Genomic DNA, 288,358 nt, shown 5'->3' with positions numbered 1-288,358 from the left:
GCAGAGGGGGAGTAAGGCGGTGTTGGTCAAAGGGTACAAAGTTTCAGTTATTCAAGATGAATAAGTCCTAGAGATCTACTGCACAATACAGTCCACAGTTAATGATACAATATATTTTTAGGTATAAAATTTGTATTGTGGTGATGGATTCACAGATGTACACTTACCTCCAAACTCATCAAGTTGTGCACATTAAATATGTACAGCTTTTTAAGTGTTGATCATACCTCAGTGAAGTGATTTTTAAATTTTTTTTAGTTAATTGACAAGTTTTTATTACGTGCCTACTCTATGCCAGTTACTCTCAGAAATCCCTTCCTTTCCAGAGCTTGCACTATAGTAAAAACATTTCTGTAGCACTTAAATATGAACAGGGCACATTTCTAAACTAGAGTGATTCTTTTAAAAAGGGAAACCATGTCCTATAAAGAAAAAACAAATCAGAGAATGACATTTCCTCCATATGTGTTCATGGAAATTTTACTTTTAATATACCATCTTCTAGTTCCCCAGTATAATGAATCTTGCACTGAAAAACAGAAATCCAGTCACTCACAATTATGTCTTGGCTGGCTAAGCATTTTATCATCATAAAGGGAAATCTAGCACTGCAAAAATAATTATACTTTTGTACCTGTAGTATTTTTGTATCAGCTGAGAGTGGGCAGATTTTAGCACAACTCTTGATAACGTTTAAGAACAAGATAACTAGCTGTACCATTCTCCCTGTATCAGCACTGAAAGCCCACAATGTAATAAATACCATATATGGATGGGGGGAAAATTGAAGTGGTTAGAGAGTGAACTGTATGAATATTTGGGGGAAGAGCATTCCAGGTAGAGGGGAAACAGCAAGTGCAAAGGCCCTGAGGCAGGCACATGCCTGGAATGTTCCAGGAACAGCACAGTCCATCAAGGCTGGGGTGGGGTGAAGAGGGGAGATGTACTAGGGGGTGAGGCTGGCCAGGGAAGGAGGTGGGGACAGGTGAATGGGTGGCAGCAGCTAGATGAGGCAGGATCTCTTAGGCCTTTAGTCTACAAGAGATGGGAAATCACTGGCGGGTTTCAGCAGAGTGATGTGGCCTGACTTGAGGCTTAACGTGCTCACTCTACCTGTGATGTTGAGAACAGACTGAGAGGAGGCAGGGGAAGCCAGAGCCCAGCGGGGAGGCTGGTGGTGTCATCCAGGTGAGAGGTCAGAGGTCATGGTGGGGGCATATGAATGATGTACGGATTATCCTGTTTTTTTGGCTTTTTTCTTTTTTCTTTTTTTTGGCCTAAGTCTTTGTTTGCCTTCCTCTCTGTGTGTGTGAGACTTTGCATCTCACCGCTGAGAGCTATTGTGTTATTTCTGGTCAAGAAGCAATAGAACACGCCCTCTACTCAGCTGAGTGCCCAAAGAGCTGCACTTGGCACAAGTGGCTAAGTGTTAAGTCTCTGTGGCTCTTAGCAGGGACGGGGAAGGGGAGGCCTCCCGCCGCACCCCACGCTGTGCTTTGAGGTAGGAAGACTCCTTTTGTTGCAGAAGAGGGACATGTCACATCCTGGGACCTGCCGGAGTCCTTACGATGGACTGCCAAGTGAGGGTCCTTGGCTTTGAGCCGGAAAGAACTCAAGAGGGAGCCATAGTAAAGGGAAAAGCAAGTTTAGAGAAACACATTCCAGGGGGAGGATGTCGCTCAGTGGTAGAGTGCATTCTCAGCACACAGGAGGTCCTGGGTTCAATCCCAGTACCATCATTAAAAAAAAAAAAAAAAGTAAAATAGACACACATTCCACAGGCAGAAAGTGAGAGCAGCCTAGGGCAGGGGGTCCCAGGTTTTATGATTTGTCTCATTTCACAGGCTAATGAGTGGGAGGGATATTCTTGCTATTTCAGGAAAGGGTGGGGATTTCCCAGGAATTGTGCCACTGCTGATTTTCTGGCCTTTTATGGTCTTTCTCAGAACTGTCCTGACATAAAGGGGAGTGATTTTTACTGTTACACTGAGGGTGTCAGGAGCTAAAGGTCATGACCAGCCGATTCTCGGAGCCACCTTGGTTTCAGCTGGTTCCAGCCGGTCTTTATCCATCCCAACAGCTGCGGCCCTTCTTCATTTACCCAGAGATTGGTCTGTGTCCTTCACCGGTTTGGGGCTGCGGGTTTTCTCCCAGACCCCCTGGGAAGCTGGGACTTCCCCAGCTGACTCCGAGGGCTCCTCATCCGGCTTAACCTACTTTCTGGAAGGAGCCTGCAGATACCACCAGACCAGTACAACCAGAGCAGCTTTTCCTCCGTCAGTGATTCATGTAAATACTTGTCCTCTCGGGTGATGGCCTAACTCTTGAGTGACTCGTATCACCTGGGGTGCTGCACCTCCCTGGGGACACCTCTGCCCCCGCGTTGCCACCCAAACACAAACTTGGTCAGAGATACTGCACCCAGGTGAGTCAACCTCGTCCTTAGACACGTGGGTATATTTGGGGCTGGCGCTTTCCTAGGCAATGTTGCAGCCCTCTAGCCCTCTAGCCGCTGAGTGTGGAGCCCTGGGGAGGCGATGCAGAGACCACCTTCTCATCCTGCCCCACCCCACCCCCGCCTCCCCTCATTCCCCAGACCATCTCCAATGGAAGGTAGAATCCCTCTCTGTGCTCGGGGTTACGTTTCATCTCTTTAGTTTCGTCCATTGGGTCCTAGAGTGTGAAGGGTTAAACTTTCATTACTCATTCACGTTTTAGGAAATGTAGAGTCCAAGTTCTGGTTTTGATGGCGGTGGGAGGAGTTGGTCGTAGAAGGATCAAGCCAAGTGCAGAAATACCAATGAGGAGACGCTGGGGGTCAAAGGCATGAACTTTCTTGGTGGGTGGGGGCAGCCCTGGGGAATGGCTTCATGACACTTACAGGGTGTTTAAAGGCACCTTAGAGGAAATGTTCAGTAAACATGTCTCTGAATAGTTGAACCCCTCTGCTGGCGGTGCTTCCCTGCTTGAGACAATTAGCACTTTGTGTAAGGGAAATATAACTCTCTTAGCTGTGAATTTTTTCAGGAACACAGAAATAGGCACAGGATTTAAAGAGCACGGGTTTGTTAAAAATGTACATATGATATTCTCTATGAACAACATCCTTAGGTCAATTCATTCCTGCTTTGCTGCATGCATTCTTCCCATTGCCCACCAGAGGGCACTCGACCCTCCAACAGGAAGCGTTAAGGTCGACTCCCCTTGGGTTATTTGCTCACCCAGCGCCTTCGGGGGCTTGGAGCTGCATCAGCCCAGCAGGGCAAGGTTTGCCAGCTAGTGTAATTGAAAGGGAAGGGCCATTTAAATGGTGTCAGGAGAAACTGCTGCCTGGTACTGGGGGAAATACAAGTACATTCACACGAGCCCATTAGGGTATACAGGTCATGGTCTGTGCGGCCAGCTTTCTTTAGAGTCACATCCCCAAAGAAAGCAGCAGTGCACCGGGCTTTAGAATTCCTCCAAGAAGTCTTTATTTTCTCATTTCTCCACATGAAGGAATGTTTGCTACCTTGTCACATCAGAGAAAGAGCAATAAGTGAGTGTTCTTAAGGTTTACATTGTACCCGTTAGCGGGGACTTGAAGCAGGGGCTTGGTGGAATGTAGCAAAATGTTCAAGTGTGAAATGCATGAACATCGTCCGTAAGACCTCCCTGCTTCCCCTTACTAACATTTGCTAGTACAGCAACCACCCTTCGCCACCTAGTGTCTTCTGAACCACGTTCAGTTTCTTTTTCAACTGGATTCCACTTAACTGGCATCAAGTAGCCAGCAAGTGACCACAATAGTGAGTCTAATTTATGGTTTGTCATTTGTGAGAACAGAGTCATTGACAGTAAATCAGTGGGGAGTAGGAATGGCCAAACTATCCAGCTGGAAACTTCGAAATTTACTACTCTTCACAGTGCCAGAGACTCAAGGACCTTGTGTCAGCGCAGACAATATTTCTGCTTTAATTGTTCATGCATAATCATTAAGATGCAATTCTAATCCAACAGTCCAAAGAGTCAAAATAAGCTCCTCCCCCACAAATTACTCCTACCAGAAATGCCGAATCCAATCAAGTGTTCAGAACTTACTGTATCCAAGAAACACAGGGACAGAGGATCAAGCTAAACAACATCACAAGAATGTGTTCAAATGGTCCACATTAGTGGGGCAGGGGAAAGGATTGTTCTGTAATAAAGACTAAAGAGACATAACAACCAAATGTAATGAATGAATCTTGACTGGATCCTGGCTTAGGAAAATAATAACTATAAAAGCTTTTTTATGATGTGTAAGAATTAGATCTTTCAATGAGACTAGGAATTCAGAGCATTTTCTCAAGTGTGATTGTGGCTTGGTAGGTATGTAAGGGAATGTCCTAGACCTTAGGAGATACATGCTGAGGTATCTTGGACTGTAGTTCATGATGATCATAACTTTTTTGTTTAATTGAAGTATAATTGATTTATAATATAAAAGTTTCAGGTGCACAACAAAGTTATTCAACATTTTTATAGATTATACTCCACTTAAACTTAATACAAAGTAATGGATGTATTTCTCTGTGCTGTGCAGTATATCCTTGTTCTTTATTTTATACATAGTAGTTTGTATCTCTTAATCCCATCCCCTTATTTTGCACCCCCTCCCAAACTTCCCTCTCCCCTGTGGTAACCATTAGTTTGGTCTCTAGATCTGTGAGTCTGTTTCTGTTTTGTGATATTCATTCATTTGTTTTATTTCTTAGGTTCCGCATATAAGTGATATCATACAGTATTTGTCTTTCTCTGTCATATGTATTTCACTAAGCATAATACCCCCTAGATCCATCTGCACCATTGCAAGTGGCAGAATTTCATTCTTTTTTATGGCTGAGTAATATTCCACTGCATATGAATACCATATCTTCTTTATCCATCCATCTGTTGATGGGCATTTGGGTTGCTTCTATGTCTTGGCTATTGTAAATAATGCTGCTGTGAACATTGGCATATATGTATCTTTTCAAATTAGTGGTTTCATTTTCTTCAACTATATACCCAGGAGTGGAATTGCTGGGTCATATGGTAATATTAACTCTTCTTAATATGTTTGGTAGAATTACTCTATGAAATTGTCCAGTTGCAGACTTCTGTTTGCTGCGAGTTTTTTAAATTACAAATTCAGTTTCATTACTACTGATTGGTTTGTTCAGATTGTCTATTTCTTCCTGATTAAGTCTTAGAAGACTATATTTCTGGAAATTTTTCCATTTCTTTCAGGTTGCCCAATTTGTTGGCATATAACTGTTCATAGTATTCTCATGACTTTTTTGTACCTTTGTGATATTGGTTGTTATTTCTCCTCTTTCTTATTTTGTTTATTTCGGTCCTCTCTCTTTTCTTCTTGATGAGCCTGGCTACCAGTTTATCGTTTTTGTTTATCTTTTTGAAACATCAGCTCTTGGTGTCACTGATCGTTTCTACTGTCTTTGAGGGGAGGGAGGGACCTCTGTGTATTTCCTCTCTGATCTTTGTTGTTTCCTTCTGCTGACTTTGGGATTTGTTTGTTTTTCTTTTCCTAATTCTTGAGATGGTAGATTAAGTTGTTTGAGATTTTTCTTGTTTCCTGAGGTAGGCCTGCTATAAACTTTCCTCTTAGAACTGTGTTTGTTGCATCCCACAGATTTTGAAAAGTTGTGTTCCCATCTTCATTTGTCAGTCATTCATTCATTCATTTCTCATTTATTTCATTTCATTTGGGTATTTTCTGATTTCCCCTTTGATTTCTTCATTGACTTTTTTTTTTTTTTGTAATAGCATGTTGTTTAGTCATTTCGTCTCCACATGTTTGTGTTTTTCTCATTTTTCTTCCTGTAATTGATGTCTAGTTTCTTACTATTGTGGTCAGAAAAAATGCTGATATAATTTCTATCCTCTTAAATTTGTTGAGACTCATTTTGTGGCTTAGTATGAGATCTCTCCTGCAGAAAATTCCATGTTCCCGTGAAAAGGATGTGTGTTCTGCTGTTTGGGGATGGAATGTCCTGTAGATGTCTATGAAGTCCAATTGGTCTAATGTTTCATTTAAGACCACTGTGTCCATATTGTCTTTGTCTGAATCATCTGTCCATTGATGTAAGTGGAATGTTAAAGTCCCCTACTTTTTTGCATTACTGTCAATTTCTCCCTTTATGACTGTTAATGTTTGCTTTATATATTTAGGTGCTCCTGTATTAGGTGCATGTTTGTTGATGAATGTTATATCCTCTTCTTGTATTTATTCATTTATCATTATATAATGACCATCTCTGTTTTAAAGCCCATTTTGTCTGTGTATTGCTGTCCCCATGGTCTTATTTCTGTTTGCATAAAATGTCTTTTTCCATCCCCTCTCTTTCAGTGTGTGTGTCTTTAGCTCTGAAGTGAGTCTCTCTGTAAGCAGCACATAGATGGGTCTTGGCTTTTTAGTCCGATCAGCCACCCTGTCTTTTGATTGGAGCATTTATTCCATTGACACTTAAGTGATTACTGTTAGGTATGTACTTATTACCCATTTTCTTACTTGTTTTCTGGCTGTTTTTATAGTTCTTCTCTGTTCTTTTCTTCTTCTAGTTTCTTCCCTTGTGGCCTGATGATTTTCTTAGTGGTATGTGTTACTTTCTCTTTAATGTTTGTGTATCTCTCTTAGGTTTTTCATTTGGGGTTACCATGGGGTTCCTATTGACCTAAAATTATATCTACTTGTTTTAAACTGGTAGTCTTTTAAATTCAAGCACATTCTTTTAAAAATCTACATTTTTACTCCCTTCCCCCACATTTTGTGTTTTTGATGTCGTATTTTGCATCTTCACACTTATCCCTTTACTGATTATTGTAGTTAGAGTTGACGTTACAATTATTTGTCTTTCAGTCTTTGTACTAGCTTATTTAAGGGGTTGATCTTTACTGCATATTTCCCCTTACTGGTGGGTTTTTCCTTTCCTATAGATACTTCTTGTTATAGCCGCTCCTTTTCCACTTAGAGAAGAACCTTTAAGATTTCTTTCAGGGTAGCTTTAGTATTGATGAACTCTTCTAGTTTTTACTGGTCTGAGAAGTTGTTTATCGCTCCTTCAGTTCTAAGTGATGATCTTGCTAGGTAGAGTGTCTTAGGTTTCAGGATTTTTAACTGGCACTTCGAATATATCCCCGCAAAGTCGCTGCAGAAAAGTCATTTATAGCTCTATGTAGGGGTTCCCTCATATATGACTGTTGTTCTCTTGTTGCCTTTAGAATTCTCTTTACCTTTAATTTTTGCCATTTTAATTATGATATGTCTTGGTGTGGCTGTGTTTGGGTTTATCTTATTCAGGACCCTCTGTGCTTCCTGGATATCTGTTTCCTTCTTCAGGTTTGGAAAATTTTCAGCCATAATTTTATCAAGTATATTTTTGACCCCTTTCTCTCTTCTCCTGGGACCTCTATAATGCAATGTTAGTACACTTGATAAACTGTTGTCATTTAAACTTTTGTCATTTTTAAAATGTGTTTTTCTTTTTGTTGTTCTGATTGGTTTATTTCCATTACTCTATCTTCCAGATCATGTGTGCTTTTCTGGATCGCCTAGTCTGCTGTTAATTCCTTCTAATGGTGATGGTGGTGTTTGTTTTTTTTTTTTCCAGTTACTGTATTCTTTCATTCTGATTCTTTTTTAATATTTTCTAGTTCTTTGCTAAAATTCTGACTGTATCTATCCTTTTCCCTAATTCAGTTAGCATCTTTATTACTTATGCTTTGAACCGTTTATCTGATAAATTATATATTTCTATTTCATTAGTTTTTGGGGGGTTTTTCTCTTGTTCTTTCAGTTGAAGCAAATTCCCCTGTCTTTCCATTTTGCTTAACTTTCTCTGTCTCTACGACACTAGGTGAAACAGTTACCTATGGCAGTCTTGAAGGTCTGTCCTTGTGTGGAAGTGGCCCTTTACAGTTTGCATGTGCCCAGTGGCTATGGTGGGAGAGCTGGATCTGACGTGAGCATGAGTCATCTTTCCCCAGGATGTGCTGGCAGCTCTTACCTTGGTAGTAGGTAGGGTGAAGATGGAGGGGCCGGGGCTCCTCTGCTCAGTGGCCAGCACCACCCTTTTGGAGTTGGGGGCAAGTGCCAAGTTGCTGGAGCAGAAGCTCTGAGGGTCAGGTCTAAGCTGGCTCCCTTCCCTTTAAGTGTGTGGTCCCCACCCCATCCCAGCACTGGCTCCCTGGTCCAAACGGGAGCAGTGCTGGAGCAAGAGGGGCTGGTGCTGTGCTTGGCGTAGGTCTGGGTGCAGGCTCTGGTGGCCCTGGTGATAGTCAGGGTGCCTGATGGCTTCTGATGTGCTGCCTCCATGAGCACCCATAATGGCTGCCCCTGCCCCACTCAGAAGGCACTCCAGATCTGAGCCATCTTTGTCCCTCACAGCTGAGCTCTCCTCTTGGCCACTGCAGCCCTCACTGTAGTATAGAGCTGTGTTACAGAGCAGACAGGGCTGGCGTGGGCTGGGACGTGTGCCACCATGTTGGCTGCAAGAAACGCATCAGCATCCCAGGCAGTTTCAATCTGCCCTCTCTGCCCTGTTTTGGGAGTAAGCAAGCTTGTACCAGCTCCTCATGGGTGGGGTCCAGGCTTCCTGCAGCCCCCCTGTTAGTCCCACCAGCTTTCCAGCCAGCCAAAGGGAGTTTCTGGTGTCAGACCTCCCAGGGCTGGTGTGGCCAATCTGCTTACTTCCCAGGGAGTATCTCTGCCCATGAAATCCCCCTCCTCTTCTGAGACCCCTCCTAAGGGCACAGGTCCTGACCTGGTCACATCTCTTCCCTTTCTACCTGATTCCGGGTGGCTCTTTCTTACAGCCTTGATTATACAAGCATCTTTCTGCCAGTCTCCAGTTCGTTTTTGGTGAGAATTGCTCCACATGTGGATGTCTTTTTGCTGTGTTCATGGGGGGAGGTGAGTTCCACATCCTCCTACTCCACCGTCTTAATCTCTCTCTGCAACTTACTTTTAAATGATTCAGGAAGAAAAAAATTAGACAGGAAGAGGGAAACAAATTGAAATCATTCCACCATTAACCATTGTTAAATCTGTGTGGTGAGTGGAAGGATGGTCATTGTACTCTTCTGTTCTATATGACTGAAGATTTTCATAATAAAAAGTTGGAATAAATGATGGTGACAGTATCATTTGCTTAGGGTGCAGACTCTCAAAATCACTGGAACTCCTTGCCTTTTAAAAATGTTTTTAAAATTTTTAAACGTTGTGTTAATTTCTGGTATAGAGCATGATGATTCAATTATACATATATATCCATATATATTTATTCCTTTTCACATTCTTTTTCCTTATAGGCTATTATGGAACTCCGTGTCTTTCATGAATCACTATTCACCTATTGTAAGAAAGTAAGGTGTCTATGTCAGGAATAGTGCCCTGCCCACAGCAGACCCTGAATTATTTATCAAATGGATGAATATTGCTTTTTCTCCCTTTGGTTTTCTTTACTGCACCTGCCAGTCTAGCTAAAACTAACCTTAAGCCATTCCCATCTTTCCAAATGCTTTGAAACCACAGAGTGAGGTGATTTTGCAAAGAATGCCAATAAAAGAGAAGATAGCTCTTGTGGCTGGTGGAAGAGTGAGCAGCACGCTAAGAGAGTGGGTGGCTTTTTGCAGCGTCATGGATGTTCAAAGTGCTGTTTGGTCATAAAAGATCAATTCTCTGCTGGCCCCTCTATGAGCTGCAGTGTTGTATATTGGCTGCTTTTCCTTTAGGCATAAATTCTCACAGTGGTCCACCAGCGACTCTGATTAGGACTTGAAGTGTTATATTCTGTAAAATTCCTCCTTTCATCTATCTATCCAATCATCCAACCATTCACTCACTAGTTTACTCAAGAGTCAGGAGTTACAGGAACTAGGTCAGGGAAGAAAATGTGATGCAAACCAAAACTGGAAGCACATTTGTGATGTTATAAACAAGAATTATAGTGATCGGTGAGGTTGTAGAAAGGCTAAAAGGCACATCCTCCTCTAAAGCAGAGCTCCTCAAACTTTAATCATTGCCAAAAATTCGTGATTTCTGCCAGATCTGAGGATCATTATTAACTACAGAATGATTACTTACTGAATATCCTCCTTTAAACCCATTCACCTTAAAAAAAAAATCAAATGCTTACTGTGGTCTCATCCTAAACATGACTGTCCAGAAAGTCATGGTGGGGATGTGTTGTTGCTTTTTTCTCTGATGTATTAAAATAAATGCCTAGCTGTGTATCCTTAACAATAGATGTAATCAGTGGAACACATGCCACACTATGTAGGAATCTACCTTTCACAAAAGGATTTAGGAGGCAAATGGATTGAGCTTAAAATTCTAGCTCGTGTGTGTGCCCGTGAATGAAACACATACACATTTCAACTCACCATCACTTGGCCGCTTCCGGAAGGAAAGGCTGTTCAGGCCTTCCTTTAGTAGTAGATCAGTGATCTAAACTGCTTTGTACAGTTAATTTCCCAGAGACCAAAAGGAGAATGGAGTCCGTGAATATTTTGCTGATTAGAACATGAGCAGGAGTCCTGAACACTCATATAGATCCCCTATGTCCTGATGCAAAAAGAATTCATCTTTTGACACAAGTATCAGATACTCCAAAAACTTAGAATAATGAATGTAATATGAGTGACAGAAAATGTTTTCTAGGTAAGGTTAAGGTTTAGTGGGATGTTTTTTCTTAGTATTTTACATTTTAGTCTTAAAGAAATGGTACCTCAAGGCTGCCTCCTCATTTCCCTTTGAATGTAACATCCTCATTTTCACAATCAGCTACTTTCTTGGTACAGAGCTGGGGGTGTGCAGGTTGGTAGGTGTTTTAAATATACTTTAGTTGCTTCTGTCTTTCATTTGTCAAGTATTTACTGCATACCTACTACACCCAGGCATTGGACTGGACGCTGGGAAGACCAGGAAAATGGAAACAGACATGGTTCCTGCCTCGTGGAATTACTGTATAGTACAGAGAGAGGTACTAATGTCACCTCCTAAATGGACAGAAAATTGTCCTGAGGAAGTGGTGTTTGAGCAGAGATCTGTGTAGGGGGAGACAGAAAGTCCAGGCAAAGGGAACATCCAAAGCAAAGGCCCCCCTTTTGTGGTGGGGCTGAGTGGGAGAGCATCACACATCCAAAGAATTAAAGAGAATGCGAGTGGCTGAAGCCTGAGGTCCGTGGGGCTGGACAGGCATTGGCCCTGCATGCTGGGCCCATGGTCACGGTAAGGAGTTTAGTCTTTGTCCCAAGAGCAGCAGGGCACCCCTGAAGGGCGGGACTCCTTAACAAAACTCAAGGCTCTGTTAGCAATGAAGAAGGGGGAAATGGTTATCAGGCACATGAACAGCAGTACCTACAGAAACACCCCAAACATGGCCTAGTCGAAACAGAACTATTTCCCTATCCCCCAAACCCTGCAAAGAGTGTGCTTTACTGTTTCTCATCTCAGTGAATGGCCTCACCATTCCTCCAGTAGCTCAAGCCAAAATCTAGACTTCATCCATGATTCTTCCCTTGTCTTCAGCCCTTTACCCCTCACATCTAATCCATGGCCAAGTCCTGTCCATTCCACCTCTTAAACATCTGAACTCATTCACTTCTCCATCTCCACCATCAAGCTTATGTAATCATCTCTTGCCAAACCACCGCAGTGGTTTCCCAAATACTCTGTTGGCCCTACAATCTGTTCTCCAAACAAAGTGGCCTTTTCTTTCCTTTTTTTTTTTTTTTGTATATATATTTTGATTGAAGTATAGTCAGTTTACAATGTTGTGTTAATTTCTGGTGTACAGCACAATGCTTCAGTCATACATGAACATACATATATTCATTTTCATATTTTTTCACTATAGGTTACTACAAGATATTGAATATAGTTCCCTGCGCTATACAGTATAAACTTGTTGTTTATCTATTTTATATATATTAGCTAGTATCTGCAAATCTCAAACTCCCAATTTATCCCTTCCCACCCCCTTTCCCCTTGGTAACCATAAGTTTGTTTTTCATGATTGTGAGTCTGTTTCTGTTTTGTAAATAAGCCCATTTGTCTTTTTTTTTTTAATAGATTCCACATATAAATCATATCATATGGTATTTTTCTTTCTCTTTCTGGTTTATTTCACTTAGAATGACAATCTCCAGTTTGTTCCATGTTGCTGCAAATGGCATTTTATTACTTTTTATGACTGAGTAGTATTCCATTGTATAAATACACAACTTCTTTATCCAGTCATCTGTCGATGGACATTTAGGTTGTTTCCATGTCTTGGCTATTGTAAATAGTGCTGCTATGAACATTGGGGTGCATGCAAAGTGTTCTTTTCAAGATATAAATCCAATCATGTTATTCCTCTGCCTGAAGTCCAGGGATCCAGGGTAAATCTTGCTGAGCCCTTGTCAGTCATGGCAGACTCATGCCACTTGCCTTTGATTGGTTTCCTTGTGGGCAGAGACCCAGTAACTAGTTTCTGGTTGTTGAAACGTGAGCATTGCTTCTGGAGAGCTTCTGGGAAAGGTATTCTTGCTTTTGAAGAGATCCTTGGAAGAAAAGGATCCTTTTGCTTTTGCTAGACACTGTCCCATGGGGTGTGTCTGGAATGGCAGCAGCCTGACAGTGCAATGCCAGGGACTGGAGGGAAAGCCACGTTTGAGGTCCGGAGTGCCACCCCTGGAACCTGCCCCACCGCTGGAGACAAATCCCCCTGCTATGATAGCCTGTTTGAGTTGGGTTTTCTGACATGCGCAGCCACAAGGATCTGACAAGTGTCTGAAGCATCCATTGCCAAAAGGGCAGTTGCATAAATGTACCTGAAGCTCCGTGGAGAGATCTGAGCTGGAGAAATGTATGTGAGTCCCTGGTGAAGCTTAGGGAAAGGATGAGATTGCCAAGAAGGAGAGCAGAGGGTGAGATCAGAAAAAACTTCAGGAGAGGATGAGGAGACTGCCAAGAAGGCTGGGAGGGATTGGGTCAGAGAGGTGCCAAGGGAGACCACTTGCGGCCAGGAGAAAGGATTTCCTCCTCCTCTTTTCTTTATACCGACTGAGACTAATAATATTAAGGACATCACAACATTCCTAAGTGTATTCAAAGTGGACAAAAGGAAGTGGCTGAGGAATGTTTTCAGCTAGAGGAGGAAGCTGGATTTCAGAACCAACCCTGGGGATTAGGAGTGTTTGGCTGCCTGCCATTTAACAAGGAGGTCGTTTTACCAGATGTTCAAAGGCAACCAAAAACTGAACAAACAACCTGATTAGAGAATATTTCTCCTCTTCTGAGTGTAAGATACTGAGTTAGGTGGAGACTGGAGGGGCATCCCAAGAGGAGGCACCGTCGTATAAAAAAAAAAAAAGCTTGGAGGTGTGAAAGCCAAGGGCAGCGGTCACAGAACGAGGCTGGAAAGAAACGTGAGAAATGAGACGGGAATATGGGAATGAGGCCAGCATAGGGTGTGTCTTGTAAATCAGGGAGGTTAGATTTTATTCAGTCTGAAACTGCTCCCGTGTTTGGCTTTTGAGCAGTAAAGAGTTGGATTGGTAACGGTGTTCTAATTAAAATGAGGGTTTGTGAGATAAAAACTGAATAAATTAAAAAAAAAAATCAGAGGACCAGGAGCTACGTTACCATGGGAAAGATTCTCAAACTTCAATGAGTACCAGAATCACCGGAGGAACTTGTGACAAATATAAATTTCTGGTACTCACCGCCCCCGGATTCGGATTGTATATGTCTGGTCTGATAAGTACACTTTAAAAAAAGCCCTTCTGGCAGCGGGCCAAAGGATAACTTGTAGGGATGAGAGCTGGGACAAGGAATGACTTAGGAGAGCGCCTATTCTCTGTATCCATTCGCTCCTCCATTCTTTGACACAGGAAACAGGCGTTTCTCAATGTTACATCAAGTGTTCTTCCAGGTTCTCCCAACCTGACAGCGGCCCCAGCTCCTCCCATTGCGGGCCGGCAGGACCCGGCTGCGCCCGACGTGGCAGTCTCAGGCCTCCTGGAGCCGCCAGGGACGGAGGAACGAGCGCGGGCGGGGACCGGGGCGGTGAGGCGGCGGCGGCGGCTTACCGTCAGGCTCCTCTCTCGGGACTCCAGTCCTGCGCCAGGCCCCGCCCTGACCCAGGCTAGGAAAAGCCGCAGTCACAGCCTTTCTGAATGGCAGCGGCGGTCACGCACAAATCTGTGGGCGGGTCTCCATGGTGACTGACGGAAGCCCTGCCCACTTATGTCCAGGTGCTTGTTTCCGCCCCATCCCTCCCCCGGGGCCGAGACCTCTGTGACTGACAGTTCGCCCCGGCGCTGTTACGTAAGGGGAGGGTCAAGTGCTGCCCCACCCAACCAAAGCCGATTTGATTGGCAGAGCCTAGTGCTGCCGTTCCAACCGCCCCCGGAAGAACGTTCTTGACGGACAGGTATGGGAGCCACTCGGCGCGGCGAAGTTGGACGGAAGCGGCAGGGCCCAGGGGCGGGGGCCGGGGGGGGCGGAGCCGAGGCTGAGAGCTGGCCGGGCGGGGCGGGGAGTAGGCAGGGGCCGGGTTGGCGCTGCGGCCAGAGATGCTTGTGGGGCCGCGACTGCGCTCGGCAGCTAGGAACACTGCATTGAAAACACCAAGGTGAGGTGCACTGCCAGGCCGGTGGTAGGTACTTGAGGGCCTTGGAGTCCTCAAACCGGGTCCCCGGCGTCGTCGGGCCCGGCATTTGTCTGCCTTACCGGGGGCTCTCGACTCCGCAGTGACGGCGGCCTCGCTGGGACATGGGGGTGGAGCCGGGCACCTGTCCGCGTTTGCAGGCACCTGCTGTGCCGGCCGCCGGGAGGTCCAGGGCCTGGCGCCGGGAGGCTGTCCGGGAGCCGGGCTGGGCCGGCCTGAGGAGGGGAGGCGGGCCCGCCCTCCCCGGCCCGGTCCTCACGCCCGACTCCGTCCCCGCTCCCAGGTTGAGGCGGGTGTCCGAGGCCCTCAGCCCCCACTGGACGGTCTCTCGGGCCCAGGGCCGGCGTCGAGCTAGCTGCGAGGCCGGGACTTGGCCTCTGCCTTGTACTCATCTCGAGACAGGTTTGTCTAGATTCTCTGCGTGCGCAGAGATGGGTTTCCGCCCCCGGGCGAGGGTGCCCGTCTCGAGTGTCCCCAGAGAGCCGGGGCCGAGGCTGTTTTCATCTTTCTCCTTGGGCCCAGCTTGGTCTCCTCTTAACATAGAATTTAAGGCTGTTCAGGGTGATATGCCTGTTTGAGGACTATGGTACATAGAAGGAAAGAACCGCCCGTCTTTCAAGTTTTGGCTTACGACAGGTGCGACTCGTTCGTGCGGGGCCAGGATACTGACTTCTCAGCTGTGTGGTATAAAGAAAGGCAATCATGTCTTATTTGTATGGCTAAACCAGCAGAAATTCTAAAATTGTTTCGGAATGACTAGGACGTGTCTCGTGTCTTCTAACATCCATGTCACTCCTGTTGGAAAATGTTATACTCTGCCTGGGTAGAGTAGACATCTGTTATATGGTGTAGTTACTTCTGAAAAGTGTGCTACAATTTCTCCAGGGGATTATGTTGCTGGAAACAGGCAGCGGTAGATAATACCGCCTTCTTAAAGACAGGGGAAACTGGGGATTTTATTTGATTCTTAAAGACAAAGTCATAGAATCATTATGTGTTAGACTAGGAAGGCACCTTACTGATCCACCCCAGTAAATTTACACTGTGGTGAGCACTGTATCCCGAGGGGATAGGGTCCTCTGTTAAATCAGTTCTGTCCTAGATGATAGTCGAGTGCTGCACATTACTCTGGATCTGAAAACCAGTGTTTCATTTGCACCAAACAGGAGCATATCCCACCCCTCGCTTACATTTTTGATGTCCCAACCATTTTTACCTGTATCATAGTCACCTTTAAAGGCAGATTTGTAAAGAGCTCTCAGGAATAAGTTGCTACTTATCAGATGTAAGTCATCAGGTAAGTGGAAGAACCAGAATCCTCATCCCTTTAATTATTGGGTGGCATTGTATCTTGGAAAGCAGAGCAGCAGTAATGGGTGCTGGCAGGGTATGGGATCCACCTGTGGATGTCAGAGGCTCGTTGGCAAATTGTTGCTGATTAGGGACATTTGGTACATGCTTCTCTAATGATTTGCTTCTTAAGAATTTTGTAAAATGTTGCTTAAGTTTTCACCCTTCACCTTCAGCCTTTTGATTGGTGCACGTAGGAATTTAGAGGAGCTCGGCTTTAAACATGACCGAGCCTGGGGGAAGTCAACAGAGCAGACAAGCTGCTGTTCTTAAAGCTCCGCTAGCTGCTTGTCCTTTGCCTTGTCCTTTGTATTTTTAGTAAGTGACCCACTGATTTTGGGACCTTTGAGACACGCTTTCTTATCCACTTCATGAAACTTTGGTGGAAGATCTGTGTTTGTGAAATGTCTGTTTGCACTCCTCTGTTGCATTCGTACATATTGCTTGGCAATTCCTTAAAGGCCTAATCCTGCTGTTTCCACACTTGAAGCAGCTGAAAAAGGTTGTTTCTTGTGGATGGTCCCAACAGGACCCATTAGCCCTTTCTCATCTGCTGTATCTTCGGCTACCAGTTTTGCTGGAGAGAATCATTCTGTACTTGAGACAACTCATGTAAGACACTCTTAAATTAGCCCCTTGGATCTTTAATTCCCATATCCCTGGGAACAGTGAGAGACCCTTTGTGCATGAGGGCACAGTGCATTCTGAACCCAGCTTTCCCAGCAGCCAGATGCCTAGATATTATGCTAATAGCAACAGTTATAGTCCATATCTTCTGCACTTCTGGCACCAGAGCTGAACTGTGTCACTGAATATTCTGAATCCTGGCCAAGGACTCAGTACACAGATTCCTGTCGGCATTTAAAGATGGGAAAGAAACTGGAATCAGAAGAGGGAGGGAGTATAGAAGGAAACTGTTTCTGAAGATTTTTTTCCTCTAGGTTTTTATAACCATATATTATATAACGTTATACTGTATTTCTATTTAGAGGTTCACGTTTAGTTCTTAACTATTTCAGATGTCGTAACCATTGGTGTTGGTATGTTTCTCTGTTTTCCCATCTCATTTTAAGGTAAAGTGAATTCTGTGGACGAAAGAGGTTGATGACACAGACCACAGAATTTCTTTGTTTGGAGGACACGTTATGAACCCTTTCTGGAGCATGTCTACAAGCTCTGTGCGCAAAGTAGGTATAGTTGATAAGTTCAGTGGGGAAACCCATTTGTGTCAGAATAGAAGCCAAAAGAATTCATACCAGGGTTGCCTATAGCCTTAACAAATTGCCTTGTTTTTCTAGTTTAGGTTTTACTTTTGAGAAATAATTATTTTGTTGACTAAAGTCAGTTTCTGAGGCTGAAATCGCATCTCAAGTAGAAATCATTCTGCTAATCACGTTTCTGTTTTGACTTAGGTTATATTTACACATGATGAAATTTGTGACACATTATTGTAGTAGTTTTTCTACAAACTGTAAGATTCCATGGTTAGAAAAGTCTTGGGAAAGGCCAGTCCAAAACGGTCAGGTCAGACTTGAGAGAGCTGGTTAAATTTTTCTAAATAAAATACCTGTTTTATTTAGAAAAATAATACATTATAGGAAAACTTAAAATACAAAAAGAAAATGAATATAACCTGTAATTCTGCCTATAAGAGAACACCACTATTAATCAACTTTTTTCTGTATACAGTACTATGTACATGTTTAATACAGCTATTTTTTCAATTTTTTTAATTTTGGGGGGAAGGCAATTAGGTTTTTGTGTATTTAATGGAGGTGCTGGGAATTGAACCCAGGGCCTTGTGCATGCTAAGCAAGTGCTCGACCACTGAGTTATACGCTCCCCTTATACAGCTAATTAAACGGCCTTTGTACCTGAGCCAAGAAAGTGCCATGAGATGGTAATTTAGTCTCTGACTCATTTAGACCTTTGTCTTTGATGAAGGATGACAGTTTTCTGGTGATAGTCCACATGTGGAAACATATCCATTAGGGACAAGATCAAAATCAGACCCATGCAAGTGAGAGAATAGCTTCATTCTTAGTTTCTGACCAAAGTGATGACATCAGGTAGTGACTGAGTTCGGTCATCTACCCTATTTTGAGCTACTTAGCACCTGACCTGTAAGTGCCAGGGGTTTTTTCTAGTCTTGCACAGTTGTCTAATTGCTCAGTTACCGCTTGCCCTCTTTCTGGGACCGCCAGGAGAAACCATTCCTTTCTGTTTCATGTAAATCCTGTAAATATCGGCTTTATTGTCATGGATGAATGAATGGGCATGGATGAATCTTCTAACGGTTTAGTCTTGGAGCAGCTTTGTCCCGCTCTTTAGAGTGGCCTGCCTGCTTCAAGCACTGTCAGGCCATCTTGCTCATGGTGCTAGAATGTCCTTAGAAAGAGTAATTCCCGCTTTTCAGTCAAGGACCAAGAGCACATCACATGTAGTCTTGTGATTTAAGAATCATCCTAACAAATGTTCTCACCACTTCCACCTTGAATAGCGATCTGATGGTGAAGAGAAGACTTTAACAGGGGACGTGAAAACCAGTCCTCCACGCACTGCTCCAAAGAAACAGCTGCCTTCCATTCCCAAAAATGCTTTGCCCATAACTAAGCCTACATCTCCTGCCCCAGCGACACAGTCAACAAATGGCACTCACGCTTCCTACGGACCTTTCTACCTGGAATACTCTCTTCTTGCAGAATTGTGAGTTCTAAACTATTTGGTTCCATTTTGAATGACCCTTGAAAGGTAAAGAATTAAATTTATTCTGATGGACTCAGTAGTACACAGCAGCCATTTACCCGTAAAGCGCAAACCCGTCCCCCTCCGGCGTTGGCCTTCGTGTGCACAGGACGATGGAAGCGGTTGCTGGTAGTATCACCTTTCTTAACCAAGGCCTCAGTGGTGTTACATAAACGCCCTCTTCTACAAGTGATGGTTCTTACTCAGAGCTTGGGTAAATAAGATTTAAAGGCAATGTGTGCTTTAATTTTCCATGTCTGTTTTGGAGAGCAAGAGGAGAAAGAAACTAAGATTTACTAAGCATCCACAGTAGGTCAGAAACTTAGTTTTGGTCTCCCTTTATATGAGGTGAGGGTTCGCCTCCCGAAGAGGTGGTTGTAGAGGGCGGACAGTGGGAGGGTGATCATTGTTCCTCCTTGGGTCAGACCCAACCAGAGGCATCCTGACAGACTGAGGAGATGGTCCCTGGAGGAGACGGTCCCTGTAGGCAAAGGTCAGGAAGCCAGACTTTTGGAGTCAACAGCTGAAGGAATGGGGACCATGGACTTGGAGAAGAGAAAGCCTAGAAAGTACTTGTTAAAGCTGTCTTCATATGTTTGAAGGTCTGTCATTAGAAAAGGAATTTGACTTTTCCTGTGTGGCCCCCAGAGGCAGACGGGCAATTCTAGGGAAGTTATAAAGATTTGGGCTTCATGTCAAGAAGAACCTGACTAGTCACAGAAGTCAAAAATTAGAGTAAAGTTGCACATATCAATAGAGTGTGAGGAGATGGGCACTTCTGCAGAGTCTCCTAGTGATGACCCAGCTCCTGGCCACCAAAGGGGCTCAAATAGTGAGTAAGTGCAGATGGCATTTGATTTGATAATTTGTTACAAGGACAAAGTTTGGAGAATTCTTAACTTCAATCATTTAAGAATTCCTTTGTACATGAAGTTATTTTAAAAGCACCCTCAAGCCCTCCATCACTGCACTAATGCTGCCACGTTGGAGGGTCTGAGGCCCCAGTGTAAATGGCTGGGTGTGAACCAGTAGCAGCCGTCCCTTCGGCTTTATAATGGAGGCCTGTGTCTGGCCAGGCAGAGTTGGACAGCCTTCCTCTGTGACATTAAATCTGCTGTCTGTGTTGGGATACAAAATTGCCTTTCTGGCAAACCTCACTGCAGTAGTTACATCTGCCAACCATGCTGCTGTTGACATGCTGAATTTTAATGACTTAAAAATGGAATAACTAAAATGATTTTAAAAATAAGTGTGGTAGCAAATAGGTAATAAATAAAAGCAACTGACGCAGGTCCAATAAGCTACTTCTCAGAAGACTGAGGACTGGTAGGTTCATGTGTTTTAAGGCCCTCGGTGAACACTGTTCTTTTTAAGGTCCAGTCACAGCCTTCCTTAACAAGGGTCATAACCCGGTTGCAAGGGACAGAGAAGAATGGCTGTCAGGTGACAGGTCCCAGAAGGGCCAGTGCAGCCTGCGTGTCAGTGTGCTCATCTTCCCTCGTGTCCGCACCACCGTTTTCCCACACCAGGGCCCACAGAGTTCAGGTGTCCGAGTTGGGGGCAAGTTCAGGAGTGTGAGCGCCTCACGCGGATGCCTGCCTTCACCCAGAACACTGCCACGTGGACTGGTGTTCAGACTTGAAATGACACCCACGTGAGGGTAGTTCCATCGAATTCTGATGTCTTAATTACCTAAAATTGTATTTTAAAATGGCTTTTGAATGTGGGTGGGTGAGATCTATTGTCCATAGTCACGAAGGCAGTAATTTGATACATACTCTCATTGACCTAAAATTTAATGTCCAGCATTACCTACAGGTTGGTTTCCAAGATGGTGTGTTTTAGGGAAACTGATTTCTGGGAGGAAAACTTGATTCTTTGTGTATCCGTTTGGTTTTAATTTCTTAATCTGGGGCCCGCTTTTGGCCATGTTTCTCTGTGAGCAAATGCTCGGAAGCCAGTAAATGGGCAGCAGTCAGGGCCAGGTGACAGGTTGTGATGGCTCCGTCTGTCTGGTTAGGGCATCAGCTGCCCCTCGAGGGACTCCTCGCAAAAAATGAACGTGGGCGGTTTGGTCTATATGTGTCATTTCCATTTCCATCCATCAAATCTCACTGTTCTGCTTCTGTTTTAGTACCTTGGTTGTGAAACAGAAGTTACCAGGTGTCTATGTGCAGCCATCTTATCGATCTGCATTAAGTAAGAAGGATTCACTTACTTTATAGCACATTTGGTTCCTCTGACACAAACATAGCCATTAACGGTGTATATTTTTTCCTACAGTGTGGTTTGGAGTAATATTCATACGGCACGGACTGTATCAAGATGGTGTGTTTAAGTTTACAGTTTACATCCCTGATAACTACCCAGATGGTGACTGCCCTGTAAGTAGGGGGCACAGCCTGGCTTCATTTCTTGGTCAGCGAGGAGGGCTTAACAGGCTTTAAAGATTTCTTGCTTCTTTTCCTGACCTAATGCGTTTATGATTTCGGTTTCCCAGAATCTCTTACCTACTCAGCAGCCTGTCACGGGGGTTTTTATGCCTTGCTGCGTCTGGCTGTGCTGGCCTCTGCCCTTGGCTTTACCGGCTTCTCTGCTCGGCACGCGCGCTGAGGCTCAGTGCAGCACTTACTGTGTGAGCGGTGACTGTGCCGTGGCAGGGGAGAGTGACTTTCCCCCGCTTCGCTGCAACACTTAGTTTTACAGGAAGACACTGAAAATAGTTAAGTGTCCTCTTGAGGCAGCTCTTTGACTTTAAGCAACGTGACGGCCTTGTCCTGAAGCCCCCTTTGCAGCTCTCTGTGTGGGTCTGACAAGCTCTATTGCTGCCATTAATGGATGTGTCTCTCTTTAAATCCAGCGCTTGGTGTTTGATATTCCGGTCTTTCACCCGCTCGTGGATCCCACCTCAGGTGAACTGGATGTAAAGAGAGCATTTGCAAAATGGAGGTTAGTAAATAAGTGTTTCCTCTGGTGACATAAGCCAGCAAGAGGAAGCCTCAGTAACCCTGTCATGTTTCCCTTTAGGCGGAACCATAACCATATTTGGCAGGTCCTGATGTACGCAAGGAGGGTGTTCTACAAGATTGATACAGCAAGCCCCCTAAACCCAGAGGCTGCAGTTCTGTATGTTACTTTGCTTTGTTATTTAAGAAGAATTTGAAGATAGTGAAGTAGATCACATTGGTAACTTTTTGATTTAAACTTTTACAACAGGTACGAAAAAGATGTTCAGCTGTTTAAAAGTAAAGTAGTTGACAGTGTTAAGGTGTGCACTGCTCGTTTATTTGACCAGCCTAAAATAGATGACCCGTATGCAATTAGGTGAGTGCTGATTATCCAGAGAAACTGCACTTTGCAGCACTGTGCTTCCATTCTCCAGGTGGCCTTAGAAAGGGGATTTAAAGGGAAAGTGTGTAATCTGTTAGCTTACAACCTTTCTAATTCGGTTATAACTTGACTTCTGCTTTACGTGGACTGACACGTTGTGCCAATAGCAAGCCTAGAGACTTTGGTTTCCTAATGTCACACGTTCAAATGTCAGGACTCCTTTCCAGCTGGCAGTTTTAGCTGGAGCCCCTCTTAAACTCCCTTACCCCATCAGCGCACAGATTGGTGGAAGGAGGGAGATGAACAGTGTGCAAGCGATCAGTATGAACGACGGGTTTGTTGGGCACTGTGATACTTTATCTCGGGGAAGAGGGGCAGAGGAGTATTGAGAAGTAAGGAGCTGGTGATTTAGCTCTTTGGCAGCATCGATGCTGCTGGTGGGGCAGCGCAGTGTAGTGGTCAGGAGCTTGGGTTCTGCAGTTAGACTGGGTGGCTTTTCCTGATGGGCTTTGGAGACCCAGAGCGGTTACTTTCACTGTGCCTCACAGGACTCCAGAGGTGTTGGGAGCGAACCCATGTAAAGTGCTTTGTGAGGGACGGTTATGTGAGAAAATCAGAGAATGTCTAAAACTTACATATTGACGACTGACTAAAAACTGTTCCCTGTTAAGTTTTGTTAGGGGAACTGGCTTAAAATTGTAAAAATGGACATTAAGCAGATTTAGTGAGCAGTTTGTTAATGTTTTTCTCTTCCTTAAGCTTTTCTCCGTGGAATCCTTCTGTACATGATGAAGCCAGAGAGAAGATGCTGACTCAGAAAGTAAGTAGATGACCATTTTGGAAGTAGTTAACTCGTTTGCTTTCTAAAATGTCTTCATTGGCGGCTGCTCAGTACATACAGGTAACTTTTGGGGAAACCAATCTGTATAGTGCTGACATCTCCTCATCAGTTATTTTTTTAATGTCTGCTTTTCATTGTGCCTAGAAGAAGCCTGAAGAACAGCACAATAAAAGTGTTCACGTTGCTGGCCTGTCCTGGGTAAAGCCTGGCTCGGTACAACCTTTCAGTAAAGAAGAGAAAACAGTAGCAACTTAAGAGCCGGTGACTCTGGTGCACTGTGCACTTTCCTGCTGGACTCGGGCTGGTGACAGCTGACCGATGGCAGAGGACTGCCTGCAGAGTAAAACAGTGTGAACGGTGACTGATGTCGGTGTCGTCCGTGAGTGCTTGGGTTTGAGCCGCGAGTTTTGGAAACCTCTTTACGTGATGCGTTACTTCTGTCAGAAGTGCTTTAGGGCGGTTATCTAGTTCAGTGCTCCAAGTTACTGGGGACCTTGACGCTTAAGTATTTTTCTGAATATAATGCTAAAGGTAAGTTGCATTCATTTAAACTAATAAAGTAGACGGAGTTCAGCGCTATCTAATGATTTCTGAATCAGTGGTTCCAGCCGTACATACGTTAGGATGTGGAGGACAGGTATGGAGAACAGTTCCCATAGCTGATGAGCACTTTTAAGTGGAAGATCACTTGAACCTCAGGCCTCAGCCTACTGTGTTACTAATATACGAACTGCTGTCACTGAGGTACATATTAGGTGGGTGAGAGGAAACCAGAACACTCGTTCATAGTTTTTTTAAAAAGCAAATTACTTACTGTATTTTTATGGCAGGAGGGAGAAAAAGTGTTAAAATGGTTTCTATTGAAGTCAGATATTTAAATGATGAATGACTAATGTGTTTTGTAGAGACAATAAACCAATAAATGATTGTTCTTTGTCATTTATGCAGGAAACTAAATACCCTTTTCTCAATATAACTAAACAGATTAATTTATAAATGCTTTATTGAAAAATACACTTATTTTCATATAAAATTACAGTAGCAGTAAGTATCTTGAGAGGTTTTATAAATATTTTTGCAGAACACTATTCTAATTGAACAGTGTAAGTTCCATATTTCTTTCAGAGCAATATGAAGTTACCTAGTAACTTTGTTTATACTGATTCAATTTACAATTGAATTTTCTCCCTAATAAGATTATTCATTCAACTTTAAAACTGCTGGAACAATAGTGATTAATAAAGGTATATATAGATAATTCAATAGCTGTTAAATTAACATTTTCTAATTTGTATAAATGGTACTATGTACTAATAAAAACCTAAATTCTCCAAGCTTTTTTTTTTTTATTTAACTGTCAGGAACATATCCAAAGATTTAAAATATATCACCTTAATAAAGACACACGTCTTTTGGATAACTACCTCCTAAGGAAGAGGTCGTAATTTTTCATAATAATCCCCTTAATTCACCTTGATTTAAAATCTTTACTTAGCCATCCGATCCCTATTAACAAAACACTGGAGAATTTAAAACACACACCCAAAAGGTAGCTATTGGAGCTTTAACAGTTTTTAAAAAAGTACAAAAGCATTGAAGAAGATACTGAATTAAGTTCAACCTAGAAGTTTTGTACTCAAAGTTCACATTGTAGAAAGTGCCGTCGCAAATATACAGCAAAATCTAGGTTACAAAATCATGCCTTTTACAGCCCTAAAGTGCCACTTCTTATACAAGTTCACTCACACACTGCACCACACCTAAGGGGGAGAGAGGGAAGAATTATACAAAGGGAACGGGAGACTTGGACTAATAACCTAGGACCTCCAAATCTGGGCGCTCTACCTTGTCACCTTTTGGGAATGCAAAAATCTCACACTCCTACCAAGTGTTTTAGGACAAAATACCTAGTTTTTGTTTTGCTTTTCATGAGGGCCAGAGGTGACCACAAAACAGGTAGGAATGAGTTGAAAAACAGGTCCTCTGCTGGAACATGTTAACAGAGACCTCTTATTCACCTATTGGAGTATGCTTTGTTCTCTGCAATACTTGTAATAGCTTTGCCAAAGAGTGAAAAAAAAAAAATCCAAGTTTGGATTCTAAGTACTCTTGATGGCAAGCACTGACTGGTAGGAAAAAAGGCAGTTGGGATGAGTAAAAATATCCTAAGGATACTGGAAGGATTAAGGAAAAGAGCCCCATCATCTAGCATGCATTAAATGATGCTGCTAAACAGTTTGTGAAGAGACAGTTTCAGTACAACAGACTAACCTCAGTGGGAACCTCGGTCATTAGCTACATCTTGGAGACGGCGTAATAAGGCAGAATGATTTTCTGGGCAAATTCTTTTTGCAGGTGATTCACTTCCATCTTCCAAAAGAATCCCTCTCTTTTTGGTTGGAGTTTCTCCTGTCCGTATCATACTGTTAATTTCTCTCAGTCTCTGGGGGGGCGGGTAGGATAGATATAAAAACTTTATAACTGTAATACACATAGTTCTGTTTAAGTCACAGAACCTCAAATGAGTTAAGCAGTTTACCTTGAAGAGCTGGAATATCTTTATAAAGAAAGAACTGTAAAATTTCACATCCTTCCAATTTTACGTCTCAATTGGCTGAGACTGATGATTTTCTGGGCTAGAGGCAGAATAGTTCTATTTTTTTTTTAACAAGCTCCAGAGGTGATTTTGATGTACACTTTTCCACAATGTAAAAAGGTCACAAATTTTTTTTTAACAACAGTTAATAGAGCATCACATTGCTATACCATATTTAATCGATTCCATACGTCTCCATTTTCATTTTTTAAAAAATAGCATGATTTTACACAGTATTATACCCTTTTTTGTCCCAGTCGAGTGTTACTCATTTTTTTTTTAGCAGCCATGGAATTTCACAAGAGAAGCCTTAATTCCCTGAGGCATCTAATTAGGTAATTTATTAGTATGATCTGTAATTCTAGAATGTACTAGTTAGTTATATATTATCCTTGGGAGAACTGAGAAAAGTCAGGCGAATTATTTTCTGTGTTCTGTGGTTCACATGAGGAACTCGGATTGAGAAAAACATTGCCAGAGTGCTAGAGAGACTGGATCTATTTATAGGTACCATCAGCATGAAGTCTCTCCAGAGCCCCAAAGTCAGTTATGACGTTTATTTTCTGGTAGTTAAGTTTTTTTTCCTGTGCTGCTGTCATTGTCCCTGTTTCCTAATGTAAAGCATACTGAGGATATTTCACATGCATTTATTATTATAGGAAATTTCAAACATACATGGGAAAGTAGAAGAGTCAGTGAATCCTCACATCCCACTTCAGCAGTTTCAGCCAGTCTTATTGGATCTGTACCCTCATTACTTCCTCATCCCCCAGAATGTTTTAAAGCAAATCCTAGGCATATTTATACTAATTTTATTATTTCAAAATAATAAACTTTTCTGAGATTTTAAATAAAATCACCAGTGTTTTCTATTATCAGTATATGCACCTTCTCAAATCTTAACTATCTTAAGAAAGCTTTCCTGACTCCCTTTTACCCTCTTGCCTTCCTAAGTCTGTCTGCACTTCCTATCTCTAGTCTCTTATTTACTTGAATATTCCTTAAATTGTTAATTGTATACATTAATTGTATAAATGTTATTTGCATATAATGTATACATCATTATGTGATGTATATATTGTGCAGTCTATAATTGTATACCTTAATATACATAGCACATTAATATTGTACATTAATGTTATGCATAATTTATATACAGTATGCAGTTTTATACACCATAATTGATACAACATGTATATGATAGTTTAAAAATGAATAAATTCTTATTCCAAACAAATTCATACAGAACACACCTAGACTGCTTAGCCTCACCTAGTCCCTTGGGACACCTACTATCATCATTCATTCCCTGAACAAATCAGGCCACTGTGTAGATGTCTACTCTTCTCCTAGGAATGCACTCATTAGAAATGTAATGTGCATTAAGTAAGGTTTCAAAAATATTTAAATGGTACATTTTATGTACCATTTGGAATATTTGTTCAGCTAACATTATGTCTTAGGTCTTCTCATATCAGTGTATATGGATCCCATCTCTCTAACTGCTCTATGATATTCTATGGTACATCTGAATCATAGTTTAATCCCCTACTAATATATTATTTCCTCCCAATTGTTTACTACTATAAGCTCTATTATTGTAACTTATTAACAAGTTGTACCAATTCACTGAAACTGTCCTGACAAGTGTCACTAACGATTAATCATCTGACTTGATCTTGTGTGGTGTCTGATACTTCTTTTCTCATGGTAGTGTAAACGTCAGGTTATCATAGGTTGGTTCTGGACCTTGAGGTACTTCTTGCTTTGTAATATTCTTCCTTGATCTCAGCTATTACCTACTAAGTTGTGATGCAAGTCTTTCTCCAACAGTCTAATAATACTGCTGTCATTTACTGAAAAAATTCCCAATTCTTTGCTAGATTTTTTTTTTTTTGAAACATCCCCAAGTAGTGATAATATACAGGCAGGATTGAAAACCACTGAATTGGACACTTAAAAAAATGTTTTGTGCAGAAAAAGTTAGGTTAAGTTTACATACAGTTACAATTCACCCATTTAAGCCTGACAGTTCTGCATGCTTTGACACATACAGTCATGTTACCACCACAATAAAGATAAACTAGTTCCTTCATTCTGAAGAATTCCCTCACTCCTAGTTAACCCACTTCCAAGTAACCACTGATGTTCCTTGTCCCTGTAGTTTTGTCTTTTCCAGGATGTCAACGGAAGTGGAATTATATAGTAAGTGGTCTACCGAATCTAGTGTTTCATTTAAGCACTGATGCACCTGAGATTCATCTTTTTTGCTGAGTGTATCAGTAGTTTGTTCCTTTTTACTGCAAAGTAATAGTCCTGTCTGGGGGTACCACAGGTTTGTTTATCCATTAACCAGCTAAAGTGGGTTTTCCACTTTTGGGCAATTAGGACTAAAGTCATTAGAAACATTCATGTACATTTTCCGTAAGAACCTAAGTTTCATTCCACTTGGGTAAATACCCAGCAGTGGGATTACTCGCTATATGGTAAAGATATGTTATCCTTTAAAAGAAACTACTAAGCTGTCTTCCAGGTACAATGGCTCTGTGATACCACTTTGCGTACTTACTAGCAATATATAAAAGTTACCACTGCTCCACATCATCTCTATGATTTGTTACTGTCATTTTCTTAGATTTTAGCATTCTAATGGGCATGTAATGGATGCAGTGTTTCCAAATCTTGTGCCCACTTCTAAACTGGTTGGTTGTTTTCATGTTGAATTGGATAATCCTGTTGCTAGAATCCTAAGCATTCTGAAGTTAGTAAAGGCCAAGATTTATATTAGGCTCACCTTTGAAGGACTGTTGCTGAAGTAGTAGAAAATCTTTTCTCGAGGAGAAAGCATTGTTTCATTTTTATGTGGGGAAATGTAGACAGGATGATTTTGAGACAACTGTATTCGGCGAGGAGAGCCTGTTCTTACAAATGGGTAAGGGGAGAGTGGAGGAGCATCCATCTGTTAAAAAAAAAAAATCAGTATTTCTAAGAAAGGTAAACAAGATTTCTAACCAGGTACTTTTTTTTGAAAATGGTTATTTTCATTCAAAGAGTGAAGAGGTGTAATAAACCAGCAGCTTTAGGAATGAATGGTAGACAGTGACGGCCCAACAGCAACAATTAAACCTAAAGAAAACCACACAAATAGCAAAACTTAAGTGCTGACTTTGTGCCAGTCACTTTTTAAAGCATTTTTAATACATCATGCTATTCAATCCTCACAACAAGCTTTCTGAGCAAGGGACATGTATTCCCATTTTCTAAGAGGAAACAAGAGGCACAGAAAAAGTTAAATAACTTGCAAGCTCACCACAGCTGGCAAGTTTTGGACAATTTGAACTCATGCAATTTGTCTCGTGTTACTATACTTTGTTGGGAATCCAAATACCATCTTATTCTTGTTTAATGCTTCACAATAATAGAAATTATGCTGGTTATGCAAATTATTTCTGTTAGAGACTTCCTTAGTTTTACTGAACAAAAGAATTATTTGTAAAACTGGTTTACAAAGAAGTAGCTTAAACATAAGTGACTCCTCATTCCTCACAAGTGAAAAAAGTATGAAATAGTCCTCGCTGAACTTACTACATTTGCCTGTGAATACTTCATGGCAAATGTTTTAATCTGCTTTATGTAGATGTTGTTGTAGAACTGAATGAGGTCTCCCCTCTCCTCCTCTTCCACGTCGCTGTTGGCACCTGTGAGGCGAGTCGGTGTCGGAGGGGCACTGCTCGGCTGTGGAACCGGCAGGGTGCTGCTCGACCTCATGACAGGGCTGGAGTCTCTGCTGGCTGCAACCGTGGGACAAAGAGTGTTAAACAGAAAGACTGCAAGTACACCCTGTGTTTAAAAAGAGAATCCAATAAGACAAGGGTGCACAGAGCTACCTGCTCTGCTTGTTTAGTGGCAGCAAATGGGCACTCTGTTCCTCATACCAGGGAGCAAAGTGCAGATAAGAATGAAGTACTAACTTCATCACCGTGCTCTACATGCAGCAAGGGCCTCCTGAGTAGTTTTCATTAATTTACACCAAGTTTTCTAGGACCCGAGCCCTGCATGAAGTGGTGTAAATCAATTCGGGATGGTATTTCCATAGCATGGTTTCAGTTGACATGTCACATTTTTCTAGAACTCAGGTCAACAAATTCCTGCCTTCTCTAACCTCTAATTCCCCTGGAGGAAAAAAATGTTGTACACAATGTGCCTCAAAGCCATGGGATAAAGGATAGACAACTTTGCTATAAATTTAGAATTAGGTTTATTCTTCCAACAAATATTTTGCCAATAAAATATTTTCATAGTTTCTATAGCAGTAATTTCATTTAGTAATCCTTAGTTTTCTAGGCCTAAAAAAAGGAGAGAAGGTCCTAATTTTGCTTTTTAAGAGTTCATAAAGATCACACTTACTTCTGTCTTTGTTTAGTTCTGTTGGAGAATTCTGATGGCTTCTGCTATCACTGCTGCCAGAATTTCTTCTTTTCCTTTTCCCTTTTATCAAAACACTTCTATACACCTTTAGAGAAATCATGAGACAGGAACAGAAACTAGTATTTATTGAGTGCATCCTAGACTGCATGACCTTGACATGATGCTTAATCCTCACAACTCCGTATGGTGATAGTCCTAATCAGGGGAGGTTAATAAATAGAGCGAAAGTTATAGATACATCTATTAAGTAACACAGGATTTACATCAGGGCCTTCAACGTCCAAATACTGCCTATAATACCGCAGAGCAGTAATAGTATCCAACCATAAAATCAAGTCATTCTAGGTTAAACACAAAGATCTTACATACACCTACATCTATGACATACATGAATATCATTAAAGGTAAAATGAGTTTTAAGATTTCATTTTATGCTATCTTGGTTAAATGTACAATACTGTGTTTCCTCAACCAGACTGAATTCAAGGTGACACAATCCAAACAGCTTCCTAATCTATTTTGGGATTATCTGAATTAAGAAGGAATCAAATATTTCACATTATTACCTTTGGGGGAAAAGAGAGCTTAACTAATCAGGATATGAAGCTGTCTGTCAATAATTAAATAAAATTAAAATAAAGGTTTCGCTTAAAGTAGTCTTAGTTTATTCTGGAGAAAAGGCCATAGAATCAACTGAAGTTAACTTTTTGTATTCATCAAAGATTTTAACCTTTATTTTCAGCCCTGAGAGGAAACTGTAGTTACCTGGCTCCGGGCCTGTGGCTGAGTCCTATAACAACGCATAATATTCTGGAAGGACTTGTCTTCTTTTGTGACCTGGCAAAGAACAAGAGTATTTTGAGAGAGAATTTAACTTCCAGCATAGTTCTGTGAGGTGCTCTGTGAACGTGCTCCCCTGTGAAACTGGTGAAAATTATATAAAAACAACCACTTAAAGTATCTGCAATGGTCCTAAAAGCATACAACAAATGAATATATATTCAAGAAAATCTACTAAAATTCACTAACAACAGAGGGAATAAATGGTTTTTGAATGAAGACCTGGAATAAAAAAAATTGCAGTAGCAAAAAATTCACCAGAGGAATGAAAGAGTAGATTTGAACTAGCAAAGAAAAAAATTTAGCCAACTTGAAAATGGAGACTGCAATCCAAAGAACAGAGAAAAAAAGTGAAGAAAAGTTAACAGCTTCAGCGAAATGTAGCACACCATTAAACACACCAAGATACACAAAATAGTTACCAGAAGGAGAGGAGAGAAGCAAAAAAAAAGAAAGACTGAAAGCTTCCCAAACTTATTTTTAAAATATTAATCTACACATCCAGAAATCTTAGTGAATGCCAAGTAGGATAAATGTGAAGAGATCCATACCCAGACATACAGTTAAAAAAAAAATGCTGGAGGCCAAAGAGAAAATCTTGAAAGCATCAAGAGAAAAGCAACTTTTTGCTTACAAGGAAACTCCAATAAAGTAACCACTAACTTCTCATTAGTAACTATGGAGGCTACGAGACTGAACAAAGTAATAACTAGGAATCCAATATCCAGAAAAGTTATCTTTCATTAGTGAAAGTGAAATAAAATCTCAGAAAAACATACAGAAAGGAAATCTACTGCTGGCAGAACCATCTTACATGAAAATACTAATGAAAGTTCCTGAAACTAAAAGTGACCCCACAGAGTAATTCAAATACCACCCCCCCACACACAAAAACCAAAATAAACAAAAAAACAAAGAGGACTGGTAAAGATAATTATGTAATTGTAAAGATAGTATAAAATGCATGTTTATTCACAACTAATTTTTTAAAAATTGCATAAAACTATATTTTTCATAATATATATGGATTTTTTTCATAATTAGTATATGTATGAGGAAGTGGGGGAGATGTTGATCAGAGAATACGAGCTTCCAGTTATAAGATGAGTAAGTTCTGGGGATCTAATATACAGCATGATGACTACAGTTAACAAACTGTACTGTATACTTGACAGCTGCTAAGAGAGTTGATCTTAAATATACTCACTACCAAGAAAAAGTAGTTGGGTGATTGACATTAACTAACCTATAGTGGTAATCATAATGCAATATATACATGTATCAAACCATCACATTGTACACCTTACACTTACACAATGTGATACATCAATTATTTTTCAATAAAAGTGGGGCAAAAAAAAAGAATACAGCAAGAAGAAAAAAATATGTAAATGGTAAGCCCTAAAGAAACCATTAAGGAAAAAAAAGTTAAAAAGTCATTAATGAAATCAAAATGCTGCATTAGAAAGTATTCATCTAATGCAGATGAAAGCAATAGAGGACCAAAAATACATGAGACATATATAAAAAACAAAAAGTAAAATAACAGACGTAAATTCAGTTAAAACAACAATGTTAAATATGAATGGATTAAACAATACAATCAAAAGGCAGAAATTTTTAGACTGGATGAAAATGAAATCCAACTATACTCTGTCCACAAGAGACACACTGTAGATTAAAACAGACAAAAGGATATAAAAGAAAAGGATGGGGAAGAAGATATAACATGCAAACAGCAACCCCAGGAAAGCTGGATGACTATACAAATATCACATTAAATAGACTTTAAAACAAAACTAAAAGTTACTAGAGACGAAAAGGACGTTTCATAATGATGAAAGCACCAATGCATCAAAAACTAACAATTAAAAACACACATTCACCTAATACCAGAACACCAAAATGCATGAATTAAAAACTAACAGAAATGAAAGCAGAAATAAACAATTCAATAATAATATTTAGAGTTCAATATCCCACTTTCAATAATGGATAGATCAACTAGAAAGAAGATCAGTAAAGAAACAGAGGAATTGAACATCATTAAACAACTAGGCCTTACAGATAATCTACAGAATACTCCACCCAACAATAACAGAATACACATTCTTCTCAAGTGCACAGTGAATGTTCTCCAGGTTAGACCATATGCTAGGCTAGAAAACAAGCTTCAATAAATTTAAAAGGACTAAAGTAATACAAAGTGTAATTTTGATCACAATGGATTGAAACTAGAAATTATTAACAAATTTGGGAAACTCACAGATACTGTGGAAATTAAACAACATACCTAGCTAACAATGAGTCATATCAAAAGAGAAATGAGAAAATACTCTGCCATGAGTGAAAATGAAGACACAACATACCATAACTTATGAGATGCAGCTAAAGCAGTGGTTAAAGGGAAATTTATAGTTGTTAAATGCCTATAGTAAAAAGAAAGAAAGATTAATTACTCAACCATCCATCTTAAGACACTACAGAGAAGAGCAAAAATTAAGCCTAAAGCAAGCAGAAAGAAGGAAGTAATAAAGATTAGAGCATCTAATAATAAATGAAACCAAATGCTGGCTCTTTGACAAGATCAACAAAGTAGACAAACCTTCAGCAAGAGTAGCCAAGATAAAAAGGTTATCAAATTACTACTGACAAAGAATAAAAAAATGACTAAAAAAATATTTTAAACAACTGTGTGCCAACAAATTAGAAAGCCCAGAGGAAACAGACAAAATTTGAGGAAGACATACTACCAAAACAGATTCTAGAAGAAACAGACAATCTAAATAGACTCATAACAAGAAAAAGAATTATTCATCAATAAACTACCCACAAAGAAAAGCATAGGGCCCAAAGAGCTTTACTGCTAAATTCTACCAAACATTTAAAGAAGAATTAATACCAATTCCTCACAAACTTCCAAAAAACAGAAAAAGGAACACTTCCCTAGGCATTGAGTCCAATGTTACCCTGATAACAAAACCAGAAAAAGCCATTACAAGAAAACTACAGACCAATATCTTTTATGAGCAGGACAAAATTCTTCAACAAAATAATAGCAAACTGAGCCTAGAAATATATAAAAAGAATTGTATACCATGACCAAGTGAGATTTACACCAAGAATGCACGGATGGTATGTGTGAAAATTCAATCAATGTGATGCACTATATCAATAGAATAAAAAACAAAACCCACAATTATCTCAAAAGATGCAGAAAAAGCATATCTATTTCCAACACCTTTTCATGATAAATACACTCAACAGACTAGGAATAGGAGAGAACTTCCTCAACCTGATAAAAGCATCCATGAAAAAAAAAACACAGCTAATATCATACTTTACTTTTGCTTTCGTCCTAAAACCAAGAACAAGGCAAGAATTTCTGCTCTCAACACTTTTATTCAACAATACCAGAGATCTAGTCAGAGTAATTAGAAATGAAAAAAAAATTTAAAGGCATCCAGTACAAGCAAGAAGTAAAACAAATACGTCTATAAGCAGATTACATGATCTTGTACATGGAAAATCCTAAATAATCCACTCAATTAGAAGTAATAAATGAGTTTGGCAAGGTTATAGGATATGAGATAAACATAAAAATCAATTGTATTTCCATACATTTGCAATGAACACATCAAAAATGAAACAACTGCATTTATAATAGCATCAAAAAGAAAACAAAGTTAACAAAAAAGTGTAAAAGTTATACTATGAAAACTGCAAAATATTGTTGAAAGAAGTTAAAGATGACATAGATAAATGGAAAAAATCCTATGTTCACTGGTCAGAAGGTGAAATACAGTTAAGACAGCAATACTGCCCAAACTGATCTACAGAACAATCCCTATCAGAACCTGACCTGACTTCCTTGTGACACAAAGTCAGAAATGACAAGCTGATTCTAAAATTCATAAAGAATTTCAAGAGATTTAGACTAGCCAAACAAACCAAAAGTTACCAATTTCAAAACCTGAACCATTTGTTTTTAAATGGGTAATTTTATGTTATGTGAATTTCACCTCAAATTATTTTTAAAAAGTCAGTTGATGAGTGTTGAGTTAAAAAGTGTTGATGAGAATGTGGAGAAATCAGGACTCTCATATGCTACCAGTGGAAATGTAAAATGGTGCCGTGACTTTGGAAAACAGATCAGCGGTTCCTCAAATAGTTAAACACAGTTTACAATGTGACCCAGCAGTCCACTCCTAGGAATATACAGAAGAGAAATAAAAAGATGCAGTGGGGGAGGGTATAGCTCAGTGGTAGAGTCATGCTTAGCATGTACAAGGTCCTAGGTTCAATCCCCAGTACCTCTGTTAAAAACAAACAAATAAATAAATAAACCCAACTAGCCTCCTCCCCAAAAAACAAATGTCCATGCAAAAACTTGTACACAAATGTTCCCAAAGTGGAAATAATCTAAACGTCCATCAACTGATGAAAGGATAAACAAAATATATATTTATACAATGGAATACCATGTTCTAAAACTGACTATGGTGAATGTCACATGTATTTATGAATAAACCAAAATCCACTAAGTTGTACATTTTGAACGAGTAGGTTATATGGTGGTATGTGAATTACATCTCAATAAAGCTGTTAAATGTGTTCTGAGAATAAGAAAGCAGCATCTTTACTTTTTCCTTTTATATTCCAAATGGTACTCACCTTTGCCATCACATAAATGGCACACATTAACAACTGGTCCAGATGTCTGTCCATCATAAGTTCAGGACACTGAATTATGGAGAATTCAAAACAAGTCCAGATTTTTTTCCTCAGTTCATCTGAAATATCCAGTTTAGCACAAAGATCCCGAAGGCGAACACCTGCTAAGTGGTAAACCTGGTAGATAAATAAAAGTATCTCAAACTCTGTTTATCTCTCATATTTCCCAAGCTCTAGACCTGGTAAGGGTACATGAAAAATTACCTTTCTAAAGAAAAGTGATAAAGAACTGGTCTTCCTGGGTCTAATACTGCCGCTGGTTAAAGGCAGGCCTGGTTTCTGCTGCTGTCCACCTGGGGAAATCTGTTGAATGGCCACCTGACCAGGGACTTGCAAGGTCGTTCCTGTCACCTGTTGAGAGCTCAAACTTCCAGCCAGGGCCTGAGCACTGAGGGGCTGGATGGAGCCAGTCACAGCTTGTGCCTGCCCCCCAACATTGACTTGGACTGGGAAGAATGTTATTCCTCCATTTTCATTGGCAATGCCTAAAGTTTGTTTCAAAGGAAAAAAGCACAAAGAAGATGTTGATAATACATGATTCTCCAGGCAGAGGTTTCCAATTTCCACCGTCCCAAACCACCCCTCTCCAATCTTGTCTCATATCATCATTCCAGCCAAATCTCAGGTAACTTTCTAATAAATGCCACAGAGATGGAACTTAATATCCAACTCTGCCTTCCTTACCTTGCACAGGAATGGTCACTGTTTGTCCATTGTTGGCTGTGACAGTGGCTGTTGCCATGGTGACCAAAGTCTGTCCAGGAACTGGTGTGACAGAAACAGCCTCCCCAGATACATTCTGCACAGAGACGGCATTGACCAGAGGCTGTGGGGGAATGCGCCCAGGTGTCCCTCCATCAGTGGGGCTATCATTCTCAACAAACAGCCTCCTCCTGGTAGAGCTGGCTGTCGGGGAGCTGTACCTATCGTATAATGTGGTTGGAGATGCTATGCCTAGGGTCAAAAATAAACCAAACAAACACGTTAACTCAAGGAGACAGATCTGACTTCTATCCAAGCTGTTATGTACACAACTAATTAGTGTTTGAAATACTTCATAATTTAAAAACAAAAATTATAAGAGTCACACCATAACTACTTTCACTGAATGAAAATTCAACTGACACTATTAAGAGCAATACTTAGAGGATTTTTCTCTATTTTGTCTCACAGTGCTCCCTACTTCACTCCACCTTCTGCCAGATCAAACTGGACTTTGCTCTCCACTACCACAGAACCTTAATGATTTAGGGGCAAATTAAATAATTTTCTATTTTCTACCACATTTACTTTCTGCCTAACACCCATGTAAGATGTGACTTCACTGTGAAGCCACTACTTGATAAGAAGACTCGATGGACCTGTTATTACTATGGTATCATCTGGGAGCGTTTCCCCCATTTTATGAATTTTCACCTTTGTCATTTTTTACATATAGAAAATTACTAAAACTCAATAATGTTCTTCAGCAAGAATGGAGATACATGTTTTGGATTCAATTAATCTTAGTTTATTTTTTAGAATAATTTTATTGAGATATGATTCATATATATATATATATAAAACCCACTTAAACTGTACAATTCAATTATGAGGTTTTTGTTTTACTGTGGTAAAATATATGCAACATATAACTTGCCACTTTAACCATTTTTAAGTATGCAATTCAGTGGCTTTACATTCACAATGTGCAACCACCACCACTATCTATTTCTAAAACTTTCAACATCCCAAACAAGAAACTCTGTTAACCATTATAGCTTAGTCTATTAAGTATTCACACCAATGTATGAATTTTCGAGAAGCATTCTTTTTCCTCTTCCAAGTCCAGCTGTAAACTGCACATCAGTGGGATTTAAATATTGAAAACGTATGTTGGGAGGTCTAAGAGGACTGACAGGAGTAGTTCTGACAGACTGTGGCTTAACATTTCAATTTCCTAATGATACAAAAACAAATTTACTATATTTATATCTGGAACAAATATGCAGTGTTAGAAAGAATACATTCTGATTATTATCTCAGAAAATATTAAGAGACCTCATGAAAATGGAGAAGTGGTAAGTACAAAAAAATGCAGTTTAAAGTCAAGTCCTAATCCATGGATTTGGGAAGGAAAAACTCTGCAGAAATAGAACTGAGAAAGACCAGCTATCAGATCTATGGGTCTGAGTGGATAAGCAGAAAAACAGTTAAGCCACTAAGTCAATATGACTCTTCTTTCAAAAATGAGGAGGTTTTCATATAGATCATTCATATTCATTGAGTATGCACTGAACAGAGAGTGATTCCTGATTTTAAAACTGATATTTCTTCTACAGCCAGTGCTTATCAATTACATTAAAACGCTGATCAAGAAACAAGAATATCTTTCTATTGACATCCAAGGATTTAGAACTCTTGGGATGCAGAGAACTGCTTTTTAAAAAGTAGTTTTATCTCAAGTATGTAAACTTAAACCTTGCACCTGGCAGATGTTATAAAGAGCTGCCTGAAATGTAATCAGAAGAATAGCAAAACTTTCCTTTCCTATATTTTAGGGCCAGCAATGCTATTATATTAACTGGAGTCGCACAGCTCAACTGACAAGAGTCAAAGCTAAACATGCTCAGGCCATTCAGTCCTCTTACCTCACTGGCTCATCTGTACCTCATTAGATCATACACTCCATCGTTAAGAAGCTTTTCTGTTCCTTCTGATTTTAAAAGTAACTCATATTCATCTTAAAAAATTTACAGAAATCACCTGGAATTCTATTACCCAACAATAATCATTCTTATTAATAGTTCAGTTTTTCCATTTCAACCCTTTTGTATGTATCTTTTCTATAAGATAAAAATACACTTAAAAATTAGGAATCACATTAATACAACACTCTATTTTAAAAGACACTTGTCTTATGCATTTTCCTCTGTTCTTAAACATTCATGAAAAGCATTACTTTTAAGTGATCCATGTAACACTATAATGTACACTATACCCTACTAACTTCACTTGTAGTTGTAGATGGAATTTAAATCCCCAGATACTGGGCCCCAAAACACTCCCCCTAGTATTTTAGACTTACTTCTTCCAAGTCCTCCAGTATCAGCACGAACTTCACTCACCCTTCTGGGAGTCAAAGGGGAGCCAGCAGTACACATTTCATCTGCTCTTTCCAGGTTCTGAGGGGGCATGACCTATAAAGAATTGTTCACACAGAATGTCATTATTCAAAACAGCATCTTAATTAGAAATACAATAATAATCTAAGGAAAAAGAAAACTATCTTGGCTCATCAGTTATTCCACCCAGAATAAATCAGCTGCTGTCTTTTCCACTTTCATACTGAAGTTAAAAAATTCTGGCAGGCTTAAAAAATTCAAACCTAATGACTGGATACTAAATATAAATCAACCTTCATTACTAATTTGGAGAATTAGACAATCAACCATTCTAAGGTACAGGAACTTGATTAGGAACTCAAGACAGAATACTGAATACACTGTCAGTGAAACCTTGGGGCAATCACAGATTATGTCTGACTCTTGTTCCCCCTTAGATACAGGGGTAATTGTACCATATCAAACCCAGCTGTTACCCTCTCATACTCATGAGGAAGATACTAAGTGTAACTGCAGTCAGAGAAAGAGAATAATGAATAGACTAGATATTGATATACTTTTGTCACAGAAAGATGTTAAGATCTTTTCACAAACCTCTTCGCATGTAGGAACTCTGTTTTCATTGTCTCTAATTCTGTCCCACAGTGGAGACTCTGGTTTCCATGCCAAATGATCCAAGATCTGTTCTTCAATTTGATTAAGATGTTTTACCACCTCTCTACAAAGACCATCTTCTGCTCTAATGAATACTTCTATCACCTGAAATTTTCAAAAATGCCCTGGTTTGTTTAGTAATAATAACTTTTTTACATGAAAATTGTTTAAGTGCAAAAGCAAAATGTGTAAACTTACTTAAAATTTTTTTACATATTTATAGAAACAACAAAGTCAATTTATCAAAAATTACAAATTTAAAGAACAGTACTATTTTGAAATAGCTGCTCTTCCTTTCATTGTCTTTGTAAATAATCATTTACATTGCATGTATGAATTATATAAAATCTTTTGTATCATGATACATTTCTAAATTTTTTAATTAAATAACATGCCTGTCTATTGACACTGAAAAACATTACTCAAAGTTTCATATTTAAAAACTCTGAACATTTAATCTACACCACTGTAAAAATTAGTTTCGACTATGTATGAGAATTAAGACAAACTCATACACTAAATCAATATCAAGAAGGAAACAATACCAGATTTAACGCTTGTTGATCACACGTGGGAGAGAAGTCTAATTCTTTCTGAAAGACACTTTCATTTAATTTCCATAAAATAAAAAAAAAGGTTGCTATCAAGATTACCTAGTGATATGTTTGCTACTTTTCTAAAACCATCTTAGCTCATAAAATGGAAGTATTCTAAAAGCCTTTATCAGATAAAAGGAGGAATCACATGAAACTTTTTACACAAAATAGGTCTTTATACTACATTAAAAGAACTTATGTAGTTCTTAAGACTGTTTCTTCTCTGCTCCCCATTTAGAGAGGAAATTATTAAATGTGTAATTAAAAATAGACGATATGTACTTATATAGTAAAATGAATTAGATAGCTAACGACAGAACGTTGATCTCATCTACAATTTCCTCATCAGTATCAGATTTTTAAAAATACCTTATAAAAATGATAAAGTGGCACATCAAATATTTCAGTAATAAATGGAAAATTCCCAGGAGGCTTATAAGAAAAAGCGACGACCTCAAGACAGCACGCCAAAAGTGATCTGTGGAATGCATCTTGTTCCAGAATGCCCTAGAAAGCACAAAGTTATAACATTTAGAAACACTGGCCTACTCTAACAAGGCATTTCATACCTAGCCAAGTTAAACAAAAATACCATGAGTCTTATTTTCTGAGTTAGTGAGAATATGTGCTTATTTTCTTATAAAATTTTTCTTAATGTTATAAATAAGCCACTTTTTTTTTTAGCAAAAAACAGACGCTGAATATATAAGAACTCTGAAAAATCTCACCTATTGTGAATATAGCTAATAAAAAAGATTATATCCCTAACCAAAGTATACATACATCCTGATGCTCAGAAGAATAATTATGTGGAAAGATGTTACAAAAACAGTATTTATAGTAAGAAGCCACTGTTATAAAAAAGATAGCCAGAGGAAGGCAGGTGACTGGCAGACTGTCATGGACCAAAAGTTAGTGTGTTTATCTTGGGGTGACATAATCACAGATGAGTTTTTTTTTGCTTATTAATGTTCATAAACATAAGTATTATTTTTCAGTTAAGAAGTTACCTGGACACAAAAATCATAGGTAACAAGAGAAAAAGCAGATAAAAATTAAAATCAAAATTAAAAACATCTGTGTATCAAAGGACACTATAATGAGATAAAAAGACAATCCACAGAATGGAAGAAAATATTTGCAAATCATGTATCTGATAAGGGATTAATATCCAGAATATATAAAGAACTCCTACAATTTGATGACAGAAAAGCAAACAACCCAATTCAAAAATGGGTAAAGGACTTGAAAAGATCTTTCTCCAAAGAAGATACAAAAAGGGACAACAAACACAAGAAAAGATGGTCAATATCACTAGTCAAAAGGGGAGTGTAACTATTTTCTATAGACAAAACATGGAAGCAATCTAAATGTTCATCAAAAGATGACTAGATAAAGATGTGGTAACACGTAAAATGAAATACTACTCAGCCATAAAAAAGAATGAAATAATGCCATTTGCAGCAACATGGATAGACCTAGAGATTATTATACTATGAATTGAGTCAGACAGAGAAAGACAAATATCATATGATATCACTTATATATGTAATCTAAAAAACTGATACAAATTACCTTATTTGCAAAACAGAGACAGACTCACAGACACAGAAAAGTTATGGTTACCAAAGGGGAAAGGGAGGAGGCGGGGATAAATTAGGAGTATAGGATTAACAGATACATAATACTATATATAAAATAGATAACTAGCAAGGACCTACTGTACAGCACAGGGAACAATATTCAAAACAAAATGTAGTATATATATGTATATGTGTATATGTATATATGTAAATAAAATGAATATTATTCAGCCTTAAAAAGGAATGAAATTCTGATACATGCTACAACATGGATGAACCCTGAAAACTTCATGCTAAGTGAAATAAGCCAGACACAAAAGAACAAAAATTGTATGATTACATGAGGTACCTAAAATAGGTAAATTCATAGAGACAGAAAGTAGAATAGAGGTTACCAGGGGCTGAAAGGAGGGCTGAATAAAGAGTCATTGTTTAATGGGAATAGACTTCCAGCTTGGGATGATGAAAAAGTTCTGAAGATGGCTAGTGATGAGGGATGCACAAAATTGTGAATGTACTTATTAATGCCATTGAATTCTGCACTTAAAAATGCTTAAAATGTAAGTTTTATGCTATCTATATTTTATTACAATAAGAAAATGTTTAAATAAGTTTCTTAGGTGAGTATTCAGAAATTTTCATATACTCTTTTTTGCCCCTAAACTGAAGCGATGTTTTATTCACCCTTCTGTATATGTTTCAAAATTAAAAAATTGTCCTAAAACAGCCTTTTAAATTCCTACAACCACATACAGCCATATTTTTTTTATTGAAGTTCAGTTGATTTACAATATTATATTAGTTCCAGGTGTATAGACTAGTAACTCAGTAATTTGGTAGATTATACTCCACTATAAGTTATTACAAGACAATAGCTATAATTCCCTATGCAATACAAGATATCCTTGTTGTTTATCTATTTTATACATAGTTTGTGTCTATTAATCCCATATTCCTAATTTGTCCCTCCCTACTTTCCTCTCCCCTTTGGCAACCACAAGTTTATTTTCTACATCTGGGAGTCTGTTTCTGTTTTACATATTTTTCTGATTCCATATGTAAGTGATATCAAATAGCATTTGTCTTTCTCTGTCTGATTTATTTCACTAAGCATTATATTCTCTAGATCTATTCATGTTGCTGCAAATGGAAGAATTTTGTTCTTTTTATGGCTGAGTATACAGCCATATCTTCATACAGAAAAAAAGAAGTGTAAATAGTTACAAGAAGTTAGAATAATTATTGGTCAATTTTCTCTAAAATGTTATTTAAAAATTAATTTAAAAAATTTATTTTTATTGATGTCATTAAAAGTAAATAATATTCACAGTCTACCAAGGCAACAGAAATAAAAGCAAAAATAAACAAATGGTACCTAATTAAACTTATAAGCTTTTGCACAGCAAGGAAACCAGTAACAAAATCAAAAGACAACCTACAGAATGGGAGAAAATATTTGCAAACCATACGAGTGATGAGGGCTTAACTTCCAGAATAAACAAACAGCTCATACAACTCAATAACAAAAAAACAAACAACCCAATCCAAAAATGGGCAGAAGACCTAAACAGACATTTCTCCAATGAAGACATACTGGCAGCCAACAGGCACATGAAAAGATGCTCAATATCGTTAATTATCAGAGAAATGCAAATTAAAACTACCATGAAGTATCACCTCATACCAGTCAGAATGGTCATCATTAAAAAGTCCACAAACAAGGGGGGAGGGTATAGCTCAGTGGCTAAGCATGTGCTTAGCATGCACAAGGCCCTGGGTTCAATCCCCAGTACCTCCATTAAATAAACAAACAAACCTAATTATCCCCCCCAAAAAACCAAAACCAAACAAACAAAAGTCCACAAACAATAAATGCTGAAGAGGATGTGGAGAAAAGGGAACCCTCCTACACTGTTGGTGGGAATGTAATTTGGTGCAGCCACTACAGAAAACAGTATGAAGATTTCTTAAAAAACTAACAATAGATTTACCATATGATTCAGCAATCCCTCTCCTAGGCATATACCTGGAGAAAACTCTAATTCGAAAGATAAGATACATGTACCCCAATGTTCATAGCAACACTATTTACAATAGTCAAGACAGGGAAGCAACCTAAATGTCCAGCAACAGATGATTGGATAAATAAGTTGTAGTATACAGTGGAATACTCAGTCATAAAAAGAAATGACATAATGTCATTTGTAGCAACATGGATAGACCTAAAGATTATCATACTAAGTGAAGTAAGTCAGACAGAGAAAGACAAGAATCATATGATATCACTTACACATGGAATCTAAAAAAATGATACAAATGACCTTATTTATAAAACAGAAATAGACTCACAGACATAGAAAACAAATTTATGGTTATCAAAGAGGAAAGAGGGGAAAGGATAAATTAGGAGTTTGAGATTAGCAATACAAACTATTATACATAAAATAAACAACAAGGTCATATAGTACAGGGAACTATATTCAGTATTTTGTGATAACCTATAATGAAAAAGAATATGAAAAGAAGATATATATGTATCAGTATGCTGTACACCAGAAACTAACACAACATTGAAAACCAACTATACTTCAATAAAAATTTTGAAAAACCAGTTTAACATAAAAAAAGTAAATACCACTTGTACAATCTAAGAAGAATAATTATTTTTGCCAAAGATTAGTGGTTGAATATTTATGTTGAAGCCCTACATTGTCAATACTCAATTTATTCTATATAAGGCTTGAATTAAAACTCTTAATGTTATTTAAAAACCTCAATTAAGGTTAAGTCTGAATGTTTTAATCCTTGACTACAGAGTCTTACTACCCACAGAAATTATAATACATAGCCTGCTGCAATGAGAAACGCTAAGTGAGGGAATGGATGTAAGAGGAACCCAAGTTTCCTTAGATGCCAATCTTATTCCCCTAAAGCCATACATTATTTCTTCAATAATGGCTGTTTTTTTTGTTTGTTTTTTAGTGTGTAGAGCTGAAAGGAAACTACATTTTATTGTGCTGCTCAATACATTGGTTATTTACTCACAGATAAATCCATGTCTCCCAGCCTTTTTTGCTCCTGCTCAATAACAGATTCTAATACTTTATAATAAAGCATCTCTGCAAAACGAAAATGTTTGCTGGCAATTTCTGCATAAATAAGAAAAAACACAAAAATCACATGCAAAGAAAATACTATGGAAAATGAGGATCCATCTCACCCCCTATCCACAGAACAAAATTTAAAAACCAACCCAACATTTTATATATATGCACTTCCTACAATGCTCTCCCAATTACCACTAAGGTTTCTTAATATTCTTCATAGGAACACTGAGAGTTTTCTACAATTGTGAAGTGAAATTTTCACATAGAAAACTGTAATAGTATTCCATCAAGATTCAAATCTTTTTCTTTTTTTTGTATTTTGAACAGAGCACTGTGCTAAGAGGTATGTAACTGGTTTACTGTTCTGCTTGTACTTAGTGCTCATACTGCATGACACTGAACGAGTCTGGGCATGGAACAGCTGTATCTTCTGCATTCATTCTTAATATTCTGAAGAATCACTATAGTTCTATACTTACTATCCAGTCTACAAATAAAAACTAAAGATGTTGAGGAAAAAAAAGTGCCGGAAGTCCAATATAATCAAGATTATTAGTCTAAAATTTCTCTCCTACTGAGAATGGCCCAGGAATGACTTGGTTGACAGAAAAATTGGACGTCCATATTCCAGCACTCAGTCTAAAGTCACAAATTTTTTTTCATATTTCTGACTCAGTTTCCCCTAGTTAAATTTCAAAGATGAAAACAATATAGACAGTATTAAGCCTTAACCTTTAGCACAATTACTGAAATCCTCATCTGGCTGGGAATGTTGAGTATATATTTCATACATTTCTTTCAATCTGTTGGCAATAGCTTGGGTTGGATTTCTGGAACATGTCCTAAAAAATAAGAAGAAATTATCTGATTTAAAGAGTCACAAAGTGATAAACTGTTTACAACTCTGTAATTTTAGTAACCTATAAATATAAAATACTTTGAACAGAAATGATACACTTCTCAATTAATCCAGGAGATCCCACAATTCCTTATAAAAAAGGTGTTAGTACTACCATTTGAATGAAAAAAGTATCTCTTGCATGGAGCTGTACCTTTTACTGCAGTTAAGTTTAGCAGCTTTGACCGGTGCCCATCTGATATGTGACTGATCCCCGCCTACCCTATACATCTGCAGTCACTGGTGACAAACTAAACTACCCTCAACTGTCTCCCCAGAAGGCAGTATAACTCTGATTAAGAACTCCTGGAAGAAAATAGAATGAAGGGGTATATCATCTATACTACAATAAACTCATATAAATAATTACTGGCATTCTACATTTTTTTTCCTCCAAAATGAAGATTATCTCTTTTTTTTTAATCTAGAAAGGCAATATATGTTTAATGCAGAAGCATAAGACAAATTATCACCATGTAGGCTTTTGTAACAACTATGTTTTTATCTTGATCATAAACACATTCACTGTAAAAATATAGCAATTTAAAATATTATAAAGAAAATAAAAGTCAATTATAATTCTGCTAGAGATGGCTACTGAATATCTTATGCAAGCAGAATTTTATTTATGAACATATACACAGGTTACAAAAACAATATACTTTGTTTTTACCCAGTATCTACTGGTAATATTTATCCCTAATATTAATATTTAAGATGAAAGAAGCTGCTATGCCTAGTTAGAGATTGTAAAGAGATCTGGAAGATACAGAGGTTAAGACAAGCTTCTGAAATGCATGTATAAAATGCTTTTGAATTCTAGGTAAACAAGTTCCATCTGAAAAATACAACTCAGGAAGAGGCTACACAGACAAGGCCTGCTGGGCGTCAATCACAATCCAGTTTATGAATAAAGTAGACGTCATGAGGACGAGTCAGCCTTGGTATTTAACGAACCTAGCTGTGAGTGGGGAACTACAGGGCCTTCTCATACCAGACCACCAGAAATAAAGTGGGCTCCCACAGGGTCTATGTCATTGAACCATAAGCTTTTAGGAAACTACCTTGGAGATAATTTTGTCAAATAAATTTGCCAAAAATTATGCACATGTAATGAAATTCAGCTTTTCACTAAAGCTCACTGATACTCCTACCAGTCTCAGGCAGTTCAAAGGAACTAAAGGCCTTCCTTTTTTAGGACAAGGGTGTTTTATAGAACTTACAAAAGCTACAGCAGCTTTACGTTGGTTATGAATCCCAGTTGGCTAACTTTTCAAATCTGACCTACCCTTCAGAAATCTGCTCAGGTCCAACCCTCTTCATGAAGTCCTCTGACAACGTCCATTTTTACAGATGCCCCCTTCTTTGAAATCTTAAACAGTTGGTAATAGATTGTTTGGTGCTACAGTGTCTAGTGTTATTAGTTACTGTTTCTTCTACTATATTAAGAAAAGTCTGAGTGTTGTGGACTGAATGTTTGTGTTGCCCTCCTCCTCACCCCCTGCCCCAAATTCATATGTTGAAACGTAATCCCGAATGTGATGGTGTATAGAGGTCATGAAGGTGGAGCCCTCATGAATGGGATGAGAGCTTATAAAGGAAATCCTAAAGAGCTCCCTTGCCTTCTTCTGCTGTGTAAGGACACAGCAAGAAGGCAGCTGTTTATAGACCAAGAAGCAGTCCTCACCAGACACTGAGTCTGTTGGCACCTTGATCTTATAGCCTCTAGAACTGTAAGAAGTGAATTTCTATTGTTCATAAGCCACCCAGTCTACCATATTCTGTTATAGCAACCCAAACAGATTAAGATACTAAGAAAAAAGAATCAAACATTCTATTCATATGTTTTATATTGTTATGTCCTCTAAGGACTAATGACAGAACTGAGCATGTAATTGACATAAAATGATTAATGGGTGGATTAAAGGCACTAATGTTGAAAAATTAAAATAGAAAATTGAAAAATGGTCAACAATCAAGTCTTAGTAGGAAAGAAGGGCTCAAACTAACCTTAGAATCTGTTCCAGTTTCTCACTTGGTGCATTCCTGAGGCCTGTTAGCATGGTGTGAAGACGACTCAAGCTATGAGTCGCTGTAGAAACTGGAGTCACACAAGGGCTGTTGTCCTTAATGTACCTCACACCAGTAAGTGGTGTGGAGATTCTAAGTGCTTTAGACTAAAGAGGGGGAAAAAGAATATTATTTTAGGTCAGAAAGACTTTCAATTACTTCACAAATGGGAATTCAGACCAATCAGACTTTATCTTTACATTAACAATAAATATTAGTGATTCAAATGTCACCATTCTTGGAATTTAAACATAATACCACCAAACATAAGAGCCACCACTATCCACATGAAAATGTGTGAAAGGACAATCTATACTTTAGCCAACTAAGAAGTCTGTCTCTTAAAAGTTAGATCTTTACGATAAGGCACAGTCCCCTATGATTCCTCATTCAAAACTTAAGCTTAGAGGCAAAAATAAGCATTAAAATATCAAGGCTATCTCTGAGAAACAAGCTCCCATCTACTGCTAATTTTGTAAGTACTCAAAGATTGACAAAGAGAGCTGTAAATTAAATCTGGCCCAAACGAAATCCATGACTTAACAAAAGCCCATCCAAATAATCAAATTTGCTTCAGAGAAAGGATAAAGCAAGCAATCCTAGATGCAGAATACAACCTGATGCAGAATAGCCTTCTTCAGTCCTCTTGCCTCTCCTTTACCTTTAGTTACTAGAATCTATCAGTTTTTTTCCCCCTAAAGCAGACAGATCTTCAGGGAAATAAGTTTAAGTCAAATTCTTGAACACAAATAGGAGAAAGATACGACTTAATGTCAAAGAATTTAAGCATGAATACATATGCTAATACAATATCTTTTCTAATTTTTCCAACAAACTCCGAAAGGTTAAGAGAGCTTAAGAGTTTTTTTTTAATATTCAAGATAAACTAGATTTCCCTGTGTATTAAATTTACTTATTCTAGAGACAGCTGTAAAACACCTAGTAAAATTTTCACCTGGCAACAGAATTACTCAAGTTTCATGAGATACAGAAATTCACCATACAGAAATAAATCTATATGCTTTCTCTGTGTCTTAAACAAGAGTAGAGCAGAGACTTTCACTTTGTTTCAAAGAAATTAATTCTATGATTTTTTTAGATCTATAAGATGATCTAGGTAGATTAACCACACTCACAAGATCTCCCCTGCACTTGACAGCTTTTCTTACAACCACCTGAACATGAACCACTGCCTTGCAGGAGGGCGAGCAACAGCCGCCAGCAGCAACTCACCACACTGCCCACAGGTAGCGGCGCTTCCACAGAGGAACCGAGGTATGACAACCACAGACAACTTCCTGCCTGCAGTCCTCAAGGGTTGCATGGGGCTTTCTGGTAGCTCTGTTTCAGTTCTTGGCTTAAAGCTTCCTGTGCACTCTGATCAAGAAGAGTCTTTCTTTAACTCATTAGACCTCTTTTATTCTCTATCAGCTTATACTACTAGGTAACCTCTCTTCATTCCATGGCTTTAAAAGCCATTCGTATCCTAATGACTCCAGAATATATATACACAACTCTTATCTCTGCTGTGAACTCCAATCTTGTACCTCTAAACTGCCTACTCAGTTTCTCTACTAGTATATCTAACAGACATCTCACACTTGACGTGCTCATAACCCTAAGTCTTGATTTTTTCCCCTTCAAACCTGTTCTTCCCTGCTCAAAAAATGTCCATAATAAATATTTATTAAATGCCTACCATGTGCTAAGCACTGAATATAGCAATAGTCACAGACCTCATGAAGCTTATATTCTACTGCAGGGAGACAGATAATAAACAATCCTTCCATCCTTCCTTCTCTTCCTCTTTCTCTCCTTTCTATCTGACTGTCTGTCTGTCTGTCTGTCTGTCTATCTTCAGACAAACAACTCTTTCTTTTCTACCTACGGTCAGACAGTGATAAACACTAACAGGAACATTAATTTCAGAGTAAAGGAGAAAGGAAGTCCTGAGGGCAGGGGAGGATGTTGATGGTTATTATTTTATACAGTAGGCAGGTTATGGGAGCCCTGAATGAAGTGAGGAGGTAAACCACATGAGTATCTTGAGTATCTTCCTCAGCTCTAGGCTGAGGAAACAGCAGGGGCAAAGGCTCTGAGTTGGGAGTATGATTGGCATACCTAAAGAATGAAAAAGGAGGTTCACGTGGCATGAGTGGAATGGGTGAGGAGGAGAGTGATAGGAGATGAATTCAGAGAGGTAGCAGGGTCAGACCACTGAAGACCTTACAGGCATCCGTAAGGACTTAAGCTTTTATACCATTTACCCAACTGGAGTCATCACTGTTTTCTTTCTTTCACTCCCTAGATCCAAGCCTGTGAGTAAATCCTGTGAGTGCTATCTCTCAAATACAGCCCATATACAACCATTTCTCTGATCCAAGCTACCATGAACTATCACCAGAATCACTGCAATAGCCTCTTAATTCCCTTACTTCCATCCTTGCCCCCATCCCACCTCTCTACAAGACCTTTAAAAATGTAAATCAGATTATGTCAGTCACTGTTCCCTATCAGAGCAAAAGCAAAAATCTTCACCATGGCTTCCAAAGCCCTATATGGTCTGCCTGTCCTTTCTGTCTCCCTCTCCCCTTACTTCTTAATCACTGTTTTCCCTCACTCACTCAATTCCTACCACACTCGTGTTCTCTCTCAATGTTCTTCCAAAAAACCAGTCAAATTCCTACCTCATAGCTTTGCATTTGCTGTTGTCTGAGATTCAAATACATTTCCCAGCTGTTTGTGTGACTTGCTTCCTCACTGCCTTTAGGTCTGTTAATATTACTTCCTCAGAGACACTTTTTCCAGCCACCTATCTACACTCAATAGTCCAAGGCCCACCCATTCTTCCTTCCCCAACACCTTGTTCTACTACTTTATTTTATTTTCCTTCATGTATCATCATCTGATATACTATATAGTTACTTGTTTGGTTACCTATTGTCCATCTCCCCACACTAGAATATTAAATAGGATATTCATAGCTGTTTTGTTCACTGATGTAACCCCTGTGTCCAGGACACAATCTGGCTTATAGAATACCTTAAGAATATGTGTTGAATGAATAAGCCAACTAGTCTTAAGTCGGGTCTTACAGGTGAGCTACCCACTGGAATTATCCACACTGCCTCTGGAAGCACCTGTCAGAAGTTGCTTATTTTCTGGGAATACCATGTGAAAGTAAAGAAACTCTTAGCCTCCATCTTCCCAAGTGTCTGCATGAAATAACACATAATCCTGAAACTCAGTTTAACGGAATTTTTCTTAAAGACTACAGATCCTCAGTTTCTCTAGTCTCTTGGATGAAGGCACCAACTCAGATCAATCAACATTTTCTAAATGCCTAGTAAAGGCTGCTTATTACTGGTTCATCTTTTCAAAACCAACAATTATCAGAATGACACATTCACTTACATTTATATTTTTTCTTAGATCTAACCAAAAACTTGGAAAACTGATGTCAACAAAAATTAAAACAGTAAACAGAGAGATAACTTTTTCAATTAAGATAAGCAGGATGTGAATTTTCTTTTTTGTACTGGAAGCAAGTAAAACGCACATAAACACACAATTATTAAAATAAAAGAGAGCCTCTGGCCTGTCTGATTCTGTATTTGTATTCCTCCGGCACGGCTCAACTCACCTTGTCAAAGTGCTGCTGCAAGATGTTTTTCATCTGCACCCTTTCAGCAGTCTCTGTTCCTGAACCAGTGTTCAGACACCTTGAGAGAGTCCCAATTTCCTCTTCAGCATCCTCTCCAAGAAAAATCCGTTCATCTAAGTTTCCAACAGATAAAACATACTCCTCATAGGCCTTATTGATGGCTTTACTATAGGAAAAAAAAATAGGCAAAATGTATACTCACAAAACTGCCCCATTAGTTGTTTTAGGCTACTTAATTGTTTCTTTTTATTAAAAGTTATTTATTAAATGTTCTAATAATTTTGTGAAAGTTAAATTTTAGTGGGATCACTGTTAACTGTAAAAACTGAAGAGTATAAAGATACAAGCTTGTTTCACTGTGCTCATCCACTGTACAGTAAGTATATTTTGCTGGCAGTACTTCAGGGCAGGTACCCTGTGCTTAGCTGCCCGGTGGGTGCAGCTTCTGGTGAGAAGCTTAATTATCGTTCCTAGCTGCTCGGGGCACCTTTGAAGACCGCAGTACTTTCACATCATCATTTTTCACCTGTGTAGTTCCAAAAGCACTTCTTTATTTCAATAATTATGATCCAAAAGCTTAACTATTAAAGCTTTAAAGAGCAGCCATACAATTTTCAATAAATTCAAAAACAAGTACTTGGAGTAACAGTTGATAAAACTTTTTATTACTTTTCCATATTCTCCCACAAAACATATTCTAAATTTCCAGGTTAGAAACAATAAAAATATGAAACTCAAGTTTCCTAAACACACAATTTAAAGTATTAAGACACTTTTATAACAGAAGTACTCACAAACTCTCCCCGAAATTCCCAGGTTCTAAAAAACCAGTAAGATTTTCTTCTTTTCCCTTAAGGAGCTATGATGAAAGAAAAGATTTTTAAGTCATCATATTAAATTAAATCCTTGCCCAGAAAATATTTTCACATTACTTATTTACTGTTTACACACCTTTTTTTCATAAAGTTTCCTAATATAGGGTTTCCAGAAATGTTCCTTTATTCCCTTTGCTTCCAAAACTAGGCCATCATGTAAGGAACAGAGTTTCTCAATGACACAAGGTGGGTCAGAGGAAGGTTTAGAATCCTTAGCATGAAAATCTTCAGATAGGCCTATGATGGATAGAATCACAGAACAGAGATATCAGGTAGCATTTAATAAGCTAACATGGAATAAACTAAAATATAAATAATAGTCTAATCAGCATACGAGTTAGCATCTGAGTGTACAGGAAATAGAGTGTAAGGGCCTAATTTGACTCTATTTAAGTATGCTTAAAAAACAGCAAATAGAGGTGAAGAGTATCACTAGTCAATAGATTTCAGTTACTCAATTACCTATCTGGAGATGGTTAAAAAAGAAAAATTAAACAAGTAATTTAGTATATTGTTACAAGATCTAAAAAGGACAAAAATAAAATATAAATTTGCCAATAAGACTTACATTCAAATAAAAAATACCACTTTGAAAAAAATTATTGTTCAAATACATACTCTTGATATATTTTTATTTAACTATATTAGATGTATTTATCATACTAATTTACAGCTATTCTTGCCCTAGACTCAATGCAAGGGAAAAAAAATACATAAAAGAGGGGAAAACTGAAGGGAAGTAGCTGTATAGAAACATAAAGAGAATTAGGACAAGGTCTACTTTATAGCACAGGGAACTATATTCAAAATCTTGTAGTAACTTAAAATGAAAAAGAATATGAAAAATACATACATCTATATATGTGTGTGTGTATGCGCATAACTGAATCACCATCCTGTACACCAGAGACTAACACAACACTGTATATCAACTATACTTCAAACAAACAAATAAACAAACAGCTAGGACAGAAATAAAAGAAAGGACAGAATATGAAGAACACTAAATTTACCAAACCAGGAGCAACTGAAGTAACTAACTCCACTAACTTTAAAAATCTACGTTGATAAACAAGAAGTTCATACTCTACAGCACAGGGAACTATATTCAGTATCTTGTAGTAACTTATGGTTAAAAGAAATAAGAAAATGAATATATATATATGTTCCTGTATGACTGAAGTATTATGCTGTATGCCAGAAATTGATGTAACACTATAAACTGACTATACTTCAATAAAAATATATTAAAAAGAAATCTACCTTGAGAGTGAGGCAAGCTGAAATTCTAACTGTAACTACCCTGAAACTGACAATCTCTCAGAATCCTACCATAGTATTATTTAAATAGCAGCAGCATTATATATTAGCTCTATAAATACTTTTCAATATTTGCTTTGTAAATCATAATTCAGTCTCTTACTATATATCATTCATAGAAATTATATACCTTAAAACCTATTAAATACATTGCCAAAATAATCTTCATTTCCACACATCTTTTAGTTTAAAGTTCTACTTATTTTAGAAAGTTACTCCTCTTCTGTAGAACAGATGTGAAACGAAGACTCTGTCAATAAATCTGCTTTGACTTCCTACTGTGTGTCAAGCATGAAACTTGCCAATGTTAAAAATCATTGTCAGTTTTAATGTCATCTTTGCTACTCCAGGTTTCTAAAGTTTTTCTTCTTGTTGAGTATATATTTCAGAAACTTCTAATACTGTCATCTAACACTTTAAACTCTGTGACATTTGCAATAGCTTTTCCCATAAATATTGTAACAGAGAGCTCAACTCCTAATTATTAGTACTCTGATAACTATGATGATGATTTTCAGAGCACTTCTGCTCCTTGATGCTAGATATATACAACTCCCAAGAATAAACATATGTAGAAATGTGAGCTGTCCGTTAGTCCTTCATTACAAACTTACCTTTAAAATTAGGGTTCACAAGTTCTTTACGATTGGAACACTGAAGGGCATTTCCATAAACTAAGTCCAAAGCACACAGCAGAAGATGATAAGAATTAACTAAATCATCACTAATCATGGGGAAATTACCTACAGGATTATAAACAAGTAGAATTAAATTTGCATAGACTTTACAGTATTTTTTAAAATAATTTCTTTCTTTAATTACAATGACAATATACAACAGTATACAAAGCTGACTCAAGAGCTACATAAATTGCTTTAGGAAATTTACATTTTTAAATATTACCCTTATAGTTTAATTTCTAAGAGTTTAATGAAAACCAAAACTTCACTAAAAATGCCATTCATTCACTCAATATTCATTAAAGAAGCATTTACTAAATGCCAAAATTTTATCACCATTGGTTTTTCTTTTGAAAATTCTGAACACAAACAATTTCATAAATTATCTCAAACTGTAAGAAATTGTTTTGTACGAAAATACTTTAGCCAAGAAAACTGATAGAAATACTTAGATGGGAAAAGCTGAAAAAATGATTCATATAATTATTTTTTCATGTAGGTATTCTAAATAGACCAAGAACTATCATCAGACTTCTAACTGTAATATTTTAAATACTTTTTGACATATTAATACAAGTTCATATAAATTAATGCAACAGGACCACAACTAAAGATATTTTGGTTCTGCAGCTAACATCCCAGGAATAATTGCTGATGTTTGGTAACAAAGAAAAAAGAAACCCAAACTTAAACCTACAGAAACTTGTCCTGTCTGCAGTGCTGGTTTTATGCTAACAGTGAAAGCAATTTTTACAGGTGGTTAAAGAGTTTTATTATTCTTAGAAACTAAGAAATATTTCTAGATTTTTTAATATCTTCAAATATATCCTTTATTTCATTACATACTCATACAGTATGTATATGCTTCATATTGATTTTACATTCTTATAACATCAGATGAATTCAATTTAAATAGCCAACATATACCTGAAGCATTATTTCTAAACCCTGACATTTTCACACTAAATGTCTACCCAATGCACACATGCACGCACACATGCACTCACACTTTGTAGCAGGCTTTTTTCTCTTCTTTCCCCTAAAGAAAATTACCACTTACCTCAGCATATCAGGATAAATAATAATTTTTTTTTGTATAGATGGAAACATTCAACAAATCAATTTGAATGGATTAAAGAGAAAAAAACATTCTTCCATTGCCAGAGGCAAATAAATAGGTCAAATTTTGCACTGATATAACTAAATGAACTTGCTTGGTTCTGCTATAAAGACGCTTAATATTAAAATATACCCAATTCCTCAAATGTGAAACAGGAAGTGGTACTTACCAGTTTCAAGCCACAAAGCCCATCACACTGACAAGCCTAAACTTGTCACTGGTGTGTACTTGCCACAGAAGGAAAAAAACGGCAGCACAGTAACTTTAACAAAAAGCTGAAATGCCCCTAAAGACCAGAATCTAATTTAAACTCCAGTACTCTCCCAAATTGATATACTTTACATTTCTATTCCTGACTTTAGGAATAAATCTGTGTGAGATATTTTATCTTTCAATCAAAGATAACCTGTTTAACCTCAAGAGTTGGCTATTTATCAGGAATTAAGACTCGGGATCTCAAGCAAAACAGAAGTGGCACCTAATGGTCTTCAGGCCACATTCAGGGTCCTTCATGAAGACAAGCCCAAACTTGTCGCTGATCTGTACTTGCCATAAGAAGCCAACAGAGATAGCAGGCAAAAGTTAGCTTATTTATCAGGAACGAGGTAATCTGGGATGCCCACTGTTGCAAAGTCATGAAAAAGGTGGCTAAAAAAGAGTACACTTCCCCCCAAATAACGAAATCAAGAACTGAATAAAACCAACTAAATTACTTTAATAGAAAAGATCCTAGTGAATCATAAAAGATCATAGTGCTGGATTGTGAGCAGACAAGAGCTCTTCAGATCACACAACTACAGACTGGATTAATAATAGTGAGGTAAAACTCAAACACTGAGTAAGCTGCAGAGACAAAAAATATACCACTCCAGCTGGTCAAGTGAGACCAAAGCCTAAATAAGGACAATTCTTTTCTAATAATTTATATAGTACCAAATACTTACTCCCAAGTACACATACACCATGAAAGACATGAAACAGATAAAAATCCCCAAAGTCAGATACACCTGTCCATAATCTACTGACAAGATTAATATCATATATAATAGCAGACACAGTAAACCAAGTGGCAGAAAGTGTAACCACCACAAAAACAGTCTACATGCTCTTAAGTCTTTCCATATTTCATGCCACTGATCACACCACCTTCATTTCCACTGAAGAAACACCCAGTGTAATGGAAAGCAAAAATAAATGAGAGCTTATTTTTGACAAAAGAAAGGTTTTTCTTTTCAATCAAGAAAAGGAAGGAAGGATAAGCTCTAACCTAACTAACTAGAAAGGACCAGCTGCAATGAGACAAACTCTGACACCGATGGAGTGACATGTTCCTGCTGGAGAGCCTTCATATCCAGCATGAAACCACAGCTAGACCTGGATTCAAACCCTAGATCTGTTTCTAGTTGCTAGTTTCTGGGTCTCCATTACTTACTCCTTAAAAGTAAGTAAGTTGGGCTAGTTGATCTAATAACGAGAATCTCTTATATTTATGAAACACTTTCCAGCTCTATGATTATTTGATTTCAATTATGAACTTTATTAGGCTATCTTAACAGCAAAGGCATTCTACACAGTCAAGAAAAAAGCTATGTAACTAATGTAACCGTAATTTCTTTTCTTCTTTAAGTTACTAAGAATCATTTCTACACAGAAATACAGAGAGGACGATAATAATAATAAAAGCATATTTCACTAAATGAAGATGTTGGGCACGTTAAATGAGAAGAGAAGGGAGAGAAAATAAACTGTATGTAAAGGCATTTGATCAAGCATTTTTATCTGAACAAGATGTAAAAAGTAAACTGAACCACTCTTGAGAATGATCAGTCCCACTCAACTAAGTAAGACATGTCTCGTGAAAAATACAGCCCAGGAGATAAGCACAGACACACTAACATGTTTGCAGTCCGTAATTCAGAGATAATACACCTGGAAAAGATGTTGGGTAAGAACAAAATTAAAGGATTTTCCATTTAATAAAAAAAAGTTTGGAATATTGTAAAGAAATTCAAAAGACTCTTATGAAAAGGCAATAACTGAAAAATTAAGAGTCTGGGATTAAAACCCTTGAGAAATTTTTCAGTGAGAATCTTTTCCTGATACATATTTCAGGTTGACAAAAGTAGTACCTGAACTTTGAAATAAACTAATATCTAAATAAATATTACTCTTTTCTTACCTTTTGCATATATAAAAAGCACCCAACAAAAATGGAAAACTTCAGACACGGTACAGGGCTGTCGCCTTTGGGGAAGAAAAAAGTCATGAGATAACAGAAGAATCAGAAAAAGACATCACAAATGACTGTAAATTAGGTGAGAAACAAAACCCACAGTTGAGGGGAGTGACAGCAGATTCACTTCATGTGGAAAATGTGCAGGAAATTCTGCTCAGCCAAGTACTGGTAAGGAAATGGCTGGGAGCAAGGGAAAGCACTCATCTTAGAAGAAAATTCTGAAGAACTATAAAAGCTTTTCCTGGTCAAGATAGGTAAGGCAGAAAAATAAAACGAGTAACAATAGTTCTTTTGATGATATCAACAAGGCTAATGCAGGTTTAAGACCCATATAAGCAGTCAGGTATGTCCTCAACTTTTTCTCCTCTATTATAGCTGATGAACTGTAAACTCTCCCTCCCTAAAGACATTCCAGATTATGTCAAGTCACAAAAGGACTTTCTATTGTAAATTCTGGGATTCCTATAATTCCTTATACTTCTGCCATTAAGAGTGCCTGTTGTAGAGAGGAGGAAGGTGGAAAAAAATAAGAGTATCTGTTGTATTTTGCTAAGTTGTCAGCTAAATGGAGTTTCAGGTCTGTTTTAAACGTGGCTTTTCTACCAAAACCTCTGCCAACATTTAGCTAAGACATCTGTTGGCCTCACATCTCAGTAGTATTATTCTAACAAAGTGCTTTGAAGAGAAGAATCTGAAGACGGGTTTATTCCCACATTGTCATCAGCTTAGTATACTTGCTCTCCATGTGCCTTAGTCTCTTCACCTGCTAAAAAATCATTCTAATATTGTACTTAATTCACCAGTTCACGGCAAGAATTAAATGTCAGTGCTCTGCCTTAAAAAGTAGCCTTCCCACCATAGGCACATGATAAACTATCCAGTTTTGATACCTACTAAGATAAAAGTCAAACTTTTTAGCTTAACCATCAAGCCACTCTAACTTCCAGTTATAAGATAAATAAGTACTAGCAATATAATGTACAACATGGTAAACATAATTAACACTGCTGTATGTTATATATGAAAGTTGTTAAGAGAGTATATCAAATGAGTTCTGATCACAAAGAAAAATTTTTTTCTATTTCTTTAATTTTGTATTTTTATATGAGATGATGGACATTCACTAAACTTACTGTGGTAATCATTTCATGATGCATGTCAGTCAAATCATTATGCTGTACACATTAAACTTCTATAGTGCCGTATGTCAATTATATCTCAATAAAACTAGAAGAAAAAAAACCACTCAAGCCACTCTAAAAACTGGCTCTATATATGACTTGAGAACTCTAGAACAAACTTAACCCACCTAACCAAATTTCCTCTTGTTTTTCTATTTTGGTGTCTTCATACTTTGTCCTCTGCATAGAAGGCTATCTATATCTCCAACTTCACCATCAAAATCCTACCCACTGTTCAGACCTATTTCTACTTATTCCATGGAATCTTACCTAATTGGCTCATAAGTCCTACATTTCTATTATCTTTTGCATTTATACATACCTCTCCCTGACTATACTTACTATAAGCTCTCAAAAAACAGTGACTGTGGATTTGGGGTTTTTTCGGTTTGTTTTCTTTTTAATATTTGTGTCCTACTTAGTACCTAACAAAGTAGTTCATACAGTAAGCTCTCGATAAGTACTCAGTGACAAATTCTGAAAGACTAGTGTGTGAGATGCAGTACTGAGTCGTGGTGAAGCACATTCTGCGGGCAGGCTGCGTAGGCAGACTACCTAAGTTTCAGCAAGAGCTCCACACTTACTAAACTGTACGACCTCGGCCAAATTCCTTAGCCTCTCAAGGGCTTATTTCCCCCACCTGTAATAACAGTATCAACCTCGTAAAGCTGTCATAGCGACTAACTGAAGTAATACAAGTTTAAGTCTTAGAAGAGTCCCTGCCCAATAATAAATGTTCAGTAAATGGTGTACATTATTATCACTGGTATTAGCCAAAAGTACTAATAAAAAGTACACAAGGTGAAGGGGGAGGGATAAATTAGGGGTTTGGGATTAGCAGATACAAACTACTATATATAAAATAAACAAGGTCCTACTGTATAGCACAAGGAACTATATTCAATATCTTGTAATAACCAATAATGAAAAAGAACATAAAAAAGAACATACATACACACATAACTAAATCACTATACTGTACACCAGAAGCTAACACACCATAAGTTAACCACACTTCAATTAAAAAAAAATTTTTAAGAAATTACCATAAAGTTTTTAAAAAATGATAGTGATACAAATATAAAATTTTTAAAGTTATCTTATAATTTTCTTAATTAGAATTAAGTAGTATATGCACCCTAATAAACATCAATGCAAATACAATCTGAAATTATTTTCTATAACACTCCAAAGAAAGAAGTCTTTCTATAAATGATCATATCAGCCTCACCTAGACTCAAAAACAACTTCTATCCAAACTTTAGAATACTTAATTATAAATAGACAATTCCCAAAACTGCAAGCACACTAAACCAGCTGCTTCTATATCAGGGGCTCAACTACAAAAAAATGTACACTGTTTTATTTTTTTGTTTTTCTTTTTTTTTTTGCATTCTTTTTTATTAAAGTATTGTCAGTTACATTGTTTTATTTTTTAAAGCTGTTCACTTAGTGTAAACATCCTTTACAATTTGGAAAAGTTTTATATTAAAAGAGAAGAAAACATTATTCTTTCAACTATAGTAATTCCCTTTCCTCTACTTTTCTTGTCAACATTTTTCTAGTTCTACTTTAAGAACAAATTTCCATTTCTACTTTATGTAAAAACTTTTATGACAAAGGTAGAGAATCTGCATCCCATAATCGCCCATATCTACTAGGAGAGATGGAAAACATTGAGCCAGAGTAAGTTTACAGACTTTGCAGACAAGATCAGAAGCACAATTTCATAACCATTACAGTTCCACTATTCTCCCCTCAATCCAGTTTCTCTACTTTGAATTGGTTGTAAACATCAAAATAGACAGAACAGCCTTTTCAGGGGGATTTGTTACTATTCAGCTAGACTTAAGAGTCAAATAAAGAAATAGTCTATATGTACTATGACATGCAGAAAATAACAGAAATAGTCAATATAGTCAATAATAGAAAATTAAGTAGTCAAATTCTATACCCAAGGTGGCTAATTGGTGAGAATATCTAAGGAAGGTCTGACTTTTGCATTTTTGGTTGCTTAAATGAAAAAAGAAAATTTATTATAAACAAAGTTTTCACACATTATGCAACATGAAAGAAGCCAAATTCTTCAGAGCTAACATACAATGAAAAGAAATTATTATTAAAAGAAACCTATTGGACAAAAAGATTATTTATGAAATCACATTTGTTTCTTACGACAAGCAAAACAAACTTAGGGGAGGGACACAAGCTACAGGATCAAAACTGTAGCACAGACAGACAAATGTGTGTTCCTGCTTAACACATATAAAAACATACCGCTGTTTTCTTCCTCTTTGTTGCCGGGGCTGTTCCTCTTGAGGATACTTAAAAATGTCCTGAAAAATGGGTTCATATTTCTTAAAAATTACAGCAGAAACAGTGAAGTTTCTCTCTAATCTCTCAGTACGTTCTCTGAAATGTGGGGGTAGATTTGCCATGTCTTCCCACTTCTTCATCTTGTTAAAAAATTCAATTAAGCTGATATTAAAAATAAAAAATTAGATTTTTTTTGTAATTAATGCAAAGGTTAAATATACAAATATAGATAATTAAGAGTAAATCAAAATCAACTCTTTAAATTATATTACTTTTAGACAATGATATAAAATCACAACTCATGCCTCTGACCAGCTTACTCTCACAGACTGGCTTATTTCTCTGATCTTCCAAACCTAATTTCCTAGTCTCTTTTTCTGAGATTACAGGGAGGTTTTTTAAAATTATAAAATATGTAATAATACAAAATAAATAATTAACCAGAAAACATAACCAACATTCATGTACCAATTGTCAGATTTAACAAATATTAACCTATCAAATAAATGTTGCCTTGTTGGCTTCAGATTCTACAGAAATAGCCGAACTTCCCATTTGTACTCTCCCCCAATTCCATTTCCGACTCTTATTCCCCAAAGATAACCAACCTTCTAAAGTCAGTCTGAATCCTTCCCATTCATGTTTTTATACTTACTATATGGTTACATATGTACCCATAAAGAGTTAGTAGTATCTTTTGTATATGTGGTTTTAAAATTTTATAAATGATATAATATTATAACTGGCATTCTACAACTTGCTTTCTCATTCAATAATGTTTATGAGATTAATGTTCATATATGTAGATCTAATTCATTCATTTTAATTACTAAAAACATTCCTTCATATGAACTAACTTTTGTGCATTAATTCCCCAACCAATGGAAATTAAGGTGTCTAATTTTTCATTATAACAAAAAAATGCTGTAATGAACACATTCTTGTACATGTATATTACTGTTTCTTTAGGAACTACCACCAATTAGTAGAATTCCTGAGTCAGAGAATATGCATCTTCAACTTTACTAGATACTGCCAAATTTCCCACTTAAGTGACTATGCCAATTTACGCCCTCTCCAATGTATACCAGCAATACAGAGTTCCCATTTCCCTACATAATAACCAAACTGGGTACTATCAGACTTCACGTTTCCCCAGTCTGATGAGAATGAAATATTATCTTAATTTTACTTTGAATTTCCTTGATTACTAATGAGATTGAACATCTTTGCCTGCATCTATTAGCTATGTGAGTTTAGGCCTTCGTGAAATCATACTTTTTAGTAGCTGTTTGTCAATTACTTAACTACTGGTTAGTAGTTCTTTTTATAATTCTGGATATTGATCTTTTGTTACATTATAAATATCTTCTCCCAATCTGCTCTTTGTTTTTAATCCATTTAGTCCATTATGGCAGGAAAGTAAATAATCTGAATCCATAGGTAAAGATTTTTTTAAAAAATTGAGTTTTTGAAATGGAAATAAAACTGAAGACTGGGATATTACTTGCATTAAAATATTAGATAAGTTTAGTTTACTACAGTTTATAACAATGATTCCATAATTCGACCTTTGCTTCTAAAGTTCCTTGTCTGTCACTTAACTGGATTACTCTAACTCCATTTTTCATAATTATACTTTTACACCTTATTTAATTCCACTTCTGCAGGTTTACAGCCCAGGTGTTCAACTCTTTATGCACTGCCTCTTGTTCTTAGGCCTAAATATAACTCAGGATTGAGTTCAAGGTTAATAAACAGACTACAGCTAAAAGATTACATTTCTTGTTAACTATTTAAATAGTAAGTTATTTTTTTAAACCAGTACGTCCATAAATTTTGACAGTGGTATTTCCCCTGAAATGCCAAATATCCTTTTTCCACCAATCTTTAATAAGCCATGAGAAAATTAACCCAAAAGATACAAATAATAAATGTAATCAATTCATTTACACAACAGATTGAAAAAGCAACTTCTGTGTCCTCTTTAAAATATTATTTGACCCTGTCTATAATTGATTATAATAGTGTTGCTTATCTCCCAAACAGGAAACTGAGTATTTATATGTTCTTTATATAAGATACAAGTCCCATGCATGTAGTTCTAAGTTTAATATCATATTTTATTTACCTTTTCAATCTAGAGTATCCTATTTAGAATTCTCCCTATATTACACAATGACAAGTCATAATCTTTAATAGTAAACTCTTAATACAAGTGCTTAATACATTAAAAGCTAAATATTTTTCATCAAAGAAATAAAATATAATGGATACTAACTTAGATGTGGTAAAGGAAAACCATGACCTAGATCTAAATTTAGCACTCCATAGGTACAAATGCTCAGAAAATGACCAACAAAGAGGTTTCTTACTGTCACTATGATTTATGAGCTTTTATATTAGTCACATTCTATTTCACAAACTCCAGCATAATTACCTCTGCTCTGAACATCTCAGGATTCTAGTTAAAGATACATAGTTTCCTTCAACTGTTCCTTTGCTTACAGTTGGCACAGATTTTCTGCAAGCCACATATAAGGCACATGCTAACCAATGAAGATCATTTCCCTGTAAAATAAAAGAAAATGGATTTTTAGCTGGTGAGCTATAGATATTTCAATATTAAAAATTCCTGTTTAAATTGAAAGTGTTATTTAAATGCTTGTGGGAAACGGTATTTTCAGTGATGGCTCTGTCCCATGTGCTCTTCTTACAATGTGACCATGGCATTCTTCCACTGAGAGGTAGGAGTTTGTGTTCTCTCACTTTGAACTGTCTCAACCAGCAGCACAGGTGAAAGTGATGTTATGTAACTTTCAAGATCATAAAAGGCAATACAGATTTAATGTCTCTCTTAGGACACAGACCTTGGAAGTCCCAGCAAGGGAGTAGATCACTTGGGTAAATTACTCAACAGTTGCAGAGGCTCAATTTTCTTATCTAAGGGCTGTGAGAGTTGAGTCACAAGTATAAAGCACAGAAAATACAAGAAATCAAGAGATAAAATTCTCTAACCAGTATTCTCTATTAAATATCATAGGAGCTTTATTTTCTATTGTACACGCCCATGAGGCTGACACCCCATATTATCTCACAGCATACCTGACCACTAGTTCCACAAGGGTGGAGACTTTAATGCTTTGTGCACTGCTCCATCCCAGCACCTACACTACAGTGTCTGGCAAAGAACAGGCGATCAGAAAATATTTGGTAAATGAATAAATGCTCATTCATTTACTGGGTAAAGAATCTGAGATCAAAGACTTTAACAAATTGAGTAATCAAACATGTATTTTCAAAAATAATTTACTAACCATTTGTTACATCACTTGCTTATACAATACTGGGCTTCATACCACTTAACCTCTGTGAGTTGAAATACCTCAGCTGTGTGGTGATAATGCTTGTTCTAATTTCAGGGTTATCCTGAGGGTAAAATAAGACCTTATTTGGAGGCACTTACGCCCATCACCAAAAAAGAGTCCTTCTCAACTGGGGCGGGTATAACTCAGTGGTAGAGCATGTGCTTAGCATGCACAAGGTCCTGGGTTCAATCCTTGGTACCTCCATTGAAAAATAAATAAATAAAACATAATTACCGCCCCCCTCCCCCCTCAAAAAAGTCCTCTTCGTCTCACCACAGGAACCACTGGGAAATAAACAGGAACATGGCCTATTCAGTCAGATCACCTAAGTATGTGAAAGAGCTTTGTAAACTCTAAAGCACTGTGTATACGAGTGATCTGTACGCCAGAAACCACACATCACCTTATTTAACCATTCCGAACAGCTCTGTAAGGTAGGTAAAAATATCTCAAATTTACATATCACCAAATTGAGTTTGGAGTGGTTAAGTAAATTGCTCGAAGTCATCAAGATCGGTCAAGTTCTAAAGCCACTATAATACTAGTATTTTTCCCCCTATAGAGGTAACAATGGGGAGAAAGAAAGGGGATTAAAATTCTATTAATACCAGAATAAAAAAAATTATCTTAGTGAGTGACATATAGGCAAAAACATCCTACTGTAGTTAAATAACACTTCTGTTAGGCCTTAAAACATCCCGAGCCTATTCGCTCCACTCTCCACAAACTCTAAAAACAACTTAAGAAAATCATACGGCATCCTGTTTAAATACCACACGCACGGCAGTCAAACAGAGGATAAACAATCCAGACTTCCGTGTCACTTCCCATTGGCCCATAAGGGGGAGGTGCCTACAGAGTTGAGCCTCACTGGCTAGAATGGCCATTTTTCTCATCTGGAAGCCCCGTCCGAAGAAAGGGACAAAAACATGTCTAGATCACAGCGACTGTAAGAGTCCTGTGCATCGTCTTGGGTGACCAATAGGTCCTCAAGGTTGTCGCAGTCCTGACTCCCTAGTAAGAAATGCATGTCTATATCCAGGTAGGCAGAAAGCCCATTTCATTTGCTCTGGGGGAAGATTCGTCTTTGTTTACACAAACACACACGCAGCCCGAAACCTAACAACGCATTTACTCAAACGGATGCAATGCCTGGACAAAGGCAATTTCGAACTGAAGAAGCCTGGAAACGGAGGCGCTAAAGTCGTGTTAATTTCCGTGCGAACACAGGCAAGTCCTCTCACCTCGCTGGGTACGGTCTTGACAATTGCACCTGTTCATTCTGCCAACAAGGCGGTTGTATTTTTGTAATCAGACCCCAGCCCAACCTCAGCCTCGCGGTGCTACTTTAGGGCAAGAGCTAGTCCCTCTTCGGAACCCAAGAGGGAAGAGCAGAGAGATCGAATTCACTTTCAGGGTCGCTGGCTTTTCAAAAGCCAGGTTTCTGGGACGAAGCTGCGCAGAGAGGATTCCCTCTGCACTCCAGGCTGGGGACCCAGAGAGCCAGGGCCGCCCGAGGGGTGCCCGCGGGACGCCGGGCGGGGGTTAGAAGGGGCCCCACTCCCCGCGGCAGGGCGCGACCACTAGGCCCCAACAGCCGCTCGTCTCCTCCCCTGGGCGCACCTCCAGCGTGTAGCTCTCGCTCATGCTCCGGTAGCTGTCCCAGGCCTCGGCCCGCGCCGCCTCGTCCATGTTCAGGCGGCTGCACAGCTCGTCGAACCGCTGCTGGGTTTGAGGGGCCGGCGACCGGGCCGGCTGCGCGGCATCCTCCGCCTCGCCGTCGTCTTCCTCCTCCTCGTCCGAGGCCGCCGCCGCCGCCGGAGGGGGAGGCGGGGGCGGCGGCGACTGGTCGCCTCCCGACGGCATAGCACACACCTGGCCGGCGGGTCCTCAGGTGAGGTGAGGGCCCGGGCCCGCAGCCATTCAAACCGCGAAGCGCCCGCCGGTCGGCCGCCCGCACGGCGACTGCGCCGTCGCCAACGGCGCTGGACCTCCCGTCGGCACCCGTAGTTCCCAGCACGGCCTGCTGGGAAATGTAGTCCAGGCCGGAGGCCCACGGGGGTCAAACAGTATACTAAAAATCAGCTCTTTTTGTAGTCTTCCTCGGGCTGAAATAAAAGCGACTTCTCTACGTTTCTAATACCTCCTCATCGGGACACCATTAAGCAGGGCTGTGCTGAAGAGAAAACAAACCGGAGACATTGACTTCTGAAGGTTTAGTGTACAAGGTGTCCCCCAAAATAATACTCATCACTTGCGTGTTCTTATCTAAAAAATGAAGATACTAATAAGGGCGTGAATTTGCCTAAATTTCGGCGCCGCTCCTAATTTCTAGTTCTTCCTTATGCTTTAATTTTATATGAGACGTTCAAATAATTATTGGATTATTTTTTTAGGTAGGAATTTTACCCCATAGGGCGAATGAAGTTCACTATAAGTGACATATTTGTACTATTCTCAGTCCTGCAATTGGCTTAACTTTATTCCTTTATTTTTATTTTGCTTTCTCTTTTCAAGTCTATATGAATCACTTTATTTCCAATCCTCTTTGATTTATAAGTGGTTATGGTATAAAACATTTTCATGTGCGAGGTGCCATAAGGCATTGCTCTTTTTTTTTTTTTTTTTTTTTGCCGTGGGATCACTTTGCTTTGTCTTCACTGACCATTAGAATCCAGCCACTCTACTGTGAGGAAGCCCAGGTGTCTTAGAAAAGCCTATTGTCAAAGATAAACAAAGCCGGGTGTCATTAAAGGGATGAAAACAGATTTTATTGTCACTACCGACAGTAGGGGAAAGAGCTGAGCTCTGTTCTGATTTTTGCAGAGGTAATTGGAAATTTAAAGGGAGAATGAAAGAATAGGGATGGGAGAGAGCAGAGCTCCAGCAAAGAATTAGGAGAGGTTGATGAGTGTAAATGTGATTAGTCCAGCTGTGCCTGCTGGCTGGCAATTTGTTGAAGTTAGGATTCTATTCTCCCGCAGAGACTGGGAAACAGAGGCCCGTTCCTTCCTGATGATTAAATTTCAAAGGAAGGGCTTTCAGGTCATTGGTAATGATACTCCAGATTTGTAGGAGATACAGTCGGCCCTCAGTATAAGCAAGTTGCCCTCACTATACGCAGATTGCGTATCCGCAGATTCAACCAACTGTGAATCCAAAAAAAAAAAAAAAAAAAAAAAATCCAAAAAGCTGGCTAGAACAAACTGTAAATTCTGGCAGCATTGAGCTTTCTCAGGCAGGCATTTTAATAGGGGGCTGGAGTCATCATAGGGCAAAGGCGTATGCTACTAGAAGCCATGCTAAAGTTTGAGCATCTCTTAGGACAGGGCTTTGGATGAGAGTTCTCCCATTCTCACCATGCACGTAGGACCTGCGGCCCCTGGCCCGCAGCCCCAGACATGTTGAATGAGCCAGTTTGGAAGCAGATTCTCCAGCCTCCAGTCAAGCTGTCCCAACTAACGCTGTGTGGAGCAGAGATGAATCTTCCATTGGTCCTTGCCCAGCTGCAGATCTGTGAGCAGAAGAAATGATTATTACTGTTTCAAGTCATGCAGTTGTAGGATGGCTTGTTATGCAGCAATACATAATCAAACACATATTAAGTATAAAACATGTATCTATCAATTATCATGAAAGAAAAAAATTACTTAATAATTGAATTTTTTCTTGGTAATTTTTTATGCCTCCACTAGTCTCACCAGTAGATTAATTTTTTTAACCTTGAAAAGCTAAAATTACGTAATAGTTAACGTTAACATTCCTTCAAAAAAGAACCACTTTTGATAAAGGAGATGAACTGACTTGGACATAGCTTTTGAGCAAATTATTAAGAATAGACTTGAAATTAGATTTCTAGACTACGCTTACCAAACATTTATTTCCCTATCTCCTTCTCCTCCTAGAATGTAAGACCATAAATAGCAGTCATCTAAAAGTAAATTTTACCTTTACATTATTTCTATGACCCTAAAATATATGACTTTACTGTGAAACTTCACATAAACATTTTATATGATAAAACACAGTGGTCTTCAAAGTTTTTGGTCATGTCCACCAAAAATAATTAGCTTCTAGCATATTTTAAAGTTGGCATCTAAAAGTTTTCATTAAAAGTTTGATCAGGAGCAAAGGATGCAAAGGAGCAAAATATCCAGCATGTAACTACAAACTTCAAAAAATAAAACTGTTACTCAACTTGAAATACAGCCAACGGACCCTAAATAGCATAGCAAATACTCACTATCATCCATTTAAAAAATACATGAATGGGGAGTCAGGGGTATAGCACATGCTTGGTGTGCACAAGGTCCTGGGTTCAATCCCCAGTGCCTCTGTTACAGAAATAAATAAATAAATACATACATACATACATACATACATACCAAACAAAGAATTTGAATGGACATTTCTCCAAAGAAGTAATACAAATGCCCAATAACAAGCACATGAAAAGATACTCAACATTAAAAACAAATTCTCTTTAACAATCAGACATTTTACATCATTCCTTTTTCTACTATCCCAACAAAATTTTATCCTAATATATTTTGTGCTTGGAATTCCCTTATTAATCTCTTTAATAGTTTTTCCTTTCAGCAAAAATCAACATACAAATGAATTTTTTCAAGTATTCCTCTGTTTATTCTTTTAGGTCAGATTCATGGAGGTATAATTTGCATGCAGTAAAATTCACTCTTTTAAATGTACGGTTCTATGATTTTTGACAAATACATACAGTCATGTCCACCACAACCAAGATACAGAACATTTCCGTCACCCTAAATGTTTCCTATGTCCCTTTGTAGTAAACTCCTCCTCATATAGCCCCTGGCAACCACTGATCAGTTTTCTGTCTCCGTAACTGCCTGTTTCCAAAGCGTCATATAAATATATACATACAATACATAGCCTTTGAGTCTGACTTCTTTCAACTTAGCATAATACTCTACAGATTCATCCAAGTTGTTGCATGTGTCAGTAGTGCAGTCCTTTTTATTGGTAAGTAGCACTCCATTGTGCAAATGTTTATTCATTGTGCCAATGTTTATTTATCCATTCACCAGTTGAAGAAATCTTGGTTGTTTCCAGTTTTTGGTAATTATGAGAAAAGCTACCATAACATTTACCTATATGTTTCTGTATGACACATGTTACTGTTACTCGGGTAAACATCTAGCAGTGAGTTATGGACTGAATGTTTGTGTCATCCCCACCCACACACCCCACCCTCACCCAGCAAGTTCATATATTGAGGCCCTAACCCCCAATGATTGTATTTGGAGATAGGACTTTTATTAGGTAATTATGATTAAATGAGATCATAAGTGTGGGACCTTAATCCAATAGGAATGGTGGCCTTATTAAGAAGGCCACACTTGTGCACCAAGGAAGGGCCATGTGGGCACACAGTGAGAAGGTGCCCAGGTACCTGTAAAATTTTCTGATACTAACTACTATCTATAAAATAGATAAACAACAAGGTCCTGCTGTATAGCACAGGGAACTATATTTGATATCTTGTAATAGCCTGTAATGAAAAAGAATATGTCATTTAAAAATTCCCTTTACTACAATTTAGTGGAATTTGTGAGAATGTAAATGTATGCATGTTTGTTCAGTACACCAATAATCTAGAAAATGGGGTGATCAGAGTGTGCTCTTTGTCGGGAAAGCATCATGAAAATGGGGATACAGAACTAACAGGATTTGGAGGGGGGAAAGAGGAGGTTCCAGAATGACAAAGGTGTTAGGTCTGAGCAACTAAAAATATGGAGGGAAATAATGAGAGTCTGGCTTTGGACATGCTAAATTTGAGGTGTCTTTTGGACATCCAAGTGGAGAAGTCATGTAGCCAATTAGAAACACTAATTTAGAGTTTAGGTGTAGGTCAGGGCTGAGACATAAATTTCAGAGTCTCATATAGATGGATCTAACATCAAAAACTGAATGAAGCCTTGGAAGTGAATGCACAGAAGAGGAAAAGAGGTCCCAGAATCCTTGCTTTTTCTCTTGGTCCCCAGGGACTGCCCTTAGCAGCATGAGCTGCTAGCTAATCTGAGTCTCATGGATCAGCAAAAGGGGTAGGTGGAGGGGGCAGAAGTTTCCCCATCTGGAATTCCACAGCTCCAGTAGCAGGACAAGATGGCACTTATTAAGGTTAAAAATTTAAAGATTTTACATTGTGTTTGTACATTTTACTTTCTGTCAGTTTTTAAAAACAGCTTTATTGAGATATAATCCACATACCAAAAATTCACCCATTTAAAGTATACAATTCAGTGGGTTTTTTTTTTAGCATATTCACAGTTATGCAACAAGCCAAAATCCGCTTAGAACATTTTCATCATTAGCTGTCCAATGCCCTTAGCCCTAGGCAATTACTAATTTACTTTCTATATAGATTTGCCCATTCAACATTTCATGTAAATAGAGTCATACAGTATGTGGTCTTTGTGACTAGTTCCTTTCACTTAGCATAACGTTTTCAAGGTTTATCCATGTTGCAGCATTTATCAGTCTTCATACTTTTTAGTGCTGAATAATATTCTGTTATATGGGTATATTGCATTTTATTTATCCATTCATCAGTTGATGGACATATGGGCTGTTTATATTTTAGGGCTATTGTGAATAACACTAATATGAATATTTGTTTCTAAGTTTTTGTGTGTTTTCATTTCTTTGGGTATATAACTAGGAATAGAATTGCTGAGTCATAAGGCAATACCACAAGGAACTGCAAAACAGCGTTCCAAGTGGCTGCACCCTCCGGCAATGTAGGACAGTTCTAATTTCTCCACATTTTTGCTAACACTTTATTGTCTGTCTTTTTGATTCTGGCCATTCTGAGGAGTATGATGTATTATCTCTTTGGTTTTGATCTGTATTTAGTTGATGGCTGATAATATTGAGCATCTTTTCATGTGCTTATTGGCCATTTGTATATATTCTTTGGAGAAATGTTTTTTCAAACCTCATGTCCATTTCACAAATGGGTTTTTGTCTCTATCATTGAATTGTAAGAGTTCTTTACATATTCTGATAGAATTTCTTTATCAGATATATGATTTGCAAATATTTTCCCAGTTCTGTGGTTTTTCTTTTCACTTTCTTGATGGTATCCTTTGAAGAACTAAAGACTTTAATTTTGATGACGTCCAAATTATTTTTTTTTGTTGTTGCTGGTGCTTTTGGTGTTGTGTCTAAAAAGTTTTTGCCTAAATTAAGTTCACAAAGATTTATTCCTATGTTTTCTTCTAAGAGTTTTATTCTTTTATCTCTTACATTTAGATCTACATTCTATTCTGAGTTAGTTTTTATGTATGGAATAGGGAGAGGATACAACTTTATTCTTTTATATATATATATTCAGTTGTTCTGAATATCCCTTCCTGACTGAATTATCTTGGTACACTTTTCAAAAGTTTACTGATCATAAGTTTAAAAACGGGTTTATTTCTTTTTTTTTAATTGAAACATAGTCGATTTACAATGTTTTATTAATAAGAATTTATTTCTGAACTCTCATTTCTGTTTCATTGATCCATATGTCTATTCTAATTCCTGTACCACACTCTTCATTATTGCAGCTCTTTGGTAAGTTTTGAAATCAGGAAATATGGGTCCTCTTAGTTCTTCTTTTTAAAAATTGTTTCAGCTATGCTGGGTGCTTGCATTTCTATATGAACTTTAGGATTCAACTGAAGATTTCTGCAAAGCAGCCAGCTGAGACTCTCATAGGGACTGCATCAAATCTGTATTTGGGAAAACTTGCCATTTATTTAGGTCTTTAATTTCTTTCAACAATGTTTTGTAGTTTTCAGTGTATTTTTTTTTTTTTTACAATTTTGTATGTTTTGTACTTTTTGTTAAATTTATTCCTAAGTATTTTATTCCATATGGTGCTGACATGAATGGAATTCTTTTCTTAATTTCAATTACTCATTGTTCTTGCTTGTTTATAGAAATACAGTTGATTTTTCTATATTGATCTTGTATCCTGCAACCTTGATGAACCTGTTTATTGATTCTAATAGGTCTTTTTAATTTAATTTTGTTTGTTTCATGGAGTCCTTAGTATTTTCTTTATATAACATTATGTCACCTGAAAATAGAGATAGTTTTATTTCTAGCTAGATGCTTTTGTTGTTGTTGTTGTTGTTGTTGTTGTTGTTGTTGTTTTTCTTGTCTCATTTCTCTGGATAGAATTTGCAGAACAGTGTTGAATAAATGTAACAGCGGACACACTTGTCTTCCCTGAGGAGAAAATATTCACTCTTTAACCATTATGTACGATGTTAGTTGTAGGTTTTTCATAGATGACCTTTGCTAAGCTGAGGTAATTGTGTTTTATCTCTACCTTTTTAAAACAAACAAGAAATGGTGTTGGATTTTGTAAAGTGTCTTTTCTGCATCTATTGGAATACCCATGTTTTCCCCCCTTTTTTCCTCTAACAGTACATTAATTATTTCTTGTATGTTGAACCAACCTTGCATTCCTGAGATAAAACCAACTTGTCATGGTGTATAATACCTCTCACATGCTGCTGGATTCAGTTTGTTAGCAATTTGTTGAGAAGTTTAGCATTTGTATTCATAAGGGATATTGGTTGGTGATTTTCTTACAATGTCTTTATCTAGTTTTGGTATCAGGAGAATACTGGCCTCAACAAACAAGTTGAAAAATGTTTCCTTTTTCATTTTTGGAAAAGTATGCGATGAATAGGTGTTCCCCACCTCAGTGAAGGCACCTGGTCTCGGGATTATATTATATATAGTTTTTTTAAATTAGTAATTCAATCTCTTTATTATGCTCTTTATTTTAATATAGTTTCTATTTCTTCTTGACTCAGTTTCACTAATTTGTGTTTTTCTTGAAATTCACCCATTTCATCTAGGTTATCTAAGTTACTAACATACAGTTATTCATAACATTCTCTTATGATTATTTTTATTTCTGTAATGTTGGTAGAAATGACGCCTTCTTTTATTTTTGATTCTAGGAATTTGAGTCTTCTTTCTTTGTTGATCCATCTAGTTAGGTTTGTCAATTTTGTTGATCTTTTAAAAGAACTACCTTTTGGTTTTATTAGTTTTTCCTATTTTCTATTTCAGTAATGATGCTCCAATTTTATTTGTTTACCTCTTGCCTTGGGTTTAGTCTGATCTTTTCCTAGTTTCTTAAACTGGAAATTTAGGTTGATTTATGATTTTTTTGCCCCTTAATTTTGACATTTACAGCTATAAATTTCCCTCTGTGTACTCTTTGACTGTCTCTCTTATGTTTTGGTATATTATGTGTTTGTTCATTCATCTAAAAATATTTTCTAATTTCCTTTGAGATTTCTTCTTTGACTCATTGGTTATTTAAAAATATGTTGTTTAATTTCCACATATCTCTGAATCCAAGCTTTGTTACTGATTTCTAATTTCATTCCATTATGGTTGGAGAATATACTTTGTATGATTCAATCTTTAAATTTGAGACTTGTTTTATTACCTGCCAAGTGGGTACCTGGAGAATGGTCCTTGTGTGCTTTAAGAATGTGTATTCTAAAGAAAATAAAGATGTAATTTTAAAATTACATCCAAAACAATAAAATACTTAGGAATAAATCTGACCAAGGAGGTGAAAGACTTATACATGGAGAACTACAAAACACTGATTAAGGAAATTAAAGAGGACTTAAAGAAGTGGAAAGATATCCCATGTTATTGGATTGGAAGAATCAGTATTGTTAAAATGGTCATATTGCCCAAGGCAATTTACAGATTTAATGCCATCCCTATCAAATTACCCAGGACATTTTTTTTTTAACAGAACTAGAACAAACAATCCTAAAATTTATATGGAATCACAAAAGACCTAGAATTGCCAAAGCCATATGGAAGAAAAAGAATGAAGCTGGAGGAATAGCCTTCCCAGACTTCAGACAATACTACAGAGCTTCAGTAATCAAAACAGCATGGTGTTGGCATAAAAACAGAAATATGGATCAATGAAACAGACTAGAGAGCCCAGAAATAAATCCACAGACCTCTGGTCAATTAATCTTCAACAAAGGAGGCAAAAATATACAATGGAGAAAAGACAGTCTTTTCAGCAAGTGGTGTTGGGAAAACTGGATAGCAGCATGTAAATCAATGAAGTTAGAACTATCCCTCACTCCATACAGAAAAATAAACTCAAAATGGCTTAAAGACTTAAATATAAGACAAGACATGATAAATCTCCTAGAAGAAAACATAGGTAAAGCATTCTCTGACATAAATCTTAGCAATGCTCTCCTAGGGCAGTCTACCCAGGCAATGGAAATAAGAGCAAAAATAAACAAATGGGACCTAATTAAACTTACAAGCTTTTGCATGGCAAAGGAAACCATAAGCAAAACAAAACGACAACCTACGGAATGGGAGAAAATATTTACAAATGATAAGACTGACAAAGGCTTAATTTCCAGAATATATAAACAGCTCACACAACTTAATAACAGCAAAACAAAAACCAACCAATTCAATCAAAAAATGGGCAGAGGACCTAAACAAGCAGTTCTCCAGTGAAGAAATACAAATGGCCAATAGGCACATAAAAAAATGCTCTTATCACTAATTATTAGAGAAATGCAAATCAAAACTACAATGAGGTATCACCTCACACCAGCCAGAATGGCCATCATTCCAAAGTCCATTAACGATAAATGCTGGAAAGAGTGTGGAGAAAAGGGAACCCTTCTACACTGCTGGTGGGAATGTAGTTTGATGCAGCCATTATGGAAAACAGTATGGAGATTCTTCAAAAAACTAAAAATAGACTTACAATATGATCCAGCAATCCCACTTCTGGGTATATATCCAGAGGGAACTCTAATTTGAAAAGATACATGCACCCCAATGTTCGTAACAGCACTATATATGGTAGCCAAGATATGGAAGCAAACTAAATGTCCATCAACAGATGACTGGATAAAGAAGCTGTGGTATATTTATACAATGGAATACTACTCAGCCATAAAAAGAATAAAATCATGCCATTTGCAGCAACATGGATGGACCTAGAGATTGTCATTCTAAGTGAAGTAAGCCAGAAAGAGAAAGAAAAATATCATATGATATCATTCATATGTGGAATCTAAAAAAAAAAAAATGACACTATGAACTCATTTACAAAATAGACGCAGATTCGCAGACATAGTAAACAATCTTACGGTTACCGGGGAAAGTTGGTGGGAGGGGATACATTTGGTAGTTTGAGATTTACAAATGTTTGCCACTATATATAAATGTAGATTTTTAAAAGTTTCTTCTGTACAGCACAGGGAACTATGTTCAATATCTTGTAATAAACTTTAATGAAAAATACAGAAACGAATATATGTATGTATATGCATGACTGGAATACTGTGCTGTACACCAGAAATTGACACATCGTAATTGACTGTACGTCAATTAAAAAAAAAAGAATGTGTATTCTGCTATTGTTGGGTGGTATCTAGTAGATGTTTCTTAGGTCTAGTTGATTTATAGTGTTGTTCAAATTTGTTTACTTGTTAATCCTTTGCCTGCTTGTTCTATTATTGAAAGTGAGCTATTAGTCTGCAACTATTATTGTTGAATGGTGTATTTTCCTTTCAATTTGTTAGTTTTTGCTATATGTATTTCATAGGCCTGGTGTTAGGTGCACATATGTCTATAAATTATTACATTTTCTTGATAGATTGATACTTCTATTATTATAAAATGTTCTACTTTATTTCTAGTTACATTTTTTGGTTTATTCTAAAGTCTGTGTCCCTTTTATTAGTATAGCTACTCCAGTTTTCTTATGGTTACTCCTTACATATCATGTATATCTATGATAATGATCTAAGTAATCATATATACATACACATGTATGAATTATGTAGATTGTGACCAATGCAGGCATGTCAAGTCAGTGGAGAGTTTATATACTGAATGATGCTGGGACACTGCATAGCTCTTAGGAAAAATTCAAATTAAGATTCCTATCTTATATGTTACCAAAATAAACTTAAAGTCTATTTTTTATCTATCAAATAGACAAAGATTTTTAAAAAGTTGTAATACCCAGTATTGCTAAGGAGACATATGGAAGGAAGTAGTTTTCACTCTGCTGTTGGGGTGTAAAATAATATAATCCAACTGGTTTTAAAATTTGAACATAACCATTTCATGCCTAGGTATTTATTCTAAAGTAGGCAAAGATGTGGGCAGGGACAGACTGGAAGTTCAAGATTTATAGATACTGACAGGTATATATAGAATAGATAAAGAAGTTTATACTGTATAGCACAGGGAAATATAGTCAAGATCTTGTAGTAGCTCACGGTGAAAAAGAATATGAAAACGAATATATTCATGTATGACTGGAAAACTGTGCTGTACACCAGAAATTGATACAACATTGTAAACAGACTGTAACTCAATAAAAAAAAAAAAGTAGGCAAGGATTATTTCGTTAGTAAAGGCAAAGATTATTTCAAAAAAATCATAAGTGTATGCAATGATTTAACATAAACACTTTATTTTTTAAATAGCCCCAAACTGAAAAATATCTAAATGCTCAAAAATTGGGTATCAAACAAATTATGATGTATCTATAACTATATAGAATGAGAAAGCCCTTAAAAATGTTGTGAAAGATTCTTTAATGACATGGAAGGATTACTATGATATAGTAAATGAGAAAAGTTTACAAAGTGGTATGTATAGTTTAACTCCACTCTCGTTAAAATAATACACAATATATGTATGCAAAAAAAAAAAAAAAGACCCAAAGGTTAACATTTATCTCTGAGTGTTCAACATTATGGGTTTTTTATTTTCTTTGTGCTTTCCCTCCCTTCCCCCACCCCTACTCCATGATTTTCTACAATATGCTGTCTTATTTTTTACTAAGAAAAAGGAACAACAATTTAAAAATTCATTAAGAAGCTAAGATGTGGTATATATGTACTGTGGATTTACTACTCAGCCATAAAATATAATGAAATTTTGTCATTTGCAGCAACATGGATAGACTTGGAGGGCATTATGCTAAGTGAAGTAAGTCAAAGACAAATGCTATATGATATTACTTATACATGAAACCTAAAAAATACGACAAACTAGTGAATTTAACAAGAAGCAAGCTGACTCAAAGATACAGAGAACTAGTGGTTACAGTGTGGAGGGGGAAAGCAGGAAGGGCAATAAGGGGGCAGGGGAGTAAGAGGAACAAATTATTATGTATAAATTAAGCTACAAGGGTGTATTGTACAACATGGGGAATATAGTCAGTATGTCACAATTATAAGTGGAGTATAATCTTTAAAAATTGTGAATCACCATATTGTACACATATATTGTAACTTACATAATATTGTTTACCAACTATACTTCAATTAAAAAAGAGATGTTATTTTCGCCTGTTAGTAAAGGCAAAGATTATTTCAAAAGACAATACACAGTATTGGTAAGGATTTGGAGTAAACGAGCATGCACAAAATGTATGCTGCTAATAGTAGTATAAATTGCTAATAATGGCATCACTGTGGACTTGGCAGCACACATCAAAAGCCTTAAAAACAGAAATATTTTCACTTCTTGGGATTAAGGAAATCATTAGAGGTGGATGCAAAAATGCAAATACAAAGGCAACTGTCCATTTTTAGGTTCTTGGTTAAATAAATTACATCCGTATGAGCCAATGTATGTATTAAAAATCACACTGCAGGATACTTATTGACGTAGAGGCCAGTATATTAAAGGTTTAAACAGCAAATATTATGCCCCATATAATACTGATTTAAGATGAAAATGTATTAGTTTCCTAATGCTGCCGTAACAAATTACCCCAAACAGGGTTGCTTAAAACAACAGAAATGTATTCTCTTACAATTCAGGCCAGAAGTCCAAAATCAAGGTGTTGGCAAGTTGGTTCCTTCTGGAGGCTCTGGAGGAGAATCTGCTTTATGCTTCTCTCCTAGCTTCTGGCAGTTGCTGGTAATCCTTGGTGTTCCTTGGCTTCTAGCTGCATCATGCCAGCCTCTGCATATTGCCCAGTGACTCTCTTCTCCGTGTTTCTTATGTCCCCTCCTCTTCTTTTAAGTCCCTAGACTTAGGGCCTACCACAATCTAAAATGACTGCATCTTAACTAATACCCGCCGAGACCCTCTTTCCAAATAAGGTCACATTTTGAGGTCCTGGGTTGACATGAATTTTTGTGAGACAATATTCAACCCACTGTAAGTATATAACATACATATTAAAAGATTGGATGTCTACATGAACGGTATCTCAGGGAGGGTATATAGATGATTTAAAGATTTTTTTTTCTGCATTTAAAATAGCTTATGTACTGGAGTTGCATTCATATAGAGATTAAGTTCTAAATTGAGGTATGAGGTGAACATTATTTGTAATCAAAAATTACTCCCCCTCCACTTTTCCCTCCTACAGCTCCAAATATACAGAATACATCATTTCATAGTGTATCTTTTCTCAAAAACATCCAACACACCCAATTCTTCCTCCAGTAGTGGAACATGGTAGCAATCCTTCGAGTGAACACCAGGTGAAGCAGCTGGCTTGTGTTTAAAAAAAGAGAAAATGTCGTCTAAAATATGACAGTAGAGTTGAATGTGTTCAAGTTAAATGAGTATATGATGAGACTCCAGTGTTTCACTTTTGTAATTTGAGGAAAACAAATTTCTTTCATATTTACAAAGAACAATAAATAATAGTGATGAATTAGGAAAGACTCTTAAGACCAAGGGAAAAAAATCATTACTGATCTCCAAAATGGACTTCTTTAAGAGGTTAGGTATATCTCTGTATCTTTCTGAATTTTTTAAAGGTCCAGGGTAAGAAAACTTAAGGAAACAATGATACTGTGGATATAATTATAGCCAATTTCTGTCTTTTAAAAATTCTTCCAAAGCATACTTTCCTTTTAAAGATTTATGACTATAGTTTCTTTCATAACTGGAGTAAGATAAATTATATATAAAAATTAAAAAGTATTGTCATGTACAGAGGCTGACATCATGGGTAGTCAAAGAATATGTTTAATAAAAAATAATTAAACTTCCATTTGCTCTATAGAACATCATAGAAAGTAATTTAATAAATTACAAATGACTTTTTAAGACGTTTGCTCAACTACAGAAAGCAAATTCAGACTACACAAAACACAACTGGTAAATATTGCAAATGTCCAAAAGAAAAATTGGACTAAGACTTGAATCATGAAACCTGAAACAAGGGCTATAAATACAAGGCAATAACAGCTATAATTCTTTTAGTAACTACCAACACATACTTGGATATCCTTTCAACTGCAACTTTAGTATTATGTAATTCTACTGATTTTTTTTTTTTTGTCTTCTTATAACCCTTAACTTTACACAACCATGTTTGCATGTTTTTTTTTTAAGCTGATGGCTGGACAACTTTTTCCCAGTCAGTACTAGATAGAAGTATCTTGAAACCCAAGAGAATGTTTAAGGTTAATATTAGCTTTAATGCTTAGAAAACTGCAATTGCCTTATTACATAGAAAGAGAATCACTAAGATGTTAACCAAATTCATTTGATCATAATTAGGAAAATACTTCATCTCATAAATTTGATATAAATTAGATTTTAGTGACAAGATCTAGCGCTTCCCACCCCCACCCCCCTTTTATTTCAAATTGGAGACAGAAAGGAGTGAAGATCATGTGGGTAGAACTAGAGGGAGAAGGGAAATACAGATGGTGTTGAAATATTCCACCAGCAAACTAAGTTAACTGTGTTTGAAAAACTTTGGCTATCTCATAGGTGTGTTCTAGTGAAACAAAAGTGCAATACTGCAGAGGGAAGATACTAAGTATGTAATATATCATTTTCATGATGAAGAATTACTACCCACTTCTCCTGGATGGGCATTATAGTGACTATTGCTAAGACATTGCATAAAGGACTATCAATTCAAAGTACTATTTTGGAAAAATACAAAAATTAATACAATCCCAATGGAACTTTTGTAATTTTGTAAATACATATAACACTGTCTCTCTAATAAGGGGTTAGTTATTTTACATACAGAAACATAATTTACTGGTAAAGATCTCGGAAAATCCAATATAATTGCTTAATTCATGACAAAGCAACAGAGTTCTATCAAAACATACTGAAAGTTATTTTTTTCTGTGGGAGAGAAGTGAGGTACTTTTCCCTCCTAAATGTATCCCCTAGCAAACTTGATCACTGACTTACTCAAGCACCAGAAAAACACTAATGCTTATCTCTCCTTAGGATGTAAATGATATTTTATGTCCAATTCAGTTCTAATTGTTTTAAATGCATATGAAGGTGAACCTGGACCTCTACCTTGTCAGAATAATAGCAACTTTAGCAGGAGAAATTGTATCACAAATCAATTAGTAGACAAGTTTTACATGGTAAAGGGTTCTAAGAAATTGATCAGAAGCCTTGGGCTTCATTTTTTGTGGTTTACAGGAATAATGTATATATTTTTGAGATTATTCAAAGTGCATTTTCAAAATGGGCAACTCAGTATATTAAATATAAACTGATAACCCAACACTGATTCTGGGCAACATTTAGTCTGCTTACACCTAAAAACTCAAAATGAATTGAGACTATCTGCATATTACTTTACCATTATTATCTGTTAATTTTGGAATATTTCCATGACATAAAACACAAATAGAAATCTACACAAATAAAGCAAACAAACAATTTCTTTTACATGAAGTATGCTGTGTTGAAAGTTCTTTTCAGTGGCATTTCATGAGTTTGCCTTTTCTGAACCCTGGAAAACAGACATTACTCATCTGAGACATAATTATTTCTAATAGGAGGCCAAACTTTGAAAAGTTAAAACTAAGTATGTCTGGAGGGTGCCAAAGTCACATGACACAGGATTTTTATGACTTAATTTTACTGACTTTAGAGTTAAGCTCAGCAAAAAGCAAGTCATATTTCTTGCCAGATTAACATGATATATAGGATGTATTTAAAAAACCCCTGAAAACAAGTATAGAATTAGAAACGAATGTAAACTTCCTAAACTAACTCAGCTGAGGTAACAGGTAGCCAGTTAAATTGGCTGATTGGGAAACTTATTTCTTCTTTAAAACACACTTGTACCTGAATTGGAAACATCAGCAGTGCATCACAACACTAGAGCATTTTCATGTAATTAAAGCAATGGATGGTGATGTAGATTCTACAGCTTTCATGACATTCATTAGCTGCCCAAATTATTGCTGAGTTTTGATCTGTAAATTATAGGTGTCAAGGAGGCTGTAAAACTATATTCAAATTAAATCAGTAATATGCATAAAGTATTCTGTGTTCACTGCAAATATATTAAATATACAACTCTTATTGAGCATAATTTTCATAAAATTAAACCCCAACAAAATTATAATGCCTTTTGTTGTAATTTTACACCTTTATGTATCTGATAGTACATACGAGTTCAGAAACTTATGAATCTTAAGAAATATTACATGCAAAATGTCTCTGAAAGCAGTTTGTACTTCTAAACAAATAACTGAAATGTTCTGTCAGTAAGTTATTGATGCACTCAACACTGGGATATTTACAATTAATAATTAAAGAAAAAAAATCCAAAATCAGTTCATAATTTAAGTGCAGTCTGGGAATCAGTCTTCATTACTAGAATCTGAATCCTCGGATGATGATGATGTACTATCAGATCCAGATGAAGCATCGGCTTTCTCTGAACCCTCATCTGTGCTGTTTTCATTGAGAGGACTTGGTTCAGTTCCCCCTTTGTCTTCCTGATCTCTAACTCTGGAATCTTCTTCCTTTACTTTTACAGACTTAGACGAGCCTAAGTCACTGTTTTTGTTTTTCTGTACATCAAAAGTATTGGACTGGGACAAAGTTGGAATATGAAGATTAAGGCCTGGAGTGAGAAGCATCCCTGGATAAAGTATATTAGATAGTAATAGTGGGTTAAGAGCTAACGGGTTGGCAGCTGCAGCTGTATTTAATGCAGCAGTAGAGGATGTTGAAGGAGAACTTGACACAGAGTTTTCTCCACCATTTTCTGAATTTTGGCTCTCTGTCCTTTCTTTTTTTCCTTCTAGCTCCTTAGAGTCATTTCCCTTTTTTTCTTCTGTTCCAGATTCTGTAGGCTTTGTCAGGAGTCCCCCCATGCCCAACAGATTTGGCAATCCTGTCATTCCTGACAGCAGCATGGGGAACATGGCGGCCACGTTTTTAGCTTCTCCTCCAGAAGAAAGGCCGGCAGGCATTCCCATCAGCCCTGCGGTTACTTGCAGCGACTGCAGGTTTTGTAGGTTCTGTTGTAAGGCCTGAAGAGTTGGGAGATCCACACCTGGAAGTAATCCATTGGCTAACAAAGGATTGCCTGAAATACTGGTGGCAGTTGCAGCCGCTGCTGCTGCTGTGGCCTTCGCAATTCCACTTTTAGGCCGTCTCCCTCGCCTGCTTACTTCCTCTCTCACAACGGGACCAGTGAGAATACGTTCATACATGCTTTCTGGGAGAAATCCCTAAAAGAAAAAATCCATCAATAACAGCTATTTTAAAATAAAATCAATAGCTATTAACTTGCAATACAAATAAGCTATTAAAATAGGCAATTACTCATCAACTTATTCTGTATTAATAAAACATAACCAGTCATGACAGAGATAATCTGATTTTGTCATATTGTAAGAAGTGGCTTGAAACGCTCTTCCACTTCTCATTTTATCATGAGAGAAGAAAGTGGCCTCTGGCCCTCTTTAAAAATGTGAGGCATAAGTCTGTAGAACAGTTCTGGAAAACAGAAGATCCAAAGAGATTTTTTTTCATGAGGGCTGCCCTCACCAATTGCTCTAAAAGACTAAAGAAGTACCCCTCTTCTAATCCGGAAGACCAATAAGGAAAGAAGAAGTAAGTAAAGGTTAAAATGAGATGCTTCATATGACTCCTGACTATCACATTGGGAATAAAGGAGACAAAGCCAAGCTGAAAAAGATACTCAACAAGGGGAAAAAAGTCACTTGGCTCAGAACAGCAATAGCACCTGTAGACCGGGAAGCACCTAGTCCAGGACAATGAAGAGCAACCTATGCTATTTCCTTGTAATTCTCCTATAATTTTCTGGGGCTCAAAACTCCAGAAGTTATTAAAAAAAAAAAAAAAAAAGAAAGAAAGAAAGAAAGGAAAAGAAAAAGAAAAAAACTCTTAGAAGTTTTAGGAGTTTAGAACCTCTAGACCACCACTGTCCGAAAGAAATAATGTAAGCTATATATAATATAATTTAAAATTTTCTAGTAGCCACAATAAAAAGGTAAAGTAGAAATATATGACATGAATTTTAGCAATATAGTCTATTTAACAACACAAACATATTAACATTTCAAAATATAATCTATGAAAATTATTGAGCTATTTTATATTCTTTTTTCTAAACTACATCTTCAAAATCCAAAATCAGTATTTCACACTTACAATGCAGCCTAATTTAGACTAGCCACATTTCAAGTGCTCAATAGCCACATGTGTCTGATGGCTACTGTTTGTGACAATGAAGCTCTAGACAGTGGTTTAAAAGACTCTCATGGGACTATTTTTAAATTTTGTTCTGAACTGATCAACTTATTTGTTCTCCTTACAAAAGCATAAGGGTTCACTGCAGAAAACATGACAACAAAAAAAATACAAAGAAAAAAATCATCCATAGTTTCGCTGTTCAAAGATAACCATTGCTAACGTTTCAGGATGTGTGCTTCCATTTTCCCCTTGTGCATACATATAGGTTTTTCCAATTCTTCTCAATTCCCTTTCTAAAATTAAAAAAAAAAATCATACTGAATGTGGGTTTATTGCCTGTCTTTTTCATTTGGACACCTGTAGACATAAGGGCTATTATTTACTTAGCATTTACCACAGGGTTAGGCTTTGCTACTCCAAGAACTTAACTACTACCTCATTTAATGATACTGTGAACTTGCTTCTCCCTTGTCTTCAGAGGTTCTTCTAAGATACAATTTTTAAAAATAGTTGCATAGTTTTCCAATATACTGATGGGCCATTAGTATATTCCCAATTTTTTATTACTCTATTATGATGAATAACCTTATATACATAGCTTTCCCCCATATTCGTTGTGGCATTGCTCAAATAGTATCTTAGAAGTTAAACACAGATCAGTAATATACTGATTCTGCATTCTAACTCAACAAGCATCTGAGAAATTTGTAACGTATTCTGCAAAATAAAAATTATGAACTTAAAAACACTGGCACATGTTTGTGAAATATTTTGTTAATTCTTAACTTAAAATTTAATCTAAGATATCTTTAAATGGCAACTAATTTTTAAAATGATGTATGAATTAATATTTATGAAATACTCACAGACTGCTTAACAACATCTCCCCATTCAGGAGCTACTCCATATTCTGAATTTTCTTCCAGGAATCGACATAAATCCTTCAAAGGGGGAGCAAATGCACCTCCAACCTATAAATGAAAAACCGATTCTTAGACACTTAAAAGTACTATTAACCTTGGAGATACTTCTTGGTTTTATTCTCTGCTGTACAGAGTTTATTTCTTTAAAATACCCTTATTCTGTGAATCATCTCTGACAATCTTTATTACATTAAAAAAGACTACCACAACCTGTAAGAACTACTAATACACTATATAAACATGTGCTAATGTAAATTTTAAATGTTTTAAGAAGGGTTGCTGGAGTAAAATAACTACAATTTACTGTGCGATTACTATGCAGGATAGGCAGTGTAGCCTTGTTAAGAGTATACTCTTTGGAGTATACTCTTTGGAGTCAGACTTACCAACTACATGAACTCAGGCAAATCAGTAAATCTCTCTGGAGCTCATTTTTCTCATCTGCAAAATGGGGATAACAGTAATACCTCCCTCATAGGGTTTTATGAAGACAAAATAATTCAAGTACTTTAACATAGAGTCTGGCACGTAATAAATAAAAGTATTACTATTATATGCCAAGTCTTATGCTATAGACTTTAAGTATGTAATTTATTTTAGTACTCACTACAGCCTTTTGAAATATATTATTTCTGCTTTTCAAATGAAGGAACTAAGCCTCAGAGAAGTTATAAAAGTTGCCCAAAACTAGCTAGTAAGTGTTATGGCTTTCAAACTCAGGTCTCAAAAACCCATGGTGCTTATCTATTATGTAAACTGATACCCTAAAAGTATGAAAATACTTTTTTTTTGGAGGGTAGAAAGAGTTTTTATTCTCCTGCTAGCGCCTAGTCTGACTGTGTGGAAGGATACTTCAGCCATCTGTTTTTAGATGCTCAAGAAAACTTCTGGATGAAGTGAAGCGTACTGGGTCCCATTGAAAGTCTTGCTTAGGAAGATGCCAGGTCATTCTGATTAATGCATTTTTACAGCTAAGTGGAAGGGCTGAATCAGAAGTATGTTGTTGCCAGCATTGTGCAGGGAGATGGAAAGCTGAGCTGCAAGAACAGCCCAGTTCTCTGGAAAAAGCACTCCCAACAGGTTACATATCCTTTTAAATGATTTAACTTTAAATGATCTGGACCTGCCAATTTAACGTTCCTTTAGAATTTAAAGAAATTTCTTGAATAATTCCTTCTTCTACACCTTTATGAATAAATACATACTGTATCTTGTTAGGATATAGACAGGATTTAATATGGACAGTTACATCTACAGGTATTCTCATCTAGTATTTCCTTTAGTCTTTTCTTAGTCTCTCAAGTTTCTATTGCCATCCCTTTTTTATTATCCCCTTCATTAAGCTCCAATTTAAATTGGAGGCTCTCTGTGTGGTTTATAGAGGTTCAGCAGGCATATTCTTTTCCTTAGTAACTCATCAGTCCTCAAGCCTGTACTCTAGAAACTCAGAACAATAAAGAACTCTACAAACTAAGGGAAATGAATAGAACTTTTATCAGGTTAAAACAATTAAAAATAAAATTTAGAGTGTTTAATATTAAACTTTACAAGTAAAAATGAAAAACTGTTTCATTTCATTAAAACTAAGACAAATGCTAATTTTTGTTATAAGATGAAGTGGAGTACAAAGATTTTTAAGAAAATCTATGCAAGCACAAAATTAAGTAAAATGTGACTCATATGTCACTATTCTTGCCCAAATACATTTATGACATCACTTTAAAGTACTAACAAAAGATGAATCAGTTATCTCTACAAAATTGGGGAAAAAATTAGTATCAATTTTAATGAGTTAGTGCATACAATAATATTAAGATAATTGTTATTATAAAAATAGTTTTCTTCCAATTTCAGCATTTCTTCTGAGGAGTTCAAATGATTTTATGTATTTTTATACTAGCAGTGAGGTCATTTAACATATAGCAAAGCAGAACTAGGGAATTAACATGACCTAGGGTAATCTAATTTGTGAGTGAAGGAACTCAATGAGAAAGTTGCTATTCTTACACTGAGGCCATTTTTAATTTATTTATTTTGTTGCTTGCTCATCAGAATTAAAAAAACAGAATAAAAATGTCAAAGCTATAAACTTACAAAAGGGCACCACAAGTGTTCTACCATTTACTTTGTGAGGTAAAAGAGACATACCAATCCAAATATAAAACAGAAACAATTTGGGGAAACAAACATTTGGTTCAGATTTAAGACTCTGGAAAAACCTGACTCTTACCATTCATGAATCAACAAAGCAAAAAGATACAGAGAGGAGGGTATAGCTCAGTGGTAGAGCACATGCTTAGCATGTATGAGATCCTGGGTTCAATCCCCAGTATCTCCATTAAAAAAAAGAAAACTAAAAACTAATAATAAATAAATCAATGGACCTAATGACCTCCTTCTCACAAAAATAATTATATAATTTTTTAAAAAAGGAAGAAAAAGAGAGAAGATAGCACAGGGGTACCCATTAGTCAATAAGGTACCTTTGTTGAAGACATTTTATTTCCATCTATCCAAAATTATGTATGCCGATTTTGACAGAACACTTTATGGCCGAATGATGGAAAATTACATGATAAACAGGTAAATCTATGATGGATATGATGAGAATAGTGTCCCCTTTCAACAGGGTTTCTCAACCTTTGCACTACAGACATTTTGGATTGGTGTTGTGAGGGTTGTCCTGGGTGCTGAAAGGAGAGTTCAGCAGCATTCCAGGCCTCTACCCACGAGATGCCAATAGCATCCTTCCCCTGTTCAGCACCTCCCCAACACCCACCTCCCTACTCCAGAGTTGTGACTACCCAATATGTCTCCAGACATTGCCAAATGTCCCCTGGAAGACAAAGTTGCCCCCTCTTGAGAATCACTGCTTAAGAATCACTCAGATATAGTGCCCCTGTGCAGTGCTACTGCTTATGCACAGACGTGTAAAGTGACTGTGTATTTCATTCAACAGCTTAGCCAAAATATTGGGATTTGAAACTAGACTGTATAAAATTGTAGTCCATGTCTTTTCCCATAAATCTACCAGATTTAACCCATTTCCAGGTCTGTTAAGAAATACTGCATAATGAAATAGTGTTCTAGAGATCTGAAACGGTGAATCAACACGAAAAATTAACAACAAATATATAAATACCTTTCTGGCATTTCTTCTGTTAATCAGCTGAACACGTTCTTCCCCAGTCAGACTATTAACATCTAGTTTATTGGGATTTCTGCAACGATGCCTTTTTTGTTTGGGTCTCCCCTCATGGAGCTGCATTCGCTAAAATATATAGACAAGAAAATAGTTTTATAATCTTTAACTGTATAAACAGTACAAACAAGCTGATCTATGTAATTTAGTCCTATAAAATTGAAGATATATGTACTATATAAGATATATATTATATAATACAGTTGAGCCTGGAACTACATGGGTTTGAACTGTACAAGTCCACTTACATGTGGATTTTTTTTTCAATAAATACACACTACAGTACTATATGATCCACGGTTGGTTGAATCTGAGGAAGTGGAACCGAGGACATGGAGGGCCAACTGTAAAGTTACACTCAAATTTTCAGCTGTGGGGGGATGGTGTGCATCTACACCTCTAACCCCTACATTGTTCAAGGATCAACTGTTTACTATATATTGAAGATACAGATCTTATATATACTATATCACATACCTTCAATATATAACATATATATATATATATATATAATATTGAAGAATTTACCCTTTAGTTACACTTCAAAAACATTTAAATATTTTTACATGTAATAATAAAAATGTTGAATAAGACTTTTTGGTGTTGCATAAATCTTTTCCTCAAATTACATATTTAAACAATTATTCGAGGCCATCATAATGATCAATATTATTCTCTATGAAAGTAGGCTCCTGAAATGAGGAGGACATTGCTAATTCTTTCCCTAAATGCCCTCAAAGATCGCTGTATTCCCAGAGTGTTATTTGAAGAAGTTACCAATAATGCTGGAGCAGTTTCCTCTTTATGTTTTCTCCTGATGAATTGCACCTGAAACATCAGATTTTCTCAGTGCTTGGACACTGTTTTTGTGCTAGTGGCTTTCATTTCTCATCTCACTAATGGACTTTCTTATCTCTTCTCACTTAATCCTCACGAAACTCAAAGATGTTATGCTTATTTTACAAATGGGAATCAAGGCTCACAGAGGCTATCTTCCTCAAGGTCATGCAGCTAGCAAGTGGCAATATGTGGCAATAAAAACTCTTTCCATCATTCCATGCTGCTCACCTCTGTTAACAACTGTTAACAAAGCAGGGCTTGATGTTTGCAGTCATTTCCAAGCAATTAGAAATTCCAAGAGACTAAAACTCAAACTCTTCAGCATGGCATACCAGTCCCATCACAGGCTGGATGGAATTCACATTTTCTATCCAATTACTATTATTCCACTTGCTCCCTCACATAATCTGGAATATCAGATGAGTCACTGTTTTATGAACATACCCTGAAGTCCTATCCTGTTTTAGCTCTCCTCATAATTGTTCTATAATGCCTAGAATATCCTCCTCCTGTGTGAACCTGGTCAAATACCTACTTATTATTTTATCACCCACCAGTCATATGTCAGCTCTGTTTTCTTTCTACCATTCTCCAGATACTTTACTCTGCCTGGGCAGAGAAGTTATTCTTTTATCTGCTTCCAAGGCACTTCATATGTACCACTGGTATAGTATATATACCATGTTATAATTATTTAGTTGTAGAGACACCAGATTAGAGTGTCAGATCCAAGACACCATTAATGTAAAATGTCCTTGGGAAATCATACCAATCATTACCTTGTATTCTTTACTGCAACAAATGCTGCTTGTAAAAATGCCTTAAAATCTTACAACATTATGATAAAAGGTTTATTTGCAGTGAAAATAATGAATGGCTATGAGCTTAAAAAAAAAATAAATAAAGATTTGCAGTGGTAAGAGAAAGGTATGAGAATCCTCAGAGACTACATAGTTAATTGCCTTGAGGGCAAGAACTTTATACTACTCACTGTTTTATCCTAAGTCCCTCAAAATCATAACTAGCACACAGTAGTCACTCAATAAAAATTTGCTGACTGAATAAATGATGTTATTTTCTAATATGTTAAGAAGTTACAGGGTTGCACTATTTACTTAAAATTTCAGTGTTTCTATTTCTTTATCAATAAAGTTTTAATAATGCCATTCTGATAAAGTTGGAGGGTGTTTAATGAGATAATGCATGCTAAGTGCTAAATATAATGCCAGGCACACAGCTAAGTCTCAATAAATGTTTACTATGATTATTTTTTATTATTTTAAAATTAACTTCTTGAGGGAAAGGACTGGAAGTTGTATGCCTTTACAAACTTCATTGGGTCCAACTTAGTACTCTGTATATGAGAAATGATTTTTATTATCTAAACACTTGTTGAATATGGAATGGAAAAATGAAAAATTATATTGTATAGTATCATGGGAAAGATGGTCATTTTTTCCCTACTAATTTTCCTAAATCTTGGGCAGAACACATATTTAGTGTAAGTGGGTGAGAATTTATGCTTCATCATTATAGGTTTGATGACTAACAGAAACAAAATATACCAAGATCTGTAAGGTATCACCTACAGGAATAAAAGCTCCTAAATCTTCCACATAACCTGGGTGCTCCTTAAGCCATTTTTCCAAATCCTTTCTCTTCGGTGCATCATCGCCTGCAAGTCTTGTCCCATCTTTAAGATTAATAACTGGAACTGGACTTTCTGTATCAGGAATTCCTTGAGGTTGAGTATAGGATAGTGTTGGATTTATCCCTGCAGAAATCTGTGAGGTGGTTAAGCCTAAAGTAACCTGTAGAAAAACACCAAATGAAAATTTTATTTCTGTACTTTATCAGAATTCTGACTTTGGTCCACTGAAGGAATTCTTCTTGAAGAGAAAAAAAAGTTGTTCAAAACTCTGCTAAATCTTTCAAGTTTAAAATATTCATGAATCTTCGCCAGTGTGGACTGCTGAGATACAATCGAAAACTATACAGCATACTCCTAATGTCCTAGTTATCTTTATTTATTCCATAAAACATTCACAAAACAGCAACGTGTGAATTTACTAGGATTGAATTTTGGACTCAAGGGTCAATAGTTTTTAAACATTACTTTACTTACATTATTAGGTGGTTTATTTCTGTTAAAAAAGAGGATGTCAACACCTTCTACATTCTTCCTCCTTCCCCGCCTTTTTTTGACAATAGGCTGGTTGTCTAATATAACTCCATTGGCACCAAGGGTTGATTGAATGGGAGTACCTAACAAATTAAAAAAGCAAAAGAGTGATACAAATCTAGTTCTTAAATTAAAAGTAATCACTTTTCTGAATATATAGGTATTTTAGTTCTTATTTTCCATATCCTAAACCAAGCAATTCTTGAATTAAAAATACTGCCCCATTTCTCATTCAAAAACTAGAAGAATTGTAATCTAGGCCTCTTTCAAGTTTTGATTTGTCTCCTCAATATTTTCCCCTTGATATTCATACATCTCTTCTTCCTTCCCCCTTTACATGAAGAACCATGCCTTTCTTATGTACAAGACAAACCTGTCCCCTTTATCTGAACCCATTAATTCCTACTTTTTCTAAAAGCTTGTTTTATCATCTATCATTGGTTTTTTGTGCCAAAATATCTCATTCTACATTAGATTCTTCTTAACTTAAAAACATGGCCCAACTCAAACAAAAAATAAACCTCTTTCAGCTTTTTCATAACCTTCAAAACTTCTGAAAAGTCGGTCTCTACTGCCCTCCTTCCTCACGATGAACTCATTCCTCAATTTCCAATAGTCTATCCCATACTAGCCTACTTAGGGTATTTTCTTTACGATCACCACTGTTTCTTGCCAAATTAAATTGACCTTTCTCACTCCTCATTTCAGTAGGCACTCAGTAAAAAATGTATGTTTTAAGAGGTATGAATGAAACAGTTTCATGCATTCAGTCATCCCTCTCATAAATACATATTTATCAAACAGCTATGTACAAGCACTATGATGACTCAAAGATGAATAAGATACAGTTCCTGTCCTTAAAGAGTACATAAATCTAGAGTACTCTTATAAAAGAAAATATTATTAAGACTGAGATGTTTGCTTAAAATGATTCAGTTTGTAGCAAGAAATGCATTTTCAACCATTCAAGGAGAATTTTTTGAGCAAGTGCTGTGTATCCCTGAAAGACATTTCCTTTTGCCTGGCTGTGGAACCTTATGGAAGTCATTCTCCTCACATCTCAGTTTCAAAAAGTACCTTAATTCATATGGTAAAGAATAACTAAATGATTAAAAACCATTTTTGCATATGAAAGCACTTACAAATGACATAACATTACATAAAAAAGCTTTCATTATTTCATTATAATCAGATTAACAAAATATTATAAATATGATTTAAAAATACTTTCAGTATAGTTTAACTGTAATAACAGAGTAAGTTTCCTAAAGTACTACTTTTAAAAATACTATTCTGTTTCATAAGAACTTCACATGGCTTCCTATTCAAGTATGAATGAAATGCCTTACATCAACCTCATTCCTGCATGACTAAGAACTCCAATCCCTGTCCCAGCTCAAATTTTGATGTTGTCCATAATTTAGATTCACCTTTCCTAAGCAGGCTCTGATTTTATACACATATCTGTCTAGTAAGAATTTACACAGTAGCTAGGTCAGTCTTATCCCCAAACCATATTATTTTCCTGACATCAAGTCCCTGGTTCATGCTACTCCCTGATTCTCTCTCAATGTCATTTCCAGAAAGATCATTATTTAATTTTCCTTTTATAAATTCTGTTCAGTTCTGCCTCTTCCGCAGGACTCTGCCTAAGTTTCTAGACAGCAGTCACTTCTCTTCCAAAAGTTATTAACTATAATGCTCTTTGTCGCAAGACATATCATCTTGTTTTTAATGCATTATCTAATATTTTAACATGTAGTTCTAGTCTACCAAGCTACAGAAAGGCAGAGACTGTCTTATGTTTCTTTTACTTTCCCTTTACTGTTATCTCAGTGCTATGTAAGTTACTTAATGTAACTAACTGTCTATGAAAAAACATCAGTATACACACCAAAGCATACATTTATAAACAAAACCTATTTGGCTATTTTATTATAAACACAATCTATCTGGACAACTATATACTACCTGGACTTCTTTTTTTATTTAAAGCAGCAAAACAACAACAAAATACCCAGCTACCCAGACTTATTTCTGAAAGTGATTTTTATAAACATTACTGATTTTTTAAAGCTAGAATTCAAAATGGAAAATTTAACCTACTCTACTCTATAAAGCCTATGTTGTCTTTATCTTAGATGTAATTATAACAATATTAAAAATAGCTTCTTTCTACTAAGTGCCTACTAGGTGACAGAAACTGAATTAAGGTTTTATAAATGTTTTCTTGAATTATCAAAAACAAAACAAGTAAAGGTATTAAGCCCACTTTATTTTTTGGAGGGGGGAATTAGGATTGATTGATTGATTGATTGACTGTTAATGGAGGCACTGGGGATTGAACCTAGGACCTTGTACATGCTAAGCACATGCTCTACCACTGAGCTATATCCTCCCGGCTAAGCCCACTTTATAAATGCGATCAGAAACATCACGTCACTGGCCCAATGTCACAACAGCTAGTAAGTGACAGAATTCAACTCCAGGCTGTCTGGCTCTACCATCCTTTGTTTACTATTCCAGGTGGTTTCTGGAATAGGCTCTTTAGTTTTGTTCTCTTGTTATAATTTATGCTATTTTACTGTCTTTCATTAATTAATTTACATTGTATGATGTATCTTTTACTCAAAGTTTTTAAATAAAATTCAGGGGGTACCCATATAAACATAAAAAGGGCTTAGGCTTTGGAATATGAGGAACTAGAATAGAATTTGTTCAGCATCAATCTCTAAAACTTAATTTTAACATCTCGTTAGCATCTAAGTACGTGTCAAGTTCCATACTGGCCATTTTACATATATTATCTAATCCACTTAACAATGCTACCTCTTCCCTGACCCCAACCCTTCATTTCACAAACAAAAAAGTAAGGTTCTAAAATGTCGACAGACTTCCTAAGGGTCAATGTACGAAGACAGTGCTAGATTTCCCATTTGCAATTATTAAGATAGATGAGATATAATGCTTAAATAACGCTTATGTAGTTTTAATGTTTGAGACTTTTTGGTATTTTCTATAGCTGCAAATTATTGTTACAATTACTGTTGATACTATTAAAACAGTATTATTTACCAAATAATTACTTATAGTCAAAGGCTGTAGAATCTTCAGATGCAATAGCAATAAAATGTTCAGATAAAAAAAGTATCAAACCCATTTTATAGTGGAGTTACCGAGGTACATGCAGCAGTACTGTTAAACCCCACTTAGGCTGGGCAAAAACCTGACAGCTTATCTTCCCCATCTATTCCTATTTTCTCAGAAGAAAAAAAAAAGCTCCTTAATACAACACTGTCATTGTAAAGTGCAACTTGGTGGATTTATACTTCAGTAAGAAAAGTATGGCTCATTTATACATGCCTAAAAGTCCATTAATTGGAGAATTCCACTGAATAGTTAAAAAATCCATAAAAGACCAAAGTAAGGCTGATGACTCTAATTTATAATTTAATTATAATTTATAATTAAAATGTTGTAATAGCAGCAACTGGAAATAGCGATCAACTTAACACCTATAATAAAGCATTATTTCCCTCAGTTTTAGGAATGTCAGACACTCTGCCCACACACAGAGGTCTCAAAATGTTTGCAAGTGCTGTATGGCAACTGGATTTAATAGAACACTGAAATAAAGTCCTCGGCCTTATGTATATGGGAGGTATAAAGGAAACTCCAGTCATTCATCTACTTCACTTGAGAATTTGCATTTTTTAAGATTAATAGGTTGTGCCACACATTTTAAGACTCAGTCACTCTTAAGTAAAACCCTCAATTATTGGCAGCATACTTTAAGAGGGACATGAACAAATTAAAGTACAATTAGATCAACATAAACAAAACAAAACAACTTCTTATGGATGAATTCCTCAGTGCCTACAGAGCACACAACACATGACATCAATTCAGTATTTAATACTTCTTGATTCCAATTTTGTCAAAATGTTAGAACAAGATATAGTCCCAAGGGGAGATATGATAATTGTTTTCAAAAGATAAGATTATCATGCAGACATAAGAATAGGTTAATTTTGTGCTGCCTTTAAAGATAGATAATCATTGAGAAGTACCAATTGGGGGCAAAATTTGCTTCCAAATAAGAAGGAATTTCGTGATAATTAAGTTTCCAATAGTAAGAGGTTTTTTTTTTTAAAGTAGTAACAATCTTGTTTTTGAAAGTATCCCATGAGAAAGCAAAAGAGGACTTGTAAATGACGGAATATTTCATGTTGAGACAATGGTCACTAGCATATTCACCTGATACTGGCATGGATTTTGGAAAACTGGCGAGGCTGGTCTCTGACGCACCTTGAAGCTCTCGGAGTCGAGTGAGGTACTGCTGTTGCCCCAGGGCTCCATCCTCACTGTCCAATGGCCTTCTCTGAGCAAGCCCTTGCTTCTGAAATGTCAACTTCAAACCACCTTCCTGTTAAATAAACACCATTATTAAGAAAGAAACAATTAAAAAAAATCTCATTGCAGTATATCAAGAGAAATTTCTTACTTAGAAAAAGTGAGGTTAAAAACCCTGGAACATTAATCAAGTTCTCTTCTTATTCATAAATCAATTGGAGAAAAACATTTAATCAATTTTTATAATGAATATTAAATATTAAAATTTCTATCTTAAATGAAAAAAAAAATCCAGGTACTATATACACTTATCTGAGCAAAACAAAGCTTTTCATGTTACTAGTACATTGTAACCCTTTCAGCTTTGGACATATGTCTCTGTGTACATTATTCACATGACATTTTAGAGGACATTATCCATGTTTTAGACACTGAGTAATCAATTTACCTTCAAAAATCATACTGAAAAATGAAATGTTACTGATAATAGCGCATGCTAAATGTTTAAAACAGAAAGTACACTGACATACCATTTGAGTATTATATAAAAGAACCAAAACAATAAGAAACTGTCAGACTGTTTAAGAAAGCATCTTGATCAGCAGAAGGACTATTTTCAGAAGTATAGGTAGAGAAAACATATTTAATGATGATCCCTCTAGTAGAATATTCAAGTTTAACAACCTGGATATCAAAAAGAAAACAATCCAAATACCAGAAAACAAGTGTGTGAAGGAAGTAAGAGTAAGAGCAGGCAGCCATTTGCAGGAAAAGCATGCTGCACACCGCAATCGCAATCAGGTCCCAGGGCAATAAAAATAAACATACGTCTTTGATTTTCACTGTAAACTCCTTTTCTCGTACATGCTTCTTCACCTTTGACATCTGTGCTGACTGATCGTGTTCTTCTTTAACACCAGCACCTGGAGGAGTGGGAACGCTGGGCTCGCTGTATTCTGAAGCTGCACCAGAGCTGTCCAGCAGTTTTGTGGTATAGAAAGAAGCCACTGTGTTGGCATCGTAACTTCTTCTAGCTGAAGGCCACTTCCCTTTCAGAACTGTTTGACAAATACTGTCCAACCGGTTGATCATCACACGATCCTGGGAAAGTATGAACAACAAAGGGTAATTTTAGTAATTAAGCCAGAATTTTGGGGATTTAACACCATTTGTGTATTTGGTATGCATACATATTCTCATGTTCATATTATAACTCCATACAAATTCCCATTTGTGAAATTCAAAAATATTATATGATAAAGATATTTTTCTATTCTTTTGTTTTTATAATTGCAAGAGCAATAGCGGTTCCTTGTAAAGATTTCAAACAACTCAGAAGAATACTGAAGAGTAGAGAGTTCTCCACTCCCCCATTTCCCAACCTCACTCCTCAAGCCTAAGTACTCTTCTACTAGTCTGGTCACATACTGGAAGAAGAACTGTACTAATACTATCTGAACTTCTACCACTGCATGTACATGTACTTCAAAGAAGTTTTTTTCTAGGTCACAACTGGCTATGGTAAATTTCTTCAAGGAGACTCACTTAAAAGGACTTATAAAAGCACTTGAATATTAACTTGTATGTGAACTTAAGTATTCATTATCTTTTCCTCTAAATATTCTAAGGTTATGTTGAGAAACATATACATTTAAGGAGACCTAATTTACTTGATAGTAATATTTGATACTTTTAATGCCAATACCAAATGTCATACTACATTTTATAGTGATCATTTTTTCCCTACATAATATGAATTTCTATCATTAAAGTGATACAGAAAAATACTCAAAAAATGGCCTATTCCAGCAAGAAATTATTCATTTACCTTTGGCCAATATGAAGCTGCCAGCATGTATCCACCTTGCAGGATGTAAGCGGACTCTGGTGTCCCATTGTTCATCTGGAAACTATCCTGGGTCTCATCCTGGGTAGTGCTCAGTGATGCAACACTTTCTTCATCATAGGCTTTCACATGAGGGGCACCTTCTGCTAAGAATAATTATAACTGCTTCAAAAAGATGGCGTAACACAATTTTACATATAATCTTCAAATTTCATATAATTATTCAGATATATTTGAAAATGAAAAGTTAGAAGTAAAAAAAACATTCATCTAGAATAAAGAACTCATTATTTAAAAAGTTAAAACAAAAAAGCATAATAAGTGGCTTTAAGGAGTTTAAGGACAAAGGGTTAAGAAAACATCCCTTTCTGCATGAAAATCTGACCCTTGGTTAATTCTCTAAATTCTGTTTCCCTGGAAATACATAAACTCCTGACTGATAAACTATATCTGGACTGGGAAGACACAAGTACGTAATTCTATAAGGAGGGGACCCTCATAATCGGGCATGCCCCTTGTAACCCAGAAAGTCATGCCTTTGGAGTTTTTATAGGGGACTCTTGCTCCTGTGGGTACTAGAGTGGCTCCTGTGCCCACCTGATTTTGACTCACTTTCTTGCTCCTGAACTGCTGGACTGCTGGTAGGACATTTGCAGAGGAGGACCACCTAACATTACTCTACTGACAAGCTGTGGTTCCCATCTTAGATCTTTCTGAATAAGGCCAACTAGGGCTTATGATACTCTTATAAGTCTGACTGGCAGCTGTTACAGAATATAACCTTTATTTGTTCACTGATCAACTTGTTTCAGGAAAAACAAAACACTAAATTTAAGGCAATCACAAAGACATAAAATTGTGGCATAAAGTCTCTAATCCTCTGCCTGACTAACCCAATTGGCACTGTGAATGAATAGAGAGTATGAAACAGTAATCTAGTTGCCTTTTCAACAGTCCTGATCTGAGAAAAATTTGTACACATAAAATTTAAGCTAACAATTTTAAAAATGCTTAAATTATCTGAATCCATTCATTTTCCCTTGGAATGTTGTCTTAAAGGAGTAAGCACTTTATGCATATACCTCGCTTTTGGACTTCCTCTTCTTCACTGTCACTTTCTTCTGACGAAGATGAAGAGGATGATGAGGAAGAGGAGGACGAGGATGAGGATGAAGATGATGCTGAAGAACAAGAGGAGGAAGAAGAAGAGCTAGAGCCTGATCGAGAGCGGGAACAAGAGGAGGAGGAAGATGAGGAAGAAGACGATCTGGAAGAACAGGATGATCTCTCAGAATCAGAGTCAGAATCAGAACTAGACTCTGATCCTCTTTTGTGGACTCGCTGTTTCTTAGAAGCTGGGTTTGGAGTTAGAGGTTCTGTTCTGGCTGCAACCATGCGTCTGTCTGTTTCACTTTTTCCACCAGATTTCTGGTCTCCAGGAGCCTGGGGTAAAACACCATTCTTTGGACTCACAGGCTCAGACTTTATTAGTGTCCTGGATTCCTCAGAAGACATAGATTCCTCTTCAGAAGACTGAGGCTCCTCTTTAAGGTTTTCACTTTTAACTTTCATATCCTCTAAAATAATACCTTTAGGATCTAGGAGCCTAGGTAGAGAGGTAAGAGGAGAAGCAGAAAGTGCTACTTGGTATTGCTGTAAAAGTGGGGTAGAAGTCCTCGAATGAGCCATCTTACTTTGACTGTAGTTCCTTTGAGCTGCCATAAATGAGAGTTCAGGGTCACGAAGAATGTGATAGTCTGTTCGGCTCACCCCGTGTTTAGCAGCTCCAATGAGCAAGTCCCTATCATGAGGGCCACATTCCCACCAAACTGGTAAGTCTGGATTTGGATGGCAAAGCTTCAAGCGTTCAAACAGCTGTGGATGTCGGAGGGCCTGTTCCCTTACTTTCCTTAGAAGTTCGATGCGATACAAAGTCCTAGAAGCACGTTCTTCTGTGATTGGCTGGATAAAAATATTTGGATCCACCAATTCTACATTGAAACAAGAGCAGAAACATTATCCTCAAAAATACTTCATTATACATTGAAAACAAATAATGCAACTTCTAAAACATACCTCTACTCAGTATCATTGTATAATTTAACATTTTTAAATGAGAAGAAATGTAAGTTTTAAAAAGAAGTACTACATTGCAAATCAACTATACTTTAATAAAAAAATGAAGTGCTAAAAATTATGTTAAAATACAATATATAACATTGGATCTACAGAAAGTTAAGTAAAACATTAAGATTATTTTGGGAGTACGTTTTATAACTAGGAAGTTACTTTTAAGAAATTCCCTAAGAGCTATGTCATACTATCAAAGAGAAGAACACTCAAACTCACTTATAAATACAAATGAAAACTGTTAAATAATGCCCCCTAAACAAACCTAAGTTCATATATCCTTAACTGCAGGAGGTAACTCAGCGCGTTTCAGTGAACTCACAGGGACACCAAAGGTTTTCTCAAAATTTTAGGGAAATAAAGGAATAATTGTTAAACACTGTATGAAATTCTAGCCTGAGATAGTTCAGTTTCAACATCAGATCATACTATATTCCTTTTGATGAGGTCATATCTTTGTGAGAGAGATACTGGCAGTTAGGAATTACTCAGAAAAAGACAGAAGCTTGTTGAAATAATGTATACACCACTTGAAGGAGTTCCTAATGGCCAAATTTCAAACAATGTGAACATCAAAATGAATACTGACAGTATTGGATTATAACCTACAGAATTAAAAAAACCCCATGAGTTCATACTAATATGAATAAATAATTAAGCAGACTAGGGAAAAGGAACAGCTCTTCCTTGCAGTAGAATCCATAGTAAAAACTGCTGGAGATAAGATCTACAAAAAACTAACAGGTGAAAGTTTGAGGAGAAAGAATTTGTGTGATCTCAAAGTATCTTCTCAAGATATCTGTTAACTCTAGGGAAACGATAACAATTTTACACTGGAGAAATGCAGCATAAACTACCTAAACCAAACAATTAAGGGCAGCATCATCAGTAATAAGACATACTGACATCATGAATCCCATGATATTACGTTCTGAGAAGGCCACAACATCATTTCTGTGGTACTCTTGCCAAACATGCATAACCTCAATCCAGTCATGTGAAAACACAAGACAAATCCAAATTGAGGGATTTAATGGTTAAAACTGACTGAAGATATCAAGGTCATTGAAGACAAAAAACCCAAAACCCCAAACAAACAGAAATCCCCCCAAAACCAAAACTGAGACACTGTTACAGATTGCAGGAGGCTAAGGAGAAAGAAAAGCCAAATACAACGTGGGCTCCTAGAACAAAAAAGGACATCCGTGGAAAAACTGGTAAGATTTGAACAGATATTTAGTTTAGTTACTGGTACTGTACTAATGTTAATTTCCTGGGTCATGTAAGATTTTAACATTAGGGGAGGAAGAGTGAGAGATACTTTAAGGAAACTCTCTGTATGGGCTTCAAAAACAATGAATTCACCCCAGAACCGTTCCTTAGCTGAGCTTTAGCAGCTCTGATTAGTTGTTTTTGTTTTGTTTTGTTTTGTTTTTTGAAGGCCCTGGTTTTTTTTCCCTACTGAAACTCTTCAAGACGTCTTTTGAGTGGATACCTCATTCCTTGCAAAATGATTTGTGTAAATAAGCCCTCTAACACAGTTCCTATGAGACGGACTAAAAATATAAATTAGTTCTGTTTAACCAAAGCTATCCTTTACCTTCAGCCTCCCACAACCATAAATCTAATTCTAAATAAAAACACTTACTATTTTCTCAAAATTCAATGTGTACCTTTATTCTCTTTCAATCTCATTTCTTTTGTTTCTTTTGGGGGGGATGGGGGAGGTAATTACATTTATTTATTTATTTTTAATAATTAATTTTAACTGAACCCAAGACCTCGTGCATGCTAAGCATGCACTCTACTATTGAGCTATACACTTCCCCTCCTCCCCTCAGATCTTACTTCAATAACAGAATTAAAGAATAGGGGATCTTTAAGCAGAATTTACTTACAATTCATAAAAATCGGTAACACATTAAACTAGTATCGAAATAAGAGTTTGAAATTTCTTTTACTAATTTTGCGTTTTTGAATGAAACAAGGAAAAAAAGAAACTTTATACATACCTTCTTTGGAAGGAAGACGACAAACCCTCCGACACATAGACATGAATGCATACAAATATTTCTCCAGACTATCATCAGTTTTCTTATGTAGCCTAGCCATAGCTCTAAATTTTGTCCAATCAAACTGGCCTCTGTCAGGATCAAATACCACTCCAAATGTAGATACAACTCTATAAAAGTCAGCTTCTTCTCTTCTTGTCCACCTATTTTGAATCAAATTAAAGAGGAAGCCACATTTGTCACAGAAATAAATATTTATTAATGCTGAATATAATGGCTATAATAAAAATTTAAAATATTTCAAGTACCTAACACTTTCAAGGATTAAATCCAGGGTTACTGCCTTGTAAACACGTTTTTAAATGGTGGTTGACTCATCTATCCAACTATGTTTCTTTTCCTTCAGACAGTAATAGTTTTTTGCATATTTACTGTGTGAAAAAAATATGCATGGGATACAAGATTGTGTAAGACATGATGATCCTACCTTCAAGGAAAAGACAAAACATATCAAACTTATGTACAGTATAAGGTAGTATTGTATAGTTGCACGTGTTACAGAAACCAACAAGTTTAGGAAAGCACAGAAGAAGTAAGGATCGGTTCAAACTTGAGTGATCAAGAAAGGCATCACCGAGTAAGTGGCATTTAATACGGAACAAGGGTAAGATAAGGGAGGGAACTAGAAAAAGAGCACAGAATAAGCAAAATAGGAAGTAACATACATGTTCAGGGATGATGACTATTCCACAATGAAAAGGAGATGGCTCATATTGGGGACAGAGGGAGATAGGCTTGGGGTCAGATTGTGAAAGGCTCTAAATGCCTGAATAAAACTAGCCTCCATTCAGTTGAAAGCTCCTGAAGATACTTTAAGAGGGTAATATCCTTGAGCACCATAGATCTGCAAATAAAGTCTATCTATGGAAACTTTTCCTGGTTAGCAATCAGTTTTTGTTGTGTAAATGAGAAAAAGCGTATGAAAAAGACCCTTGAAAAACCTTAACAGGCCATTTTTATCAGAATGATACATTAAGAAGATTAATGATGATGTAAAAATAGTCAGTCTGGGAAACCAATCAGGTATATGAACCTTGCACCTGGGTGATAAAAGTAGGAATAAAAACAAAGGATAAATTCAAAGATTACAGAGGGCACACAAAACACTGACACCCACCTTCAAAGAATTTACAACTTAGAAAGATAAGACATGGAAAGGAAAAGATGAATGTCATTACAGTATCTTTTTTAATTTTGAAAATGAGTAGTTTTATTTAGGTAAGTGCTATATGACTGCAGAAAACAGAATACTGTGAGCTAGTCTGGTTGAGAAAAAAACTAATAGAGGATAAGGACATGCGTCAAACTCTGAAGGAGTAGTAGGGCTAGGTATGGACTAAAGAGCAGGAAGAAGGGTATTCCAGGTGACATGAACAACCTAAGGAGGGTACTGAGTCAAGACGAAATGGGACATTCAGGCTGAGGGAAAAGTAGTGAATAAATTTAGTGAATAAAATGAAACGCATGCTGAAGCCTAAACTGAAGAGGCTCTTGAGTTGCGGCTTAAGAACTTAGACTTTATGCCTATAGTAAATTAGGAGCCACTGAATATCATATAAACTAATACTTTAGGAAAATTATCCAGATCTGCCAGACCGAGGGAAAATAAACGTATATGGTAAAGATGGCCACAAATTCTTTGCCACTCTTCCCTTTGAGAGATGCAACCTATTTCCCTTTCCCTTAACTCTTGGCCCTGTGACTTTTTTTGACCAGCAGTAAGTGACAGAAGTGACACTTTGTAACTGCTGAGGCTGGGCCTTAAGAAATCTGCAGCTTCTGCCTTTGCCACTTGGAATGCTCTCCCTTAGAGTCTGAGCTCCCATTGGGCAGTCAGCACCAACGGCCAGCCATGTGAGGAAGGCCATTCTCAAACTTCCAGCCATTCTCACACTCCAGCCAGTATCATGGGAAGCAGAAGAACCACCTAGACAACCCAAAGAATCATGAGAAACAAAAAACTGATGCTATTTTATGTCACTATATTTTGAGGTGGGTTAGATAACTGAAACAGTATATTCACGTAGGTAGTAGTATTTGAAGATTACATCTAGGATAGCTAAAATCTTAAGTTTCAGACTAACTAAATTCTGGTTACAATGAATGTGTTGCAAATGAAACAAAAGAGCAATGACTTATCTTTCAAAAAACACCCAAAGATCCAAATTTAATAAGGAGGCCAGGTTACTGCTAGACTTTCTTATTCTTTTCTATGTATTCTATCCTTTTTAAGAAGTTAAAACTTTCAGGATGAGAGAAGGTTGCCTGTCTTCCTAACAAAGTCTCTTGCAAGAAGTTTTGCTACTATTCGTTTCCCTTTGACAGCAGAAGTTTTAAGTTTATGCCTCTGTATAAAGCATAGATAAACTTCTTTTCTTAGATTCTTATATTTCATTAATGTCATAATAGGATACAATGGAATTTATTTCACATAATCTACGCATACGTTTCACTAGTAATTTAATTCTTGAGTTTGTACCTTCATTTCCCCCCATACCTCACTATTAAAAAACATGACAAAAGAATGATTAAATATAAAGTATGACTAGTAACTATAAAATGCAATAATTATGTTAGTTTAACCATATTTGTATACACACATATTTGTGACTATATATTTCTGCACAGGTGTATATGTACACAAAGCACTTTGTATCGACCAACGTCTCTACCTATGTATGTTTTTCACAGTGAGATAATCGTACTCTAACAGACAGTACACTGTATTTAGATAATATGTATTAAAAATTTAGTGCTATTGCCTTACCTCTGCTGTCTTTCTATCTTGGCTGCCATTTTGGGATTAAGAGTGGCTTCTTCATAAAGAGGCTGCATTACACTGGCAGGCACTGAGAAAGTAGGCTGTATTTGCTGGATCTGTCTGTTTTTATTAGTACGCTGATACGCAGTGATGAGCCGCCTCAAACGTGTGGTTAAAGCTGACTGAGTAGGCCAATAAATTTTATCACCCTCCATCAGTTGACCATCTACATTTAAAGAAATTCATGTCAATTAAAAAAAAAACAACCCCAAAACTAAAAACCAAACCAAAACAAAAAACTAAACAGATACTGCCATAAAGCTCCCAAAAAACAGCAAAATTTCCTCAATTTTTTTCTCTCAATCTAATGTGAAAAACAAAAAACAAATCTCTTATCATAAAAAAGTTTTAACTATAGCTCTAAAAGCATTACAACAAACATTAAGAGCAAGCTCAAAGTAAATAGGTCACAGTGGACTAAAGAACCACAATGTTATATATTTATAGAGAACTTCATTTGCACAGAAAACACAACTCTTGGATTTCCAGGTCTAACACATCTTACTGGCAGACAAATACTCAATGCCTTAACTTAAAAAAATTAAAAGTCAAACTGAAATTCATGAGAAGTTGAATACTGTAAACTCTTCTAATTGAAACCTTCCGAACTAAATTTATCTCAATTTAATTAGAATGAAAACATTTAAAAAGTTATTATGAAGGCACATATATTTAAAAAAATTCAATATGACAATGTGGTAACTTTTACGCTTTCATTTACCTAATAAAGTGTAAGATCTAACTCTCTATTTCCAAGGTGTAATATTACAGTCATATATACACCATAATCAAGTGGTAATCATTCATGCTAAAAAACAAAAAACAAAAAACAAACGATTCCTTTATTCCTAGTAGACCTACAGGAAGGTGAGGCACTACTCCCGGTGAATGCCACTAGGAATGAGTGCACTCTAGTGACAGTATGGTTCTACCTTGATATCAGAATGAAGTGAAGCAAAAGCCTGTACAGAAAATCTTTGTAGAAATTAAGCGATAAAAGAATGGTTCCCAGTGTGCATATTAACAAATGAGAAGTTAAATGGATTATTAAATTAACACTAACGGTCCATTTAATGGTAAAAGCTCACATACCAGTTTAATAATCAAGTCATAAAATCATCAAAGCTTCTATTCTATAAACATTCAGTGAGTCACTGCATAGTTTTACTAAAATAATCTTTTAAAAATAATAATAAACTAAACCTACTGTTAAATTTACAGTCAACTAGTACGTTTTATAATGACTATAACTGTCTTCAATAAAAATTTCACACACACTTGAAATATTATAGAAATGTATTAATTTACTGATTTCATGGTATCATGTTAATGTTAATTTACAATAACACTAAGTAAAGAAATAAATGCTATTTACCTCCATCTGCTATAACAAGATCTCCAGGTGAGGAAACATCATCCTTTTAAAAGAACACAGAAATTTGTCACAGGGTAACTGGGTCAAGATATGATAAGAGAATCAATCTTCTTTATTAATAGAGGACTTCCTTTTGCAAAAGAATTTTAAAAATTCAATTTATTTAAGGTAAAAAATCCAAAACCAAAAACACTTCACTCATTTCTCCCACCCCACTGCCACCCACTGCCTCTGGCAACCACAATCTGTTCTCTATGAAGTTAAAAAAAATTTTTTTTTAGATTCCACATATAAGAGAGATCACACAGCATTTGTCCTTCTGTCTGACTTATTTCACTTAGAATGATGCTCTCAAGGTTCATTCATATTGCTGCAAATGGCAAGATTTCATTCTTTTAAAGGCTGAATAATAGTGCATTATATGCATACATATGTATCTCACAATCTTTTTATCCATCTATCCAGTGATGGACACTTAGGTTTTTTTCTATATCTTGGCTATTATAAATAATGCTTCAAGTAACATGTGATGGTGGTGTATGTATCTTTTCTAATAAATTACTGTTTTCATTGTCTTTGGATAAATACCCATAAGTTTGATTGCTGGATGATATGACAGTTCTATTTTTAATTTTTTGAGGAACCTCCATATTGTTTTCCATAGTGGTTGCACCAATTGACATTCCCACCAACAATGCACAAGGGTTCTCTTTTCTCCACATTCTAGCTAATACTTGTTATTTCTAGTCTTTTTGATAATAGTTATTCTAAAAGATGTGAGGTGACATATCATTGTGGTTTTGAATGTCATTTCCCTGATGATTAATGATGTAGAGTCTTTTCATGACCTGTTGGCCATCTATACACCTTCTTTAAAAAGAAGCCTACTCACATTTTAATCAGATTGTTTGGTTTTTTGCTACTGAGTTGTATGAGTTATTTATATATTTTGGATATTAGCCCCTTATCAGATATATAATTTGCAAATATTTTCTCCCATTCAGTAGGCTGCCTTTTCATTTTGTGGATGGTTTCCTTTGCTGAACAGAAGTTCTCTGATGTAGTTCCACTTGCTTATTTTTGCTTTTGATGTCACATTTAAAAAATCATCAGCAGGACATATGTCAATGAGCTTACCACCTATGTTTTCTTCTAGGAGTGCTATGGTTTCAGATCCTATGTCTTTCATCGATTTTGAGTTGATTTTTGTGTATGCTGTAAGATAGAGGTTTAGTTTCATCCTTTTAGTTCTGGCTGTCCAATTTTCCCAACATTAAGAAACTCTTTCCTCGTATATTCTTGGCTCCTTTGTTGTAAATTAAACATGTATGTGTGGCTTTCTCTATTCTGTTCCCATGATCCATGTGTCATTTTTAATGCCAATACCATACTGTTTTAATTACTACAGGTAAAATATTTTGAAATCAAGGAGTGTAATGCCTCCACCTTTGTTCTTCTCTCTCAAGATTATTTTGGCTATTTGGGGTCTTCCGTGGTTCCATTCACATTTTAGAATTCTGGGGTTCTATTTCTGTGAAAAATACCATTGGAATTTTGATAGAGATTGCCTTGAAGCTGTAGAATGTTTTGGGTAGTATGGACACTTTAACAATATTAATTCTTCCAATCTATAAGCACAGAATATTTGTGTCTTTTTCAATTTCTTTAACTAATATTTTATAGTTTTCAATATACAGGTCTTTCACCTCTTTGGTTAAGTTTATTTCCAGGTATTTTATTCTTTTTTGAATACAACTGTAAACAGAATTAAAAAAAAATTTCTCTTAGAATTTTCTTTTTTTCATTTTGTTAGTCAGAATTTATGATACATTCCTTTTTTTAATCGAAGTAAGTCAGTTCACAGTGTTGTGTCAATTTCTGGTGCACAGTATAATAATTCAGTCATACATATATACACATATTTTCATTTTCATATTCTTTTTCATTATAGATTACAAGATATTGAATATAGTTCTCTGTGCTACATAGTATAAACTTGTTTACTATTTTATATATAGTAGTTAGTATCTGCAAATCTCGAACTCCCAATTTATCCCTTCCCATCCCCAAGATTTATTTTTTTCTCTTAGAATTTTTAATTATTAATTTGCCAAAAATAAAAATTTTAATTTCTTGTTCTCAATTCTTTCCCTTTCACACTAGTCTATTGCTACTGACACTTCAGACCAGTAATTATCTATTGAAATTATTTTCTCTTCTGTGATTACTTTTAGGTCAGTTTCTTTTTCCCTATCCTTCCTCTAACTGCAAATACGCCTCAGGTTTTATTTACAATTGATTTATTTTTGTTTGTTTACATATACCAAGTTTCATAATTTATTCTTTCTCATATTTGGTTATTAGATAACCTGCAAATGTTTTCTTTTTCTGCCTTGAACACTCTGCTTGTGTTATATTATCTTATTTTTATCTGTCAACAGAGCATCTCCAATTAGGTATCCCAACGTTACTGTAAATAACATACTCATAACTTTGGTGATTTTATCCCAGTGACTACTAGTTTCAACTGCTGTTTTAGAAAAGCCCAAAGTTAGAACTATCATCATTCCTTTATAGGTGGGTCTTTTATCTCTAGTTGCTTTTGAAATCTTCTCTTTGTTTGGTATGTCTGTACTTCACCAGGTGTTTCTTGAAGTGGATTTAGTCGCATTTATTCCTGCCAAGATTCACTTTACTTTTTGAATCTGACGATTCATGTATTTCATCAAGTCTGAAGAATTCTTAGCTGATAACCCGTAAAACAGGGCTTCTCCCTTATGCTCTCTAGTCTCTCCCTCTGGAATGCCTATTACCCACATGCCAGACATTATCATGCTATAATTTTTTTATCTAAAAAGCTTTTTATTTCATTGTACTGCTTTTTTATTTGTTGCCTCTCAGCTCTAAATATACTCCCTCTCATACCTTTTGCTAGTTCTAAGAAAAAACAGATCTGGGCTCTTTATTTTTTCTGGGCCAGCCAGAGTGGTGTTAAGCTTTGTCAGTAGTAGGAGCCAGAGAAGAAATAGGTTTTTCTTCCTGGTTCCTGTGAGTTTCTCCATTCTCAGCCCCCACGGCACATGCAGGGTCCTCAGTGCCCAGCTCCTGCAGTTCAGGCAGCTTCTTTAGCACCTCTTGGCCAGCAACTTCCCCTGAGCAACCTCCCCTCTGGGTGGTTTTGTAATGGAATGCCTCCAGTGAGACACTTCTCCAGGAAAAGCTTCTTTGGCAAGCTGAGAGGGTGGATTTCCATGAAGTTGCTCAGGTGTGGCAACATAGCAACACTTCTACTACCTAGTGAGCTATGGCCACACCCTCCCCAAAAGGTCAGGATCTCAACCCTGATGGGGACAAGGCCCTTCGTTTTGTGCTGTATCTCAGCCTTAGGAGTAATGGCTATCCCTATATTCTTAAGAGTTCTCTTTACTTCCTACTAGTCCATCTCTCATTATTTCAATCCCCCATAACAGTCAATAATTCTTTACATTAAATTTTCCCTGTTCAAATTACTATGTGTTTTCTCTCTCCTGATTAGCCCCAACTGTTTCATCATACTATATTATGGATAATGTCCGCTCTCTATTTTCTAAATAATTTCTTCTCTCATGAGCTGTGTCCAATCTGTTTCTCCAACAGAATGTTTAACCCATTTGTTGAGTTCTAAATTTCAATGACAGTATTTTCCACTTCCAAAGTTAATATAATTCTTTTTCATATGTCGTTAGTCTTTTAAAATCATATCTTGTCTTTCTTTTGTTCTTGGTTCTTTCTTTAATGTCTTTAATCATTTAAAAATGTATTTATTTTCAATTTCAAGAGAGCTATTATCAGAAGTTCTTAGGGATCTAATCTTTTCCTCTGTTGTATTTGCTAACATTTACTCATGGTAAATTATTCTTCATATATTTAAAATTCTGAGATTTTGACCTCATTTTATGGAGGTCTTTATCTTGTGTAATCTAAATTGAAGTTGTTTCTTCTAACAGTTCTTTTTCTTTGTTTCTACCAGGAACCTTGAGGGTATTACCAGCCTGGGACCTCTCTTTATATTACATTTTTGGCTTAAGGGTTCCTGGACCGTGCAGAGTAAGTAAAAGAATTCAAACCATAACCTTCAAGAGAAGGTAGGCCTCTGGCTATGAATTCTCAGAGGAAACAATTTTCTCCCTACCCAGAGCCCATGCTGAGATAAATTTACTTGTTTCCCTGTGCTGTTTGGCAGAAAGTACTACCCTTTCTCCTCAGTGCCCAGCTCCTGTAGTTCAGGCAGCTTCTTCAGGGTTCTGACTTCACTGGATTTCAGTTCTCACTGCTATACACCTAAGCCTCACCTCTCGTCCTCACAGGGGCATCAATAACCAAGTCCTTTGGCAACCAAGACCAGCAAACGCTACCTGACTGCCATAGCATTGTCTAGTCTTTAACCATGCTCTCACAAATATTATAGAAATTCCTCACCTCTTTTAATATTTCCCTAACCCAACAGATTATTTTCTGTATTTTGATCCAACTCTTCTTTCTTTTGACTTTCTATAGCAGCTCAGAATTCCTCTAGGCTCCATCATCAATTTCAAACCGCTTTATGTAGGTATAGCTTCTATCTGTTGCCGTGTACCTCTAGTATCTAGCTCTCACCCTGCTTTGGGATTTTGCCCTTGAACACTGTTCCTTTGGTTCCTAGTAGTGTTGCATGTTGGCAAGCACCATTTTATCCATATGTCCATACCAGCCTCCAGCTTGTCTAGAAGGAGAGATCAAGCAAATTCTTTCTGAAAGGTTATTTGTGATGTCTTTCAACCTAAGTTGATCACTAACTTAGATAATCTTCTGGGGAATTAGGCATAACAAAAACATATGAGGGAAAAACACAAAAAGGAAAATGCAAACAAAAGAAAACATGGATAACTAGAATTGAAGATTTAAGAATATGATCCAAAGCATACCTCTATATCGTCTTTAAAGAGAGCTGGGGCAGGTTTGTATTCTGGATCTTCCACATCCCTGTTAAATACCAACAAATGCTATAATTAATGTACTAAACTTAAAATTTCTCTAGGCAGGACAGACAAATGAGGTATTGTTGGAAGGATTTTTTAGTGTGTTTCAAAGACAGACTGAAGTTTCTGTTCTTTAGCCAGGGGACCAAGTACAAGTCCAATAGTATGAAGGCTATTGTATGGCAAGTCAGAAGAAAGCTAGTTCTAATTTACTCTTACTCTCAAGTTCACTTATGTGATATTATCAACCTTATTATAGTCTCTTACTTTTCACTTTTGATAAGAAAAGAAAGGTAATAAAGGCCTTATAATAGGTATAATGAACAGTATCATATTTCTCTTCAATTGTAATATTCTTAGCTTTCTCTTTCCTCTTATGCCCCTAAAATTTTATGGTCTCAATTGCCATGACCATTAAGTATGGAAAAATGAAGAACAACTCATCAAAAGAATGTGGTGAGGAAGGTCCAGTTTCTTCCTTGATCATAGTCTGTTGCATAAGTGCTAACTTATTAGAGTATCATTAGCTCCTTTGGATTGTAAACTCCAATTTTCTTACTACTACATTATTTAAACATAAACATCACTGCCATAGAATATGCTGATGTTGACAGAGATATATGGAGAACTCATGACTCTGAAATGCACGTACCCATCCATATAATCATTCGCCCTCTGTTCTGCAGCAACTGCTTTCTCATCAGGTTTTCCCACTCTTTCCAAAAAGCATAATGCTGGGTCTGCTCGGATAGTGTTATATTTTTCATAACCTGGAGAGACCACCAATTATGAAAGTTAAAAGGGTAAAAAGGAGAAAAAATATAAATATAAATATTCTTCATATTTAGGATGGAAGACGCTCCTGGACTAAAGGGACTGTATATTAAAATTATATAGGCTAAACATTTTTCTAGAAATTAACATAAACCTTACATGGTCTGGCAATATGTATATTTAAAAATCTAGATTAAATTTATTAGTTAAAAAAGGAGGAAAAACTGATCATACACAATATATTTCACATAAAAGCTCTTCCTAAGAGGGGAAGTTATGTGACATTTATATATAGAAGGGACAGGTCACATATGCCACCCTTCATGAGGAAATGTAGTGACTGGTAGACATAGTTTAGGAGTGTATGCTTTATATGATGTATATAATAACATGGGTGTTACTGGAATAAAGCTGTAAGTGGAAATCCATAAACCGAGCAGCTGAATTACACTATACATAGAAGACTCTACCTACCTTACTTCTCACTTACCATGCTTAAAAACTCCAATAAGGAGTGACTTATCAGCATCAAAATCCCACCATTCAGCAGGAACTTCTGAGTGGTCTGGTTCTGGGACCCAAACATCAATGTCACTTAAAAAAAACCATGATACGACTTTATGAGTTATCATAAACAAGTCTAAGGGGAGGTGAAATTTTATATAGCTTCAAAAAAAAAATTGTGGTTTTTAAGAAAAAGAAATTCTATTTAATTGTTTTTTTTAAGTTTTCCACATTACCACCAATTAAAATTACAAAATTGCACAATAACAACAAAGATACCATAAAATGAATTAATATTCTTAATCACAATACAAAAAGTAAGTTTCAACCCATTTACTTTACTCTTATCATATTCTTTTCATTGATTTCTTTGAGATACAAGCAAAGGGCTTTATCAGAAAGTAGATACTTATGTCAGCAAACAGCTTGGCAAAAATCATCTGGTTCAAATATTTCATTTTGTATATGAGGAGACTGAGGCCCTAAAAAGGCAAATGAATTGCTCTAGACTGTAAAATAAGTTACATCTCTTCTAGACCACTACTGCTAGGAAAATCACATGGAAAAATTAAGCACTGTCTACAGGTAAAGGAAAATGCAAGCTTTTGATTCGTAATTTGATTAAAACACTCAAAGTGCTATTTTTATGCTGTATATAAATACCATGCCACAAAATGACAATAAGGCACTAAATTAAAATGATAAATCCATAGTGCTTTGGTAATTTGGTGGTTTTCATTAGTAAGAAACAACTACAGCACCTGTAATTTTATAAATTTAATTTTCTTTTACTTTGCTTCTCACTTGAAATTATTATTTTCCCAGAAACATTCTGCAAGTAACACACATAACATCTCTAAAAAGGAGAAGATGCCACGTATAGAAGGACTGAAAAAAGTCATGGGGCAACAGTTCATTTGTAAGTTGGTTGTCACTGGGAACTCAAAATAAATTTTCATATAGATATAAAATGATAAATGGTCAGTATGTTCCTGGGCTAGTCCACAAGAACCCAATATTTAACCACTAACATAGCTGAAATAAAAGACATTGGTAATGAAAAAGAAAGATTTACAAATTTTATAATAAAACATTAAAAAATGGAAACAAATATTACTTTTATTTTTATTAAGTTTTTTTTGCCAGAAGACAGAAAGAAAACTTTCAGGACTTTAAATGAACACCTCATTAAATCTTATTTTGCTTAAAAAAGGGGTCACAATCACAAATTTTTTTAGTTTTAGTGCAGAAAAAGAAAGGAAGAGTGATTTTCCTGTGATATGGCAAACTTTGAAAAATAGATGAGGAAAAATATAGTAAAAGAAGATATTTTTGATTGCATTCCTGGCCAGGATTAAACAAAGCAAAAGCACTGAAATATAAACGAAAGGGGAATGAACCCTGGAGGTAGGATCCCCAAGAGGAAAAAATTAAGTGGGTCAGATACTGTAGTTCCCCTTACCAACCATCAGGTGGCACCCTAAGCTCAAAACATTGTGATTGTTATCTGAGGTGGAAGGTTTTCCTGCTTGTAAAGAGTAAAAGGCACTCAGTATTTACCTCATGGTTTAAACATAAGTGCCACATGCATGTTAAGTGTTCATTAACTGCTGGAGAAGAAATATAACAAGGTGCATGTACTCTTGTTGTTGATTTCTGGTTTTAGAGATTAGTTCACGTGCTATCTCTTGCATAAAGCCTCCTTTAACTTCTCCAGGCTGGAACATTCATTCAAAATAGATTTTAACAGTATTCTCTATATGCCAGTAATGGCAATAATAAGACAGTTACACCTCTGTCTTTGTGAAGAGGTACCTGCAAACTTGTGATGAGTGCTGTGACAGGGTACTCTGGGTATGTGCTTAAACCAGCCTTGAGAGGACAGGGACGCTGAGTCGATGTCGGCTGAGCAATAAGCGGTGGAATATGGAGGAAAGGGGGAAAAAGAATGTTTCAGCAAGAATGCAAAAGTTTGGAAGTATTAGTAACTATGGTACATTTGAGAAATGTGGATCTGAAGTTCAGAAGAGAAGTGGGCTGGAGATAGATTTGGACGTCACCAGTACAGAAATAAAAATTGATGCTGTGGAAGAGATGAGAACACCCAAGAAAATGGACAAGAAGAGATGGCCAAGTGAGGACATATTAGAGACAGGTGGAAGCAAAGCCCGAAAAGGAAAAGTGGTAAGCAGAAAGCTAAAAAGAAAATCTACAGGAGAATGGTATCACAGAAGCCTTCTAAGAAGAAGGAGGTTGTCACAAAAGGTAAAGTAAGATAAATGCTATGATATATCCATGAAATTTAGCAGCAATGTGGATGAAGAACTTCTTAAAGTAGATAGTGGAGTGAGGGGTAGAAGCTGAACTGCAGTACAATGTACAGTGAACGGGGAGAAGAGAAAAAAAAAATGGGACAGCAAATTTTTTTAATGGTGGAAACTTTTAAAAAACATTTATTTTTATATACAGTGGCTAACATTTGTAAATCTCAAACTCCCAAATTTATCCCTTCCTACCCCCTCTCCCTAGTAATGTAAGATTGTTCATATGTCTGCGAGTCTGTTTCTGTTTTATAGATGAATTCAGACTGTCTTTCTTTGTTTTTTAGATTCTACATATGAGTGATATCATATGGTGTTTTTCTCAGATACTTCTTAAATGAAGTTTGGCTCTGAAATCAAGGAGAGTAAATAATACGGTAGTCTGAAGAGAATGGGGTCCAAAAATGGGGTGTGTGTGTGTGTGTGTGTGTGTGTGTGTGTGTGTTGAGGGAGATGTGTTAAAATCCAATGAGAAGCCAGAGAGGGAGAGATTAATGAATGAGAATAATTCACAGACAGCAGTTCCTGGGAAATTACAAGGGGATCAAATCCAGTCAGACCAAGGGAAAAGAGGAGCCAATTAGTCAACAAATATTTACTGGGCAGTTACTATTTCTAGAGGCTGGGAGTACAATGATCAATAAGACAGCCAGCATACTTCACCTTCAAGCAGCTTAAATTGTAATGAGAGGAGAAAGAAAATTTAAAAATAAATATAATTTTTAATAGTAATAGGTATCATGAATGAGATCAAATAAGGTTAAGTAATAGTGAGTGACTGGTGTTCTGCTTTAGCGAGGGTAGGCAGGGAAGGCCTATCGGAGGAGGTGAAACCTGAGTTGAGATCGCCTGACATGCTGAAGGAATAGAAACACTGGTGTGACTAGAGGACTGTGGGAGAAGGACAGAGGGGAGAAGGAGGTCACAGAGCTATGCAGGGCAAGTAGGACTGGATCTTATACTGAGAGAAATGAGAAGCATTTGCAAGGTTTTAAGAAGGGGAGTGTCATGGCCTGATTTTTGCTTTAGAAAGATCACTCTGCTGCTGTGTGAAAGTCAGACTGTAGAGAGGCAAAAGAGGAGGCAAAGAGACCCAATTAGGAGGTCACTGCAGAAGTCTAACCATGAGATAATGGTGGCATGGATTAGCAGAGGAGATAGTGAAAAGTGCTCAGATTTGTCATACATTTTGTCAAGCTAATGGGTCTTCTATAGGGTCCGAGGGGAAGAGAGAAATCAAGAATGATATCAGAGCAACTGGGTGGTAAATTTACTACAATGGAGAAGGCCTGTACATGGGAAGGTGGGGAGGAAGGAATTGGAAGCCAGAAGATTTGGGAGATGAAGGGGAAGTTTGAGATAATTAGATTTTCAAGTGGAAACGTTCGGAGGCAGCTAATTCAGAGTTTAGTACTCAGGGGAGAGGTTTGCGATGAATACGTAAAATAGAAAATCGTGTGTATAGATCGTATTTGTTATGATGAGGCTACATGAGTTTACCTAAGAAGGAAGTACAGACAAGAAAGAAAGCTGAGGACACAGCCAGGGGTCAACTCAATATTTAGAGATCTATTAGAGTAAGAAGAGTTAGCAAAGGAAAATGGAAAGACGAGTGAGGAAAAAAGGACAATCAGGTGGGTACAGCAGCACAGATACCTACTGAAGACATCATTTCAAGAAGAGAGAAGTTTAGAGACTGGTCACATTGTAGGTCATCAGTAAGAGAGTGGGGATGAAAGATTAACTGGAATAATAAAAATTAATTTAGAAGAGAAAACACAAGGTAAAGAAGTAGAGACAGTCAACACAAACAGCTATTTTTGTGAGTGGGAGCAGAGAAATGGAGTAATAAGTAGGGTGTATGTATGTTACAGGGTTTCTTTTCTTTTTTAAGTGAATGATATTAAGGAATGTACATATGCCATGAGAATGGTTCAGTAGGGAGGGGGAAAATGATGATTCAGGAAAGAAAGGTGATTACTACAGGAGTAAAGTCCCTAAAAGGTAAGAGGAGTTCCAAGCACAAGGGTTGCTCTTGGGAGGAGGAAGATTTCTACTACATCCTGAGGGAAGGAATAAATAGGGGGACACATACGACAAACAGAACTCAAGGTACCCCTTATCTGACTGCATCTTCTCCATGAAATACACAGCAGAGTCATCTGATGCTGGTAGGATGGGAAGATGGTTTGAGGAGAGATGCATGGAATGGTCTTCTTAAAGAGCAGGAAAGTGAATTTACTGGTAGTGGTGGTTAAACAGACTGTGTTTAATCTCATTTTAGATCAATAATCATACACTTGAAGTGAGTCATTCAGCAGACTTTGCTTGATTTTCTTCAGAAATGTTCAACTACTTTGGTATAGGCAAAAAGTAAATGGGTATTTGAGTTCATTGTGACTTGGGGTTGTGCCCCTTATGAAGAACTGAGGCAGGCAAAGAATTTTAGTTAGTATAGTGCTGGACTACAGAATGCAGTTTAATAATGAAAAAAGTGGGGCATGAAAGTGGTGATGGATAGTGAGCAGTAAGATGTGGGGACATTATGTTGAAGTTAGAGAATTAGTGAAAAGTACCCAAGTTAAATGAGCTGGAGGTAAGTGATGGTCAAAATCCAGATTGAAGAGGTAATACTTTTATTGGTGATGGCAAGATTAAGTATATGACTGTGTGGATGTGTGGCTGTGGTAGAAAAAAAAAATGCTTGTAGATAAGGTCAAGGAACTGAGAGATTAGGGTTCTGGATGGATCACATGTGGATGGAAAAGTCACCATAAAACCTTTCACACTGTAGTAAGAGGGAAGAAGATTAAGTTTTAGATTTGGTGGCAGGAAGCTACTACTAATGTTGATGTTATTATTCTTATTATGTTATAACTTTCAGTGACAGGGCAAAAGATGAGATTAATTGAGAAAAGGCTACAAATTGGCAAGGGTTAATCTAATTTAGGTAGATTTTTCTTCCTGTGAATTTCATTGAATATGGAGCCATTTAATATACAATTGTCTGGTCATTTAATTTTTGCCTCATCATGTTACTGAAAAATAAATATAAACATGTTATTTAATTTACCTCGCATCAACTCCATCAAATACTTTCTGACACTCATTTCCAATGACTTCTTGTTTTAGATAATACAGCATTCTTACACGAAGCAAAACTCTAAAAATGAGGGAAAAGAAATCAAAAGACACAAAGATATTAATCATTGAAGAAAATTCATCCATGGAGTTAAAATTAAAAAAGAATTTGTATACAGAATTTTTATAATGAAATAATTACTTCTGATTAAATAAATCTCATTACTACCATATATATAAAATAGGTTTCTCCAAAATCTTCACAATCATCATTATTTAATATCCAAGTAAGATATAATGAGATCATTTGGAGGCCAGTTTTATTTCTTTCTCTGTTGATGAAAACAGTGACACAAGAGGTAGCAAGATTTGCTGAAGGATACCCTGTAAGATTAAGATTAGGATTGATCCTAGACCACACTGTCTCTGTACTCAAAATCAGCATGCTTTAAGATTGTTAATAAATTCAGAAAAGTAAACTTGCAACAAGTTGTGTTAAAAATACCCTACTACCTACTTATTACAGTGGTGTTTTATATGCTTTTTGTAGCCTTCATCTTGAAGCAGCTGCTCAGGATTGTATTTACGAAGCCATTCTGCTTTCTGTATATCAAATGAGCTTGTTTGTGTCTTTACTTTCTTCCCTTTTCGACCTCTAGGTACAGGAGCTGACAGGCCTGTTAAAATAAGGACACATGAAACCAGTGATAATTTGTACAAGGATCTTCATTTGCAACGTATTTTCAATGCAGGATATTTCTGGAAACTTTCAGGTCTGTGCAGAGATCTTTGAAATATTAACGGTAACAACGCTAACCTAATCACAAGGTAAGTCCTCATGATAGCTATACACACATTAACACAATTTCCCCCAAAACACCCAGCAATTCTCTATCTCAAATTAATCATTCTGATTACCTTTTTTTGTTTCAAAATACATTTTTTCCCCAAATGTAAAAACTGAAAGATCAAACCTGTCCCTCTGCTTTACTTTTTGCTTCTTTAGTTATTAAAAAAAAAAAATTGTGTGGCCTCCTGATTTTCAGAACTGACTGTTACTAATAACATGGATTAGGTTTTGTGGGTTCCTGTTTAAGAGAACTAAATTCATTTTATTTCTTTGACATTTTTGTTGTGAAATATGTCAAAAATATAAAAACTATTCCAACTCTTAATCTTAACATATTCCATATTCGGTCAGTTTTTTACTAAAGGAAGTCTAATAGTTAAAGTCCAATTCCTTCCCTCCTCCCTAGAGATAGTCACTATCTTGAATTTGTTTTTCATTTCATGCATGTTTATACTCGTGTGTTGGGGAAATATTTAGCATTTAAGTTTTCAAACATTATATTGTAAGTATAATTCTGCAACTTACTTATTACTTTTTTTTTGAGATTTATACTTGCTGATTCATAGAGGCTCTAATTCATCCATTTTAACTGCTACGTAAACGTCTATACTATGACTATATTGCCTTCAGTGATGCTTGTGTTGTTTCACTTACAATTTTTCATAATTACGAATAATGCAGTTTTGATTCTTCCTTTCAAATCTCAATTCTTATCTCATATATCTTTTATCTGTCATATTCTTCTAGCTAGGAATGATCACAATGTCAACTAGAAGCACTATGTAGATTTGTCCCATTTTTCCTTAAGTTTTTGGTGGGTTTTGCTTTTATACTTTGAGACTTTTGTTCAGTGCATACAGGTTCATATTTGTTATATCTTCTTTTATGGATTGGTCTTTTTTATTATTATGTAGTGTCCCTTTTTCATCTCAATTAATGTTTCCACCTTAACGTGTATTTATTTTATGTTAACAACGTTCTGTATTCTAGTCCTATTTACCCTTGTTGGTTTGGAAATTAAATAGTGCATTTTAAAAAATATACATATTGAAATTTTCCTAATAAATATGGAGATGTTTATATTTTTAAACTTTTCCCTAACACAATTTTCTTATATTCATCATTTATAATCTTGTTATTTTTCATTTTTGCTACATGTTAATTTGTAATTTAAAAGAGGTCTGTTTGTGCTTTGTTTCTACAGCACTTTATTCTTCTTTCAAAATCATAGTATATTTGAAGTGTCTCTGCAGATATTAATATGATAGTTTAAAAAAAGTTGCCTTCTTTCATAGCCTTTGTTTCCTACAAGTTCATTTTAACGGTTTGTTTTTGGTCTCTCATGTTGGAGACTTTCTTCAGATGTCTGATACCCTTGGTTATTTGCTTATATTAAGAATGACAGAAAAGTTCACAGGTAGTCTGAATGGGTAGAGGTCACTGTTAACTCTTTGAAGGGTAATCTGGTTGGCTTTTTCCCATCATTATCTTTAGGATTCACCAAAGAAAAGTCCTTAATTTTCTTCCTTGAGTATGATATTATCCAGTATACACACTCATTTAATACCCACTTAGTAGCTCCATGCTGCAAATACCAATGCCACACAGAGACTGTTTTATCTTTCCCAGACAATAAACTTTCATTCAGTCTTCACTGTGGCTGCATGGAGTTGAAGAAGGTATTTAGGGCTCTGACATCCTCTTAAACAACTTTTAATCAAAGCCTCTGTCCTTTACACCCATTTTCAGAGGTTACTGATGTCACAAACTCCTGAAACTTTTGGGTAATCTGTGAATCACATCAGTTGGTTTTTGCCTTTTCCTCCTGCTGACCTAAGATCCAGCCTTTCTCTGGTTGGTTAAGTTAGTTATTAATCTAATGCTTCCAGGTTCCCAAATTCATTTCCCATTCTCTGCACTTTTAAGGGTTTATCCCTATTTATTTTTTTATTTTTAAATTACAAAATTAAGCATATACAAAAATAGATGGAATAATGTGGTGGACTACTATGTCCTATCATCCAACTTCAATAATTATCAAATACATGGCCAATTTTACTTCATCTATATCCTGTTCATCCCCAACCTCCGATACTATTTAGAAATAAATCTAAAACAATCATTTCATTAATAAATGTATCTTTTAATGTATGCAAAAGATAAGGCCTTCTTAAAAAAATAACTACAATACCATTATCAGCCCTAAGAAATGCAATAATACTTCCTTAACACTTGGTATTTGAATTTACAATTATCTAATAAAGATAACAAAAAATTTCCCCTGGGTTGTTTGTTTTAATCATGATCCAAATTAAGGTCCACACACAGCAACGGGTTGAGAACTCTTAAGTCTCTTTAAGGTTATAGCAGGGTTTTCAATCTTGGCACCACTGGTATTTTGAGGTGCAGTTTTTCATAGTGAGGGGCTGTCTGTACACTCATGGCCTCTACCCACTAGATGCCCTTAACATCTTCAAAGTTGTAACAGCTCAGGGTGGGAGCAGGACTGTGGCATGAAATCATCTCTGGTTGTGAATCACTGGTTTATAGATACCCTCTCCATTTCTTCCCTTCCCACTATTTATTGCTGAAGAAACTAGGCTTTTACCTGTAGAATTTATCAAGCTTAATGCTTAATTTTTTTCTCTCTATTGACATATAAGTGGGGTTTCAAGGAGGAATGAAACTATATTTGTGTTAATCTTCCATCTTTATCAGAAGCCAGCTCTTCACATTAATAATCTCATTGCTTCCTATTAAGACAGGCCTCCAATGACCACCCTAATCTAAAATATGTGCTTTCTGTTGTTCTCAAGCTCAGTGCTTAGTTTATTTACTTCACAGTACTCATCATAATCTGAATTATTTCAGTAATTTATCTACTTTCTTAGTATGTCTCTCTACCTGACCAAAATGTAAGGTTCACGATGAGCTCAGGGATGTTGTCTGTGTTGTTCCTTCTCATCTTCTCTGTACTTTGCACAAGAAGCACATAGCAGGCACTTTAACAAGTATTTGTTGATTAAATAGAACACAATTTTAACACAAATTTAAGGGCATAGTAATCTTTTTAAAAAAAAAATTCGATTATTTTATGCAAAAAAGAATGTTCTGTTAGCAAGGCTATGGAGAAAAAGGTACTTGTATATACCTGATAGGACTATAAATGGCCACAGTCATATCTGATAGCAAATTAAAATATTTATAAAAATTTTAAATGTATATCACTGTTTTCCAAACTTTAAATATATACTAATTGCTGAGGAACTTTTTAAAAGGTAGTTTCTGATTATTAAGTCTGAGGCCTAAGATTCTGCACTTCTAAGAAGCTCCTGGGAGATGCTGATGCTTTTAATACATAGGCCACATTTCAGGTACTAAAGACACATATACACTGTACCTTAACAATTCCATTTCTTGATATTTACTTTAGTGGAAGAGTTAGTCACGTGTACTAGGAGGAATGTACAAGGATCTTCACTGAAACTTGTTTTTTAACTGTCTAAAATTGGAAATATCCTAAATGCCCATCATTAAAGGAGATGCTAAATGACTTAATAAATATCCATACAAGGACAACTAAGCAGGAGTTTAAAAAATGAGACAGAGCTACAAGAATACAGATGGGATAACCTCAAAGACATATTACTGGGTCAACAACTTGCAAACCAATACATGTTTGATAACAATATATAAAACTCAACCAAACTAATAACACTGGTATTTTCCAAGCTGGAACTTGACTTGAGGGTGAAGGTTAAGGGTTCTTTACCAGTATTTGTAATGCTTCAATATTTTATAGGGTACTACGTTAAGTGTTACTTATACAACTTAAAATAAATTGAAAAAGAAAATAAAAGAACGTTCTTACCTAGATGATTTTGTAGCTCTCGTGTCTGCCCATCTTCGGTTGGAGTAATGAGATCCCATATGAAGCCTTTAATTTTCTCATCTCCTCGATAATGAACAAGGCAATATGCTAATAGCGCTCGGCAAATTATTTCTACATCATGCTCATTTAGCTGCCTTTTAAAACGGCCATGTGATAGAATCTCTCTCCATCGGCCCCATCTAGTTAAAAAAAAGGTGTGTTTACATTAATATTGAGTCAAATTCTAGAGAAAAACATTACTCATGAGTAAAACTGCAAAAAACATATTTTGTCATTAACAGGATTTACCCAATAAAGTTTTTTCCCCCATGAGTAAATTGTAGAGCCATGGTACAGTAATTTCTAGTACATTTTATTCAACAATGGATAAAAACATTATCCATTTTGTGTTACTGAGTATGTAAATCTGAGAACAACAAGGAGTTTGATATTAGTGATACATTTATAATTATAAAATTTAAGGATATCTTCTCATTCTACTATTAAATATGTTAAATATACAAATGCAGGGTACTTAAAATACATTTTATTGATTCTAATAAGATTAAAAATATACTAGAATACAGTGTATGTTTTCTGCAAATTTACATACAAGACTACTAACAGTAAACATTAAAAATAATACTTTACCCATAAACTAGCAGATTTTTCTCTACTCTAAAGCATTCAGTTCTTCCATAGCCATTTGAACGCTCACAAGGTCTCCGGAGTTTGGGTTTTTCATCTCCTTCACTTTCAGCTTCAGATAATTCAGCCAATTCATCTTTTGTGGCGCTAAAGGGTCTTGTTTGCTTCCTAATTCTTGGAGTATCAATAACCAAGCTGTTCTGTAAAATTGAATAGCTATTACTTGAAGGTCCTTTTACTAGTTTGTTTATAATAATATTTTACATTTTTACCTTTCAAGTTGTACAAATAATAAAGTAATTATAGAAAGCCAGAGAAATGAAATTGCTAACAATTCCACCAATGTACCAAATCCATTAAAAATTTTTTCACTTCTTTAAAACCCTTATTTATATAAATATATAAATATATATAAATATGTATATATAAATATATATATATATATATATATGAATGAAATGTTGTAACATTACAGTTATAAACAGAATTAGGTATGTGGCTTTATATTAATGTGAAAGTTATTGTACTGTGTTTCTTCAATAACCACGCATTTTATTTTTAAACTGAATTTATGTATCATAATTTTCTTTACATACTTATTTCACAATTTAATTTAGATTGTTTTTAATTTTTAAAACACATAAAGCTAAAGTAAGTCTTTGTGATCTAAGTTTATCCTAAAGATAATTCCAAAAGAAGTGAAATATCTAGAAACAGAAATATTGGTCAAAAGATGTAATTATCTTAGGATCTAGAAACATGTTTCTGTGCTTCCCAAAAGAGTTATACTAATATACCACAAGCAAGGTAATAAATGTATGGCCCTCACTATGTTCAAAGCTATTTAATTTATTCAAAACAACTTAAGTTGACATGTTTTCACCTTCATTGAATAATTTCTTTTAAGTCAGGCACCATGTTGTGGGCTGTGGTTCAGCTGTGAATAAGACAGCTTCCTGCTCATGAGAAATTCAAAGTCCTGAGGATCAGATTAATGCATAAACAAACAAATGGTATTCAGGATGTAATATTTTATGATACAAGATGGGTACAAAGAAAGTCAGTAAGACTTCCAGGGGAATTTTAGATTTTGTCTGGTTATATGTTGATTTGGGTTGTACTTCAATGTTTATAAATGAACTCTTAAAATGTTTAAAGTATGTAGTTTTTTCTTTCCAATTGACAAATCTCCCAATTAAGTTTGGTAATTGATTTAACTGAAATCATATACATCTTTCAGTAGATACCCTAAATGTTATAAATGTTTATTTTCCTACTGTTAACTAGTTTTCCTCTTCCATTATATTTTTCTATTCCTGTTAGTGGTGATATTTAAGAAGGCTAATGGCATATTTATCCTTCATGTAGTTAATTCAATAATCTCATTTAACTTAACAGTGGTCTGCAGATTCCATTGCCTTTTTAGGCATATAAACATGCCATATGCAAATAATATTTTTAGAAATATCTTTTCAAATTTACTTATTTGCTTTATATAGAACTATACATATTTCCAAAATATATTAAATAATGATGATTATTATTTAATTGTAAAGTTTTACATTTTAAAAGGTCATCTATTAAATTAGATCCCGTGCATCAATGCTCAATACAAAATTCTTTTAATCATGTAGCAGTTATTTTGATAGCAGGTAAGGCTCCCAAACATTAATTCCTATAAATTACTAGATAGGTATCTCATGAAATGAACAGTTCTGTTATTATCAGTTCTTTGAATCCTATGTTAGCTTTTTGGCCCTTTTTCCTTAGCTCCAAAGGACATTATTAAAAAAAAAAGTTTAAAAATACTTTTTTTTATTGCTGTTTTTCTCCTTTTATATTTGACTGCATCATCATTAATGGGATCTGACACCAAAAAATAAATAAATAAATAAATAAAAATAAAACAAGGTTAAGGAGCAAAATAAAAGGAATTATTAATTGAAAACATCTTAAAAATTAAAAAACACATAATTTTAACACAAATAATACCCAAAATTATACTTTCCCGGTATTATAACCTATCATGACAGGTATCAGAAGAATTAAACTGAAGCAGTGCCTGACTCAACATGTCATCATTCTACGACCCTGTATCAATTAATTTATGCAAATAAATTTATTTAAGTAAGTACATAGTTGAATGCTTTAAGATATTATAATATTACCAAAGTATTCCAAAAGGTCATTTTTTCAAAAGGGAAAGAAATACTTACTCTACCACTGATGGCATCTATATCTATTTCTGCCTTTTTCGCCCATTTTTGCCAGAAGTTGGGGTCATCTAAGGAAATATCTGTTCTGTTTCCAGATGCCACAAAACTTGCCTGAAATATATAATGGGAGTTTTTCAAAATGTTTTGAAGCTTAGAGGAAAAATCTACCAAAGTATATCTAAAACCTAATCTCATATTTACTGTGGATAGAATTTGAATTCAGCATACATACGCATACACTCAAAGGATGTTTCAAATGCAGTGGTCTGAAACATAGCACAGCATCTGCTTAAGACCAAGGGCTAAATGCCAATGCTTGAGTTTTAGGGGCAGAATTAATTAAGTTATTACTGTTGCTTAAGTCTTAAACTCTTGATAAGCAAGGATCAAATCTTTTTGGTCAAAAAATCACAGAGGACAGAGATACATGCTTTCTAGAAATACTATACAAAATATTAAAAAATTAGGTAATAAGAATTTCATTTGCCCTGTATAGTTCATTTTCTGGTGCTCTCTTACTTTACTTCCATCACATTTTTACATAGATACGTCTCCTAAAGAAAATACAATACATGATATGATGAAATGATACGAGAAATAAAGAAAAATGAACCACTGGCTATCTTTATTTATAAAACTCTTTTCCTTACAACATAAATAATGCATAATTGTAAAAATGTAAGAAATTACAGAGGAATAAAAGAAAATATAAATGATTTATTTTCTTAAATATTATAGAAATTATACAATCTTTTAGGTGGAAAAAAATTTATATACTACAGTTCAACACTGTAACTCATAAATAACAATTATTTGCAACTTAAGTTCTTAAAAACGTGGCTTCAAAGAAAAATTATCAAAGTACTTTATAAAAATGGAATAAGCAGTGAAGATTTACGATGCTTTAAGAAAAGGGCCTGAAAAAATGCATGCTAAACTCTTATTAGAATAAATGGAAGAATACAGTCACATAAAATGATTTTCAAAGAAGAATATAATTGGTAAATGGCTGCAGGGTAATGCCTAATTATCTGGGATATAATCATCAAATGATAAAAAGCTTCATTAAAGAACCCATTTTGATATAACTTTAAAATGCAGAAAATTACACATAAAAAAGATAATAAAACTGTTACAAGCAACATGCCATTTATGATATTCAAGACAACTGGAAGTTTGAACACTGAAAATTTAATGATATCAAGGAATTATTGTTAATTTTATTTTTAAATGTGATAATAGTATTGTGGTTGTGTTAAAGAAATCTCTAGATATATATACAGAAACATTTGTAGAGCTGATGATATAATGTCTGGGGTTTGCTTTAAAATAGTATGATAGACGGGTAGGGTAGTGATAAAACAAATTTAGCATGAGTTGATAACTGTTGAAATTGGATGATAAGTACACAGGTTTCATGACATTATTGTGTCTATATTTATAGTTTGAATCTTAATGAAACATCTAAAGAATAAGTAGGAACAAAATTTAAATCTTAAGTGCTTCTTTTTTTTTTTTACATTTTTTTTGTTGAGTTATAGTCATTTTACAACATTATGTCAATTTCCAGTGTAGAGCTAAGTGCTTCTTGTTGAACTTTACAATGACTGCTCGTGATAGTATTTACCAAGTAATAAATATATTCATTCCATCAAACATTCTTGAGATTGGGTTATTAAGATGCTTATATCTAGCAAGTATTTAAATATTATAAATGTTTAAAAATATGCATCTTACTGGCATATTTATGAAACAGAAGTGACAGAAATAAATGCTTTAATGAAATGAATTTAAATTCCTTTTTTGCTTGCTGTAAACTATAGCTTTAATATTGTGAAACTATTGAAAATAGCAATTTTTTATTTCTTTGAAATGGTGAATGTGGTAGGCTGAATAACAGTTCTCAGAGATATCTAGGTCCTAATTCCTGGAACCTTGGGAATGTTAGTTTACATGGCAAAAGGGGCTTGGCAGATGTGTTTAAATTAAGGATCTTAAAATGTGGAGATTAGCCTGTATTATGCAGAAAGGCCTTAAATGCAATCACAACTGTCCTTATAAGAGGAAAGAGTTGATTTCACTACAGAAGAACAAAAGACTAACAACAGAAGGAGAGATTGCAATAATGTGTAACATGGTCATAAGCCAAGAAATGCAGGCAGTCTTAAAAGTTGGAAGAGATAAGAAAGAGATTCTCTCCTGGAACCTCCAGAAGGAACCAGTCCTACTGTCACCTTGATTTTAGCCCGTAAGACTCATTTTGGACTCATTCTGACAGCCAGAATGATAAGAGAATAAATTTGTTACAGTGGCAACAGAAAACACAGTGAGACACCTTTTAATTATAAACCACATGTTATAAAAACTTATAATCAAATTAAAAGAGTAAAGGCTAACTAGTTTGATAATATGAAAAGTAGATAGCCATCATCACCTGCATAAAAGTAAGTATGTGATGAAAATTCGTCAACATGGTATGAATGAATATTGAGTAACAGATGTCATTCCTAAACTATATATTCCTAAACTATGAGGGGACTTCATTTTGTTAATTCAGAAACGAATTTCTCCTGAGTACATATGATATCCATACTTTAAAATCTTCATTAATATACTCATCAATTTTCAAGAATAATGAAAAGTTCACTGAAGTTCACAGTGTTTTATTCTGTCTTACAGTGTCACTGATATATGTCTCTAGAGAAACCATTGAATATGGAAAGTCACTAAAAGGAAACAACTAGATTTTTGAAACATATTACTTTATGGTTGCTTACCTTAAAAAACTCTGTGTTACAGTGGATAATCACTTTTATTCAGCTACCAGGTAACTGTTAATAATTAAAATAATTTGCCCGGAAGAAACTATATGTCACAATTAAATGGCTTTAAAAGATTTTAAGAAAAATAATAAATTCACTTTTCAAATAAAAATTTAAATATTTTAAATAATTCCAGATGCTCTTGGTAGCTGACATATAACCTACTTTCAAGATGACTTACAAAATTCTTAAGGTTTCTAACAATGGATTAATGCCTAAAGAAATGAAATGCCTGCTGTGGAGGATGCCATCAAGTACAGGTTTACTAACTACTTTCAAATGTTAAATCTTAATATCCTAGTTCCCCCAAGATATTTTTCTTAAAATGTATTCCTTCAATCACTAAATTTCTTTATTATTTGCAAGGGAAGACTTTAAAATGGTGAAGTCCATCTTCCTCTTCAGAAAGTAGCAGAAAGGTCTTAGGTGCCACAGAGGCCCTTACAAATAAGCAATCTATCTGAAGCTTGACTCATACTATTTTGTTTTTGTAAATTAAGCAATTCAAAGCCTTTTGTTCTACACCAAATTTAAAATCAGATCAGAAACTTTTCTGTTTCTAGGATCTACCTAACTGCCTTTATGAAAATCTCTTAAAACAAGGTTTAGTGGATATAAACACTTATAAATGAAGTTACCAATAATGAGTCTAATTAATGGATATGTACTAGGTCTAATTAGTCTTATTATACACCCTGCTCCATATATATACAGCTTCTTACCAGAAACTCTTTGATAATGCAAAGAGACATGGATTGAATTACATTTATCCAAACCACTGAAAACAACTGTGTATAGCTGAAGTTTTTGGAAATTCCAGGGAAAAGTATAAAATACTATCAACTTTTTTCCTTTGGTGCCATTATACAGTGGTGCCCTATCTCACTATGCCAAACGCCTACTATATGACATTCCCAAACAATTATGGAAATGAAAAAAATTGTAAGACAAGTACAGGCAAACTCTCTGCTCCTCAGCTATAGTGGTAGCTTTTCAATAAGCTCTCTTTTCAAAAGTAGTAATTGTTCCCTGGTCTGAGGGTTTAAAACAAATATTTACGTCTAAAGTATTTCACATTCTTAGAGTACATCTGGTTATGATTAGAGCATACCTGAGTAAAATAATGCTCAAGTAACACTTTATAATAAAGTAGGAAAGGCCAAGCATGAATATTATGCTGTCTTTTATAAGGACAAGAAAAGACTCATAAAGGTTAACTGTCCAAGGTCACTAAGCTTATGAGTCAGATTTCAAACCCTGGTGTTTTGACTTTCCATGATTATTATTATTAACATTATAAATGAGAAAGCATATGCCTCTATTAAAAAAAAATCATGACTAATTTTAGTTCTCAGCTTTATACTTTACTTCTGCAATATTCCTTTTGTTTCCACAATACTACTTTCTTCTGCTTTTTTTCTCTAGTAACTCCCAAATCTGTATCTGTATCCTAGACAACTCCCCTGGACATCTCCACCCAGGTGTTCTGTAAATGGCACAAATATAACAGCTCGAATATTTTATTTTCTTCATACAAACTTCCTTCTCCTGCATTCTCTGTCTTACTTAATGATACCATGACCCTCCTTGAGACAGACAACCACCTTCAAGTCATTTCTGACACCTCCTTCCACAAATTTGTAACTGGTCATCAGTTCTTGTTAATTCAAGTGGATCCCCACTATCCTAGCTCATCTATCACCACAGCCTATGTACACTTCTTATCTGGTCTCTACGCCTCTAGCCCTTCTCATTCCAATCTCATTCTCTACACTGCTATTAAGAGTTAAGTTTCTAAACCAGATCACATTATGTCCATTTTCTGCTTGAAGGGATTTAAAAGCTTTAAAACTGCCTCAGGATCAAGTTCAAATTCCTCAAAATGGAATTTTTTTCGAGCCCTTCACAATTTGGGTCCAACCTCTAACCTTCATTTCTATCTCCATTTAATTTACACTGTGCATCCATAAATGTCTATGTCATATTTCTTTAAATCTTTCTTGTAGTTTAGTAACACATGGCTCATTTCTGTGGCTTTCTCTTTTTGTAACACAATGAAATTCAAACTTCCTTAAAGACTCAGCTCAAATGTTATTTTCTCTGTAAAGGCTTTCCTGATTCTCTGCTCTCCTATTTTATGGACAGTTAATCATTTTCTCCTTTACTTTTTTCAGTGACTATAATTCTTTCACTTTAGTATTCCCATCACTTACTAAAGTACCTGACACAAGATTTCATTAGTCTGCTGAATAAAAAGTTTTCATATGAAAACTGCTATCATTACTTTTGGTGTAGCACTTGGACTACCTGCTGTAAGACAGTCTTTTCCTCCATAAAGATCAAGAAAGACTTCAGGAAAAAAAAAAAAAAAAAAAAAAAAGAAAGACTTCTGGGTTGGAAGTGAAGAGGGGATAAAGGAAGGAAATGTAGAAAGAAATTAAAGTGGAAAGGAGAAAACCTGAATGAATCAGTGCACATGGGACAGAATACTGTAATTAAAAAACTCTTCAGAAGAATGCAACATATAGGTTTACCATATCGCTGTTGGAAAAAAAGGAATATAAATGCAGTTAGGAAACTTTTAAAGTGTTTTTCCCAGATAGGATAGATAGATAGGCAGTTATCAATATTTCCTTTCAAAACACAAATTTCATTTTGCTCTCCCCAAATTTGATTTAAATATTTAAAATGATAATAGAAATCCTCTCTCTCCTTTAAGTAGTTTAAATTATTATAAGTTAACGTAAGATGATTTAACCTTCTACACTATATTATTTATATTTTTGCTATAAGCTCTTTAACTGATAAATCTGATTTCAAATGTTCTACTCTAATTAACACTTATAACTATTTCTAGTTATTACTCTTACTCTATTTCACTAGGATCAGAAAAGTACATGTGAAATTTGGTATGAGAGATCAGAAAAAATGAAGGAAAAGAATCTATTACCTACTTCTTTTGAGAAATTCAGTTTATTTAAACATTAAATAGAAGCTCTGCAAATAATTAGTAAAGAGACAACTAAAATTTTTTTAATAGAGAACATTGCTGGTATACTTATAAAGTACCACTACTCAGCGTTACCTTGGCAAATGTTGACCCACGTCCTTCTGACTCAATTGTAATGGTTTTTGTACGACGTAGTAAAATCTGATCGATATCTTCTTCACAGAATTTAGAGCCCTCATCTTCTTCTTCCATAATGGCACCATAAGCACCTCTTCGAAGCAGATCTTCTATTTCCTTTTTGGAAAGCTGTTGAATCTAAGAGAAAACATTTTGGTAACATTTTTTTTTTAAAGTTCATAGAATGAGAAAGTATTCCTAAAGAATGTCAAAGAACAGAGAAGTTATGCTTAAATTGCATTCAGGGCTTGGGATGTACCTGAGAGAATTCTCTGAAAGAATGCATTGAAGCTGTTGACTCTTTGCTATCTTGAAAATAAGATTTGCCATTTGCCTAAACTGGCTTCAGTTAAAACAAAGCCTATGGGGCAAGTAACTTCTCAAGGTTCATTTTAGTACTAGGGTTCAATAGCTGTGATAAAGCACAAGATACAAATAAGGTAATAATTCTGAGGGGCAGGTAGGCCCAAAACATCATTTATAACAAGATAAAGCCAATGCTAGTAGTTTGGCCCTAAAAATTTATTTTGAAAAACTGTTTATAGAAAAAAATGCAGGAAAATTCACAAATTCTAATTTGCTATGCCATGATACAAACAGCCTAAAAGCAAGAATTTCTACTTTGAAAACACATCTTGGAATTCACAATCATTGAAGCTACTACACAGAAGAAAAGGATTCAAAAAGTATTAACTAAATGTAGTTCTATTCTGAAATTCCTCCTTACATAGAAGCATCTAATTAGTGTTCAGTATGGATCAAAGTTCAATGACATGACCTGAGGTTAAAATTAATGCAAACCGAAGCAGAAAAGCTCCAAGTGAAGAAGAAAATATACATACACCACCAACATTACTTTCTCTTCCACTCATGCTCTGTAACACAGCCTTATCTAGACCCAGTTTCAGACTGGCTCGGTCAAACATCTCTCTCTCATATGAGTTACGAGTTACTAGTCGGTAGACCTTAACTGCTTTATTCTGACCGATTCTGTGGCAACGGGCTTGGGCCTATAAAAAATGAAAAGTTACAGATTCAGTTTATTTTACAAAATAGCACAAAAGGCATTACACGTTAAACTATCCTTCTTTTAAATTGAGCTATAGTCAGTTTACAATGTTGTGTCAATTTCTGGTGTACAGCACAGTTTTTAAGTCACACATGAACATACATATATTCGTTTTCATATTCTTTTTCACTGTGTACTACTACAAGATCTTGACTATATTTCCCTGTGCTATACAGTATAAACTTGTTTATCTATTCTATATATACCTGTCAGTATCTATAAATCTCAAACTACCAGTCTGTCCCTACCCACACCTCTCCCCACTGGCAACCACAAGTCTGTATTCTATGTCTGTGAGTCTGTACACTAAATTGTCTTGATGGAATATAAAAGTATGTGTAAGAATTTTTAGACAATCTTGCTACTGAATTACATATAACCTTTCTCTAGAAATGAAGGTAAAGCTTACCAAGATGAGGAATGATTCCACAATCAGCAATAAGTTAAAATTTAAAGTTATATTTTAGAGACTATAAATCTGTGAAAAATTATTTTTTAAAGAGAGTGTCATTAATACAATTTTTGACAGGAATATAAATTCTAGGAACAGATTATTTTAGCTGTTGGTTTTGAACTTTAATATTAAATTTCTAAATTTTTTTCCACCACATTATCAATGATCTTTTCAATACATTTAGTTAAGCTGCATAATTTTGAGGCAGGTAAAAACCTAAGGTGATTAACTCTGGAGACCTAAATTTTATTTAAACACAGAAAGAACTAATCATCTAATATGTAGACATTTTGGAAGCAGGAAAATCAGAGATTACATTTAGAACTTCATATTTTATCTCAAGTTCCTACTACACTTGAAATTTGTCTGGTAAATTCTAAAATAGATTATACAAATGAGAGGTTAAAACTTTATCTTTTATTAAGCAAGCCAGGTATATTCTCAAGAACAATTCACTATATTTGGTGTCATATCTATTTAAAGTAATAATATATCCCTATCAGTTGCAGTACAACTAATACTACCATGAACAATAAAAGAAGAATTTCTCTTATACTTTGTTCTCTTCTCATACCCTTCCTAGATAACACACCTTCAAACTCTGACTCACTCTGATCACTCATTAATATTTCTATGTTTCTATGAAGTCCAAGTATAGTCTTAATTTATATGTATGCATTAATTTTCTGCATAAAAAGGCATAGTCTGTTGTCTCAATTCTATGCATACTGTATTATATGACAACTGAGAAGATGAAATTAGGATAATCAAGTACTTATTAAAGGAAGTAAAATTCTGAAATTTTAATTACTACAAATAGGTTATTCTTATAGCTTAGGCCTATCTCAAATCTACATAATATATACTTTAAACAATTAAATACTGTATTCAAATAGGTAAACCTTTTCTAGAAGTTGGTATGATACATAATCTAAATAAGTATGTTTTATTATATTTTAATGTCATTAAATTAAAATAAAAATAATTTCATCTATTTTATTTGGCACAGATAAAATTTCTTAGGGAAACATACACGTTAGTTTGTCCATATGAAAATAAACCAAGTGAATTATCAAAGATAGTTACGGGAATTAAAAAAAATTATCTTAGCCAAGGAATTTATTTACCTGAAGGTCATTTTGAGGATTCCAATCAGAATCAAAAATTATACAAGTGTCAGCTGCAGTTAAGTTGATGCCCAACCCACCAGCTCGGGTACACAGAAGAAAGACAAATCGATCTGAATCAGGTTTACTGAATCTATCTATAGCAGCTTGTCGAAGGTTCCCTCTGACTCTTCCATCAATTCGCTCATATAAATATCTATCAAATGAAGTGCAATAAACTTAGATAGATGAACATAATGAAAATGAAGAAATTCTATCAAATGTGACAGACACATATTTATCAGTTTTCCTGCAACATTACATTTACCATAAAATGAAGAAGCAATATTACTCCAACTAGTTTCTATGGTTTTATACTTTTCAGCATTGGTGCTAAATAGGAAACACACAGTAATATGAAGTTACAAAATCTCTGCATTCCTGAATGTGTAGGTAACATACCTTTACAATGAATATACTTACTGATCTCATATAACAAATAACTTTTTTTTTTTTGGCAAGAAGCAGACTTTCATAAAACTCTATACAAGAAGCCTACAAACATTTCTCTCTATCTCAATCATATAATTCTCTCAACTGATACACCTGCTTGTAAACTATTATCTATTAAGGGCAAACTATAATGCTAATTCTTCATAGTCATTACTGCCAAGCAATTAACTTTTAACTTCTTTCATCCTTCCTCATTTAACATAAAACTCAGAAATTGTTAAACATTAATAAAAATCAAATACATAAAAATTTAGGAACTAGAAGAGGAATACACTAACATCTGCCACATCTCTCTGGTTCAAGATATTTTTTTCCACCTACAATTTACTGGAGTCTCAGCAGCAGCTGCACTGTTATCTCTAGTACCTGTAAAACAGGGGTATGACTTCCAATAATGTTACTTTTGACATTAAGGAAATCTGAGGTTTTCCATGAAATTCAACCTAATTCAAATTTATCTTTATCTTATAAAGTTCTTCATGTAAAGACATCAAGAAAAGGAAAGAATGGCTATTTTTAGAATTATTATAATTTAATTCTCTTATTTATAAGATTGAGAATAATACACATTTTGGAATAAGATTAAAGGAAAGGAACACTAACAGTGGAAACAGATAAAATGAAAAATAAAAATAAACTATAAAATCTTTGATAGTATAAACTAGGATAGACAGATCTTTACTTTTCAGTAAGATCAAAATACAGTGAACTAAAATCTACAGCTGAATCTTCAGATTCTCTTATATTAATGTGTTAATATCTAATTGGGTCACTAATGCTCTGATAAATATCCTATGATAAATATCCTATTTATCTAAATACTGATTAGACATTATTTAAGACTATCTTACTGTTACATACCAAAAAAACCCACAAAAAAAAAAAAAACCCAAAACAAAAGCCTACATTAAACAAATCAGAAAAGATTAAAGCATGAGCAAGTCTTATACAGTGTACAATAAGAGTCAAAGTACAGCAAGTGCAGGTTCTAATTATAACAATGAAAAAGTCAGAAAAGGATCTTGAATCATTTTCTTTAATTTTAACAATGGTTATAAATCCACTTAAAATGTCACTACTACAAGGTTTACAATCAAGTAAAATGTACACTAATAAACCCATTTGTATGTCAACAAATACCTGTCAATTTGCAAAGTTTTCTTAATCAGTCACCTTACCCCTGCCTACTACTGCAACATATACAGGTTAGGAAAACATCTAACACATCATCCTAAAGAATCTTTACGCGTAGATTTAAATGGATTCTCATCGATCTTAAGAAGATGTCAGAAAAGCTGGGTTACAGTACAGTGCTGCAAAAACCTTGATAACATATACTTAGCATAATTCATAGTATAATTCAATGGATGTTTGAATGCCTTACCTTTTATGTATAAGATAGTCCTCTAGGATATCAAGGCAGCGTACCATCTGAGAGAAGATGAGCACTTTGTGACCTCCTGCTTTCATTTTGGGAAGCAGTTTATCAATAAGAACCAATTTGCCAGCAGACTGGATCATTGCTTGAAGATGAAAATCAGAAGCAGCTGGATTATATGTATCTCTAAATTCCCCAAGTATTTTCTCCTCAGCACCTATCAAAAAAAATACAAGAATAACTCCCAATTGTTTTCTTTTTAAAACAGTGCTTGTCTGTTTCTGAAACACATTAAAATTTTCTGATGGTAGGTACATTACTGTTGTTCAAATTATTTATGTTTGTGGCGAAATCCCCACCAACCAGCCTGTAGTTCCACTGAGGATATGGACAGTGTCTTAAGCAATTTTTATCTCCCACGAAACCTGGCATACTGTCTTATATAAATTTATCTTAACTAAATGTTTAACAAATGCTATTAGGAAAATACTTAATGAAAACGTGGTTCTAACCTAGATGAGTAAACATGTATTTTTAAATGAACACCTAGTATTTAAACACCAACATAACAGTGATCATCACTGAAAGGTGATGATAATTAACCTGGGTATGTTTATGAGCATCCTGCTGGCCATGAAAGCAAGAACGAAAAAAAAAAAAAAATGAGAAGGGAAGTCAAGTGTAACTTTGATTATAGTTCTTTCAGAGTCTAGGTCAGAATTAAAGGCTCTCTGCCTTCCCCTAGCCCGTATAGCGATTAAAGAGTACCAGGATTGCAAGTGAGTTAGTTACTGAGCTAAGAAATGATTTGTCTTGGATAAAATAGGAGTATATTCCCAGGAATAAATGAAAAGACCCAAATGTACAGAGAGACCACTAGTAGAAAACCTGACAAGACATTAGAAAGTAATGCTATTAGAGCACAAAAACTGAAAGACACTAACCAGGGCACCTGGACTGAAAAGAAACCAGGAAAAAAATGTAAATTCGGAGGCTCAAAGATGGGCTTTGTGTCTTGTACATAAGAAAGATTAAGCGGGAGGAGGAACTATAGGCCAAGTTAGACTGAACACAACAACTCCTGCTTTTGTAACCTGGTGATGCTAATCTGAGACACTGTAATGAAGTAGTTCACACTGTCCCTGATTCTGAAACATTTGTAATCTCTCAGAGCACCAGAGAGAAGAGTTATAGGATCACTGCCTTTCCTTGTAATAGCCAGTACAGCTGCAGTTGTGCTGTTATTTTGTTCGTGAGTATTTGTTAAAAGAAAAGTATTTGTCTGCAATCCTGTTTAGCTACCTTTGATAAGATATGGGTGATTACAGCACTTCCTGAGCTCCATCATGGTATTGACCAAGTTAGGGACATTAGTCTGCCCTGCTCCTTTAGATAAAAACGAAAAGTTCTTCTCCAAAATAGCCCGGTAGTATTTCTTTTGAATGTTAGTCAGTTCTACTTCAATGATGGTTTCTTCTTTAGGTGCCAACTTCTTTTCCACATCTTCTTTCAATCGTCTCAACATCATTGGTTTCAGGATGGCCTGAAGTTTTTGCACCTGCATAAAAAATGATGAAAATATATGTAGCATACATACATATAATTACAATGATAAGAGATTTGATGTACTTATTTATAAAGACCAACAGGATACCTGTTCCTCTGTTTTCAGATCCCCAAATTCTTGCATAAATGTCGATTCAGAAGGAAACCTTAAGGGTTCTAGAAAGTGAAGAAGACTGAACAGTTCTTCAACTGTATTTTGGAGAGGTGTGCCAGTCAAAAGCACCTTGTGTTCCTACATAAAGCAAGAAAAACGTCAGTAACATGTGCTATGGTATTCATGTCAAACAAACACCAAAGTACTAAAATTAGGTGAAAGCTGATGTAGGTTATCACTTGTTGCAGTATTTGAAAAGCAAGTATTTTTCTGACCAAAATTTTCAAGAGTCAACTCAAAATACATCTCTACCCATATATCTTCATTAATTTACTTTCTTAATCCCTTTTTTAAAAAACTCTGTATCATTCTCTTAATACTTTGTCTGCTATTAATTTTTACCTATTGATGGTTTTAAAGGGAAAGTTCTAAATAATTAAGAAGCATATTTTAGGTTTTCTCAAAGAAACACTTTCTAAAGAACAAAGAGGTTATTATTATTGTTTTTTTTGATACTCAACCATTCTTGGTATGGTAATTTATGTACAAAATAGTACTCATTCTTTGTAATTTGGCTGATCATCATCTAACTTTTCACACACATTCTTAAATCATTAATGCTATAATCCAACAATGTTAAGGGCTGATTGGAATATGCATCTAAACTAAACCTGCATTAAAATTAAACATAATAGTAACAGAAAAAAATAAAAATATTTTTAATGATAAAAGTACAAAGTATCATTTAAAATTTGATTTCACAATACCTCTAAATTCCTAAGCTAGATATTTAGATATATATCTGTATGTCTGCACATGTATGAATATATTAGTAAATGGTCTACACAGATCAATACCAATTTGTAAATACTGGAGCAAGGAGTGGAAGAGTAGGGGTAAGCACGGATGAAGAGTAAAAAGGAGCGCTTACAGTGTTTTACTGTATGTAGTTCTATATTTTTGAGTCATTTGTTCAAGTGCCCATGGACTAATTATGTGATGTTAATTAAATCAAAATGTTAAAAAAATTTGATTTGAAAACACACAGTAAAATGATTTTCAAAAATCTTATTTATTAATTTTAACAGATATATGCTAAGTATGCAGAATTGTGTAGAAACTTTATCCCTCTATCACAAAAGATCTGAATAATATTATAACTTTGGTGAAAGGGATTTTTATTGAGGAATTTATGTCTTAAGACTTACGGTTTTATCTTCTTTTCAACACTCTATAGAGGTTTCTTTCTCTCTCTTTTAATTCTAAAAGCCAATTACCAAAGCTTTTTGGAGGAAAGAACTAAAAACTTTAAGTCTTAGAAAATAGATGAGATTTTTTCCCCTTGCTAATTAATTAAAGCAAAATAATCTTAATCATTACAGAGAAATGAGATATATCTGTACTTTAAGATAAAAAAAGGAATACCTTTTCAGCCTTAGCTCTCTGACCTGACTTTTTACCATGTAGCTAAGAAATGGAATTAAGTCATAAAAATGATGCTAAGTTACTTACCAGATTCATGAGTTTCAGACCTTCTAGAAGTTTGCAATTTTTATTTTTTAACCTATGTGCTTCATCAATAATCACACATCGCCATTCAATTGCATTAAGCTCTCCACAGCCTCCAAGAATCATTTCAAAAGTGGTGATGATGGCTTGGAATCTGTAAGCTCCTCGAATGATACGCCCCTAGAAATTTATTACCAAACACAATAATTTGCTAGAATGTCTTGATCACAATTTTTAATTCTTGTCAAATAGCATAAAAATCATTTAATGAGATCTGCTATAAAATATTTTCCAGTGAAAATTTTATATATGAACAGACACTCTCTTAAAATGCTTGAAGCATTTTAGCTTTAAAACTGTATTGGATTTCTGTGTTTTCAAGAATGCTGTTAAAAATTATGCCAGCACAATTATACAATTTATAATTATATCCAAATAGTATTCCTTGATAAAACATTTCATAATTTTTACGAGTTATAATAACAATGTTGGGTCTAAAAAGAAATGGCCATTACAAAATCTAGCCAATGAAATTTCAGTACTAATGTTTATTACTTACATCCATGAGTCCACATATACAATTGCAAATAAGTAGTTAAAACCAAAATTAGCCACTCATGTCATTTATTCAGTGAATATTTATTGTCTACGGGCTACACTCTGTTCTAGTCACTGGAGATAAAGTAGTAAATAAGATAGACCAAAAAAAATATCCAAGTGAAACTTACATTCCAATGACTCAAACATAGGACACAGCCATTAAGGGGGAAAAAAACCCAAATTAAAAACCCCAAGTTAAAAAGTAATAAAGGCCATAGACTAAATTAAAACAGGGATGTGGAAGTATGGGGTTGGAAGTAACCATTCCAATTTTATTTAGAGTGGCTGAGAGGCCATTACTAAGAAGTAACATTGAGCAAAGTCCTGAAGATGAGGGAGGAAGCCATGTTAACATCTAGAGATCTGGATGAGAAAGCATTCTTGGCAGTAGTAGTATGTGTGAAGGCTGTAATTTGGGATTATCTTTGGCAATATTCAAACAATAGCAAGAAAGCCAGAATGGTTGAAATCCAGTGAGAGTGGAGGGGATGAGGCTATACAGGGCCTTGAAAGCTGCGGTAAGGACTCTGGATCTCACTATGGGGCAAGAAGCTATTGGAGGGTTTTGAGGCAAAAAGTGTCATGACTTGATACACATTTTTAAAGAGTTCTTTTGTCTACTGTGGCAAAAATAGTCTGAAAAAGGCCAAGGACAGGATCACAGAAACCAGTTAAGAGGCTATCATAGTAATCCAGGCAAGAGATCATCAATGGAGGTCATGAGAAGGGCTCAGTTCTGGATTTAATTTGAAGGTAGACCCAAGAGGATTTGCTAAATGGATAGGAGTGGAGTGAGATAAAGAGAGAATTCAAGTTTGACTGAACTTTTTGGCTGGAACAACTAGAAGTTGGTGTTGCTATTTACTACAATGAGTAAATGCAGGATTTGGGTTTTGGATATGTTATGTTTGAGATGTTTATTAGATATTCAAGTGGAGTAATTGACTAGGCATTTGTATATGACCCGGGAATTTAGGAAAGAGGTTAGAGTTGGAGATGAAAATTTTGGAGTTTCTAGCAGTATAGATGGTACTTAAGTTATGTGACTGAATGAAATCTCTGATGGAATGAGTATGCATATAAAAGTCTATAGACTGAGCCCTGGGTCACCCCAAGTTTAAATATGGGAAGATAAGAAAGAATCAGTGAAGGGGGGCTCAGAAGGAATAGGTACTGATATAGGACAGTATAAAGTCCTGGAATCCAAGTGAAGAGAATGCTTAAATGGGATTGAAGACTATAAACTATTAGGGATTAGGAGAAATTAAGGGTTAAGAAAGATCATGTGATCTGATTTAGGATTTTAATTTCTATTAACTTAATCACATTAATTTGAGAACAATTCATAACAATTACATACATTGGCCACCAAGCCAAACAATAGCTCCAGTCGAGTATTATTAAAATAAGTATAAAGTACAAGTCTATGGTATTTATACAGCTCTAAAAACCTGCGATACAATGCATTTGGTTAAGGTGACATCATAGTATTGAAGAACAAGGGCTCTTGAATCTAATTGCCTTGAGTTTATTAATCCCAGTTTTGCTCTGTGATTTTGGGGGAAACCATGTAACTTCTCTTTACCTCAGTTTCCTCATTTATAAATGAGGATAATATTTTTACCTATTTACAATCTTGATATTACAAAGATTAAATGAAATACTACTTGTAAACCATTTAGCATACTGCCTGGCACATGGTAAATACTCAATATATCTTTACAGATATTAGTGCTATTACCTGCTACTTTTTCCAAGGCAATTCAGAAAATCACAGTATAATTTTACTATTACTGGAATTTCAAGCTATTTAATAAATGGAAAAGCAGAAGTTAAATATTTAATTAATTTATATTAAAATATATCTGAAAGAGTTAACTCTGAAAGTCATTTCCATATTTAAAGCACAGATCTATTTATCTCATCATATGAGATATCTTTATCTTTTCAAATTTTAAACCCATCACATAACATTCTTCTAGAATGTATAACATTTACCATAAAAATGTGATGTATTAATATATACTATTCAGTTTACAATACATCAGGAAAGTTTCAACTTTCTGGCTATCACATTTATACCAAATTAAAATGAAACATACATTAAAAATCTCTTAAACTTCCAATATTTTAATGGTACTTCTGAAAAATAAGATTGGACTTCACAGTTTATATATAAACTAAAATTCATATAGCTCTAAAATTCTACAAATGTACAATTAAGAATAATAAAACACTGTGGAAGGAAATCAAACTATAACCAAAATAAAGTATCGTAAGCACCAAAGGTGCAAAGGTGATAATTTTCAATAGAACTGAAGAATAAAAGGATTACACAGATGCTTAATTTCATAGAAGTGTAATTGTTTCAACCATAGAATTAGAAGGGAAATGAAGAAGAAATAAAATTAATCAATTTTATTGATTTACAGCCTTAAATAGATAGAAAATCAGTTATAATCAGAAGGCGAAAGTAGAAGTCCACGCACTTTATCTTACTTTAACCTTTATCACATCCCCATGACCTTGGCCATATGTTATAATGCTCCGTACAAAACAGAAGAGTAAATGAAAGAAAATAAAATGTTAAGGAGCTATACTGAGGCAGAGTGCCATAACCTTTTCCAATGAAAAAGTTCAATTTTGTGTGAACTGTGTTTTAATTAATTTAGTTTCTTATTTCTTGATAAAAGTTTTTACCTAAGAAGAGTCATACTGCCACTCATAACTGCAATGTGGCCCTTCATGTTTCTAGTCTTTACTTTCTGCTAGGGAATTCTTTCTCATAATGTTATATCAATTTTATGATGTGTGTTTTTAGCAGAAAAACAGGTAATTCTTTCCTAAAGAGTGAGTGCCCAAAGTAAAATAGGAAATGTGCCTCTAAGATACAGAGGAGAAGAAAACCATCAAAATACCAAAGTAATTAAATAACCACTCCAAAGGGGAGAAAGATACAGAGGTAATCTTGTATCAATACGCAAAGTAAACAAGCCAAATTAAAAAAAAAAAGTCTAATATTAAAATCCATTGAACACATAAGAGAACCTATGGTTTCATCTCAATGGGGATTCAAACCCACGGTGTTCATTTAAGACGTAAATTTTAAAAATGGAGGGGAAAAAACTATAGGATGGTAAGAGACAGTCATTATTTTAAAAATAAATTTCATGTGTATTTGAAAACAATTAGTACAACAATCATTCTAGTTGAAAAACAAAGAATAAAATTAAATTTGTATATTTGTATAAGTCAGCATACTTCCTTACAGTGAACCAGAGCATGAGCTTGGCTACTTTTGTCATTTTTCTCTTTGGCTACCAAAATTTATTATAGAATAAACATGATAAATAAAATCAAACTAAGATCTTAGCAGGCAATTAAAGTAATACATTTGAAAGTAATTAATATGTAATGCTTATTGTTTTCAACCTGACCTTTCAAACAACAAACAAAATCACCAATAACACACCTGTGAGTCCCTGAAGTACATCTCATATTGCTGTATCATCTGTCTGCTAATCAGGCTCCCATGATAAACCACAACATTAATATCAGTCCACGTACGAAATTCTCTCTCCCAGTTTGCAATAGTAGAAAGTGGAGCAATAATCAGGAAAGGTCCTCTTATACCAGTCAGAAGGATTTCGTAGAGGAATGTAATTGATTGAATGGTTTTGCCAAGACCCATTTCATCTGCTAAAATGCAGTTTCGTCTGAAATAAACAAATATATTATCCATGTATATTTGGGTTTTTCTGTATACTATGATGTTTTAAAAGATAAATATACAAAAGTAATCAGAGATCAAGTTAAAATACTTGCATTTACAAAAATATAAAAGTTGCTGAAGTGCAGATTTGGCTAAAGATTATAATTTTATTATAATCCTGCAAAGGGGAAACTATAATAGGTTTTTGTAGCTCCAAAATAAAGGTACCACATGTTAAATATTTGGTTTTCTTAAAAGAATGAAATGGCAAGAGAAAGGCAAACTAAATATATTACTTATTGAGGAAGCATTCTATATCTCAGGAACAGTATGAGGAAATGCGGTACAAAAGAAATAGAACATGTTCCCTGCCTTCCTGGGCCTATTAGAAAAGCAGACATGTGAATAAATAAATAAATAAATAGCCATGCAATGTGCTATTACAGAAGCACAAATGAAGAACTGGTTTTCTTGTAATAGCCTATAATGAAAAAAGAATATGAAAAGGAATATATATATGTACAACTGAATCACTATGCTGTACATCAGAAATTAACACAACATTGTAAATCGACTGTACTTCAATTAAAAAAAAAACTGGTTTTCAACTTTGGCTGTGTATTAGGACAGCCTATGAAACTTGAAAGAAACAGATACCCAGGGCCTTCCCCTACACATTCTGATTCAATGTGTACAGAGTAGGATAAAAGCAACTGTAATTTTTAAAATAAGTTCCACAAATGATTATGAAAAAGGCCAGTTAAGAATCATCAGTATTAAGTTTATAATGGAAGCTTAGAAGAGCAAGCATCAACTCTGGCTAGAATAAACGAGAGAAGACTGCCTTCAGAGAGGAGGTCAGTAATGAGCAGGATTTTGCCAGAGGGCAGAGCAGAAGTATAAAGAACATGATCAACTGGGAGGACATAAGGTGTTTAATATTGTTTAATATATTACTGAGATAGGCAGGGGTCATAAATAAAAGTTAGACATCCTTCTATTACACAGTGGGAGTCACTGAAAATTTTTAAAGAAAATTGATGAGGTTAGGTTTGTACTTGAAGTTTACTCTGGTGCTACTGTGAATATTAGAAGATGAGGTGACTTGAAGTTGGAACAGTAACTGGCAAAGTATCACAATAATGCAGGAAAGAATCAGATGTTTGGACTAACGTAGGAGGGATCAAGAGAAGAAAACTGCTTCTAAAATTACTTGTTAAGTTAGAGGGATTTGGACCTAGTCACCAACCAGATATTATGGAGTGAAGGATGACAGATTTCAGTCTGGGTGACTAAGCTGTGTTATTCTTAACCAAGATGTAAAATATGGAAGAAGAATAAGTCTAGTATGGAGGAAACAGGAAATGATAAGGTTAATTTGGAATCTGTTGTGTTTAAAAAACCATTGAGATAGACATTAAGGTAGCAAGAAGCAGAAATAAATAAGGGTTTGGACTTGAAGGCTTTAGAGATGTTACTGGTAAGTAAAGACATGGGAGGGTGTAGAGTTTGGTTTTGGGAGAACAAACATAATATGAGAAGAGAGCAAAAAACAGAACCATGGGAAAGAAAAAACAACATGGAAAGGGTAGACAGAGGAAGAAGAACCAGCAAAGACTATTGAAAGGACAGTTACAGAGGCATACTGGAAAGCTAGGAGAGTCACACTGTGGAAGCTGCTGGAAGTGAGAATGGGGGAAAATTTTAAGGATGAAAGGAGTAGCAACTACTATCCAATGCAGCAAAGACAGCAAAGGAGGGCTGAAAAATAACTTGTGGATTGGAAAACTAAGCTTCAGAGATGATACAGAATCAACATTCAAACAACAGGTTTAAAGAGAATTGGTGATGAGAAAATGGGACGAGTTCATGCAGGCTACTTTTCCTAGGTATTTGCCTAGGAAGTTACAAAGAGGGATCAGGGTAGCTAGAAGGAAAAACAGAGCCAAGACAAGGTTTACCCTTTTCTTTTTTTTTTATATTATAAATAGGTTAAACCCAAATTTGTCCACAGACTGAAGGCATCATATCAGATAGCTTGAAAGTATAACAGAGAAGGATGATAACTGATCGAAGTGAGGTTCTGAGAAGACTGGATGAGATATGCTTGTAAAGAGTTGAGGTGGTAGCATTAGTCTTGGTCCTGGGGAGGGACCTTTGAACTTCTGATATGAGGAAAGAGGATGGAGATACATTTGTAGGCTCAGGTGTGAGCGCAGGCAAGAATCTGAATGAATTCACCTACTGGCCCTAGGCTTCTCTATGAAGCAGTCATACATATAGAGAGAAGAGGGTAGGGTTGAGATAAAGTACTTGAGGAAAGTGGTGTAAGTTTAAAACAAACAATGGGAAAGGGTACTGATAAGATAGATAATTAACATAAAATTTTGTTAACTATTTCACCAAGGAAGATTTTCTTGGGAAAAATAGTTACATTTAGAAAATATAAACCAGGGGAAAGAGCACTGCATGTGACAACAGGTTCCCCTAACTCCATCTGAGTCTCATGACTCACCATTACTAAGTGTAACAACTCAGAAGAATCATGTGAGAAGTAGAAACACAGAAAAATGATTTTGAATAAGTGTCATAAAATTTTGCTATTACTACTAATAATAGTGCCTTCATTTACTCTTTTGTATATGCTATCAGAATTCCTTCTCTATCACAGTAACAATTTTTACTTCTTTTGCAATTAATTTTCCATCACTCTAAAAAAAAAAAAAAAATCCATGAGATAATATTCCAAAAAGCATTCTGAACAACTTAGAAAATAATAAAAGGGAATTAGTTCACTACTAGGTTCGTACGTTTCGTATTCTGTTCCTTATCAGTTATTGACAATATGCTTCTTTGAAGCCTTATATTACAGACCCATCTAATTCTTATAGATGTAATTGCTCACATCTTACTAATTAGATTCAATTATCAGCATTCAGTAGAATAAGCTGAAAAACATTCTATAACATAGCTGATGTTTTATGATGTTAAGAAAGGTATCTCAAATTTAATTACTAATCAACACATTAACTTCCTTCTATTCTGACTGGTACACATTTAAAGGAAGTAACTATAGTCAAAGTCCTAAATTATCATTTGCATATCTTCCTGAGGTAACTACATTTTCAATAATGAAGACTCCATGACAGTAACAATGTAGGAATATCTGTGTTTTGGAACATATATTAAAAAACACGCTAAACTTTTTTTGTTAATATATACTACATACCTATTGTACCAATTGAACAAGAGCCAGTTGAGTCCTTCCAGTTGATATTCCCTGAGTTGATTGCCATTTTTATAATCCCTGGATTGATCAATTTTTTTCCAGATATTAGAAGGAGGACGATCCTTTGTTGAAAAACAAAGAATGAATAATGTATTTTGTTTTTTGATTGTCCATACATCTCATACTTGGTAAAAGCACTGTTTTTAAAATAGTCACAAAAGAGTAATATTATATGGCATTATGATGATGAAATTTTACAAATATCTAAAAATCAAATAAATTCTACACACACTTCCAGAAAACTGAAGAAGGCATACATCTCAACTCATTCTATGAAACTGTGATACTAAAATCAGATAAAGACATTACAAGAAAACTACATACAGTCCAATATTTCTCATGAACAGAGATGAAAAATTCATAACAAAATTTTAGCAAATGGAATCTAACAATATATAAAAAAGCTAATACAGCATGACTAAATGGGGTTTCTCCTAGGTATGGAAGGTGGATTAAATGTGAAAATTAATTAATGTTGACCAACAGACTAAAAAGCAAAAATGTGATCATTTCAATAGATGGATAAAAGGGATTTGAAACATCAATTATCTATTCCTTATAAAAACTCATTAAATTTTGAATAAAGGGGAACACTCTCAATTTGATATGGTGCATCTATGAAAAAGTCAAAGCTAACATCATACTTTATGGTTAAAAACTGAATGCTTTCTCTATCAGAAAAAGGCAAGGATGTCTATTGTCATCACTTCTATTCAACACTGTACTATACGTTCTAACAGGAACAATCAAGCAAGAAAAGGAAATACGTTATTAAGATTGGAAAGGAGGAAGTAAAATTTTCTTAATTCATATAAGTCATGATTTGTCTATATGGAAAATCCTGTGGAATGCAGAAAAAAGATGAAGTAAGAAGTGATTTTACCAAGTTGCATGACAGAAGATCAATATACAGAAAACTGTATGCTATATTGTAGAAACAATTATAAATACAAATAAATACAATAATATAATAAGTATAATAATATAAATGTCTTATACTAGTATCCAAATATGAAATATTTAGGAATATATCTGACAAAAGTTATATATGACTAGTATATCTAAAACTATAAACATTGCTGAGAGAATTTCAAGACCCAAATAATTTTACAAACTATATTTCAATTTAAAAAAAGATAAATATGATTCAAAAAAGAAGGAAAAGACCTAAATAAATGGAAATATATATCATATTCATGGATTAAAAGACTCTACATTATTAATTCTTCCCAAACTGACCAACAGAGTCAACATAATCCAAGCAAAATCTCAGCAATGCTTTTGTAGAAACTGACATGCTGGTTCTAAAACCATATGGAATGCAAAGGACCAAAAATGCTCAACATAACTTTGAAAATGAAGAATTAAGTTGGAGGATTTATACTGACCAACTGCAAGATTTATGGTAAAAGTTATAGAATCAAGATTGTGTGGAACTGATATAAACAGATCAGTTCAGAAATACTCGTATGTATTAAGTCACCTAATTTTTGACAAAGTTGGAAAGGCAATTCAGTATAGTTTTACTGAAAAATGGTGCTAGAACAACTGCATACCCATGAGCAAAAAATGAACTTTGATCCATATATTGTACTATAACAAAAAATTAACTCAAAATGGATCACAGACTTAAATGTTACCTAGAACTATAAAAACTTCTGGAAAAAAAATAGGAGAAAAATCTTTGTGATCTTGGATTATGCAAAGATTTCTTAGATAAAACAGCAAAAGTAGGATCCAAAAGGAAAAGACAGATAAGCTGAATTTCACTGAAATTATAATTTCTGCTTGTAGAAAGACATTATTAAGATAATGAAAAGATCTGGAAAAAACATTTGCAAATCATATACTGATAAAGGACTTTTTTTTAAATAATATATAAACAATTCTTAAAGCTTAATAATCCTTTTTTTTTTTCAATGGCAGTAGCGGGGACTGACCCTAGGACCTCATGCATGCTATGCATGTGCTCTACCACTAAGCTATATTCACCCTCTAAAGCTCAAAAATTCTTAAAGCTCAATAATAAGAAAACAAAGAAGCCAATAAAAAATAGGCAAAATATCTGAATAGGTATGTTATTAAAGAAGACATACTAATGGCAAACAAGTACATGAAAAGATGTTCAACATCATTAATCATTAGGAAATGCAAATTCAAACCACAATGTTCTACCATTACACATATATTAGAATTGCTAAGATTAAAAACACTGACCATACCAAGTGTTGCCAAGGATGTGAAGCAGCTAGAAATCTTATTCACTGCCGGCAGAAATATAGTATGTTGAGACCAATTTTAAAAAGTTAAATATACACATATTAGCCAGCCATTTAACTTACAGGTGCTTCCTCAAAAGAAATGACATGCCTAGACAAAGACCTGTATACTAATGTTCAGAGCAGCTCAATTTCTAATAGTCAATACAAATAGTGAATGAATACATAAATTGTGGGATACTACATCACAACAGAATACAATTCAATAATAAAAAGGAACGAATTATTGATACATGCAATGACATGAACCTCAAAACAATAATGCTGCATAAAAGCCACTCAAAAAGAGCATACACTGTCTCTTTATATAAAATTTAAAATATTGGATAGTGACATAAAGTTGCCTGGGGGTGGGGAATGGGCATGAGGGAAGGAAGTTTTGGGACGGAGGGATTACAAAGGGGCAGGAGAAAAATTCTGGGAGTGATGTATAGTTTATTATTTCAATTATGATGATAGTTTCATATGTCAAAATTTAGCAAACTGTACACTTCAAAAATCGCTTCAAACTCAATATACAAAGATGCATTAGCTGGGCCTGGTTCAAGATGGTGAACTCACCCTTCTCTCACAGACACACTGAATCCACAGGTATATATAGAACAATTTCTTCTGAAAGCAACACTAGAACTAGCTAAGTGATTCCTACGTGACGGGCAAATGAGAAAAAACCTACACTGAAACAGATAGGAGAGGCTGAGACATAATCTCGCCATAAACCCAATCCCACAATCAGGAGAAACTCACAACCCTGAACTTCTCCCAAATGAGAAAAGGGTTTAAATCCTACACCTGGCACCTCAACTTTTTAGACCTACACCTGAGAGACAAATCCCCTGGCTCTGAAAGTCAACAGGGCTTAAATCCATGAGACACACAAGGCTTTAGGGAAATGAGAAACAGTCCTTAAATGGCTCATGTGGACTCAACAGGCTATCTTCCAGGGCCTAGTGCAGAGGCAGTGATTTCAAGGAATAATATATATCATATTTTCTCATATATTTTAAATCCATCATAATCTCTATACCACTTTTGATATTCATGATACAAAATATCTCTTTCAAAAATCTAGAAGCATAACACTGTATGTGAAAAACACACTTATTCATCTACATATGTAGTATTTATTCAAACCCGCTTTCTTCCTCAGCAATAAAAAGCTCTGTCATGAATTTATTCTGGACAACTAAGACATAAGCTTTCTGAAGACTGCTGGATAGGAAGAGAAATAACATTATCCTAGCCCCAAATTACTAGGGTCTAGGTCTCAGTAGAATAAGTTTCTGAGAAAGGTTTCCTACTGTCTTCTGCTTTTAAATGATTATACTGCTATAATCAACAAAATTATACTTTTAAAAATTAGAGGATGATCTGGGTTAGTATATGGTAATTGTGAATGAAAAACAAAATAGGCTATCAGTATATACTGAAAATAGAACTGATTACTAAAGTCTGCTGCTACTTAATACAATTAGGATTTACTAAAAAAATTTCTTAAATGGTAGCTGATTAACTTAAAAACATACAATATTTAATTATTGTTTAAAATAATTTCCACATCATGTAATATTCTCCATAATTTTCTTTTCAGCAATACAAACTACTATTTCCTTAGTTTGGGTCAGGAAGAAATCTCATTTCCAGAATTTCTAAAAATATTTTACATGTTTTATGTCATTTTATTTAGTAATAACAGACTGGCAAAAAAAAAAAAAATCCTTACTTTCTACATTATTTGACTTTGATAAACTAGCACTGTTGTCAAACTGATTTTACATTAATTAATGGGATTAATTCTATTGGCTGAGTCCCCTTTACCAAGGACTACATTATATATCTAAGGCAGTGGTTCTTCCCACTCATATGCATCAAAACTGTCTTTTTAAAAACACACATACCTGAGGTCCACTCTCAAGATATTCTGATTCTGGAGCCAGGACATAGAGACCAGGCATGTCTAATTTTTGAAAAGTTGCTAAAGTGCTTCTCGTAAGCACCTCTGACTGAGAACCACTGATCTAAAGAAATAGCTAACTTGATGAAGCTAGAGATCACACTACCACTGAAGCATGGTCCCCGCCCAACCTCCCCCCTACCCCATCCAAATCTTTCCCTTTCATAATATCCCTTGGACTACTCCTCCTTGAATTAGTTAACACTTTTGTTTCCTGGTTCAAGGAAAGGCACTTAGAAGTCGAAAGGAATGGAGGTGAGCTGCTGCTCTCTTGGTAATAGATTATGGATATTATTGAGAGACAAATTAAGAAGACCAGAAAAATAAGATGACCAGAAAAAAAATTATTATAAAAACAATATGATTTCTTCCATGGAACAATTAATTAATTTCCTTGTCTTACACCACATTTCCACATTTTTCATGGCAGCCTTCCTTACTCTGATGCTGATCCAAAAGTGATCTGTTCTTGTTTTTTCATGTACAAATTTCCTCTTTAGAGAAATAAGAAATTTCTATGACCAAATTATATTTGAAAGAGGAATGGCCAAAATATTTTCATAATATGTCACTTCAATGTGAATTTCTTTTGGTTGGCTCCCAAAACCTGACTCACAAGAAAATAATCCTATGTTTTAAAGAAATGAAAGCAAAAAATTATATAATTATTAAAATATCACAACTTGTCATAGCCTTCTAGAATTCTATAGTCTTTGTAATTAGAAAAATCAATAACTGACAAATTTTTGTTTGTTTCTTTTAAACAGGGAAGAAACACAAATATAAGTAAGAAATCAGTGTACTTAATTTATGTAGACCTTTAACAATATTCTATACAAAAGGTTTTCCTAAAAATAAAGTTACTATGAAAGTAGATTTACTGATGAATAACTGGTTTACAGAAAACAAGGAAAAGGGGGGTATAATAAGGATTTTTCTTTGACAGAGAATTAATAGCTCTGCTCAAAGCTGAGCAAGATGAGGTAGAAGAATTTGCAACTTTTCTGGAAGACAATTTAGAAGGAAATACTTATCAAATTTTTAAATGCACATATGTTCTGACTAAGCAATTACACTTCTGATTTATCTTACAGAAACTTGTTCAAGAGCTCAATGTTCAATGTAGTATTGTTTAAAACTGGAATATCCACTAAAGAGGAATAGTTAAATTAACATCGTATGATACTATGTAGTAATTCTAAAACTAGAGCATTAATTGTATACCAAACACTAAATTAAAAATTCAAAAATCACACTAAACCTGTTGAATAAAGAAGTGCAAAGATTTTATGATGCTAAGACATATTCTTACCAAATGTCTTGTGTCAGGCCGTGAAGCTTGCAATTGTTCAAACTCTTCTATTTTTGCAAGATCTACGTCTTCTTTTAGTTCCCAAGTGCTATCTTCATATGGTAATGAGCACCACTTGACTAAGTAGTAAATAACAGGCTGTAAAAAATTTTTTTTCATTTTACTATTTTGAAAAATAGTAAAACAGTGTAATCTGAGAATCCCTAGAAATAGTTTAAATATATTCACCTACATCAATAAAAATGAATGAACTTTTTAAAGTGTTTTTAGGTCATTAACTTTAAAAAAATAACGTTTTAATACTTGTAAGGTTTTGGGTTTTCATTACTTAAAAAAATATTTCTACCAAATATTTACCTCACCAGTATCTTTATCTTCACAAAAAGAGACTTCTAACACTCTGTCTACTTCAACGTAGTCTGGGTTAAATGGTTCTTCTTCCATCTGAAATTAAAAAGTAAGTTAATATTTGGCAAAGAAATGGAAAGATGAAAGTGAAATAAAGACAAATTTACTAGCTCTTCTCTATAGAACACTTGTTTGATTTAAATTAAATTTCCAAAAATGGAATACTTCTATTTTAATTTTCAAAAGATATCTAGGATATCTGTCTGTATTATGAATCACCATGTTATATATAATAAAATTAACTAAAGAGCACCAAAAAATAAGGTATTCCAGACATCTGAGTTACTCTAGAAGATGTGTTCTTTAAAAATTTCCCAAAGGGAACCTCTATACCTTTCTCTTGCTATTTTCATCAGGTCCAAGAATTGCTGCCCCTCCTCCTGTTAACCTCTAAATTTTGTAGTATTCCATGGCTGTGCCTTTAGTTCTCTTCACTATCTTAAACCTTTTCTGAGCAGTATTATCATCCCCAGGTACAGGACACACTTGGTAACAAAGAGTACTGTCCAACATTAGAATGGTAATAAGGTTGCCTAAGAAAATCTGCACAGCTCCAATTTATGTTGTACCTGAGTCACATGAGAAAAACAAATCTTCATGAAAAACCAAAAGATTATTAGTTAAGTACTTCTAAAATCTTCAGCTCATCAGAAACTTCTATATCAGAGTGAGAAGGGGAGAAAATTTTGAGAACCTTCCAGCATCCATAAACTGATATTATAGGTGGTTAAAATCATCAGATTTGTGAAGTAGATTTTTATAATTATGAAGAAATAATAGTAGCTTCATGGTGGAAAAATATGCCAGACACCACCACAATCTAGTGATTAAAGTTAACACCACCAGTAATGGGGCAAATAGGTATTATGTACCTCCTGATGTGATTCACTGAGAAGCATATTGCAACATTTCTGTGATGTTCTTTTAAAAAGTGAATGACCTAGAGCTGAGGAAACATCAGATAACCCCAAAATGAAAGATATGCTACAAAATAAACCACCTATATATACTTAAAAAAAAAGTCCAAGTAATGAAAAACAGAAAGATTAAGGGAGACATGATAACTAAATACATTATGTGCTGCAGGATTCAATTCTGGACGAGACTAAGCACACACACACATTTTTTTTTGTTATAAAAATACCAGTGGAACAGTTAGTGAAATATGAACGTTTATAGATAATAATACTACACCAATGTTAATTATACTATTATTATATAAGAAAGATGTTTATAGAAAATACAGAAGTTGAGACAACTTTCAAATGATTTAGAAAAAAATACATGTGCATGGGAGAGAGGCAGAGGCAGAAAGAGAGGGGTGCACAGAGACAGGGAGAATCAATGTGAATGATAAAGCAAACATGGTAAAATAGTAATATTTAGGGGATCTGGTTAAAATATATATGGGAATTTGTTGTACTATTTCTGCAACTTTAGTGTTCAAAATAAAAACTCTAAAATTTTTTCAAATAAAAAGTTAAAAAAATGTAGATGAATCTAAAACTGTTCTTTAAAAAAGTCTATTAGAAGAAAAAAGAAAAAAAATTAGAGCAAGAAAGGACATCAGATTTTTAGTGAGGCCTGGAAAGGTTAATGAATTTTTCCAATGATGTCTGTTATTGTACACACATAACATATAGAAAATAAGCAATATATTTCAATTACTGAAAAATCTTATTTCCCAAGTATTTCCTATGTTACCATTTCCTTTCTTGAGGAAATCTGCTAACAGAATACTTTAAGATATTGACACACTCACATTCAACTCTAAAAAGTATTAAATACATGCTAATTTAAAAATACAAGAGTTATCTACCATTCATTATTAGTGTTCCTGTTTTAGCTATTTTCCAAGCTAAGTCTGAAGGAAGAAAAATTACTGTATGTAGGTAGCATTTGTATTCAAATATCAAAAGTGGAAGCCTAAGAATTAAAATGAATAATACTTAAATTTGTGATACATAATGTACTACAGGTGCTCAGAGTTCACACATAATATTCTTTTTTTTTTTTCCTTACATCTGCAAAAAAATGTGCTCTTTGTGCTTGTCTCAATTTGAATCGTTTGATTTTCTGCTGGATCCTTTTATCTTTCAGAAGCTGCTGTTCTGTGGCCCACTCACAGTGAAGATAGGAGCTAAAATTTTTATAAAAGCAATATATTAGAATGATATAGAGAACCATGTTTTGATTTTTTTAGATTTATTTTTAATCATGGTATCTAAAACAAAATATTATCTTCAACTTTACAAACAGGTAGTTCATCATTTCATTTAATGTCAATAGACTCCATATAATTACTAAAATAAAGCCACTGTAATCACTATATCCTAAAAAGATTGTAGTCTAAAGGTCTGCAATTTGCCATATAGAAACAGGTTAAACTGAATTGTAAGGATAACAAGATGCGATTTATCATTTATTTCTTCATTATAATAGTTTTGTCATGATCAGAAAACTAACTTGTTTTGAAATCAATGTAATTTTAATTAAAACATTTTCTTTCACCAAAGTGTAAGAAAAAGTTGAATAAAACCTGAAAAGTTCAATGATATAAACATAATGAATAATGTCTATAATTTGTAAGGACATAATTTATAATATTCCTGCATTTTGATGTAAACAATGTTTTTTGAAAAAAATTCAATTTTAACATGAAAGGTTTTCAAAGTCTTCTCACTTTTTAATGATTTTTTAAGTTCTTGAGCTAACAAATAATATTTTAAAATGCAGATACAATAAAATCAATATTTAACTTAATATACTTAAGTATATGAATTCATATTTAAATCATATCTTTCTATTATTTTTCTAACTTAAATACTTACTAATTCTTGTATTTTACAAAAAATTCTTCTGTATCAATCATCACTCCAGGTGATATCTAAGAAAATAAATTAAATAATTATGACTTTTAAAATTGGGGTGAGGAATATAAAATATAAAATGTAATGTATCATTACTTACTTCCTTTTTTATAATTCTAGAAGATAGTATTTTGTCCACAATTGCAGCATCTTCTTCACTCGGATTCTCCTATGAGAGGCAGGAAAAAAAATATGGTGATATATTCTGAAAATTCGTTTAATTGCCACTTTGTATGTTTATGAATACACTGAATTTCAACAAACATTTACTTAACACATATGCCAGGCACCGTGTTAAATGTCAGGAATACAAAAATCAATTGTTACTGTCCTCGTCATCACAGCAAACATAATTGTGCTTTTCAATGTGTCAGATATTATTCTAAGCACTTTACGTATATTAACTAATTTAATCTTTGCCACTACACTGTAAGGTAGGTACTATTATCATCTCCTTTCTCAGATTAAGAAGCCCAGGCAAAGAGAAGATAAGTACTTATTCAAAGTGTCATGTAACTCAGCTAACAGATGAGTGTTTGGTTTACAATCCTGATAAGGGAGATGAAAAGAACTGTGCATATGCACAATGCGTATGCAAAGACATAAAGGTGTCAAAACATGGCATTTAGGCAACTACATTCATAAAACCAGAGGACTGAGTGTTTGTAGAGAAGTAGAAGGACATGTGCTAAAATGGTTAGCTTGTAAGATTTAGGATACCATTGGAGTTTTCAGTAGAAAGTACTATGATTAGGCTTATAACTTAGAAATATTCTGCAAAAAGGATAGAGTTTGGAGGAATTTTAGAAATATATATTAAGGAGATAAAAAATGTGCTAAAAAAATTCAAAGAAGAAGTAAAGATAAAAAAAGAGAGAACAAATCCCTAGGTTTCTGATATGAATAATTAATGGTTCTATTGACACAATATGGAATGCAGGAAGAAAAGTTGGAGCAAATTTTAGGAGGAAAGATAATGCAAATATTAAAAAATTTATATTGGTTTAAAATGTTTTACAGTCATAATCCAAAATCTGTCTTACCACAAATAACTGTAAAGGCTGTTCACCAGGTAAAGGAGCTGAATTCTTTTTTATTTTCATGGAGCTTTTAACCTCTTCTTCAGATTGTTTCCCTTCTGCATCTTCTGCATATTTTTTCCTTTTAATTTGTCGATTTGATCTTCTTTTCTGTAATGAACCATAAGAATCATACTTATATGATTTATTTTACTTTATTTTTTATGATTTATTTTAAAGGAAAGATTTAAAAAATAATTACTTCTAGTGTGGCAATTTTGTATATTAAATTTTCAAAATTATATTTAACATTCATCTTTTCTTATTTTTCCTTTTAATTAAAGGAAGATTATAATTTGCTTTTCGCCAAAGGTTAGTTTTACTTCCTAAAGTTTCAAATAACAACTATTAATAATACCTTTATTACTTTTCTTAAGAAATTGTTAATAAATAGATTTCTTTTTTAACTACTTTACAGCTTGGAAAACACAAATTTTAAACTATAATACTCTCAGTTTTTACCCAAAACCTAAAAAGTACATCGGACAAATATTGTTGAACAATCAGGGCCATAAAACTAAAAGAAGAAATTAATATTTGCTACACGACCCATGAACTTGTGCTTAAAACAGAAAAAAAAAAAACCCAAATAATATACGTTTTAAAAGAGATACATAAAATAACAAAGTATTAAATCTACCAGATAATTAAATGTGAATGAAGGAGAAGCCAGTGTTTTACTACCTTTACTAGCTTGCCTTAAGAATAAAGAACATCGCTATCATAAAAACAGAAGAAAGCTTTTTAAAAAGTACTATGTGTAACCACCTAATTTTAAAATAATCTAAAAAATTTAAAATCAGGTATCAAGTCTACATGGCTTTACTTACCTCCCTAAATACTTAATATTTGATGTTCCCATTATATAAATCTCACAATGGCTTAAAAATCCCAAAGGACTTAGGTTTGCTTCTTCTCACCTCTCTAGAATCTCATGGCTGGAGGCATCTCAGCCACCTGTTCTACTGCTCAATATTCCTTCTTCCTTTTACCACTCTTCTGTGTATTTAGTAACTCCCACGACATTCCCCCCAAATGCAACGAACAGAATAACCCATGTGTTCTTTTGGTTTCTGCCAACGTCTTCAATTTGGTAGGTCTTTCATACTTCTAAAGTCATGACAAAAATGGCTGAATCAGTGCAATAGTGTGAGGACAAACTGTTATTTGCATCCAGAAATGTTGCAGTAGCCTTTAGAGTGTCTCTGACTCTTTCCCTTGAGAGTAGAATACTGAAAGAAAGGCACTACTGTGGTGAGTTAGCTTAGCCAAATGTAGTAGAAAACTCCATGCCTCATTTATGGGTCACCATCTCTCAGCCATGAAGGTATTTACATTTTCAAAACTCAAAGTAACACTTCTGTCATTATGGGAGACAGGAAGGTGGTACATAAAAATTATTAAAAAGGACTTCTAGAAACCCAATTTCCCCACATGCTGTTTAGAAAAGATATGAAATATTTATTATTCCCTGGGATGGAAAATTCTATGGATCTCTAATTTAATACCAGGTTAAAGGAATGTTTGGAGTTCTCTTATGGGCATCATACAGTTCTTAATGCTCAAGACTAGTTTAAACTAATAACCATCCGTGACATTTATTATTCTAACAATAACATGTATTACCACTGTTATATCTCATTAAGCACAAATTTGCTAAATAATGAAGTTTGGGAATAATTCAGTATACTTTCAGAACATTCTGGAAGATGTTTTCAGCATTAAAGTTTCCTTTCTGGTCACTTAGGCATCTATTGGTACTTTGAAATGCCTCACTTAGTCTTTAGTAAATAGTAAATAAGTGGCCTGAAAGAATCTTTTCAACTCACAGAAGTGCACATTCAGATAATTCTTCACAAGTAGAATGAGAGCCACTAACTGTAAACTGCTCCCTCATCCTATGAAGACATTATCAGTCCCTAAGAGTAATTTAAATAACTGAGTTATAAGGTTATAGTTGATTTCATCATAAATTATATTCCACTAGAGCACGCAGTTACATATTAGGCAAAGCCAGATAAGGTGCCACTCTCACCAATTATCTTCCTTGTTATACAACAGTTCTACTACTTTAAAAAATACAAAATCTAATTTGATGTCCACATTTTTGGCTAATGTGTTTGTCTGTTTGTTTTTCTGGCTTTCTTTCTCCATAATGTTTTTTAAAGCACAATTTAAAACAGTGAAAAATTCTTTCTTTGAATTTCTTTTTTTCTAGTTTTTTTATGTCTTAAAGGCTTTGATATTCAATAGATCAGTCAACAGCACTTTACATAAGAGGTCAGAAACATGCTTTTACATGACTAAATATTTCATTATGATAACATATCACTAGTTTCCTATAATAATCCTAATAAAATGTGCTTCAGGGACTTTTAAAAATAAGTCTCTAAATACAGTTAGACTACTAAGTTCTCTCTATTAGGTAAAAAACTAAACATCATATTCACATTTTTAGATTTCCACCTGACTCTAAACCTTAAATTACTTTTCATGCCTTCAAATCTTGACAATCCATTGTGGTTGAAAGCTACCTTTATATACATATTTATGTATAGTTTATGTAATAATATGTTTAAATACACCAATAATTGATTTACAGTTGTTTACTAGAAAATATTTCTTTCCTTCCCCATTAATTTTTTTGTGTTAAAGCAATATACTTGTCACAGCAACCTAATACTACAGTGAAAGGAATGGAAGAAATGTGCATGTTAACCTATTCTACCATTTCATCATTTGGTAATTACATAATGGAAAAATGGCCAGCATTATTTTAGTAAAAATTTAATTAAATTTCCTCATGTTGAATAAGTTAATTATATGTTTGCCTAAGTTAAGGATAACATATGAAGAAAAAGCCAGGCCATATAATATTAGGAGCTTCAGTCACTGCCCTTACCTCAACTCTTGCAGCAGCCCAGGAGCCTTGAGCCACTACTCTCCCATTGGATAAGAAGCTGCATAAGGAAGAAGAAAGGCCATTCAGGGGCTTTCTGGCCCCATAATGCAACAACTGCCACCACCCCTATGGCCTAGAGTCGTACTTTAATTATTAGAGAGCGGCGGGTGGCCTGAATTATGACCTTCACTATGCATATATTTAACTTCACAAGGTTATTTTGAATATCCACCTATTCAAAAAGAAAAAAGGCAAAATGCACAGTATTTTTGTCTCCATTAGGGGATTTTTAATATAATTGTTTATCTTTTCTTCAACAGAAGCAGACCATAGGAATTAACTCTAGGAATGATTCAACCCATATGCTTTATCATTTGTATGTGATTTTAAAAATTAATATCTCTATCATCAAATTCATTCAAAAGTACTCTGTAAGCACAGGATAATATCGCTAGATACTTCCCCATGCTAAAAACCATCAGGGACTCTGTATTGTTACTTAAACTCTCTGGGCTTCAATTTCATTATCTGAAAACTGAGGGGCTTGGAGAGGATGTGTAAGTTTCCTCTCAGGTCTAACATTCTACAGTAATACTAGTAGGACAATATTCTAATAATGCTCTCATATAAGTTCTGTCATACAATAAAATGTATTTTTAGCCACTAAACTATAATATAAATATCCATAATACAATATTATGCTATCTAAATAATTCTGCCAGTGACTTATTTCTCAGAAAAAATTTTAATACTCACTTGAGAGTCTTCCTCTTTGAAAGTATGCTGTGGCATCTGCTCCACATCAGATATTTCATCAGAAGATTCGTTTTTTCTTTTTTGTTTCTTACCCAATGTAATAATGAGTTTGCTGTTTCAGAAGGAGAAGAGTAAACAATAAGATCTCTTTGAAACTTTCCATTTTTGGTCAAATTAAGATTGCCATGATAAATTTTCCTCCATTTTATATCACCTGAATGTCCAACCAGAGGTATTTATCATGAAATCCATAATGATATTTTCCTTTGAATCCCACCTATTCTCCAAGCTCTATTCCAGTGGAACAAATATAAACCAATATTACAGCTAACATATTTCTAAGCACAGAAAAACATTCAAGTTCTATCACTTGTTTCTTAGGCTCAAGATTATTTTTTATGAGAAAAATTCCAGGTATATAACTATTTAATATTTAAAGTAATTCACTTATTTTATCATCTTGTAGGTTTAGAATGAGGGATTTTTTTTCCTTCCACCTCTTATTTAATTCAAATTCCACTTAATTCCTTTGAATCCTACCTATTCTCCAAAAGCCTCTACTCTACAGTCTCTCTCTATACTTACTCTCTACCCAACAGTAATTTCTCCCTTACTTAAAACATTTTAACAATTAATTGTTCTTTGATTATTTCACTTATGCTAAGCCTTTTATTAGCTGTACTGTATGTTTCTAAAGAGTAAGAACTTTCTTTTACTTTTTATATTTCTAGAGTATGTAGAAGCTTACCTATCTCTAATATATTCATGTATATATGTATATTAACACATTAAATATAAACATCTAAAATGAAATGTGTTTTCTATATTTTTTCCTGATCAAAGATAGAAGTACTCAGTTCCCACATTTCCTTATCTGGTTCAATAGATGGGAGGGCATGATCTTCAAGCACCATACTAGTCTCAAACCACGTTAATTGCTAGTCAGGAGAATTCCATTTTAGATGTCTGTATTCCAAACATAGAAAACTCCCCAAATGCTTTCAAGTGTGACCTATCAGAAATATATCAAAAATTTTTCAACAATTATTAACTAATGTGGGAGAACCTGGAGGTTAAGAGTATGCACTTTGAAATCATAGTGTCAAAGATTTAAAACCTGATTTCACTATTTATGTATCTGTGAGATACTGGGCAAATTACTTGATAGTTTACTTGTCTGGACAATAGGGACATTACAACAGCTACCTCTATTGCCATTGAGAATTAAGTGGGATAATGTATGTTGGCTCTAAGCACAGTCTTAACACATAGTGATTTCTCAACTAATGGTAATTACATCTATGATGACAGGCACTTTCCTAGGCTCAAGGATTAAAGATAAAGTGGACATGGTTCCTAATCTTAACCTGTCATTGTTAGAATATGATCTTAGCTAAAATGCTAAAGAGGAAGTTAGCACAAGGTGTAATGTGAAAGGAAGAAATGCATTATGTTTATGGAAGAGTAAAGGAGGCTTTACAGAAAAGGTAAAATTTGAGATAGGGAATTGAATGATGAAAGGGAGTTCAAAAGGCAGTGAAAGAAAAGGTAGGGTACATTCCAGGCAGGGGGATATCACAGAAGAATGAGAATATGCAGTGATAAGAGCATGTCAGAAACACACAAAGTAGTGCATAAGGAGGAAGCAGAGATAGTCATCCAGATAGGGTCAAGATCACAAAAGGCTTTGGTTACATGTAAGGAGCTAATGTTTTAGTTTAGGGCCAGCTTTAAGCTCCACAGGGCAGGACAATAAATGGCATGGAGATATTTTTGAATGAATTAAAAAAAATTAAGCAATTGGAAGATGGAAGCATTTTAAACAAATTCTGGGGATGTAATGTACAGCATGGTGACTATAGTTAACAATACTGAATTATATATTTGAAAGTTGCTGAGACAGTAGATCTTAAAAGTTCTCATCAAAATAAAAAAAATGTATATATAATTATGTGAGGAGATGGATGTTAACTAAACTTACTGTGGTAATAGTTTCACAATACATACACATATCAAATTATGTCATATACCTTGAACTAGTACACTGTGATATGTCAAGTACGTCTCAGTAAAATTGGGAGAAAAAAGAATTTTAAACAAGAGAGCAATGCAAATAGAAGGAAGTGAAATGCAAGTCACAGAAACCAGTAACAAGGTGGACAATTCAGGTGAGAGATGAATAGTGAAACACAGGGCCACAGTAGTGTGGATGAAGAGGGAAAGAAAGATACAGTTTTTCATTCTGGAAGCAGAAGCAAGGACTTGGTGACTGACTGGATGATGAGATGTGAGGTGAGAAAAAAACTCTAGAATGATTTATTCCCAGGTTATTTTTATATTGTATGATTACCATCTTCAACAGGATAATGGTAACTCTTACTTGATATCTCACCTGCACTCTTCTGAGTATGTGAAATGAACAGGAGTAAAAATACAGCTTATGTTGGAACCAGGAAATCAGAGGAAGTACAAAAACATATTCTGAAACAATATTAAGAAACCAACAATAGTTATACTCTATTCCCTCTCCCTACTTTCATTGCTCATTTTCTCCCTCTTCTGGTTCCTCTTCCTTACTCTGGTTTCTCTCCTAAAATATAACTCTCCCTTGAGGTTATATCCACTATTAGATATCACATGATCTTGCTCTTCCTCCTTACCCACAGTCCTCAAAAAAGTCGTCTATACTGACTGTTTCTTGCGTTCCTCAATCCACTATAATCTAAACTCAGAACTGCTTTTCATATTCATAGCTTCCATTTATTCAGTGTTTAGTGGGTCAGCCTCTGCTAACTTTACACGCATTCTCTCACTTAATGTTCATACAACTCAAAAAGGCAAGTACTATTAATTTATAAGAGGAAATTGAGGCTTAGAGAAGTTAAATTACTTGTTTAAAGGTCACACCAATAGTAAGCATAGAGATAGAAATTAAATATTCTATTTACTTCAGGCCTCACTCTAAAGCCTGAACTCCTGAAGTCTAAGACCACAAATGATGTGGTAATGCCAAGTCCAATGGAAATTTAAGAAGTTTTATCTTCCAACACATAACTAATCACTTCTTCCTTTTCTGCACCCCTGGGATCCATGACATGACATTCTTCTGGTTCTCACTAAACTTTTTTGGCTCTTCTTCTTTTAGTATGTTGGTTTCCAGCAGGATTCAGTCTTTTCTGTCAATGCCTTAAACTTTGGTATTTCTCAAAGTTCTGTCCTCAGCTTTCTTTCCTCTCCTATATACTATTCCTAGGAAATTCAATTTAATCTATTCTTAACTACCACTTACAAGCTGAAGATTCTTAAATCTTTTCTTGTCTCTAGTTCTGACATTCCCCTCAACTTCAGATTCATATAACCAACTGTTTTAGATATATCCATATAGATACCCCACAGACATTAAGATCTCAAAATGCCCCCCAAATGCAATCCCTCACTTTGCCTAAAACTAACAGTGTACTAATATTAAAGTATAATGTTGACTCAGAAAAGTATACACATCAAGAGTACAGCTCAATGAATTTTCTCAAACTGAAAATAAATATATAACCAGCTTCTAGATCAAGAAACAAGACATTATTAGTTTCTCTGAAGTCTCCAGTCACGCTTTCTCTTCTAATAACCTCCTCCCAAGGGTAACCATTATGCTACATGTGGTTACTTAATACAACCTGAGGCACTTGTGCAGATGATTTTCAATGGCAAGGTAAGGGATAACCTGAAGTAGAACAATTGGTGGAAATGTATTTTTCATGTACTCCCCTATTTGTTATCTCCAAACCTAAATGCATATTTTACACTAGTTTGTAGATGAGGACAACACTAATGAAAGGAAAGTTTCTTAAATAGTTACTTAAACAACAATTTTCTATGAAATGTAGATCAAGGTCTGTTAACATCCTTTAATATACTGCTTAAAAAGGCATTTTCTCACTGTTTGATAAGTGAAATAAATTATGTATATGAGATACATATTCTGACATGGTATCTAAGTGGCTGCTTTATAGACTCAAATCCCATTGAATAAAAACTTCAATGAAATCACAAGCAGAGATATTTAAATTTTTTGTATTTATGAATGACTATGAAGAGGTCATCCCTTTCCTTCTAGTAGTATAAAGTAATTAAATGAAAACTCTCCAAGGACAGTGGACTAAGCTCCTTAAACATCATTTTTATAAATAAATATGGCCTAAATACTACTAAGTGCTACCAAATCAATCTTAACTCACTTTTTTTGGTACAGGGGGGTAGGTTAGATAAATGTTTCCTATAATACCTTAGCTAAACCTTCACTTACTAATTATTCTAAAAATGTACTTATTAAAAAAATCTTTAAATTTTTATTTTTCATATATTCTGTGTTTTCTTCCAATATTTTTCTATAGGTCTGGAATAGCTTATTTCATAAACTAACTATTCTTAACACATGCAAAAATATTTTTTAAATTCTAACTTCGTAAGAGATCTCTCAAATACAGTAGTTTCCTACTAAATCTCTGAGGTCCAAAATATTTATAAACACCCATTCTGTTCAAAAAAGGTACATTTCCATGGTAGGAAAAAAGTTGATTCTAAAACTTGAAGTCATTCCTGACTGACGTAATTCTAAATTTTTTAAAAAAGGATAAATATAAATATATATACACACATACTACGGTTACTTACATAGAACATTGATTCTGGAAATAATGAAGTCATACTAGTTTATCATAAGTTTTAAAATGACATATAAGGTTACTACAAAAAAATTGGTTAATATTGATCAGTAATTCCTAAATGTGTGAGGCTGGCTTCATCAGTATCTTGTTTGTTAAAAATACAGATTCCTGATGAGGAAAATACAACAAACCCAAATTGAGAGACATTCTACAAAATAACTGGCCAGTATGATTCAAAGTTGAAAATGTTATTACAGACAAAGACGGAAGGATTAGTCCAAAATGGAGGAGTGTAAGGAGACATGACAACAAAATAAAATGTAAGATACTGAACCGGATTTTGGCCAAAAAAATGGAACAACTGACTCAATCTGCTTGAGGTCTGTAAATAAGTTAGGGGGACTGTATAAGTGTTTACTTTCTGGTTTTGATCATTGTGCTGTGTTACATAACGTGTTAACACTTGAGGAAGCTGGGTGAAGAGCCCGAAGAAACTTTGACCTATTTTTGCAAATCTGAGATTAGGTCAAAATAAAAACTAACAAAACAAAATCCCAGATTTGTAGGTTCCAACTCCAGAATTCTGATCTGCTAAGTGGGACCCCAACTGGACTTAAAAAAAATTCCCACCAGGTTTGGGAACCACTGGCTTAAAACATTAGTGAAGAAAACTCTAGGAACAAATATTCATGATAATAAAACTATTATATACTTATAGAACACTAAAAATTTCAAAGTGCTTTTATCTACAATATCTCAGTTGATCCTAAGAAAAACTCACAGGTGAGGCATGCATCGATCCCACTAAACTAATAGGGAAACTTAAGCCCTAAAATAGAAAACGAACTGTTATAATCACAAGTCTAGTAAAAGACAATAAAGGTCTCTTTACTCCTATTCTAGTATTTCCAACATATCTTATTGACTTTAAAATAAAATGGCACTATACTTCAACCAGTCAACAGATATTTAATATAAGTAAATATAGCTGAATGAATAAAAAGAATTATGAAACTACATTATCTTTTAGTAAATTATTAAGCTTAAAGTTTACTGACTTTTGAAAGACCAGAAATTTCTATTGCCTGTACAATGACAGTTGATAGCCATAAGAGTTACCTGAAGGAAATAAGATGATCCGAAAGTAGAAGAAGATAAAATCAGTTAAGTAAAATGCCCAATCACCAAAAAGCATTCTATTTTATTTTTCCATTATGGAAAATGATGGAAATAAATAAATAAAAAGGTGGATAGTTTCAATAAAACTGACAGTTCTTCAATAAATTGACATTCTTCAAATAAATTAATAGTTTGCTATTCTTAGAAATATCGCCAAAATAAAGCAACAAAGCAATACAGAATATATTAATAAAAGCTTTATGCAAGTTTTCTTTCTTAAAACATTAAAGGGATCTGTTAACAATGCTAGCCAACTGCAGCAACAGATATTCAGGCATGTAAAAGAACCAAATATCAAAACATAGCTTGTTTCAGACAGCAAAGGGTAATTTCACACTAAGTATAAATTTGAAATGTTAATTCATTTGGTAAGTATAGGCACTAGAAAACCTCAGTGTTTATACTTGATGTCTATATTTGATTTTCAGATGTAATTTATGCACTCATCTAAATCCTGCCCACATGTTATTAGTAGAGGCTGTGTAACAAGCTGCATTCTACACAGTGTCAATCTGTAATTGCCCCCTGTAGATTCTCTCATTGCAATAATTGGACAATGAATCTTACCCAATTAGTCCATTTGTTGTAATTAATGCATCTACTTCATCATAAGTAAAGGAAAAAAGCAAAAATAGTATTTCACATTATAATTTTTTTTCATTGCAGGAACAGTGGAAGGTACTAGGGCTATTTTTAAAGTCATCAAATATACATATGTATATTTTTATATAAGAAACAAATTTAAACTTGATGAAATTACTCCAGTTTAAAGTTCAACTCAAGACTCTAGTTTAAATTCATGAGGGAAAACTTAAGTTTTAAAGAGTTTCTTTATTTTAACTTAATCCTTAAATTTGTGAAAGTGACATTGTATTACTGTAAGCTCTTTGGTAACTTGAACTATAAATCACTTCTTGTTTAAGGTTGGACATCATTTTTTTCCCAAAAAGTTGAATTCACTGAGTTGTTTCATATAAACAGACACCAAAGTCCAAGTACTAGCAAGGACTAATCATACTCAATATATTTATCAGCACAGTTTAATTCTTACCCTTTAAAAAACTTATTTCTTCTTTTTAAAAAATTAAAATGATGTTTATGCTTAAAAATACTGACAAAATAGGAACATTAAAATCAAGTAACTTTACTCCAGTGTCTCCAAGATACACATTTTCCCCACATATTAACATCTGTGAAATCAAGGTTCATCTAATAATCAGATATGCCATAGTTTTAACTAGCAATATATTTTTTCTTTCTTATTAACGTATAAAAAATAATGGTGTGGCTTATACTCAGTGACATTGTAGATTCAATGAAATATAGCACATCATTTGCTGATAAATCTTACCAACATATTTTATGTAAAGTTCTATGTCAAAAAATGGAAATATAAATCTTAACTAAATTCACAATAATACAAAATACATATTTCAATTCTTTCTGCAGATAATATATTTCAGATTTTCTCTGAATTTAAGTTTAGATGTAAGAAGTGAAATCAGTAAAACATTTTATCTTCTTGGCATTTAAAAATTATAGAACTTACATAGAGACTACTATGGAACTTACATAGTAAACTACTGCTTATAATGATTAATTAAAAATACATAACAAATTTTTACCATACAATTTTTCAAACTGATTTTTAATCATATATGCCAAGAAACGATTAATTAATATATTTATATTTTATCCAGATACTAAATTCCTATTGTTTTGAATACTTGTAATCAGGGTCTCACTTGTTACTTTATTAACATGGACTATAAAAGTGTTAATTCCCTATTTCTGATGATTTATCTTATTTTTACCTTAGATTTTGTTCATATTATTTTTTAAATATGTAAGACATATGTAAATGTCTCTTTATAGACATACTTACGTGTTAGTTTTGTTTAAAAATACACATATATATGCATGTGTATACATATGATGATAGGTAATTAATAAATGTTATTTCACTTCTTCCTTATTGGGGGTTCAGAACGACTATAGAAAAAAGGTGCACAATATAATTTCCAGATCTAATTAAACGTTTTATTGCTTTTCTTTATAATATGACATCCTTAATTTCTACTTGATTTGATAAATATTTCCTAATTTAATGTTTTCTGTTTTCTGCTTTAACTAAAAAGAAAAGCTACTTCTAGTACCTGATAATTGGCATTCCAGTAACAAACAGAAAGAATTGTGAATAATACAAAAAAAAATTTTTTAACTTTTAATCATGAAGTACTTTTACTGATTAAATTTATAGGGCCACACGTACATTTTTAAGTGTCAAAGTCACTTTATCTATCAGTCTGATACTCTAACACAAAGAAGTAAATTATAACTGTCAACATGGAAATGTAATTTAAATGTCAGTTATAAAATACAAATTTTAAAATGCTTCAATCAAATCATGTGATATTTTATTACATATCTAAAACTGAATAAAACCATAAGAAAATTCTACTGAAAGTCTTAGAAAAAATTTATTCTAGAATTTAACTCTACTATTACTAAACCATTAGTACTGTCCCTGTGATTTTATGACAAATTAGCTTGTCACTTCTGTTTTTGATATAACAAATCAAATGCAACCATTTGGTGTCATTTAATACTTAATCTTCCATTCATTCATTCATTCATCCATTCCATTCCATTCATGGAGCAACTATTATGTACCTACAATTACTAAAGAAATGCCTGCTCTTCTACTTGAAAGGCAGCTTCTTAGAATCTGACTGGCCAAGATTATGAAAATCATCAAAGCAGAAAAAGGTTGTTTCCAGTCCTACCTCACTTTTCATTTTACAACTGCCATTTCCATTTCAGCTCACAGCCTTCCACATAATCATGTAATTCCTTTCAAATTCCAGGCACATTTCAAAGAAAATATACCTGTCCTAAATGCTACTCTAGCTATTCTGATAAACAGAGGAATGTTAATGTGAAATAAAAACCTTTAATAACCTATTATCCTTTTTTACCAGATAGCAACTGTTTCTGTTTTCATTTGTCTGCTTGATTTTTTAATTGATCTTATTTAGGAACAGAGCCTTAATGGAAACAGAACCTAGGCAGATAGGTGAGAGCTTAGGCTTGAAGGAAGGCACATGGCTCTTGGCCTTGGCTTTTACCTTAAGTAGCTGTATGCTATTCATGTTATCAGAAAATAATGGCTAACATTATTAACAGGTGTTCTATATTCTTTAAACATTACTAAATCATTTCATCTTCAAAAATAACACTACGAGGCAAACACTATCATTATACTCATTCTACATACAAGGAAACTAAAACTTGGAGATGTTAAGTATTTGCCCAGGGTAACACTGCATGTAAGTGACAAAGGGGAATTTGAATAAGTGCAAGTGGCTCCACAGCCAAAGAATTTAAGCACATTACCATGCTGCATGCCCAATCTAACTCACAGAACTGTTGTAAAGGTTAAATAAGACATTATGAAAGTCTCTGAAAAGGATACTCTAGTCCTTGTACCAAAAAAAATTAATCCATGAAAGTGACAGAAATAATGAAAAGGTTTCGAGCATACTAGCAAGCAGAGGCAGTACTGGTTTTCTTCAGATTAGTCTTCCTAGATTACATAAAATTGCATATGTGGGTTAAATAACCACCACTTCTGATTATATATCAACCATAACTTACTATTTACAAATTTAGTTACTTTTGAAATTTGTATTTCACATCGCTCATGGTTAAGTTCCAGCACACATTCTCTTTAATTTTATCTGATATAAACCATCTGATATTAGCAAAGGTCCGATTCTTATAAAACTAATAGAAAAATAAAATTTTTACAAGAAAATGTTTAATACATCATGAAATACTATTAATTAGAATGGTACAACTAAACTATTTAAATAATGGTTCTTCACACAAAAATTTAAAACTTGGCAAATTCAAAATTATTAACGTATATTTAGCTTATAGGGAAGCACAGTATTGAAATACTTCAAGGGACCAATATGGAATTCTAGATTGTCCATGAATTTCATTTTCAACCATGCTTTTTCCTCCAACATGATAATAATCTTTGGTTGTTTGATAAAGATGATCAAGAAACTGTTTCACTCCAAGATCTTAATAATATATAAGCAAGCTTCACTTTCACTTGCCTGCAATTTACAAATTCCTCTATCAAAAAGTCCTATACTCTCAAGAAGTTTTCTATCAGTTATTTAATATCCTGCCACTTAAATATCTTTCCAATACAACTTTCACCTATTTTCTCAAGATGCTACATTTAAAAACAAGTACTAAATTGATCAATGCTGTGTAGTATTACAATAATGTATTATTAATAATTTATCTATTTCTAACAAAAATACAAATATCATAGAATAAGTCTTATACTCTACTCTAATACTTTAGTTTCCTGCCATATTAATCCACATTTTTCAAAAATCTGTGTTGATATATTATAATTTATAATAATTCTATTATAATTTAATTATTTCTAGTTTCCCCTTATATACTGTTTTTTATTGAATCAGATTCACTTCTGGTATCTTCTGCCTCTAGCCATCTCTTCACCCCTCTCCACCAGCCCAAATTTAAACTTATTGTAACTTTTGAGGTTTCTCCACCGATTTCCTCTTATTTTTATGCATTATTTTTAAATATCCTTCCAAAGGGTAACACAACTTTGCCTATCTATATCTCTATGTAAGTTAAACTGGAACACTTTACTAATGGTAACTTTTAATACATTAAAGGATTAAATATAGTGTTTCCTAAATTAAAACTAGACAAAATATTGAAAAAAAAGATACCTTCATACAAAACCTTTACATAAAAGGAGTTGAAATCTAACCTTCAAATTTCACTTTAGCTATCTGCAAATAAAATGTAAAATCAATAACATTAATTATTGCTCTATTATAGCAACAGAGCCTGTGTTATTTAACAGTTTGGACTGAGAGGCATCACGACCTCATGATATAACTCAGTTTGGTGGTTGCAACTAAAATGCTGAGAATTAATTGTTTATAAAATTGTGTTAGTTCTAAATAGTTATATAATGCATCAATAATTTCTTAAGCAAATGAAGATTTTTATAATACGGGAATTTTTTTCTTTACTGTGTACTTTTTTTGTGTGGAAAAAAGAAAACAGATTATCTAAAATTTTATATAAAGCCTTCAAATAACCAAATATTACTGCAAAAAACAATTCTAAACTATGTTGGCCTTAGATTATTTTTATCCTTGTATGCAAAACAGACACATATATAAAACAAATAATAACACTTCTTATATTTTATTTTTTGAAAATGTATTAGGCAATTAGTCAAATAAAAATACCTAGGATTAATGGACCTTCCTAAAACAATTCTTTGTCTTTATAATTCTCTTGGAGCATTAATCCTCACCTGGCCTCTTTATTATATAAAGTAAACCTGAAAGACTGTAAGGGAGTAAGTGTGTAAGAGCGGAGTGCTGCTTATTATTGATTAAAAAGGTCTCAGTTTTCCTGCCATTTCACTTAGTCCAAAGTAGTGGGTTTATGAGAAAATATTGTATTTCATGTTTCCAAACTATAAGATGCCCAATGAAGTACAATTATGAGTAAAAAAGTCTTAAAAGAATTTCAAGGCACTTTTTTTATAAAGAAAGTGAATCTGGAACTAGCACAGCAATATGGGTTTTGTTTTGTTTTCTCTGTTTTATATATAAAATATTTTCCTATTTTAAATTCCTTTTACTAACATTAATGAACAAAAAGGTATGTTAACAGAATAGTAAAATTTAGTAAATTCTGGAATATTACTTAATTCATTCAAAAAGGCAGTAAGATACACATAGTATCTAACAACTTAAAACTCCAAAGTGGGAGTAAACACATCACATGCAAATCAAAAGTTAAAGATTAAACAGATTGCACTTTCACAAAAAATTCAAAGGAATAAGATTTAATTTTTAACCAACTTACCCAATTTTTGTCTTCTCTTTTAACTTAGAACAAGTTTTTGTTTTTTTGCTTTCTTTGTCCTTTGGCTTGGATTTCATCCTTCTACCTTTCTTTTCATCTTTTCCTTCAATTGAAGCACTAGGAAAGTTTTCAGGGCTCATTACTCGTGGAATATTGCGTTCCCCACGCTCCTTTGCTTTTGCTATGGCCTCTGATATTATACGATTAGCCTTTTCTTGCTTGCTTTCTGATTCCGCCTTTTTTCTCTGCTTCTTCTCGGACATGATCCTCACCTGGGTATTCTGCAACTTAGTATATGTCCCAGAACCATCACTCTTCTTGGAAGATGGAGGCTAGAGAAACAAAATAATTTTTATACACTATACCAAAGTACATTTAAACAATTAACTTAAGTAAACAAAAATTTAGAATTAAGCTTCAAGAAGTAAAATACATGAGCAAATATGAGTGCTACAAATAAATTGAAAATTAAAATATTTTGCTGATCTAGAAATTAGTGTAGGTATAAAATAAAAAGCTCAAATTACTATTTTTAAAAATGAAGGGTAAAGAAGGATAATATAGATTCAATGATGTTTTCAAGCATTCTTTATTAGTTGATTCAAATTTTGTCCTATAAATATAGCTAATTCAAATTTAACCATGTAAATATTCTGGGCATCTGAAATAAGTCTTTTCTTTCCTCTTCACTCCAAAACTCTGAAAATTATTAATAAAATTTAAACAGCAACTTCGATTTAAAATGACTACTCCCTATAGTTTATTATGATTTTTAGAAAAATAAAGCCTCTCTGCTTTACAAGATACTGGAACTAGAACCTGAAATCATTTAAATCATTTTAATGTGCAATCTATGCGGCAACATAGCTAGTTAGTAAACAAACATTCCCATACTTAAAATTAGAGAAAGTTTTAGTTTTTCTGTGAAAGAGTTAAATGAAGATCTATTTTTCTCTTTCTATTTCATATTTTGCTCAAGCAATTCTGGAAAAAAACAAGTTTTATAGTTTTACGTTAAAATTATTAATATTTAAGCAATATCACAGGAAGCAGATCAACAGCATTTAAAAAAAATATATCCTCTTCAAACACGCATTCATCCACATATTCTTAGATCACAGTTTTGTTATGTTCTTACCCGTAAACATGCCTCTGACTACAGCAAGGAAAAAAACCACCAGGAATTTCCAAACACATTTTCATGCTGATTCCAGTGTGCTTCACTGGATATCTTTTCTATACCTGCCTCATCAAAGGTTTCATAGCAGTGCTGCAGCACTGGGAAAGGAAGGAGGGTTTAGAATCGCTCACTAAAATGCCACCTTAAGGCCTACAGGCTATAACAAATAACCAAGACTCGAGAAAACAGCAACAAGCTCAAGATGGCGATGCAGTATGACTCCCGCAGCAGCAGCCAGTAATAAGGAAGGTTATTCAATCCCATTAGCCTTTTAGCCCAAAGAACCCCTCCTCCTCCCACTCATTCAGGCTTTCACTTACCCTTCCTCTTGGCCTCTTCACTGAAGACATTTTTGGCGTCAGACAAAGGCTTGCCCTCTGCTTTTTCACCACCCCAGGCAGTGCTCAAGAAAAAAGCATTGAAAGAAGATTCCTAAATGGCCTATTTAGCAAGCTGCAACCAAGAGATGCACAACCCTCCACAAATACACATTGTGATTTATCAACACATTTCTGCCTTGGCAAGTTTATATCCACAGTTCATCCTATTTAGATATGAAAAAAGCTGTAAACCCCTCCAGAAAGCTGAGTTTCCTCAATAGCTGTAAGCAGATAGCCAGATTCCAACAAAGCACAGAAAGAAATGAATGCACAAAGCATCAAAATGCATCAGCATGAATATTAGAGATGTCGTTAAAAATACTGACTCCTTCTGCGGAAGTAGGCCAGCAGATGGTGCTACCAGTTATTATTCCATTAGACTCTGCAATTTAACCCCCAATGGACTGTTCTTCCCTCCATGTAACACATTAACTCTCACTCTACCATTTTCTGTAGTGAAGTTTTAAAAAATATACATGAAAGCCTGATTTTTAAAAATCATCTGAAAATGAAAACTATAGTGATACAGCTTTATGCAGCTATCAATATTAGAAAACAAAGTCCAATGCAGTTTTTACCAGAGAGAAATACTTTTCTCCATGATACTCTAAAATATTTCAAGTACAAATACAGCTGAAGACGAGCAAAGGGTTAAAGAGGTCATGCAAATGAACACATAACAAGTGACTTCTCTTTAAGAATTAGTAACGTCTCTTTACGCTTCTAACAAAAAGCTAACAATGTTATTTTTTAAATAGAGAAATAAAGATATTTTCATTTAAATTCTGAAAAGAAGCTTAAGATTTTGAAATGAATAGATGAGAACTGTCTATAAAGAATAACTAACCATACTTAAATTTTTTCCTTATTTAAACCTGGGTAAATAGATTAATTTATTTTCCTAACGTAAAAAAAACTGTTAAAACATCCCTGCCCTTTACTCCTCACATTCTGTTTCAACTGAACTGTTGAGTTTTGGGGGTAAAATTTTAGTTTTACTCCCCTGTTAAAAAAAAATATGCAGCAAGTCCTCCTGAATTTGATCATTAATACCATTTTTTATGTATAAAATATTTGAGACTATTTTAGTAAACAATGACCTTAAATACCTAAAGTAAAATTTTCACTGCTTCAGAATTCAAGTTTAGCTCTTTTATTAATACCATTTTCTCAATTGGTCTTGGCAAGTCATCTGTTATCTCTATCAAAGAATCTATTTTCAGTTTTTTTCTTTTTGGGTATAAAAGGCCTCCAAACGGAGCAACATTATATGAAGTGTCTTAGAAAATACCAATCTTAACAGCAGGAGAGGAAATTAAAGGCACAGGACCACTAATGAAAGAAAACAATCTTACTGACTGAAGAGGTCATCTATGTAAAAATCACAGTAACCAATAATGAGGGCTTACACTTACTAAGTGATTATTAGGTGACAGGTGTTATTCTAAGCATCCTACATGTAATAATGAATTTAATCTTGAATAATAATAGGGTAATAGTGATAATGGAGAGGAGTAGCAAATGGAAGAGACATTTTTAGAGAATATTGCAAAATGATAGAATAGACCTAAGAAAGCAAACAATTTTTTAATAATTAAAAAAATCATAATATAGCAATAATAATAAGAGCTAACACTTAGTCCTTACTATGTTCCAGGCACTATCCCTAATATGACATTTACAGATGACCCTTGAGCAACATGGGTTTAAACTGTGTGGGTCCACTTATATGCAGATTTTTTTTCAATAATAAATACTAAAATGCTACAAAATCCATAGTTGGTTTCATCCAAGGATGTAGAACCATGGATATGGAGGAATCACATACATGGAGGACCGACTCTTTCACTGAGTCTCTAACTTCTCATCATTCAAAGGTCAACTGTATATTAATTCAACAATATAAAACAACTCTGTGAGATATGTACTACTGTTATCCTCACTTTATAGCTAAGGACACTGAAGCACAGAGAAATAACTTGCCCAAGATCCTACAGCTACTGAATAAGCAAGGATGAATATGCAGAGAGCCTCATTATGGAAACCATGCTCTTAACCACCATGTTATACCATATTTGGTTCAAGTACCACAACTTAACAGAGATTAATTTGAACACAAAAGAAAGTAAATTGACTTTCTCAAAATTACAGAGATACTGGTAATAAAGCAAGAACAAAATTCAGTTTTTTCCAGCGCCCTTTCCAAGATGTAGGAATCAATTAGATATGGATTGGGTATGGCTGAGGAACAGGAAGAGTCAATATCTGCTTTCTAGACTAAGCACTGGTGCAGGAGAAGGTAAAAGAAACAGGAAATCTAGTTGAGAAAGGGTATGTATGTGTGTGTAATAAGTTTAATTCTATTCACACTAAGTTTGAAATGGAAAATTTTAGTAACTGGAAATTTGGGACTGGATCCGCAGAGGTTAGGGCTGGAGTAGAAGATGTGGACGCTCTTGCTGTTTTCTTTCAGTATCCTTAACTCACTGACACTATCCTCAGAACCCAGGATGACTTCCAAAATATCTCACTTCTCTTATAAAACTTTTTAAAAGATCTCATTACTTGACTCAAAATCCCAATTATTTAACAATAAATCTTAATAGGAGACAACAATAGAGAATCTGTGATCAAATATTTCTTTTGTTATTAGCATACAATATTTTTAAACTATATTCCCGTAGAACAGCAACACTGAGGTATTAAGTAACTAAACATTTTTTTTTTAAACGTTTGCTGAGCCCTGCTCTATTTTATTTTATTTTGAGGTGGGGGAGTGGAGGGAGAGGTAATTAGGTTTATTTATTTAATTACTTTTTTAATGGAGGTCCTGGAGATTGAACCTAGGATCTCATGCATGCTAAGCATGAGCTCTACCACTTGAGGTATACCCTCCCCACCTAAACATTTTTGATATAAGTAATTCCCCAATTCACACATAGACACAAACATACAAAAGGGTAGTTAATAGTGACATTTCTCAGTGTTATTTCTCTTTCTCCCCTACATAAGCAGTCAGCAAATCCTGTCAAGTCAACTTAATTGTGTTTCGTTTTCCCCCTCTCAGTCCCAATAGCTCCTGCTGTATTAATTTCCCACTTGTTATGGAGTATATAGGAAAATATCCTTCCTTATCTGTAATAAATATATATCAAGTCTTTGGGGGTGATGGAACATCAGGTTTGCAATCTACTCTCCAATTCTTCACCAAGTAAAAGTATTTCTTTGTATTTCACTTGTGATTTCTCTGTAGGTTTATCACAGCTTTAAAGTGTAAGTTATTTAAAATGTTAAAATAGGGGGGAGGGTATAGCTCAGTGGTAGATTGCATGCCTAGCATGCATGAGGTCCCGGGTTTAAGCCCAGTACCTCCATTAAATAAATAGATGAATAAACTTAATCACCTCCTCTCCCTAAAAAGATTAAATAAATAAAAATTTTAAAATAAAACGAAATGTTAAAATAAAAGCAAAAGGCTTGCTCCCCAAGAACCTGTATGCTAAATGAGGAAAAAAATACATAAAAGAAAGAAGGCACATATATTAATAACATACCCAAATATTAATAACATATCCAAATATTTATAAGAAAAACAAATCATAGTAAAATATAAAGGTGATATCAGATGTGATATATCAATTATTTTGATAGTAACTGGAGGAATATATGGGAGACCCTAGATGTCACATTTCAATATTGGAGAAACTCAAGGATTTATAGTATGAGTGTTTTTCAAACCATAGGTCATGACCTAATTGCAAGCCATGATATTTATTTAGTAGGTACAGACTAGCACTAAAAAAATGTAATAGAACAGAATGAAAAATAATGGTGTCTAACCTTTATGAATGCTACCTCTTACAAAATTAGAAAGTTTTAATAACTATATATATATAATTAATATATATACTTTTATATATATATATTAAAGTTTTACTTTACACATTTTAAAAACAGTATGAAGGAATAAAAGGTCTCACAATAAAACATATAATTCCTTAGTAATAATGAAACACAGAACAAGGAATTCTCAACAACATAGATAAAACTATGTATCAGCTAAAAATCTTCCACCTTTTCTCAGGAGAGAGGACTCTCAGGCTTCAGACCTGGAGGACTAGGTGAATGGAGCTTTGAATGGAAGAGAATATAAAACAGAATTAGAGATAGCAAGCCTAAAGCAAGAATGAGTTTTACTGCCTAGAGAGAAAATGCAAAATAACAGAAGAGGAGCAATAGTGAAAACCCAAAACACCAAGTTTTTTTATAAAGAGCTAGCAGATGAAGAGGAGTTAAAGAAGGAAAATAAAAAGTAAAAAATACAAGAATGGGAGGATGCGTATCAGGAAAGAATGCTGTCATGGAAGCCAGGAAGAAAGAGTTAAAAAAGCTCTGCTGTCAAAAGGAAGGAAACTAAGTTATCTGAGAATAATTTGATATTGTAAAGCTAACTTAGAAGGCATTCTAGTTCTTTACGTTGTTTACAGTAAGCCAGTGTGCTAGTTTTTAATATCTTTTTTTAAAGGAAGAGTCATATAATTATTTACTTAAATATTTATATTAAACCAAGCTCTAAAAACAAATTTGCAGTTAATTTTAGTAATATGTATCAAACATTAGTGTGCTGACTTCTTTTACATTTATTACATATAACATTTTGCCACAGGTACCAAAAAAGACTAGTTTTTAAAGAGAAAAGGTGGGGGAGGGAATACAGTTCAGTGGTAAAGTGTTCACTTAGCACGCACAAGGTCCTGGGTTCAATGTCCAATACCTGCATTAATAAATAAATAAATAAACCTAATTACCCTTCCCCCCAAATAAAATAAAATGGCCTCAATAAAGCAGCAAAAAACACTAATGAAAAAAAATAAATTTGTGTTTCTAAAAAAATAAGAGAGAGAAAAGATGGGGGCAGGGGGAAGTGATCCAGGAATAAATGATTATCTGTCAAAATCTTCTGAGTTAATTTGTTTTCAGTTTTTGATGGATATGAAGCAATTATTTTATTTTGCTTTCTTCATATCTGTGAACCCTCATGTTAAATTTGTTTGTTTGTTTTTGAGGGGGTAGGTAATTAGGTTTATTATTTTTTTAATGGAAGTACTGGGGATTGAATCCAGGACATCATGCACTCTACCACTGAGCTATATACCCTCCCCTATCCCATGTTAAATTTAAATCCACAAATTAAAAGGCTTATTTTCATCTTGTGACTTGTAGTAGTATCCAATTTTCTACTTTTCGCTAACCATGACATTCCTTTATTTAGTGTCGTAAATCCTAAATTTTACATTGATAAGGTACTACTATTAAAAGTATTCCCTTTATTTTAATCATCCACATAGCAGTTCAGGCAAATAGTAGATATTCATTAAAGTTGTTTTTTAAAAATAAAAATTTATTATATGACTTATAGGAAATACAGAAAGAGAAAAACATGTTAGAGCATACCATGGGAATGTAATCAGCAAAACCAGAATGTAGTAAACAAATGACTCAGTTTCTTCAGCAAAGAAATGATAAGAAAACAAAGAAGGAGAACCACAAAGATCAAAAGAGACTTAAGACTAAATGGAATGCCAAAATAAAAAAAAAAAAAAGAAAGAAAGAAAGAAAAAAGAAAAGAAAGACACTTAAAATACTTATCAACTGAATGCAATGTGTGGCTTTTGTTTTGATATAAATCTGAAAAAGTCAACTAAAACTGTTTATTAAACTACTAGGGAACTTCAGTTTTGATTGGGTATTTGATTATAAAGGAATTAGTTATTTTTAGGTATGAAACCGATTTTGCAGTTGTGTTATAAAGGCAAAAATCTTTGTCATTTTAAAAATTTTATCTTGGGGGGAGGCAACTGGGCTTTTATTTATTTATTTATTTTTGATGGAGATTCTGGGGACTGAAACCAGGACCTTAGGCTTGCTAAGCACACACTCTACCACTGAGCTATACCACACTCCTCAAAATCCTTGTCTTTTAGAGATATAAACTGAAATATTTACAGATGAAGTAATATGATTGAGATATATTTCAAAATAATCCCTAGAGGGGGTGGTATGTTAGTCAGAAGGTCTTACAAATGAAACATTGCCTATAAATTGATGGCTACTGTAGCTGGGTGATGGACACTCTACTTCGGTATGCACTTGAAACGTTATGTAATAAAGAAATTTAAACAGCTATATTCTGGGAATAACAAGTAGTTTGGCATGACAAGAAAACTAGATGCATGTGGAAGAATGATAATAAATGAAGACAGAAAAATAATGGGTTAGATTTTCACAAGTGTTATTAAGTTATACTAAAATATACCTCACTTACTGACAACATTAAGTATATTGAATTCATCAGTCCATAAATTACCAATGACATTAAAAGCTATTCTCAGCATAATGTGATTAAAGTAAAGGACTTTGGAGTCAGCCAGCCTTTGTTCCCAGTTTCATCATTTTCTTGGGCCTCAGCTTCCTCACCTGTAAAATGGAGATAATAACAGTGTCCACCTTCTATGACTGTTGTGTGCCTAACAGATAATGCTTGTAAACTGCTTAGTATGGTGCCTAGCACACAAATACTCAGAAATGTTAGGTATTATTGTTATTGCTATAATATGATATTGTGCCCACCTCAGTGCATTATCATATCAGGGGGTACAGTGATGTCAGTCTGTCCTATAACTGGTGATGTTAACTTTGATCCCCTGGGTAAAGTAGTGTCTGCTATGACTCTTCTACTGTAAATTTCTCCTTTTATAATCAATAAGTATCTTATCAGACTATGCAAATAGCTTGCTTATATATATTTGCCTAGTAATTTTAGCATGTATTGATGTTTCCTGCTGCAATAATTATTATTGTGGTTATTTGTCTGATGGAAACTTTTCATTTCCATCATTCCTATCACATTTTCAATTGGAATTCTACTATAAACAAAAGCTGTCTCTTCTCCTTATTTATTCATTCATTCATTTATTCATTCAATTATTTATATTGGTATAGACTCATGACTATTTATTTTATTCTATGAGTTATAATCTGATATTATGATTATTTTTATTGTTCAAATTGTCCCAGCTTTGGCCATTTAAAGCTCCTTCAAGTTGGTTCCTGAGTCCTCTTTACCACCATCATATTTTGAATACTTCCTTTCTGGGACTGTAAGATATTCCAGGCTTAAGGCAAGAAGAGTTTAATGAAATGGTTGAGGTGGAAGCCATACAAGAGTAGATTAAAAGTATATAAGAAGAAACGAAGTAGATTCAGTGAGCATCAAAGACTTTTCTTAAATAAATAAAGGGAAACTGGCAGGCTACAGTGGAATTGGAAACTTGACTATGTCTACTGGCTACAGAAGTCAGTAGCCTTCTTGAATATATGAGAAGGAGAAAGAAAAACTAGAGTGAGTTTTGTCAGGAGCAGAAAATTTAAAGCACTTTCCATACAATAATTCAAAATTAATCAAAACACTAATAAAAATTAAAATATTTTATATAAATATCACTTTCATAAATAATATGAAAATTAATTTTCAGAATTCTGAAGTAATTTCTAAAAAACTATTTGAACACTCAAGCAATTATTAATATAAATAAAAATGATGGTAACAGGAGGCTACTATGAATACATTTGCAATAAGGAAAAATGTTAAAATAAGGTATTTAAACCTGATTTACAGTTTTAGGCAGAAGAAAATCACATGTTTAACAGTAGCTATATATAAAAAGTCGAAAGTATTTTAGAAATTAGAAAGTATAGTTAATTTCATCATATTAAATTTCATCTTGAAGAATGCAAAGGGTAATGAGAAAAACTACAACTCTGGATGTAACTTTGACCACAAGAAAAATATCATTTGTGGAAGCAGAAGTGATGGGAACCACAAGAAAAAACTAAACATGACCTTTTGGTGTCCATGACAGGTCTAGGCATAGTAGTTGTTATGTCACAACTGTAGGCCTTTTGATGTTAAAAGAAAAAAGTATCATTATATGGCCTGAAACTTACAAGAGAATAGATCAGTAAAGTTAGGAAACATAGTTCAGCAAGTCAGGACTCAAAAATGAAATCCCAACAACTCAAAAAAAAAAAAATGATTATAACAACAACAAATGTAGTGTATCTAAAAATATTGGTTGTAGCCTTACAGATTTCAATGGATGGCCAAAAAGTAGGCCACAAAAGATAGAATTAAGAAGAATATGAGAGGCACTGACCTGTAAGAATACTGCTGGGGAGTCCACAAAGACTTTAGGTTTGATAAGTGACAAAAGGCAATTAAAAATGCTCCATTGGCTGTTTTGAACAAGAGGGTTAGGATCTTGGGGGCACCGTGTGTGAGGGTGAGAAGGATAAGAAAGGAGAACTAGGGAATGAGGAGGGGATAGATGATAGAGAACATAACTCCTCAAGTATTATTATATTTCTACACTAAGTTCCAAAGAGAATAATATTTAGACAAGAAAGGATATAACTCCAATGTTGGGTCTGAACCTAGGGGAAATCATGCTATATTTCATTTAAGAACAGGAAGAAGCAAACCTGTGTATATCAGCTGAGCTCTTCCAAAATTTGTCCAACAGAATCTACTTCCTCAACCTGTACTAATCTCCTATAAATGAGTATTTTCAGTTTAAATTTGTGAACTGGTGACATCTGGTTAATCTTCTGGGTTCCTACTGGCCTTTCACTTCAGCTTAAAATCTCTTCTGCAACTCTACCATTAGTTTGTGTTTTTTTTTTTAAATTAAAGTAGTTACAATGTGTCAATTTCTGGTGTACAGCACAATGTCCCAGTCATGCATATACACGCATATATTTGTTTTCGTACTCTTCTACATTAATGGTTACTACAAGATATTGAATATAGTTCCCTGTGCTATACAGAAGAAATCTGTTTTTTTTTTAAATCTTTTTTTATATATAGTGGCTAACATAGGGGGGAGGGTATCGCTCAGTGGTAGAGTGCATGCTTAGCATGTACAAGGTCCTGGGTTTAATTCCCAGTACCTCCATTAAAAGTTTAAAAAAAAATTAAAATAAATAAATAAACTTAATTACCCCCCCAAACGAAAGAAATCTTTATTTAAAAATTTTAAAAAAGGAAATATATAGTGGCTAACATTTGCAAATCTCAAACTCCCAAATTTATCCCTTCTCTCCCTCTTTTCCCTGTTAACTATTAATTCTTAATTAACATCTCCCTTAGATCATACTCAAAAATGCTGATTAAAAAAAAAACTTATGAGGCTGAATCTATAAATGGGCATGCTCACTTGCTTGCTTGCATGTCCACCCCCCCCACACACACATACTCACACACACACACATACTCACACACACACACATACAACTGAAGTAGAAAATAAATGGTACATGCCTTAATAGCAGCTCGTGTAAAAAATACCAGGGAATTTTAGCTCACTATAAACTAAATGAGTGTATGATATAATAAGCTTGCCAAAAGCTTCGACTGCACAAACAGAAATGTGGTATAATGAACAGGGGAGGTGATAATTACAGTATACTCTAGTCTCACCAAGAGAAATGTATTTTGTTTTGGGTTTAAGAGGAACACAAACTAGATCACTCATTCAAGATGTTATTTGAGTACATACTACCTGCCAGACATACTGTTGTAAGTACTGGGAATAGTAAACCAGACAAAGTTCCTGCTCTAATGTAGCTAACATTTTAAAGAAGATAAGCAAATAGAAAAAAAATAAAATAAAATAGAAACATCAGGTAAGGGTAAGGGCTATACAAAGAATGAAAATAAGATGATATGAATAAAAGTGATAGGGTAACTATTTTAGAATGGACTCAAGGGAAGTTTAACTGAGGAGGCCATTTGTACTGACATCTAAATGAAAAGAAAGAACTAGCAGTGCAAAAATCTGAGGAAAGATGAACAAAATTATCCCAAGCAGGTTTAAGAAATTAGCTACAAAGCAAAAGAATCAGCCAACTGGTTTCTATATCTTAATAAGAAGTTTCCCTATTGGATAACATTTGTACTAACTATACTATACTTCCCAGTCTGTACATCTGGAGACCACCCCATGGAAGTACACCTCAATTCCTCTTCAGGTCTTATTTGTTCAGGTCCTACAGTTTTAAGCTGGTTCCTTCTAGCAATGAGCCATCATTATTCTTGATGGTCTGATTATCTAAATCAGTGTCCATGAACTATGAACTGAAATCTCATTATGAGTCATCAATTCAGTGGATAGCCATTAACATTCTTTATAAATAAAGCAGAACAGTGTTTTGAGAAATACTGGTTACATCTTAATATACACACCTCTATATACACATGTTCATAAACATTCAAAAGCTATGCTGAGTCCTAGTCAGTATTTTTGAAAAACACTGTTCTAAGAGATTAATGAATACTTCATTTCATGTCATGGGAGAGTTCAACCCAGACTTTTACTTAAGGGTAGGGGGTTTTGAGTCACCTGGTATTAGTCAACCTGGAGGATGGAATTGACCACATTGGGCAAACAATTAATCAGTAAGTTATATCTAATGGAGCTCCAATAAAAACTCTGACACTGAAGCTCGGATGAGCTTCCCTGACTGACAATACACCACAGATATTGTCACGTATCGATCCTGAGACCTGACTCTATGGGGAGAGCTTTGTGTTTGAAACCCTCCAAGACTGCCCTATGCATCCTTCCCTTTGGCTAATTTTAACCTTAACCTCCCCTGTAATAAACTGTAGCCACAAGTATAACAGTTTTCAGTGAGTTCTTAAAGCACTGCTAGCCTATTCCTGAAACCAAGGGTAGTTGTGGGAATCTCCAGAATTTGCAGTTGCTGTCAGAAGTGAGAGCAGTCTTGGGACTGTGTTAACTTTGCAGTTTGGCTAACTTGGAGTAATACTCTTCAATGATAAGAAAAGTTTGATAAGAAAATAAAGAGATCTTGGTCTGATAACTAACTTTGAACGCTGGCAAACTGAGAAGACTTTTAACTTTTTGTAAGATGTATAAAATTAATTGTGGTAATGATTCCATTCTACCAAAGGCCTACTGATAGGAAATCTGGACTGAGAAAACTGCTTCCTTAAATACTCCTATACAAAAGCCTTTCAAAAAAAAATCCGTACACAGGAGAACATCCATATGACAAAAAAAAACTGGATAAAGAATACACTGGATCTCTCTGTACTATTTTTTACAACTGCATACAAATCTACACTTTATCTCAAAATAAAAAGTTTAATTAAAGAAAGAGAGCTTAGGCCTTTCCTGAGCTCAGATGTATTCTCCTTCTGGCCTTGAAGGAACAAGTTGCTATGAATTCTACAGCTGCAAGGAAATGAATTCTGGCCAACAATCCCATGAGCACAGATGAGGACCGTGAGCCTCAGATGAGATCACAGCCCCAATGGACTCGTTGGTTGTAGTCTTGTGAGACCTTGAGCAGAGAAGCCAGCTAAGCAGTGCCCAAACACTTGACCCAAGGAAACTGCGAGATTATAAATGGGTGCTGTTTTAAGCTACTAAATATGTGGTTACTTTGTCACTACATTCACATACTCTATAATTGAACAATTTCACCCTTGGGTACTCAACATAAATTCATACAAAGTTCAATAACAGGCAAAACTACTCTATGAAGCTATACATCAGAATGGTGAGTATCCTTAGGGTGAGGCAAGCATTGACTAGGAGGAGGCCTGAGGAGATTTCTAGGACTGTGAAAACATTATATTTCTTGATCTGGATATTGGCTAAGTAGATGATGTTTACTCTCTGAAAATTTACCAAACTGTTCATTATAACTTTTGCACTTTTCTGTGTGTTATATGTCAACAATGTCAACAAAATTTACATTAAAAGATTGTAACTCTCAAACTGAAGATTATTTAATATTATCATTAACCTGAGTAAAGAACAATCCATCAATCAAGATATTTAAGAAAAGACTATCTGTTTTAATGCAATGACACTAAAAACAATTATTTTTCTTTATTATATTAGCATATTTCACATTTTTCATCCAGAAAGAAAGCAATAAAAGGGAAATATAGTATTACATATTTCCTCTAATACCAGGAGAAATCTATAAAATGCTCAAAGACATCTGAGAGTTACTTCAACCAATGTTATTAGTGGTGTGGGAAGGTAGGAGCTGAAGGAAAGGAAGTTTTTTAAAACACACAATCAAAATGTGAAGGATACAAAACTGAAATAGACAGTTTAGGTCTGTACTCATTTTAGGTTGATGTTTCTGAAAAACATGATCATCTCTCTCTTCAGTTATATCTCCAATTTTCAAATACCTGTTTTACTTTATATTCCAGCAATACTGAACTACTTTCAGTTTTTTAAAAAAAACAAATTATACCAATAATTTTGAATTTAGTGTTCTAGTTGTTCAGAGTGTCCTTTCTCCAAAAGGTATCTGAGCAAAAGCCTATTCAAAACTCACTGTAGATATCACTTCCTTTTTACAACATGTAATTTTACTGCTATATTCACCATAACATATTGTAGTTATTTACAAGTCAAGGTCATATTCAATCTGCATCTCTAAAACTTAGCCAGTGTTTGGTACAGTTGCAACATCTATGCAATGAGGATAATCACAGTATCTAACCTAAGAAGACTGCTGTGAATTTGAATGAGACAGTTCTAAAAATCTTAGAACAGTATTTGACATACAATAAGCACTCAGTAAATGTTAGTATTAACTATTATGATAAAGATTAACTTTCTGATATAAAGAAGTGTCAAAACTCTGTAATACAAAAGCAAATATTTCAATTTTAAAAATGGGCCAAATTTTTGGCAGACACTTTGCCAAACAATGATAAATGGATGGCAAATCAACACACAAAAAAGATGCTCATCACATTGTTATATATCAGGGAAATGCAAATTCAAACCACATGAGATACCACCTTATGTCTATTTGAATGGTTAAAAAAAAAGTAACAATACTAAGTGCTGGAGAGGAAGAAAGAGAGCAATCGAAACTCATACACTCCTGGTGGAAATGCAAAGGTACTGCCACTTTGGAAAACAGGTGGTAGTTTTTCATAAAGTTAAACATGCATTTAATGTATGACCCCTGGCAATTCCACTCTGATATATTTATGAAAGAGAAATGAAAATATATGGTAACACAAAAAACTGTAAACAAATGTTCACAAAGGCTTTACTCATAAATGTCAAAGCCTGCTAACAACCCAAACGTCCTTTAACTGATAAATTCATACACAATCTTTGGTTCATTCATTTGATGGTATACTACTCAGTAACATGGAAGAACATACTACTGATATATACAACAAAAAATGCATTATGCTAAGTGGAAGAAGCCAGACTAATAAAGCAACATGATATATGATTCTATTTATACAATATTTTCAAAAATGTAAAACTATAAGGAAAGAAAATGAAACAATGGTTACCAGGATCTAGGGTTGAGGGAAAGGCTGACTACAAAGAAGCATCATAGAATGTTTTGGGGGTTACTGCAAAACTATTTATCTTGATTGTAGTGTAATTACACAATGTGCATGTTTGTCAAAACCCACAGAACTGTACACTAAAAAAGGTGAATTTTACTAGATATAAATTATATCTCAATAAACTTGCATTTTAAAAAAGATTAATGTTCTTTTGGCTCCAATTCCCATATTAAGAAACTAATACCACCAGATTTTAAATCTAAGTTAATGTCATGATTCCTTTTCCTTAATCCCAGTACCTGTCCTTGAAGCCTTGTCCTATGACTGTTAACTAAGTCTCTACATAGTGCCTATTCCTAGATTTCTGTATTCTCTTTTCTCACTCATCTGCTTTCAGGAGTCCTATATTATATGTGGCTGGACCTCATTAATACAACAGAACTAATTAGACATCTTCTATAAACGATTTGTGTCTTATAACTCCTATCCCATCCTTCCTCCCCTGTCCAAATATAATACTACATAAACACACACACATAACTCTTTGCCAGGTAGGTCTTAGCAACATTAGAGTCACTGATCTCTTTCATGTCTGGTTGTGCAAAAGACTTCAACAGATTCTTCACAAAAGAAGATACGCATTTTTGGAAAACAAGCCCATGAAAAGATGCGGAGTGTCATTATCCACCAGGAAAATACAAATTAAAACTATAATGGGATACAATATGCACCCAATCAAGTGGCTAAAATTTAAAAAACTGACGATACCAAAAACTGAAGAGGAGTGAGCACCTGGACCTCGTACACTGCAGGTGGGAATGTAAAATGGTACAAATCCACTTTTGAAAACAGTTCAGTATTTTTTAATGAAGTTAAACACACATTCAACTCAGCAACCTCATTACCTTTATATTTATCCCCTCAAAATGAAAACACATGTATACAAAAAACTGAATTCAAATGTTCACAGAAACCTTATTCATAATAGCCAAAAATGAGAAACAACCCAAATGTCTATCAATAGGTAAATGGACTAATTGTGGTACATTCATAAAGTGGAATGCCAGTCATCCATAAAAAGGAACAAACTACTGACTCACACTACATAACTGAATAACATATGCACTGTGCTGAGTAAAAGAAGCCTGACTCAAAAATATACCTAATGTATAATTTTATTTATATGACAGTTTCGAAAAACAAAACAAAATATAAGGGCACAAATCAGTGGTTGCCAGCAGCTGGTGGTTGAGGGAGGGGTTGCTACAAAAGAGGATGAGGGAATTTTGGAGGGATATGGAATCATTCTGCATCTTGATCAGTGGTGGTACTCACATATACTTGTCAGAACTGCAGTAAAAACAGTGTTTGTTGTTTTTTTTTTTTTACTATTTTAAATTATATCTAAAAAACAAAACTACTAATACATTAAATAACATGGATAAATTCCAAAAATACTATGCAGTGTGAAAAGAGCCTGACACAAAAGAATATATACCATATGATTCCATTTATATGTAATCTAAGACAAACAAAACTAATTTGATAGTGACAGCAGATCAGTGACTGCTTGGGGCCAAGGATGAGAGAATGACTGCCTGCATGGAAGGAAAAGGAAACTTTGGGGGATATGGAAACATTCTATGCCTTGATTGTGGTAATGACTATACAGGTGCATACACTGTCAAAAACCATCAGATTACACTCAAAATGGATATATTTTATCATATGTAAATTATGCCTGAATAAAGTCAATTTTAAAATGTACTTACCAACTAATCACAAATGTAACAGGATTAATTTTACCCTGAATTATGTATTTAACAATTCTTCTTCTTTAATTAGTTTTAATTACTTCACTACAAATGCAAATTAGATTATATTATCCTAATTTCTGTAATTTATGCTAGTCTATTGGCTAGTAGTAGATACCCAATTTAGAAAATACTTGCTAAGAACATATTACATACAGGTAATATGTTCAACAATAGACTATGGAGAACAAGTAAGAAATATGAGATTAAATGCTGTCTACAAATAAAGTTGATATCCTTATTGCAGAAATTATATAGCTATATCTATATCACATTTCACATATAAAAAAGGAAGAAAACAATAATCACATGTTTGAGGGAACAGCTAAACCAATATGGACTACAGAGGAAAAGGAAGCTTGATCTGTGTTGCCTAAGAATAAGTTAATTTCTACAATGAAAAGATAATGAGAAGATATTCAAAGGAGTGAGCTAAGAGTGAGCAAAAGCATAACAACTGAAGTAAGATTTGCAGACTGGCATTTCACAAGCTATAGTCCAAGAAATTGTGAAATATTAAAACATTCATATTCATATAAGGTTCTGAGATGCTGCCTGTGTTTTACCCTCCTTGGAACATTACGATAAAGTATAATTTATTAAAAGCTCACTCTGAGAAGTCCATAGAGAATAGTAGTAAATGACTTTGAATGGACTGGATAGGGCAAAACTAAGAAAAGCCTTTGATTCTTAGTGTAGATGACAATAACTCTTGTATCTTTTAAAAACCTTTCTTTTTTAAGGACAAAATGTTTTTAAGAGTTGAGAAAGAAATTAGGTTTGTCCCCACCCATCTCCATACTACCACACCCCCTTAGGATAGAAAGCCATAAACTGCTATATAATCTTTGTCAGCAATAGAGGGATTTAATCAGCAATTTATCCTTCTATATTGGAAGGAAGCCGTAAGAAAGAGCTTGGGGACCAACGTGTACCAGAAATTTGTTGGCTCTATTCTAATTGTGTGTGTGTGAGCGTGCATGCATGCACGCTCACACATGTAGGGAGGACATATAAACCACAGTTCAATATGGCACTTTGAGAAGTATTTTAAATAAGAGGGTAAGGGAATGAAAAATTTAATATTAAAGTATATATCCCTGTAATACAAATACAAAAATAAAAATACTTAACTGAATATAGGTCACAATATACCATCAATATTAATTTTCAATCATTTTATCAATCCTAAGTATTTAAATTAAAATGAATTTATACTTATACCTCTCCTATCCATCATCCTATAAGACATGGAATAAACTGCAGTGACTACAAATGCACTATATTCTGACAAAGGATGTAAAAATATTTTACAAATTGTTCAGTTTAATGCAATCATCCAAGATGACATACTGAAACCCAAAAAAGCAAACACTGGTATAAATAGCGAATTAAACTACAGACCAATATTCCTTATCAATATAAACAAAAATATCCTCAACTATATATATATATATATATATATATATATATAGTTAAAGTTATAGTTATAGTTATATATAAATATAAAATATATAAAACATTTATATATTTAAAATATAAATTTATCCTATCAGTGCAAGGTTAATTTAATATCTGAAAACCAATCAATTAATGTAACATGATATATCAACAAAACAAAGAATTAAAACCACATGGTCATATTAACTGACACAGAAAAGCATCTGACAAAGATCAACATCTTATGATAAAAATCATTCAACAAACTTGGAGTAGAACAGAAAGTCCACCCCTAATAATGGGCATCTACAAAAAAACCTGCAGCCCATACCAGGCTTAATGATAAAAGACTGAATGCTTTCCCTAAGATCAGGAACAAGAGAAGGATGCCACTTGTATTCAACATTGTACTAGAGATGCTAGCCAGGGCAATTGGGGAGGGGAGGAGGGAAGCATACAGATTGGAAGGCAAGAAGCAAAACTACATTTATAAGCAGAATATATATACATGACATGATTATAATTTTTAAATCCTAAGAAAACATTTGTAAATGGTACCTGATAAGGAATTTATAGCTACAATAAAGAATTCCTACAACTCAATGATAAAATGACTAAATAACCAAGTTTGAAAATTGGCAAAAGATCTGAATAAGCATTTCTCCATAAGAAGATACGTAAACGGCCAATAAGCCCATACAAGATGTTCAACATCTTTAGCCATCAGGGAAATGCAGATCACAACCACAATGAGGTAGCACTTCACACCTAGCAGAATGACTATAACCAAAGTCAGATAAGATCAAGTGTTGACAAGTATGGAGAAATCTGATCCCTCATACACTGCTTGTGGAAATGTAAAATGGTGCAGCTGCAATGGAAAACAATCTGAAAGTTACTCAAAAGGCTAAACACAGAATTATGACCCAGCAATTTCACTCCCAGGTATATACCCAAGAGAAATGGAATCTTGTACATGAATGTTTGTAGTATTTATTCAAAATTCCCAAAAAGTAAAAACTTAAATATCCATCACTTAATGAATCGGTAAATAAAATGTAGCACAGCCATACAACGTAATATTGGCAGCAACAGCAAAAAAAAAAAAAAAAAAAAAAAAAAAAAAAAATGAAGTACCAATACATGCTATAACACAGATGGACTTTGAAAACATTATGATAAATTTTAAAAGCCCAGAACAAAGGACCACATATTGTATGATTCCATTTATCTGAAATGTCCAGACTCCATAGCAGATTGGTGGATGCCTAGGGCTTGTAGTGGTAGGAAGAAATAAGAAGCACCATTAATGGGTATGGGGTTTCTCTTGGGAGTGATGAACATGTTCTAAAATTGACTGTACTAGTTTGACAATTCTGTGAACTTACTAAAAATTACTGACTTGCATATCTAAGTGGGTAGACTATACAATATGTAATTATATTTCAATACAGCTTTTTTTTTTAAATAATGAATTCTATGGAAGTAAAACAACTTTATTCCAAGTGCTTTCTTGAGTATTACAAAGTTTCACTGAATTTACATTGTGACTCACACAAAATATTGTTATGGTCATTTAAATAGCCATTTTTCTTTTTCCTAGTATATTCCTTTACTTAATTAATCACTTAAATATGAAACAATTCCCCTGTTAATTAAAAGAAACTTTCACCCATAGGGCCTTTCCACATAAACTATCTAAAATTAAAAGTTTTAACTTACCAAGTATATGGTAAAATTAAGTAGACTGAACAAAACACTGACATTAATTTCTTCTGCATAAATACACCATTATGTATTTTCTAAGTTTGCCAAAATAGTAACCAGGAGCTTACAATACTGATTTAGTAAACTATATATCACATTCCTGAAAGTTTATAATATATTTAACATTTAAAATATTCATTTCTACTTTTCTCATCTTTTCAACCTTTAAAAATAGTCTTTTTTATTTTTCCTCTCATATCTGGACATCTCAAGATGAGCATCATTGTGATATTTACTAATAATTATATGGTTATTGAAACAGGTATCTCTAATGGGTATGAGAACTACAATTTAAGTTTCTACTTTAGAATTTTAATTTTTTGCTGAAAGTAGAGATAAATAAATTGTACTTATGTTAAAACTTTTTAGAAACAGTAATTATTGTCATGCAGTAATTCATATGATATACTTAAGCAAAAACTGGAATGATTATATGAAACTTAGTTACAGGAATGAGCAGACCAATGTTATTACTAGAAAAGATTAAAACTAAAATAATACATGTCTTTTTTTACCATTTACTATGTAAACTAAGTTTTTTAATAGTAGCTCAGATATACTTTTGAGTGTTAAATTGGGTTTAATGTCAGCAAGACAAAATGCTTCCTTAAAATTTTTTCTTACATGTTTTAAAACAAGCTTAATATCTCAGTGTGATACTGGATGAGTTAACATCTCAAGCACTATTTAATTCCTTTAGTTGATAGTAATAATCCTGAAAAAGTTGTTGAGGACTGGTGTCTCTAGTTAAAAGTAGTAAAAAAAATTATTTTACTATGGATGATTAATTAAGCATGTACACTATCATTACAATGTACAGTTGCTTTTACTGTAAAAAATCTGATGAATTTAAAAGTCTTCACTTTGTTTTTATTGATTAATTTTATTCTTGGTTAGTCTGACTTTCTGTAACTTCAGAGGATAATCTTTTGGAGACATTTTCACAGCAACTGACAGTGTCTGGGAAATGAGTATTGATAAGGATTCTTCACTGGGGTTTAATACAATTTGTGTTGTCATTGTCATAGTATATTTGAGTCAAAGTTCCTTATGTTCTAGGTGAGCCAATTTTTTTTTCAGATTTCTAACGTTTTAAAAAACTTACATCAATCAGACTTCAATACTTGATAAATACACATAATTTGAGCTATAAAGAAGAAATCTAGCCTAATTAAATGAAAAAGATTTATTTTTTGTGAGATTTCACACATACATGTCCCTAATTCTATTAATAAAGCATTAAATGTATTAAAAGACCTACCTACTTTTCGTTAAAATTTATTATGTAGAATTATAAATCCCCAGTAAGATTAAGTATTTTAAATATATGTATGAATGTATGACTATATGTACATATACATGAAACTACTTATTAGCTAACTTTCTATTTGCTTTATGAATATAGTCTTTTCAACAGCACTCTCAAAAACCATCCTTCTACTACATAATACTTTTTTAAAGCTATTAAGATCAAAATGATGTACCTATTTAAAAATATCAGTTTCTAGACTAAGCCTCAAATCAACATTAATCTGTATGTTGGTACTTTTTAAAAAACATAACTGTGCAAAAAGACAAAAGTGTATAGAAGTATTATGCAAACACCCCTAAACCCACAATCAAGGTTTAACAAATGTAATGCTTGTTTCAAGTCTGGTTTTTTTAGATTTGGAAAAATAAAACATACTTGAAAACCACTGAAATCCCCAGTCCCATTCCTTTCTCTTTCTAGAGCAAACCACTAATCTGACTTTGTCATGTATCTTTTCAGTATATGTTTCTGTAATTTCATCACAGAGGTCTGTATCCATAAACATCTAGGAAGGAATGAGGAAGAGAGGAATAGTTATATATATAATTGTTTATTTAAAAGACAGAGATTTGAAGTCAATTAGGCCAAATATTAGTATCTATTTAATCTCATTTCATGAGTGTTAGCTTATTTTCTCTATGTTAAAAATACTGTACAATTAAACATTCACAATAAAACAAAATAGTGACTTTGGAGTTAGGCAGCCTTGGGTTTAAAACACCTTTCTGCTACTTAACAGCCATGTAACTTTGGGCAAGTTTGTTAATCTTTCCAAACTTTAGTACCCTCATCCATAAAGTGTGGACAATATTGGTACCAAATACATAATACTGTTTCCAGTATTAAAATAAGCTAATCCAAGCAGTGCATAGTGTGATAACCAGCTAATATTTTTTGAGTGTCTATTTTCTAAGCTCTTTACAAGATTATCCTATTTAATCTTACATCTATCAGTCACTAAAAGAGATAGGTATGGAACTAAAAGTATGTAGTTAGTAATTTGCGGTTAGATTGTTATTTAAAAGAAAGGCAAATGTCTTCATTTTAATAAATGGTGATACAGCAGTTAGAAAAGATTTGGGAAGTTAGATGGGTGCCATGTGTGAGGACTTAATGCCAGGCCAAGTGAAGACTTTGGGCAGGGACAAACCATACTAAAGCCTACACCAGATTAATCTGGTGTTAAAGAGGGACAAAGCACAGGCAGTGAAACTACTTTAGGTGAAGAAATCTGCATTCAGTTGAAAAATGTAAAACTAGATTTCAGAAGACACATATTTTGAGAGTGTATGCTACAAATTGATGGATGAGGTATGGGACATTACAGGATAAATGAAGTAGAAAATATAGAGTGAAAACACAAGAGAGCTTTGGCCAGAATCCTGGAGAACCTGCTTTTGTAGGGCAAGAGGAAAAAAAAAAACACCCAATAAATTAGAGAAATAATAAGCACTTTAAGACTTTGTAGTGTCCTTGAATCCACAGAAACAGATTCCAGACAAAGTGATGAACAACAGTATCAAAAATTAAAAGATACTGAACAGGACAAAAACAGGTAAAAGATTACAAAGTGGCTGTAAGAAGTTACCAGTATATCCCTTTCTCTACATTTCAGTAAGTATAGATGGTTTCTCCTTACCAAAAGTACTGTCATCTATGTTTCCCCTTAATATATCACTGAAACAATTTTAAAATATTTATAATCTCCCTCATTCTTCTCTTCCCTCAAGATAAAAGAAATCTAAAAGAGATCGTAGCAACTCACTTGTCTTCCTCAGATTATGCAAATCCCTTTAATTTATCCCAGTTTTAGCAAAGATTCTCCCTGAAGGAAAAAGTAAATTTAGAAGGCATGTTAAAGCAAAGGTAAGGTAATGAATTAAAAAAAATGTCAGAGAGGAACTCGTAGCTGTTTACAGACCACTGCTCCTCAAAGGACATCTTGTCAACTAGAAAACATACAAAATTCGTATGCCCGGTTCAACTAGTAATTTTTTTTTAAATGATATAACAATAAAGACTTCAGGACATTTTTAATTCTCAAGTCATGATCAAAACTAGAGAGCTAAAACATTTCATTAGGATGTTTTAAGTGAAAATGATTTTTAAAAATTAAGTAATTTGTCCTAACAATTGGGAAAATTTGAAAAGAATTAGATTTTACATGAAATGTGGAGTTACTATTAATTATCTTCAGTGTGATATTGGTTGTGTATAAAAATCTATCTCTTCATTCTTAGGAGATGTAAGATTAAGTATTTACATGGAAAAAAATCTCCTGATGACTAGAATTTACTTTCAAATCATATAGCCCCAATCAACAAAATCTATGTACTTATATAAATATAAATAAAGCAAATACGGCAAAATGTTAACAACTTTGTTGAAATAAAAGGGCATTTATTTACTATTCTTTCATTTATTAACCCATTTTATTTATTTTTCTGGATACTGAATATTTTTCACTAGAAAAATAGAGAAAATAACTTGGCCTGATCTACTGCCACACTAACAACTCACTGGAACATACACACATACTCATAGGACAATTTTACTTTAATCCCCAGAACACAGATAACTTTGTTTTTAAGAAAATTTTAAAACTATACAGTTATCCACAAACTCTTAAAAGTATTTCACAAATCAACAATACTTGAATTGATATATTCAAAGCCCAATGTATGGATAATGATAATGACTTCCATAGAGAGAAAAATCTTTCTCCTGGTCATAGACAAGCTAGCTAACTGCACGCCTCACTAATTTATCGGATCTCACAAACAAACTTCACAAATCTGTACCACTGCTCATAAAGAAAACACCTCCCTTTACACTGTCACCTTCTTTGGGCCGCACAATTTGGAGGGTCTGTTTCCAGCATCACACCTCTCCTCAGGGCCAAAAGGATGTACCACCACTCTCCTCTTTCTAGAACATGCTCCAAATATGCAGGAATTCTCTACCTAAAACAGTCTCACATCTACCTACAGAGCCCACCTGGGTCTATTCTCTAAAGGAATTCCTTCACGGCAAGGAACACATCCTGCCTGTAATGTGCATAGTTAGGCCAAAGAGATGGGGAGAGGGAGATGGAGCTTGGATATGAAGACTGAGAAGTCCACATGTGTTCATGAGGCCCCTCTAGATGCAGGATGGAACCCACTTCTGCCATATTTTGGATGTAGAACTCACAGAGCCCAAAAATTTTAAATTCAAACCAGAGCTTCTGTTTGTCAAAGAAGGACAGAACATATTTAGCAATTTATTGGCTTTATTTACAACTTTTAAATAGTTTGACACACAATTTAAGAGCTTTCTTTTGTACTCTTTCCTTGGGACCCACAAATACTAGAGGCAAGCCTGCATAAAAAATGAGTTTAGAGACAGTTATGCAAGGGGAAAAAACTAAAAGGGAAACAGAGTCAGGGAATCTCTGCCACTAAAAAGCTATACAGACTTTATACCTGTGCCTTAGTTTCTAAGACTATAAAATTTTTCAAAATTGATTATTAATTAAAGATCCTAGTTCTAAAAATTAAAAAAATCTTTAGCAATGAATCATTAAACAAATTTACTTTATATGATAGTATCAGGTCTAGGACTTGAACCCAGTTCTCCTCACTACAAATTCAGTGCTTTTCCCACTTTACCAAAGAAACTTACATTTGAAAACCCATCTGCAAAAGATTTATTATCCAACACTGAAAGTGAGAAATAAATGATAAATGCCAGGAACAGAAATGAAAACTAATTCCTCTTCCTCATAAATAGCTCATTTTTCTGATGATCCCTACAGCACTATAATATCTAAGATGCTATGAGTTTAACTTGAAATGATAAAAAATTATTTTGTAATCAATATTATATAATTATTAAAACAATTAAGTAAAATATTGGGTTATGTATTACAAAATCATGAATTTTTTCATCTTCTCAATATCTAGTTTTCTCAAATCTGTATTTAAGTCTTAGGCTATAACTTATAAACTGGTACCATGAATCTGTTTTTTTATTTACAAATTAAAATGCCATAATTAGTGCAAGATTATTATGAGGATAAAATGTGATGACATATAAGAAGTATCCAACACAATGCCTGTTTTAGGACAAGGGCTTACTAAATAACTGTTGAATGATTGAAAAAAAATTTTTTTTAATTGCTGAATTTATTTAAATCACTTAAATACATATTATTGAGAAGCCTAAAACCACACGTTTCAAACAGTCCAACTCTAAATCATCATAGTATAGATCACTAGATGATTCCTAGCATGAGAAGCAGAGTGAAGAGACTAAGCAGAAAAACACTGATAAGGGATGTTGAGGGTAGGGGAGTATATGTGTGTGGGTGGGGAGGGCTGTATTTTCTGCTCAATTCTGCTGTAAATGTGAAACTGTTCTAAAAAAAATAGTCTATTTTAAAAAAATAAGAAGGCTAAGATACTCAAACAGGTTTTTCATAACATGAGGTCATAAAGTGATAAAACAGGCCCTTGACAATTCACTCTTTAGTTAAAGGAGTATCTTCTAATTGGCCTCATGGCTTGTGGTAAGCAGAATAATGGCCCCAAACGACATGAAATCAACTTTCTAACCCCCCAAATCTGTGACTACGTTAATTTACATGGCAAACAAAAATTCAGATTGCAGACAGAATTAAGGTTTTTAATCAGCTGATCTTAAAATAGGGGAAGACTATGCCAGATTGTCCATGGGCCCAATATAATCACAAGGTTCCTTATAAGTGGAAGAAAGAGGCAGAAGAGAGTCATGCAATGAGAAAATGACTTGATTGGCCACTGCTGGAGTTAAAGATAGAAGGGAGCTGCACAGAATGTGGGCAGTCCCCATAAACTGGCAAAGGCAAGAAAATGAATTCTCCCTTAGAACTTCTAGAAAGGAATGCACAGCCCTGCCAACACCTTGATTTTAGCTAAATAAGATCCTTTTTGAACTTCTGACTTTCAGGATTGTTAAGATAATAAATTCATGTTGTTTGAAGATATCAAATATGTGGTAATTTGTTACAGCAGCAATAAGAAACTGATATACAGGTCACTTCCTGTTTCAGTATTCCCATACTCTACAGCAACAGAGGATAGTGTGGGCTTCAGAGTCCAACTGCCTGTATTTGAATCCTTACTCTGACTAGGTGTATGACACTGAACAAGCTATTTAACTATCTATCCTATGCTTCAAGCCTGTATCTGTAAAAAGAGTAGATGATAAGTTCTACCTCACAGAATTGTTCTGAAGATTAAATGAAAAAAAAAATGTAAAGGCATGAACATAACTGCTCAGTATTTATTAGATGTTTATATTTTTATATTTATTCATAATTATATAATCTTCACAGGAAAGTTTGTACATTTACCTTAATTTTCTAGGACTCTGTCTAATCATAGTTACACACAATAATTTATCTATAAAGATATTCATCATACTATCCAAGAAAAATAAACTGGTCAAATAAATTATGGTACTTCTGCATTATAAATTATTATACCATCATTAAATGGTGTTGTAAGTCTTCCAATTAAGGCCAAGATGGAGTAACAGGAACTAGATTTACCCTCATGCTTAAAACAACTTATATAGAAGCACAAAGTTCAACAACAAAAGCACAAAGGTCAGCACCAATGGGTGGTGGTGGCAGGGGAGGAGGAAATACACTGTCATATCATTCATACAATATATGTGAAGAGGTATGTTATAAATGAAGGTAAACTAGGATAGGTTAAAGATGTATACTATTAATTTTAAAGCAACTATTAAAATAACACAACCAAGAGTACTAAACAGTAACTCAACAAAAGTTTACTTTGTGTGCCAGTTGTCAATTTATCACCTCGCAGATTTAAATCTATACTTCATTGTTTGCTCTGCAACAATGGAGTTGAAACTTGTACACATTTTTCCTTTGTCAGTGGCATAATGTTAAGCTTTGTTAGTAGGGGACATTGGAAGACTACTGGAAGATGAAGGGTTCAGTTCCTGGTTCCAGTGTGTTCTCTTCAGCAGGGAACAGAAGAATGCAGCAACCAGCAGCACACAAAATCACCCCATGGTTAACTTCCCATGATATCTTCTTAGGCAGCTTCACAGCAAGTTTTGACTCATAACACCTGTCTATAGGCATCATCCCCTTGTAACTAAAAGAACAGATTCCCACTAAGGCTCACTAACATGACACTGCAACAAACTTCTCTAACATGCAGTGCTCCGTGGTTATGACCTCCAAGAGGTCTGGATTGCAGCCCCGATGAGAAGGGCATGTCCAAGATTTGTTCTTTCCCTGAGTACTTTTTGTCCATTATAGAGGTAGTGGCTGCTCCATTTATCTGCTCTTTTGTGCTCTTTAAAATTTTATTTATGCTTTAGTAGTCAGTTTCACATTAGTCCAGTCCTGTGTCAGTTAATAATTATTATTTAAAATTTCCCTGCTCATATTACTGTGTAGTTTCTATCTCTACATTGGACTGTGGCTGGTACAAGTGAGATAATAAAAATTACTGTTAATCCAAAAACAGGCAGAAAATAAGGGAAAGAGGAACAAAGAATAGATGGAAGACATACAAAATTAATAGCAAGACATACAAATGGCCAACAGGCACCTGAAAAATGCTCAATATGCTAATTATCAGAGAAATGCAAATCAAAACTACAATGAGGTATCACCTCACACTAGTCAGAATGGCCATCATGCAAAAGTCCACAAAGGATAAACACTAGAGAGGGTGTGTTGAAAAGGGAACCTTTCTACACTGCTGTTGGGAATGTAGTTTTCCATTTGGAAAACAGTATGGAGATTCCTCAGAAAACTAAAAAGACTTACCGTATGATCCAGCAATCACACTCCTAGGCATATATCAGGAGGGAACTCTAATTCGAAAAGATACATGCACCCCAATATTCACAGCAGCACTATTTACAATAGCCAAGACATGGAAGCAACCTAAATGTCCATCAACAAATGACTGAATAAAGAAATTGTTGGGGGAGGGTCTAGCTTACTGGTAGAGTACTTACTTAGTATGCATGAGGTCCTGGGTTCAATCCCTGGTACCTCTGTTAAAGAAATAAACTTCATTACCTCCTAAGAAAAAAAAATTTTTTAAAAAGTGGTATATTTATACAATGGAATACTACTCAGTGATAGAAAAGAATGAAATAATGCTATTTGAAGCAATATGAATGGATCTGGAGATCCAGAAGAGAAAGAAAAATATCGTATGATACTACTCATATGTGGAATCCGGAAAAACAAAAAGAAGAAAAGAAAAAAGAGGACAATAACGAACTCATCTATAAAACAGAAACAGACTTGCCAAAAGAGTAAATAATCTTACGGTTACTGGGGGAAAGGTGGTGGGAAGGGATAAATTTAGGAGTTTGAGATTTCCAAATGTTAACCACTATATATAAAAATAGATAAAAAACAGATTTCTTCTGTATAGCACAAGGAACTATATTCAATATCTTGTAATAACTTTTAATGAAAAAGAGTATGAAAATGAATAGATGTATATATATGCACGACTGGGACATTATGCTATACACCAGAAATTGATACACTGTAACTGACCATACTTCAGTTAAAAAAATTAACAGCAAGATGGTAGGTTTAAACACACCAATATAATTAATCACATTATATGTAAATGGTTTAATCAGCTTCATTATAAAATAGATTGTTAAACTAGATAAAAAAGAGAAGAATCAATTTTGTGTTGCCTACAAGAAAGCCACTTTAAATATAAAAACACAAATAGTTTAAAAGTAAAAGGATAGAAAAAGACATGCCATGCTAAAACAAACAGAAAACAGAAGTGACAATATCAATATCAAACAAAGGAGGTATCAGAGCAAAGAATAAATGTAAAGCTCGAAAGTAAGGTATAGACCAAATCTATATAAATGTAAACAAGTTCAAAACATAAACATTTTCTCTGATCACAATGAAGTTAAATTAGAAATCAGTATCAGAAAGGTATCTGAAAAAATATTCAAATACTTATAAATTAAATAAACACACTTCTAAATAACTCACAGGTCAAATAAGAAATCAAAGGCGGAATTCAAAAGCTTTGAAACTGAATAAAAATGAAACAATAAAAATGTGAGATGCAGCTAAAACAACACTCAATGGGAAATGTATAGTATCAAACATCTAGATCAGAAGAGCTCCATCAATGATCCCAATTTTCACCTTTAAAAAAGAGTAAACTAAACCCAAAGTAAGCAAAAGAAAGAAAATAAAAATAGCAGATACCAGTGAAATATAAAGCAAGAAACAAGAGAAAATCAATGAAACTCCATAAAATTGATAATTCTCTACCACAATGATAAGCAAAAAAAAGAGAAGATATTAATTACCATTATCAGAAGTGCACTCTACAAACTACTGTAGACATTGAAATAATAAAGAAAATGTTATGACAATAAAATTGACAACTTAGATGAAATTCTCAGAGAAGTATCTTGAAAAGCACAAACTACCAAAAGCTCACTCACACATAAATAGCATAAGAGACATACGCCTATTTAAGAAATTAAACTTGTAATTAAAAACATTTCCCAAAATATAAGTTCAGGCCCAGATGGCTTCAACAGTGATTTCTACAAACTTTTAAGGAAAACATAAACTTCTACATGAAAATATAAGAAAAAATCTTCATGACTATAGGGTAGGCATAGATTCCTTAAATATGATATAAGTACAGTCTATAAAAAAAGTAATGAGTGGGACTTTTTCAGAACTAAAAACTTTTGCTCCTCAAAAGGCACTATTAAAAAAGGCAAGCCACAGACTGGGAGAAAATATTTGTAAAACATAGAATACTACAATTCAATAATAAAAAGTCTACTAAATTTTTCAAATGGGCAAAAAATTTCACCAAAGAAGTTATGTGGATGGGAATAAGCACATGAAAAGATATTTAACATCATGAATGAGTAAAGCAATGCAAATTAAAATCACAATAAGATACTACTACTCACTGGTCAGAATGGTTTAAATTATTAAGTCTATAAAAGTATTTGCTTACAAAGACTGTACACAAATGTTCAAAGCATCCTTATTCCCCAAAACTAGAAATAATATACACCAATTAAGAAAAGGAATAAATAAATTGTGGTATATCTATATAATGGAATACTACTTAGTAATTAAAATGAATGAAATATTATACCTACAACTACTGGATGAATCTCAAAATAACTATGCTGAGTAAAAGAAGCGACATTTAAAGAGCATACATAAGATATTGTTCCATTATATAAGATTCTAGAAAATCCCAACTGATCTATAGTGACAGAAATAAGATCAGTGGTTGTCTCAGCAGTGGCAGAGGGAGGGGTGGGAATGGAAGAAAGGATTACAAAGAAGCAATAGGGAATTTTGAGGGGTGATAAATATGTTCATTATCTTGATTGTGATGATGGTTTCCCAGGTATATACATGTCAAAATTAATCAAATTGCATACTTTAAATATGTTCAGTTCATTATATATCAAGTATACCTAAATTAAGGTGAAAATTTGATATAGAAAACAAAAAGGTAAATGAGTATAGAGTGTCAGATGAAAAGCAAACCCTAAAATACAAAAAGCGATTATTTCTAGCTGATGGGATTAGTGGTGATTTTCTTGTTTGTGCTCTCTAAATTTTTTCTAAATAATTTCAGTGGACCTGTTTTACTTTTGTAGTTGTCAAATGTCCATATCTCTTCACATACTAGGCAGTCAATAGATACTTAAACTAAACTGTTTTCATTAACAAATTTAAAATCGTATGAATTCTCAAAGGAGACACATACACATTATCTTACAAAGCAAGGCAAAACTTTAGTATACACCACCATTTTAGATTATTTATATGTCTATGGATATACTGACTTACTACATTATTTAAGAGGCTCATATATATTTGGAATATGGGTCTTATATCCTTCATGAGTTACAAAAAAAAGCAGAATGCCTTATATAGTCTTACATATGACAGGTGTTCCACATATATTTATTGAATTCATCAACAAATGAATGTCTTATAGCTGTCTTAGAATTACAACTACGTCAGTGCTTAGCACATAGTATGTTCTCAAAAATTTGTATCCAACTTTTTAAAAACTTTAAATCCCTCTATTCAATATAAGTTTAACTTAAATCAAATACCAAGCAAGGACCACTTCTTACTTCACACATAGCACAGCATCACGCAAACTCAAAGATGTTGACAAAGTACTTATGAAACTGAATCCAAAATTTCTGGAGTCACAAGCTTCCAACATAAAAACATAACTAAGAAATTACACAATAGTACTCAGATCCTGTGGCATTACATAGGATAAGTAAAGCAAATGAGCTCCTTGAAGAAATGGCCGATTACAGGTCTGAGGCAGGGAAATTAAACATTTCTTCTTACACCAGAAAGCAGAAGTACTTAAAGACTAATGAGGACATGTTAAAAGGGCATAGAGTTGGCTTGAAAAGATTCCCACTGGCAAAATATTCAAAAAGAATAAGAATGGCAATGGATTATAACATATTCGATTTTTTTTTTTAATCCATGGGTCCAACTCTTTGTAGAAAAATCCCATCTGTTAATTACAAAGGGGTAAATGTACTTATTACTAAGTGGTAAAATTCAGCATCACCAAAATGGGGGAAACTAAAATCACGTCTCCTAATGTGATCCAACAAAAGTACACAAAATCAACTATGTAGTGCTCTTACCAAGAAATATGTAACTTTGAATTATGAAGAAACAATTAGATAAACACAGACAATGGGTCTGGACTTTTTAAAAATGTTGGTGTCAGGAAAGAACAACAAAAAGCACGGAAAGCCTGTACTAGGTTAAAAAAGATTAAAGAGACATAATAACTAAAAGCAATGCCTGACTTTGATTGGATCCTGGATTTTAAAACAAACATCTATAAAGATTATCGGGATAATTTAAGAAATTTGAATTTCAATTACCTAATATCATGTTATTGATGATGCTAAGTTTTATCACTTTGTAAAAGTAACTTTAAAATAAAAAGAGTGAGAAAGCAAATGGGGCAAAAAATTAACAACTACTGAGTCTATATGAATGGTATATGGATGAACATTGTATTATTCTTTCAACTATTCTGTATGCTTAAATGTTTTCAAAATAAAAAGTTAGGAAAAATAAATCTGGCAATATAATCTTTTAAGTGTAATACACCTCTCGGTAACTAGTTATTTCTTTTTACAGAACAAATAGTACTCAAGGTTCAATCACGTAACAGTTTTTTTTTTATAACAGTTTTGTGGTAGTTTGTAATAAATTTAAGTAGACTAGAAGTTTTACAGAAAAGGGCCTGCTTTCTTGGCTCTGCCATTTACAAGAGCCATTGGACTTCAGACAGTTGTATATTATATGCACATATATTATAATATGATATATAAAATGTATATGAAGAATCAAATAATTACAATTGCCAAAATGTCATGAAATAAAAGCGCTAATGTATAAACTTAGAGAAATACCTTCTTTAAACTGGATTGGTCAAAGAACTTGTTTATCACTTATTCCAAATCACTTAGTTGGAGGGCTAAGGGAAGTGCTAGAAACCAGTGTCAATTGAAACTGAATCAGAAATGAAAATAGAACACCTCTGAAATTATAAAAATAGATCAATGGGAAAGTATGACTTAATTTTCAGTTTGAGTTCTTCAAAAGCAAAGGACCATATCTGATTCATTTTTGCAAACTCAGTGCCCAGAATAATCTCTTACACCTGGTAGACATCTAGTAAATTAAATACTGAACAAATAAAAGACCAAAAATGCAACATTTCCAAAAACAGATATCATATAAAATTCAGTTATTCATATATACACAGTTTATATCTGCATTTGACAAATATAACAGGGGTGCATTTTTTAACACTAAAAATATAGTTTAAAACTTAAGATACATTAAAAGATACACATGCAAAAAAACCCCAGAAACTTAAAAAATATTTCTCAATTTGGACACAACCAGTTATAAATATATTTTATAACACAATACGTTAATTGTAAGTGTCTGATCATCTGATCATAGTGTGGTATCATTCTCATTTCTGATCACCCTTAAACATTATAGAGTTTAAACTATAAGAAAGGAATGTGCTAACTAGTTATGTGATAGCAAGCAAAATGACCTAACACTGTTTTTGCTTTTTGTATGAGGATAGAGTAAAATCTTATTCAGCTCTAAAATTCTACAATTCCATGAAATGTTTAGTGTAAACCTGTACTGTTTTCAGGTATACAAACATATATTCATGTAGGAAAAATCCTTGCTTAAGGATTGTCCTTAGCCATTATTATCTCGTAATAACATTAATGGAATATAATCCATAAATACTGACTCACTATGTTGCACACCTGAAACTAATATTGTAAATCAACTAAACTTCAACACACAAACACACAAAAGATTGCCTCCTTTCATAATTTGTAAGGTATTACTCGCATAATAAGTGTACAAGGTATTATTTGCATAGTTGACCATAGTAAATTACCAGATTTTATTTAACTGAAAACTGCAGTCAAAGCTTCCTATTTGTTTACTATGTCTTCAGATATATCACCCACACCATATTGTGCTAAAATATTTCCTTAATTTAAAATCATTTCAGTCCAATTGCTCAAATAAAGAAACTTAATCTCCCAAATTTAAGTATTTCAAAACAGCTATATATTATCATAACACAAATAAAGTTTGATGGCTTAGTAGACCCTAACACTTTTTTTTCAATTTCAGACATTAATAATTATAAGTAAATGACTGAGCAGTCCTAAGGTATCTGGGATTGTACCTCATCAATGAAATTAAATATAACGTACACCTATAATTTATATAATATTGTATATCAACTTTACTTCAATAAAAGAAGACAGCAAGAGTTTAAAAAAATTAAATACAACAAAATTTTGTTAGACCTACTTTCAAGTTTGGCTTCAGTCTCATGCTCTTCACACTGAACTAATGCAAAAATTTCTCACCAACTGCTGCCTCTTCCCCACCTCTGGAATTCACTTCCTGTTCACCTCTCACCCTTAAGTATGCATATCAGAAGTCAACAGCCTTAACGCTACTGTTAACAACTAGAGCTTCTGTTACTCAGTGTGGAGCTCAATCCTTCCACAATACAGTACATAGTTTAATAATTAAGATCATATTTTAGAACTAGCTAATACCCCACAAATTTCCCAGTCCACACAGAACATTTTAATCTAGAAGATTTGACAGAAAGGTCAAAACCAAAAACCAGTCTACTTTAACTGAAAACTAACTAAAAGGGAAATTCCTGTATAGAATGTCTATTTTGTGTTTTGGCTTAGAAAACTAAGACTTTTGAAACTTCTTATAAGCAATACCATGCCAAATGCATAAAGATTTAAACAAATTTTGATAAACAGAGGGCTGATAATTTATAAGAATTTAAATTATTCAATGAAACAACCTAAATATTACTTAAGTAGTTTTTTCCCTTCTTTTGGTCTAGGGCATAAGTGGAGTGACAAGTTTTTTAACTATTTGTTATCTGTTGATTTTTTGACTTAGGAAAAGTTGCCACTATTTAAAAAAAGAAAACCAAAAAAACTAGCAAAGAGCTTGGAATCCTCTGAATGCAATGGGTATGAGCAAAGTATAGCAAATTCCTTGCTTTAGTTTTCCATAGGTTTTCCTCTCTTTTCAATAATAATTTCACTTACATGCAAAATTAGCTATGTTTCTGCTTAAGATAACTTTCAAATACCTAATGAGTTCCAATAAATTCTTAAGTGAGGGTAACTCCTGGAGGTGTAACAATAACCATTACAAATTTGAACATACAAGACCTCCCTATAAAAATCAAAGATTTCTTTTCATTTTTTCCTAACTGAGCATTCTACCACCATCACCATCACCATCACCCTCAGTGGGGTGGGGAGCCATATAATTTAAAGCTTTTGATGCTTAATAGAATACATTTCAACTGTCTGGAAAATTTACTCATCTATAATAAATAATTCCCTGACATTGCTGGATAGCAGAGAACATGTTATATTTCTTTACCTTTCTTCATTATTTGTAATTGCCACTCAGGAGCTAAATTAGACAACATGAATGTAACCCAAAATTACAACCAGAAAATGAAAGAGTTGAAAAGAACCTACCAAATATATCCATTTCCCACCCACTATAGGAACTCCTTCTGTGACACATCTGAGCTTTTCCCTGCTTTCAACGAAAGAGCTTTATTTAAACTTCCTTACACTAATCTGTTTTTCTGTGACTTCCACTTAGTAGATGTAAAATTCTGACCTCTAAAGTCCTTCAAATATTTGAAGATAATTATCAGGTTTACTTTTAGGGCATTTGTTATCATCTTAAACACAATCTTATTAGAAAAATGTCAAAACACTTTTGGAAGCAATAGCTATTTCAGTTTACTTTTTTTTTCTTTCTTTGTTTTGGGGTTGTTTTTCCCTCTGATAATAAATAAACTATCTGCCAATACAGCTAGAAAACATGAGATGAGTGGTCTTCTCCACTTAAGAGATTCTTAAGCAAGTTTTTGCCTCATCAGTAAGGTAGATTTTTGAAGGGGTAGGAGATAGGGTGAGTAGGGAGAAATCATTTGGTATGTTATTGTTATTTATTACAGTGTATTAACATACTTTGAAGTAAAATGAAAGTAGTTAAGACCATATATAATGGAGTCAAATCCGATTTGAATTCAGTTTAGCCACTGGCTGTGTGACTTGGGGTATAATTTCTCTGTATCTCAGCTTCCTCCCATGTAAACTGAAGGAAATAACAGAATCCAAATAAAAGGATTGTTGTTAAGGATCAGCTGTAAAGGATCAACATGTTAATAATCCATGTTAAGTATTTAGAACAGCGTTTGGTACAAACATAGTGCTCTATCACAGTGCTAATTATTCAAATTTTTGCTTATTACCATTCATTTACTCTAAGCTGAATTATTATGGTAATATACATAACAAAAAATAAAGATATTTTAATTATCTTGATTCAGATTTTTCCAGCTCTCAATAATTACTTTTATATGGTATTTTAGCAACCTTAGGATGGCAAACTTTCAGCCATTCCAAATCACTTTCAGAAAAATATTTAATGACATGAAAAATGTCTGCAACATATTAACTGGAAGGTTAAAAAAGCAATTTGTCAAAAAGCATAAACTATGTGATCCCAACTTTGTTTCTTAAAAGTGAAAAAATACAGAGCATTAGAAGTGACTTGAAAATGAACAGCAGTCTACCTTTAAGCACACAGATCTAGAGCCAGGTGTGACTCTACCTGCTGTCCCATCACCTGGCCTCAAAAATATGTAGGTGGAGGACAGAGGAAGAGACAAAAAACAGACCTCACTGGAAATTTATATATATACGTCTTTTTAAATTTCCTTGGAAACTTATAAAACAAAATTTCAACAGTGGTTTTTTTTGGTAGTGGTATTACAAATAACTTATTTTTTATGTGTCTGTTTTCTACACTGTCCAATTTTAAAATAATAACTATGTTTTAAAATTTTCAGAAAAAAATCCCATATTTAAAAATATGTCTTACATAGGCTGTTCAAATCTGTCTTTCTCTAAGTTTTTTTTTAAGCTTATAAATGTTTTCTTACCTTCAGGAATAAAAAAAAATAAAAATTCAAGGGAGTAAATAAAGTAATAAATTCATAAGAATAGAAAAGCCAACATGGAATTATACACAATTATATACATTCTTAAATTCTGTTTCCTGTATTGATTGCTATTTTAGCTACCCCACATCTTTCACTGCTATAGACCTTTTACATTAAAATTAGTTTACAAACATTGATAGATCACACAGTGCTGCATATATTATTTCCACTTTACAAATAAGAAGACAAAAATGAAAGATTTTGTGTTATAAAACAGCAGTAAGCATTTGTCGTAAGAAAGCAATGAAAAGTTTATGGTACTATTCTCTCAAAATTCCTTTGCTCTAAAAATTAGAAATGAAAATAAGCTAATATTTTCCCTATTATGTTTTTTGAGTGCTTCTATTTAGAAATGTTTGCTGTAGCTTCTCACTTTTTTTCTTTTCTCTTTTTTAAATAATAAAATTCTAGAGACAATTATATAAGAAATGTTCTCAGCAATATTCACTGTTTTTAATGATTGACACAGACTCTAATAAGACATTTGAAATTATATCCACAAACACCCCACTCTCAGTTGGGTGGTAAGAAAAAGCAAGGCTTAGAAATATTTTTTACATATCCAGCATTCCCAGTGGGGCTTTCTAGAATTTTTAATAGAGTGCCATCCACGAGTTTTCAAACAGTAGATTAACGAATATCTTGTTCTGGCTATAACAATATATGTATTTTCTTTTTTATTTTGATGAACCAATTATGCCACTTTATTGTTTTTTAATCTGTTAACTTCTATACATATATTTAACAATACTAATTAAATCTGAAATGAAATTACTGCATTTAAAAGAGAGTTTTTAAAAAAACCCTAAGAAAAAAATTTCTTTTCATAGAATGTGGGGAAAACCATAATAATGTAAGAACTCATTACTATAACATTTTGACTATGTGGTAACCGTAACTATTCAAAACATGTCAAAAATTACATAGATAAAAAACTTACTTTGCTCTGCTAAAATCTGTCATAAATTATACATATTAAATAATTTAAATTTCACATTTTTAGTATATCTGACCTATAATTCTATACATATAAAACCTATAGATAATTCATATTGATCATAATCATAATAATCATCTCCTACCTTCTCTATCAGTCCATCTCTCCTCTTCACCCCCACAATCAGAAACTCCCAACTCCTAAGTCTTAACACTAACAAATAATAGGAAACTCGAGAATAGACTTTCAATAAGTCAAACAAGTATTCCAAACCAACTGCCCCTTATCAGTTTTTGAACATGTAACAAAAAAGAATAAAGTCAGCAAAACAAAACAAACTCTGAAACAAAAAGGTGAGTAGATTTAAATAAAGCCTTATGAATGTATCAGTGTAGACAAGATGACTTATGAAAGGCTGCTGCTGATGGGTCTGAAAAGAATTTCTCTCAGATAGTACTATCTAAATATTAGCATTAGGAACTACTTTAGTTATTTATAATTATCCTCCATTCATTCCAAATCTATATAAAAAGTTTTTACTTCTTTTTAAAGCCAGCAGAACATGCTTAGAAAATCATAAATTAAAAAAAAAAATCAAAATGATGACAAGGACTTAGAAAAATAAAACTAAAGAGAGATGCAAAGCTAATAAATTTCATATTTCATAACTTCAATTATATGCTGGACAAAGTAATTAGTCAAGCTAGTCAGAAATCTACATAAAAAGTAGATAGATGATCCTAGGTTCAATCAGTACATGTTTTTCCCAGGGTCATTCTAACTCAGATGCTTGGTCCTCTTCCAGTAGAGGGAGCAAAATCATAATATTCTATTGAAGTCACAAAAAGAAAGGGAGAGGGAAGGCTTACAAGTCCCCTTTAGATATCTTAAATCTATCTAGACAAGTGAAGAATTGTACTGAAAATATCATGATCAACCCAAAGGAAAAGACGAAGATTTCAGCTTTTTCAAACACTTCAAGGCTTTGAAATTAAAAAATGGTCCCTAAATATTTAATTTCAAGAACCGTGTATTTCATTGCCCACCAATTCACACAGGTAAACAAGCATTTTATAAATCTTTAACAACGAAGTTTCAGAAAAATGATAAAATATTACATTAAATACATTTTAAAATTTTGAAAGTAATACACCCACATGACAAAAACTATTAAAAAAAAAAAAAAAGGAAAGAAAAAGTATAATTGCACTACCCTAAACCAATCTATTTCCTTTCAGTATTTTTCACATGTATACTTTCATACTGCTATGAAAATGTGTAATTATAAAAACATTTATTAAGTGCTTACTATATGCTAGGCTAGGCACAGTTTAAGCACTTTTACGTGTTACAATTCTTTTAATCCTTATTAAAGCCCTATATTATTCCATATTTAAAGATGAAGCAAATGAGATGCATAGAAATTATCCAACTAGCTAAATAAAAGTCATGCAGCTAATAAGCAACATAACCAAGATTCTAAACCAGGTGGTCTGATACCAGAGCCTAGGTTTTTTTTTTTTTTTTAACTTTTTTTGGGGGAGAAATTAGGTAATCAGGTGTACTGGTTTATTTTAACAGAGGTACTGGGGATTGAACCCAGGACCTCATGCATCCTAGGCATGTGCAGAGCTTATACTCTTAACCACTTTATTGTGATTTTAATTTTGAATTACGCTTTTCCCCATTAATGTATTTGATAGTCTTCAAACTCTTTTTAATGCCTATTAATAGTCCATCTAATATGGATATGGATAATATGAATATGACAATAAATTGTGCTGTTTCCAGTTTTCCCTTATAGATATAGCAAGATAAATATCTTCAGGTATATTACTTTTGCTATATGTGGGTTATTGTAATATAGTACTTTTATACTCAAACATGCCACCAAATTGCTTTCCGAAACACTTGTATCTATTACAAAGCTATGTAAGTTCCAATTTCACCATAAATTTACAAGCACTAACATTAAAAAATTTTTTCCTAATAGGTAAAAACGAAACCCACTGCAAACTATTACTAAAGCTGCATGTTATTCTGAGTGTTGTGTGTATTAACTCAATTTCCTGTTTTGTGAATTTCAGCTTATATGTTTTGTCTAGTTATCAACCGAGATCTTATCATCTGAGCTTTTTATAGAAATATTAACTCTATGTCCATTTATATTTGCAATAAAATGTTCCCAATCTATTGTTTTCCTCTTAATTATGGTTATTTAGTTTTCGTTTGGTTTTGATAATAAATCTTCCTGTTAAAGGCAATTATAATTGGAAGTTACAAAACATCTTAATACCTTATAATTTTCTAAAAACAGAAGTCTACTGCTTTGAGCACATCAATGAATCACTTTCAAATATAAGACTGTTGAAGAAATAGAAATCTATATCAAAATATGCTTATTCACCTGACAGAATTACTGAGTTTGAGAAATCTTAAATATGTCTCATACAAAATTAACTAAATGAGTAAAAGCCCACCCTATGCCAAACCACCAAAATAAGAGCTACATACCTGTCGCTGTAAACACAGGCGATTTCTGTCATGTAAATGCTGATGATTAGAAAGTGATGAATGCCAACTCCGAGCTTGACTATGCAACTGAGTTTGAGTCATATCAGAAGGCCGTGTTACAAGATGTGAAGTAAACTGCCGATCAAGGTCATGATCTAAAACGTGACTTGAATTATCTTGCCCAAATGCTGACTCATCAAATTGGGGAAGGAGACCCTCCTGAAGGAGGTCTTCTGGGTCAAGTCCTGTGAATGGCTCAGTTTGAGATTCCACTTGATGAAGTAAATTCTCTTCTAAAGATGAAAAGCCATTAGCTTCTACATGATCATTGAAATGGCCCATTTGAGTTCCTGAGTCAACAGGATCTGGGAAGTTCATGTGCACAGGAGATAATTTTGAATTGCTGTAATTACCCTGAGGATGTGATGAATGCAACATCTGGAAATTATTTGAATTCAGTGATGTATTGGGATTCAGCATATGCTGAGTAGATTCTTGCTTGATTCCCCTATGAGGTGAAAAGGAATTACTCCCAGTAAAATCAGATAAAGTTTGATTTGTATGATTAGGTGCAAGAACTGCAGAGGACTGAAGAAGATTATTTGGTGACACATGATTACTAGAAAAGGAATAATGTGAAGAAAACTGTTGTGAATTACTGACAGAACAAGAAGTCATATTTGGGGAAGGTCCATTAAAATTTCCTTCTTGATGACTGCTACACTTGAGAAAGTGCACTGAAGGATTTGACGTTTGAGAAAATTGCTGCATCGAAAGGGATTGTTGTGAAGTAGATGCATTATTAATTTGTGGGGGGTGGTTAACACTGACTCTGTGTGGACCAGAAACGTTAACATCCATAAAATTTTTAGACTGGCTAAGAGAATTTTGCCCTGGGTTAAGATTATTTCTGTTTTGTTGCGAGCGGAGTGAAGTGCACTGTGTTTGTTGTTCATTGGCCTGAAATAAGGCAAAGTCATGGTGTGCCACAAAGCTTTTAGTTTGATGCATAGAGTGAGAATGTCCTTGTTGGTGAAAAGGAGATCCATTTTGATTTGAAATGCTAGTAGCTGTCTGATGGCCCCACATTGGACTGCCGTCTGCTACATCTGGAAACAAACCATTGGGCTGATTCTGGGGGTGGATCGGAGAACAATTAAACTGAGAGTGTGGAGATAACACATGTTCAGCTGGGCTACCAAATGGCTGATTAACTTGGTGAAACTTCATTGAATCAAACTGATTTAACTGTTCATAATCAGTCAGCTTCTGATGTGTTGGAGTACCTTGTACATGGTTCAGTGAGTCTATATGCAAAGGTTCAAATTCTGCACCCAAGTTCAATTCATCAACTAGTGAAACAGGTCCTGGTTGTACAAATGCATCATCTGACAAACCTTCTAAGGTCTCACCAAAAAGATTGGCTTCATCAAAAAAGTCCATCATTGGATCTGTCATTTTGAAAAATTCAGTAACAATCTGGGTTATTCACTCCAAATGGAGTATATTCAGCTTCTCTGTAGTAGATATTACTGGATCATTTCCAAAGGTCATCAACTGATCTGAAACAGGTCAATGTTCATTATTGCTGTAGACAATGACATGTCATGAAGTGTCAGAATCCTAGGAAAATAAGAACAAAAACAAAGTTTAATCATGAATATTCATTACATTTTTACAAAGTTTTTACGATTTAAAAAACATAAAATCTGTGTACAGTATGTTTTGGAAGAATAATTCATTGCAAATAGCTCATTAATATTTCCTACAAAGAAAAAATGCTGGTACATGGGATATGACTATATGCATTTAAAAGTAACAATGTATATTTCTTCATTTTGAAGTTTACATATAATGACAGAATGTAAAGTAAACCTGAGAATGGAATGTCAGGCTCTCTCCTATACTATGAAATGGTCATCACTCCCCAGCAACTCTAACATGTATAAAATATATACATATTACACTTCAAACTTATGTCTCGCAAAGATAACTGACATCAGAACCGCTTAGGTAAGCAAATATGTTGTGATCTTTTGCTCCAGACCTTTTGAGCAGATATATCTACTATTTCATAGGTATACATGGAACTACATAAAGAAGAGCAATTGTGTGGGGTCATGATAAGCTTGCCCTAAATGAGACACAAGTTAGCCATCTGGTCAGCTGACAGACAACAAGGACATGTGGTATGTTGGGGATGTCGCAATATATTGCTACCATGGCCCTCTTGCTCATCCACCAAGGAAGATCAGCCTCCTGACGGTGAACTAATTTAGATACCCATGGAGCAAAACCAAGCACCTTCTGGTAAATGCTTATATGCATTATTCTAAAGTACCTCCCACCATTGAATTATTTAGAATATACATGTTTATTATATTTACTAAACTATACAAATAAATGTGTACCAACAATTAAGCTAAAGCAAAAATAAGCAATAGCTTAAGTTAAGCAATAAAATAGTCTTACGATAATCTCAAGAGAAAAAATGATAAGTTTTATACACACACATCACATATATACATATACAATTTACATGTAGAAAGGATCTAATAGGTTACTTGCTAACATGAAATGGCTGCCCAATTTTGTTCTAGGCTTGTATTATTCCAAATATTTTTAACAACGGTAATTTATGGTTCTGCTCCCACTGTCTTGCATAGGGAAACCACAAAGGGAGATTCTTGCTCCTCTACAAATTAGTTTATTCAAAAATTAGCAAAGGTCTAAGAAACTTTTCCAGTACTTCTATTTTGGGAGATCCATATAAGGAAATAAAAATTTCCTGAACAAAATGTCTGCTCACTGTTTAAACAGAGAAAAACTTTTGAAAAATTCTGAGAAGTAAAAACTACCAGAATCTATATTAATTTTACCTAGAAATGGACTTATTAATCACAATGGTATACAAGTGCTGTGACAAATATATAATTTTAGAATAAGGAAAGTAGAGAAAAAAAGAAATTATTTTTCCAGATTTTATAATTTTGAGACTGAGCAGATAATGTTATGTGTTCTGAACTGAACATAGAATTAGCCCCACCCCCCAAAAAAGGCAGGTTCAATCACTTCTCTTGAACATATTTTAGGTTCAGCTATAGACTTTAGGCTAGAGAACATCTATGTATATTTAACCCATTAATCAGGAAAGCAATTTCCTATGTTTTTTAATGGATGTATGATTATTTACCAAGAGGAAAAAAGAGAAATGAAATAGAAATTACCAAATGCAGTATATTATCAAATATAAGGCACATTAATTGATGTAACACAAAGAAACAAACTATGATACTATACCAATTTGAATTTTTATTTTATAATCTATGAAATAACTTTTAAAAGCATTTTTAGACCAAGACTTATTCCAAAGGATCTGACAGTTTCTTTTCCCATGAAGTACTCTTTTTGGTCCATAAAACACCTGACTGTTGCTCAGTAAGTAAATATAGAATCACCGTCATTTCTTCAACAACAAAAACTTGCTTCACTAATATTAAATTTATGCTCTGCTACTCTGTCTCTTTGCGTCTCTGCATAATCAATAACTTTTTGGTTTAATGCTGAATAATAGTGTATCTTTTTAGAGATATTTTAAATAAGTAAACGTGTAGTATTGATGTACATAGCCCAAATGAAGTGATGACAATATAAGTAGCTATGACCAAGTTTCTGTACACATAGGCAATGACAGCCACCTGGCAGACAGTGACTGAGACACATCCTAACTTCAGAGATATTAAAAGTAGAAAAAATATGCATCTCAGAATTGATTAAAGTAATTTCTTAAATATTTAGAATGTATTACTTCAAGTGTTTGGAACCCAGAACTACAAAAACTGCCTAATTGAATGTTGAAAGTAAATTATCTGAAGCACATGACATCAGTTCACATATTCCAACTTATTTTGATAACAGTGAACTTACAAAACATTCTGAATTTATGCTGTGTACTATAGGCTTGTACATTTGTTTTATTCTTAAGAAATTAAGGTTTTTTAAACAGAAATAGACTCACAGACATAGAATACAAACTTGTGGTTGCCAAGGGGGTGGGGGGTGGGAAGAGATTGACTGGGATTTCAAAATTGTAGAATAGATAATCAAGATTATACTGTACAGCACAGGGAAATATATACAAGATCTTATGGTAGCTCACAGAGAAAAAATGTGACAATGAATATATATATATGTTCAAGTATAACTGAAAAATTGTGCTCTACACTGGAATTTGACAACATTGTAAAATGATTATAAATCAATAAAAAATGTTAAAAAAAGAAATTAAGGTTTTTTAGAACACTGTTCTGGAAATAAGTTAATGATGTATCAGAGCAGTAATATTTCATTTAGGAAAGAAATGGTATAGTCATTGAATTTTTGTACATTATGGTAGATTATGTTAAAGCAAAGTGTTTTCTACACTTATGTAACATGAGGCTTACGAAAAATATGGGGAGATATGGAAATTTTAATTAAGAAAACAATTTTGCTATATACTCTTCCAATAAACATTTACTAATAAAACAACTTCTAGGCACTAGGATGATGAATAAGAACTGACCTCTCAAGGGGAATACAAGCAAGTAAATAGACCATTACCAATACAATATTTGTGCTTTGATCAAAGTACGTAAGAGGAGGAAGATTTAATGAAGAAAATGAATATAAACACTATACTATGTTAAGATATACTTTTCATATGTGACAAGATACATGTAGTCAGCTTTAGTTATAAAGACAGAAACTAAAGATGAAGTATGAAAAAATTTCCATAAAATCTTAAAAAAAAAATCCTATCTTTTCTGATTTGAACAGTTTATTCTATAACTGACACAATAATCATTTAAGTTTCTCTTTAAGATCTATCATCTTATTTCATTCTAGTATATATAGATATCATTTTCTAACTTCATAAAAACATTACATCAGTCCAATTTTAACTTACTATTTAATTAAGCAAAAATTTATGGAGGGTCCATTACATCCAAAGCAACTCTGTAGAAACTACAAAAGCTTCCACCTCATGAATTTCAGACTCTAAATGGGGGAGGGTAGGGAGTAATGGCACAAGAAAAGTACATCAAATATTGAATAAAATTTGATAAACATGCCCTAAGAGAGGCACAAGTTTATCTACAAGGTGATTTATAAAGAGAAGAGAGCATATCTGGCAAATTATTAGGGAACAGCTTCTTGGAACACTTAGAATATGAAGAGGTCTTATAAAAGGGATTGGAAGGCAAGGCCAGGCAAAGAATTCAGGAATAAAGAAAACAGCAGGAAGCATATATTTAGGAAACAGTATGACCATTGAGAGTATACAAAAGAAGAAAAGTAGAAAATAAAGGTGGAAATACAAGTTAGAACAATGCAATAGGAGATTTTATCAATTAAGTACATAAATTAATATATTTGGAAGACAGAATTCTCCTAAAGTTAAGACAGTGTTTAGAATCAAAATCAAATTACTTATTTATCTGCATTTCTACATTTATCCAATGCCAAACATGATGCTCTTATAAAATCAATTCAAATATCAATAGGTCAGAATCCCTGCCTTCAAAAAATTCATAATCTATAGGGAAAGAAAACACATAAACAAATAGTATCATATATATCTTAGCAGAGATATATACAAAGCACTATATTATGGTAGCACAGATTAAACAGCAATTAATTATGCCTCGAAAAGATCAGGAAAGGCAAGAGAAGAGGTAACATTTGAACTGGGTCATAAGAGTAAAAATAAGGTCTCTAAACATGTGTTCTATAGTAGAATTTATATATATAAACTTACTTCAGTGGCAAATTTATTTTCCTCAATGTCTAATAGTTGCTTTTCCTCCAAGATATTTCTATATTCTCCAGATAAGCCCCTCAGTATTTTTCTAATAAATGAACTGGTCTTCCCAATGAGTTCTACACATTAATAGCTCTGTTTAACTTAATATAACATTGATCCCTACCAAATTATTCAGTCCTCTATTACAGTCATCACTGCAGCATTTCTATACAGTATTAAATTTGTGCTACATTAATTACTATTTTGTTTATGAGCTACTTATAGCTATTTCATATTTATACCTGGAGAAAGTTCAGCTTAGGATTTACCTCCTATAGAAGGCCTCTCCCTACTCAACCCTGTCTAGTAACCTGCGCATACCATAAATAATATTGCATTGTGATAATATATTACCTTTTTCTCCAGTACACTCTACACCCTTAGAAAAAAGAAACACTCTTACAATCTTTGTATCCTTAGATGTTGCCTAGCATAGGAGGCAGGAATACATTTTTGCTATATCAATGAATGACTAACAGGAATTAGAACATGATACTTAAAACAAACAAAAACTAGACCTGAGTCCTGGCTCCACCACCTTCTAGCTATATGACCTTGAGAAGATCACACACTTTTTTGTTTTCATCTATAAAAAAACCCCGAAGAACAAAAATAACTACACAGACTATTAACTATAGTCCTGTCTGCTTCAAAGGTAAATTATAAAGTGCTAAGTAAAGATAAAATACTATCTCTACCAGTAAGCTGTAACCCTTATTAGGGCAGGGAACAGTACAATCTTTTACAATCCCCACACTCTCTTGCATTGTACCTAAAATTGGCAAGAGCACAGAGGGAACGCTAAAAAATGCCCTGAAGTGAGGCAGGACGTGGCATTTGGGGAACTACTCAAGAGCATGATGTGGCCAGAGCACGCTACTAGCCAAATAGAGAGATGTCGGGAGGCAAGCAGAGGGCAGATATCCAGGCCTTTTATTAGCCATGTTAAGAAATCTGGACTTTATCCTATAGGCAATAGGGAGCTATTTCACTGATTAAAATTTTTTTCTCTGGCTTAACACTTGACTAACATTTTTACTGTGGTTATTAACATTTGAAGTTATTTTCAGATAGTAAATAGCAACTCTTCCAATGACAGTAACCAAAAAACTTAAGAGTTGGACCCAGAAACATTTTTTAAAAAATAAAATGATAATGATGGGTGTATTAGTTATTTTTAAAAATATCCTGGGAACTCCTGCTTGCTAGAGGGGATGCTGCATAGTTCATCAATCATTTAATAAAGCCAATTACATCTTTAAAGTGAAAAAAAAAAAGAATATTCTTACTTGGCAAAGTAAAAAGCTGGCAAACTTCAGTTCACCATTTCTTTGTTTAAAAAAAATTATCTGTAGACTTCTAGTAACAGCTCTTGTTAAGGAATTCACACTATGCTTGAATACCTGTTAAAAAGTTCTTCTTTACATCAAGTTAAATTTCCTCCTGTCTTCATAGGCATTTACTTTGAGATTATTTAAAATAAACCTAATTGTGACAAATCTTCAAATTCCTGAAGACTTACATCTCCTTTAAAAGCTTTGCAAAACTACAGGTAAAATATTCCAGTTTACTGAAATGTGAAAAATTCTACCTAAAGTGGTTAAAATAAAACGTTTAATGTTAAAGGGATAAACTTCCAACTATAGGCCCCATATTACTAACTTCCTTAGGTTTCCCACAGGGCTTCTAAGTACATGACTGGTAGACAATACAGAATTTGACAAGGTTTACTAGCTTAATACTAGTAAAATTATGTGACAATATTCTCGTAACTAGGTGAATAACCACACTCAGATAGTACTAATTAATTTTCCAATAGTGTAGCGCAGAATTTCTATCCTCAGCTGGTCTGGTTCAGCTTAAAGGAAGGTAGAGAAACTTTGCTTAACAAGGTGATTATAAGCTGGAGGCAGAATTACATACAATAGTTAACAGAACCAAGATATAAAAGAATCTTAAGAGAATGAAGCAATGGATCAAATCTAATAATTTTTAACTATGAGGTCCTGTCTTCAGTGCAGATGACCAGCTCTCAAGAACATTCAGGCTGCAAATTCTATAGAGGCCAGGCAGGTGACATTAATGAGTGAAGCTGGCCGGGAGAGAACTATGGCTAGCTAAAAAGTACAAAGGGGCAGCCACCAGTCAGCTTCAGTTAACTATTGTTCCTAAGTTTTTAAGAGGAGCTGGAAATCTACCCAGGCTTCTTTGGGAAATTCCCTGATTTTTAAATGTTGATAACTAATTCAAATTATTTAATAAATTTCTCTTAGATAGAAAACTCAATACTCTAAACATATGAACTCTCTGTATACTAATGTCTGAAATTAATATGGTCTCAGTAAAAATTCCAGCAGTTTTTTTCAGAGGTAGACACAGTGTTTCTAAACAGAACAAAAGCAAAGCCAGGAAAAGATATGGAAAAGAAGCACAATCAGGAAGAACTAATCCTACTAAATATTAAAGCATTATAAAATTCCACTTATCAAAACACTGTGGTATCAACACATGAGAAGCCATACAGATACAAAAGGAAATAATTTACTATCTCAAATTGGGGGGAAAGTGAACTATAAAATAAACAGGACAATTGGATGACCACCTGATAAAAACAGGTCCATATCTTGTTCTCAAACAAAGATATGTAAGAAATAAAAAACCACAAAACTACTAGAAGAAAACATGGACAAGGGAACCTTGGTTTCTATTTATGAAACAAAATCTAGATGTCATTAAGGATTCATTAATTAGATTACACAAATAACTTTATTAAAAGATTCATAAATTAGATTACAAGAGAAAAACAGCAAATGGAAAAATATCTGCAACTCATTAATTGATGAAGTGCTCATTTTTTTTAACACATCAAGACTTCCTATAAAATACTAATAGTCTAATAGAAAAATGGGCAAAGGATACCAACAGTCAGTTCATATTCTTATTCAAAATAAGAATGTCAGTTAGAACCACAATGATGTATTAACTTTCACCCATCAGACTGACAGTGATTCCAAAATTTAATAACACATGTTAGTAAAGCTGTTGAAAAAAACACTCTCATATACAAATGCTATGAAGTCTAAATGGTAAAATCTCTAAGGAAAGACATTTGCCATATCTATAAATATTTCAAATGCACATACCCTTCGAGAAAATTCCCTTCTACTAATTTATTCTATAAATATGTTCATGTATAAGTGAATGCCACATATACAGGTATTTATTACTTGCTCCAGCAGAAGATTTAATATAGCCTAGATGTCTATCAACCAGATGCTGATTAAACAAAATGTCATGTTCACTCATGCTGGTCACAACAAATCTGGGTACGATATTCAAGCCTGATTGTATAATTTAAAGACGAATACAGACAAAGTGGGACTTTAGAGGACAGCAACCAGATTGGTGAAGTTACTTGAAATCATGCTTCTCAGAGTTTCTCTCCTCAGTCCTCACCTCATTCTAGATATTTTCCCTGGGTAAGATCATCCTCTATCATTTATATACTGACAACTTCTAAATTTTTATGTCTGGGAGGGAGGGTATAGCTCAAGTGCTAAAGTGCATGGGTCCTGGGTTCAATTCCCAGTACTTTCTCTAAAAATAAATAAACAAACAAACCTAATTCTCCTCCCCCCTCCTCAATTTTTTTTTTATGTCTAGTACCATCTTTCCCACTGCCTCCTGGAATTCTTCAGAAGTATAAACTCAATAGGTTCAAAACAGACCTTTCTTCTAAACTCTTTCTCCTAGGTGCTTTATTTGGCTAATGGCACTGTAAAACCGACCTTTCTGCCTGAAGTATTTCCCCACTTTAATCTATGTACAACGTGACCAAGAGTAAGTTTTGTAAAACAAAGAGATTTGACTATCACTTGCAATGGAAACCCACAGTTCCTTAATGGGGGACATATGCCCTTCAAATTTTTTCTCTTTTTCCACCCCACCATCTCTCCACATCCTCTACAATCTAATCATGCCAATCTACTTGTTATCTTCCTAAACATGTCCTATTATTCATTTTCCATGCTATTACTCATGCTAACTGTAGGACCTCAAATGGTGGATCTAGAATGATAGGCACCAGAAAACTATGGGGGAAATTATTTTGGCTCAATATAAGAAAGGAATCTGAAATAGAGCTCTCTGAAGACTACGATAATGAGTTCCTTATTACTAAAGTTACATATTCAAATCTTAAACAGGTTAACCAAGATCTCCATAGAGATACTGTAAAGAGGAGTCCAGTAGTATATAAGTGACTGTCTGGATAAGCCTTAAAATTCCTTCTAATCTTGTCTTTTATGACTCTTTGCATTTAAGAATTGCTGTTTTTAATGTAGTATGCCAACATTAGTTATTAGTAAGTTTCAACAAGGTTTATAGGCATATAAAACAACCTATACTATATATCTTTAATTGATCTAAGAATTCCATATTAAGTTCCTCAAATCTAAAGATGATATTAAATTATACAAAATTGCAAAAAATTAGGAATTTAATATACTTCAAAATAATTCTAATAAATTGTGGGTGGGGGGAGGATGGGACTAACCCTACTTTAAAGATAGGATGAAATGGAATATTAGGAAGATTAAGCTCAAGTTGCTATAAACCCAGAAACTAAAACTGTCACTTCAACTACAGAATGGAACATTATTCACAAAGCACAAATTAAATAGAGGGGAAAAAAAGGGCATAAATAGCTAATCACAGTCTAAATATGCATTCTCAACATAGCTATAGGACAGCAAATAGAGTAAAGCTATTACAAAGAATATACTACCTCATAACTCATACAGGATTACACTGCATTATATAATATGTGCCAGAAAACACTCCTGCTACACTGGTTAGATGGTTACTATAGTTTTTACTTAAGCAAAATGGAAAAGTTTTAATAGGAAAAAATGGGTAACATCATCAAAATTAAAATTTTCTGTACTTCAAAGGACACAGACAACCCATGGGAGAATGAGATAAAAGGGTGACGAAGAGAAAAATTTTGCAAATCATATATCTGATAAGGAGGTTGTATCTAGAAAATTAAAAAAAAAAACTACAACTTAATAGTAAACATATAATTCAATTAAAAAGTGGGCAAAAGATCTGAATGGACATTTCTCCAAAGAAGATATACAAATGGCTAATAAGCACATGAAAAGACACTAAACGTCATTAGTCATCAGGGAAATGTGTATCAAAACCATGAGATACCACTTTACCTCCACTAGGATAGGAGGAAAATAGTAACAGAAAATAACAAGTGTTAGTGAGGATGTAAAGAAGCTGAAACTCTCTAACACGGCTGTTAAGAATGCAGCCACTCTGAAAAACAGTCTGGCAATTCCTCACATGGTATATACCCAAAGGAATTTAAAGCAAGGATTCATATAGATACACAACAATGTTTACTGCAGTATTATTCATACAAAGAGGAAAAAACCCAAATGTCCACCAACTGAGGAATGGGTAAATAAAATGTGCTATATTGCTATTATTTGACAATATTATTTGACAATAAAAAGAATTAAGTACTGATATGTTTAAATCATGAACTTTGAAAATATGCTAAATGAAAGGAGCTAGTCACAAAGGACTGCATATTATATGATTCCATTTTATATGGCATGTCAAGAATAGGCTAATATACAGAAATGGAAAGCAGATTAGTGGTTGCCAAGGGATGGGGTTAGAGGGATTGATGAGTGTTGGATACAGGTTATGGGGGTTCTTTGGAGAATAATGAAAATGTTCTAAAATTATTTGTGGTAATAGATACACAACTCTGTGAATACACTAAAGCCACTGAACTATACACTTCGGATGGATTATTTAGTATATGAATTATACCTCAATGAAGCTATTTGATAAAGAAAAATTATATGGGCAAAATTATTTTGAGTCTTCTAATTTTTACTGTATCTCTTAAATAAGGATGAAAGTTATAGTAGTCAATTAATTTATTTTCTTCAACCTAATTACTAACTAATTTTACTTAGCAAGTATTTGCAAGGCAGATTTTTTTCTGAGAACAAAATAAAGCAAGTGAATTCACTATGAAAAATTTGGCCAAGTTACAATGGAAGTCTGTTAGTCTTCTCAAAATATTTCATCAGTCCGATATAACTTTGAAGCTATGGCAATGTTAAAATAAGCAAGTAATGGTAAATATATATTATACTCTTGTAAAATTTTAAAATAAATAAGAACTCTAGAATACACACAACTTTTAAATAACTAAAGAAAAACAACTTTTGAAAATAAGCTATTGTGATTAGTTTAGTCAAAATTTAAAACTTCAATAAAAAAACTAAAATGGTCCTACTGATTCTGCCACAAATGATAAAACCTGTTGCCCATCCTATACATTTGTTATCAAGTGATACAGTGCATATTAAAATACATGCAACATGTTTTTATTATCATTAATAACAGTAAGTGATTTTAGAATTGGGGGAGAATGTCACATGACAACTCAGAAAATAATGGAATATTAGTGAAAATTAGAATTTGAAATTTAGTTCATCTAGAATTTTTACTTTCATTTTTTAAAAGGTAGGAAGTCCAGAGACTGAGCAATAAATGTTAATTGAAAGGGTATAAATATTAAATTAGTATGGAATCAATACTGCCCTTCAGTTATTTAGAGCTGACCCTTTAAAAGATCACAAGGACTGCTAAGTTCTGTATTCAATAAGGGTTAAAGTAGGGAAGCAACTGTACTCTTTCCATCCAAGCTTTTATATTCATTTCTAGATCTACTTTTCTATCCTCTTCTGAGAATTTTACTGATAGGATACAGACATATACCAAATAATCTCCTACCCAGGGCCAAAGTATTTCTGATTAAATTCCCAAACATATCACAAATACAAAAACCACAGAAGACATTACTTTTTCTTTTTAATTTCCTTCCACTGCTTTAGGTTTTTTTTTTTTTTAACTTGAAAAATGTTTGGTTCTTGTAGCAAGCAGTAAAAAGTTAATACTCTATTTCTTCTGCCTTCCTTCCCCACTCTTACCTGCTCAAGGACATTGCAACAGTCATTCTTGCTTCTCTCTCCTGAGTTATCAATTTTTCTCATTCTACTAAATCATTCTCATATGCATACAAACAAGCTGTTATTACAGCTTAGGAAGTAACTAAAATGTATATAGAAAAGAAAACAGAGAATCAAAATGGTACACTACCAAAAAAATCAATTAAATACAAAGAAAAGAGTAATGATTGGAGGAATGAAGAGCATATAAGACAGAAAAAAGCAAATAGTGAACTGACAGAATTAAGTTTTTCCTTATCAGTACTTACTTTGAATGTAAATGAATTAAATTCTCTAATTAAAAGAAAGATATTGGCAGAATGGATAAAAACAAAAACAAAACCCCATGATCCATCTATATGCTATCTACAAAACACTCACTTTAAATACAAAACATAAGGAGGTTAAAAATGAAAGGATAGAAAAAGATATCCCATGCAAAGGAGAACTACATGGCTATACTTTTATCAAACAAGAGACTTTAAGTCAAAAAGGTTACAAGAAACGAAGAAGAACATTATATGTTGATAAAAGGCTTAATCCATCAAGAATATGTAATAATCATAAACATATATGCACCTAACAATAGAGCCACAAATTTTATGTAGCAAGAATTGAAGAGAAATATACACAGAATTAAAGGGAAAAACAGACAGTTCTACAATAATAACTGGAGACTTCAATATCCCATGTTCAATAATGGATAGAACACCCACACAAAAAATCAATAAGGAAAACAGAGGATGTGAACATTATAAACCAATTAGACCTAAAATACATATACAGAACATTCCATCCAACAATAGCACAATATGTATTTTTCTCAAATGTGCGTGAAACATTCTGCGGGACAGATGATACAGTAGGTCACAAAACAACTTTTAATACATTTTAAAGCCTGAAAGTATACAAAGTAGCTTTCTGACCCCAATGGAATAAATCTGGAAATCAGTAACAGAAGCAGAACCAGAAAAAATTCACAAATATATGGAAGTAAACAAAACACTCTTAAATAACCAATGCATCAAAAGAAAAGTAATCATCATTCAAAAGAGTAAAAATCAAAACACATCAATTGCAAAATTTATGGGACATAGTGAAAGCAATGTTCCAATGAAAATGTACATGTGTAAACAACTACACTAAAAAAGAAAGATCTCAAGTCAATAACCTAACTGTGCATCTTAAGGAAATTAAAAAAAAAAAAAAAAGCAAACAAACCAAAAGGCTGCCGAAGGAAAGAAATGATAAAGATTAGAGATGAATGAAATCAAGAAGAGAAAAGCAATACAGGGGAAAAAATCAATGAAATCTTATCATTAGTCCTCTGAAAAGATCAACAAAATTGACAGACCTTTAGCCAGACCAGCTAAGGAAAGAGAGGAGATCCAAATTACTTAAAACAGAAACACAAGAGAGGACGTTAATATAGGTGTTACAAAAATAATGATTATAAAATGATAATATCAATAATTGTTCACCAACAAATTGGACAACCTAGATGAAATGGACAAACTACCATACAAATTATCAAAACTCAGTCAAAAAGAAATAGGAAATCTAAACCGATCTATAATAAGTAAGGAGATTGAATCTGTACTCCAAAACCTCCCAACAAATAAAAGTCTAGGACCAGATAGCTTTAATGGTGAATTCTACCCTAAATATTTGAAGAATTTACACCAATCCTTCTTAAATTCTTCCACAAAAGTGAAAAGATTGGAACATTTCTCTTTCTAAATCATTCTGTGAGGTCAACATTACTCTGATACTGAAGCTAAACACATTACCAAAACAAAAAAGCAAACAAACAAACAAAAACAACTAAAGACTAACAACCCTAATGAATATATATGAATAAATCATCAACAAAATACTAGCAAACCAAATCCAACAGATTACACACACACGTACAACATATATATCATGACCAAGTGGGACTTATTCTAGGCATATAAAGGTAATTAACATACAAAAATTAATCAATATCATACATCATACTAATAGAATGAAGGAAAAAACACATCATCTCAACTGATGCAGAAAAAGCATTTGCATTTGACAAAATATAACACCCTTCCTGTTAAAAACACTCAGTAAAATAGGAATAGAAAGAAATTTCCCCAATTTGATAAAAGCCATATATGAACTTACAGCTAACATAATACTCAAAGTTAAAAGAACATGTTTTTGCCCCAGTATCAAGAACATGACAAGGATGCCTACTTACACCACTTCTACTTAACATAGTACTGGAAAATCCAAGCAGACAAAATAGGCAAAAAAGTAAAATTAAATGCATCCCAGAGTAGAAAGAAAGAAGTACAACTATCTCTATTCACAGATAACAAGATCTTATACAAAACTATAAATAACACACACACACAGAGCTAATAAATGAATTTAGCAAAACTGCAGGCTACAAATCTGTGCAGAAAAATCACTTCTATTTCTGTAAGACAGCAATCACCATTCCAAGAAGGAAATTAAGAAAACAACTACAGATAAAAAACAAGTTCATACTGTATAGCACAGGGAACTATACTATCTTGTAGTAACTTATGGTGAAAAAGAATATAAAAATGAATATATGTATGTTCATGTATGAAGCATTTTGCTGTACACCAGGAATTGACACATTGTAAACTGACTATACTTCAATAAAAAATATATATACATAAGTCATTTATAAGAAAAAAGTAAAGTAATAGTTTAAGCTGAAAAAGAAAGGAAAAGAATTCCATTTACAGTATCATTAAAAAATATTTAGTTATAAATTTAATATAGGCCATGTAAGATGTGGACACTGAAGACTAACATATTTCTGAAAGAAATTAAAGTACATGTAAATAAATGGAAAGACATCCTGTGAATAATGAAATTTAAATAAATCAAAGACATGAACTGGAAGACTTAATATTACCAAGATGACAATAATACTCAAAGTGACCTACAGATTCAATGCAATTCCTACCAAAACCCCAATTATGCTTTTTGCAGAAATGGAAAAACTCATCTGAAAATTCATATGGAATTTTAAGGGACCCAGAATAGTCAAAATAATCTTGACAAAGAACAAAGTCTGAAGACTCACACTTCTCAATTTCAAAACTCATTATAAAACTACAATTATCAGAACAGTGTGGTAACCGGCATAAGGATAGACATACAGACCAAAGGGTTGGAATTGAGAGCCCAAGAAAAAACCCTCACACCTATGGTCAACTGGTTTTTGATAAGGATGCCAAGACAATTCAATGGGGAAAAATAGTCTCTTCCACAACTGATGCTGGGAAAACTGAAGAGGCACCTGCAAAAGAATGAAGCTGAACCCTTAACCTATACCATATACAAAAATTAACTCAAATAGTTCAAAGATCTAAATTTAAAAGCTAAAACTATATAACTCTTAGAAGAAAACATAAAGGCAAATGACTGGATTTGGCTATGATTTCTTAAATATAACACTAAAAGCATAGTTGACGATAGAAAAAAAAAACTGGACTTCATAACAATTGAAAATCTGTGCATCAAAGGACACTATCAAGAGAGTGAAGACAAATCACAAAATGGGAAGACAACCCAACTTAAAAATGAATAAAAGACTTCAACAGACATTTCTCCAAAGATCTGTTCTCCAAAGAAGACATTTCTTCCAACACATGAAGAGATACTCTACATCAGCCATTAAGGGAATGCAAATCAAAATCACAATGAGATATCATTTCATACCTACTAGGGATGCTATAAAATAAAGGAAAATAAAAAAGTGTTGAGGAGAATGTGGAGAAACTGGAACCCTCATACACTGCTGGTAGGAATGTAAAATGGTACAGCCACTGTGGAAAAGAGTGTGGCGGTACCTCAAAAAATTAACAAAGAATTACCATATAACCCAGCAATTCTATGCCTAGGTATATACTATACACCCAAAAGAATTAAAAGCAGGACTTAAACAGATATTTATACAATAATGTTCATAGCAGCATTATTCACACTAGCCAAATGTTGAAAAAATCCAAGTGCCATCAACAGATAAACAAAATCAGGTATATACATAAAATGGAATATTATCCAACTACAAAAAGTGAATGAAATTCTTATACATTCTGCAACATAGATGAACCTTATAAACACTGTGCTAAATATAAGAAGACACAAAAGGAAAAAATGTATGATTCCTCTTATATGAAATGTCTAGAATAGGCAAATTCATAGAAACAGGAAGATTACAGGTTACCAGGGACTGGTAAGAGGAAAAAGGAGAAAGTTATTTCTTAATGAGTAAAGAGTTTCTGTTTGGGTGATGAAAATATTTGGAAATAGTGGTGATGGTTACACAACATTATGTATAGAGATGCCACTGAATTGTACACATAATGATTAAAACAGCAAATTTTATCATATGTGTGTATACACACACACACACACACACACACACATATATATCTTACCACCAAAAAAGAAAAAAAAAGCCATACTCCTTCCTCCGGGCCTTTGCACTTGTTGAGTACACTTCCCTCACTTCATATAAATTCTTTTCTCAAAAGTAACTTTCTCAGTGAGGCCTTTCCTGACCAACCTATCTAAAATGTCATCATTCCCTCCAACACTTCACATTCTACCCGCCCCCGCCCCGCCCCCACTTTTTTTGACTTAGTATTAGTTAACATTCTATATATTCTACATATTTAACTGTTTAAAGCCTATGTTCCCCAGAAAAATCTAAGTTCTAAGAGGTCAGAAATTTTTATGTGATGTATCTTTATCATATGGTAAGCAGTCAAAAAATACTTACTCATAGAATATGCACATAAAACTTTGGAATATACACATAAAACACATAGGAATGCTATGTAATGCAGAAATTGTTTTTGTCCTCTTAAAAAATCTTATGTGAGACTTTCTAAAAAACGGCATTAGTGATTATCTGGACATTGAGCCTATGACCCATTTAAAAAATATTTTTTATTTTTTTCTTTGTTTTATTGAGATATACTTGACATACAGCACTGTGTAAGTTTAAGTGGTACAGTATAATGATTTGACTTACATATATCATGAAATAGTGACCCAATAATTTTAGAGATCCTCCATTATTCATATAGATACAAAATCGGAGAAACGGAAAAAATATTTTGTGATGAGAACTCTTAGGATTTACTCTCTGAACAACATTCATATATAAGATATAGAAGTGTTAATTTATCATGTTGTACATTACATCCCTAGTACTTATTTATCTTATACTGGAAGTTTGTATCTTTGGACTGCCTTCATCTAATTCCCCCTCCCCTCAGCCCTCACCCCTGCCTCTAGTAAACAAAAATCTGATCTTTGTTTCTTTGATTTTGTATGTTTGTTTAAAGTATAATTGACCTACAAAGCTACTGTAGCTCTTGTTACACAACACAGTTATTTTTTCCTATACATTTCAAAATGATCACCATGGTAAGTCTAGTTATTGTGTCACCACACAAAGGTATTATTTAATTAACAATATTCCCCACACTGTACATTTCATATTAGTGATTCATTTATTTTGCAACTGGAAGGTTGTACCTCTTAATATCCCTCACTTCTTTTTTTTTCCTTCCCCCATCCTCTTTCCTCTGGCAACCATCTGTTTGGTCTCTGTATGCATAACTCTATTTCTGTTTTGTTATGTCTATTTGTTTTGTTTTTTAGATTCCACATATAAGTAAAAATCATACAGTATTTGTCTTTCTCTTTCTGACTTATTTCACTTAGCATAATACCCTCTAGGTCCATCCATGCTGTTGCAAATAGCAGGACTGCATTCTTTTTTATGGCTAATATTCCATTATTATATATACCACATCTTCTTTATCTATTCATCCACTGATGGGCACTTGGGCTGCTTCCATGTCTTGGCTATTATAAATAATGCTACAATGAACACAGGGGTGCACATGTCTTTTCCAATTAGTTTTTTTCCCCCAAAACAGAAATTTTTTTAAAGTTTTAATTGTGGTAAAACATACACGAAATAAATCATCTTAAATATTTTTAAGTGTACAGTTTAGTAGTTTTAAGCATATTCATTGCTGTGCAACTAATCTCTAGGATTTTTTCATCTTGCAAATTTGAAATCCTGTACTCATTTATTTAAACAGCTCCCCATTCTCCTTCCCCTGGTCCTAGCCCTTGGCAACCACCAATCTACTCCGTTTCTGATTCTGATTACACTGGATACCTCATATAGGTAGAACCATACAGTATTTTTTCTCTGTGTGTATAACTGACTTATTTCACTTAATAATATTATCAAGGTTCATCCATGTTGTAGCATATGTCAAAATCTCCTTCCTTTTTTAAAGCTGAATAATATTCCTGTATGTATATTACAGCCCATTAAAATTTTTTTCCAGTATTTTCCAAACAAGTTGAGTGCAGAAAATGGGTCTCACTCATCTTTATCCCTAACAACTACAAGTATAATTCCTGGCACGTAGTAAACATTCAAATGATTTCAAGAATTCAATGTCATTACATGAAACAAAACAAAACCTCTTGATTCTTAATATTTACTACAATAGCTTAGATTCAAAAGCATTCTTTTAAGCAACAATGTATCATTTTTGACTTTAAGAATGTTTCTATTCAACTGTACACTTAAAAATGGTTAACGTAGTTAAATTTTATGTTTATATATTGACCCCCCCACACACAGAGTATGTCTCAATGATCCAATTTGAAGCTTAATTTCCAGTTATCCCTCAAAGAATCCTACTTTCATTGATAAGTCATTCTACAAGGGGCCCTATAGTACAGTGGTTAAAAGGGCTCTGAAAAGAGACTAGTAAGGCTGGAATTCTGTCTTTAGCACTTGTTAGCTATGTAACCTTAGGCAATCACTTAATCATTTTGAAGCTGTTTCTTCATCTATAAAATGGGGACTGTAACAGTACTGATCTCATAGAACTGTAGTAAAATAATCCATATAAAGCACTGTATACTGTTTTCAAACTGTGCTCCATAGATTACTGGGTAGTCCTTAGACACTGAAAGGAAGAAATGGCTTTAGACTTCCCTTTCCCCTATTTCTTCTGCTATAAAAAATTTCACCCTGAATATTTTCCTTTTATTTATTTTAAGATCGAGCTTTTCAGTAGGATTTTTTAAAAACAAAGGATTCCTTGGTTTAAAAGAACTGAAACCACTAATCTAAATAGCACTCCACTAACACTTATATTAACATCTTAGTCTGCAGATCGCCATTGACTAAATTCAATTACTTACATTGTTGGCATTCATACTTAATTAACTGTTGTTCTGCATCTCACAGAAAGGGAAATCTTTAAAATACAATCTCATCACTACTCTTGGTAAAAGCTAACTGGGAATAACTAATTTGAGGCTGATACTGAAAACAGATTACAAGTTTCCTAGTTGCTACTGAGTCAGGTCAAGTTGTTTAATTGAGGCAGTCCTGAACATCAATCATACTTATAACCAAATTAAGTGTGTGTGTACATGTGTGTGCATATGTGTGAATATATATATATATTTATTTACTTAATATTTATTATTTAATATTTAAAACAGGAAATTGATTTAAATGCAGAATTGTCCAAAGTTTGAAATACACTAAAAACTGAGACCCAGGTTGATTATCACCATCTAGCTTGCAGAGTTGTTACAGGGTTTAGAAATACATTCAAAGTTCCTAAAATATAGTAAGTGCTTTCTAAATGTAGCTTCCCCTCTCACACTTGTCATCTCTTTTCTGACTTCCCAAGAGCCAATACAGTCACTCAAACCTTCCCATGGCTGTTGGCTTCTCTAGACCTCCTCGGATTCTTTCATTACTTATCTCAATGCTGTCCTCTCATCACCTTGAATACCCTTCTGTCCTTTTTAACTCACTCAATCCACCAAACTGTATTAACATCACCACTGTAATTTTACCACCCTGCCTCAGTCCAATTTGATTAAATTAACATTTCTGAATAGTTGTGATATTTATAATATTTGTTATATGCCTGGCACCTAACCTTTACCTTCAATGTAGTCCTTGCTTTTGCTTAATGTTTAAATTCCTTTTTCTTTGCTTCTAGGCTATCTCTTTGCATTTATTTCATGTTTTCCCTCTTCAATCCTAACTTCCCCATTCACACACAAGAATTTTGCCTCTTAGTCTTCTGAGGTTTTCCAATTGAAATTCACCAATCATCTTTTCAGAAGCATCTATCCCTTTTTTCTTCTACTATTCTTGTAAGAGGAAGCATGACTCTTCTCCAAAGATAAATCTTTCATGTCTTAACACCTACCATTACATCTAGCCTTTCAAAGGGGCTTACGCCCACACACATTCCACCTCTCTGGAGGATCTTTAATCACCCCCTGCAATTGCCTGCTTCCCTTCTAACAGACATCAGCAGATATCTGCTACCTTAACAAAAATGTACAAATAAAATCTTGTTCCTATCCTTCCTTTCAAAGACAAATATCAAAAATAAATTATCCACCACCTCCATTTTCCAAATATTCATTTGCTTGTTAAATTCTTGTACTTTAGTTTCTTCCCCCATAAGATTACTGCAACTATACTTTCAAAGATGTCTAATAACTGCCTAGACAAATCCAAATGTTCTCTTATTCCCTGTCCTTGACCACTGAGAAACACTCACCATTACTAACCAAAGTGACAGCAGAAACTAAGCTCAAATGCTATCTTCCATATGACACCTCCAATCATCTATGCCTCCCCATCTATCATATACTATTTAGGCTTTTGGTGCTTAAAAGAACAAGGCCTATGACTTAATCATCTCAGACACCAGCTACCACTGTGCTTGGTCCATAATAAATGCTGTTTAAAATTTTTCTGAACTCAATTCAATTAACCTAACTACTCAGCCTTCTAGAAATTCTCTTAGCTTCTATGACACTACACTATCTTGGATTTTCTCTCCTATGGCTTTCCATGCTTTTCTGATTGACTTAAAGTTGTTTAATAGATACAAATTTCTATGCAGTGATTTCATTTCTATCAAATCCACTTAGCATTTCAAATTCAGTCAAATGTTGACCCATCTTCCTCAACATATCCTCTATAATGTGATTTCACATTCAGATCTTTGAGAAACTCAAGTCAGTTTTTCTTGGAATACTATAGATTCTTAAAAATTGTTTTCTTACTACTGATATAAAGATACAAAACCCAATTTCCCACTATTTTAATGAGACCGTATACCATCTCATTGCCCTCCTTGAAGTCTCTGACCAAAAGCATACTAAGAAAGCAAGTTTGAGTCCCTATTTATATAATGATATGTACCCCTATCAGTAGCTCAAGGAACTTTGGTCATTTCTGACACACTTCTATTCATCGCAGGAATAATAACATATCTTCAGAATAATTTCCCCCTCTTTCCCCAGGGCTTTTTTCAAAGTATCATGTACATTTCACTTAATAACTATCAAATTCACTTTCACTAAAAGTTTTATACTTTTCCATCACCCTCAAGATTTAAGTTATAGACGTCTTTTTTTGTTCTTACTGAACCATACCCCTTAAAATGTGCTTTTAAAAAAACCAAACATTTTTAAGGATCAAGAAAAAACTGCCTCTTATTTGACTATCACTTTGAGAATACAAAACCATGTTTGTTCTAATCTGCTGTAATCCAACAGGCACAACATGGGTACTCATTTGTGGACCAAAAATCTTTTTATTTGCTATTCCATATTCCTTTGTACTACATCTCACTTAGATAGAAACAGCTATTCATCATCAACTATTCATCTTTGGAGATAAAAAAAAAAGCACAAGATTCTTCAAATACAGTGGTATTTTAATCAAAACACATAACAATATATAATTGGCATTCTCATTCACTGCTAAAAGTAGTGTAAACTGGAACAACAAATTTGGAAAACTATATGGCATTATTGCTAAATTTGAACACATAAATAACTGTAACCAGCTTTTCCATGTCTAGGACTATATACTCCACAGGAATGTATGCACATGTGCACCAGAAGACATGGACAGAAATGTTCAAAGCAATATTATTCATAACAGCTCCAAACTGAAAACATGCCCATCATACATTAGAATCAACAGCAACGAGAAAGAGTGAACTACTCCTACATGGAAAAACACAGATTAGTCTCAGACATAATGTTAAGCAAAAGCATATTATATTATTCCATTTACATAAAGTTCAAAAACAGGCAAAACTACTCTATGGTTTTAGGAATAAGCATTAACGGCTACCTCTGGGAAGGCTGAAAGGGAATGATAACTGGGAAGGGAGTATGAGGGGAGCTTCTGGGGTCCCAATAATAGGAACATTCTATTCCTTGACCTAGGTGGTAGTTTCACAGAAATGTCTACTTTGTAGAAAGTTATACAGCTATATACTTAAGATTTACACTTTTCTGAATGTCAATTATAATCTAATTAAAAAAAAAAAAAACCTAACTGGAACAAGATAAAGCATAAGTAAGTAAAAACTTATAAATCACCACTTAGAGTATATGTCATTCAAAAAAAACCCACTGGTAAACAAATAAAGGATGGTCTCTCAAAGGACTTAAGTAAGCTCCATATACTACTGATTCCAACCATGTTCACAAAAGCAGAATAAGTGTACTCTTTATATTTGGATATGCAGTGAATTCACTAAATTATGCAACCTCTGAAATAAAATATTCCCTAATACTAGGAACCTCAGGCAACTCGGTTTCTCAGCTTTGTCTATAAAAGACTAAATAAGTACACCAAATCTATCATCTTAAATTCCTAGATTTATTTTAGGTAAAGCTACCCAGTTCGTGGAATGGAAAAAAAATTTAATAAGTATTTAACTGTCTTTTAAAGATAAACACTGCAAAGATAACATAACTGAGAAAATATAGAGAGAAATATATTGAATTTGAGTCAGCTAATTACAGGAAAAACAATTTTTATTTTACTCAAACTGATAAAGCACAAAATTTTAAGATAAAACAAATTTTACACAAAATATATGAAACCTAACCACTATACTATCCAGCTTTTCCTTCTTTTTATAAAAGAACTAACAAGATATCCAGCAGTTATCTTTCAGAAAAACAGTGACTGATTGCCAATAGAATAAAACTTAATATACTTTATATGGTTGCTGCTTAGTCAGGTAAACTAAACTGAAACTGGACAAGAAAAATAATCTTTCTTTTCTTCCTTCCTCCAGATTCCAAACCATGTCCCCTCACAGCAACAACAATGTTTAAAATTACTGGTTAAAAAAGTTTCACCAAGTACAACCAAAAAAAAAAAAAAAAAAAACCTTAAAATATTCACTTGGTTAACTTCACTTAATAATGCCAAATTACAACAAAACATCAATATCTACAGCTATTTGACAAATAACAGCTACTAATGACCTAACCTATAATTTTTACTCATCAGCACCACAAGCCTCATTTAAAAATGATAAATTTACTATCAGGCTGCCTACAAGCTAATCACTTTAAGGATTGCTAATTTCCTGAGAATATCAAGACTATAAGACTTTGGTATTCTGCACCATCACCCAAGTATTACATAAGCTCATCTACTACTACATTCAAGTTAATTTTTTCTCAAACCTTCACATCAAATATAACCTCTATTAAGATACTAATCACAAATAAACTTTTCAAAACCTGAGATACATTGTTAAAAAAGATAATGTCAGTTACCAATTTTTATAACATAAATATGAAGTCTACTCATTCCTCTCAAAACATACACTATAAATGTGGGTTTCACACACATAGCTAAACCTATCCTGACTGAGGCACCTATCACTCAGATAAAAGCAGTCCCCCACCTTCTAAAGCACTTGTCTATGGATGGTACTCAAAACTTGGTTTCTTACCTTTTTCCCCCGCCTCATCTTTATCTCAGTACATCTCACCCTCTATCTAGTTCAAGCCAGGAACCTGAAAGTCATTTTTGACACCTTTCATTTACAACCAGTTCATCAAGTTGTCAATTCCCCCACCATTCCCATCTTCCGCCTCTATCAAATCAAACTTTACATATACACATACACGTATATCACCTTTTCTATTCTTTCACCTCTACAGCTGCTACCCTAGTTCCAGTGACCAGCATGTCTTACCTCAATAACTATAGTAGCACAAAGTTTTTGCTTTCACTCTTGCCTTTCTCCAGTCCATTCTCAACCAAAGTGATATTTTTAAAATTTAAATTAAATCATTCTGCTTCAAAATCTCCAATGACTGCAATGTCCTTAGTAAAACCCAAAGTCTTTAACATGCCCTGCAATGCCCTATACAATCTGCTCTCTCCCTCTCTCTCTTTCATTTTGCATGGTTTCCCTCTATTACTATGCTCCTGCCACGATGAATTTCATTTCTTCCAACATATTAACCTCTTTCTTGCCTTAGACATATTTTTCACCCTTCTAGGAAACTCTTTTCCTGCTTAGTTTCTTACTCTTTATGTCTTAAGTATCTGCACCTGGAAGGCCTTCTCTGACCACACAAACTAAATTCCTCCCCATTTTCCTCTCTTATAGCACTCTGTTCTCCTCTCTTATTGAATTCATCCCAAGCTGTAATTTTACATTTCTTTGGTTGTTCATTATCTGGTTCCACTATTAGACTATAGATTCTACAAAGACAGGGATCACATTATATCACATATAATTAGTCAACAAGAAGATTAAGGGATTTCTTAATAAATCTGCCTAATGAATGAATGAATGGATATGAATGACCTGGAGTCCAGAAAACAAATTATAGCTCAAAGTGGCTTCCCCTCCTCTGGGTGTCCCACTGTCACTTGATCAGCTTTCCAACTGTTTCTAAAAGAGAGCAAAAAGTGTTCCTGTAAACTCAAGGGCAATAAATTGTACATGATGCCAAATAAGTGAGACAAATAATAATGCTATGATTTCATGGGAAGGAGAAATTCTTAATGGTTACAAATGACAAGGTGGAATTTGACCTGAGTACTCACAGCCTGGTAAAATTCAGAGAGGTGGACTGTATGGGAGTGAAGCCCAAATAAGGAGCAAAGAGACACAACATGTTAAAAAAGATTTCTAAAACCAGAATGTGGCAACTTACATTTACAAAGTAAATTAAGTGTAAAAAAGCTAAATCTACCATCATATAAGAAATCTGTATCTTGTTAAAACATATTAATCATGTTAAGACCACAACATCTACAAACCATTTGAAAGGTTACAATAAAATGGTTCTATCTCCTCAGCGTCAACAAATTTCTTCTGATGTCAATACTCTCATAATTAGTTTTCATAACTCATTTTCACTCTGACCAACTACCTCAAGTTTTCATTTGCTTATCTGTGTTCTTTATTCACTATACTGGTACCTGATGAAATTTCCCAGCAAATTATTTCAATCATATTAATTTTTCCTTTATAGACTTTGATCTCTCTAGGATTTCATTTTTTTCCTTCTCTGTCAAAGTATTCGGTTGACTTTTTCTTCTACTATATTTATATCAATGATCTAACTCTTCAGAAAATCTAAAATGTTCATATGTACCAAAATTTTTATTTTACTACTGATAGAAACTTCAAAAGATTTCACTTCTGATTCTGTAATGCTACTTCAGTTCCTGCCTCTTAAATTTATACAAGCCCCTCCTTCAGTTCCATCTTGTTTCCCTAGGTAAACTGCCAAGGTCTAGTTCAATGCCTTATGGAAGGAATTCAGTTATATTAGATAAGGGGTTTAAGAGTCAAAAAGTTTCTAAAGATACTTCCAAGTTAAAAATGCTATGATTAATCTTATCTTGTCATGGGCTTTTTCCATGAACAATACTTTCTTATCTTTATTCACACTTGCCCACTTGAGGTTGTTCTAAAAATGTATTCAAGTAATGCCATCTTACCTGAAATACCAAAAAAACCACTATTTGCTTCAAAACCTCTGTCTTTTCTAACACTTAAATCCAAGTATGATTTTTGCATTTCAGAGGAAGATATCACAGAATACTTACAATCACAGAATTGTAAAACTGGAGAAAACTAAGATTCACAGCATTTAAGAAATTTGACTACAATTACACAGTAGTAAAGTGATAAAGTCCTGATTCTCTCCAATCAGCATTCCTTCCAAGTCAAGAAGGCCTTTACTGGTTACACCAGCAGGATGTTTTCTTCCTAATGCTATCTTCTGTCCCTAGGACCTCATCTTCTAACCAATCACAAGGTTTTTGTTTTTTAACTCTACAATATCCACTCTCCTAAAACTGTTTCAGGATGACAAAGATGCTGGAAGCAAATCCAGGAGGCAACTACTCTGTTTTTTTTCTGGATCATTTTATGTCTATACTATATGATCTGCAGTTTACAGGAAACTCCCCAAGGATAACTAGGACCTGCCAATACTTTGTAGTATACTATAACTAACGTGAAGAGTTAAGGCAATTGAAGCATAAATAAAAAAAGTGTTGGACATAGTTTAACTTGCTTGGAGCAACAGATATTTTTTCATTTAACAAGTATTTATCAAATATCAATAACATGGAAGGCTCTGTGATATGTTATTTACAAGCCACATTTAAATTCAAGTTCGGTAAATCCAAAGAAACACTATGTTCATCCTCTTCTATTGCAAAGAAAACAAAAACAAAAACAAAAACAAAACACACACACACACACACACACAAACACAACCCTCCTTCTGCAATGTGGAATCTCCCCTTAAGTTCACCTTCTGTGCATTCAGGTGTTTGTAGACCTAGTGGTTCTAAGTATCTGTAAAATTATGCACAGAGTTTAGGTTAAGTAACACTACAAACACAAGCCCTCTTTTCTGTTCAAGATCATAGCTACCTAAGTAGAATGGGAGAGTATGAAATCAGAGAAAAAGAAAGGGTGAAAAGTGGAACGCAAAACTGAAAAACTAAATTGTGATAGTAATTGCATTAATGAAGATAAACTTTATTTAACGGGGGGTACTCGAGGGAGTTACGAGTATTTCACATAAATCGATAAAAATCACAATAGTATCAAATCCAGGGTTCTAAAAAAGCAGCCATATAACAGTTAACAGCACAATTTTTAAAAAATTTTGCCTACTTTGTTCTGAAAAGTTTTATTTTCCAAAAAAAAAAAAAAAAAAAAAAAAGGCAAAACAAAACCAAAAAAGGAACAAACAGAAACCACGCTGAGCTGGCGACTGCGACAGGCCCGTCAGACACCCAGGCTTTCCGGGTCGTGCTTGGCTCTGGGATGGATGTCCGAGAAGAGAGCCCTGGAACCACCCATCACGTCCCACACCCAGATCCCAAGAAAGCAGCAGCAGCGGCAGAGGCTGGACACACACCGGGGCTGGCGGGGTCCGGGCCCGGCTGTGGAGGTGGAGAGGCCCCCGGGACTGCCCCTTGGGGCGGAGGATCACAGAAAGACAGTGCGGTCGCAACCCGGCCGGCCAGGCCTGGGAAAGCGCCGGGGGCGTCCCGGCCTCGAGGGCGCCCAAGGCTCGACCGGGACGCCCTGTCATGAGTCACGGAGGCGAGAAAGCAGGCGGGCGGGGGAAGAGGCTGCAGGATGGAGGGAAGCCCGACCCTCGAGAGGGAAGCGAGCAAACTGGAGGCCCCGACCTCACGCTGGGCGGGGAAGGGGAGTCCTGCCCACCCACGCCCTGCCTGCCCTGCCCTCACCTCCACCCCACGCAACAGGCGGGGCGCCAGGTCCCGACCCCGGGGTCTGCGGGCTGCGGGGCGGGGGCCGCAGCCCGCAGCCATGACAGGCGCGGGGCGGGCCGCCGGCGGGCTGGGCCGCACGTGCGGGCAGCGCCCCCTCCCCTACCTCCTCGCGCGCCCGCCCGCCCCCGGGCCCTCACCTCCGCGGCGGCAGCGGTGCGGCCCCGTCTGCCCCGACCCCCACCGCACCCCCCGGCCGAGCGGCGGCGGCAGCACGTACTCACCGCCGCTCGCGGGCTCTCGGGCTTCGCCATGACTGAGGCGCCCCCGCCGCCCCCCGCTTCGACCGAGACTGACACGCGCGGCTGGCCGGGTGGGGGCGACCTCAGGCGACCACCCGGCTGACAGAACCTGCCCCCGCCTCTCCCCACCAGTTGAGCAGCGACCTCTGCCCCACGACGCCCCCGGGCTCCCTCCCCACGCCTGGGGCGGCGGGTGGCAGCGACGGGCGGCGGCAGCACTTACCGGCGGCGCGGCCAGGCCCCCCTGTCAGCGCGGGGCCGGGAGGGAGAGGAGGGAGGAGTGAAGGGGCACCGCCTCCCCCGCGCCGCCACGCACCCGCCTGATTGGCCCAGTTCACTCCCCCAGCACGACCCCACCAGCCCCTGCGAGCGGCACTCCGGCAACACCGGCGCGTCATTTGCATATTTGTGCCCGCGCCGCTGATTGGCCCGATTTCGGAGGGGCGGCTGAGACCGCAGCGGCTCCTGCCGCCGCTCCCGCCGCGTCAGGCGACCCCAGAGGGAGGATCCCCTCTGCTGCTCTCCTTCCCTCACGGCCCGGCCTGACCTGGGGCCGAGGGCGGCGGGAGGCGGGGGTTGCCGCCCGGCTCCAACATGGCCCCGCCGCGCCGCCGACCCAATCGCCGGGGCGGTTACTCCGGGAGCCCCGGGCAGCCTCGGGGCGGGGAAGTGTTGGGGCCGGGCGCCCTCTGGCCGGAGCGCGGTGCAGTGCAGTGGCCCGGCTCCCCTTGCCGCCCCGCCGCGGCCGCCACGTCAGGCCGCGCCCTCCCGGCGACTCTCCCTTCCCCGAGGCCCCGCCGCCACGTCAGGCCCGACAGGCACGCCCCGGCCGCCAGCTGACCGGTGGCGGGGTCGGCGCCGAGGTCACTCACACGCTGGGCATCGCCCCGCCAGCCCCGGGCCGCCGAGGAACCGCGAGGGTTTCCAGAGCCTCCCTCTTGACCCAGCCGTGGTTTCGGACCCACGTTCTCCTTTCGCCCGAGACTGCGGTGGGGCGGGCGCGCCTGTGCTGTAAAATCGGGAGCGAGGAGAGTGGCGCCGCGATGATGCAGCGATTCAGTCCCGGTGCTAAGCACCTGCCGCGGAAAAGGCTCCAGGCTAAGGAGAGACCCAGCCCCAAGTCCTGATCTAGATACAGAGCGCGCACCTCAAGTGGTGGGGAGCTGGGACTGACACTGGTCTTCCCGATATTCAGGCCCACGCTCTAAATTGCACAACTATAAAGGGAAAGAAAGGCCAAACCAAGGAAAAAAAAAAAAAAAAAAGGAAGGAAGAAAAAGAGAGAGATGGTGACACTGGACCAGGAGTAGGGAGGGTATTATGGTAGAAAACCACTGGCCCAGGCGTGGGGACTCCTGGGTTCCCTCTAGCTCGGTCACTAATTAACTGAATGACCTACATTAAATTAAAACGTGTCCCAGGGCCTCGGTTTTCCCTTCTGTAAAAAATGAAGAGGCCGGACACACTTTGGAAAAGCATCCCGGCTCTAAAATTCTATGGGTCTCTCTTTCAGGGCCTGAGCTAGTTTTAATACCTGATTAAAACTTTACCATCCATATTAGAATGAGAGAAGACAAAATAATGGAATGTTAGAACTTCAGTCAGCCTACCATATGTTTGTTCGAAACTGTTTAGTGTTTCAAATCCAGTGAGGGTCATATTTAGCATTCAACGTTCAGTTGACAGAAATCTTGTGAATTTCAGTCTCTACAAAGAAATACAGAGCAATGTCACTGCTTGTTTATGCCTGGCCAGAAAGGAATGGCTGCGGTATATAGAGTGCTACTTGCCAAGTAATTTCATCCTTTATATTCCCCGCTAAAGCTTTCCCCAGTTGATCAACACAACTCAGCTTAGCTGAGATACTGAAGAGGCTGGGAGAAAATCCTGCTGAGAAAGTTACAATTACAGTTTCGATTCCCCTCAAGGATACTTAATAACAACCACACGCTAGGATAAGAATGCACGGAAACAGTCCATCTCTGAGCTCCTTACACTACTTATTTGAATACTGCTTTAGTTTGCAAATTCAACCTGTTGAGTCGGATTTAAGGCCAGTAACATCTCATTTATCTGGCATCACTGGGAGAATAAGATATTCCATTTAAATGAAAACTTTACCTACTTTACAGAACTTTTCTCCTCAAGAAACTGACGTTTTCTTGCACACAGCCCTTTGAAAATTACTCAACTCTTGGTGATTAAGGAGCATCCTTATTAATATAAACATTGCATTCTAGTATGCCCAATGAATGCCCTCAAAATTATGTAGATTTATTTGTCCCTATAATAAAGGACCTCTAGAATGCTGTTTTTATGATTACTTTATAAACTTATATCTGGTTTGTTTGTTTGTTTTTGGTGTTTCCTTTTCACTACTAGGCTGACACTTCTCCATTTTTCTACCTAACAACTATCTTTCCTGTTTTTGTTTTGTTTTTTTTTCTCGATGCTTGTATTCTACTATGAACTTAGACACAGGTTCTTCTATTAGTTTAGACTTTCAATTTTGAGTAAAGATTTTCTGTGGGTTCTCCTCTGAGAACTCACACACAAGTTTCTGTGACATCTATTTTGACTGCTCAATGACTGGTTTTCACTTATTTCTTAAATCTCAGTAGCATTCTTGGTAACTGAGGTTTCTGGATATGTGTGCTCTGGAAAAGCTGTTGCAAAGGATGGCTCTGAATCCCAGAATTTAGAGGCTACATTAAATTGCAATTTAAGTTAACAAGAATCAATATCATTAACAACATCAAAATCTGGCAACACTGGCCTATTAGTTCCATCAGGCAATGGAATGCCCAGAGCCAGATGGTAGCAAGGCTCTCCGGGTCCCTCTATCCCACTCCAGAGTAAAAGTGACTCCATTCCTACCCAATGCCTTTCAAACCAAAAAGACCCCATATCTGCAGACACAACGACTCAAGTCACTAGGAAGCCTGTGCTACAACGGAGAGCAGTTCTCCACACCCCAAATGATGCGTTCTACACATGTACTCAGTAGGGTAACATTTACTGAAATCTATGAGGTCCCGGGCACTGTGTTAAGGATTTTTTATTTTATTTTATCTACATAATGACTCTATGAGAAAGGGATTATTTCCCCCATTTTACAGATGGAGAGGGCTTAAAATCTTGCCCTGACTACATAATCATTGAGCAGTAGAGATAGGATTCAAACTTAGCACGAATTGGTCCTGAAGACTGTCACTCTTTTTTTTTTTTTAATTGAAGTATAGTTGATTTTCAATGTTGGTGGTGTACAGCATAGTGATTCAGTTATACATATATGTATTCTTTTTCATATTCTTTTTCATTATAGGTTATTATAAGCTATTGAATATAGTCCCCTGTGCTCAACAGTAGGACCTCGTTGTTTATCTATTCTGTATATAGTAGCTTGTTTCTGCTAATCCCAAACTCCTAACTTACCCCTTCCCACTCCCCTTTCCGTTTTGGCAACTTTTTTTTCTATGTGTGTGGGTCTGTTTCTGTTTTATAAATAAGTACATTTGGGTCATTTCTTTTTAGATTCCACGTATAAATGATATGTGGAATATATAATGATATAAATGATATCATATGATTTTTTTTTTTCTCTTTCTGACTGACTTCACTTAGTATAATGATTTCCAGGTCCATCAGTGTTGCTGTAAATGGCATTATTTCATTGTTGGTTTTTTTTTTTTTTTTAATGGCTGAGGAGTATTCCATTACACACACACACACACACACACACACACACACACACACACACACACATGCAGACATGCACACACTCACACACATATATTTATGCGCATACATATACCACAGCCTCTTTATCCAATCATCTGTAATGGACACTTAAGTTACTTCCATATTTGGCAATTGTAAATAGTGCTGCTATGAACATTGGGGTGCATATATCTTTTTGATTTAGAGTTTTCTCCAGATATATGCCCAGGAGTGGGATTGCTAAATTACATGGTAACTCTATTTTTAGTTTTTAAAGGAATCTCCTTACTGTTTTCCACGGTGTAAAGCCTATATCCCTTAACCATTATACTATATCCCTCCCTTCAGCCTTAGTTTCCAATTCCATGTTTATCAAGCAGATTTTTATTAATTTATAAAGGGAAACTCCCTGTATAGGTGTTTTGGTTGAGGTTACCAAAAAAGAAGAATATCTCAAAATGCATATCAAACTTGGTATTTTCTTGCAGGTTTGAGGAGTATGAAGTAATGCTCTGGTACTGTTCACTTTGAGGGGCAACTAATACAATCAAGATCCTAAAGCTGCAAAACTAAGGATTAGACCCTACTTTAGTGAGACACAGAAGTGATACCCACAGAACAGTCAAAACAACTTTGAAAAAGAAGAAAGCTGGAGAACTTACACTTCCTGATTTCAAAACTGACTACAACATTACAGTAACTGGACAGGGTGGTACTGACATAAAGATAGACATATAGATCAATGGACTAGAACTGAGAATTCAGAAATTAACCTTTACATTTATAGTCAATTGATTTTTTAACAAGAGTGCGAAAACATTTAAATTGAGAAAGACAACGGATATACAAATGCTAGAGAATGAAGTTGGATCCCTACCTCACATCAAATACGAAAAATAAATGAAAAGGGATTATAGACCTAAATGTAAGAGATAAAACTATAAAACTCTAAGAAGAAAACATAGTAAATCTTCAGGAGACTGAGTTAGGCAATGGTTTCTTATATACGACACCAAAAGCATAAGCAGCAAAAGAAAATATAAACTGGACTTCATTAAAATTAAAGACATTTGCACAAGCAACCAAAAAAATTAGATAAACTGAATATCACAATAGAAAACCTTTGTGCTTCAAAGGACACCATTAAGGAAGTGCAAAAAAAGACAGAATGACAGAAAACATTTGCAAATCATACATCTGATAAGGGTCTAGTATCCAGAATGTATAAAGAACTCTTACAACTCAACAATAAAAAGACAAATAATCCAATTTTAAAACATGCAAAATATTTTTGAATAGACATTTCTCCAGTGAAGATAAATAACGGCCAATATGCACATGGAAAAGTGCACTCTAATAATCATTAGTTATTAAATAAATGCAAATCAAAACCACAATGAGATACCACTTCACATCCATTAAAATGGCTATAATAAAAAGGACAGGCAATAACACGTGTTGATGAGGATGTGGAAAAATCAGAACCCTCATACATTGCTGGTGGGAATGTAAAATTGTTCAGCCACTTTGGAACACAGTTCTCCAAAAAGTTAAACATAGTTATTACATGACCCAGAAACCCCAAAGAAATGAAAACATATGTCCACACAAAAACTTCCACACAAGTGTTCACAGCAGCATTATTCATAATAGTCCCAAAGTGGAAACAACCCAAATTAACATCAACTGATGAATGGATGAACGGAAGTGGTGTATCTACACCATGGAAAATTACTCAGCCATAAAAAGTACTGAGTACTGATTCATGCTACAACATGGATGAACCTTGAAAACATTATGCAGAATGATACAAGCCAGATGTAAAAGGCCACATATATGATTCCACTTATATGAAATGTCCAGATTAAGTAAATCTAGACAGACACAAAGTGGATTAGTGGTTGCCTAAGGTGGGTTGGAGGGAAGGAGATGAAAAATGGAGCGTGATTGCTAATAGGTACTTTTGGGGGTTGATGAAAATGTTCTATAATTAGATTGTGCTGCTGTTTGTACAACTCTGTGGATATACAAAGTACCACTGAAGTGTGAATTTTATGGTAAGTAAATTCCATTTCAATAAAGCTATTTTTTAAAAAGTAATGCCGAATCAGCAACTTCCAATTTTGTCATAGTATTACATTCATTAATCCATATATTTATACATACATGTACACATACATATATATATGAACACATGTTGAGACAAACGGAACAGATATATTTTAATTATATTTATCAAATTAAATAAGCAGCAAATTCTGTTTTTAATCTGAAGATTGTTGGAGTGGCAACCTCACCATGCATGTGTACCAGGCTGGGAGCTGTGTTGGCTACAGAAGAAGGAATTATTATTCCCATATAAATAATAATAAATTATTAATAATAGATACTGAGCAAATGTGTGTGTATGAAGTATCTTTCACTCATCTTTATTGACATTCATTGACAGGCTGAGGCACTAAAGAAGATGTTCTTTCACAGACCAACGATAAGTACTTATAAATGTTAAGGTATGCTTTTTAAATTTTTTACACATTTCACATAGATTCATAATTTAAATGTTTTATGTCCCATTATATTATGGAATATAACATGATTTTCATCCTTCTGCAATAATGAATAGCAGCTTGAAGAGCTCAGAGACTTTTCCACTCTAAAAATCTGAAAGGAATGTGAGTTGGTTCAGTAGTGAGTAAAAGCTAACAACACATTAGCCCCTGGGAATTGTGAAATTTCCTTAATTCAGTGGAGAACATAGGCTCTTTTTAGAACAAGGGTAAGGATATCACTAGAAAGCTCTTTAGCCTTCCTTTTCAGGCTCTTGTTTAAGCAGATAGAAAAGAGGGCCAGGCAGGCTTTCGGCAGTAGTTCAGAGCACCTTAAAGATCAACTCAAAGCCTGTTCAACATTGTTTTCAAATCTCAAGGCTGCTGGTAACAACAACATCCAAAGGATGTGCTCAGCCAGGCGTCCATCCTTCAGACTCTTACTCTTAGGCCTACGTAATCAGGGACAGATCTTAGAGTCTGTAAGTTGTATGTATTTTATCTCCTGCTTTTAGGTAGGAATATACTTCAAAACATGATCCTACTTGACAGTTCAAATCATCCACTGTTTTGCTTTTATAAACAGTTGCTTGTCCTCATCTTAAAAAGGTCGTCAGGAGAAAAGAGGTTTTGCTGTTTTCCTTGATAAGACATCCCTGAGCCTCTTATTCCCTCTCTTTGTCCATCTGCTGCTCTTTGGGTAATATAAGTGCTCCTGGAGAAGTACATCTAAATCATGTTGGGAGGGATGAAATGTATGACATGCAGCTGCTATTTAAGAAATTCATTCATTCAATAAATATTTAAAGGTCATCTGTGAAGTGTCAGGTACCATGCTAGGGGCTAGGAATACAATAATGAAAAAGATAGGCGTGGTCCTTTTCGCCTCATGGCAAATTTTGTGAAGGAAATAAATACCCACTAATTAATTATTTTTATTCATTTATTAATACTAAACTTTCATTTACGGGTACTGTAATTGGTGTGCTTAAAAAACACATATGCCTTATACCACAGAGCCAAAGGACTAACGGAAACTGTAGACGTGTATTTTTCTAATCAACTGGCTTGTTTTATAGGCATTATGGGCATCTTATTTCAAGAAGAAATCCATCCTGGTGCAATTTAAATCCATCTTGTTTAAGCTTCAAAAAAAGAGAAAATTGCACTAGGTTTTCTCCGAATATTTCTTGACTTGTTTTTCACCATTAAGTTCATTGGTTATAGCCATGACTGTAATTTGGTCACCATCTTTCCATGATCCCATTGGCCAGGTTTCACACTTCTTTTTCTGTCTTGGAAAGAGCTTATAAAACTCACATATTATTGTTAGGAATAAAACAAATCCTTTAACAATTACAGCAATCTTTGGTTTTTGTTCTGTTTTTTTTTTTAATAACTGAGTGAGTTTTTTCTTGCCTCCTATGGATTTCTTAAGAAGGGCTATCATTCTTATTAAGATCATCTTTTGAAGCACTCATTTTACCAGGGCACCATACCATCTCCTATGTAAAAGTATTTGGGAGTTATTGGAATTCTTGGGCATTCCGGTTAAGGATGCATATTAACTATAATTGTTTTCTTTGTGCTGAACTCCGTGGTTTGTTTTATAGTGGATGAGTAACAATATGCCAACCAGGAAAATTAATTCCAGGTTATGTGATTGAAAATAATTTTTTTTTTTTAATTTAAGAGCAGAGAGGCCTTAGAAAGTTTTGCTGAAAATAAATCAGTGAGGCTTTTTTTCTCTGGTTACCATTAGATGTTAAGCAGCTAGTGATCTTGTATAATTTAAGTAGAAGTCTTGTGTGAAAAGAAGGAAAGGAGTTTAGTCAATGCTTCTTAAAGCAAGAAATTCATAGAAATTAGGTCTCACTAATACAACATTGCAAATCAACTATACTTCAATTATAAAAAAAAGAAAAAAATTAGGTCTCCTACAGGCACACATTTGATTTCTCCAATATGATAGATATTTGACAAATATTCCACCTTCCAGAAAGTTTGGTTGGGTAGAGACCTCAAAAATAGTATATCAGAGAACTGAGTGTCTTCCAAAGTGAGGCTAGCAGAGTAATGGTTAGCAACAAGATAAAAGACTAAAGAGTTTCTGCTTAGCATGCACAAGGTCCTGGGTTCGATCCCCAGCACCTCCATAAATAAATAAATAACCATAATTACCTCACTGCCACCCCCCAAAATCTTTATTTTTCAAGTTCGACATCATTTTTTTTTTATTTTTTAAACATTTTTTATTGATTTATAATCATTTTACAATGTAAAAAAAAATTTTAATATAAAGACTAAAGAATTAGGCCAAATTTTCTGAATATCAAATACGTAGTTGAATTTTCCCCTTTTCAGGGTTTATCTAAGTTCATGGAGGACTGCCTAACTTTTTCTCATAGTCAGCAATTTTGGGCTAATAGCGTGGAGCCCTCTTTGTCCAGCACACAGTATCGTGGCTCCCGGAGGACACTTCTCTTTGTGTTCCCTTCGCAAAGTGTGTTCTATTTGGCAAGAACACAGTGATTTGTGAAAACTATAACAAATGTCAGGTTGGAGCTTGCTCGCTATGGCCACTCCTCTTTCTAGATAAATGAAAGTGACTGCAGTCTTTTCTGTTCCTCAAACATACCACTCTCCTTGTTTCGGGACTTTGTCACCCTCGGTTCCCTCTGCCTTATCCTTGGCTCGAGGTACAGCTGCTCCTTCAGGTCTTGCAAAGTTGGCTCCTCACAGAGGCCTTCCTTGACCTCTAATCACTCAGTTTGTTTCCATCTAAACACCACAGACCTGTGTGTGTGTTTGTCTCCGCCCACGAGAAAGCCAGCATCTGGAGGCAGAGGCAGGCTCAGTCTTGTTCCTGGAAGAACTCTCAGCACCTAGAACACAGGTGCTCAAGAAATGTGTATTTTACACTGAATGAACCATTCGCCCAATATACCTGTAATGTTCTGGCAGAAAGAACTGCTGTCCTTTGGGGTTATCCCACCTGGTTTTGAGCAAGAGACTGGAAGCCTCGACCAGAGATTCTCAAACCTTATGGCATGTTAGAATCACCTGGGAAATTTAAAAATTACCTTTGTTTAGCCCCTGCCCCAACCTTGGGGTGATGGGTCTCAGGCATCAGTATGTTTTAAGAGTTCTTTGTATAATTGCTTGTACAACTAAGGTAGAAAGTATGGCTCTAAGTGACATGGAACTGAATAATTACCCAACTACCATGTTCTTACCCTCTAGGTAGGTCATTCCTGTGTCATCTCTGTCTAGGGCAACCCAAGTGTACTTCAGACTGCTCTTGTGGTATCTAAATACCTGTCTAGTTATCACAAAGGTGCACAAACCAGATGAAAGATTAACCTCTCAGGAAAGAGAAAAGGCATCCCGTTAACCTAGGTTCATCTGTTAGTACCTGCTCTGAAAACCTCAAACTAAAAGGGGAAAGTTCCAGCACACTTCTCTCTTCTCCATGAGAGAAAGACATCAACAAACTCTTTTATTTAGCTATAGAAGTCAGAGGCAATCAATCAATCAATCAATCACTTGAGCTGCAAAGCAAACAAAAAACAATGTTCCCGGAAGAGGAACATGTCCCCAGTTCCATCCACTTCCTTCCTAGTAGTGGTGGGCTCAGAACCACTTATCCATACTTTTTGTTATGGCAAGCCTTATGTATAATTGGGACCTCTACTTTTTTATTTAAGGAAAAACAAGGATTACTGATATTTTTCTCAAGCCATGCAATTAATACACTTTTTTCTTTATTTTTCAAAATCACCTTCAGAACTGTTAACAAAAGCTAGACTCATGCTGAAAATCAATTGGTTTTCCCTCCAGTTAGAAAAGCCAGATGACTAGAGTAAAACAGAGCACACGCAGGATTATAAGTAGAAATATCTGAGTTATAGTCCAGGCCCTACCATTTGCCAACTGAATGAATGATCAGCAAGTTTTCTTGCCTAGTAAAAGAAAATCAGGGTGGGAAGGGTATAGCTTAAGTGGTAGAGCACATGCTTAGAATGCATGAAGTCCTGGGTTCATTCCCCAGTACCTCCATTAAAAAAGTAAATAAATAAACCTCCCCCCCTAAAAAAACTTAAGAAAAAAAAGAAAAGAGAATCAGAACATCTATGCTGCCTGCCTCACGTTGTTGTTGTTTCTTATTGATAATGTTCACAAACATTTTCTGAAAGTGTTGCAGTGTATGAATCAAAAGTGATGGCCTTCTATCTTGTAAATGAACTTTTCAGCACCCCCCCCCAAAAAAATCCAGTGGTTACAGTATTTCAAAATATTGACCTAGGATATACTATGTGCCCAGCAAATTGCTGAACAAAAAAACTGTCCAGTAGGGAAACTGAATCCATTAGACCAGAACAATAGGTAGGTCAACCAACAGGGCAAGTCATTTCCTTTGCAACAGGAGAAACTCAGCTCAGCCAAGAGATAAAACGAAGAAATACAATTATTCATCCCCAAAAGTCTGTTTCCACCCCGAGACCTAAAGTTCTTTCATCTCCCACTGAAGATGTCCAGGCCATGGAAGGGACTATTTAGATTCAGAGACCCTCTTATTCATCAAGATCAGGGCAATAAACTTGAAGAGCTATGAGTTAACAAAACTGCCATTCAAGGGTTATCAGTAGGTAAGAGGATCTGGAAAGTTGCAAGTTGAAAGCAGTTTTGCAGTTGATCCTAGGACAGCTTAAAACAGAAGAACTCCTGCCTCCTAATTTCTCAAGGCTTCAAACAGAAGAACTCCTGCCTCCTAACTTTTCAAGGCTAGACTCAATCTTAAAAGTTGTTTGGTTGAGAATAAAGCTGGGACAGGTATGGGTTAGAATCCCGTGTGGTCCAGGTACGTCTTTATCCTCACCTAGGCTTGGTTTCTTTATTTATTAGTAAAATAGAGATAAAAATGTCTCCATTGCAGTGTAAATAATTTGAAGCTTAGAGATGATATACATAAAACCAGTACCTATAACATTATCAATAAATTATAGCTAATTTTAAAAAGTCAGTTGAGAGACTTCCAGACTTGCTCGAGTGGCAGAGCCCCCAGAAGCTGCAGATCACTGTGAAATGCTGATGTAATTTACCAAATCATGTGAACCAGAAAGTTAATTGAGTAGCAAATATGGCTTTATTATATATAAGCAATATAGTATCACAGAAAGATCACATCTGTTCACCAAAACAGAGATTTTCTTGAATCCCCCCAAACAAGCTATTGACCTAGATAATATGTCAGAATCTTCCCATCATATCTGTTGGCTACTTGTTGATTTGATTTATGCCTGAGGTGGTAATTGGCAGCCAGGTGTAACCAGACAAGCAGTAGTAGGCAAATGGAGAAAAGACTTATCATTCAGATTAGCTGCCGGCTTCATAGAGTTTGCAAACCTCAACTAATAACATCTTACTGATACTGATAAACAAATGCAATGATTTTGAGACATTTTTGAAAACAAGGAAACTCTTTCTTTAAAAAACAATACATATATATAATATATATATTTATATTTTTATATATATTCTGCCAAATATATATATATTTGGCAGAAGCTCAAGATCTAAAACCCAGAAAAGCAGAAGTCCCAATGAGAAAACAGAACAAAGGCTGAACTGCTTTTCTGTGAGCTTTGGGATCCCCTGCCCTACCCCACCCATCAAAGGCATCTCCGAAGGCTTGGAGGAGGACATTTTGAAAAAATCCTTTAATTCCACCTCCTCATTCTTCAGATAAGGAAATTATACCCCAAGGGGCTGAGAGAGCTACTCAACATGGCACAGTGAAAGAACCCACAACAGGACCCAGGCCTGTGACTTCTCTATTTAGCATTTTCTCCTGTGCCACCAGGACAACTAGTTACTAGTTTTTCCAGGATAACTGGATAAATAGATGAGACAGAATCTTGGCAAAGGGGTCATCTCCCTAAAAAATGTACCTTCTCAAACTGGCAGGTTGATCAGATGTCCCTCCTCTGCCTACTTTCACTATCATGTTCCATAATGTGCCAAAATTATCTGTTTATATCAGAGATCATAAACTGGTCTCCACGGTGTAGCCAACTATCTTGAATTAGTTGCCAACATTTAAAAAATCATAAGATTTTTGCCTAAAAATTTGGCTTTCCAGCTTCTGTTGAAAAAATGAGAAATTCTAGCAACACTGAACTCTGATTCCCAATTGATAACACTCCCAGGAGTGGGAAGAGGCAGGCACTCTCCAGTGTTTCAGTCCCCACCAGCCCCTACCTGCTGGTGTCCAGCATTGTCTGTTCCCTGCAGGTATCTGCGTTTGTGACCCATGGTCTAAAGCTTCTGTCTATAGAAGCATTTTTGAGAATGGAACTTATAGGCATAAAGGTAAAACCTAAGGTGCAGACACAGGGAATAATCTCATTTCAAAAGATGGGGTGAATGTCATCATAAATAATGCTGCTTTCCTGCACTAATTAAGGAGGAAACTTTCAGAGTTTCCTGACTCGTTTATTTTTTCTGAGAGCTGTTAAATTAACCATAGACTAATAGAGCTACAAGTCTCAGAACTGCTTTCCTGTGTGTCCCCTTTTATACAACTATCTGCAGCGCAACTCCAAACACGCCGGGCCCCTGGGGAGATGCATTATTAAGCCGCACATCAGCCTGTTTCCTGCAGCCCAGGGTGCCTCTCTTAGCACTTTGGTTAGGAGGAACTGGCTGAGAGCCTCAGGATCATCCTTGGGACTGGGCAACATGGGAGTGGGCAGGGCAGGCAAAATGAGAGCAGTTCTTAAGGAACGTTCAGTCCTGCTCCCCCAGTGGCAATTCAGGCCCTGGTGCCACATTCTTCCTCCCTGCACTTCCCCAAATCTGTTATCGCCATATATACCTTGTTCAAGGCAACTTACTCCCTGCCTCGCTGAAATGTACAGAAGTATCAGATAAACAAATTCACCCAAAAGGTTTCAAAATTTCATAACTGTATATTTTTTATTTTAGCATTTTAACCTATGTATTACCAATAATAGAATTCTAGGGATCATGATTAGTTGGTGAAAAGAACATTTAGATTTGATAAAAAGGGCTTACCATTACACTACACCACAAAGGAGAAGATTTTATTTCCTTTTTACCTAAAGGGCCACCATTATATCACCTTCCCTCCTCCAGGACTTCGTTCAACTGCTACGTTCTCAGTGAGGTCTTCCCTAATCACCTTAAATTAAAATTGTGAACCTCCTCCCTCCTCCCCACACTCCCTACTGCATTCCCTGCTTTGCTTGTTTCCAGATTACTCAGCATCATAGGATACACAGTATCTCACTTTTGCCGTTGCTGACTGTCTCTCTGCCCCGACTAGAACACAGCTCTGTGGGGTAAGATCTCTGTCTGTCCACCACATCCTCAGTGCTGTGGCAGCGCCTGGTCCACAGTAGATACTCAATAAAGGCTTGTTAAATAAATGAACTTACTGTGCATCACGCCCAAGCCTCAGGGTGACAATTATTTCAATAGTTAACAGATGCAAAGTAGAACTTTATCCCCCCTAATAGAGGTACTGGGGATTGAACCCAGGACCTCATGCATGCTAAGCATGTGCTCTACCACTGAGATATACCCGCTCCTCCAGAAGTTCTTGATGATGAGACTGACCATGTATTTTAAGCTGTAAGGGTGCTCAGAAGTTTTGATGTCTTCTTTCCTTTGTATGTATGGATCTTGTGGAACAAATGTACACATTTCCTTTCCTAAATATATTCAAGGATGAGGTACGGTCTTCTTTAAAAAAAAAAATCTAGATGTTGGGTAGCCCATCTGGGAAGCAGGGTGCTGAATGAGATGACTTCTTTTTTTCCTTTTCTTCAAAATGCTAGTGTAACCACACCAGATGTAAGGTGTGGGGTGTGGCTTGTGGTACGGTGGCAGGGGGGCGGTGGTGGAGGGGGGTGTGCATGTGTTTTTAGTGTGGCAGTTGCATCTTTTACTAGATTATGAACCTTTCTTCTTTTCCTCTGAGCTAACAATGATGGAGGTCAGTTCTTTATCTGAAATGTGTTTTAGTAAACACATGTAATAAGACGGAATTTGAAAAAGGAGCAGAGGAGTTCCTGGCTATTTAACTTTGTGGCACTGCCTTCTAGGTATCCTCTGGGAAATAACTGTTTATCATTTTGTTGTTGTTGTTGGTATTTACACCTTTTTACTACGCTTTTTTGAATTCTTCAAACAGCAGACTTGGGAAACTTTGATTTATTTTCCAAATACAAACATCATGAAGTCTGAACTTCTGGTTCAATCATTCCAACCTGGCATCAGGGTCAGAGCACAAATTGGCTGATGGGCCCCAGACGAGTTTGGATTCATGGGCAACACACGTACTATTTGTATTGAACTAACTGGCCAATGTGCTGAGCGGAGGTGGGCACAGGGGAACAGTGAGAAACAGACCATTTCAGCACAAGAAAGTAACCTCTTCAGAAAAGTTCTTTCATCGCTGTTGTGACCACCAGTATCATTGGTGAAAACTTTAAGACCTAGAGCTGTAAGATTAAGTTTCTGACCCCAGATCAAAGGAGTGTAGAACAGAGACAAGGAATGATCCGCCTTCTATGTACCTGAATTTATGAAACCCCTCGGACATAACTTCATAGTAAAGCCTCGATTCTGGTCTCTATTACAACCTACCCTAAGGAATAACATATGTACAAGGTTACTCATTGCAATTCTGTCAGCAATGGCAAAAGTTTGGAAACAACTTAAGTGATCATCTTGGGAGCATGGTTAACCAAATTATGGAACACCCATACAATGGAATATAATAAAATCATTTTTTAAAAATGAGAATATGCTTTACAAATGGAATTAGGATGATTTCAAATGAGAAAACCAAGATGTGGAACAACAGAGTTATGCTATCCTGGAGAAAAAAAGGCAAAACAAGAACACATACATACAATTATATTTTCTTGTATACATATGAAATATCTCTGGAAAGGCACATAATAAACTGAATCATTGGCTTCTTCTAGAAAAGGACACTGGGTAATGGGGGACAAAGTTTAGGAGAGACGTCTCACTGTATATCCTTTTGAATTTTGAAACAAAGAAATGTAATTCCTACTCAAAAATCAATAAAATTAATATTTCAAAGTGAAATAAAATTACATTAAATGAGATTTTTAAAAAAAATTAATTAAGCCCTTCTTAATCTAGAAGGTATAGAGAAGAGAGTTCATTATATCAGCCTTGCACCATTCCTGTAGGTTTAAAGTTTTTTCGAACTGAGAAGATCAAGTGAAAAACAAAAAAGGAATATGCTCTGCTCTGGGGTAACAAGTTAGGTGCCTCCAGCTAGGGGATGTCAAGGAAGGGGAAATGACAGATAATTTGCTTGCTTCAGAAGAATACTTATATTGGCCTGAGAGCTGAGGGCAGAGTGGAAATCCTTTCTTTCTTTGCTGCCATCACGAAATGGGTTTCCAACCTTGGTAATGCAGTTTCTGGGCAGGCCATCAGAATCAGGAACAAGCTTCCAAAGCTGAAAATGGCCAACTCCCCTTTGGGTTGGGTAAGTACAGGGGGAAAAAGAAAATGTCACCGTTAACCCTCTCCCTCTGTGCTTTGGGAACTGAGAGATAAAATGCCAAACGTGTAAGAAAGGACTCAAATGATGTCTCAGCTTTGATTTTGGAAAAATTTTCTTGGCCGACCCCTGGGAAGAGGGGCAGCCCGTTGGGGACTCATAGCAAACAAGGTATTTCCTCTGTGTGGGCTTAGCAAGAGTCAACGTGCAACAAGGTAGTTTATAATGGAAGGATGCTTGAATAAAAGGGAGAAGAGTCAACACATTCATGTTTAAGCCCTGACACTGCCTCAACACTTAACATAGGATCTTTTATTTTTAATTGTTTATTGAACCGTGGTTGATTTACAATGTTAGTTTCAGATGTACAGCAAAGCAATTCAGTTATACATGTACTTACATACATATGTATTACATGTATTTTCAGATTCTTTTCCATTATAGGTTATTACAAGAAACTGAATATAGTTCCCTGTACTATGCAGTAGGTCCTTGTTGTTTATCTGTTTTATATATAGTAGTGTGCATCTGTTAATCCCAAACTCCTAATTTATCCCTTTCTCCCCCGCTTTCCCCTTTGGTAACCATAGTTTGTTTTCTATATCATAGGATCTTAATTTTTTAAGCCTGAGTAGACTCTTCTGTAAGACGGAATCTTAATCACTACCTTACTGGGCTGTAGTGAGGTTCAGAAGATGAAAATGGATACAAAGCATTTTTAAAACTCTAAGGCACTAGAGGCCAATGTTAGGTTAGTGAACACAAGACAAAATATCTTTTGATAATATTTATGAAATCTTCAGAGAGGCAACCATGATCTTTAGGATCAGACATATCGTAAGTTTCTAGTCCTGACCCTTCATCTGCTGTGTGACCCAGGACAAGTTCCCTAAGCCTCTCTGAACCTCAGTTTCCTCCCAGCAAATTGCTGTTAATGCTACCTACTTAACAAGGCGGCGATGAGAATTAGGTGGAGGAACCTATACACAGTGCTGGACACTTGGAGGGCCCATCAGTTCCCTTCCTGCACCCTGGGTAATGAACCATGGTCTCAATCAAGGGACACTTAACTTCACTTGCTGATTTGGTTCATTCTTCAAATTCTCTGTACTGTGCTCAATTGTTCTGTAAGTGTACAACTCTTCTAAAAGAATAAAACCAAGTAGTTAAAAAAACATTTATTGAGAGTGCAGAGTGATTGAAAAGGGGGTTCTCTGGAGCCAGACTGCTTGGGTTTGAATCACTGCTGTGCCACTTACCAGACGGATAACCTGGGGAAATTTACGTAACAACAGGTCTGTCCTTCAGTCTCCTCACCTATAGGAGCTATGTAAATTTTTGCTGTTAATATAAAATAATACTAATCATTATTTTTATTATTATTAGACATTGTACTCATCAGTGGGAATACAGTGGCATTGAACAAGGCAGTTTAAGAAAAGCATTCTGAAATCACCCACTGTTATCTTTTTTTTTTAATGATTTTTTTTCTTTTTTTTTTTTTTTTTATGGGGAGGAGGTAATTGGGTTTTATTTATTTATTTTGGAGGAGGTACTGGGAATTGAACCCAGGACTTCATGCATGCTAAGCATGTGCTCTACTGCTTGAGCTATATCTTACCCCTCTTCACCCACCATTATCTTGAATGCAGAGAAATGTAGGCCCAAAGAGGTTAGTTAAGTAACTTGGCCAAGGCCACGTAGCTATTGAGTGAGAGACTAGTGAGAGAATTCCAGACTGCAAGCCACTGTTTCTCCATTGCCCCACGCTGTGCAACCAGATTCCAACCTGGACCCTGAAGAGTCCTGGAGGTACTGGAGTGGATTCCGGAAGTCACTGGGAACAGGCCCAATAATTCTGCACATTCCTGACTTCCACCTTCTTTCTACAGCCCACTCCTCACTGTGTTGTCCTTGCCTGGCCCACATGTGGATCTTCCTGCAAATTTCAGATCTAGAGTCCAGAGAGGTGACAACATGGAAACGCCACCCCCCACACACACCACTTGCATTTCTTGTGAATCTTAAACAAGACAAAGGTTGGGTCTCCCAGAGTCCTCCGGAAAGGGGCAGATCCAGGTTTGTGGGGGGCCTGAAATGTCTAGAATATTGTGGGCCCTCCTTAGGAAAGGAATACATAATGACAAATTAAAATTCCAGTATCAGGCTTTGGAATGCATGCAAATGAAGGGTCCTGAAGTTTAAGGCTAATTAGCTTCCTGGTAAACCCGGTTCTGCTCCTACAGTTACTAATTTCCTTCCTCCCTCCACTCCTTCCTTCCTTCTTCCCTTCATCTTTCCTTCTATCCATCTCACTTGCACTTGCCCTGCTATCTAGAGCCTACTGTGTACCAGGCAATAACTTCGTAAATTTATATTCTGATTAAAAAATGGACTTTGCTCCAATCTGCAGATTCTTACCCAAATTATGATACGTGCACAGCTCTTCTTGAGATGGAAGAATAAAATGATGTACAGTTAACTGGTGGGTGGTGTGTAAACATACAACGTGGGGCTGGGCATTAGACTCAATAGACCACAATGTAGCCAGAAGCTATAGCTTTCTGTTTACATTTGTGAACACACCCAGAGGCAGGCTCTTCTATGTCTGGGACATTCAACAAATAAAATGATCCTCTCAGATGGGAGGTGGGGAGTAATAGAACAATCTAGAGAAAAGAATGTCATATAGTTACACACAATTATAGATAACTAATAGAATATTTTTACACGTATCATCTGATCGAATGCTCATGCCTGAGGTATGCAGTGTGGTTTTATTAACCCCTCCTCCCCCTAATGACACATTAGAGAATGAGGCCTACAGTGACCTAAGTTTGAGTCCCAACCCTTCCCTGTGAATTCCCCTTCCCCCCCAAACCCCCGTTATCCTCACATCCGGCGGACACAAACACTGCATAGGCCACAACTGTACAAAGAACCCATAGACAAAATAAGTCGAGGCCATTTTGTGGATCATTTTGGGACAAGAACTTGTTCCTTGTGGCTAGGGGCGGGGGGTGTGGGGAGAGTTCTCTTGGCTGGGATTATCCAGATGAGTCATTAGGGTCTATCCCAAGATTTGCTGAGTTTCTCACCTTTCCTCTTCCCATGGGCAGCGGTACCACTCAACCTTGGAGCCGGGATGGCTTCTGTCCTTTGCTGCCCTGCTTGTCCCCAGCAGCCTACTCAGTCAGGGCCTGGCACAGAGCCACCAGCCCTGAGCAGGAGGAGAGGAAGCGAGTGTCTCCCAGTGGCTGTCAGCTTTCCCAGCTGACTCAACTCGACACCCTCCCTCCCCCCGCCAGGCACACAGCCTCCAACCTCCAGTCTCCAAACTTTCCATTTTTCAGGCCTGGCCGGTGGTTCTCATTCTCAGAGGGAGGAACACCCCCTCCTACTGCCCGGGGCTGCCAGCAGCAGCTCCCGGGCACCCTGCCGCAGCTCTCTCTGGACAATTAGAATCTGCCAGAATGGAGAGTTCAGAATATAGGTCAAGGTGCTCTGGGAAGGGCCCAGGGGAGGATCACCTGACTGGGAGGTGGGTGACTCAGCGAGAAGGGAAAGGGTGGGGGCTGGAATCTCCGGGCCCCCAGGGCCTGGAGGAGGAGGTCAAGTTGTCTCGTCTGGCTGATGGTCAGGGGAGGAGGAAGAAGCTGCTGGAGACAGAGGAAGGATAAAATGACCTCTCGTGACCCAACCAGGGTGGAATCCAATCCTCCCCAGAGCCGGCTGTCACCCTCAGTGTCGCTGAGGCCACGCCCAGGCCAGACTGCCACTGTGGCTGCAAAGACCTAATTAGCTGCCTCCCCTGTCAAAGTGGGAGATCAAAAGGACACAGCGCTCATCACTCCAGACTCCATCGACCTGGGCCCCCTAAAAGAAACCAAAGCCACGGGTCTGTCATACAAAGGCAGCCATCCCTCCATAGAGGCAATCTGGTTTTTCCCCCAATTAATTCTGAATTTGAAAATTACTAACCCATTTTATTTTACATCTCCAGGCGGCAGGGGCCTCCTTTCAAGGGTGCGGCGGTGGCTGCAGTTGCTGGAACAGTGGCTGCTCTGTCTGAGCCTCACTTCCTCTGGCTCCAGCTGCAGGTTCCTCCAGGCCAAGCAGGGAGTTTCCTCATTCTCGGGGGAGGAGGGGGTGCTTTCGGCTTTGCGAGCCCTGCAGTGCTCACCGCCCACCCCCCAGCTGCTCGCCACCCTCTGTGGGTAGCGAGTTTGGGACTCCCTGGTTCCATGAGTCAGAGCCAGGCTGGAGACAGACAGCAGGCTTCCTTTATTAAATCAGCCTCCTGCCCTGTACACCGCAGAGGGAAGCTATAATTACTCGTTTGGCCTGGCTCTGAGAACTGAGCCACAGATGCTTGATGAGGAGGGATGGTTCCTGACTCCCGCATTTATCAAGTGCACCCCAGTTTGGAAATAAGAACAAACAGCCAGAGGTTGAGGCCTGTTACACAGATGTCAGATGTTCTGCATATATAATGGGGTGTACTGGACCTGGACTTTGGTGTAGATTGCAAGAAAAACTGCTATCTCAAAGCTGCCAGGAGTTTTTCTGTCTTGTTTTGTTTTTTTAATGCCTCCTGCCTCCCTGCCAGTCTCATTTGAGGCAGGCTGCTCACTGCTGAGGTTGTTGGTTTTTAAGAGATAAAGGAAAAGGCAACAGAACATTGTTTTGGATCCTCAGGTCTGTTTTAGCCATTAGGCAGAGAGACCCCGAATCTCAGGCCTCCCAGGCCTAAAGAAATGTGTGAAAACTGAACCCCGAGAAAAGAGTTGGCTCTAAAAGAAAAAAAATAAAACCACTAAATCAACATAGTGTAGTCAATCTTCATGAACTGTTCAATTTAGTCGTCATTGGCATAATCATTCATTCATTCATTCCTGGAAGCATACATTTCTGCCGTTCATTCACCAAATGCCTGCTGAGCTGCTCCCTTGACCAAGCGCATTTTCCGGCCCTGGTGCCCCATAAGCACTAAACCAATTAAAGATACAGACAGAACTAAGCAGACAAATATTCCTGCCCTTGTGGGTCAATAACAGACCCACAATAACAGCAATAATAAGTAAATTGTATGGTCTGTTTGAGAAAACAAGGGTGATTGATAAGAGGCAAAAATAGAGCAGGGTTAAGGGAATTATTGGTGAAGGAGATATTCATAAACATCTCATGACATTTAAGACATTTGTAGGTTAGAGCTCTCCCACAGTGAGAGTTCTCGAGTCTGCATAATGGTTGCTGAGAAATTATAACCAAACATAAATTAAATGAGTTGCATTTGACTAGAGCAAAATTTTTTAAAATCCTCTCAGCTTTGTTTATAAGCAAAATGTGGGTGCATGTTAAATACATTTGGTGGGAGATAAAACATGAAAGTGCCATGGCATCTGTCCCTGCCTCTGATTATCAGCAGGTAAAGGCACACATTCAAGTATCACTGGACTATGATATAGTGGTTGAGGGCTTGGGTCAGATGCCGGGGTTCAGGTTCAGTAAACGACTCCATCATTTACTACTTGTGTGATTCTGGGAAAGATACTTAATTTCATTTCCCCCTCTCTTATATGGGGGTAATATAGAACCTCCCTGATAGGGTTTCTGGAATGACTAAACGAGATAACAAAAGTAAAGGTGGTAGCTAGCACAGCACCTGGCACCAAGTAAGTGCTTAATACACAGTATCTATTATTACTGTTGTTGTGATGATGATGACAGTGATAATAATGATGAGGTACCAGGCACCGTGTTGGATCATGGGGACCCAGAGTGGAACGAGACAATGACACGGTCCCAACTGGAAGAAGCCTTCCAAGCATACTGTGCTTCGTTAAATCTCAGGGGCCCCTGGCAGGGTGATCTCTGCTGCATCATTGGCCATTGTAAACCATACTTGAATGGCCAATAAAAATGAACGGAACACAGTGAGATACCATTTGATAACCTTTCAGTTGGAAAAAAATTAAGAAGTCTGATAACGCCAAGTGTTGGAGAGGATGTGGAGTAACAGGACCTGAACATGTTTGTTGTTGGTGAGACTGTAAATGAGTACATTCACCTTGCTTTCCAGGAGACATATGCAAGGATGCTCAGCTCAGTATGTTCAGAGTAATGAAAAGCTAGTAACAACCCAAATGTTCATTGACAGGAGAATAAATAAATACATGGACATAATAGTTTTAGCAATATAATACATTGAGGAAAAAGTATATTTCATAAGGCTAGATACAGCAGAATATTCTCTTAACAAAGTGAAAACAACAAAAATTTAAACAGTGCAACTTTAGAAAAATATATTAAATAAATTTAATTTCTAGAAAAGCAAATGAATGGTAAACTCAAGATTCAGGAAGGGTGAGGGAGGCATAGTGATGGGAAGGACAGAAACAGGCAGGAAGAATTGGGTGGTGAGTTCACAGGGGTTTATTATAAATAAATAAGTAAAAATAGATAAATAATAAATAACCAGACATGTGTTATGTAAGGTACAAATGAACATGAATGAATGCTGTGAATCCAAGATTATGAATAATCCTGGGCGCTTGGATTCAATAAAAAAGAAAATGAAACTCTACTCGGGAAGGGTATGAAGCACACCTAGGAAGGGTGTAGGCTTGTCAAGAGAGAGTAGGTGAAGGACCCTGATGAGAGGCAGAGGTGTGTGAATTCCCTTGAGGCTTAGGCAGCCTTGACCTTGGAGGTGGGGGACCCTTCACCAGTCATGTGCTGCTGTGCAGGTTCAGGATTGTCACCTGCGGTCAGAGGGTAGGGGTGAGTGGTCACTGTGATGGGGTCAGGGAAATGCCCCTGGCAGAGCCCTATTCAGGTGCTGGGTCTCTCTGCATAGTGACTGACCCTCAGGACCTTCTCCCTGGGGTCTTTGCCAGGCCTGTCCTGGACAGACCTCCAGCTCCTGTGTGCAGTGTTCTCAGACAGGACCAGCCCTGCCCTGTCCAGCCCTGACTCGGAGGATGCCGGATATGTGTTGAGAATCTGTTCCAGCTGGGAGATCCCGCACCTCCCCAAGAAGATGCAGTCTGGTCACTGAGCCCACAGTCCTAGCCCTTCTCTTTACTGTGTGGTGGGGAGCCCAGGGGAAAGTGCTCTCAGACAGCTGAGCCGCCTGCTGTCATGGTCAGCTCCCATGGGCCCCAGGCTGGAGCAATTGCTTTTTCATTGATAAAATCTGCTCAAGGCCCCGGAGGCTGGCACCAGGCAGACGACGCCTGTCAGGCCAGCTGATTGACTCCATGGACAGAACTAACGGGGACCGTCAGAGGCACATGGAGGGCAGTCCTGTCCTGCCTCTCTTCTGTGCTACTGCCGGTGGAGTCAGGGCTTCCAGGCTCTGTGAGCTGCTTAAAAACCCCTCACCCATCCCCACGCCCCAGAACAATCATTGGTGCCTCAAGAAGCTGGAATCAGAAAGACCCCAGATCAGGTTGTAGCTGGGCAGTTTCTAGCTTTCCATTAGCTTAATTCCCTAAACCCATACAACGGGGACAATCATACGGCCTTTGCCTGACTAACAGGTGTCAGTGAGGACTGCATGACACCATTGGGAACAAAATGCTTATCAGACAGAAAGGTCCACTACATCTGTGCTAAAATACACGCCCGTTGAGGGTGGGAAACATGTCTGGCTCTTTTTCTGCTGTACTCCCAGGATCAAGGACAGTGCCTGGCCCAGGGTAGGTGCTCAATAAAAATACTTCTTGAATGAATGACTTGGAGTATTACAGACTAGAGTAAAAATGATGGTGATGATAATGATAATTATTATGATATGATAATTAATTGCATCTTGACTGTGTACCAGGGAAAATGCTAAAAGCTTTACATAGATAATTGCACTGAAGCTTCATGACAACCCAGTGAACGAGGTGCTGGTATCATTCCCATTCTGCAGGTGAGTTAATGGGATTCAGGGAAGTTAGTGGTTTTCCCAAGGCCACACCCTGGCAGAATAGGTTGTTACCCAAGTGACATGATTTAGGGGGTTCGGAGAAGCTCGCTACCCGGAAGTAGAGCCCAGGCCGCCTTAGTGCCTGAGAGTCCACCATGATGATCACTGGATTTTGACACCATTTTCACTCTTCAAGATTTCAAATAAAAGTGCAGATGCCTCTGGAAAACAGTTAAGCCAAAATTTCTAATCAGAGAATAATCTGGTTTATCTGTTTGCTTCCTAAGCATAGATCTTGCAGAGATGGGATTCAGGGGCAGTGCCCGAGTGAGGAGAGGTTACCCAAGGTGGACAGGAGGGCTGCTAGGAAGGGGCTGAGAAAGGGTCCAACATGCATGTTGACTGTTCTGTTGAGGACTGGCCTAGGACCTGAGGAGAGCAAAAGGGTGTTTGGGTCACCTTTAAGGGCACCTTTATGGGGCACTTTGACATAGCAGCTGGAGGATACTAGAAGGTTGTCCCAGAGAGGGGTAGCAGTCTTGGGGAGTTATCGTAGGGGACTTGCTTTTATATTTGAATTTTTTATAATGAGAATATATTCACATACTACTTGTGTGGTTAAAAATATATTTAAGTAAAGGAAAAACTAAGTGAGGCGGGGGTGGGGGAAGGTTGAGGAAAGGTCACGGGTTGGTCTCTCCAGAGGAACGTAGCCTCCAAGAGTGCACAGCCCGCGCCAGGCTGCAGCTCTCCAGGGTCTGGCTGATTTACTGGAGATGAACGGCAGCCCCCAGCATTCCCAGGGCACGATGGCCAACAAGCCTGATCCACAGCTGGGGGGGAAGTCTTTTGCCTTTGCAGTTGGCAGCATCTCTGTGCCTCTGAGCCTTCCTCATGAGAGACTCATTATGCAGTTTGGTCACATGCCCTGTGCATTTTAATGAATGAGTCAGGGGACAGACTCAATTTGAAAGAGGAATCGCAGCTCTCTGGGCTGGGTGAAGGGCTCTCAAGGGATGCTCTCACAGCTTGGATTACAAGAAGAGGAAAGAAGGAAGCTATTTCCATTTAGAAAAAGGAAAGGGAGGTCTGAGGCAGGAGGGTCAAAAGGAAGGGAGGAAAGAAGGAAGGAGAGGGAGGGAAGGAGAAAGAGACAGAAAGAACAGTCTAGAGTTCAGAAAACAGTCCTGGAACAGATGCTGCCCACCAGGCCCTCTTTGCTTCTTTACCCTCCACTTAGTTACTCAGAACATTTAGTGCTTTTTAAGTGCCGGCTGCCGCACTAAGCATGGGAGTCACAAGACAAATGAGACAGAGTCCTTGTCCAAAAGGCGTCTGCATGAGACCAAACCAGTTTGGTTAAGTCAGAGTAACTACACAGGAGTCTAATTTGAGAGGTGGGGGTGGGCAAAAGAAGGTGAGGTTCACTCCCTCCCTGGGGGTGCACCACGGAGGGTGGGAGATCCCCTACTGCTGGGGAGGGCTACCACCTCTCCGGCGCTTCCCTCTTGCCAGATGTGGGATGTGTGTTCCATGGTTAGCATCTCCTTGAAGCCTGGCAAGGATCCCACAAGGCAGATCCTGTTACTGTCATTTTTTTTTTTTTTAACCGAATAGGAAATTGCAGCAGAGAGAGCCGCCTGCCCAAGGTCACCCAGGGATTTGAACTCAGGTCTGTCTGACTCCAGAGCTCTTGGCAGCTCGAGTCTACGCTGTCAGCCAACCACTGGATGGGGAACGCTGGGGAAGGCCTTTCCCTTCCCAGGCTTCCTTCCAAGAACACTCTGAACCCCCAGGAGGAAGAGGTTGGTGTGAGTCCAGATGCAGTCAGCGCCAGGCAGCCTGGGAGCGGATCTGAAACCTCGCTGAGCGAGGCTGTGTGTGAGACCGAGAGCCCAAGGGCGGTGGGGAGAGGAAGGAAGCTCAGCCTCACCGCGGTCAGTTGGGGCGGCGTGCCCGTTCCCAGCCTCCACACCACAAAACACAGGGCAGCAGATGCTCGGCAAATGGTTGTGTGGGAGTGAGCCTTACCCTTAGATGGCGGGCGGGCAGGCAGTGTCACCGAATTACTCAACAAAGCCCCCTCGGCTTTGAACTTTAAGCCAGGCTCTGCTGGAATGGGGCATAGGGGGAGAAGGGGAGGTCTCGCCCCTGCGAAGAGGATGCAGGCCATCCCCCTGGCCGCCCCCCCACCCCGACCCCAAAGTGGGAGAACATGGCCTGGGAAGAAGCCAAGAACTGAAAAGCCACGGCACACCCACATTCTTATGAATTTTTACAGCTGGAGAGAAAGAACGATACACAAACACAGCAGGACTCAAGGGCCCTGGGCTTCGTGCTGGAGAGAAAAGCAAGGCCACCTGCCATGAACCTGGACTGTGCTCAGAGACAGCCAGCTTTTGCTGAGTGATTACTACATGCCAGGGCTCTCACACACACTATCCCACCGAATCCTGACGGCCTCCCTGGGAGGAAAGTACTGTGATTATCCATCGTACCCAAGAAGAGACTGAAGCCCAGAGAGATGAATAGCTTGCCAAGGTCACATGCTTTCCCCACTTCTGGTTTCCATGAGGAGGGATTTTCCCTAAACACACTCTTGGTCTCTACTCTCACTGCCCGAGCCAATGGAATGACATCTGATCGGAAAGCTTGCGAAGGTCTGTCCCCGCGATCTGCTCTGCTCCCTCCTCCTTCCAGGCTATTCGGAAGCCAGTTTTGTACTCACACTAAGCTCTGTCCTCTGTGCTTGGTTTTGTGATAATTAAGGTGGTACCTTGGCTCTCTGCCACTCCTTTGTCTTTTTATTCAGTGTGTTCAGAACCTGGATGTGGAAGAGGGGTGCTGTTTTTTGGAAGGCTCTCTGGAGATCCCAGCAACACTGTGGAGGATCCTGAGCGCCCTGGCCAAGCCACCCCTACTTGACTTGGGTTTCTGCTCTTTCTCCACATCTTGGCAAAAGACACTCTTGGCTCTGGAACCAATGTCCTTTGGGAGACAACAGGCCGATAACTAATACAGCCTTAACCCTTCCCCTCACCTTTTTTTTTTTTTGGACTGGCATTTTTTTCCTGGGATGAGGAAAACTAAGTCCTGTACTCAGTTTCTTGCTGTAAAGGGAATCGGTCATGAGAGGGTGTCCCTGGGGTGGCAATGACTTGGCCCGCGTACCAGCTTTTTCCCTTGCCACCTGCCAGGGCATCAGTGATAGGTACCTGACCCACCCAGACTGCTGCCAGCCTAGACTGTTTACTCTGGAACAAACCCAGGCAGCTGATCCAGACCCTCTGTCAGGCCCTGATTAAACCATACGCTGTGTATCCCAGTTTCCAGTTCCAGCAGATCTGCTGGTGAATTCAGAATCAGTTTTACTATGTGGGACTTACGGCCAAGCCCATATTACCCTGCTGTGAGACTGTGGGTAAAATCTTTACCTGCTCTGTGCTCTGAATTCCTCATCTGTAAAAGGGGACAGGACCTGTACTCCTGTCTGTCTCCCAGGGCTGTTATGAGAGCAAATACATAGAGCATATTTGAAAAAGAATGAAAGACACTGCATGAGATAGAGGAAATTATCATTTTTTGAGCTTTCATAATGTGCCCAAAGACTCACTAAGCATTATAGCGAGCATCTTCAGTTTTGTCACCAAGCGCTGAGCCACTTTCATTTTGGTAATCACGCCCAACTCCCTCTCCAATTCCCCGCTAAGGCTCAGTCCTAACTTCCACCCTTACGGTCCTGGAGATCCATGGACCCCACCTAAGCGAATGAGTGTGTCTCAGTCCCCTGGACCTTAGTGACTGCTGCACAGATGGCATGTGACCCAGTCAGGGTCAAGAGATCTTTCCTAGAGCTTTTGGAAAAGAGATTCTCTCTGGAGATCCTGAAAGGATCTAGGGGCCAAAACGGACGCTGTCATCTGGTGTGCCACTTGAAAAACAAGATGTGGCGCCCAGAAGTAGGTAGAAAACAAGTCTGGCTTTTGAGATTGGAACCCCGAGCCCAGCCAGGGATACCGATTATAATAAATAAACACCCAGCTCCTCCATAATTCCTGGCCCAGAGATCCGAGAATCCTTGCAATTTCCTAAGTGATCGGAGCAAAAAAGGTGTCTTTTGTTATGTTAATGACGTGACTTTTGGAAAGTACCCAAGGATGAGGGCTGGTTATCCAAAGAATCAAACAAGTGATTAGAAGGTTGGAACTTCGAGTTGCAACCTCGCTGACCTCCCAGGAGGGAAGAGGGACTGGAGTTGGAGTTCAGTCCCCAGTGGACAATGATTTAATCTACCATGCCTATGTTAGGAAGCCTCCATAAAAACACAAAGGTCTATATTCAGAGAGCTTCCAGGTTGGTGAGCGTGTGATTTGGGGAGAGTGCTGGGCTGGGAGAGGGCATGGAAGCTCCAGACCCTTTCCTTACACCTTGCGCGGTACATCTCTTCCATTTGGCTGTTCCTAAATTAAACGCTTTTATAAGAAACTGGTAATCTAGTAAGTGAACTGTTTCTCTGAATTCTGTGAGCTGCTTTAGCAAGTTAATCAAACCTGAGGAATGTGGTTGAGGAAGTCTGATTTATGGCTGGCCGGTCAGAAGCACAGGTGGATAACCCAGACTTGTATTGGTGTATGAAGTGGGGCGGATGTGAGGTGAAGGACAGTCTTGTAAGACTGAGCCCTTAATTTGTGGGGTCTGGCACTATCTCCAGGCAGATGGTGTCAGAACTGAGTTGAATTGTATGACACCCAGTGGGAATCTTGGAAAATTAATCCCTTGGTCCTGAGGGGACATCCCTCCTCCAACCACCAATCATACATTGGAAATTAGGTGCAGAAACCTCTCACCACCCCTGGACTTCTCAGCTTAATGTCAGCCCCCAAATTCCTCTTGTGCCCAAAGGCATCTCCGGGTAGATTTTCTATCCCTTGTTACCAAGAGACTCCTAATGGATATGGCATTATTTCAGTTATTCTTTTCACCAACTGTGAGCTAAGTAAGGGAACCCCTATTTTACAGATGAGGAAGAGGAGCTGAGGACAGAGAAGCTATGTGATGTAAGTAGTGGGGGCAGGACTTGAACCAGGACTCCATTCTATCCACTCCACAGGAACTTGGTAATACATCTGAGTCTCAGAGCCGGCTCCGTCACTTTTCTTTCGTCAGCAGTAGAGCATCTGCTGGGAGAGGAGAGCCCTGATTCTCCTGCAGTCAGTGGCTGAGGGAGGACCTACTTCACTGGGTGTTCTCTGCCCCCTGTGCCCTCTTCCTGGAAGAAAAACGCCAATAGAGGAGGAGCTTAGTTAATTCCTGCAGGGCTTAAGTTTGATGTCAAGGGCCTGGGGGGCTCCAAATGGCCCATATTTTCTCCTCCTACCAGGGATTGAGGCTTCAGTGCCTACCTTTTAAAGTTCGACTTTTCTTCTGAAGATACTGGAGTCTGGAAAATGCAACTACATCTCAGGCCTCCAGGGCTTACAACCTGAGCTGCTTTGTAGGAATAAGGGCCTTGAGAGGGGTTGAGGGGACCGGGTGCATGGTGGGGCTGGTAGAGGTGGCACTCTGGAAGAGGAAAAGGGTACAGAAAGGGACGCCAGAGGATTGGGTAATTCTCACTTGGTTGAAGGAGCATTATTTGATCACCGCTGAAGCTAGGTTTTGGGAACATGAGGGTTTGTTCTGTCTACGTGAGTATGTGTTTGAAATTATCCATAGTAATATTTTAAAGTGTAATGCGTAATTTAAAAAACATGTTTTGTGCCTTGGTCTTTGCAGAACCCTTGACGCCTATCTTGTGCACACCTCACAGATGATCCCCGCCCCCCCGCCCCAGTTTAAAGATGGTAAAACTGAGGCGCAGAGAGGCGAAGTCACTTATGCAAGGTGGAAATGAGTTGAACCTGGGCCTTCCAATTCCTATATTCCAAGGTTAACCCAGGGCAGAGGGTAGTAGAGGCAGGTTGGCAGCCCCTCCTTGACGGGAGCTAACAGGCAAGGATGACAAAGTGAGCCAGTACGGTCCAAGTCCCAGTCTTGCCCAGAGGCAGCCCAGCCTGTGTGTAACTGGCGTGGCACAGACCCCGGCAGGGCCTCAGGGAGTCACTGAGCACACAGTGAAAGGCTCCCAGCCAGCGACTCCATGTGCTCCTTGGTAGTTAAGAAAACACTGAATCGAGCCCAGCAGGCTCTGGCCCCAGAGCCATTCACGGGCATCCTGAGGACTGTTGCCTGAACATCTGGGTCTGATAAAGGAGACCCCACGTGGGCTTCCCTGCCGCCTTGGCCATGGCTATTTCTGCACGTACCCTTGAAGCTCTGTGCGTGTGGCTGGTCTTTTCTTTTCTTTCCTCCCAAACATATGGATTCCCAGCTCCTATTTCAAACTCAAATACTCCTCTTCTATAAACTCCCCAAAGCTCTCAATTTCCTTTTTCCATTGCTCATTCTTTCCTAAAGTGCGTGAAAAAAAAAAAAAAAGCTCCTCTCTTCGCTCTGTTCCAATTTCCTTATTGATGAAAGAAGGGCAAGGAGAATGGTAATTTCAATGATCAAAGTTAAGCAAGGCTCGATTCCTTCCTTAGGAGAACACACCTCAACAAGCCGAGAGGTCCCAACTTAGCAGGGACGAGAACAAATCACAGGAAAGCCCTAACTCCCCCTAAAACACTCATCCTGCAGGAGGCCTGACACAGTGCCATCTGCTTCCTTTATCTGGCTGCAGCGTCCTCTTTGAAAGTCACTAATGGAATAGAAAGAAGAAAAGTCACGGGCATGATTCCCAGAAGGTTACTGCCAAAGTGGGAGTGCGTCATCTGGGAAGGGAAAAACAGGTCCTGGCCTGCTCCTGAGCCTGCGGCCTTTTATTTCTCCATGATGACGGCGACCTACCCCTGAGAGGCAGAAACAGCCCAGTCCTGGGCACGGAAACACTGGATAAATCCGCATCAGCAGGGTCAGGGAGGAAAAGGGACCTAGTGCATCATCAAGAGCCTAGGGGACAGAAGGTCCTCACTAGGGGCTCTCATGTGCCTTCAGGGACCCAGGAGGTAACATAAAAGGCAGGGGACACTGGCTTCAGCCTGGAGGAGCAATGGCCCTGTAGACAGCGAGTCCTCTCTGGAGGGCAGAAGCCACCCACCTCTGGCTAGTTATATTGTGGGGAGAATATGAGCCTGGTGTTGCCAGATCTTCCATTTTTCCAGAGAAGTGGAGATCCGGATTTTACATGAAGTCTTCTGATTTGGGAAGGGGTTTTGATGACAAATTTTGCAAAGGCTGGCATTCTGAGCTAAATAAGACCGAGCTCTGGCAGTCTGAGTTCACCTGAGCACCCCCTGTGGGCAGCCCTGACCCAGGAGCTGGGTCCTCTCCACCTGCAGTGTGGCAGGCACTCCGGGGGAGGAGGCCAGGACGAGGTCAGATGAAGTCACGGGGCGAAAGGCCTCGCCGGGCACAGGAAGGAGGGAGGACCGCCTGCTGTTCCCAGGCTCATAAAACACTCTAAGACTCCTGTCACTGTGTCATGCTGGATCTGCTGCCAGTTGGGTCCTTACCAACAACCCTCCCATCCCCTTTAGAAACTTTCCTCCTCCCCCAGGCCAGCTCATGTGGCCAGTTCAGAACTCTTTCTCCGCGTGAGGCAGGTCGACACTGTAGCCTCTGACCACATTCGACTCAAACTTCAAGACAACTTAAAATTCACCTGCCCAGCACAATACTATAAATCAAATATACTTCAATTAAAAAAAAATTCACCTGCCCGTTGAAGATGCAAGTGACACCTTCTTTCTCTCAGGCTCGACACAACCATGACCAGTAACTCTGTGTCCTTAAGGAGCTCTTTTTCTCCCCCTAAAAAATCACACTGTGCTCCAAGGACAACCTCTGTTCCTCATCTCTGTGAGAGGAAAAATGAAGCATAGAGTTGGGAGCTATTTGCCAAAAGACAGATTTGGGGAGGACCCTGAATACCTGGCAGAGCCACACACGAAGCTTTTTTTTTTTTTTTAAAGTTCAGGTGCCTTCCCAATTTGGACACAGTCAAGATTAGATGAATTTCCTCACAGTGGGATGGGGCAGGGATCTAGAGGGCAGATGAGAGAAGGTTTTAGACAAAGGTGTGATCATGGGATCTCTTTCCCTGGCATCACCTTACTCTGCCAGTTTGATTCTTTTATTCTTGCAAATCTCTGTAGACAGGGAATGAGAAAGATGAGTGGGAGGAGATGACAAAAGGAGAGTTTTAGAGCAAGGGAAAGTACATTGCACAAGCAGCTGCCTGCAGCAGGGTGTGTACGTGAAGCTCTCTGTGTGTGTGTGTGTGTGTGTGTGTGAGTATTTGCATGCTTAGTTTGTACGCAAGCCATTTTGGTAGAAGGAGAAGTGTTGTTTCTCTACTTCAGTAAATATAATACCCTCCTAAGAGAACCCTCATGACTCCTGTCTCTCTCTCTCTCTCTCTCTCATCCCACCAACACAGTGCTGCTATTCATCTAATCCGTCTATACTCATTGTGCACCTTCTTGGTATCTGGCACTGTGATTTGCCCTGAGATTACATCAAAGACCAAGAAAGACACAGTCCTCCTTCTCAGGGGGGCCCCAGTTTAAGAGGGAGGCAGGCAAGTTAATGGGAAGCCGGGTAAGCCCTCAAATAGGGGAAGTGGAGTGGAGAGCTCGTGGAGGAGGAGGACTGACCTGCAAGGCAGAGGGAGAGGCGGGGGAACATTTTCTAGAAGTGAGGTCTAAGCTGAGATCTGAAGGATGAGCTGGAACTAGACAAGGAAAAGGGAAGGTGAGCATCTCAGGCAGAGGAAACAGCACAGGCAGAGATCTGGAGGTCAGATTCCCCCTAATGCTAGATGACACATGCTGTTTGAGCTAAGGCAACTTCCAACCCAGGGAGGGTTTCAGGAGAGCTCTGGGGCCAAGTGTGGGACCGGCATGGCAGTGGTCATAAGCCAACCTTAAAAATCATCCTTCTCAGATTTAATGCTCAGTTAAAAGCATTTAAAATGTCTCCAGGCCTTAGGGTACTTGGAATATAGGATGGAGAACTAAGAATTCAGGGTATATTTGAATATAGTCCCTCTTCCCGATAAAGGACACAAACGCTAAGGGTAAAGCATAGAACCTGGGACAAAATGACTTTTCAATTCCAATTTACAACTGAAGACAAAGAACATTCGTACCTCTTTTTTAAATGGAGGTACTGGGGATTGAACCCAGGACCTCATGCATGCTAAGCACCTGCTCTACTACTGAGCTATACCCTCCCCCAACATTCATACTTTTGTTCTTCTCTCCCCCCTCACAAGCACTCACCTGGTGGGCTAGGCAGAGTGTTAAGATTTTTTATATATATATATATTTTTTATGGAGGAGGAAACTGAGGCTCAAGGAGGGAGAGTATCCAAGGTCATCGGTTCATTCCTTCCTTGACTCAGCAAGCAGAGCATCTGCTGTTGGCATGCATGCACTAGGCACTGCGGATACAGTGGTGAATGACACAAGACAGTCTACTCATTGGAGCCAGGGTTCAAAGCCATTGCTTCCAGTTTCCAATTCCGTGTCCCTTCCAATACACTGAACTGCAGTTGGATATGTTGTCTCCGGTGCCACGCTCCAGTGGACAGGTGTTTACTGCCTCAGTCTTTGTCAGCACTACCCAACCCCACCCCCCCACGCAAACATACCATAAAAGAAAAACAGCATAGCTGCTTTGCAAATGCATCTTCAAGGCAAGGTGCAGGCCCAGATTTTCCCTGTAAGTCCCTCCCATATGGAAACTGTACCTACCAAAAGTTGTCAGGGACCGAGTTGTCTTTGAATTACTGGGAAATTTCCCATTCCACCTCCATGCCCTGAACTAGCCCAAAGCCAGTGCTTTTAAACCCTCACCTTTTAAAAATCTTCCCTCTAGGGAGGAGGATATAGCTCAGTGGTAGAGTGCATGCTTAGCATGCACGAGGTCCTGGGTTCGATCCCCAGTATCCTCTATCAAAGAAAAAAAAAGTCTTCTCTCTGAACACTGTCTTATGGAAGTAGGGATGGGATGAAGGTTTTTTTCCAAAGCCAAAAAGGAAAGATTGAGAGGGAGGAGAAAGCAGGGAGTGAGCAAGGGACGAGGAGACAACAGACCCACTCTGCCTCCCGCATAATTCTGCCATGAGCTAAAATCCGGCCAAGGTCAGAGATGACTGGCAAAACCCAACCAGACAGACGTCCCTCAGAGATGCTTGGGAGAGACTGGTGTATCTCCCCAGAGCCTGGGCCATGTTATTTCCTGGGGCGAAGCAAGTCACAAAGGATGAAAGCTGATGACTGAACGTCTGGGGCAGGGTGGGAGGCCTTGCCAGGAGGTGGGGGTGGAGCGGTGGAAAGGGAGGAGGGGTGGAGACTTGGCGGGTTTCACACAGACACATCTCTTCATTTTTCCAGACTGGAAAAAGCTGTTTGGGCTGTGCACATTTGCAGAGAGTCACGGTATTTACTACGCTTCCTGGCTCGACAGATTTCTTTCTGTCATTCAGTCAAACGCAGCTTGTATTTTTCAGGGCCAGAGCTGAACAGACCGTGGAGGCTCTTCCCCCACCTTGTGTTCAAAAACACATCCCAGGTGACTCAAAAAGCCCAGCTCACATGGGCAGCAGGAGCGGGTGCGGGTAGCATATTGTAGAGATAAAGACCCATGTTTAGACAAACAGTGTCTTCCCCTTGGAGGGGTTTAATGACGCTCCTATTTTCCCAGAGAGCATTGTTTTTTGAGCAGCTGGAAGAACTGCTGTACTAGAAATCGATCCCTGTATTTTGCCTGTGACTCTCGGTTATCCATGTTGATGGTGGGGGCAGGGCAGGGGAGTGAGGTCATTTTTAAAAAGTGGTTAATAATAACATAAAAAAATCCTTTCTTGCCAAAATGTGCCTATCCGGGGAAAGTTGTCTGTTGAATCACTGTATACGCCAAATATTAATTCAATACAACAAACATTAACTGAGCATGTAGTGGGTGCACAGCATGGTGCTACAGGTGGAAGTACCCAAGCTGACCACAACTTAATGCTTCACCTTTTTTTTTTAAAGAAAACTGAGTGTGAGCCCAAATGGCATTCACAGCCAATGGTGGAATTTCAGGCACCAGGGATGAGACAGGTCAGTAAGGAAAGTCTTCTGGGGGGGGTGGGGGTGGGGGAGAGCTTTTCCCAAACCCCTTCACATCACAGTCACAGGCTCTTGTATGGGTAATGCCAGCCAAACCACTACACTGAAAGCATAGTCATCAAATCTTGCTCAAAACCTCAGAGTCACGCTGCCCGAGAGTCAGAGTGGGAGCCTGGTCCTCAGAAATGACTTAATGACATACTCAGGCAACCTCTGACCTCTTCAGCCAGGGGGAGGGTAAATAAACAGATACCCCTGATGACGCAGATTAGCATCACCTGATGCAATGGACTAGCGCCTCCAACCTCCTCCTCTTCTTGGGCTGGCAAAGCACAGAGTCATCTTGCATTAATTTAAGAGAGAAAGGACCCACCCAGGTCCTTTTGAGCCAGGAGCCATGGGGAGTTAGGAGGGGTGGAGGCGGGTGGAGGAAAGCAGGGAAGGGTCTTTAGGGGACCAGAGGAGTCGAGGGAGCTAGGAATTCTGTATAGTCCAAGTAGACTATGCCAGATATAGCTCAATTTTTTTTTTTCTTTTAAAAGACTATTATGGGTTTCCTTTCCAAAGTGGAAATGCAGGGATGGAAAAATGAGTTTCAGTTGCTATGGAAATAGGAGTTGGCTGGGGCCTGCAGGAGCAGCAGCTGGAGTAGAGCAAGTGGCCAGGAACCTGGCCCTGTGACAGAGGGGGCTTCTGGCTGGGGGTGAGACAACAACAGGCTTCAGCAGGAAGGATGAGGAGGAAAGAAGAGAGAACAGGAGACAGAGATTGTGTCTCCAGACACTGCAACCTACGAATTCTGCAGACATTTGGAGTGACACAGAATGGCGTGCGTGCATTTGTGTGTGTGTGTGTTTGTGTTTGTGTGTGTGTGTGGGGGGGGCTGTGTTGTATGGGCATCCCCACAGGCCAATAAAGTGAGATGCAAAATAAATCCAATGCCTGAAAGAGAATGGAGTTTCACTGGAGACCCTGAGGTCAGGAAAGCCCTAAGACAGTTGAATGACTGAGAGGAGAAGCCGGCCATTTAGAAACCTTCCAGGAGGTTGGGGGAAATGCCTGAACAGGGACTGGCCCTCACATGGTATGTTCCCTCACCTTTTGTCCTCACGTGGCTCCTCAAATTGAAACTGGTGTGGGCCAGAAACAGAGCCGAAAAAATCCCCACGGATTTTTGACTATGGGGTGGGTAAGCTGGTTGCTCTATTTAACCTGCACCTCTGGGAGACTGTTTTTGTTCCAGGTAGAAAGTAGCCATGACTCTCGAACTTTGGGATCTTCCAGCCTGAGGCTTTGAAGGGGTCTGGATGTTCTCAGCATCACATTCTGGGGAGATGCTCTGATTAGGCCTATGGTGACTTCAGGTCTTTGCTGGATCCCTCAGCAGGGCCCACCTGAGGGGCTATTAGGCTATTCCCACTCCCACCCCCCATAAGAGGAACCACCCAGGCCTTTCCCCCCATCATAGTTGGGGTGAGAGGTCAGGGAGACCTCACATTCATGAAAGGACTCATATAATCCTGTCACTCTCTCTATACGCTGTCCCTGAGAAACACTGAGAGGATCACATAGTTTAAACTGACCACTATTCTGTATCTTATTTTGTATTTCTTCATTTTTCAATATATCAGGAGCCTCAAAAAGTGGAAGTTGAGAACAATAAAGAATAAAATACTTAGGACTAAACTTGGCCAGGGAGGTGAAAGACTTGTTTCACTGAAAACTGCAAAACGTTGCTGAAAGAAATTAAAGGAGATACAAATAAACGGAAAGACATCCCATGTTCATGGACTTGGAAGACTTAATATTAAGATGACAATACTACTCAAAGTGATGCTACAGATTAAATGCAATCTCTATTAAGACCCCAATTATATTTTTTGCAGAAATAGAAAAACTCAGGCTAAAATTCATAAGGAATCTCAAGGAATCCCAAATAGCCAAAACAATTTTGAAAAAGAAGAACAAAACTGGAGGACTCAAACTTTATGATTTCAAAACTTACTACAAAGGTACAGTAATCAAAATAGTATGTTTCTGACTATAGGCCTGTAGAATAGGAGAGAGAACCTAGAAATAAACCCTCGCATATACAGTCAAATAATTTTCAACAGAGTTCCAAAACCATTCAATGCAGAAAGAGCAGTCTTTTTTAACAAATGGTGTCAGGAAAACTGGATATCCACAGGCAAAAGAATGAAGCTAAACCTTCACTTCATATTGTACACAAAAATTACCTAAAATGGATCAAAGACTTGAACACAGGATCTAAAACTACAAACTCCTATGAGAAAACAGAGGAAATATCTCATGACATTGGAATTGGCAATGATTTCTTTATGATAACTAAAGCCCAGGCAACAAAAACAAAAATAGGTAAACTGAACTTCATCAAAGTTAAAAACGTGTATGTATCAAAGGACACTACTCACAGAGTGAAAAGGCAGAATGGGAGAAAATATTTGCAAATCATATATCTGATAAGAGGTTAATATCCAGAACATACACAGAACTCCTATAACTCAACAACAACAACACAGGAAAACAAAAAACACAACCTGATTCAAAAATGGGCAAAAGGCCTGAAGAGACATTTCTCCAAAGAAGATACACAAACGAACAATAATCATATGAAAAGATGCTCAACGTCCCTAATCATTAGTGAAATGCAAGTCAGATCCACAATGAGCTCCTATTAGAATGGCCATTACTGAAAACAAACAAACATACACGCAAACTAACAAAACAAAAAACAAGTGCTGGCAAGGATGTGGGGTTCCCATTAGGAATCTTTGTGCATTGTAGGTGGGAATGTAAAATAGTGCAGCCGCTGCAGAAAATAGTACACAATTCCTCAAAAAATAAAATATAGAATTACCTTATGACCCACTCTAGAATTAAAAGAATTAAAAGCAGGGATATTTGTCCACTCATGTTCATAGCAGTATTATTCACAACAGCCAAAAGCTGGAAGCAACCCAATTGTCCATCAACAGACAAATGGATAAACTAAATACTGTATATGCATACAACAGAATATTATTCAGCCTTAAAAAGGAAGGAAATCCTGACATTTGCTACATCATGACTGAACCTTTAAGACATTATACTAAGCAAAATAAGCCAGTCACAAAAGGACAAATATTGAATGATTCCACATACGTGAGGTACCTAGAGTCATCAAAATCATACAGGTAGAAAGCAGAATGGTGGTTGTCAGAGGCTGGAGGAAGGAGAAAATGGGAAGGAAATCAAAATGAGTTGAACAATTTAAACCTCTTATCTAATGAGTATGAGTTGCCATTTAGGAAGATGAAAAAGTTCTGGATCCAACTGGAGATGGATTGTGGTAATGGCTGGTTGTATAACAACGTATATGTTCAGAATGCCACTGAATTGTACATTCTAAAATGGTTAAAATGGTAATTTTTATGCCCTGTATATTTTACCATAATTAAAATATATATATATATATATATATATATTTAAGTGGAAGTGACCTTGGGTCAGCATCTTGATCTCTGAGAAGCCCAGTAAGGTCCAGCAAGACCGATGAAATGGCCTTTTCCCTGCTTCCTTTGTTTGTCAAAACTTACTCCAGGTGCAAACAAGACCACGGGCTGGTGTGGGGGGCCCAGCGTGTGCAGGTGGGACAGAAAGATGAACAAAGATGGGGATCACTGAGGGGACGATGGGACTCCTTGCTTTGAGGCAGGATCTAAAGTGACCAGGGCCAGCAGGCAGGAGTGGGCACAGCAGGGCTCTGGCAGTTCAGAGAGGGGCGGAGGGGACTTCTTGCTTGGCTGCTGCGCGGTTTCGCAGAGGAAGTGGTGTTTGAGGCAGGTTTGAGGGAGTGAGGATGTGCAGATGTGTGAACTGGTGGAGGGCACGCTAGGTGGGTCGTTTGTTTGCCTGGCGTGTGCTGTGACTGAGAGGCAGAAGTTGGGAGAGAATCCTCAGCAGGAGGGGAGGTGACGGGGGAACAGGGACCTGTGCAGGAACTTCTGCCACACCAGCCTGTCATCTTGGTGGGTAAGGACCAGAAAGGCACACTCGGCCTTGATTTGTAACCTTCTGGAGCCAGATCCAGGCGGAATGTGAATGCCAAACAATCATAACTTCTGTTGACAGAGGACTTACCAAGTGTATCTTACTCAATAACCCTAAATGGTGGTCTCAGCTCCATTCCCACCTGGGAAAACTGAGGCCCAAGTGGTAAAGCAAATACCAAGACCAGTGGGGAAAGGGCAGTCTTTTTAACAGCCAGTAAGTGGCAGGGCTGGCGTGTGAACCCAGGCCTACATGGGTCTCAAACTTTAAAATGTATAAGAAAGGCCTCAGGAGCTAGTTTGAAAGCACAAATTCCATTCCCAGCAGCCAAAGCTGGGGTAATTTGAGCAACAACACAAATAAAGTAGAACCGGATCACAGCCCAGGTAAAAAATAAAATCCATGAGCCCACACTGTCACAAATGATAGGAAAAAATAATAAATGGGAGAGAAGAGCCCAATCTCCCATGCAGAATTCTAAATAAATGATGTAGGCAGATTATCTTAAAGAAGATAGAACCACACCCCCACTCCCTTAAGCATGGGCTGCGCGAAGTGACTTCCTTTCAAGAGTGGAGTATGAATGGGGGGAAGCAGAGTAACTTTACAGTGAAGAAACCTGACAAACACAACCCCAGCCAGGTGATCCAGGGAGAGTAACAGTGGTAAGTCATGCTGATGTTATGAATGCTTCATGGGATACGATGAAAATGGCACTTAGGAGGGGAGGGCATAGCTCAGTAAGTAGTGTGCATGCTTAGCACACACGAGGTCCTGGGTTCAATCTCCAGTACCTCCATTAGAAAAAAAAATTAATTAATTAAAATTTTTTTTAAAGCTTTAAAAGAAAAAAAAGGCACTTTATTTCTGCGGTCTTCTTCTCCAAAACCCATACCCCCTAGTCCAATCATGAGAAAAATATCACACAAATTCCAATAGAGGGGTATTCTACAGTATACATGACTGGTACCCCTCAAAACTGTCAAGGTCATCAAAAACAGGATTTCTGAAACATTGTCAGCCAACAAGAGCCTAAGGAGACATGACAACTAAAGGTAATGTAGGATACTGGACGAGATCCTGGAAAAGAGAAAGGACATCAGGTAAACACTCCGAAAACCTGAACAAACTATGGACTTTGGTTATTAATAATGTGTCAGCATTGGTTTGTTAATGATAACAAACGTACTCTAGGTTAACAAACGGTTAATAGTAGGGGAACCTGGGTGTGGCGTATATGGGAACTGTCTGTACTATCGCCTCAATTTCTCTGTAAATCTAAACCGTTCTTAAAAAAAAAAAAAAAGTCTATTAAAAACAAATTCCTGGGTTGACCCTCAGAACCCGGGCCTTCTGGTGCACATTTGCACAGATGTAACGGAGCTGTGAACGAAGCCAGGTCCAAGGCTGGCCTGTTGACAGACTTGAAGAAAAGCAGCAGATACAGCGATATCTGCAGGGATGGAAGCAGTTTACACCAAGGACACTGCATGCTTTGCCTCCATCCGACTCCCTGTGGTTAGAGATGGTGCCTCTCATGAGGCATCAGACTGGCAGCTTTCCTAATGTGAGAACTGACTCTCCCCTGTCAGATGGGGCCATCCCTGAGGGCAGGGCCCACTTCTCCTCTTGAGGAGCTCACAGAGGCCTTTCTCATAGGCCTGAAGTACCACAAATTCTCTGTCTGCATTTTATCTTCCTTTAAGGTAAATCAAGGTTCTTCCTATGAGCAGGAAAAGAGGTTATATACAAAACGTACATCTTTAAAGGCTGGCAAAAGGTCTGCTTGCTCTGAAATAACAGGACTCCTAACTCTTTGGAGAAGCATAAACAATGCTCATAAGCAGCAAACTCAATAATTTGTCGGATTTAGTGCCTTAAGCCTCGTCTCCCACCCCATCCCTCTTCAACACCCCTTGTACCCCAGGCCCCAGGCGTAGACAAGTGATAACTGTAGTAACAGTTTAAAACTGTGATGCTGCGGATTCTATAGTGGAACAAAACTCAACATCCCAGGACGCTGCTTCTTGATTGCAGGAAGTTGTTACTGGGAGGTACACAGCAAATCTCCCTGAAATGTGGGGAGGACATATCAGTAGAATGCACATAAAATGTCTGTGATCACTGATCTGCAAAAGTTCCTAAGGACAGGACAGGATGTGCCTCTGGACAAAGCAGGAAGAGCAAGGGCTGGAAATGAAATCAAGATTTGACAATAGCAGGGGGCGGGGGTGGGGTGGGGTGGGAGGCCAATTCTATTAACATAAGCTGAAGGAATATTAGGTAGAGAGAAACGGTGAGGAGCTCAGGAAAAGCAGTAAGACTTCAAGAGCAAGTCGTTGAGAGTCTGTCTTGTCTGTCACAGAGTAGTGGGAGTTCTGGAAACCCTGGAGCATTAAACGCAGATCAGAGCTTCCCAGAATTCTCCCTGGATGAGGATCAGAAGGTTGGTCCAGGGAGCAGCAGGAAGGCAAGGATTTGGTAATCGATTAGTTATGTCTGTCCCATGGAAGCCGGGGATGGGGATCAGACCAGCAGTGCTGCCCTCTGGACCCCGGTACCCCTCAGAGGATACAAGTATCTCAGGCCATCCTGACATTAAAATCATCCATCTTGCTCACCTTGTTTTGATTCCATGAATATCACCGTTCTAACTAGAATTTGGCGTCCCATGTGACCTCCCAACAGGGGAAAGCATGTGCTGACAGGCTGACATGAGTTTTCAGATGGCTTCACTCTGCTTGTTCCATTGTGATTTAATATGTTTGTGGTCTGGCTTCCTCAGCAGGCTGCTGTGAATTTGGTTAGTTTGTCCCTTTCAGCCTGATTAGCTCCATGTGCACTACAGGAGCTCCATCTTGACCTGCAAAGGAGCATCCCCAGCCTCTGGCCCCTTCATGCCAGCCCTGAGGGGCTCTCCTCTTGATGTCATTAGCCAGCTGCTCTTTGCCACGTCAGTCACCCCAACCACAGCCATCTACTCTAAATCCAGAATGAGCGGTGGGAGGACTGCAAGAAAAAAGGGCTACAGCCACCAAAATAACTTTATAAGTTCTGTTGAATAAAAAAAATAAAAAAGGAAGAAAGAGACCCTGTGCTTAGAGGAAGAAGCCAAGAACACGCCATAAAGAACAAACAGGAGGAACTGGCAAGGTTTAATTGAGAGCAAGGAAGACCCCAGAGGGCCAGTGGGTCCCTGTCATCAACTCTCTGAAGGACGGCAGTGGGGAAAAGGGGACAGGTTTGTTCTCTGGGGCTCCAGAAGAAAGTATGACAACCAAGGGTGGCAGATACAGGGAGACAGATTTTGGCTAGATAGAAAAGAGAAATCCTTTATGGCAGCTTTCCCCTAATATCAGTAATTCAAGTGTCATCATTACTTTTTTTTTTTTCTTTCTTTTGTCAAATATGTGAGAAGCAGTATAATCCTGCAACTAGGAATACACACAGGAGCAGGGTGCCTGGGTTCATTTTCTAGTTCTGTCACTTACTAGCTATATAATTTTGGGCAAGTTACCTTACTTTCCTATGCCTGTTTTCTCTGCTAATAACAGTACTACCTCAAATAGTATTTAACTCATGTGATTGTGGTGAGGATTAATTAAATTACACATGCAAAGTGCTTAGAATACCGCCCAACACACAGGATGTGCTAAGTGGTAGCAACGGTTATTTTTATTATAATTTCATACCACCTATACTATTATTTAATATTTTTCTTTAAGCAGACATGTTATTTATATAAATTTATTTCAAAGGAAACTGAATATTACTACTACAAATGCAAAGCCAGAAACACCGGCCTTGTAGAGATGGAAACTGTAAACATAAACATAAAACAATGTTATTAAATTTTAGCTAGCTACTGTTGCCTGTTCCATGGCCTGAATTTGAGGACTGCTGCCTTTTCCAGAAAGGAGACAAGCAAGGGTTATACAAAACCGTCTGATACTTCACTGAGACTTCTTTTGTTGACTATAGGCAGGAGGAAGAGTCTGGCAAGTTCAAGGAAGTGAAAGGCCAGTGAGGCTGGAGCCCTGGCTCTGCTCGGGCAGAGAGCGCAGCACAGTGCTGCGGAGGGAGGCAGGGCAGGATCAAAGAGACGGTTTAGAAAGGAAATACTGCTCCTAGAATGAGACTTCATGCCATACCGAATCATCTCACGAGGCACCCAGTGGTTACCTGAACACACTTTAGAAAGCCAAGTCAGAAAAGCATTGTGGAGCCCACCTGTGCTCGTCAGTGCCCCCCGGAGGACACCTGCTGGCAGCTTCCAAACGCAAAGTCTGCCTCTCACTTCTTTCTACGTTTAGGCATCTTCTGGCTGCAGGGTGTGTACTTTAAACCAAATGCAGAAGTGAGGGGATGGGGAGACCTCAGGAGCAACCCTCCACCAATGAGGGACAGAGGTAGGGAGATACCCCAGTTTCCTTGCCTCTTCATGGGACTCACAGTCTCTCCGGGCATCCTTGGAGAGATTGAGCCCTTTGCCCTAGTGGTAGCTCACTCATCAACACATCTTTTACTGGCTTTCCTCCCTTCTACTTCACTCTCACCAGGCTTTCTGGGATCACTTCCCAAATAAATTCCTGGCACCCAAACCCTCGTCGCATGATCTGCTTTGGGGAAACCCCAACTATGGCACAGTTTAAACTTCTGACAGTGGATTGAGTTGCCCAGTAAGTTCCATTTTCTTGAGGCACTCAAGAAATGGCTGAGAATGTTCAATGGAGATTCATGGATCAGGTAAGAATTCAATGAGAAGGACTTTTAGTACCTTAGGTCCCATGATTCTAGATCAAGAGTTGGCAAACTACAGCTCACGGGCCACAGCCAACCCACTGCCTTTTTTTGTGCAGCCTGTGAGTTAAGAATGGTTTTTATAATTTTAAATGATTGGAAAAAAATCAAAATAAGAATAACATTTTGTGGCTCCCCAGAATGATAAGAAACCCAGATTTCAGTGTCCATCAGTAAAGCTTTATTGGAGCACAGCCACACTCATTCATTCCCACACCCTCCATGACTGCTTTTACTCCATTACTGCAGAGTTGAAGAGTTGCAACTGAAACCCTATGGTCCATGAAGCTCAAAACACTTACTATCTGGCCCTTTACAGAAAAGAGTTTGCTGACCCCTGTTCAAGACCATCATCCTGCAGAGAGACAAGAGCCAGACTGAGACCTGGCTGCACCATAGATGGGGAGCCCATCACCAGATCTAGTATTTAGGGGACTGTTTGGATCAGACCCTCACATATCCTTTCCCTACATCTCTGTGACCACCTTGACGACTCCCTCTGCCCTCTGCAGGTATCTAGGACTCTTCCATTGAATCATTAATGTTTCTATACCAAGAATAATTTTATTTTTAAAAAGCCATGAGACCTTTTCTTCCCCACATTCTGCCCACTGTGGTCTTATCCACACTTGACGGCTTTGGCAGCCATTTAATTACGGATTCCTCCCCAAACCAAACCAAATCTCCAGTCCAGGACAGTGTCCTGAGATCTCAGATTAATATTCAAACATCTGTTCAACATAAGGTTAAGATGGGGGAGGGGAGGAGGGTTCTGCTGCTTACCAACGGCCTAACTTTGAGCAAGGCATTTAACTGTGTGGGGCATCAATTTCATCACCTGTCAAAGGTGGAAATGATCCTGACCAGCCTGCCAGGATTACTGTGCTAACTAGACGAAAGAAGAGCTGCCCTCAGGACAGTGCTACCTGGCCCCAGCCTCCCTCTCCAGCATATTATTGTATTATTGGACCTCTGTTCACACTCCCTACTCATGGTCTCTCCTCGACCTCCTTGACTTTGACAAGCTCATGGCTACCTCCAGGCCTTTGCACATGCTGCTTTTTCTGCCTGAAACACTTTTTTCTCGTCTCACCCCCGGCCTGGCTGGTTCTCAGCCTTTCTGACCCCCAATCCAAAGTAGGTCCTTCTGCATGCCTCTCCATCTTTGTGCTTGATTCTCGCACTGTATGTGCAGTAATGTCTAATTATAGTCAATTCTCATTATTTACAGTGGTTATATTCTATAAACTTGCATGAACATAGAATTAGCAAATACTGAACCATTTCTCTTAAGGGAAAAACATAAGGTTAGGTTTCTGCAAGCCTCTGGTCACACTTCCATCAAGAGATCAACATGTAACCTTGTTTTATGTGTGTTTCCGTTTCAAGACCCTTAATTTAGTACATATTGTTGATTCATTCACATTGAACTCTCACACAATACCACTATAGGCCATGCCTGAACAAAGTTTATCTAACACATACTTTCTCCTCAAGGCACATCACAGCATTCTTGTGCTTTGGAACATTAGACGGCACTTCAGCACTATGTTTGGGGGTGATTTTAAACAGCAAAATCACCCCCCAAAAAAGCAAAAATAGAAAAAAAATGTGGCACTTAATAGACCACAAAAAGGACATTTGTTTACACTTATGAGAGCGGAACCAAGACAGCAGAACACATGTGTGTTGGGCAACTCAAATTTTTCGCCACTCTGTTCGTGTCCGTGAAGGACCGTGAAAGAGCTGCAGACATTGATTTGGGGGTCACAGATAAATGTTAGCAAGTGAGAGGATTTGCAAACATAGAACCTGCAAATAAGGAGGATCCACTGTCCTTCCTTCTCGTTTCTCTCATTCACGCAGTGTGTGAGTGCACCCTGGGCTGGTTTCCCTCTGACTTACCACTTTATCTCTAGCACCTGGAACACTGCTGGGCACGTGGTAGTTTCTCAATAATAAATGCAGTTTAAACGAACACACGAGTCAATTTGGTAAAAGCGCTTCGTTAGCCGCAGTGACAGCTCATATATACGGAGGAGGCACCACGAACTGCCCTGTGCTGAGTGCCTTCTCTGTGGTCCCTTTGGCAACAAGGGAAGCGGCAGATTACTGCACTTTTGCCATGGGCTCTGGAATCACACTGCCTGGGTTCAAATACGGGGCCTGCCTCTTACTAATCATTGAACCCTGAGCAAGTTCCTTTGTGGCTCTGAACCCCAGCTTCCTCAGCTATCAAATGGGGCAGTTATAGGACTACCTACCTTGTGGGTTATGGGGAGGAGTCGATGTGGCATCGCACAGAAAGCATTTGGCACAGCGCTGAGCCCTTAGTAAACATTACCTGTTACGGTCAATAATTCCCATGGCCACTCTAAGAGGTTTATACTATCATATCCATTTTGCAGATGAGAAAACTGAGGTTAGGAGGGGTTCCATGAGTCCCCAGGGGTCACACACAAGGAAGGGATGACAATGGGGGCTCCAAGCCCATGCTCATAACCGCTTTGCTGTAAAGGTAGCACTTACTAAAATGATGAGGGCAGCTCAGGGAAGCTCCCTGAACTTCTGTGGGATGCGGGTAAGAAGAAACTCCCATCTCGCGTGAGTCTTCTCTCATATTCCACATCTGTGCCTTGTTGTTCCCTGCCCGCTTTTGAGTTGAACCCTTTCAGGGCCAGCCCTATTGGGAGGGAGGATGTTGGTTTGCTGTCTTGGGTTTGACAGCTCACAGTCAGAGATATTTCCTGCTTAAAAGGCACACAGAAGACGAGGGCAGAGGACGAGGAGAAGAATCAGCATTCTGGGCTGCGACAACTGGCCTCTGTCTTCTCCAGCCCTTTAGATCAAGGTCCTTACACTTGCCTGCTGGTTGGGATCTCCTGGGAAGCTTTTAGGTATTCAGATGCCCAGACCTCAACCCAGACCACTTAGATTTGAGTCTAGGGTGGGTGGGGGTGGGAGGAAATAGGGCATCAGTATTTTTTAATGGTCTCCAAGCGATTCCAATATGCAGGCAAGTTTAAGAAACGGTGCTTTGGATGTTACATCAGCACTCAGCTCCAACGCCTGAAGTCGCTCTGGGTAACAGTCACTCTTTTCCTACGACTGGCCCATCGGGGATTTGGGCAGGCTTTCCAGAGGCACTGGCTCGCGGAGGATGTTTGTGCGCGGGCGACCCGGTGTTCTGCTCTGCCCCTAGGCCCAGCCGGGAGACGCGGGTCTCTGGGTCCCCGCAGGCAACGACACGTGCGGCGGTTCAGACTTGTCTGGCTACCTGCGTCGTAGACCGCCAGCAGGGCTCGGCGTCCCCCACCTGCCCACCCCAACCACAGAGGTTCGCAGGAAAGGCCCGAGGCTCGGGAATCCTACCTTGGCTGCCGGCGCTGCCCTCCAGCCCCCGGAATCCTGGGACTCAGGTTCGATCTGTCGGCAGCCTCCGCGGTCGCTTTCGTCTGCGCCTGAGAGGCGCCCACTAGAACGCAGGCGCCACCTAGTGGACGCGGGGCGGCCGCGCGGGAACCCGGAGGGGGGGTGGGAGAGAGGTCAGTCTCGGGCGGAAATGCAGCCTGGGCTTCCCACGTGGGCGGTTTTCCAACACGCCGCGCACCCCGGGCGCAAATCCCGGCTGGGGAGCAGGGACCACCTTCACTCTCTAAAGGGCACTGGGACCTGAACTTGTTGAACCGTCTCTTGAGGTCATGGAGGAGCAGCCAGGCCCTGGCTGCTGGCCTGGGATCCATCCTGGGATTTTCCTGGCAGGACTCAGGGATCTTGCCTTTCATCCAAAAGCTTTCAGTACACCCTAATTTGGCATAG

The 288,358-nt window shown here is 36.1% G+C and overlaps 3 protein-coding genes across 20 annotated transcripts; 1 reads left to right on the top strand and 2 right to left on the bottom strand.

The window, feature by feature from the left end:
- Nucleotides 1-14,511: 14,511 nt before the first annotated feature.
- Nucleotides 14,512-24,275, top strand: AKTIP (AKT interacting protein). Of its 3 annotated transcripts, none has more exons than XM_032486325.1 (10): nt 14,512-14,642; nt 17,102-17,215; nt 18,529-18,734; nt 20,908-20,972; nt 21,057-21,157; nt 21,634-21,722; nt 21,801-21,899; nt 21,990-22,097; nt 22,863-22,923; nt 23,092-24,275. In XM_032486325.1, the coding sequence occupies exons 2-10, from the start codon at nt 17,174-17,176 to the stop codon at nt 23,197-23,199; spliced, it is 879 nt and encodes a 292-aa protein (XP_032342216.1). In that variant the 5' UTR covers nt 14,512-14,642; nt 17,102-17,173; the 3' UTR covers nt 23,200-24,275. The 3 variants fall into 3 exon arrangements, with proteins under 3 accessions (XP_032342216.1, XP_032342215.1, XP_006186039.1); XM_032486324.1 differs by having other exon boundaries at nt 23,089-23,872; XM_006185977.3 differs by lacking the exon at nt 14,512-14,642 and adding an exon at nt 14,751-15,080 and having other exon boundaries at nt 23,089-23,871.
- Nucleotides 23,930-66,180, bottom strand: RBL2 (RB transcriptional corepressor like 2). Its single transcript, XM_032486323.1, has 22 exons — nt 65,938-66,180; nt 63,387-63,517; nt 60,908-61,108; nt 57,393-57,457; nt 54,028-54,156; nt 52,170-52,330; nt 52,013-52,077; nt 51,198-51,384; nt 47,495-47,661; nt 45,319-45,428; nt 44,525-44,628; nt 40,266-40,403; nt 39,241-39,405; nt 38,610-38,721; nt 36,227-36,496; nt 35,747-36,027; nt 35,483-35,659; nt 30,734-30,805; nt 29,948-30,053; nt 29,126-29,331; nt 28,335-28,499; nt 23,930-25,387 (listed from the first exon to the last, which is right to left on the bottom strand). The coding sequence occupies exons 1-22, from the start codon at nt 66,178-66,180 to the stop codon at nt 25,217-25,219; spliced, it is 3,426 nt and encodes a 1,141-aa protein (XP_032342214.1). The 3' UTR covers nt 23,930-25,216.
- Nucleotides 66,181-79,362: 13,182 nt separating this feature from the next.
- CHD9 (chromodomain helicase DNA binding protein 9) lies at nt 79,363-288,021 on the bottom strand. Of its 16 annotated transcripts, none has more exons than XM_006185980.2 (39): nt 287,912-288,021; nt 211,943-213,565; nt 171,448-171,779; nt 159,665-159,776; nt 155,971-156,117; nt 155,028-155,096; nt 154,889-154,944; nt 154,080-154,197; nt 152,007-152,093; nt 151,650-151,787; nt 146,045-146,166; nt 142,576-142,819; nt 138,507-138,683; nt 136,989-137,132; nt 136,637-136,892; nt 135,341-135,551; nt 133,465-133,660; nt 131,657-131,824; nt 130,773-130,952; nt 124,866-124,976; nt 122,653-122,849; nt 122,002-122,201; nt 117,798-117,957; nt 117,273-117,362; nt 111,865-111,968; nt 111,253-111,370; nt 110,547-110,604; nt 105,604-105,646; nt 104,175-104,394; nt 101,348-101,550; nt 98,288-99,196; nt 97,188-97,348; nt 96,236-96,460; nt 95,264-95,432; nt 90,950-91,089; nt 90,414-90,635; nt 87,925-88,053; nt 84,726-84,830; nt 79,363-82,871 (listed from the first exon to the last, which is right to left on the bottom strand). In XM_006185980.2, the coding sequence occupies exons 2-39, from the start codon at nt 213,398-213,400 to the stop codon at nt 81,993-81,995; spliced, it is 8,658 nt and encodes a 2,885-aa protein (XP_006186042.1). In that variant the 5' UTR covers nt 213,401-213,565; nt 287,912-288,021; the 3' UTR covers nt 79,363-81,992. The 16 variants fall into 16 exon arrangements, with proteins under 16 accessions (XP_006186042.1, XP_032342202.1, XP_032342210.1 ...); XM_032486311.1 differs by lacking the exon at nt 287,912-288,021 and adding an exon at nt 240,758-240,957 and having other exon boundaries at nt 96,188-96,460; nt 97,188-97,351; XM_032486319.1 differs by lacking the exon at nt 287,912-288,021 and adding an exon at nt 172,948-173,030 and having other exon boundaries at nt 96,188-96,460; nt 97,188-97,351; nt 211,943-212,067.
- Between the last annotated feature and the right edge of the window lie 337 nt (nt 288,022-288,358).

This window comes from Camelus ferus, chromosome 9 (assembly GCF_009834535.1).
Source record: "Camelus ferus isolate YT-003-E chromosome 9, BCGSAC_Cfer_1.0, whole genome shotgun sequence".
Taxonomy (NCBI): Eukaryota; Metazoa; Chordata; class Mammalia; order Artiodactyla; family Camelidae; genus Camelus; species Camelus ferus.
Note: the sequence above shows the minus strand (reverse complement) of the source record. Positions and strands in the feature narration are given on the sequence as shown.

Bases quoted from the DNA above. Each gene is read 5' to 3' on its own strand.
- AKTIP (XM_032486324.1), top strand. From the start codon at position 17,174: ATGAACCCTTTCTGGAGCATGTCTACAAGCTCTGTGCGCAAA. The intron at 21,900-21,989 runs GTATGTTACTTT...CTTTTACAACAG, and splicing joins AACCCAGAGGCTGCAGTTCT to GTACGAAAAAGATGTTCAGC. The intron at 22,924-23,088 runs GTAAGTAGATGA...CATTGTGCCTAG, and splicing joins AGAAGATGCTGACTCAGAAA to AAGAAGCCTGAAGAACAGCA.
- RBL2 (XM_032486323.1), bottom strand. From the start codon at position 66,180: ATGCCGTCGGGAGGCGACCAGTCGCCGCCGCCCCCGCCTCCCCCTCCG. The intron at 61,109-63,386 runs GTAATTATGCTG...TTTTAATATCAG, and splicing joins CTGAGATGTTCAGAGCAGAG to CTTAATTGAATTTTTTAACA. The intron at 35,660-35,746 runs GTAATTTTTCAT...TTTATCTACCAG, and splicing joins TATCACTTTTCTTTAGAAAG to GTTTACCACTTAGCAGGTGT.
- CHD9 (XM_014560314.2), bottom strand. From the start codon at position 213,400: ATGACAGATCCAATGATGGACTTTTTTGATGAAGCCAATCTTTTTGGT. The intron at 159,777-171,447 runs GTAAGTTGGTTA...CTTCTGAAACAG, and splicing joins AAAGAGAAGACAAAAATTGG to CAAACTCATTATTACATTGG. The intron at 90,636-90,949 runs GTAAGTAAAGTA...GTTTTTCTACAG, and splicing joins GAAATAAACCACCTAATAAT to GTTACTTTAGGCTTAACCAC.